The following is a 288,358-nucleotide window of genomic DNA, read 5'->3' on the forward strand; positions in this document are numbered from 1 at the left end:
GAAGTAGGTTAATATATAGATTAAATTTTTTAGTTTTCTTGGTGTACATGGTGCGAGTTCTTGGTGTTATCGTGCAAGTTATCTTGCAAGTTCCTAACCATTTGCGTCATTTAGTGTAATCTGTTTAAAATAAACACAACTGGTGAGGAATAAGTGGCTTTAGTTAGTATGGGATAATACTTAGTATAAAAAATATCGACTCTAGAGCTCTAGTTGGATCTGTCTATTCAACTATTCCATATGGTTATTCCATGGTGTTATTTGAACCACTCATTCATGGTGTTTGGACACATATACCATTCATTCCTATTTCTAACTTACTTTCTCGAAAGTTTTTCCTGGGTAATTAAAATGAATGTGATACGCTATGGACGATCTGGATATACCACAACTGTTAGTTATAACAGTAATGAAAAATATGTAAGTAATCTAGTAAGAGTAAAGATGGAAATGAAATTTTCCAACAGCTCTAAGACAACAAAGGCGTTGCTGCAGGGCTTCTTTTCATAACCAATGAGGGTCTAAGTAAGAGATGACCATGTAAACTTGCAGAAGATCAGCTGGTTATGATACAAGATGAGAAATACTTAAGATTTATGACAGGAAAATTGAAACAATAATCGAAGAATGGTCTAGAAATAAATTTTCAGAAAACGAATACCTAGAAACAACAGAAGAAGCAGTAAAAAAACCTCGAAGCAGACGAGTATCGACAAATAAACGGCACAAACAAATTTAAATACTTAGAATTCATGTTTTGAAGGAACGAAACAACAGAAGAAGAAATAAAATGTCGACTGAGCTAAATATGAAAGTGTATTAAGCAGTTAAAGCAGATGCTACAGAATAGTCATATAAAAAAGGAAAAAAAGAAGAAAAAAAATTTCCCGTTCAATAGTCCATAGCATTATGACATATGGGCAGAAATCTGGATACTACACAAAAAAAAACGAAATAAAATTATCGCCACCGAAATGGAATATTGGAGGAACAGTTGTAGAGTTGCAAAAATTGATAACATCAGTATGAGCAAATTAAAAACAGATTGATGTAACTAAAAATGTGTTGGAATATATAGAACAAAAAGACAAAATTGGTATAGGCACGTCAGAACAACAGCTAGGAATAGGTGGATACCAAAAATAACAAATTGGAGTCCCATGAGGAGGAAAAAAGCAGACCCAGGAGGTCTTGCGTCCGATACTTCTTCTACCGATTGGTGAGGTATCTCTTGCTATTTTGACCACACGGTCTCTCCCCATGAGGGTAGGTTACTCCATTCTTTTTTCTGTTTAGTATCCATTCATTCATTTTCTTCTAATGTCTTTAAGATAGAGACCAATGGAGAAAAATTTTTATTAGTATTGAAGGAAATCACAATTCTCAGTAATGGAGAAACCACAAGAGATGGAGAGAGGGAGGGAGATAACAAATAAAGAAAATGAAAAAAAATTACAATCCAAAAGAACCTTCAACAAAAAAATGGAAAATATCTCAAAAAAAAAAAAATTTCGACAGAAGAAATGAATAGGTCTGGATCCCGCGTATGAAAAAAAAGTTGATTAATAGCAAGCTGAAAATTTGTTAATAGCTTAAGGGTGCCAAGTCGGATAAACTTGGATATATGGGAACACTGGAACAGGGGCAGTTTTAATTGTGGAACAGGTTAAAAATTTGGAACGGTCAGACCACGAAAACGGCACATTTATTTTGTCCGACAGAATATACTTAAACTCTCCGAACAGAGATTAAACTCTCATGCAAAAATCAGACTGCTATTTATCACCTGTCATAATTCCTGTCATTTGACATATTCTTCATGTTCCACTCATTAGAACGCCCATTTGGTGATAAATAGCAGTCTGATTTTTGCATGAGAGTTTAATCTCTGTTCGGAGAGTTTAAGTCTATTCTGTCGGAAAAATACATGTGCCGTTTTCGTGGTCTGACCGTTCCAAATTTTTAACCTGTTCCACAATTAAAACTGCTCCTGTTCCAGTGTTCCCATATATCAAAGTTTGTCCGACTAGACACCGTTAAGCTATTAACAAATTTTCAGCTTGCTATTAATCAACTTTTTTTTCATACGCGGGATCCAGACCTAGAATGTGTCTTACTAATTAATCACGTAAAACATTTGACGACGTAACTCAAATACGAAATGAAAATCACGAAATTGACCTCAAAATTTGACGAAAATAAAATGTGACTAGCGAGTAGATTTGTTTGAAAATCAATCTTAGATCGCTTAACATTTCTAACATGTCTTCGTCCTATATTTCTTCTGCTCGGAGCTATTTTAACAATAATTGTTTTCTTTTAATAATATTATTTTTATTATTAATTAATTAATTAATAATTAAAAAATGATTTTTTCTTGTTATGTAATATTCTACTAAATTTTTTTCTGCCCGGGAAGATATTATTTTAGATTTTTTGGAACATTCGAAACAAAAAAACTTTTTTGTAATTTTTCTATTAATTTGATCGTTTTCGAGTTATAAAGAATTTGAAACTGAAAAAAGAACGAAAAATGACATTTTTAAGCCTTAAAAACACAAGTAAAAAATGAAAGACAATGGCACCAGGTAAGAAAAGACAAATTAAAATGGAAACGCCAAGCGGAGGCTTACGTTAAGCCGTATGCAGTTAAAGGTTGTGGAAAGAAGAAGAAGAAGAAGAAGAAGAAGAAGAAGATAGGTACCTTAATTTCTGAGAAAGTCCAGGAGTGGGGAAAATATTAGGTACAAATAAATACAACTGAAGTATCAAAAAGATAGTTTGAATTTCTTCATGTTCCTAATTGCTAACTTTTTCTATTCAATTACCAATGAACAGTTTTTAACAATTTGTTACGAACTGTCGGTTGATAACTATAAAAAGTATTGTGCTTATGTTATATTCTACTTGATTTTTCTAAATGTTAAACTCTCTATATTTTTTACGACTGTTTTTTCTTATCTACTTCAACGAATGCCAAATGTTTACCCTTATTTTGGACCTTTTAAAAGCACCGCTAACGTTACGATTCCGTTTGCATAAAACGTGAGCAACCTCAGAATTAATCGTCTGGAAATAATACAGGAATAAAAGTCGAGGGAGATGATGACCTGCACGTAAGACGTATCATTCTGACATATCCTACCGAAAACAGTGATAGTACAGATATTAGACATTTATGTAAACGTGTTTTTTATTTATTTTCTTGTCGAAGATATTCCTTTAGGGGAAGAACGGTTCCAAAATCGCGTTCCAACTCCATTCTCCACCCCCAACAGGACGGTCGGTTGTCATCGAGGGAGGAACACGTGGTTTTGGTGGTTTGAAAGCATCGCGTCAGTCGTGGTGACTTGATCCGCGTAGACACGCTCCTTTTTAGCGGAAATACAAATCCCAAAAGTACTAATTGGGTAGTTTCAGTGGCGAGACCCCGAGTTCCAGGTCGCGAACTTACCAGCAGATAAAAGTGACTTTTTAGAAGGTAAGAGTTTCTATATTATTTAGATTAGTTACATGTTAATTACGAATATATATTTATATATTTATACATTTATATATTTATATATTTATATATTTATATATTTATATATTTATATATTTATATATTTATATATTTATATATTTATATATTTATATATTTATATATTTATATATTTATATATTTATATATTTACATATTTATATATTTATATATTTATATTTATATATTTATATATTTATGTATTTATATATTTATCTATATTATATATTACATATGTTTGCAAAGTGATTATTTTTTTTGCAGCAATAAATTGTCTACATATTTTTATATTTCTGTAATCTCCTTGACCAGTAAAATTCGAATAATGAAAGGGGAAAGGGGAAAGGAGCAAAATGTCGCCTGTCAAAATTTTCAATGTGTTTTAAATGTATTCATTTTTTCGATTCCTGAGAAAAGTAATAAATATTTTTGAAAATTTTAAACGCAGAATGAAAGATTACGTTATTATTGAAGGCCGAATGTCCCTTAAAATAAATACAAAGTTTCTTTTGAATAAAATATTTACAATTAAAAATCACACTAAATTTTCGCTTTTATTTTCACTCCTGTAACTTATTAGAATAAACATTATAACAGTTTTCAGGGACTTTCGGCCCTCAGTAATCATGTAATATTTCATTCTGCGTTTAAATTTTTCAAAAATATTTATTGGTTTTCTCATGATTCGAAAAAAATTAATACATTTAAAACATATTGAACATTTTGACAAGCGCCATTTTGCCCTTAAAGTCGAATAAATGATTAAAGCAAAAATTTTCTGAACATTTTGAATGTAGTGGCTTAGTTTTTGCCATACCTAACTAGGTGAACTATTTTTTTATCAATGGGGTCTGCTTACAGAGTCTATTTTACTTCAAAGCAGGCCCGAGGCATTACACAATTTTCGGGCCCCTAAATATATTTAATAATAACTTTTTTAAATGTATTAATTATTTACACGAAATATAGCTGCGCTAGAAATTTAAATTTTTATTAACAATAAATAAAATTTATATTTATGTCATTTCCTTTTGTAAATAATTTGGTTCTTGAACCATAAAAGAATAGATCGTTCTTAGACAAAAATTTAATGGTTGCTATTATTCGTTGAAGACCGTTTCTCCAATGTTACTTTTCTTCTAAATAACTTTTTGCCATTAATGTTACAATTTGCCCTGCTGCACTTTTTCTCTTGACTAACGACTAACGTAGGTACCAATTAATGAAAAATGTTCATAATATCGCTCATGTTTAATACCTGTCCTATTGATACTTTTTCAGTCATTATACTCACGAAAGAACCACTCGCGAAGAATTTTTTCCCATTAGCTTTCGTTTTATAAAAAATCGCACTTTGCAATTGTTTGGTTTTATTATTATCGAATTGTCTAACACACTCACTAATTTTATCAATATTTTGATTCTGTCGATTATTTATAAAATACTGTTGAAATTCCAGATTTTAATGCTTTGGTCAATCCACTATATCGCAGGGCCGTAACTACCATTGGGGTAACCGGGGCAGTGCCCCGGGGCCCCCGGCCAAGGGGGGCCCCGCAGGTTCCCCTTTTTTGACCATGCATAGAGTTTAACGAGGAAAATTAAAATATGTATTTTAAAAGCCGATCCCAACGAAATATTTTTAAATGACACAATTCTAAAAAGACCTTAAGGGGCACCCTAGAACTGAACATAAAGTTTTAATTTTTCACTAGTGAAATTAGTATTTTCGACTAAAATGCAATTGGAACAGAACCCTTAGAAGGGGCCCTTGAGGCCTGAGCTGAGCTGAGGCTCCCATAACCCCTTAGGCTCCCTTAACCCGCGAGTAGTCGCGCGGTGAGATAGAATCTCAATTTTTATCCTTTTTCGCGATAACTTGATGAAAAATTTTGCAATTTTGAAAAAATTTCTTAAGTGCCTCGAGGAAGGGTGTAGTAATGAGTAGGAATTTTTTTTCTTCTTCTTCTTCTTCTTTTTCTGGAATTTATGGCTTTGGGGAGAGCCAATTAGCTTTAACCCACGAGTAGTCGCGCCGTTAGATAGAATCTCACATTTCATCCTTTTTCGTAATACAGTAAAACCTGTCAGTAACGGCCACTAAAAATGAAAGAACTATTGGCCGATATAGAAAGGTGGCCGCTATTGCCGGTTTTTGTAGTCTACATATAATTGATTTGAGAAATTTTTAAACTGGCCGTTAGGACAGGTGGCCGATGTTGGCAGGTGGCCGTTAACACAGGTTTTACTGTACACTAAAATTTGTCAGTAACGGCCACTAAAAATGAAAGAACTATTGGCCGATACAGAAAGGTGGACGGTATTGCCAGTTTTTGTACTCTACATTTAATTGGTTTTGGAAATTTTTAAACTGGCCGTTAGGACAGGTGGCCGATGTTGGCAGATGGCCGTTAGCACAGGTTTTTTTAATAAAATTGTTAGAAATATATATTTTCAATATAAAAAGTAAATAAAAATAGTACAAAATAAAAATTTGTTTTAAATTCGTATTTTGAGATAGAATCTCACACGCGACTATCGACGTTACAGAAGTGAGCGCGACTACTCCCGGGTTAACATAAAAATTTAAACTAATACTCAGGGAATTAGTTATTTCGGCGTAATAAAACATAAAATGCTATTGGAAGAGGGGTCCGGGCTATGCTGGGATCCCCAAGACCTTTCGTAAAGATATAAATTGTTACTGAGGAAATTAGTTATTTTGGTGAGATAAAAACTAAAATGCAACCGGAATAGCGGCCTCCGGTCCCAGCCCCAGCTACTTTGTCTTAACCAATTTACCCAGACCACATCTTGGTACGTGAACGGAACCATATGGTACCACATATTGAAAAGAAAGGTAAGGGTAAGATGGAATGAGCACATTGGAATCAGCCCTACCAGTACCACAGCTAGAGTGGGTTTATCTTTTTATGCCTTTTGTTTGGAATTTCATTGGAAGTTTCCCCCAAGGCAAATGTCTAGTTCCGCCACTGAAACGGACTAAAGAAGAAGAAGAAGGAGAAGAAGATTTTTCTTGTTTTGTTCTACTAACCAGCATATATCTAGTTTATTTTCCTCGAAAATGTTATATATTAATTAATTAAATGTTATAAAAATTATTTTTCAGTTACAGAGTTTCATGATAAATTCTCCAAAATTTCAAAATATATTATTTAATTTTCTTTATCGATGCATATATCTGAAATGCTGCTTTGTGAACGTTTTTTTAATTATCTTCTTTATGTAAGCCCTTCTGGCCTTTAGTGGGGTCAGGTGTCATATTGCGAGGGAGCATTTGCGAGCTCTCAGCTCATCTCGTCTAATATTCTTCCCCTCTGGCGTGTTGTTTCGGCAGTCAAATCAGTCTGGTTTTATGGTCGTGTCCTTTCTTTTAGAGAGTATGTTTAATTTAATTGTTGAATTACGAATAACTTTACGATTGAGCATGTTTCTAATGTTGACTTAGTTTAATGGTTTATGTGAATTTGTGATTTTCGTTATATTTGAATATCTACATATGAATGGATTAAAACCAAAGTGGTGTAAGTCATATTTTTGAAATGATGCTTTATAATCTTGATATATCTTCAAAGAAAAAGTGGTGTAAGTTTTACTGTATTACTTACTATTATTACTGTAAATACTTACACCATTTTTTTTGATTTTTTTTTATGAAAAGAGGTCTATTTATCAAGGTTATAAAGACTTACATCATTTCACAAAAATGACTTACACCACTTTGGATTTAACACCCTCATATATGCACAAATTACACTTTTTTTGTCTGCGTTGAAAGTGTCATTGTGATTTGTGATTGATTTCAATTTTTAAAACATTAACATGGATTTTGAATCAACATTAGAAGACAAACTATGCAACCATATTTTAGAAGCGGTACAAAATCAGCCAAAATGTTCAATCACACATTAAACCCTTAATTTGTAATCTCACATTAAATTTTAAATTCTTTATTTCACTGTGTATAATTGTAACATATTCTAATTATGAGTTTATTCAAATTCCTGTAAAATTGAGTCAATTGCTAAATTTTATTGCAACAACTTACTAGGTTAAATTATATTTGTGTAAGCATCTAACTACAAAGGTATTAGTTCTATGTAAAAAAAACAATAACCTTTTTGACGAATTGTAGTTTGATGAATTTGTGAGCTTATAAAGGGGTTGAACTTTTGTGAGTTTGTAGTCTAATTAGAATATAAATTAAAATGTATACCATTTTTATTCAGTTGCAATGCGAAGGCAAAACAATCTTACTTTTCAATTAGAATACGGAGTGCAGTCCGGTCCCTTGAATCGCGATTTTCGGCTCTTATTGGAGCCTCATCGGAAAGAACGTAGGCACTGTTCTCCATATTTTAACTGATTCGCATCGAGAGGTTTTCCCACCCATTGCAACCGAAGTGATGATAGTAGGTGGCTAGCGCCATCTGGCATTGGAGACGAAGTAGTTTTCAATCCTAATAGTAAATTATTAATATTGAAAATATTAAAAATATTACTAAAAGATTTTTAAATTGAAAACTTATTGGTACACTTTCCTGGTGACACCTCCAAGACTTCTACAATTTGCAAGTCAAATGGATGCTGCAGTGAAGACGAGAGGGAAGGAATTCTACACTATGCAATTCACATCCCCCGTCTGCAGCTGGTAAAGTTCCAAGGGAAAAATGCACCTAGTTACTCTACGGAGTAATACGACTATAAAATTACGACTATTTTATAGTCGTATTACTCCGTAGAGTAACTAGGTGCATTTTTCCGTTGGAACTTTACCAGCTGCAGACGGGGGATGTGAATTGCATAATGTAGAATTCCTTCCCTCTCGTCTTCACTGCAGCATCCATTTGACTTGCAAATTGTAGAAGTCTTGGAGGTGTCACCAGGAAAGTGTACCAATAAGTTTTCAATTTAAAAATCTTTTAGTAATACTTTTAATATTTTCAATATTAATAATTTACTATTATAGCCACTTTACACGATGCAAGTAATTGCGAAATTTATTGCACAAGTTCTTGCAGCAAGAACTTCTGCAATAAGTTGCAACTAGCTTTCTGCAATAAAGTGATTACACGGTGCAAGTAATTGCATAAACTGACATGAAATGGACAGAAACTTTGACATACCATAAATTTTGGGTTATGTTGTTTTTATAAATTAAAAATGTAATTTTTTGAGTAGAGTTATCAGATATATTAGATTGAAAATGTTAGATTATAATTTGAGAAAAGTATAATATGTATTATGTATAACAAAATCAATTAATACCTAATGCAAGTATACCTATAATATATTATTCATTTACAAAAGGAAACAAGTTGTTAAATACAAAAGAAATAAAAATAGAATATAGTTTCCTTAATCCCTATGTTGCATAATTAAAGTTATCCGCCAGAATAATGTTATCTGTGAAGCGTGAAATTGGTAAAAAGTTCCTCTAGTTTTGTCAAAAATTGTTTAGTTTGAAATTTATGATGACAGAATGTCAAAACAAACAGTGTAGCCTTAAAAGTTACTAAAAATATACCCAAATTGCAGAAAAAATTGCATGAAAAATAGGACATGTTCTATCTAGCTGCAACTTCTTGCAGCAAGAAATTGCTGCAAGAAGTTGCAGCTTTTCTGTGCAATTCGCGTATGACACGATGCAATTTCTATTGCTGCAAGAAATTGTGCAATTAATTGCGCAATTAGTTGCATGGTGTAAAGTGGCTATTAGGAATGAAAACTTACGACTATTTTATAGTCGTATTACTCCGTAGAGTAACTAGGTGCATTTTTCCGTTGGAACTTTACCAGCTGCAGACGGGGGATGTGAATTGCATAGTGTAGAATTCCTTCCCTCTCGTCTTCACTGCAGCATCCATTTGACTTGCAAATTGTAGAAGTCTTGGAGGTGTCACCAGGAAAGTGTACCAATAAGTTTTCAATTTAAAAATCTTTTAGTAATATTTTTAATATTTTCAATATTAATAATTTACTATTAGGATTGAAAACTACTTCGTCTAATTAGAATATTTACCTCATCAACATCGAGTAGTAGTACTTAAGTCAGTGTTAAAGTTACGTCGACTGTGCGTATTTATTAGCTAACAATAAATTATTCACTCCAATTTCACATCGTTGATCGAAAACTTCGGACATTGAGCAATGAAAGAATTTATATTATATTTGAAATAATCGCTGTGAGAACTACAGGAATAGTCTGGGCTGATTATCGGAGAATAGGCCATTTTTGGGAAAAGTTATTTACCAGCAATTTTATTGCTGGAATCGAATTATAAGATCCTATATATTAATAATATAGGTATGCAAAGTCCTCAGATAGTGTGCTACTTTTTTTATAAACAAAATGGCGCACGAAAATCGTGTTTTTTTCAATTATTGCTCTATAACTCCGAAGATTTTAACTTTACAACAAAAACAGTCAAATAAAAATTCACTGTGATTAAATTCTGCATAGAGACGTGTTTTTTCCGATCTGCTCCGACGAAAATTTTCCTCGGAAAATGCGGGTTTTCCCAACAAAATCTTTAATTTTCAAATAAAGTTTTAGATAAGTAATTATCTACCAATAATTAAATAATTTGGTGAATTAAAAGCCTTCTTGAATTAGATTATAGTTCCAGAAGCTGGTGAAAATTAAACGAATATTTTAGCCACAATTCAATTGTTAATTAATAATTTATGGTCGCAATAATAACCAAAATAATTATGATACACTGATTAAACTTTGAAATCTTATAAAGATGAGATGCCTATTTAACATCTTGTAGACAAAATATAAATTTTTTATTTTTTTGCATAATCTTTAAATGTTTAGAAAAAAATAGTTATAAACAAATTAACGTTTCTCAGAAAGTTTTTATTATATTATAATTTTAAAAAATAACTAAAATGCGCATTTCAAATATCTTGAAAATGAATGCTTTAAAACTTTTTTGCAACCATTTGCAAAAAAGTTATGAAACAGCAAAGTTAACATACGATTACTACGGTGTTTATAATTTTTTTTAATTCTTTCAAAGCGTAGAAGTGAGTTTAAAGTACAAGCTAATTATTTACAAAAAAATATCGATTATAAGTTTAACGGTTATATTTTAATTAAAGATTATAAATATATTTTTCTGTAATTTACACGCGCGAAAGTAGAATAATACAGTACTGTTGCTAAAATTTTCACTCGGAGCGACGACCGGCGGCCGCGCGACGTACACTTTTAATAAAAATAATGTATGCTGCGTGTCAGTCGCTTCGAGTGAACATTTTAGCTCCGACTCTGTATCAGGCCTACTTTTGCGCTAAAAATTACAAAAAAAAGTATTTTTAATCTTTGATTAAAATATAACCATTGCACTAATTTTTGACATTCTTTGTGAGTAATTAGATTATACCATAGACTCACTTTTATGCTTTGAAACAATTAAAACAAATTATAAACAACGGAGAAATCGTATATTTACTTTGCTGTTTCATAACTTTTTTGCAAATGGTTGGAAAATTTTTTTAAAACATTCATTTTCAAGACCTATGAAATACGCATTTTAAGTATTTTTTAAAATTAGAATATAATAAACAATTTCTGAGAAATGTTAATTTGTTTATAACAATTTTTTTTAAACATTTAAAGATTATGCAAAAAAATGAAAAATTTATATTTTGTCGACAAAATATTAAATAGGCTTCACACCTTTATAACCTTTCTAGGTTTGATCAATGTCTCATGATTATTTTGGTTGTTATTGCGACTGTAAATTGTTAATTAACAATTGAATTGTTGCTAAAATATTCGTTTCATTTTCACCGGCTTCTGAATTTATAATCTATACCAAGAAAGATTTTATTTCACCAAGCTATATAATTATTCATAAATAATTACTGGCCCAAAAAAATTATTTGAAAATTCGAGATTTTGTTGGGAAAACCCACATTTTCCGAGGAAAATTTTCGTCGAAGCAAATCGGGAAAACATGCCTCTATGTAGAATTAAATTGGGGTAAATTTTTATTTGAGTGTTTTTGGTATAAAGTTAAAATCTTCGGAGTTATAGAGCAATAATTGAAGAAGATACGATTTGTCGGCGCTATTTTGTTTATAAAAAAAGTACCACACTATCTGCAGACTTTGCATACCTATATTAATAATATATAGGATCTTATAATTCCATTCCAGTAATAAAATTGCTGGTAAATAACCTTTCTTTGTACTTTACTAATTAGACCAGCGTTTTTTACCAATATTTTTTTTCAAAATTTAAAGATTATGCAAAAAAAAAGAAAAATTTATATTTTGTCGATAAAATATTAAATAAGCATCTCATCTTTTTTTTTTTTTTTTTTTTTTTTTTTTTTTATTGAGAAATTCGCATCAACCCGAAGGTTATTAGCGAGGAGCAGATTTACAATATTAAATATTATATATTTACAAAATTAATAGCTTTTAAATAGTTTAACATATTTGTGAACGAACAATTTGCACCAAGTGCTTTCTCTAAGTTTGTTGGAATACCGTAAATTCTTCTTGCTGTGGAGAAAACTGGACAGTCTACAATTATATGTTTTACCGAGAGTTTAACGTTACACTGATCACATTTCGGTTCAGGTTCTTTTGTTATTAAGAACTTGTGTGTGGCACTGGTATGACCTAACCTAAGGCGGGTTATTGTCACTTGATCCCTTCTTTTGGTGGGGAAACATGTCCATGGTTTAATGTTTGGTTTAATATTCCAAAGATTGGACACTGAAAATTGCCACCGGTTTTGCCACTCACTTAGGATACGCGATTTGATAACACTTGAAACATCACTAGTTGTCACATATTGCACGATAGTAGAGTCAGCTGAGTTGACGGCTTCACGCGCACACTTATCTGCTTCTTCATTGCCTCTTATACCAATATGTGACGGGATCCAGATGAAGATTACCTCCTTATTACGATTTTGTATCTCGATCAGATTTTGTTTTATTTTTCCCAGAATGTAATTCTCTGGGTATATTTTTCCTATGGATTGTAGTGAGCTTAGTGAATCAGTCAAAATGATGTATTTCTGATTTGGTGAGGATATAATATATGTCAGTGCCCCGTATATGGCATATAATTCTGCATTAAAAGTACTGCAGTGTATTGGCAACTTATATTTTTGGCACATATTCGAGGATATAACTGCTGCTCCCACGCCATCTGTTGATTTTGAAGCATCTGTATATATTTGAGAGAAGTTTGTATACTTTGATAATAAGTTTTGCAGATTTTGATGTATTATACTATGGTTAGTAGTATGTTTGTCCAATGAAGTTAAGGTGGTAATTATTTTTGGTACTCCCAAATTCCATGGCGTAGCAGGTTCAAAACTAACAGGATAGCAAGGAGGTAAGGTGGTGTTAAGAGATGAGAGATCCATTTTGATTCGGTGGTAGAAAGGTTTGTGTAGACGTGGTTTATTGGAGAAAAATGTTGATAATCGGTTAAGGTGATCATATTTGAAGGTGTGGTTATTAGGATTTGCATTTGATTTAATTGCATAGGTTAACTTTAAGTACATTCTTCTGTAATACAGTGATGGTTCAGCTGCTTCACAATACAGGCTTTCTATTGGTGTGGTTCTGAAAGCTCCCAGGACAATGCGGAGTGCAGTATTGTGGATTGAATCTAAAATTTTAAGAGAAGACTCAGTAGCCGATGAATATGCTATCGCGCCATAGTCTAATTTAGATCTGATTAGAGTTCTGTAGATAGAGAGCATAGTTTGTCTATCTGCTCCCCAGTCTTTTTTTGACAATGATTTAATGATATTAAGTCTTCCTTGGCATTCGATTGCCAGTTTCTTAATATGTTCTTTCCAATTTAGATGTTGGTCGAATGTCATTCCTAAAAATTTTACAGTATTTTTCCGAACTAACGAATTGTTATATAGTGAGAGTGAAGGGTGATTAGGGCAGCTTTTCTTTGAGAATAATATAAATTGTGTTTTTTCTGTAGAAAATTGAAACCCACAACTTTGCGACCATTTCTCTAGTTGATGTAAGAACGTTTGTAGTATATTCGTGATGTTTTCCATATTTTGACTTCTCGCATAGATAACAAGGTCGTCTGCGTATAAGAGACCTTTCAGTAGTAAGTTCATATTGGTTAGGACATCATTTATTGCTACTAAAAAAAGTGTAGGGCTTAACACTGATCCTTGTGGAATACCATTCTCTAGTTTTGTTTTTGGTGATAGCATACCATTAGTTTTAAGTTGGAATGATCTATTGGTAAGGAAATTGTTAATGAACGCTAGGCAGTGTCCCCTGATATTTAAATTATGTAGTTTCTTGACTATTAGGTGTTTCCAAGTGACATCATAGGCTCCCCCGATGTCAAAAAATATAGCGACGCATTTTTGATTGACAGCAAAAGCTTCAAGTATGTCATTTTCTAATGCTAAAATATTGTCTATTGTTGATCGATTTCTACGAAAACCACTTTGATTTGGAATGATTAGGTTTCGATTCTCAAGAGTCCATAAAAGCCTTTTATTTACAATTTTTTCCATTAATTTACCCATAGCACATGTCAAATATATTGGTCTATATGCATTTGGATTACTTTTTGGATTGTTTGGTTTTAAAATTGGTATAATAATAGATTCTGACCATTTTGGTGGAAATTTATGTTGAGTCCAGATTAAATTAAATAACCTTAGTAAGTACTGGTGAGCGTTCGAAGGTAAATTTTTTATAAATTTTACCGGAATATCATCAGGTCCCACTGCCGAATCTTTAAATGAGTTAAGGGCTTCGTTGTATTCTTCCATTAAAAAAGGAGAGTTTATAGGACTTTTATCTATCTCATCGAAGTTAATTAGATTACGTTCTTCATGTTGCTTAAGTGTAATAAAGCTCTGGTTATACTGGGTATTACTAGATCTGTGTTTATAAGTGTTAGCCATTTCTTCTGCGATTTCGTTGTCGGAGGTAATAACCTTATCTTGAATATTTAGTGAGTTGATTTTTAAATTTAAACTTTTTCCCGATATTCGTTTTATCTTCTTCCATATGTCACTCATAGGAGTAGAGCTGTTTATTTTAGAAACATAATCAATCCAGGATTGACGTTTAGCTGTCTTTATTGTCAATCTAGTTATGGCTCGAGTTCTCTTATATTCTAGTTGGTTTTCAAGTGATTTATTTCTTTTATATTTATTAAAGGCAGTTTTACTTTCTCTAATGACCTTTTTACAAGACTCGTTCCACCATGGAACTGGTGTTGAATGTTTCGTTGGAGCTGTTTTACCGATTGAGTTTTCAGCTGCCTTAATAATTATTTGGGTCAAATTGTCTAGACATTCTTCGACATTAATTATTGTTGTCGAGCACTTGTTTATATATGATTCTATCTGTTGGGCGAAATGCTTCCAATCGGCTTTATCTATTTTCCATTTGGGAGAGAAATGGGTTGTGCGTTTATGTTGATTGTTTTCTATAATTAATGGATAATGGTCAGTGTTGTATGTGTACTGCATTGGATACCAAGACAAATGTGGGTAAAGTTCACTGTCACATATTGTTAGATCAAGTGGTGTAGCTTCTCCAGTTCTTATATTAAATCTAGTCGGGCTTCCGTCATTTAAGAGAGACAAATTAAGATGATCTATAATTTCTTCAATGGCGGTACCCCGTTGATCTTTATATGCGGATCCCCAGATGTGATTATATGCGTTTAGGTCACCCAAAATGATTCGAGGAGTAGGAATTTGTTTAAAAAGATCCTCTAGTTCGTTTCTGGAAATTACTGCTCCAGGAGGTAGATATATGTTGCAAATGTTTATATTAGTTTTCCCAATAACGGTGACAGCAATGGCCTCTAAGTTAGTATTTAGAGGTATTCTTATCGAGTCATATGAATTATTAATTAAAATTGATACACCGCCACTAGCAATGTTTTGGTTAAGTCTTATTTGATTATGACAAACATAGTTTCTTAAGATTATATTTTGATTTGGTTTAAAATTGGTCTCTTGTAAACATACAAAATCTGGATTTTGTTCTGAAAGAATGATCTGTAGCATGGGTAAATTATTGAAATAGCCATTTATATTCCACTGTATTAATTTATTAAATTCCATTTTAATTTATTAAATTTATTTATTGATTTGTTTGTGAGGAGTCACTTTCTGTATCGGATACTAGGTCCTGTGGGATTTGCATCTGTAAGTGTTTTAGAAGAATTTTCCTTAATTTGGTATTTCGGGTCTTTGTAGATCTGTCTTGAGTATAGGGATATATTTTGTTTAACATATCGATGAGAGCTGTAAAGTTATCTGTATAATTTTCAACGGTAATAAGTGGATCGGGTGAACTCTTTATGTTTTCGAATAGGTCTGTTATCTGAACATAGCTTAGAACAAATGGTGGCGACTGCTGGTTTATGAATGCTTCTAGAGATTTTCCTTTATTTTGTTTTTTCTTTTTCTTGGGATTAAGTGCTATTTCTGCTGGATTGGTAAACATCGGTTTATCAGTGGTATCGTTAGGGGGCGGGGGAGGACTTAAGGTATCGTCAATCGTTCTTTTTGAACTATTTTGTGAAGACTCAATATTCATATGTAAGGTAGTTGATTCGCTCTCAGTTTCTTTGGGGTTCAGTTGATTGTTTGTAGTTGGGGTAGCTGATTGAATTGAAACAGATGCTGGTGTGATGGTTGATATTTCTGGAGGATTTAATATTGGGTTTTTTTCTGCTGTGGTTGGAGCAATAGGATTTGGTTTTGGATTGATAGGTTCTGGTATGCTGGTTGATATTTCTGGAGGAGTGAATGTTGGGATGTTTTCTACCGAGGTCGAAGCGATAGGATTTGAGTTTGGATTGATAGGGTTTTTGCAGTTAGTTGCCGTATGACCATTTTGTTTACAGTTGTAACATGTCAAGTTGCCACTCGATAAGAATATTCTGTATGAAGTATTATCGTAGTTGATTAAAAACGATTCTGGAATTGTGAGGTCTGTTGGGCTGATAAAGATTTGCCTTCTGAAGCTCATTATATGACTAAATTCAGGTAACGGTGCACCAATTTTTAAAAAGGACATTGTAGATTGAATAACAAGTCCCATGGACTCGAGTTCTTTAATTAATACATCATGAGGAATTGATGGACAAACATTAGAGAGAATAATTCTTTCGGAAGGAGTTATATACCTTCGAGCTTGTATAATCTGATTATTAACCACAATGTTGCCGTTATTTTCAGTCATGAATTTTTCTACGATATTTTCAGATGATAAATACAAACATATTCTATTGTTTGATAATCTAGAGCAGAATAGTATATTTTTTGGATGAATGATTTTTCCCAGCGGGAGGAGGTAATCTTGTATTTTCGCATCTTCAATGGAATTAAAAATGATTGCCTGGCGCTTAGAGGGATGTTTTTGTTGAATAAGGGCGGTAGAGTAACTTCTTGGTATAGAATTATCCATTTGAGAATTTCCTGGTAAATTTATTTCACCGCTTTGTGACATCTTGATCGATTTTTAAACATTTCTAAGTACGGACCTGTCCCCGGCTGGGAAAAAAGCCGAGTGGACACACAGGTCGATGGTAATTAAATGTTTTTGTTTAACGTCAAGCAGATTTCGATATAAAAATTTACAATAATGTTAAATACTAATTAGATGTTTTCTGTGGAAATTACAGTAAAACTGTACTTACAAATTTGGAAAGTTGAGATTCAATTGATCACTAATAATTTCACCAAGTTTGGTTAAATTTTGAAAACTTATTCTCACTTAATTTGAACTATTTTGTAGAGCCAAAATAAACACACCGTTCCGACATACAGTCAGGATCGGCCTCCTCCATCTCATCTTTATAATCTTTATAAGTTTCATCAATGTATCATGATTATTTTGGTTATTATTGCGATCATAAATTGTTAATTAACAATTGAATTGTTGCTAAAATATTCGTTTAATTTTCACCGGCTTCTGGAATTACAATATATACCAAGAAAGCTTTGATGTCACTAAGTTATTTAATTATTAATTAATAATTACTTACCTAAAACTTTATTTGAAAATTAGAGTTTTTGTTAGGAAAACCCACATTTTCCGAGGAAAATTTTCGTCGGAGCAAATCGTGAAAAACATATCTCTGCAGAATTTAATTGCGGTGAATTTTTATTTGAGTGTTTTTGTTGTAAAGTTAAAATCTTCGGAGTTATAGAGCAATAATTGAAAAAAATACGATTTGTCGGCGCGATTTTGTTTATAAAAAAAGTAGCACACTATCTGCGGACTTTGCATACCTATATTATTAATATATAGGATCTTATAATTCGATTCCAGCAATAAAATTGCTGGTAAATAACTTTTCCATGAATTTTGCTAATTAGCCCAGAGTAGAAGGCGTATTAGTCAACGGAGTGCGTCTAAAAAACATTTAGTCCAGAGAAATAAGGTTTTTGTCGGGACACTTGAGCAGCCAGGTTGCAAGTGGGTTTTTTGGGTACTATATTACCTAATACATTATAAATACAAAAATGCCCGTCACAGTTCCGACGAGAATTTTAGTTATTAACAAATAAGCGTCAAAAATAGCAGTTTTTTCGTTTAAATCGCTACAGGTAAAAATAGGGTGATTAAATATCTTATTTAGAGTATTCTTCTTTTAGTAGATGATCAAAGGTGTAAAATGGCAGTTCTTGAATTTTGGTCCGATCATTTGTTGCTTCGCTAATTGCAAAAAAGACTAAAATTTCGAAAATAAAAAATTTGCTATAACTTTTGCGAAAATGAACTAAAGACTTGGATATTGCACGAAAAGTTGAGTCAACCAGTACATGTAATGACCTAAAAATTTCAAGATTATTCGGCGATTAGTTTAAATTTTATTCAATTTGTTTATACCAAAGAGCTTTTTTTGCAATGTTATTGTTCAGAAAATAATAACGATACAGCAATTCTGTGGAAATCTCTTGAAATAAGAATACCTATATTTTCAAAATGTTTAAAAAAATCAATAAAAAGTCATTTTTATCATTCCGAAAACATTTTATTGAAGTAGAGTCATTTTTGGCTTCTAAACAATTTGAACAGCTTTGTTAATATTGACTGTAGAGTAAATCTACTTTGGGATTTCAAAAACTAGTGTTTTTACACGAATTTTCAAAAAAACTTTTTGCGTAGGTTAATTACGGTCAAAGTTAGCCATTTTTATTATTTAATCCACAGTTACTTCTGTGTACATAAAATTCTCCTGTAACAGTGCTAGTTACCATATTTCTCCGAAACGGTTTGCCCGATTTTTATGAAATTTTACACATAATACAGGGTGTCCAGAAACTCTAGCGACAAACGAAGACAGGAGATTCTTCAGATAATTTTAAGATAATTTAACCCAATTCACTTAGTCCGAAAATACTTCCTAACTGAGCTAGAGCTCTTTGAAGATGGCGTCTTGGAATTAGTTTTTCTTAAATACCTCCAAAACGCTTTTATTTCGAAAAACAGAAATTGGTACGCGTATTTATCTTCAAGATATAAATCTAATCCATCTATTGCAAATTTCTAGTACCGATCATAGGCGTCAGTTTTGGGTAGGGCAACGGTTATTTTATCGCATAACTTTTTTATCTTTAACTTTTATGCATTTCTGACACTGGATTATTAAATTGTGAAGTATTCTAGTACTAAAAGGTACACTTGTTTTAAATCGGTAGGACACACCGTTTTCTAGAAAAATCGATTTGAAAACTTTTCGCTTTTTGAATTAAAAAAAAAAATTTAAAAAAAAAACTGTTTAGAAAGACGAAAACTGGTACATTTATTTATATTCCAGAGATATATCGATTTCATTAATTGCGAATTTCTAGTACTGGTCATAGGCGTCCGTTTTGGGTAGAGCAACAGTTATTTTATAGCGTAACTTTTTTGTCTTGCATTTTTGAGCATTTTTGACACTAGATTATTAAATTATGAGGTATTCGAGTACTAAAAGTTACTCTTACTTTATGTTGGTATAATACTTCGTTTTTTGTTGAAAAGTTCTTTCAATTTTTTTTCAAATTCCAAAAACGAAAAACTTTCAAATAAATTTTTCTAGAAAACTGTGTGTCCTACCGACTTAAAGCAAGAGTACCTTTTAGTACTAGAATACCTCACAATTTAATAATCCGGTGTCAAAAATGCATAAAAGTTAAGGACAAAAAAGTTATGCGATAAAATACCCGTTGCTCTACCCAATACGGACGCCTATGACCGGTACTAGAAATTTGCAATGAGTGGAATCGATTCACCTCTGATAAGTAAATACGCATACCAATTTTCGTTTTTCTAAATAAAAGCGTTCTGGAGTTATTTCAGAAAAAATAATTACAAGACGACATCTTCAAAGAGCTCTAGCTCCCTTAAGAAGCATTTTCGGACTAAGTGAATTGGGTTAAATTGTCTTAAAATTATCTGAGGAATCTCCTGTCTTCGTTTGTCGGTAGAGTTTCTGGACACCCTGTATATCCTGTAGGACTAAGAATAGGTTTTAACCTATTCTTCATACACATAAGTTGTAAGGGGGTTGCCCCCCTGAGATTTTTTTTTATTTTTTTGGACAAAATTGTCTATTTTAATTTTGTATTATGTAGCATTAAAAAATACATACAACCCTTAATTTTCACTCTTCTATCCCCAACCACTATTTTTTAATAACCATCTATATATTTACATCTATAAAATTCTCCTGTCTTAGTGTTATTTGCCTTACTCCTCCGAGACTGCTTGACCGATTTTTATGAAATTAGATATGTATATTCGGTAGGTCTTAGAATCGGTCTTAATAGATTTTCATATCCCTGAGTGATAAGGGGCGTTCCCCCTAACATTTTGTAATGATTGGTAGGGGTATGTATACATAACGTACTCTAAAGGACTACGAGTACATGCAAATTAAAAAAATTATGATCAAAATTCATCAACAACCTCCGGAGATATTAATCGCAGCATATGTTTGAAGAATCAATTTAATTTTTTGAGTGTACGGATTTTAATATTTCGCCTCCACCGACCACGAATCGATTTCGTTAGGACGTCATTTTTAAAGCTTTGTTAACCACTCTGTTGAAGATCAAAGTTTACTCAAACCTGTACACATAAACTACATACCTTCAACTTCAAAATGGCGCTAGCCAGGTTGCTTAATTGTTATAAACAAAGTAGCTGTGAATTAAATAAAAAAAGTGGATAACTTTGACCGTAATTAACCTAGGCCAAAAGTTTTTTTTAAATTCGTGTAAAAATACAAGCTTTTCAAATCTCAAAGTAGTTTTAGTCTACAGGCAATATTAACAAAGTTATTCAAATTGTTTATAAGCCAAAAATGATTTTCTTTAGTAAAATGTTTTCGGTACGATTAAAATAACTTTTTAATGATTTTTTTAAATACTTTGAAAATATAACTATTTTTCTTTCATGTAGTTTCCATAGAATTGCTATATCATTATAATTTTCTGAACAATAACATTGCAAAAAAAGCTCTTTGAGATAAACAAATTGAATAAAATTTAAACTAACTGAGGAATCGTCTTAAAATTTTTTGTGCATTATATGGAGTGTTTTACTTAACTTTTCATACAATTTGAAAGTCTTAAGGTCATTTTTGCATAAGTTATAGCAAATTTTTTATTTTCGAAATTTTAGTTTTATTTTGAAATTTACGAAGCAACAAGTAATCGGACCAAAATTCAAAAACTGCCATATTAAACCTTTGCTCATCTACTAAAAGAGGGATGATACTATTAATAAGATATTTAATTACGATATTTTCGTACTTCCGGGCCTAAAGTGACAACTTCACTCCCTTGTGACAGGTACTAAAGTGTCACATTTAATCCCTCCGGGATTAAATATTGACGAAACTCCCGGAACGATTAAATCACAAACAAACGAATTTAAGGGATATTTTATTGAAAAATATAATTAATTAGAATGGTAATTAACGTTAATATTCAAATTAATATTGTGACAGTTCGTCATATTGACCAGTCTTTCCTGGGTTAATGCAGCAGGTAACTGACGAGTAACAGATAGGTCCTTTTCATATTGAACTGGTGTTTGTTTCGAAGATCCTGCGGAAACAGGAAGCGAGAATGAGGACTGTGGCATAACTATAGTGGACGAATCGGCGACTTGACCAAATATTTTATCTGAAATTTTTTGTTTATTTTTAATAGACGATTCAATATATCCCTCGGCCACGTTGGAGGATTTCCATCCTCCATGTCTCTTCAGCACGTCTATTGTTGCTCCCGAATCAGCTAACAAAGACGCAGATGTGCGTCTAAAACAATGTCCCGTATAAGACGTCGCATTTTCTAATTTCAAGAAAGCTGCTATTTGCCGTGGAATTGTACCAAACATGTTTTTTCCTACTACTCGCGTAGTACATTCTTTGTTGATGTATTGAACAAAAAATTTTGAATGAGTTGTCCCTGTCTTTCGCAATGCCACATATTTCCGAAATATCGCCACAAAACTGATGGCACTGTTTTCTGAATTTTTGATCACAAAATTTCGGTCAATTTTATTTTTGGTGTTTCTAATCGCAATTAGGAAGGAATCGCCCAAATCTCTCACATCGTCGATTTCTAAATCAACCAACTCTTTTCCACGACAAGCTCCCGCAACGCCCAAAATAAGTGCAACCTACAAAAAAATTGATTTCTTAAAATTTCTGAATATAAACAAATTTCCAAATTTACCTTAAGCATTAAATATTTATCATCCGGAGCCTCCCGTAAGAACTGATCTACCTGCTCAGACGTGAGAATTCTTGACTTCTTTGGCTTAAATCCCTCATTTCTTCTCTTCAAAAAAGCTAATAATTTTGGAAATTTACTTATATCAATATCTTCTCTAATGTTAATAACCGATTTCAGCATTGAGTAATGTGCCCAGAGAGTTGAGGCACAAACCGCTTTTGATTTATCATCGAAGTAGACTAACAGCGCATTTTCAGTAGGTTGTCTCACATTTTTTAAGCGGCACCACTTTTTAAAAGCATCGTACTGCTGCTCGTATAGTTTTCTAGATTTCGGTGGTAACAATTCTTCACCTACTTCGGCTGCTCTTTTATCAATATCAGATACACCTTCTTCACTCATGATACCAATAATTATCAATAACAATGTTTCTTTACAATGACACTAGTAATGACAATGTTTCTAAATTATAACTGTCACAACGCAATGTTACTATGGTAACTTATTTTAAAGACAGTTTATTAAATGAGTTGAAGAGAGAAAAAACTGATTGAAATTATTGAAATAATTAATAAAATCATACCGGAAGTACGAAAAGTATCGTATATACCTTGCGACTGAAGTACATTTAATCCTTCAGGTAAATTATGGCCCTCCCTGCGGTCGGGCCATAAACTTTACCTTCAGGATTAAATGTACTACTTCAGTCCCGCGGTATATAATGTACTATTTTACCTGTGGCGATTTAAATGAAAAAACTGCCATTTTTGACACTTATTTGTTAATAACTAAAACTCTCGTCCGAACTGTGACGAGCATTTTTCTATTTATATTGTATTAGGTATATAGTACGCAAAAAACCCATTTTTGCAACCTGGCTGCTCAAGTGTCCCGAACATAGTATATTTTTGCCTTATTTCCCTGGTGTAATTAGATATTGTTTTGACCCACGATTAGTTTACCGTGAGATATAGTTGCTATAGAATATTACTTCAGCAAATTAAAATAATACACAACGACAATTTTCGGTAGAACTATTTATTGCTTACTATACGTGTTTACAAATCTAACTTTCGCTGGATATGAAAGCCAGACAGACTTGATCTCAATATGAAAAAACAAACAAAGTACGTGGTAGTCAGTAAGCGCGGAATATTAAATAGACGACTTTTGGTTAACCAACAACCAATTGACATGGTGAACCAGTGACGACGCGTGACTTTCTCTAAAGTGTTGCCAAAACCAGATGCAAAAAATCTTATTTAAAAAAAATGAAAATATGGCTAAATAATATCATTTTGTATATCACCTGAAACTCTCGAAAAAACAGTTGATGTTTCTAGATGTTGGCAAAATTTTTGACCTTTTTTGGCAATTAATGTTAACAATTCCCTGTAATTGCCTCGAATGTCAGAGCCGTCGCCCTCAAAATGACCACGAAACGCTAATTCTTGTTCGGCCAAAAAACATACGGTACATATCTATTATAAGTGAGCTAAGGATATACGAGTACCTATCTATTTTTTTAACAAACTCATTATATGTTTAGCAATATTTGCTTTAAATGCTTGGTTAAGAGAACTTTTAATTCTTGTTTTGCCAAACTGAATCAAATTGGGTATACATCTTACATGTAGGTAACGGAGAAATTTCATGTCTCTTTTTTAAAACTCTAAAACTATTTAAATCGTGAACCTGGTCCACCCATTTTTCTGTAAAAACCAGAAGACATGGCCAACAATACAGTCTATTTTTCTTGCAACCACATAACCAAGGATTTTCACTGTACCAACTAGGGGTGTAGCGATGGATCGCCTCCACGTGGTGCACCCTGGGTAACGCCAAATGATCCATCCTCCCAATCCTAAGGTGTAACACCATCGTGCCGACGGGATGCATGGTACAGGGAGTAAAGTGTATCTAAAGCGATGCCCTAGAGAGATGGCGAACTCTGGGGGATTATAGCCTTAGCACGGTAAGGGCGCACTGCCGTGCCTGACAGCAATTCGTCCCAACTCGTGGGAACAAATATGGAGAACGAGATTGAAAAAACAAACACAAAAACGGGAACGGACACAGAGGCGACTTCAGTCGTGGATTCTGTATCTGTCCCAAATACTGAGCCAGAAGTTGTTCCAAGCGGAACAGACTCTGCACAAAGTAGCAAAAAACGCCTTTCTGGAGCTCAAAAAAGAAAGATGACGAAAAAGGCAAAAATGGCTGCTGGAACCAAAAATGCAAACCAAACCAAAAAGGCAAAAATGGACCACAGCAAATCCCCATAAAAACAAAACGGGAGTACTGGTAAAACCCGAGGGTAAAAAGAGACCGCGGGAGAATACCATTACCCCCCCGCAACAAAGGGTTGCTAAGAGACCAAGGAGCTCTCATGAGCAGACTAGGTCATACAGCAATGTCACAAAAGTATTCAGGATAGCGGTGGCACACAGGCACCATCCGGATACTCAACTAGATCAGGCTCACGCAGACCTGATCATCAACAAACTAAAGCTAGCAGTGGATGAGGCTCCTGTTGGAAGTCAAAATCAACTGCTACAGTTCCATAAAACATCGTTTAGCGCAGGTACTCTGTGGGTAAACTGTGCTAACGAACATACCAAAAAATGGACTACTGAGGTGGTAAGGACTATGGAGGGCCTGTGGGAAGGAGTCGACTTAAATGTGGTCGATCCCAGCCACATGCCAAAACGCCCTATGGTCCTCGCCCGCATCCCCGAGAAAGAGGCTGAAGAATCAACAGTCAGAACCCGTTTAGAGAGGCAAAATAAAGACCTTAAGACGGAAGACTGGTTGTTGAAAAATCGGAAGGTCGGAGAGGACATGCAAATCCTCGTATACACGATCGACGAGGTCTCCTATAAAACATTGAAGGCTGCAAATTTCAAGGCGTATTACAGACTTGAAAAGATATCCTTCAAAACCATCAGAGGCATTGATGGCTCCAATCAGAATCCTGCAAGCGAATCTCCAGCATAGTAAGTCAGCTTCGGCAGAACTTACTGTCGCCATGAGAAGGTTTGATGTAGCCTTGATACAAGAACCCTGGGTTTACAAGGGCAAAATAAGAGGTCTATCGGGTATTGGTGGAGAGCTTATATATAGCCGGTCTGCCGATGTCCCGCGAACTTGCATAATAGTCAAACGAAACATCAAAACACTGCCGTTGATAAATCACTGTTCCAGGGATTTAACCACGGTAAAGATGAAGATCATAGATGGAGGAGGGGTGAAGCAGATAGTTTTAGGATCAGCATACCTCCCATATGATGATCCCGAACAACCACCATCAAGGGAATTGGAGCAGCTAGTGAGAGATTGCAGGAAAAATGGATTGCAATTGATCATTGGCTGTGATGCGAATGCGCACCATCTGACTTGGGGCAGTACAAACACCAATGTAAGAGGTGAGTCAGTACTACAGTTTATAATGCAACATAATTTAGACATATTAAACGTAGGAAACAAACCAACCTTCGTGACTTCACGACGGAAGGAGGTGATTGATATAACAGTTGCCACGACTAACGTGGCTAGAACTGTGAAAAACTGGCATGTGTCAGATGAGGTGTCCTTTTCAGACCATCGACACATTTGTTTTGAAATGACAGGCAATGAGCTTATCAAGGAAACTTATCGTAATCCTCGTAAAACAAACTGGGAAGCATATCAAGCAGACATAGAATATAGCTTAGGCAGGATTAACGGGAAGATAAGGCATACATTGGACCTAGACATGGCTGCCGAACAATTTCAAGAGATTGTCACGTCAGCGTTCGAAGACAACTGTCCGGAGATAGTCAGGAATTCCAACAGGAAAGTTCCCTGGTGGAATCATAATCTTGCAAATCAAAGGACAGAGGTTAGACGAAAATTTAATTTCGCCAAAAGGTCAGGCGAGTGGGGCGATTATCGCAAAGCTCTGACTGACTACAATAAGGAACTGAGAAGGGCAAAAAGAGAATCGTGGAGAAGGCATTGTGAAGAGATAGAAGGGACTTCAGAAATGGCAAGGCTCCATAAAGTTCTCTCAAAGGACCCTCAGATAAGTATTCCCTCGCTCCAAAAAGAGTCAGGTGAATACACTCAGAATGGTGAAGACACCCTGAAAGAGCTTTTCAGGGTGCACTTTCCTGAGTCTGAGACAAAACTGATACCACTAGACACATGGCAAACCGGACTGGATATCATGAATTATGGTTCTAGGGAAAACTGGCATGTGGCAAAAGAAGTTATAAACCAGGACAAAATCAAATGGGCAATAAACTCATTCGAGCCATATAAATCACCGGGTCCGGACGGGATTTATCCAATACTTCTACAGAAGGGAAACAACCTTCTTTTCAAAAAATTGTGTAAGATACTGCAGGCTAGTTTAGGGCTGGGGTACATACCAAAAGCATGGAGGCTGATAAGGGTGGCTTTTATACCCAAACCTGGCAAAATCGGACAGGAAAGGGCCAAGTCTCTGCGGCCATTAAGTCTGATGTCATTCGTACTGAAGACCTTAGAAAAACTGCTCGATAGGCATATCAGGGATGGTGTATTGGTTGAAAGTCCGATACATCGGGGACAATATGCATATCGAGCGGGAGTCTCCACAGAAACGGCACTGCACCATCTTGTACAGAGAGTGGAGTACGTTCTAGAAAACCAAGAGGTGATGTTGGGTGCATTTCTCGATATTGAGGGAGCATTTGACAACACCTCTTACGAAGCGATCACAAGGGCGATCCGTCTAAAAGGAATAGACGAAACAAGCTGTAGATGGATAGACTGCATGCTGAGAAGCCGTGTGATATATGCTACGTTGCTAGGGGATACAGTGTCAGCTCAGGTAGCCAGAGGCTGCCCACAGGGGGGAGTCTTATCTCCTCTATTGTGGAATCTGGTCATGGATGGCCTGATAGCTAGACTCGACAACGATAGGCATCACGTCCTGGGCTATGCGGATGACCTAGTCATCTTAGCCCACGGAAAATTTAATGGTACAGTCAGAGATCGAATGCAACAGGCTCTGACAGTAGTTACAGAATGGACTTCAAATGTAGGGCTTAACATCAGTCCTCTAAAGTCCAAAATCATGAAATTTACTAAAAGAAGGAATTCAGAGGAATTGGGTCCTCTAAGTCTAAATGGTATACATTTAAATCTGGTGAGTGAAGTAAAGTATCTCGGGATAATATTAGACTCAAGACTTACTTGGAATCAGCAGATAGAAAGAATAACGAAGAGAGCGGTATCTACGTTAATGGTAGCCAGACGTACTCATGGAAAAATGTGGGGTTTGAGACCAGACATGGTATATTGGACTTATAACATGGTAGTAAAACCCACAATTACATATGCATCAGTGGTATGGTGGCCAAAAGTGCAGCAAAAAAGTGCCATCATCAAATTAAGCAAGGTGCAAAGACTTGCTTGTCTCGGGATCACGGGGGCTATGAGGGGCACACCTACGGCAGCTATGGAGGCACTACTGGATCTCCCTCCTTTACATATAACAATAAGAGGTGAGGCGAGAATGGGCTATTATAGACTGCGAGAAAACCTGAGCAACGTACCAGTTAAATCAGGACATAGTAAAATAACGAGTGAAATTAATGATGCCGAATGGATGATGATTTCTGACCATATGACATCAAGATATATGCCTGAAGTACCTTTTCAAGTGGACATTTGCCCACGAGACGAATGGGACAGAGGAAACTCTCGACCCAGACTGCAGGGTTGCACCTGGTATACGGACGGGTCTAAAACTGCAGACGGTTCGGGCGCAGGAATATTCTATAGTGGTGGAAATTTCAACATTTCTATTCCACTGGGAGAATGTACCTCCGTATTTCAGACAGAGATTTTTGCAATCTTGCAGTGTGCAAGAGAAAACAACCTGAGGGCATTCGAACTGCAGCGGGTTAACATATGCACAGATAGCCAAGCAGCCATTGGGGCTCTTATAAGCCCTAAGGTGAACTCTAGGCTGGTGTGGGAATGTCGACAAGAACTTGATAGACTGGCACAACATAACAGTGTTATACTGGTATGGGTTCCAGGTCATCGGGGCATATACGGCAATGAAAGAGCTGATGCACTTGCCAAGAGAGCATCAGCTACAAAATACCTGGGTCCAGAGCCGGCCGTGGGAGTGCCAAAAAGCACCGTCCGCGAACGAAAAAAAGCCTGGATCCGAAGCCAACACAACTCACACTGGGAGAGTGTACCCGGTCAAACACATGGCAAGATGTATATCGGACGGACATGTGCTAGTAGAGCTGAGTTACTGCTGAAAACAAGCAGGAATCAGCTCAGAGTCATAACAGGTTTCCTCACTGGACATGCGCCAGTTAAGGGTCACCTGCATACAATGGGGCTGTTTCATGGAGACTTGAGCTGCAGACTCTGTAACAGAGAACCTGAAACAGTCAACCATATTTTGCATGACTGTGAGGCATTGGATCGGAGGCGGCAAACACTTTTCGGAGACATCGAAATGACTCCAAAATTATATGGCACCCACCCACTAGACCTGTACAAGCTGGTACAGGGTTCCAGAATTCTGGAATGGGTTTCATAAACAATGGAAGATGTACAATAAGCCAAGTGGCTGCAGTACAACCGGTTCACAACAGACGGCTTCCAGGGAAAAAAAAAAAAAAAAAAAAAAAAAAACTGTACCAACTAAATTTAAAATATCGAGCTAATTTTTTAAATTCCTTTTTTAAATTGTTTAAAATAGGTCTTTCATTTTCAATAATCTCATTTTATTTTTCAATCAGAATTATTTTCAAGTAATTGATCGATTACGCAGCGACACTCATCCATGGTGAACTGCACGCACACTTTTTATTATAGGTACTGTTAGCAAATTTAAATCTGGTAACAGCCCTACTGATATACACAGCGCGCTTACGCCCATCGCTCCTTCAAAATTTTCAGTACTAGCAGGTCCCGAGCCGCCCGAGCGACAGCGAGATAACCATTCATTGTCACCACAAATGAGACTGGTAACAGAATATAATAAAGTGCAACTGAGTCACATAAACTCGCCAATATTTTCGTGTGTCTGGCTATTTACTGAATTAGGTACTACTAACATAATATAATAATATATTTCTATTGGTAAATATAAAATAAAACAAGTAATTGGACTTTGTAAGTCCTAGGTTTTCACCCAAAGTAATCGAAAGTAGAACTGGAAGACGATATTTGAATTTTACGTGTAACTTTGCGTGGATTGATATACGAATTTACTAATGTTGAGTCATTCTTACTAAACTTTGACATTTGTCACCTCATTTGTGATTCTACCCGGTATAATGGCAGAGGAGTTACATTGGCGGTCCTACGGACCGACGGAAAGATTGCCCAGGTCAAATATCTCACCTTAGTACCATCCTTGGATTATCAGCTTTCATTTGACACCTCATTTGTCATTCTACCTGGTATAATGACGGAGAAGTTATATTCGCGGTCGTACGGACCGACGGAAAGACAGCCTAGGTCAAATATCTCACCTTTAGTACCATCCTTGGATTATAAGCTTTCATTTGACACCTCATTTATCATTCAAGCTGGTATAACGATGAAGGAGTTATATTCGCGGTCGGAGGGACCGACGTACAGACCGCCTAAGTTAAATATCTCACCTTTAGTACCATCCTTGGATTATCAGCTTTCATTTGACACCTCATTTGTCATTCTACCTGGTATAATGACGGAGGAGTTATATTCGCGGTCGGAGGGACCGACGCACAGACCGCCTAGGTCAAATATCTCACCTTTAGTACAATCCTAGGATTATCAGTTTTCATTTGACACCTCATTTGTCATTCTACCTGGTATAATGACGGAGAAGTTATATTCGCGGTCGTACGGACCGACGCACAGACCGTCTAGGTCAAATATCTCACCTTTAGTACCATCCTTGGATTATAAGCTTTCATTTGACACCTCATTTGTCATTCTACCTGGTATAATGATGGAGGAGCTATATTCGCGGTCGTACAGACCGACGGACAGACCGCCAAGGTCAAATATCTCACCTTTAGTACCATCCTTGGATTATCAGCTTTCATTTGACACCTCATTTGTCATTCTAGCTGCTATATTGCCGGAGGGGTTGTGGTTACGGACAGACGGACAGACGGACGTGGATAATACAAAGATTTCACATTTTTTCAAAATGGGTGAAAACAATAATAAATGGAATTATTCATCGTCATAAAATACATATTTATTTGCAAGATTTTTAACTGTTACCAATGGTAACAGTGGTTACATGGACGCTTCACCAGTGTGGTGAACAGCTACACATACCTTGGTACCAACATAAACAGCCAATGGAACCACTCTAGTAAAATAAAACAACGTAAAGGAATAGCGAGATCAGCGTTCATAATGACCAGGCCTCTTTTCAGAAGTCACGATTTACCACTTGATAGGTATATGGTATCTCTATCATCAGATGCTATGTACTTTCTACGTTATTATATGGAGTAGAGGCCTGAATATTTTCCGAAGCTTTTAAGAAAACTAGAGTCATTCGAGATTTGGTTATATAGATCCATTTTAAGCATTTCGTTTGTATAACTAATTTTGAGGTTCTACTAGAACGGACAAGGAATACAAGATTAGTAACACCATCAAAGAGCGCAAACTAGAATATCTTGGCTATGTTATGAGTAGAGCTCGGAAAAATATGCACTTAAAAAACCCTAAAATATGCATGCAAATATGCACAAAAAACAGTTGAAATCAGGGGCGTAACTAGTCTGACCTGCGCCCCAATGCAAGTATTCCTCGTGCGCCCCTATCTCCACCCCCCCCCAACCTCCAACGAAACTAATAACGACATTTCTACAGAGAAAGATTATACAAAGAAATATAACAGTAATTTAAAAGTTAATTATTAAAGAGTTATTATTCAAAAAATTAATTGAAAGTAAAATTAAGGGGCTATCCTAGTGTAAAAGTACGAAATTCACATACTTTTTTTTAATTTCTAAAATAAAAAGAACTGTACCAATTGTTTTGAAAATTTGCATGAGCATTGCATCGTGAAAATAAAAACAGCGCCACTGCTGCAGTGATTGGGACTAATAGAGACTCTGAAACATGAAATTTCAAAGTTACAGTGGAACCCCGATAAGTCGGCCCCCGATAACCCGGAAGTCCGGCTAACCCGGACCGATTTTCATCAGATAAACATTTTGATTTTCAATATTTTGTATTTTTCAATTTAATTGTGGCTTATTTCCAATCAAAATAGTTAATTATCAGACAATCCTTTCAACAATAAAAATGTATGTAATATAATATTTGAGAGATAATGTGTCTAGACTCTCTGTGTCGTGTACTTATGTGTGTAATTTGAACACGAGATTAAAAATGACTCATAGTACACGCCGCAGAAACAACAGCCAGCTGTCTGTAGTATCTATTCCTTTTTATTTCAAACTGTCAGCATTGTTTAGGAAAGACTATTTAAAAAATTCTTTTATAAACAATGGTCTTTAGTATTGTGTGTCTGGTATTGTTCTGCTTACGTTTGAGTTTGGTGTTTTTTTTAGTAATTTTAATGAGTAGGTAATACTGTGCATACCTATTTATAAATATATTTCATGTTATTTCAATTCTAACGGAGTTTATCTGTAAGTATACCGTATTTTATTAATTTTTACCATATTCTCCGGCTATCTCAGATTTTCGATAACCCGGATCGGTCGTGGTCCCGATTAATCCGAGTTATCGAGGTTCCACTGTATTATTGAAATATAAGTTATTTTCTATACCATCAACTATGGGTATTTGATCGAATAAAAAATGTCAATTTGGCGGTTTCTGAAACTGCAAATGTTTTAGATAATTAAAAAAAAAATTCAACACTTCGTCATTTTCCCAAATTTTAATATTTTTCAAAAATCATAGTTAATGGTATAGGAAATAACTTATGTTTTTTATTTTCACGGTGCCAGTATCTGGCGCATAAATCGTTTAATTTTTAATATTTTTTAATGAAAATTGTTTTACTTCTTTTTATAGTACATGCTTATGCCAATTTTCAAAACAATTGGCACAGTATTTTTATATTAGAAATTCCCAAAAAAAGTACTTATATGAATTTCGGAATTTTACACTAGGATAGCCCCTTAAGTTACTGAACATTTCCAAATACCAATAATATAACTGAAGTAAGGATCACATTATATACTTACAATTAATTAATGTACTTTTTAGGACGATAAAATATACACGACTTACTTTACTCAACATTTTTTATTTATTCAGTGCCCTATACAGTATAGTATACATGATATCGCAAGCAACAATATAATGTTTATGTTCCGTTCCTCAAACTTTGATTAATTTTACTAGATGATGCATTCTTACAGTCAAACCTACCTACAGCTCAGTCAAACCTACCTGAATATATTTGTAGCTAACAACGATAAATAAACAAAAGCAGTTGTGATGAGAAAGCCATAAACACAGATGTGCATCGTCGCGCCGAGGAGATAAGATAACGATAATAGTAAACAAAAGAGTCACCAACATTCTGTTGTGACTGAACGGAATAAAATACCACGAATATTTTTGCTTCAACATATTTTTTTGCTAAAATTTTTCCAGAATATCAGTTTTGCGCCCCCTAAGGCCTGCGCCCCAATGCACCGCATTTGTTGCATTGGCGTTAGTTACGCCACTGGTTGAAATATGCACTAAAATATGCTTTTATGCATTAAATGCATATAAATAAAAAACGCAGTAATCCTTGTTTTGAAGGTATTTAATTATTTATTTTATTCCAATGGCCTTAGCTGTCGAAGCATTTAAGTTAAATAAAAATATATTTTTCTACAACCGTGTTAAACATGCAATTTTTAGCACTCCATACGAGCGTTAAAAATGCTAGTTTAAGGCACTAGTGCTTTAAAAAAATTTTAAGGCACTGCAGTTCGTATTGACCGTATATGCAATTTTGATGTAATGCCAAAAAAAATATAAAATTGGAATGTCAGTCAAGTTCAAGTAAAAGTTTTTGTAGATATTGTCCTGTAATTACATTTGTAGAAAAAATATTGTATGATATGCGTGTTAAAAGGTAGATTTTTAAGGCACTCATGTGAATTGCAGAACTCGCTTTCGCTCATTCTGCAAACTTTCACATGCGTGCCTTAAACGTGTAATTTTAACACTTATATCATAAATAACTATTATTTTATGCTAAAGTTACAAAAAATATTAATTGAAATTTCTGTTACCGACATCATTACATTTATTTTACCGACATCATTACATTTATTTATTCTGTATATTTTATCATCATCATTCTTTATTATATTATTTTATTACAATTAAAACTATACATTATTAAATTTTTTTCTAAATTTTCTACGGAAAAACTGAACCGTCTATCTGATAATAATTGTTTATACACGGAAAAACTTCTTTCTACTTCATATGAAGTTAAAGGAGCAAACCTAAAATATTGCACAATTGAGGGTATTTTTTGATATCCCTCACTTTTCTTTAACACCGTGCAGAATTTTTGATACATTTTCTTGGTTTCCCAAAGGTGTTTAATTTTTTCATTTAATGAATTGACAATTATTTCAATACTTTGGTCTAATTAAATGTTTCGATTTTCTAATTTAGTAATTGATTCAGCAATATACACAAAATTGTTTTGGATCTGTGTCAAATTACTTTTACGGTTTTTTAAAACATCCACTCATTTTTTTATAGCACCTGAGTTATCTACATCGAAATTACAAATGACGTCTCTAATTCCCTCAAAATTATCGGTTATGAAATTTACAGACTTTAAGCATGTTCCTCATCTAGTTATCACATGTTCAGGTGGTAAAGGCACATTAAGTAAACGATCTTTATATACCTGTACTCACAAAAGGGGTTTTAAATACATATATTTTTTTATATTTGATACAAGGCTATTGACCAATGGAAATTCTGTCTTTACAGTTTTCGTTACTCTATTTAAAGCGTGTGCTTAATAAGTAATCAATTTGGAAAAAGTATTTTTAAATGTTGTCCACCTTTGATCATATGGCGCAGCATCACTTAATAGCAAAATTTTTTCACTAACAAAATGTGACTGCATATTTTAGAGTCCCTTTTGTCTCTATATTCATCGTCTCCTTGCCGTATCTATAAATTGTAAAAGGCAGAGATTAAGGATGTTACCAGAAAGTGGTCCCACGAGAATTTTCTGATTTATTGTTAGGGAGCGTTCAAGTATTACATAACGTCATTTTTGAAGATTTTTAACCCCCCCTACGTAACGCACTCTTATGGGAGTTTAACTATTGCGTAACGCAATTTTTGAAAATTTTTGACCCCCCAACCTGCGTTACGTAATACTTGAACGGTCCCTTAAGTTAGATCTGAGTTTTTACTTTTCTTTAGTTAGATCTCATTTCTCCTTAAAAATTTTTTTGTTGTTTGAGGTGAAAAACTCTGAAAATATGCAATCTTAATAAATGCATATGCACTTATAAAATTTATACAAAATATGCAAATATGCACTTAATATGCATTTTGCATATTTCCCGAGCTCTAGTTATGAGGAATGAGGAATGAACACAGATATGGCTTGTGCCAACTAATTCCTCATCATCCAGCCTCAAAAGTCCACTGCTGAACATAGGCCTCCTCCCCTCGTTTCCAACCCCATCTATCCTGCGCCGCCCTCATCCAGTTTTTATTTACCTTTCTTAAGTCGTCAGTCCATCTTGTAGGCGGTCGACCGACGCTTCTCTTGTCTTCTCTTGGCTTCCATTCCAATAACCTCTTGGTCCATCGCCCATCTGTCATTCTGGCTACGTGTCCTGCCCATCTCCACTTCAACCTGGCTATCCTCTCGATGACGTCAGTCACCTTTGTTCTTCTCCTGATTTCTTCGTTTCTGATTTTGTCTCGCAGAGTTATTCCTAACATTGACCGCTCCATTCTTCTCTGCGTGACTCTTAGTTTGGTAGCCGAGGCTTTAGTTAAGGTAAGTCTTTCTGATCCGTACGTCAAGACTGGGAGGACGCACTGATCGAATACCTTTCTCTTTAGACATGTGGGTAACTCACTTTTAAAAGTTTCTCTCAGTTTTCCAAATGCTGCCCACCCAAGACCGATTCTTCTCTTCAGCTCATGAGTCTGGTTATCCCTGCCAATCGTAATTTCATGTCCCAGGTATTTATATCTATCTACGAGTTCTATTTCCTTCCCACCAATACTGATGTTCTGGTTGGGTACCAAATTTGTCATTATTTTTGTTTTCGAGATGTTTATATTTAAACCTACATTTTCTGTAGCTACAACGAGTTCTTGTACCATCTCTCTTGCCATACCTAGATCCTCAGCTACTATGACTATATCATCGGCGAAACGTAAGTTGTTTAGGTATTCTCCATCTATTTTTATTCCCTTTGTCATCCAATCCAAACTCTTGAAAGCATGTTCTAAGACCGTATTAAAAAGTTTAGGTGACATTGGGTCTCCTTGTCTAACCCCCCGTTCTATTTTTATGCGATTACTGTTAGTATGTAATTTGACAGTGGTTGTTGCCTGTAAGTATATTTTGTGTAATAATTTTGTATACCTATAATCTAGCCTGCATTCTTTAAGCGCCTGTAATATTTTGCTAAGTTCAACTGTGTCAAAGGCTTTATGAAAATCGATAAAAAGTAGAACTAGGGGTTTATTGTATTCCACTACTTTCTCTATCAGGGTTTTTATACTTTGTAGATGGTCATTTTTTCCGTAATTTTTTCGGAATCCTGCCTGTTCTCTTGGTTGATAAGTCTCTAACTTTCTATCCATTCTCTTAACTATTATTCGCGTAAATAACTTATATAAATGGCTGAGGAGGCTAATCGGTCTGTAATTCTCTAAATTGGCTTTGTCTCCTGCTTTGTGTAATAGAATCATAGTAGCGTTGTTCCAGTCTGTTGGAATATTGGCGTTGTGAAGGCAGATATTGAAAAGTTGTTTAATTTTTTCAAGTAGTATATTTCCTCCAATTTTTAGTGCTTCTGATACTATTCCATCTTCACCTGGGGTTCGATTATTTTTCATTTTCTTCAGAGCCTCTTTGATTTCTGATTTTGTTATATCGGGCATTAAATCCGATCCTTGATTTAATACCCCAGTTTTTACTGTAATTGGAGGTTGCGCATTGTCATCTTTTTTTCTTGATTTGTATAACTCTGTGTAGAACTCTTCGACTATTGTTAATATTTCATCTCTGTTTGTAGTTTTTTACTGGAAAAGAAACTACAAACTACAAACTACTAATTCCTCAGGGCAAGGTATTTGAAAAGAGATCTCCACGGAGAAGAAGAATGACTTGGCTTCAAGACCTGAGAGAGTGGTTCAATACATCGATAACCGGACTATTCTCAATAGCAGGAAGCACAGTTAGGATAGCCATGCTGATCGCCAACATCCGGAACGGATAGGCACCGTAAGAAGAAGAAGAATTAATCACAAAGATTTTAAAAAAGTACAAGCCTTAATGACAGGAGTAAGTTTAAGTACTATTAAACAGATCTCTCATGGTATAAAAAATATATAAGATGGTGGTGCTTCTTGCTTCTAGATTATTTTAGACACTTATAAGAACAAGTAAAGAATTCCCTACAAAACAGCAGAAGAGACTACAGATATACCGACTTAATTACAAATATATATGATAAATAAGGCAACAACAACTATCAAGCTAATGAAACAAACGGAGCCTATTAAAATAAACCGAGGAGTAAGACAATCTCGCCCAAGCTATTCAACCAAGCGCTAGAAGATGTGTTCAAACAACTGCACTGGGATGGTTTGGGTATAAACATAAACGGGCAATATCTGAATCACTTACGATATGCTGATGATATTGTATTAATAGCAGAAAGAAGTGAATAATTACAAAGAATGATGAAAGAACTAGATAGAGAATCGACAAAGATAGGACTGAAGATGAATTACAGTAAAACAAAAACCATGACCAATCAACAAGAAGAACTAGTAATTACAGTGGCACAAACAAGAATAGAACAAGTAAAAGAATATATATATATCTAGGACAAATCACTAGATTAAATAAAGAAAATCAGACCGAAGAAATAAAGAGAAGAATAAGGTTGGCCTGGGCATCATTCGGAAAACTGTCTTGTATTCTAAAGAACAGAAAATACCCGCAATACCTAAAAACAAAAGTCTTCAATCAATGTATACTCCCTGTTTTAATATATGGCTCTCAGACATGGACGTTTACAAAAGAGAATATGGAAAAAATAGCAAAGACAGAAAGAGACATGGAAAGACAAATGCTGAACATTAAATTATCAGACAGGAAAAGAAACGAATGGATCCGTAACAAAACAAAAGTGAAAGACGTCTCTACCCAAGTAGCAAAGCTTAAATGGAAGTTAGCCGGACACACCCTACGGCAGAAGGATAAAAGATGGACTAAGATGGTAATACATTGGAGACCATGGAACCACAAACGAAAAAGGGGAAGGCCACAGATGCGATGGTCAGATGACCTGAAGAAACACACTGGGTCAAAATGGATGCAAATTGCCCAAGATAGAGAGGCATGGAAGAAGGAAGAGGAGGCCTATATCCAAGGAAGGATGTTTAGGGCTGATTAGATAGATAGATAGATAGATAGATAAGAACAAATCAATGAAATCTGCCTCAAACAGCCATGCTAGGTCGATTTTGACAGAGGTTTTTTTTATTTAGCTAATGCCTCGAAAACTAATGGCCATTGGCATGGTAGGTACGGTGAATTTTTGCAGTTAGGTACCTATTGTCATGTGTAGTGTGTGTGTTGAGTAAGTGTCTTGTTACTTTGCAAAGTCGACGTCATTGTCTTTGCAAAGAGACGCTAATTGTATCCGAAGGTCTGCGGTCCCTCTAGCCCGGGAGGTAGTGTCAAATTTTACCGGAGCATTTTAGCATGGCTGTTTTCTTTTTATTTAGTTAGGTGTTTCAAAGCTTATTAACACATGATGGCACACAGCTGGCCCAAAACGGGGTTTTTTGACAAGAAAAGGTAAAATATGAAACTTGATGAAAAACGCTATAACTTTATATCAAATATATTTATCTACGTGACTTAATAGCCTTCATTGCTTGGCTCTTAGCTTTCACTCAGGCGATCCGGGTTCAAATCTTGGCATTGAAATTTTTTTTTTTTTGTTTTTAAAATTGACATTTTATTTTGAAAAATAATTATTTTTATAATACCACGTTTTTATTATTTATACGAGACAATATAAAAAAAATTGTATGTCTTAATTTTTTTGGACAAACCTAAAACCAAAAGATACATACAACCCTAATTGTTCACTTTTCTATCACCAACCCCCATTTTTTAATAGCAATCTAAATATTTCCCTGTTCTCTATAATAGGTATATAAAAATTAATCTCACAATAAAACACTGAAAAACGTTTGTTTTTCTATACTTCCACAAAATTTATTACAACTATGTTATTACTACAGCTGTTTCGGCAAAGTGTCTTTCTCAAGTGATATATTTTCCGAAACAGCTGTAGCAATAACATAGTTGTAATAAATTTTGTGGAAGTATAGAAAAACAAACGTTTTTCAGTGTTTTATTGTGAGATAAAATGAACTTTCCATCAAGTAACGGTCGAATCCATCAATTATAAAAATTAATGTTTGTCTGTATTTCCCTTATAGAATCGTAAACTATGCATTTAATCATATATGATGACCTCAAGCAAATTTGTTGTACATGAACCCCTGAAGGTTCAGTCGAACGTTCTTAGGCGATGCGCGATGGCTCATTTATTTCCATGTGTAGCAAAATCTGCCGATTGCTCTTAGCCGAGCCGATCGCTCTATGCCGATTCAGTGCGTGGCCTGCTTAAGAGCCAAGTAATCAAGGCTATCAATAGTTGTAAGTCATGTAGATAATTGACATATAAGTTGTAGCGTTTTCCATCAAGTTTCATATTTTACCTTCTCTTGTCTAAAATCCCCGGTTTTGGGCCAGCTGACACATCATTTGTTAATAAGCTTTAGAACACCTAACTAAATAAAAAGAAAACAGCCATGCTAAAATGATCTGGTCAAATTTGACACTACCTCCCGGGCTACTCCGGTGAGTAATGATCCCACAAGGGATATATCCCACTATTTTCATTTATTAATTTATAATAAACAAAAAATTTCTGACCCTTGTAAGATTCTAACTCACGACTATTCGGACCTTTCGATCCAAAGGTAGGCGCTCTTACCACTGAGCCACAGAGGGGGTTTGACAGAGGTTTACTTCGTCGTATAATAATAGATTTTTAGAAATTCCCCCCACCCTCTTTCAACAAGGTCAAAAAAAATTTTTTTGACAAATTTCAATAAACAGAAATGCATTGGCTGATACGATATTTAAATCGCAGACAGACAAATAAAACCCAATAAACTGTAGATATTGTTCCCCGTACCAAAACAAAGTTGATTAATAGCGAGCTGAAAATTTGTTCATAGCTTAACGGTGTCTAGTCAGACAAACTTTGATGTATGAGAACACTGGAACAGGGGAAGTTTTAATTGTGGAAAAGGTTAAAAATTCGAAACGTCAGATTACGAAAACGTCCCATGTATTTTGTCGGTCAGAATATCCAATTGATTTGTTACCCTTTCATTAAACTCTCATGCAAAAATCAGACTGGTGTTTATCACCAACTGGGCATTTTAATAAGTGGAACACGAAAAATATTTCAAATGACAGGAATCATGTTGGTTAGTAATAGCAGTCTGATTTTTGCATGAGAGTTTAATGAAAGGGTAACAAATCAATTGGATGTTCTGACCGACAAAATACATGGGACGTTTTCGTAATCTGACGTTCCGAATTTTTAAACTGTTCCACAATTAAAACTTCGCCTGTTCCAGTGTTCCTGTACATCAAAGTTTGTCCGACTAGACACCGTTAAGCTATTAACAAATTTTCAGCTTGCTATTAATCAACTTTTTTGGTACGCGGGATCCAGGTCTAATAACCCTATGGTTATAGTTTTGAATTTTAAAGAAATACCAACGAATATACAGCAATATGTACTAAGTTTTGTATTGTGGTACATATTTTCGAGTGAACTAGCAGCTTGGTACCATATGTTTTTCGAACTGGCCCTAAGATAAATAAATGCCTTTTTTAATAAAAGAAAGTCATAAAAATTCCAAATCATTTTATTTTGAGCTGTCCATTGAAAAACCAAATAGTCTTATTTTATTGTAATCCTTAAGGACATAGGCGTAATATGTCGCTTATCAAAATGTTCAATGTGTTTTAAATGTATTAATTTTTTTCAAATCCTGAGAAAACTGACAAGAATTTAGAAAAAAATTTAAACGCAGCATGAAAGATTACATTATTTCTGAGGGACGAACATACCTGAAAACTTCTATAATGTTTATTTTAATAAGTTACAGGGGTGAACATAAAAAGGAAAATTTAGTGTTAATACTTAATTGCAAATATTTTATTCAAAAGAAACTTTTTATTTATTCTAAGAGACTTTCGTCCCTCGGTAATAACGCAATCTTTCATTCTGCGTTTAAATTTTTCAAAAATACTTATTAGTTTTCTCAGGTTTCGAAAAAATAAATATCTACATTTAAAAGTTTTAAATTAAAACACATTGAAAATTTTGACTTTCATATGGCACTCATTGTATTATTAATTTTCTTATCTTAATTGATTGAAAATAAATTATTTTTCAAACTCTTTCAAACTAGTTTGACAAACAGTTTGAATTTTCAAACCTGTACGATTGACCAGTTTGACTTGACTTGAAATATTTGTCAGAAGGGTTGACTTGAGTTTGACTTGAAATTAAGTCAAACTCAAGTCAAGTTCAAACATTCAAGTCAAACTTGTGCAACTCTAGTTTGGCTTCTTATTTTTCTTAAGACTTTCATTTCTGCTGTTTCCAACAGTCTTTGTGTTCTCGTCGTATCAGCTCTCGCTTCCGCTGTAATAGTTAATTGTACTGGATAAATTATAATTTAAGATATTTATCCTTCAGCTGACTTGGTTTTTCAGAAATGTTGTTGATGCTTCGTTCATACGAGTAAAGTAGACATTCTGTAGGAATTTGCTGGACTGTTATCAGGCATCTACAGTATGAAAATTCTGGTGGTAGTTCTTTGGTTACTAGGTGCTTACGGGTTAATATTGTATGCCAATTCTTAATCGGTTTATTACCACTTGTTCACTTCTCTTTTCAGGGAGCTGCATTAACTTCTGGACCCATAGTCTGTGCCGCTTCTTTAAAATATGTATACATTTTTTCTAGGTCTTTTAATGTCCAGCTGATTATGTCTATATCATCTGCGTAGGCAACGACCTGATTGAGCTTTGTAAATATTGTACCATCCCTATCTATAGGAGTTTTCCTGATTACTTGTTCCAACGCAAAGTTAAAAAGTGTTGTTGACAGCGCATCCCCTTGTGTTAGACCTTCATTAATGTCAAATTCATCGGACAGTTGATTTTGGATCCTAACTTTTGCTTTGGTGTTGGTTAGGCATAGTTTTACTAATCTGATTAGTTTTTTTGGCACATTTAACTCTTGCATTGCGCTATATAATTCCTTTCTAATTATTGAGTCATACGCTTGTTTGAAATCTACAAATAGATGATGTAGTTCGGTATTCCGCTCGTTGAATTTTTCCAGCGTTTGCCTTACTGTAAATATTTGGTCTATAGTTGACCTGCCTTTCCTGAATCCTCCTTGATAATCCCCTGTTGTTTATTCCATTATATTATTTAGTCTTCCTTCCAATATTTTGCTAAATATTTTGTATCCAACGTTTAGCAGTGATATTGCTCGGTGATTATTGAAATCTAACTTATCTCCCTTCTTATGTATAGGGCATATCACTGCAATTTTCCATTGTTCCGGCATTATTTCTGTGGTCCATATTTCTAGTATTAACTTTGATATTTCACTCTGTATGTCCTCCGTATTTTAACATTTCTACAGTTATTGTATCGCATCCTGGGGCCTTGTTATTTTTCATTTTTTTTTATTACGTCTTTTATTTCTGATTCTGTTGGTGCATATTGGTCTACTTCAGCCTCTCCTACTAATCTTAGCTCTTCTATTTCGTAACGATGATTTTGTTTATTCAACAGTTCTTTAAAATATTCTCTCCACCGATTTAGCACTCCTTTTTCGTCTGCTATTAAGTCCCCATTTTTGTCTTTGCATAATTTTGTTCTCGGTTGGAAACCTTTTTTTTCAAGATTTATTTCATAGTTTTATTTCATGTTTTCGTTCATGTTCTTCTAGCCTTTCAATCTTTTCTTTATTGTGTTTTCTCTTTTTAAATCTTAGATATTTTCTTAATTGTCGTCTTTTTGTAGTATATTCCTCTTTGGTTTCTTCCGTACTGTTATTCAGCATTTTAAGCCTAGCTTGTTTTTTTTGTTCCATTAGTCTCTGGCAATCTTTGTCATACAATCTTTTTTGGCTAGGTTCTTTGCTTTCCCCCACTACTTCTTTTGCAGCTGTTATCACTGCTTCTTTTAAAACCTTCCATTTATCTTCGATATTTCTGACCTGATTTTCATTTACTTAATTACATTGTTCAATTATGTTCTCTATTTTTGTTTCATATCTTGCTCTCTTTTCCTCATTAGAGGTCAATATATCTGAAGCGAATTTGATCTTTTTTCACCTTTCTCTCTTTCCTTGGCGGTAATTTTTTTTTATATTTAATTAGTACAAGGTGGTGATCGGACCTGCTGTTTGCCCCTCTATGACTTCTCACATCTGAAATGTCTGAAGCATGTCTTTGCTTCTATTAAGACGTGGTCGATCTGGTTTCTTGTTTTCATATCGCGGGAAACCCATGTTTCTTTGTGGATATTTTTATGTGAAAATTTTGTACTGCTTATCACCATTTTTTTGTCTGTTGCAAAATCTATGATTCTTTGCCCGCTGTCGTTAGTTATTTCGTGCAGGCTATGTATATCTATTGTTTCCCGATATATTTCCTCTCTTCCTATTTTTGTGTTTAAATCTCCTAAAATTATGTTAACGCTATAATTGTTTATATTTGACACTTCTTGGTCTAATCTGGCATAAAAAATTTCTTTTTCTTCTGCTTCTTTGTCCTCCGTAGGTGCATGCACATTGATGAGATTAATATCAAAGAACTTGCCTTTCATTTTCAGAATAGGTATCCTTTCATTTATGTTAGTAAAGCTTTTTACCGCATGCTTGTATCTTTCACTTATTATGAAGCCCATCCCACCTTGTCCACCTCTTGAATTACCATGACATATTAGATATTTTTCATATTCCCAGATGTCTTCGTTCTTCCATCTCATTTCCTGCAACGCTAAAATATCTATTTTGTAGATTTTTATTTGTTCAATAAGGTTTTGTAGTTCTCACATTTCTCCTAATGTTCTTATATTCCAAGTTCCAATTAAAATTTTTCCACATTTCTTATTTTTCTTTTTCCTGTTGTACTTATTCACCTTTTTGCTTATTTTATCCTGTTTTCTAGTCTCTTCCGTACCTTCAATCTTTATGACGCCATCGTGGCCCCTTTTTATTTTAGCATTACGTGTTGTATTTTGATTTTTTGCGTTAATTTGACTAGAGCTGGGAACATCCTCCGATGTGCCTTCAGCGGTCAGCCGATGACGACGGTCCCGTTCAATACTCTTTGTTCTATTATTGCTTTGAGTTTCCCTAACATTATAAGTATGAGTAATTATGCCTTGGTTTATTATTGCAGTTTGCTCGTTTTTCTGACCTACCTTTACAATTCTGTTATCTTTACCCCTATTCTTAAAATTAAAGTCTACATTTCTATTAAAAACAAAATCAAAATTATCAAATGTTCTCAAAAAAAATCATCATTATTTCTCTTATTGTACTTAAAACTATTACTATTTTCACCCTCAATGCGGACGCCGCGCCATCGCCATAAGAATTAATCACCTTAACATTACTTTTAAATACATTAATGTTACTATTAAGTACGTTGCAGGCATCCGCACCGACAGTGAGTATTTCTTCCTCTCTTCGGTTTTCGGTAGTGTCTTCTTCCATTGATGTTTTCGTCTTATTTTCTTTTTTCTTTGTCTCCGTCCAACTTGCTTTAGTTACTTGTTTTTTGAGTACGCTGTTTTCGTTATTTTCGTCGATCTTCCTGTAGTAGTGCCCATTGATAACTCTTCCTCCGAGAGGGATCTATCACCATATTTTCTAGCTTTATTCTTTTTCTGATCTTCTATTACTATAGCTTCATTTTCTTGTGATAAGATTTGCAATTGACTCAAAGTGAATAATTCGCCATTTAGAAGCAATCTGTTATAACGAATACCTGCAATTTGACCTTTCTCTCTTGCTTCTTTTTGATATTTGCGAAGTTCATTTCTTTGAATTTGTATGTGTTTTGGATAGTCTTCATTTATGAATATTTCTGCACCTTTTAATTTCTTTGTTTCTTTGAGGACCTCGTTCTTTTTACTCCAATTTTTGAACTCTATGAGAATCGGTATTTTCTTATTAACATTTTTGCTACTAAGCCTTCGTATCTCTATAATATCCTGATCTGTATTTAGTTCTACTTGCAATTTTCTTTACAAAATTAAATTATCAGTGAGAAAAATGACATTTTTTATTATGTACAACCTGTCTGAAGTTTTGAGTGAGTTTAGTGCAACGATTCTTATTAGGGAGTTAAGATATCTGTTAAGTAAGATATCTGTTAGCTGAGATCTGTACCGATTTTTAATAACGTTCATTCTTGATAAAGCGGCTTCGCACACATAAGTTGCATAAGTTGAGCCAAACGTAGTACACAATTTCATGGCCAATCATTTTCAAAATTACCAAACACTATATTCTGAATTCAATCGCGGTCCGCACAAAACTAGCCCTTGGTCCGGATGCGGACCGCGGTCCGCCAATTGGTGACCCCTGTCCTAGATATTCAAACCTCCCTTTTCGTACCATTATTCTCTGAACGTATATTGATCCCATTCCTGAACACTTGTTGACTTCTTTCGAGTTGTTCGTTACATAAGTTTAAAAGCTTTAATAATAAATGAAAAAACTAATAATATATTTATAGTTTTAAAGACATAATATGTTAACGAGGGTCACAGATGTTCCTAAAGAAAATCATTTTCCCTAAAGTGCAAAGAGCAGACGACGGCCAACTTTATTCTGGCGTTTGCCCCTGGTTTTATGGCCTCTATCGGGCACTTGACAATTAAGCTAAAATTTTCGGCCCTTACCCTCAGGTAATTTGATATTTTCCACAATAATATTGTCAGATTTATGAGCACATTTTGTGTCATTGCGTTTTTTAAATAATAAAAATTATCATTTCATTAAAAGTTTCTGTGCTTGCTATTTTAATCAATTCCTATCCCAGAGAACGGCAGTTCTCGCCAGTGGCGCACAACCCCCGTACATGCGACACTATATACATATACACGAAATTTTCGATTTTCTAAATCTGACTGAACTGAAAATTATGCCAAATCCCATCTTAATTGGAAAATAATAATTTTTATTAAAACGATAATGATTCGTTGTTCAAACTAATGAACAATTAGTAATACAAACAATCATATTATAAAAAGTAATCAGTGGTTTTTTTTATAGAAACAATAATTATACCTGAAAATTATAAAAATTATTATTTATTTTTCCTTGGAGTGCTTTGGTGACACTTAGAATGCGGAGTATCATTACCTTCTTGCACTTGCATTTTAAAGCCTTATTATATCTGCTACCTACCTCAAAAAAATTTGATGGCAAAAATGTGGAATTCTGATCTAGAAAAAAAATTAAAAACTTATTAAAAGCCTTAATACCCAAAAACGTTAGATAAATGATTAAGTAAGAAAAAATAAAACCCAGAATAAGGAAGGTAATAGAGAATAATTGCAATGTTAATCTAAGAGAAGACAGTGATGATAACGTTGAAGAAGTTAGTAACTAAAAAAAACTTTGTATATCTGACAATTACATTCAAAAATAAATATTGCTAATAGTCAAAAGTCCCCCCCCCTCGTATCTTTTGAACGGTTATACTTATAATAGTGAAATTTGGAGGGAGTAAATAAACGGACGTAGGATTCTCAACTAATCATGACAGGTGACGTAATAGTGACAGATGACTTTACAACGGCACTGTGACTTGTACCAGATAATTTTAAATGGGATCTTATGGCAAGTGATACCTCGTTTGAAAGGTATTGAAAATACCTATTCAGTCAAACTAATTTTGTTTGAGTTTAAGCTCATTTTGTTGAATAAAAATGAAATAATATAAAATTGTAGTTTGGCATTTACTTAATAAAAATTCAAACTGCCGCCTATGGTTACTTGTCAAAAAGGTTGACGTTGACGTAAAAACTACTAGAGAACTGAAAAACGCTTAGAGTAGGGAGAAGTCACCGGTTGCCTTGTCCGACGGTGGTGGGGAGACTTATATTTTTGACTTTACGTCACAAGAGTTCACATTCCCATATTTTTAAATGATTTTTGATCATTGAATGTGTGTTATTGTGTATATATGTGTATTATTTGTGTTATTATGAAATAATAAGACAAATAGTACACATTTTATTTTATACCGGGTGGTGAATCGTAAAAGGGACCATAGGAAACTCAATGTAAAATTCTAAATTGTTGAATTCCTGCTTTCCTAATTATTTTACATCAAAAGTCATGAGAGAATACTTGTAGAGAATTAAAATCTGTATTAAAATCAAAAGTTAAAATTGTTCTACGATTTAAATCCATTCCAAAATTTTGAAAAATATGATACATTTGCCACAATAGGTATGCGTGTAAAAGTTAGGCCACACGTTACTATTTAACTGACAGTGCTCATGCCATTGACTGAATAAAAAATCTTTATTATTAATACTTTCTCCGCAACTGAGGGTATCTTATCAACTGTATTGTTTTTAAACAATAGATGATAAAATAAAAATATTGACAGTTCAAAAATGTGAACATTATTGCATTGTGTGTGGTCTAAGTTTGGGCTGAAAACTAAAATGTATGACATTTTTACAAACTTTTGGAATGTTTAATTACGTAGACCAATTTTAACAGTTGTTTCCAATACAGATTTCAATCCTCTACAAATAGTTTCTAATGTCTTTTGATGTAAAATAATTAGGGAAGCTGGAATTCAACAGTTTAGAATTTTACATTGAGTTAATGCAAAATTTTGACGCATGTCAAAATTCTCAATGTGTTTTAATTGTATTAATTTTTTTCGAATCCTGAGACAATAATAAATATTTTTGAAAAATTTAAACTCAGAATGAAAGACTACATTATTACCGAGGGCCGAAAGTCACTGAAAACTTCTATAATGTTTATTTTAATAAGTTACAGGGCTGAAAATAAAAGAGAAGTGTGATATTTAATTTCAAATATTTCATTCAATAAAAACTGTTTGTTTATTCTAAGGGGCATTCCGCCCTCGGTAATAATGTAATCTTTCATCCTGTGTTTAAATTTTTCTAAAATACTTGGTTTTCTCAGGATTCGAAAAAAATCATATTACGATTCAAATGACAGTACACTCTCGTGACGTAATCGCACCCTTAATGTTCATTGGTTAGTCGATCTAGGCAACCGTAGTAATGTCTAAGAACCGTGGGGAGAAGTGTAAAATTCTCCCTACTCTAAAGAAAAACGTCAACTTTTTTGCCAAAAAAACCATAGGCGGACATTTGAATTTTTTTTAAATTAAATGCGAATCTAAAATGTTATATTTATTTAATTATTCACCAAACTCAAAATCAACTTAAACCCCAAAAAATAGTATGACTGAAAAGGTATTTTGAATTCCTTTTAAACGAGGTATCACTTGCCATAAGGTCCCATTTAAAATTATCGGTCACAGTGGCTCTGTAACGTCATCTGTCACTATTACGTTACCTGTTATGACTAGTTGAGACGCCTACGTCCGTGTATTTAACAGAGATATGTCAAGAATAGATCTGGCTAGGGATATGCTAAACAATGCATCGGGGTGTAACGTCGATATAGGGCTTTTCATTCACAGTCATTTGTTTCGAGCTTCTGTCATGTGTCACATAATATTAATATATCTACGTCATACGTTTTTGATATAACCAATGATACAAACCTAAGACGTATGACGTAGATATATTAATATTATGTGACACATGACAGAAGCTCGAAACAAATGACAATCGATGAAAAGCCCTATTAAGTACGGTGGTCTAGCTATCTTTGTCTGTCGTGCGAGTGTGAGCGTATCTACCAAGAGGTGGGAGTAATGGAACGGCAGTTACACAGAGGCGGTAGCCATCATATGCTAAAGAGAGAAAGCTAAGCGCCAGTAGAGAGAGATATATAGACCACCGACCCGAACTGCTCCGCGTTACGCTATTTTTCGGAGTTGACCAAATCTATGTGTATAAGATCTTTGGTATTTCCACCGTCCAAATTTCACTATCACAGGGGGGACGGGCTTTTGATTAGCACTGTAGAAGAAGTGTAGCAGGAAATCGTGTGCAATAGGCTAATAAAATGAAAAAACTTCTGACAAGTCTCATCCACCACTCAACATTGTAGATAATTTGACTACACCTATTTCAGATATTCACAAAGGCAAATGTGATCTCAGAAACATCATTGGAGTTATTCTTCAGACAAATGACGAAGGATTTTACAAAGTTGGTACAACATTTGGTGTACTTCTATATTCTGGGTTTTATATTTTCTTATTTAATAATTTACCTTAAATTTTGGAGTATTAAAGTATCTCATAGGTTTTTAATTTTTTTTTCTACAAACGTGTTAAAAATGCAACTTTTAGCACTCCATGGGAGCGTTAAAAATGTTACTTTAAAGCACTAATTAGTGCTTTAAATTTTTTAAAGCACTGCAGTTAAAATTGAAATGTCAAATTTTGAAAACAAACGTCAAAATATTTTTTATATTTCATTTATTAACATTTATATTAACAGTAAAACTTGCGCAATTTGAAAAAGATTTTTTAGAAGGTTTTTTAAAATTTAAATTAAACTGTATTATTGCATTTTTAACACTTTTGTAGAAAAAAACTATTAAAATTTGTTAGAATATACAACAATAAAAGTAGATGTTATTTTATTGTTATGATTTACGTATTGACAGAATAGGCAGTTTTGATGTAATGTCAAGAAAAATATAAAAATGGAATGTCAGTCAAGTTCAAGTAAAAGTTTTTGTAGGTATTGTCCTGTAATTGAGAATGAATTAATTATAATTGCTGATATATAAGACGTTTGTAGAAAAAATATTGTATGGTATACGTGTTAAAATTACATCTTTAAGGCACTCATGTGAATTGCAGAATTTGCTTCGCTCATGCGAAACCTTTTCATGCGTGCCTTAAAATTGTATTTTTAACACTTATATCATAAGTAACTATAATAGATCAGAATTATACATTTTTGCCATCAAAATATTTTAGGTAGCAGCTGTAAACTAAGGCTTTAAAATGCAAGTGCAAGAAGGTAATGATACACCGCGATTTTAAGTGACACCAAAGAACTCCATGGAAAAATAAATAATAATTTTTCTAATTGAGGTATAATTATTGTTTCTAGAAAATCACTGAATATTTTTTATAATATGATTGTTTGTATTAATAATTGTCCATTAGACTGAACAACGATGCAGTATCGTTTTAATAAAAATTATTGTTTTCCAATGACAGAGTATTTTATGCAGTTTATCTATTTATTTTGGCTTTTGAGGTATAACATAATGTTTATCCTAGGCCATACTAGTTTATCCTGCAGTGTTCATATTAATATCAGGATAAACTAGTTTGGCCTAGGTTAAACTAGTTTATCGCGTTCAGGCCAAACTAGTTTGTCCTGAAATCGGGTTTGGCAGGTAACATTTCTATTAATTTTAATTATCCAGATGTTTTTAGGTCATAATTATTATATTGCAAATGGAAAACTTGCCCTTGAATTATATTGAATTCAAATGGGTTCAGAAAAAAATCAAGACACTATTTAAAATATTTCAATTCTTGAAATCTATTTTGCAAGTTCGTCAGGCGTCAATATTCCTTCGAATTAATTCCTCAAGGAAATTTTTGAATTATCTATGATTTTTTGCATTGGTGTGAATGTAACTTACAACATGTAACAGTGTTTTCATAACATCAGGATACTTTAAATATTTTATAACAAGCTGTTTTTGGTGAATTACACAGTGAATTCGTATGAATTGTGGAATTTGAAGATGAATTGTAAGATTTGTTACAATAACTAAATGAAATATAATCCGGAACGGTAAGCTCAAAAATGAACTATAACAAAATACAAATAATAAGCTAAGAATAGACAAATAAGTATGACAATTTGGCCGAAGAAGAAGTTTAATTAGAGTGATAATAATTTATTACTTCACCTCTTTCTTTCTCTCTCCTCGTTTTTCTCTCACTAAATAAAAAATTAAGTTTACACCGTTCGTAACTATCCTACAGGAGTATAAAATTATGAAATTTAGTACATATTAGAATAATTATGATATTATTCTTAATATATTTTTTAAACTATCTTTTTTGTTAACAACTCATCTAATCTGTTGTGAATATTGAAGAGCTTAGTGATTTTTATACAAAAAAAACTTTTAGTTCTAATTCTTATTTTATCCCCCCATATATCAACGTATATTTTTACCTTTTAATACCAAAGATCATTTGTCCTCTTTTTATTTAAAGTCAGCATCTTAAATCACGTAAGTGGAAAAAACTGTCTGCCTATTTAAATCTGTCTGGATTCCCATGACCCTCTCATTATTTACCCAATAAAACCGTCAAAGCTCTAACAAAATATCACAGATTGTAACCAAACTGAACGTTTTACCGAAACTATTTTTACTTTTTTCTATAAATATGCATTAAGACCCCAATAATCCGTATAAAGTGGCAAAAAACATAAAAGCTAGTCGTGGGTGACTGACTGGGGATCTTTTGAACTTTCTAACAACTGCCAGAAGTCGGAAGTCAGATTGCATGTGTTAATAATATTGGAATACTAAAAAAAGAGGGAAGGAAGTGCCCTATAAAGGTCACACGAATACTAGGTATACACTGATTGTGGTCTTTTCTTTGTTTCGATTGATGTAAGGGGTAAAATGAGTTTATTGGTTTTCAGTTAGGGACAACAACTGTCCATTTCTGATTATTTGAATAGTCTGATGGCAAACAATTCTACTTTAATTAAAATCGAACAAAAAAACTACTAAACAAAAGACTAGCGTGCAATTTCAGAATGTAATGATTCTATAGATTGAACCGACAACGTATGGCATGTGTTCAAATACAAAAAAGATCGAAAACGATGTTAACAGTAAAATGTTGTTTGTGTTTGGTATTTCCTCTCCGTGAATTTTCAATACAACTTTATGTAAAATTCCTAGGTTAATCAGTCTGGTAGTAATAGACTTGGTAAATATTTTACAGATGTTTCAGCTGCTGGGCAGTTCCAATGGATTCTTTATTTGATGTCTTACACATTACAGTGTTAAAAGCTAAAACTCCAATGGTATAAAAACAACAAAATATATCCATTAAAATATTGAAGTACCAATGGACATAATTGATGTTACAATTTGGCAGACAATAGAGAAGAAAAGAGCTAAGAATAGAGATGTATACATGGCGTTTATAGATCTAAGGAAGGCATACGACACCGTACCAAAACAAGAACTATACAAAGTAATGACAAAAATAGGGATACCAGCTAATCTAACACAAGCAATCAAGAATATATTATTATACAGGGAAACTGAAGTATATATAAACATTGGATACAAAATAGTTACCAACTTCAAAACAACAATAGGACTACTACAGGGATGCTCAACGTCACCAACTATATTTAAAATATTTTTAGAACACGCACTAACAGCTTGGAAGTAAAAATGTAAGGGTATAGGAATACCGATAAGGTACACATTATAGACGACCAGGTGTAGATGGTCAAGATGAGGAAGATATTAGTTACATGGTAAGAAAGCTAAAAAAGGAATCAAAAAGGTGGGTCAGGAAATAAATATGAAGAAAATGGAATATATAGTAATATCGGAAGAAGACGTCAACAATTTGGAAACAGAAGAACACGTAGAAATAGAAGAAACGAAGAAATTCAAAGTTTTGGATTTGATAATGTCGAAATCAACAACAGAAGAAGAAATAAAACATGGATTAGGACAAACAAGATCTTGTATAAGACAACTCCATAGTGTAATCTGGAATAAAAACATCAAATAGTATTGAAGTATAATGACTAGGGAGCGGATTTTATGGTAAATGCATATTGCATGCATATTTCGCATATTTGAGAACTTTACTAAATTTTGCATATTTTTAAAGAAACATGCATATTTTGTGCCTATTAAAAAACATTTAAGTCCAAAAAAATTTTTAAATTTTTTAATTTGACATAAAATATTTCCCCGCACAAGCTGTCGTATCTATTAATTCGAGAACTACCTGAAAAGGAAGGCTCATTCACTGCCTTTCATTTTTTCTTAGAAAATACCCGATCTTTACACAAAGTACTTATAGTGCTTATAGTAACTCGTTATAAAATGATTGTAGGATGTTAAAGTGATGAAGGATGGTACCCGGAAATCCAAATTTTATTTACTTTTATTATACCGGGTGTCCACTTATATGTTCCCCCATTTTACCTGCCTATAACTTCTAAACGGCTCAAGATAGAAATATGCGGTTTTCATTGAAATGTTTTATTTTAGTAAAAGTTTTGTCTGAATGGATGGAATTTTTTATATCGCTTTCAAATACGAAATCAAAAATGGCGGATTTTTGAAATAAACTTTGTTGACTTTTTTTAATGGAACACCCAGTATATTCTTTTGTAAATTGAAAGAAAGATCATTCACCTATCTAGCGATATAAAGTATTTTAAAATCGGTTGTCAAATCACTGAGTAATTAATTTTTAAAATGAGAGGTGCAACGTGGATATCACATACCTAAATAACATAACTAAGCAAGTTATGTGATTTCCACAATGCATCTCTCATTTTAAAAATTAATTTCTCAGTCATTTGACAACCGATTTTAAAAGATTTTATATCGCTGGATAGATAAATGACCGTTTTTTCAAGTTTTTAGGTAAATGACCATTTTTTATATCGCTTTTAAATAAAAATGGCAGATTTTTGAAAAAAAAACGTTGTTGACTTTTTTCATTAAAACACCCAGTATATTTTTTTGTGTCTTGAAAAACGGTCATTTACCTATCCAGCGACATTAAATTTTTTAAAATCGGCTGCCAAATGACTCAGCAATTAATTTTTAAAATGAGAGATGAAATGTGGAAATCACGTAACATAATATCATTTTGCTCAGTTATGTTATTTAGGTATGTGATATCCACGTTGCACCCCTCATTTTAAAAATTAATTACTCAGTGATTTGACAACCGATTTTGAAAAGCTTTATATCGCTGGATAGGTGAATGACCTTTTTTTTCAATTTACAAAAAAATATACTGGGTGTTCCATTAAAAAAAGTCAACAAAGTTTTTTTCAAAAATCCGCCATTTTTTATTTCGTATTTGAAAGCGATATAAAAAATTCAATCCATTCAGACAAAACTTTTACTAAAATAAAACATTTCAGCGAAAACCGCATATTTCTATCTTGAACCGTTTAGAAGTTATAGGCAGTTAAAATGGGGGAAAATATAAGTGGACACCCGGTATTTAGTAGGTATTTCATACCTATAATTCTGGTGATTCTTTTAAATCCTCTATTGTTAAGAGAATTTACACCTTTAACCATAGTTTTACGATTTTCTAACGGAAATTAACAAGTTATTTTAAATACGCCCCAATTACTTCTATTGATGTTGAAAGTAGTTTTTCAAATTATAAAAATATTCTATCTAATCAAAGAATATGTTTCCTCGTAAAGAATTTGGAAAAACACATTGTAGTGAATTATAATCGAAGATAATAATATATTTTTTCTACAACCGTGTTAAAAATGCCATTTTTAGCACTCCATATGAGCGTTAAAAAATGCTACTTTAAGGCACTAGTGCTTTAACAAAATTTTAAGGCACTGCAGTTCGTATTGACCGTATATGCAATTTTGATGTAATGTCAAAAAAATATAAAATTGGAATGTCAGTCAAGTTCAAGTAAAAGTTTTTGTAGATTATTTCCTGTAATTACGTGTGTAGAAAAAATATTGTATGATATGCGTGTTAAAAAGTACATTTTTAAGGCACTCATGTGAATTGCAGAACTTGCTATCGCTCATTCTGCAAACTTTCACGTGCGTGCCTTAAACGTGTACTTTTAACACTTATATCATAAATAACTATATTATAGTGATATTGTTGTTTTATTTTAAATAGGTAACTATTGGTAGCAGTTTTTGTAAAAACTGTGAATAAATTGCATATATTATAAAAAAAATGATTTTTTTGAAAGATAATAAATAATATTGCCGCCCCCCTATAAAAGAACCCCTTAGATTAGAATAGAACAGAAAATTTGTGTTATCTCGAAATGCGCATTTTTTGAATTTTCGTGCATATCTTGCGCATATTTCCTTATTTTTTACCGCATATATATGCGCATATTTCATCAAAATTGATCGCATATAAATCCGCTCCCTAATAATGACGTATGCAGCAGAAATTTGGATTGTAAACTAAAAACCAAAGGAGAATCTGGCGACCGTTTTTTCCATACTGGAAATAGTGGAGAAGATGCTGTGGCCTGACCAGAAGAGACAGGATATCGAATAAAGAGTTAAGTAGAAGAATCTAGCTTGTCTGGGAATCACAGGGGCAATGTCAACACACCCCATTGCAGCTTTAGAGGCGGTGCTGAACCTTCCTCCCCTGCAGCTCTGCATAAGGAGGGAGGTAGTAACCACGCCTTAAAGCTGCGAAAGACCCAAATATTGAAACCTGACGATCTAATGGGCCATCTAAAAATCTTGGAAGAAATTTCTTTGAATTTTACGGATAGGCCTACAGATGGCATGTCAGACAAATTCGACTTCGAAACACCCTTTGAAGTGATCATAAAAAATTACCAAATGGATGAAGCAGTTGAACCGAAACTGAAGGAAATTTCACTCGTATGGTATACGGATGGATCTAAGATAGATGAAAGGGCAGGAGTGGGAGTTACTGGGCCCAATTTCAGGTTATCCAAATCTTTTGGAGACGCTCCAACCAGCTTTCAGACAAAATTACATGCCATAGACATTAGTGCCCAAGAATATCTCAACCAAGACAGCCGTAGGGCAAAAGTCTTTATTTTATCAGACCATCACGCTGCCTTAAAGGCTCTAAAGTCATTTACTTGTGAGTCAAAGTTGGTTAGGGCTGTAAACAACCTCTCAAAAAGCTGGCGGAATACAACAAAATAACTTTGATGTAGGTGCCAGGTCACAAGGAAATTGCAGAAAATGAGGAAGCTGATAGCCTAGCAAAATAAGGGACCAATACCCCATTCCAAGGTCCAGAACCCTTCTGTGGACTATCAAAAAGACACATCACAGAGAAACTCCGCACCTGGAATCAGTGTCAAACTCAATCAACTACAACAATACTGATCTAACACACCAGGACAAAGGCAAGCAAAAAGTCTTATAAAAATCGCCTACGGAAATAAACTGCCTGCTCTAAATGAGTAAAAAAGATGGTCATTGGTCACTGCCCTGTAAGATATCATCTCAAAAAAATGGGCAAATCAGATAGTGAAAACTGTCGTTTCCGTGACAACGAAAAAGAAATGTCAGAACATATACTATGCAATGCAGCTGCGTAGCACTGTTCTGCAAACGACTAAAATTCCTAGAAGAGGTCACCCTAGCGCCCTCTGATATTGGAAACAAGTCACGTAGGATACTAATCAAATTCATCAGATTTATTGGCATCTTACAGTTTAACTACATAGATTAAGGTATGCACAAAAGATCTCTTTAGGTCGAAGTGCGAAGAGGCTGCATAGTCTTAACGACCTCACACATAATCTAATATATTCTAAGTAGAAGAATGAAAGTGGAAACAGTTAATATAAGCTACTGCATATATAGATGAACGAAGACTAAAATGATACGACCACGTATGTAAAGCAGAAGATACATGAATAAGCAAGGTTACAGAGTGAAACCCAAGAGGAACAAGAAGAAGAGAACGTCTGAGGAGATCGTAGAATAATGAAGTCGACGAGATCATGTCAAAGAAAGGATTGAAAGACGGAGACTGGGAAGATCGTGAAAAATGGAGGTACTGGCTGATGGAAGGGAAATTGCACTACCTGTAGACAACCCTTTATATAATAAAACATGATGAACATATGGCTTTGATTATAATATGACGATTCTACATTGTTTATTATGCAGGATCACATTGATTTCTCAATTATATCAATGTATTTTAATTTATATCTAATACCTAATACCTATACCTACCACCTACCTATAACAGGTATATTACAGAACTTTGGCTATAAATCTTGTATTTTCTTAATTTTATCAATTGTGTAGCCTCGAATCTTGAAATTAGTAGAGCGAATTGATAAAAATGCTAACTTTGATGTTCATGCTCCAAAATTGTGATGTAATTTGCCCTGATTACTAATCAACTCTTCGCGTTAGAAATAAATCCCTAATCGAAACCAGAGAAAATCATAAAATTCATTAAATCCATATTACTCCGTCGTCGTATTAATCGCGCTCCACAAGGAGAAAGAGCGAAAGAGGCAGTTAATGCAGATATCTCTCAAAAGATATTAAACAATGAAGTCACTTGTGCCTGAATTACAATTTTTGAGTCTCGAGAAATCTTTTGAAAGTCTTGAGAATTATATATAATTGATATTACAACCAAACTGCCAACATTAAAATGGATGACCAGCCTCCAGTGGAAACACAGGCAGTCTCCATGCACAGAGGAGTGGGACAAGGTTGCATTCTATCCCCAGTGTAATTTAATATGTAAGTACTCTGAACATATCTGCGAGCAAGCACTGATGGCTTTTTGCAGATAGCTTAGATGGTTTGTAAAGAGTAATGTAGCGAATATCAGATATAAGTAAAAAACATGGGCTTGATCTCAGTACGAAAAAAAAAAAACAAAGTACATGGTAATCAGTAAGCACGAACTAATAAATACACGGCTTTTGGTTAACAAACAACCAATTGACGGGGTGGTCAGCTACAAATATGTACTTTGGTATAAACATAAACAGCCAATGGGATCACTGTATTGAAATAAAACAACGCATAGGAAAAGCAAGATCGGCGTTCATAATGATGAAGTCTCTTTTCAAAAGTCACGATTTACCACTTGGTCCCAAATCTCTATCATCGGACGCTATGTATTTTCTACTTTATTATACGGAGTAGATCCCTGGACACTTTCTGAAGCTTTTTTAAAAAAACTCAAGGCATTTGAGTGGTGGTGTTACTGACGCATCTTAAGAAATTCATGATTTTCGTTGAATCCTACGTAGAATGGGCAAGGAATGAGAGATTATTACCACAATCAAAGAGCGCAAATTATGTAGAATATCTTGGCCATGTTATGAGGAATGAGCAGAGATATGGCTTGTTGCAACTCATTCTTCAGGATAGCCTTGCTGATTGCCAACATACAGAACGGATAGGTACCATAAGAAGAAGAAGAAACTATATCATTCATTTAGTTAAGAATCCGGAACAGGTTTGATTTAATTCTGGTAATAAGTACAATGACGACGCATGTACAGGGTTATTCACTATATTTTGACCCCCCTGTAAACTGCTTTATTTACAGAATTAGAAAAAAATGTAAAATACAAAAGATATTCGATTATTAAATTATGATTTTTTTACATATATATCATACTAATGACGTCATCCATCTGGGCGTGATGACGTAATCGACTATTTTTTTTAATGAGAATAGGGGTCGTGTGATACCTCATTCGAATGGTTATTGAATTCTATATTCAGTAATATAAACACTAACATAATTATTTATACAGGGTGTCCAAAATTTTTTTTAATTAAATTAATTGACACAAAAAGAAGAATGTATGTAATTTATTTAATTCAAAATATCTTCTACTGCTGTTAGATAACAGAAATAAAAGTTTATTGCACAAATAAACATGGCTTTTTGCTTAAATTCTATGTTCAAACTGCCAAGAGGCAGATGGGTGGCAGCTTGAACATTGAATTTAAACAAAAAGCAATGTTTATTTGTGCAATAAACTTTTATTTCTGTTTTCTAACAGCAGTAGAAGATATTTTGAATTAAATAAATTACATACATTCTTCTTTTTGTGTCAATTACTTTACTTAAATTTTTTTGCTGGAGAGCCTGTATAAATAATTATCTTAATGTTTATATTACTGAATAAAGAATTCAATAACTTTTCGAATGAGGTATCACACGACCCCTATTCTCATTTAAAAAAAATAGTCGATTACGTAATCACACCCAGGTGGATGACGTCACTAGTATGACATATATGTCAAAAAATCATAATTTAAAAATCGAATAACTTTTGTATATTTTTTTCTAATTCTGTAAATAAAGCAGTTTACAGGGGGGTTCAAAATATAGTGAATAACCCTGTACAATAAGCCAACGGATCGACTGTATGATCAATTCTTTATTTCTTCTTAAGTGTTATCATCGGAATCAAAAATCAAGAAAAGATGAAGATAATTAAGACAGATAGCACCAAAATGGTATTAAAATGTTTTCAAATAAAATGCAAGCCGAATATAACAGTTATATTAGACAACTTTGGTTATAGATCTATTATTTTCTTAATTTTATCAATACTTGTGTAGCCGCAAATCCTGAAATTAGTTGAGCGAATTGATAGAAATGCTAACTTTGATTTTGATGTCCTCAATTTGTCCTCATTACTAATCAACTCTTCTCGTTATAAATAAATCCCTAATCGAAACCAGAGAAAATCAGAAACTTCATTAAATCCATATTCCTCCGTCGTCGTATTATCATCGCGATCCACAAGGAGAAAGAGCGAAAGAGGCAGTTAATGCAGATATCTCTCAAAAGATATTAAACAATGAAGTCACTTGTGCCTGAATTACAATTTTTGGAGCGGCAGCGGTAAGCAGCTTAACTTCCACTGGAATATTTCCATCAGCCGAAGCACGAACAATTAAAATCTCGGATAACCGTAACAGCTTTTCCACATTACAAATTTACTGCACACAATCCAGTTTTTGTACTTACAGTGTAGCGAAACGGGGGCTTCCACGGAGGCGGCGGTGAAAATTGTTGCGGAAGATTGATTTTGAATAAAAAAAAAACAAGTCTAATATTGGCAGCGTTTGAAATATGTTCTAAATAAGCGTAAATAAGCCAGGAAGAGTCTAGAGTTTAGGCAATGAATATAAATTAAAATGCACTGAGATAATGGAGAAATAATTAATGTGATCCAGCATCATACTCAATGTAGATTGGAATGATTTTTTAATGGGAATAGGGGTCGTGTGTTGGCTCATTTGAAAAGTTATTCAATTCCTTATTCAATTATATAAATATTTTTTTAAACACCTAAGCTGTGTTTATACTACTGAAATCTGGACACAGCTGACCAAATATTCAATTTTTCTTTGACTAAAATTAATAAATCATACATAAATTATAAGCGTTTAACCCTATGGTGTCCTATGTCCTATGTCCTATGGTGTCAAATCCGGATATGGACGATTCTTTTTTTCTTTTTCTTTTATTTTTAGGTATTGTTTTAATAAAAAATCTTTGAAAGTCGTAATATCAAAATTAGTTTAATAATTAAATAAAATACAAATAAACTCTTTTAAGTATATTTATTTCGTTGAAATCATATAATAGAAGTATAGGTTCTTACGTGCGTACAAAGTACTTACACAAACATTCTTTTTTTTTAATATGGACTTTCCAGCGAAGTCTTGCATGCAGATGATGCATATGGTATTTTGAAATTATTTATTCTAATTGGAATGTTTTGGATTTTTTTATTTGTGAAATTGACTTGAATTTATTTAGATTGATTTAGTTTGATTTTCCATTTTTTAGTCCAATTATGGATTTTATTTATTGGCAACTGTAATTTTCCTGCTGCTTCTTCGCTGGTATCACCTGCTGCTAGGATAGCAGTGCCTATCATCTGCAAATGTTTATAGTATTATTTTCTAATTCAGGTATATCGTATGTGTATAACAGGCAGAGGACCGGGCCTAATGCGCTTCCTACGGCTAGACAAGCTACAGTTATAGAGCTGTGCTTAGCGTAAAGAATGAGAGACGCATACCATTGTGTTCTGTTCTTAGGTGGATTTGAAAAGTGCCTGAATATAGGGTAGTGCCATCATAGAAGTGAGTAGCACTACTAATAAGACCGTACAATAATTACAACTTCGGAGAGAAATTAAAAATTAGCTTTTTTATTTTAGATACTTAGGTATTGTGTCAAAATTTATAAATTACACTTGTGAAATAAGTAATTTATATTTAGAAATAATTTATTATTGTATTGTACATTTGAAGAGGTTAGGCGGCGCCTACCTTGCCTACCCCGACGGGCCACCCTGGTAGCTAGTTATTAATCAATGGCTAAGTACACGAAGAACAGTGTATATTTCAAAAATCTGACCATTTGAGCGGGGCGCGTAAGGAAATAAGCGAGTCACAAAGTTTCACAAAATTAGCGAATATTTCGCGAAATGAACATCGAAAAATTGAAAAATACGGTGTCTAATATTTTTAAAAATCTATCTTATAATACCATCAAACACGATCCCCACGGAGGTAGGGTGAGGGGATACTTTAAAATCTTAAATAGTAATCCCCATTTTTTATTGCAGAGTTGGATTCTTTGCGTAAAAATAAGTAACGTTTATTCGAAACATTTTTTCGAATTATGGATAGATGCGCTATAATCGGACAAAATGATTTTTGGAAATGGAAAATTAAATTCAAAAATGGAATATCCCCTCTAAAATGGAAAAGTTAACTTTTTTGGTTTTAGGACATAATCTTTACAACCCAATAAGTTCCCATGACGCTTTAGTAAATGCAAATCTAGCATTCAAGCCTCCCCTACTATTTTGCTCTCTAGATGGTATAATTGGGTTACTCAGTGAAGATTAGTTCTGGTGACACCATATCTGAGTTCGTCAAAAACATGGATTCCTCGAGTATAGTTCCAGTAATGTTTGGATAGTAGATATGCCGACGACACCATGGTGATAGCAGAGAGTTTAGAGGAACAGTCAACAGTACGGACTAAACATTAATACCCAGAAAACAAAACAAAAAACTATCAGCAAGAAGAATATAAACGGGGCTCATCTATATATTAATGGAACCCAAATAGAGCGCATAAAACAGTATTGCTACCTGGGAACTATTATAAATAAGCAGTGGAGTGAGTGGAGCAATGTACAGGAAGTAAAGTGCCACATAGAAAAGGCAAGAACGGTCTTTAATAAAATGAGCTCCATCTTCAAAAGCCACAACGTATCCCTGGATACAAAAATGAGACATTTGAGATGTTCTGTTTTCTCTGTATTGTTGTACGGGCGGAGGCATGGACGCTTACAAACACCACTATTAAAAAACTTGAAGCATTTGAGATACGGCTTTATAGAAGAATGCTGAGAATATCATGGACCGCAAGGATCACGAACAAGGAAGTCTTAGGAAGAATGAAGAACCGGATATTGTGTTTACCGTTTACCATCAAACGCATAAAATTTCAGTATCTGGAACACGTTATGAGAAATCAGCACTGTTACTCCCTGCTGCAGTCCTATTGCAAGGTAAAGTCAAAGGTAAGCGTGGACCAGGTAAAAGGAGAATATCATGGCTGCGAAATTTGAGAATATGGTTTAAGAAAACCTCAGTGGAACTGTTTTGAGCCGCAGCGAGCAAGGTTATGATTGCCAATATGATTTCCAACATCCGAAACGGATAGGAACCAGAGGAAGAAGAAGAAGTGTTTGGATATACGACATGAACAGAAAATCAAAAAATATGAAAATTTTTTTTAAGAAACGCTTTTCTTTAGTTACGAGTGACTAAAATTAAAAATAGTATAAAAAAATCAACTAAAAAGCAAAAAAAAAATAAAAAAATTCAAACTCGAACGATTATTTGAAAAAAACTGTTAGACAGATTAAATATATAAAAATCTCACACATTCGTTAAAAAATTGAAAAAATCTAACACATTCGTTAAAGAAAAGCGTGGGGCGAAAATAGTTTATTCGATGAAGACTAGAGTTTCACGATATTCGATAAAAATATCGATATTGTATAAAACCAATATGATACCAATACAATACATACCTTAGCAATATTAATTTCGATACGATACTCATTATCTGAAATCAATACAACATGTTGTATTGTCGATACTCTTGCCTCGATATTATTGAAAATATCGAAACGCCACAATTATTTGATTATATTTTGTGGAATAGGTATTTAGATCATAATTATTTATTACATAAAAGTATAAGTGATCTGCAACCCAAGCATCAGCTTTTATAATATTTTACACTTGAGTGCATGAACTTGAAATTCTTGAGAGTGAGTAAATGTATGTTATGATTACACTGTTTATATCATGTGGCATTTGTGGCAGTATTATGGAAGTAAGTGATGATTACTCAAAAATATTTTTTAGCAAATACTGAATTGCGATTTATTCCGAATCTCCGGGGATTTCCCTATATTTTCAAAAGCAGTTTTTAAACAATACAGAATTAGTAAGTGTTTGTCGATTTTCAAAGAAGCATTTAGCCATATTCAATCTTTATAAGAATATACATATAAGTTATAAGCAATATTCGTAATATTTTTAGAATAATAGTTATTTATGTACCAAGTCAGTAAAGAGTCTTTACTGACTTGGTGCATACAAAATATTATCGCTAATAATTTGATATTGGTTTTAATAATTAATTACAATTTACAATTTAAGAATTTTTTAAATTTTAGACGTAATAAAAATTTCATGACAGTGATGACAGATGACTTTTGCATGATGGCCGTTTTCGATTTTTAATCGATAGTTATCAATATTGAGTAATTACTAAATCGGTAAAGTTTTGACTTATTTCATATGAATATAATCAGAGGTGTAACCAGGATGATCCTAAGGGGGTTAAATCTACTTGAAGATCTCTGGGGGGTATGGAATAATAATGGTGGTAAGCGTATAGAGCTCAAAGTACATCCAAAAGGGGGTTATAACCCCCAAAACCATCCCCTGGTTACGCCTATGAATATAATTACAAAATACTACAGAATTTCCCTTTTTGATATAAATTTAATTAACAATGTCGTAAATTTTGTACAACATTTTTAATAATTAAAGTAAATAAATTGTAAGTTAACTCAAATAAATAATCGATTACTGTCATCGACCACTTACATTCAAATTCAATCTCGATTAATCGCGGCAGGTAAAGTAAAATTCTTCTTTCAATACAATAAAGTGTTACTTTACTGCCGCAAATGAGGGCAAATGAGTACAATAATAAATGACTTTAGTGACGGTTGGCGATAATGTCCATTTGTCAAGCATGCAATAGTGGGCATAAAGGGCCTACACAGCTCAGATGTATAATCCTTTTTATGTCGATATTTTATCGAGTATTGTATCGATATTGTATCGAAATCAATATCAATACGATATTTTTATAAGAAAGTATTGCCGATATCGATACTCGATACGATACTTCATTGGTATAACCAATACTCAATACAATACTCAATACTTAAAAAGTATCGATATTGTATCGTATCGTGAAGCTCTAATGAAGACGCGCCCCAAGCTTTTCTTTAACGAATGTGTTAGGTTTTTTCAATTTTTTAACGAATGTGTAAGATTTTTGTATATTTAATCTGTCTAAAAGTTTTTTTGAATAACCCTTCGAGTTTGAATTTTTTTATTTTTTGCTTTTTAGTTGATTTTTTTATAATATTTTTAATTTTAGACTCTCGTAACTAAAGAAAAGCGTTTCTTAATAGTTATTTATGATATAAGTGTTAAAAGTACAATTTTAGGACACGCATGTGAAAGTTTAATTCACATGAGTGCCTTAAAAATGTACTTTTTAACACGTATATCATACAATATTTTTTCTACAAACGTTATAAATTAATAAAATACAATATTTTTGTTAATTGCTGAAACCATAAAACCTATGACCCGTAATAGGTAAAACTGGTTGTCTACACTCGAGGGGAATGTCTAAAAATTATTAGCGAAAATATTACCGTTACATAAACTTGTTTTTTCTACAAACGTGTTAAAATGCAATAATACAGTTTAAATTAAATTTTAAAAAACCTTTTAAACCACCTTTTTCAAATTGCGCAAGTTGTACTATTAATATTAATGTTAATGGGATGGGTACGTATTTTCGGCTGCAATGGTTTTTAAATGGGGATTCATTTTTGTCGAATCCTGAGAAAACTAATAAGTATTTTTGAAAAATTTAAACACAGAATGAAAGATTACGTTCTTACCGAGGGCCGAAAGTCTCTGAAAACTTCTATAATGTATATTTTAATAAGTTACAGGGGTGAAAAACTAAGAGAAAATGTAGTGTGATTTTTAATTTCAAATATCTCATTCAAAAGAAACTTTTTATTCATTCTAAGGAACTTTCGGTTCTCGGTAATAAAGTAATCTTTCATTCTGCGTTTAAATTTTTCAAAAATACTTATTAGTTTTCTCAGGATTCGAAAAAAATGATTACATCTAAAATACATTGAAAATTTTGACAGCCGTCAAAATGTTCCTTTACTCTTAATAAATGAAATATAAATATTTTGACGTTTCACAATTTGACAATTTACTTTTAACTGCAGTGCCTTAAAATTTTTAAAGCACTAGTGCCTTAAAGTAGCATTTTTAACGCTCCTATGGAGTGCTAAAAATTGCATTTTTAACACGGTTGTAGAAAAAAAAATTTTCATATTTTTTTTTATTTTTTACTCTTTAGTCTTACACTTTTCAAACATTAAAATATATTGTCATGTTTATTAAAATACATGTATAAAACATATCATGTACAAACATGAAAAGTAGTCGGAATCGGCAAAAAATTTGAAACTTTATTGTTTATTTATGAAGCATAACGTAAACAATGAAACTAAAAAGTGAAATTATGTATAGTTCATATAATTAGCTACAATCTGTAAAAGTTTCAAGTTTCTTCATTGTAAAAAACAAGAGAATTTAAGCATTTTCCATTAAAATCGTTTTTTTATTTAAACACTTGATAAACCTAAAAAAATTTTTATGGACTATTCGTGTATTGTTCCCGCGAATGCATATGTCTGGAAATTTTCATTCATTTGCATTGAAGAAAAGGCAGTCAAATTAAAGTCTAAAGATTTGACACAAACGATATAGTAATAGTTTTTGTCTAATATCTTAATTAACACAACACACTATTAGGATTTTTAGAAGATTTGAACGTTTAGTTTTTTTACATTTACAACAATGTAAACCCCTTTAAAACCACCCTGATTTATTTAATTTTATCGCTATTACGATTCGTAACTCGCGTCTTTTTATCGGGCTCGTCGCGAACAGCCACAGCCGTTGCGACGCTCTTCAAATCAAATAAGCAAACAAATCCGATGCCGTGAAGTTGATACGGCTCACTGGAAATCACTGAAAATATTTCTTTGCAATTTGGCGTAAGCTGTTCCAGTCTTGTAGCTCTTCACAATGAGCCTCTCGTTGTCGTTTGGTTGGTAATACAGTAACGCGACGTCCCGCTACACGACTCTAAACGCTCGCTCTATGCTCTATCCCCGATTCGCAACAGGGCGGCGTGGAATCGTATGAAAGGATCACGATGCACAAAAGATTATTAAGTTTGATGAGCTTCAACGCCAGTGGCGGATGACAAAATGTGATATGGGGATTAATAAGCCAATACCCGACTATGGAGATGATCTCATGCAGAAGTATTTTGGGGAGGGTTTTGAAAAGGTCTTAGGCTAAACTGTGGCTTTTATAATGCATGTTGTTTGGAAGATTTGGTATTATCCCTTACGAAAAAATAACATCAGGGAATATGTTGCATATTTAAGATCATTGGTTCATCTATCGAAATCTGATATGGACTGGGGATGTGTTTTTGTATAATGACATATTCCAGTTCGGATAATGTTTTTTAGTAAATAATGCTCTCCTGAATGTGTATCTACCTAACTGAGGTATATGTTTGTCAACAAAAGGTGGACATAGCTTCTTTAGAATATCTTCTTCTTTGAGTGCCTCTCCTATCGGAGATTGGAAATCATTAGGGCGATTCTAATTTTATTTACTGCTATTTTGAACAATTCGTTAGTGGTACAGCCAAACCACTCTCTCAAATTTCTCATCCAGGACATTCTTCTACGGCCTGGATTTCTTCGTTCTTGGATTTTTCCTTGCATTATATTTTGTAGGAATGTGTACTTTTGTCCCCTCATCAGGTGGCCTAAGTATTCAAGTTTTCTCTTTTTTATATTCAGTAGAACTTCTGGCTCGTTATTTATTCTGCGTATTACTTCTTCATTTGTAATTTTATCCACTCAACTTATTCTTAGTATACGGCGGTAGCACCACATCTCAAAGCTTTCAAGATTTTTAATATTCCTCTGTTTAAGAGTCCATGACTCAACACCGTAGAGCAAATACTGAATACATAGCATTTTAACATTCTAGTTCGTAGATGAATACTAATATCACGATTACAAAATAATTTTTTCATTTTTATAAAAGTAGACCTGGCAATTTCAATACGTCTTTTTATCTCGTGATTTTGGTCACCTGTTTCATTGATAAGAGTTCCCAAGTATTTGTATTCGTTTACTTTTTCAAGTTGGGTACCGTTTATTGTGATACTAGTGTCATTTATTGGATTCTTACTGAAGGTCATATATTTGATTTTTTTGACGTTCATCCTTATGCCGTAGTTATTACATATCTCATTCATACTTTCAACTAGATGTTGTAGATCTTGCGCTGTTATTGCCATTATCACAGTATCGTCAGCATATCGAATGTTATTGATAACTTCTCCATTGACTATTATCCCTTCGCTTGCATATGAGAGAGCTTCTTGGCATATTTGTTCGCTGTATATATTAAACAAGAGCGGTGACAATATACAACCCTGTCGTACCCCTTTACGTATTTCTATTTCGTCCGATGTTTGGTCTTCTATTTTTATATTAGCTCGCTGATTCCAGTACAGATTTAATATTATTTGTATGTCTCTGGTGTCAATGTTCTTACTCTCCAGGATTTCTTTGAGTTTACTGTGGCGAACTTTGTCAAAGGCCTCTTCAAAGTCTATAAAGCAGGCGTGTACCTCTTGGTTAATATCTAGGCATCTCTATGTTAGAACGTTCAAGGCAAAGAGAGCATCCCTTGTACCTAATCCTTTTCTGAATCCCATCTGTGTATCGTTAATATCGATGTCTAGTTTTTGATAGATTCGGTTGTGGATGACTCTAAGAAATATTTTAAGCAGGTGACTCATCAAGGATATTGTTCGATGATCTGAACATTGCATTGCCTTAGTTTTCTTCGGTATGGTGACAAACGTAGACAGCAACCATTCTTGCGGTATTATACCAGTACTGTATATTGTATTGAATATATGCAATATTATGGTTACGGATTTATCATTCAAAAGCTTCAGCAGTTCTATAGGGATTCATCAGATCCGTTTGCTTTTCCATTTTTAGCGTTTCTTATTGCGTATTCTACTTCTTCTTTCAATATGTCTGGCCCAGTTGCATTGATTATCTGAGTTAAGTTGTTTCTATCGTCTTCAAATAATTCATTCAGGTATTCTGTCCATCTTTTTATTTTATTCTCTAGATCTACAATAAGATTTCCATCTTTGTCTTTAAGTTTACCTATTTGGCATTTCTTTATGCTTCCTGTTATCTCTTTTACTTTTTTGTGCATATTGAACGCATCGTACTTTTTCTCATAGGTTTCCATTTCTTCACACTGTTCTTTAATCCACGCGTCTTTGGCTTCTTTTGTTCTCTTTTTTATGTGTTTGTTTATTTCTTTGTATTTGTCTAGGTAATTCTTCATCTTTCTTCTTTGTTCCATCAAGTCTAGTATGTCCTGTGTCATCCACCCCTTGTTCTTTGTTGTCGTTTTTGTCAGATGTTTCTTTCCTGCTGTTTGTATAGCTGTATTTATGTACTTTAATTTTTGGTTAACGTTATCTGTATTGTTAATTTGTTGTTGCACTGAACTGAGGTTTTCATTTATTTCTTCTCCTGTTTCTTGTCGTATATTTTTGTTTCTAAGTTTATCTAAATCTAGTGTCTTTCTGTGTGGTCTGCTAATCTTTTTTTGTCTCGCCTCTATCACAGTAACTACCGGGTTATGATCTGAGCCTATATCAGCTCCTGGGTACGTCTTAGTACATTTAACAGCATTACGATACCTCCTTGCTATCAGAATGTAGTCTATTTGATTTCTCACTATTTTTTCTTTGGTATGTTGTGGAGATGTCCATGTATATAATCGCCGAGGAGGTAATTTGAAAAGGGTGTTTGTTATTATGAAGTCTTCGCTCTGGCAAAATTGAATCAATCGATCTCCTCTGTCGTTTCTGTTTCCAAGTCCATAGTTTCCTACATGTTCTCCTACCTTACCTTGACCGACCTTTGCATTAAGATCGCCCATTATTATGTTAATGTGTTGCTTTTTTATTGCTTTCAGCGTTTCTTCTAAGTCGTTGTAGAATTGTTCTATTTCATCGTCATCTTTATCTGCTGTTGGTGCATAGACTTGAATAAGATTTATTAAGTTATGTCTTTCTTTAATTTGTATTAATATTAAGCGTTCTGAGTAAGAAGTACAGGTAATCAGAGAATTTTTCCATTTCTTTGAAATGATGATTCCAACTCCGTACCGATGGGTATTGTTGTCGATTCCGGAGTAATAAAATACGCCATCATTTCGTGTTGAACATTTCTTAGATCCTGGCCATTGTGTATCGCTGATTCCTAAAACATCGATGTTTAGTCTATTCATTTCTTGTTCAACATTATCCAGTTTTCCTGCAGAGAACAAACTTCTCACATTCCACGTTGCAACTGTTAAAGTTGTTGGTTTCTGCATTTTTGTACAAGGATTTTGCAGGTTTACAACCGAGTGAGCCTTGTAGTCTTGTGCTTTTCTCTCTCTGCCGGATCTTGGTATCCGATTCCCATGATCAGTAGAGTTTCCACTATTTTTGTTGTACACCGTAATTACTTAACTAGGGGTACTCTATGAGTCTTTAATGAATTGGTTCCCCGTTGCCTTCTGCATCCTTCCACCGTTGACCATCCTTGGTTCATCTGCCTTCGAGACCGATTTCTCGATCTCAGGACAAAAGAGTGCCCTTCCACATACTAGCTCATCCGCCCGAAGCCGTTGGCCAGTAAGTGGTGGCCAACAATTAGAATATCTGAATACCTGCAACTGAAATGGGAGTCTGTTTAATGTTTGTGTTTTTGTTGTTCAATGTGTTCGTCATTTTCCATATTTAAGTTGATGGACAGCTAGAGTTAAGACTGGAACCCGATTGAATCCATGTACTACTGGCTTTCTGTTTAAATTTTTTTTAATTCTTCTTCTTCTTCTTCCTCTTTGTAAGCAATTTTGCTTGTTCATTGGCGGATGATACATCTATGGAAGGTTGTCACTTCATCTTTTGGGCGGTCGGCCGATACTTCTTCTACCGATTGGTGATTTATCTCGTGCTATTTTGACCACACGTGTCTCCCCAATTCTTCTTATGTGATTATTCCATTCTTTTTTCTATTTAGTGTCCATTCATTTATACACTGTACGTTACATTGTCTTATAATGTCTTCACTCCTCTTTCGATCTCTCACCGTATTTCTTGTAATTCTTCTCAGTACTCTCATCTTTGCCGTTTCCAGTAGTCTTTGTATTGTGGCTGTATAGGGTCCTGTTTCTGATGCATATGTCATTATTGGTCTTACACTGGCTTTATAAATTCTTTCATCTCAGTGATAATATGTCGGTTTCGCCATATAGTGTTATTAAGATATCCTGCCAGTGTATTTGCTTTTTGTACATACTTGATTTCTCATTTCTTTGTCCAAATCTCCGTAGCTTGGCAAAGTAATTCCAAGGTATCTTATTTCCATTACTTGTTCAATACTAATAGCATCAATTTCTATTTTACATCTGATTGGTTCTTTACTGATTACTATTGTTTATGTTTTTTGAGATGAAATTGTCATATTGAATTCTTTTGCGCTAATCTTAAATCTTTGGACTAATATTTGCAGACTATATTCATCATAGGCTATCAATATTGCGTCGACTGCGTAACAGAGTATTTTTACTTCTTTGTTTCACATTCTGTATCTTCTTCCTTTGTTGACGCTTTTGATGATTTCAATGAGTCTCCCTGTCTTATTACCCTGCCTATGTCTATTAGTTTTGTAAGTTGTCCATCTATTCTGACTTCCAATCTGTTGTTTTAGTAGATGTGTTCAATAGTTTTTATGCTATCTAGGGAAACTTCTCTGTTATACCTACAGAAGATGGATTACATCTTTGAATCTTATTCTGTCAAATGGATTCTTCAAATCAATTAGGACATATAAATGCTTTATGTAATTTGCTTTATGACGAATATTGTATATGTACACGATCTTCCAGTACGAAAACCCTGTTGTTTATCTACTAAACTTATCCTCTAATTTATTAGTTCTTTTAGAATTTTAGTTGTAAGTTTAAAGTGTAGTATTTAACAAGATGATACCTCTGTAGTTTTCTGGCTGCTTGTTATCTCCTTTTTTAAATAGTAGGTATTATTAATTTTTTTAATTGTAGCTTCTATTTTTTATATTCTAGAAAGTAGTAGAATAAAAAAAACAGGCTTGGGAAGAGGTAACGCTTAGCTTTATCTCTGAAGATGCTACAGAGGAGTAAAAAAGACTAATAGATATATGTGGATATAATTTATTTACTAAAACAATTATTAATATGGTTTTTTCACCAAATTTTGAAAAAATGTGAAAACGTTGAATTATCCACGTCCGTCTCTCCGTAAACACAACTCCTCCGTCATTATAGCAGGTAGAATGACAAATTAGGTGTCGAATGAAAGCTTAGAGCCCAAGGATGGTACTAAAAGTGAGAAATTTGACATGGGACTTCCGGTTTTCGAAACACAACCGGAAGTACTGTTTTAACAGCATTCCTGGACGTAAGCAAAGCTTTCGACAGAGTATGGCATAAGGGGCTCATATATAAAATGCGAGGCTATGGGTACAGCGGGGCGATGACGAGGCTGATCACTTCGTACTTAGGCGACCGGAGTTTCAGGGTTCGGATAGGACAAGTCCTGTCTGAGCTCGGGAGCCCGGAAGCTGGAGTACACACAGGGAGCAGTCCTGTCACCCCTACTGTACACAATATGCACCGCAGACGTACCTAGAACTCCGGGTACCCTTATGAGCCTCTACGCAGATGACACAGCGATAGCGGCCAAACACAGAAACGTAGACATAGCAGTGACCAACCTGCAAACAGCGTTAGAAGACATCGAGGAATGGAGTATAAAGTGGAAGATAGCCATCAACTCCGAGAAAACGCAAGCGGTATTATACAAGAAAGGTAGACAACAGCCAGAAGAACAACTGACGGTGCAGAACACCCCCATCGAGTGGAAAGACGAAGCCAAATCCTAGGAGTCATCATGGACAAAGGATTAACCTTCAAGAAACACGTAGAAGCCACAGTCCAAAAAACCAACATGGCAAGAGCAACATTAAGAGGACTCACAGGAAAGAAAAGTAAACTAAGACTAAAACTAAAATAAGGCTTATAAATGGTATAATACTTCCGATACTAACGTACGCATCTCTCGCATGGGGACACGTGTGTGATACAACAAAAAAGAAGATACGGTCCACAACAACAGCCTAAGAGAAGCAGCCAAAGTCCCAAAATACGTAGCCGAACGATTCGTCTTCAGAGAATTACAGCAAGTTAGCGTCACGGAGATGATGACAGACAAGGCCAGGGAAAAATTTGCAGAACTGGAGCACCATCCAAGCCCAATACTGCGAGAGATGCTAAGGTACGACGCTTTCCACCGGTTGAAGCACAAACGTCCTAAACAACAAATAGTGTAAAGTGGGATTAAACAAGAAAAAAAGTGATAACAGTGAACGGTTCGTAGCTCGAAAACAACAAGTGCCGAAGAAAAACGTAACACAAACGTAGGTCCAATACCACGATCACCTTAAGGTAAGACAAATATAAAAATATCAAAAAAAAAGGCGTAAGCCACCAAAAAAATCATAAAAAACAAAAAAATCATAAAATTCTTGAGTTCCAAGCCATTGGACTGAGCTCAGTGGGGCTTGGTACAATGACTTGGGGCCCAAACAAGCAATTTTAGTTCCGCAAATAAGTAATTAAGAAGATAAAGGCATAGAGCGCTTCACGCTGACCTAGTTTTTTGCATTCGATTAGGGTACCACATGGAATCTTATTACCCAGGATTCCATTGTGAAGAGCATTTGGCTACGATAGTTGTGCCCCCATCGCGCATCAGCGTGCTTGGGGGGAAAGGATGGCCTGGGGCATTGGAGCGAGGTGGGGTGATCCCTGTTTTTACTCGGGTCAAAACACCTCCCCCCAATGAATTGTTACACTCGAATGTACTTTTTCGATAGGGTGGACATCTCCCACAGGTCGGGTTGAATCAAATTGCTTGCTTGCTTGCAGTACTGTTTTAAAGTCACCGGAATAGTACAAGTCATTGTATAATATTATTCGATGCGCCTTAGCAAGACGAGAATAAATATATACTTCTGGTTTCATGACTGTCTGTCCGTCTGTACGTCCGTCTGTCCGTAAATACAACTCCTCCGTCATTATAGCAGGTAGAATAACAAATGAGATGTCGAATGAAAGTTTATCTTACTAAAGAAGCAAATTCATGCAGTCATCAACAAAATGCACGAAATTTTACTCATTTGTTTATTTATATTATATTATTACGTATTTATATTTTTATGTTACTTATTTATAATTTGGTTTAGTTCCAAAAATATAAAACATTTATCTTTGAATGTTTTGAAAATGTCGGTGGTGTGTTAATTTTGTCCAGGAGATTATTTGGATTACGAATAAAGTGAGCAAGACTTTCGAGAGTTAAAAATAGATAATAAAAAAACATATTATAAAACCTTATCTCGAAGTATTACAAAAAACGGACGCTTTTCGTTGAATAGGCTGTTGAGTGACGTACAGGAAGATTACGGATGCAAGGGTCGGAGGATCTCATTCAAAATTAAAAGACCTGTGGGGTATTGATATCGAAAAGTAAATGGGATAAAATTTAATAAAAGGAATCAATTTTTTCATAAAAATATTTACTGTTACAAGATGTGCTCGCGTAGTTAGTTATAGGTGAACTGACGCAATTGTGCCAATTGCAGATTTTGCGTGTTGTGCATAATTAATGCAAATATTTGAAATTTAAAGTGCATAAAACTTGAAATTTTAATTGTAACTGCGGATATTGATGTTATGTGATGAATAAACAACTTAAAAATCCCATATTTATTTTTAGTTCAATATTACAGTTAGAACAATCATGATGCCCTAACAGCAGATTATCGAATTATAGCTTGCCACTAATATACTAGTTTGTCCTAAGAGATAGGAAAAAAGTTATTTAGGTAAAAGTAGCTAAGTGGCGCTTGTTCAAGATGAGCACCGAACGTGTTAAATTTGCTATAGATGATGTTTTTTTTTTAATTTGTGTTTTAAAGAAATCAAAAAATTGTAATCAAGTTAGTTTATATTTTGAATTTCTTGTGTGGGAATTACTAACCATCCAAAAGAAGGAAGGATTCCAAGGCCTGCTCTAATTACGTTTTTTGACGATGGATCTATTGATACATTGGATATTGATTATTGATATTCTATTGGATATTGATCTTGGATACAGTCGGTCAGACGGCTCAGTGGGCAAAGGCGCACAGTCGGCTCCAGGCCCGGCCCTAGGGATTTTGCCGCCCTGGGCAACATCGGCGACCACCGCCCCCCCCCCCCCCCCCCCAGGGCTGCTTTATCCATTAGGCAATATAGGCAGTTGCCTAGGGCGGCACATTATGAGAGGGCGGCACAAATACTGTACAAAAAATATTTGTATATAAAAATTATGGATCTGGGTTCTGTCTTTAAAGAGTATGAAGCTCTTTCAAATTACTTTACCGCGAGGAAGCCAAAAAATTGTGCCCAAATAAAACATATAAAGAAACAAGAAAGAGAAAAAGAAAAAATTCAATTCGACGAGGGGGCTGATGATGAACTAAACTTTTCAGCTAATGATGAGATGAAAATCCACACATTCTATATTATAATCGACTCTCTGATAAGAGACCTGAATAGACGTCTGGAATCTTGTCGACTTATTTATCAACGTTTTCGTGTTATTAACAAATTTGGCAAAATTAAACAATGAAGAAATTATTAAAGAAGCTGAAAATCCGGTAGAAAATAAAGACGACCAAGATACACCATTCATGCATGAATGCATTCAGAATGCATTTGGATACCACAATAAAATCACCAATTGACATATGTTAATATTTAAAGAGAGTTAGTGCAGTCGCTGAAGGTGGATATGAGCTATTACCTCCGATTTCGTTGAACCTCCATCGATTTGAATAAAAATTGGTGAGTGGTTAGAGAATATCTCAAGGAACAAGATGACATGGTGTCAACTTGCGCTTTTACCCTGGGGGTGGATGCCACCCCTTCTCGGGAGTGAAAATTATTTTACTAAAAATAGCCCCAGAATTCGATAGAGGGGCAAATTCTAAGCAAAATTTGTTACATAAAGTTACATAAAGAAAAATTCATGTTTTCAACCGATTTTTCATAAATAACCCAAAAACTATAAGGTTTTACAAAAAGGTTATTACTACCAAAATTGAATCTAATAAATAATGGAATAAACTCCTTACTTAAAAGACCTTTTAATGTTAACTAAAAGTGAGTTTAGTATTCAAGCTTAAATAACGGGAAAATTATGCATTTTATAACATAAGCTTATTAAACATTAATTTATCAAATTACTTAGAAATATCTATCAAATGAGCCCCCGAACAAGTTGATAACATTAAAATTTATGCACAAAATATTTTTCAAAATTTATCTTTTAAGAATTTTTCCAAAAAAGTTATTGTTTTTTTTAAATAACTCTGTTAATTTTTAATATATCAAGTTTGCCTTAACACCATTTAAAAGTTAATTTTATAGACTATTAAACCACGTTAAATTTAATCTTTTAAACCCCATACTTTTTTAAAAATAAAAGGTTAAATGGCCCCCGTTACATGGTTCTCGCAGCAAAATTTAAGCTTTAAACGTTTCATCTCGGTTATTTTTTACCCTATAGTTACACACCCTATAATTTTATATAGTTATAAAAAGTTAAAATATTTGATACAGAGGAAACTAAAATTTGGTTATACATACATATATCACTTTTTACGTATATTGAGTATTTTTGGAGTTATTATCAAAAGAAAATGAAAATTACGAGAATTTTAAAAATGCTGATTTTTTTAAATCATATCTTTTTTCTTATATGCTTTCTAAACCAGTCAAAATTGTTGAAATCCTTAGTTATGCTAATATAAAGAGATTCTTCTAAGGATTACTATAAATTTTAATTTTTGTGGAAATAACGTATGTTTTATTTTTCACTTTTTCCTAAAAATTCTAAAGGGTTCTCTTTTTTCATCATAACTTGCTTAATTGTGATGATATTGACTTCTACTGGAGCTCATTTGATAGGTACTCCGAAGTACTTTGACAAGTGTGTAGTAGGTATATTTTATAAAATGCATCTTTTTCGCGTTATTTAAGCTTGAATACTTAGATGTGAGTACTCGTCGAAAAAAATATACATTCAATTAACCATAACTCACTTTGAATTCACATTAGTTTAGTTCTTTAAGCAAGGAGTGTATTCAGCTTTTTATTATCTTCAATTTTGATAATAATAACTTTTTTGTAAACGCTTATAGTTATTGAGTTCTACTGAAAAACAGCTTTAAAATATGCTTTGTTTTTATGAAAGAATAAAATTTTTGACTTTTAATAAATCAAAAGGTATTGATTTATATTAATAACTTTATACAGCGTGTCTACTTAAGTTGGAAACATATGGGAAACTTTTTTGTTATTCATTTTACGAAAAAAAGTTATTCTTTATAAAAAGTTCTGCATGCTCTAAAACCTAAGATTCAATCATCAGATATCAAATTTTGTCAATATTATACGAGGTATGTCAAAAAATATGAACTTCGTTCAAGAGTAAAGTACCTTTATTTCTCTCAATATCGAAAATTCTTATTATGAAAAGTTGTTTGGAAATAAAAACTAAGATCAAATATACAATTACATGCTTCTAATTGGAAAAAATATTTTCCAAATTTTTCTCAAATTTATTGAACTTCGTTTTTATTTATTACACATACGATAACTCTTTTATTATTACTTTTACGAAAAAAAGGTATTCTTTATGAAAAGCTCTGTATGTCCTAATACTGAAAATACAACCATCAAATATCACATTTTATTAATTTTATACGAGGTATGTCAAAAAATATGAATATCACTCAAGAGTAAAGTACATTTATTTTTCACAGTATTGAAAACGGTTATTAAAAAAGTTGTTTAGAATTAAAAACTATGTTTCAATATGCAATTACATCCTTCTAATTGAAATATTGTGAAATATAAAGGTACTATAATCTTGAGCTAATTTCATATTTTTTGACACACCTCGTATAAAATTAATAAAAGTTGATATATCATGGTTGTGTCTTAGATTTTAGACCATGCAAAGCTTTTAATGAAGAATAACTTTTTTTCGTAAAATGAATAAGAAACTAGTTATCACATTTGTAATAATTAAAAACGATGTTGGGTAGATATCCATAAATTTGAGAAATATTTTTATTTTTTTTTTCAATTAGAAGCATGTAATTGCATATTTGATCTTAGTTTTTAATTCCAAACAACTTTTTATCATAAGAATTTTCGATATTGAGAGAAATAAAGGTACTTTACCCGTGACCGAAATTCATATTTTGTGACATACCTCGTATAATATTGAGAAAATTTGATATCTGATGATTGAATCTTAGGTTTTGGAGCATTCAGAACTTTTTATAAAGAATAACTTTTTTTCGTAAAATTAATAATAAAAAAGTTTCCCATATGTTTCCAACTTAAGTAGACACGCTGTATAACGAATTTTGCTTAGAATTTGTCTCTCTATCGATTTATGGAATTATTAAAAAATATAATTTTCATCCACAAGAAGGGGTGGTATTCACCACCACGGTAAAAGCGCAAGTTGGCATCATGTCACCTTTATTCCTTGAGGTATTCTCTAACTACTCACTAATTTTCATGAAAATTGATGGAGGTTCAACGATATCGGAGGTGAAAACCTTCAGTGACTGCACGTGGATTGAAAAAATTTTTCCCTAATTTTGACATTGCTTTTCACATTTACTTGTGCATCCCAGGTGCCAACGTGTCCGTTGAAAGGTCATTTTCGAAAATGTCAAGAATTAAAAATAATTTCTCATCAAGTATGACGCAAGAACGTGCAATTTGTAGATTTTGTCAAGAAAAAATTTTTTTTTGAAAAGAAGTCTCTGATGTGATCAAACTGGAGTGACAATTTTTTTCTGTTATAGGTATATACACATCGTAGTTTAAATCCATTTTTAGTGTTTTTGTAAATTTCTGCAATTTTTTTTCGTAAAAATGGTACATGGTTGAAGGGCGGCTACTAGAGAATTGCCTAGGGCGTCAATTGATCTAAACGCGGCCCTGCCCCCCCCCTTGGTAGACTCAAAAACTCAAAAATTGTATGTTCATGTCGTTTCAAATTTCACTATGGCTCTTAATTTGCTGAAATCTATCACCTAATGCATTAACGGTTGTGTCTATTGGGACCGTGCAAGTTCGGCAAAGCGACACCTATTTCTACGCTCTGCAACTTTATTCGCACTTTTAATTATATTGGCCAATTATATTAGTCCTGGTTACTGGATAATTGTCACGATCATAGCCCCAAAAATAATAAGAAGAAAAAATAAGTCAGGTTATGTTATTAAAACGTAAACAATTGTATGTAATAAATAAAATTAGTTATTAAAATGCAGTTCTGCAAGCAAAATACAATTGATTAAATTGACCTTTATACAGGGTGGTTCATCTTATTCGCCTCGGTCTCTGTACGGAAAACCGCTTGATATTTTAAAAAAATTTCTTCACAGAAATATACAGGGCCTTTAATACTACAACCTAAAAATAATGTGAATTATACAGGGTGTTCCAAAAAAGAGTGGTATATCAAAGTTATATTTTTTCTTATAGAATGCCCTATATCTGATGACATTATTGAATTGACCTTAAAAAATAAGCTATACTTTCATAAGGGTTCCCTATACCTAAATACAGGGTGTTTTGATTTATTTCGATTTTTATAAAAATGTAAGGTTTTAGAAAAAAATAAATATCTACGAATCTAAGGAGGAGTAACAAATTCTTTCTTGGATCTTAATAATAGACTATTTAGCATACTTAAACAGATGCTGATTGCAACAAAATTTCTTACAGGGTGGTCAAAATATGAGATTGTTCTATTAACAAATTCAAGCTGTAATAACTTACTTATTTTAAATAGAACACCCTGTATCTTACTAGTCTATCGCGTAGAAAATTTGCTTAGCTTTCAATTTGTATTAGGGTTTCCTATACCTATCTTTTTACAGGGTGGTCAAAATATTAGATTGTTCTATTAACAAATTCAAGCTGTAATATCTTACTTATTTTAAATGGAACACCATGTAGCTTACTAGTCTATCGAGTAGAAAATTTACTTAGCTTTCAATTCTTATTAGGGTTTCCTATACCTATCTCCCTTCATTTTTTAAATATTTAAAGATTTCCTAATTTGTAAGCTTTAAAAATTAGAATTACATAAGTACCTATGTCGTGTTTATGTACAACACATCACCAACACCGGCAATATACTTAGACAAGATACTGTCATTAATAATAAAATTTTCATTGTTATCATGTAATCACACAGAGTGTTGTATTATTTTAGTTGATTTTGGCCTACATGTGAAATTGAATAATATGTTTATTTTAAACTGCATACCCTATATTAGATGCCGTATTCTGGAAGATATTTAAATTATATTTCATTCCGTATAAGTATTTTCCATATCTTAACCCAACGGTTATTAAGTAAATTTAAGAACGACACTTTTTGTTTGAATCTTTAAATCGCAATTACAAACAATTAAATGCAATGGCTACTTTGACAAAAACGAGCTTATTGTACAAAAATATGTAAAAATGTGTTTTTACAGAATAACATGGGAATTTATATTTACAGAATAACATGTGTATTGAGAATGTTAACATGGAATTGAAGAGATTTTAAATATCTTCCATTATAAAGAATAGAATATCGAGTATGTCATTTAAAATAAGAACACTCTGTGTGATTAGGTGATAAAAATGTGAATTTTATTAATGAAACTATCTTGACTAAGATATTTAAGTATATTGCCGGTGTTGGTGATGTGTTGTAAATAACCACGACATAGGTACTTAATTCTAATTTTTAAAGCTTACAAATTAGGAAATCTTTAAATATCTAAAAAATGAAGCTAGATAGGTATAGAAAACTCTAATAAGAATTGAAAGCTAAGTAAATTTTCTACTCGATAGACTAGTAAGATATAGGGTGTTCCATTTAAAATAAGTAAGTTATTACAGCTTGAATTTGTTAATAGAACAATCTAATATTTTGACCACCCTGTAAAAAGATAGGTATAGGAAACCCTAATACAAATTGAAAGCTAAGTAAATTTTCTACGCGATAGAGTAGTAAGATACAGGGTATTCCATTTAAAATAAGTAAGTTATTACAACTTGAATTTGTTAATAGAACAATCTCATATTTTGACCACCCTGTAAGAAATTCTGTTGTAATAAGCATCTGTTTAAGTATGCTAAATAGTCTATTATTAAGATCCAAGAAAGAATTTGTTACTGCTTCTTAGAATCGTAGATATTTATTTTTTTCTAAAACCTTACATTTTTATAAAAATCGAAATAAATCAAAACACCCTGTATTTAGGTATAGGGAACCCTTATGAAAGTATAGCTTATTTTTTAAGGTCAATTCAATAATGTCATCAGATATAGGGCATTCCATAAGAAAAAATATAACTTTGATATACTACTCTTTTTTGGAACACCCTGTATAATTCACATTATTTTTAGGTTGTAGTATTAAAGGCCCTGTATATTTCTGTGAAGAAATTTTTTTAAAATATCAAGTGGTTTTCCGTACAGAGACCGAGGCGAATAAGATGAACCACCCTGTATAATAATTGCATATCATATCAATATTGTGGAGCAACATATAATTTTTTCTTTTTCAATGACAGTAGATATGAAATGTACGTCAATTTGACAATTCAATTGACAATATGAATTATTTAAGAAAGTTGCAATATTTCTCCGCTATTCGCGCACGATCGTTTCGCGTATCCCTTCCGAGTACTTGCACACAGTGAATAATTTTTAAATAGAAATCAACTTTATATCGTGTCTCTGGATCTAGGTCCATACTTTCATCTTCAGCCTCATCGCTAAATTGCCTTTTCACTTTTCTCTGTCTTGCTATTACTGTGTCTTCGATTTTCGGGTTCTCAATTTCTAACTCTTTTGCGTCTGTCAAATAGCCCTGGAATTTTAAATCACTTCCATGAGATTTTAAATTGATACACTCCTATATCAATAGTCTGCAGTGATTTGCTGACTACGTTGATGTGAAGTAAAATGTCATGCCATATTATCACAGAGCAAAGAAAATTAAAGTAACGGATTTGATTTGCCCAACAGCTTGCCTCATGAGCAACCCTTTTATCGTTGTTATTATTGACACTGATTGCTACAAGAGCATCGTAGATTTCTTCAATTTGGTATCTGATGGAAGTAATTGCATCAATTCAACTTTCCCATATAGTTTCGGACAAATTCTTCCAGTACCGGCGCTAGGGTATAAGGCGCCCGCCTGCCAAACTAGCATAGGCGCCCTTCCGTTTCTTTTAAATTAGTATTTTGTATAGCACCAGCAGAAAAAATGCTCATTTTGGCGCCCCCCAAACAGGGGCGCCCGCCTGCAGTGCATCCCTTGCAGGCCTGTTATCGCCGGCCCTGAATTCTTCAATGTTAGGGTAGGCTAGAAATAGGATTTTTCAGTATAGCCCAACGATGAATAGATGCTGAGAAAAAATTGTAAATTTTTGTCACCAAGGAAAAGGAAGAAACTGCAAACTGAGAGGCTTTAACAGCATCGTTAACGACTAAGTTGTTTGAATGTGAATAACTAGAACATTCTACAAAAAATGCTCTAGGATTCATTTTCAAAATTCTGTTTTGAACTCCCAAGTTCTTCCCTTTCATGTTTGCAAATTATCATATTCTTTCCATATCTTCCAGAGGTATTCCCAGTTCATTCAGTTTTTGCAAAAGATCTTCTGTAAATCACAAGCCTGTGGATTCAGGTACAGGCACAAATAAATGATCTGCAATTTTAACACTTTGTGAACAGTAACCTATATCGACAAAACGTACAACAATAGTAATCTGTTCAATTCCAGAAATATCAGGTGTACAATCTAAACTTATGCCATCATACTTTGCTGATTTCAGTGATTTAAGAAAGTTTTTAATTTTGATTTGGTCATGGAGGAGCTGAATAATTTCGTTTTGAATACGTTTTCTCAAGTAGTAACGCTGCTTGTTGTAAAACAGAATCAAGTTTTCTAAAGTGCTCAACAAGCTTTAAAAAAATACCATTGTTCTGATGACAAATTTTATCAGAATCTCCCCTCACTATTCTGATCCCACTATTCTTATGCGATGACTCAGAAGGAGGCGGCATTGTCTATCTCCCGTCGAATGAACCTTGCAATTGTTATTGTGTCACTTATTTAATTCTCGTTTTTACTGTTTTTGTTCATAATATTGGTTTTTTATAACAATAAAAAACGAATTTATTATTTCTTCAATTTCAAAAATTGGCTGTTCTCTAAAATTGGCCGCCCTGGGTAGCCGCCCAATTCACCCATCCCTGGGGCCGGGCCTGGTCGGCTCGATCGTCGATTCTAGCAGATATACGATCGGTGGTTCGAGCCCCAGCCCGGTCATTTGAAATTAATAAAAAGGCCAACGTCGTAGTTAAAATTCTATATAGAATCTACGACTTGGTTTGGAATAAACTGGTATCTGATCGGCCTGTGGAGTGTGGAGGAGCGGTACGGCAAGGGATAAGGGCTTGCGTCTTGGCGATACTCCTCCATAGATCCCTAACGAAGGGCGTTGACGCCTAAAAAACGGTGTATACATACATCTATTGATACAATTGGTACAATAATTGTTAAGTGGTAGGTATAATTTAGATCTACAGCAGAATTGTACAGCTCCCAAAATGAACCATGGCCGGTGGCAAACGCTGGTGTCAGTCGTCTACCCACCTAATCTCTCACCGACTCTCTACACAGACAGAGTTTCTCTCACCGGCCATAGTTCGCTCCGGGAGCTGTACATGTGGTATTCAACATCAGTGTAGTTTTAGGCTTTAGTTATTTCTGTTAAATTAAATTAAAGAAACCTAGTAATTCTAGTATATTTCTTTCAGTTAGCGGTTGTGTACAATAGATATACAAATATGATCCGGTCCAATGTCTGTCCTAGGGTAAGTTAATTTATTTTATAAGTTTTGTATATTAGACATACCATTACGTAGATTGCTCGTAATTGAAGTAGTTATAGTGTATTCATACATGTTACGTTTTTAGACAAGATATTTTGTTATCTTCCAGCTCTCATTTTGCCTTTAAATTTTTCTTCCGTTGTAAAACGTACCAAACATATCGTTTTCATATTAGAACCTTATAATTTTGAAGATCTTTGAAATTAGCTCCAACCAAGTTCTTTTAAATTATAGGATTGCTAAAAAACTAATTGATTGAAACCAAAGTCGAGGAGTACAAAAATATAAGAGAGAGAACGAGAGAAAGCATATAATACATAAAATTAAACTATTTTGAACGTCCTATGAAGCCCTAAATCAATTTACCTAGCCCCTTGTACAGATCAATTAGAAGGGGAGGCAGCGCTGAAAAATCTATTTGAATTTACTAAAGCTAGATTTTTCACAGTTGATTACTGTGAGTATGTAGAGAAACATACTGCGGTCGGTCAAGCGAAACGTGGAACAAGGGTTACTGAGAGGGTATCAAAGTTGCTTTCCTACGAAGGTAATTATCAGGAAAATCAGTACACACATTCTAAATTAAATATAAATAAAAGTTATTATAGTCGGTCAGCTGTATGACGGGACAGAGCCGGTCGGTCGGCCCCAATAGTCGATTGAGGAAATGAAGCATTTTGGCTCGCAATTTTTTTGTCCAGCATGGATTTACTTGAAATTTTCACAAAAGGTAGGAAATAGTCCAAGGATTATTTTATATATCATGCCGCTATCATACGCTAAAACCTTGGGGGTGGTTGCCACCCCATCTCGGGGGTGGGAATTTTTTATTAAAATTTAACCATGTAATTCGATGGAATAGTCTAAGAAAAAAATGTTTTTTACATTTTCTTCGTAAAACTAATATTTTTCGAGTTATTCGCGCTTAAAAATAACAGTTTTTCGACGAAAAAATCGACTTTTTTAGAGGGTTTTTTGAGAATATCTCAAAAAATATGCATTTAATCAAAAAAACTGTAGATATCAAAATTATATCTTTTAGTAACACAAACCAAATTCTTTTACAATAATATCTATAAGACCAATACAAACCGAGATACGGCATGTTAAAGGTTAGCTTTTTTCGTCAAATGCATAATTTGAAATATTCAAAGCCAAATAATGGGAAAAATTTGCATTTTTCGAGGAAAACTTAAAATATTTTTTTCAAGTATACAATTAGACCTTTCAAAAAAAATAATAAAAAGTTTCTAGCATGAAAATTAAGCGACTTATAATAAAAAAATATCGGTACCTGCTTTTCTCTACGAAAAAATCAGTGAAAACAACCCCCTTACTACCTTCCTAATTCAAAATTGGTCTTCACCTTTCTGTAGTTCCTTTTATATTTATATTATCAATACACTCAAGGAGTTTGACCTATTTAGAATGGCTAATTTTGGAAAAATATTATATCTCACTGTGTGCTGATTTTCGGCCTTAGTAAATGGATTTAATTAACTTCGTAGGAAAGCAACTTTGATGGCCTCTTGTAATGAGACCCCTCAAAAACAATTTTGTAGAATTTTTAAAGAGCTATAAGACTGTGTAAATTAAATTCCGTAAGATGCCTTAGTTTTTAATTGGGGCGGGTTTAAAGGGCTCGAATAAGGGGGTGTTTGCTGGTAAATAAAGGTTTTAAACAGCTATATCTGCTTAACTATTCACTGTAATGACAACCTATGTACAGGGTAATTTTAATCAGTAAAAAGCTACAATTTAGTAGTTTATAATTTTTTTCATATCTTCAGTATTTTCGGAGATATTTTGAAGTAAATGGTGAAAAATACCAAATTGCAAAAACTCAATTTTTCTTTAAACTCCAATTTTTCCAAAATTAGGCATTTTAAATAGGTCAAACTCCTTGAGTGTATTGATAATATAAATATAAAAGGAACTACAGAAAGGTGAAGACCAATTTTGAATTAGGAAGGTAGTTAGGGGGTTGTTTTCACTGATTTTTTCGTAGAGAAAACCAGGTACTGACATTTTTTTGTAAGTCGTTTAATTTTCATGCTAGAAACTTTTTATTATTATTTTTTGAAAGGTCTAATTGTATACTTGAAAAAAGATTATTTAAGTTTTTCTCGAAAAATGCAAATTTTTCCCATTATTTGGCTTTGAATATTTCAAATTGTGCATTTGACGAAAAAAGCCGTAATCATGCCGTATTTACATATGCAAGTAAAGCCGTTTAACATGCCGTATCCCGGTTTGTATTGGTCTTAAAGATATTATAGGAAAAGAATTTGGTTTGTGTTACTAAAAGATACTATTTCGATATCCACAGTTTTTTTGATTAAATGCATATTTTTCGAGGTATTCTCAAAAAACCCTGTAGAAAATTTGATTTTTTCGTCGAAAAACTGTTATTTTCAAGCGCGAATAACTCGAAAAATATAAGTTTTACGAAGAAAATGTAAAAAACATTTTTTTCTTAGAATCACCTTTTACATCAAATTACATGGTTAAAATGTAATAAAAAATTCCCACCCCCGAGATGGGGTGGCAACCACCCCCAAGGTTTTAGCGAATGATAGCGGCATGATATAGAAAATGATCCTTGGACTATTCCCTGCCTTCTGTAAAAATTTCAAGTAAATCCATGCTGGACGAAAAAATTGCGAGCCAAAATGCTTCATTTCCTCAATCGACTATTGGGGCCGACCGACCGGCTCTGTCCCGTCATACAGCTGACCGACTATAATAACTTTTATTTATATTTAATTTAGAAAGTGTGTACTGATTTTCAGCCTTAGTAAATGGAAATAATTACCTTCGTAGGAAAGCAAGTTTGATACCCTCTCAGTAACCCCTGTTCTACGTTTCACTTGACCGACCGCAGTATGTTTCTCTACACACTCACAGTAATCAACTGTGAAAAATCTAGCTTTAGTAAATTCAAATAGATTTTTCAGCGCTGCCTCTTGGTCTAAATGTGACGGACAGATTTTTTATCAGTTGCGTATATACAGGGTGCGCCAAACCTCTGGTCTTCTTTGATTACGGCTAAACTATGAGATATACAAAAAAATGTTTATAACAAAACTAATGTGTATTAAAGAGGTCTATAATTTAAAATTATTTTCAATTATACAGGGTGAGTCAGAACGACGGTATGAACCAAAGTTTTATTTTTTTAAATGGAACACCCTGTATATTAAATCATTTTTGAATATATTATTTAAAAATATGAAAAATTTGTATAAGGTCTTATAGTCCTAAAGTTAATAATTTTCGAAATATTTACATTTTTATTGAGAAAAATGGTAATATTTATAGGGTTGTGGATTATGTTTCCAAGGAAATAAAAATTTAGGTGATAGGTCAAAGTTTTTAAAATATAGTGTTATTTTTAAATAATTTAATATTTTTTACTTTTAGCCATAAAATATACAGTGTGATCACTATTTGCAAATACAAAATTTTCTCATTTTTTTTAAATGGGACACCCTGTATATTAGTTTTGCGTTTTGTAGTAAATATTACAACCTTTCCTTTGGTATCAGGTTGTATGTACCTAGCATGTTTCGTTTTGTAGATATTTTAAAAAAACTATAGATTTTACGTGTTTGCGGATTTTTTATTTAAAATTTTTTTTGCAAAAAAAAATAATTATAATCTGGTTTTAGAAACATACACTAAAATATGAAAATAAAAACGTAATTAAAGATTAAAATAAATCGTATGCTAGTACAATTCAATTGAATTTAATAACTTTAAATTATTTTACAAAAAATATTTTAGCATATTAATGAATGCATAAATTAGTTACTAAATTAAATAAACAACCAAATTTTAAATCAACCGTAGTAATTTTTCTACTACAGCAACTTTCCTGTACCAAATTAATTGTTAGTTAAATTGTATTTAGTTAAACTTTTAATTTACCTTTTAAATTTACTTACATACACCTTGAGAATATAAAAATTATTATAAAGTATGCTTTGAAACAAATGAATGTTAAATGTATCATCCAAATTATTTATTAATGTAAATAGTATTTACTGGTGTCACAAAAACTGGTAATACTTTGGTAGTTGAAATTTTTGTAACAATTTTTTATATTTTAAATTTTAATTTTTTAACCGAAAAATTTTTGGATATGACATTTGTTTTGGGCGAAACCATTAGAAATTATTACCAGCTTTTGTGACACGAGTAGGTACATAGATATTATTTACTTCTTAATATACTTCCATGACGTTCATTTGTTTCAAAGCATACTTTATACGTTCTCAAGATGTAGGTAAATTAAAAAGTTATTAACTGATCTTACTCGTAAATACAATATAACTAACAATTAATTTGATACAGGAAAGTTGCTGCTGTAGAAGAATTACTACGATTGATTTAAAATTTGGTTGTTTATTTAATTTAGTAACTAATTTATGTATTCATTAATAAGGTAAAATATATTTTGTAAAATAATTTAAAGTTATTAAATTCAATTGAATTGTACTAGCATACGATTTATTTTAATCTTTAATTACGTTTTTTTTTCATATTTTATATTTTAGTGTATGTTTCTAAAACCAGATTATAATTATTTTTTTTGCAAAAAAATTTTTAAATAAAAAATCCGCAAAAACGTAAAATCTATAGTTTTTTTAAAATATCTACAAAACGAAACATGCTAGGTACATACAACCAAAAGATAAGAATATATACCAAAAGAAAGGTTGTAATATTTACTACCAAACGCAAAACTAATATACAGGGTGTCCCATTTAAAAAAAATGAGAAAATTTTGTATTTGCAAATAGTGATCACACTGTATATTTTATGGCTAAAAGTAAAAAATATTAAATTATTTAAAAATAACACTATATTTTAAACTTTGACCTATCACCTAAATTTTTTATTTCCTTGGAAACATAATCCACAACCCTATAAATATTACCATTTTTCTCAATAAAAATGTAAATATTTTGAAAATTATTAACTTTAGGCCTATAAGACCTTATACAAATTTTTCATATTGTTAAATAATATATTCAAAAATGATTTAATATACAGGGTGTTCCATTTAAAAAAATACAACTTTGGTTCATACCGTCGTTCTGACTCACCCTGTATAATTGAAAATAATTTTAAATTATAGACCAATTTGATACACATTAGTTTTGTTATAAACATTTTTTTGTATATCTCATAGTTTAGCCGTAATCAAAGAAGACCAGAGGTTTGGCGCACCCTGTATACAGTTTATACAATTATTATTATAGTATAAAAAATATCAATTTAAAAATTTTGCCTTTTAGTCCATGTGGTGAGACCGCTCCCGTCTGGAAAAATTTCTGATTCTGTTTCTTTGTGGATTCCTATTCAAAAATGCCCGCTTTAAACAAATCTAAAGGGTGCCGTGCGGAATTTTTGGGCAGAAATTGTTTAAACAATTTTTTTAAACAAATTCAAAAGATTACATTTTTTTGCTCCGGAACATATATTTTTAAGTTTTGTGGGTCATTCTAAACAAGAAAGGTATCTTGTAAATTTTCTCAAAAATTGATAGTTTTCGAGTTATGGGCAATTTAAAATCTGAAAAATGCGAAAATACGCATTTTCGAGGCCTAAAAACCCATATTTAAGTTAGTATTTTTGAGGTTGCCAGATACTTAAGTTGAAGTTTAAACATTCAGCTTCAAGATTCTGAAGAGTGATTGCGTCTAATCTTAATATAAACAGTTGTTTTTAATTGTTAAATATGCATGTCCATCCGATTTTTTTGCAGGTGCGGCGCGCTCTTTTTCAAAAATCTCCAATTTTCCTCCGAAAAATATTTTTTCTAGATTCTTTGGGATATTCTAAATAAAATAAGTTTCTTGACATTTTTCTCAAAAGTTAACAGTTTTAAACTTATAAGCGATTTAAAATCCGAAAATGCGTTTTTTTTGGCATATTTCGGATTTTAAATCGCTTATAACTTTAAAACTATTAACTTTTCAGAAAAATGTCAGGAAACTTATTTTCTCTCTCTCTGATTGAATTGGAATAATGATGCAGCTGTAGTTTTGTGCTGCAACGAAATTGAAAATGGTTATTCATTTTTGATTTACATTTACTCCGATTAGAGTACGAAGGGAACCATTCTCGTTGGAACTTTACCGCGCTGAGCAGATGGGACGTGAATTGTAAATTGTAGAATTCCCTCATCTTCCTTAGTCTCAGCATCCGTTATGGCTTGCAAATTGTAGAAGCCTCGGAGGTGTTACCAGAGAAGGTTTCCATGGTTTTCAGTCTGGTAGGATGTAGAATAACATTTTTGGGTGTTGTTTTATGTGCTATTAGATTGAAAACTTAGTTTTTTATATCAGTTGCCGCTACGGCATCCCTGCCATTTCGTTCGTTGCAATCCGTGACTGCACGCCGGAGTTTGTCCTATTTGGGTCAGAGAGAGCAGCATAAATATGTGCCTCCTGATGAGAGACTAATAAGTTTCGAAACCGGTAGAGGTGATTGCTGCCCTCTCTGATTGAACTGGAATAATGATGCAGCTGTAGTTTCGTATTGCAACGAAATTGAAAATGGTTATTTATTTTTGAAACTTATTTTATTTAGAATATCCCAAAGAATATAAAAAAAAATTTTCGGAGGAGAATAGGAGATTTTTGAAATAGAGCGCGCCGCACCGGCAAACAAATCGGATAAACACGCATATTTAACAATTAAAAAACAACAGTATAAATTAAGGCTACACGCGATCACTCCTCAGAATCGTGAAGCTGAATGTTTAATCTTCAATTTAAGTATCTGGCAACCTCAATAATACTAACTTAAATATGAATTTTTAAGTCTCGAAAATGCGTATTTTTGCATTTTTCAGATTTTAAATGGCCTTTAACTCGAAAACTATCAATTTTTGAGAAAAATTACAAGATACCTTTCTTGTTTAGAATGAACCCAAAATACCTGTTCCAGGGCAATAAAACGCGATCTTTTGTATTTGTTTAAAAAAATTGTTTAAACAATTTCTGCCCAAAAATTCCTCCCGGCACTCTTCAGATTTGTTTAAAGGGGACATTTTTGAATAGGAATCCACAAAGAAACCGAATCAGAAATTTTTTTAGACGGGAGCGGTCTCACCACATGGACTATTTAAAATTGTTACATATTCAGTTTTACTGAAAAAAAGACAGTGCTTGTGTTCAGTGCACAAATATATTTATCGGCTACTACCTATTTGTGAACCAATGTCATCAATATTTTTGAAAAATTTAAAAGCATCATGAAAGATTACAATATTATTACCGAGAGCCGAAAGTCCCTTCGAATAAAAAAGTTTCTTTTGAATAAGATATTTAAAATTAAAAATCACACTAAATTTTCTGTTTCTTTTGACCCCTGTAACTTATTAAAATAAACATTGTAGAAGAGTTCAGGGACTTTCAGCCATCGATCATAAAGTAATCTTTTATTCTGCGTTTACATTTTTCAAAAATACTTACTAGTTTTCTCAGGATTCGAAAAAAAATGAATGCATTTAAAAAGCGTTGGAGCCGCACTTTTGCGCCTACCCCCTTACATTTCCAATCTGAAAAAATTATTCTGAAAAATAAATATATGAAAATTTTTTGTAATAAGCTTTTCATATTTAGTTATATCCAGCTGACAACTGTAATTTCTACAAAAAATTAAAATAAAATCTTAAAATGTTCAGTTACTTTACTATGAATTCTTTATACACATATGAAACGCAACGCAATTGCGACCACGGAAGGAGTGTCGAAGGAAATTGGTTTTAGACTGATTGGAAACAATTTTCAGCAGAATTGCCGCGTAGGCGAATTTCCATGCTTTTAGGTGCAGGGCCAACGACACAACTGTTTTAAAATAACGATTGAAAACTAGTTGAAGACAAGTTTCAAGCGGATTGCCTCGTGGGCAAATCCCGTGCTTTGACGCTGCCGAAATAACAAAACAGTTGCTAGTTCAATCGGTTTCAGACCGTAGTTTTAAAACAGTTCCGTCGTGGGTACTGGACACACGAATCACACCTATACAGTGAGCACGTAAAGGTTGGAATAAATTCATTTTCTCAAGAATGGACGATTTTGGAAAAAAATCCCAAAACAGGTCAATTTTTATTTTTAAATTACGAACTTTTGGCATATATATCATACTAGTGACGTCACCCATCTGAGCGTGATGACGTCATCGATGATTTTTTTAAATGAGCATAGGGATCGTGTGATAGCTCATTTGAAAGGTAATTCAATTCTCTATTCAGTAATATAAACATTAACATAATTATTTATACAGGGTGTCCAAAAAAAATTTTTTTGGATTAAATTTATTGACATAAAAAGAAGAATGTATGCAATTTATTTAACTCAAAATACATTTTACTGCTCTCAGAAAACAGAAAAATGTTTATTTGAAAAATAATCATGGCTTTTCGCTTAAATTAAATGTTTAAACTCTCACGAGGCTGGTGGGTGGCTGCTTTAATATTTAATTTAAGCAAAAAACAATATCTATCTGCCAATTAAACATTTTTTCCTGTTTTCTGATAACAGTAAAATGAATTTTGAATTAAATAAATTACACACATTCTTCTTTTTATGTCAATAAATTTAATTCAAAAAATTTTTTTTAGGCGCCCTGTATAAAAAATTATGTTAATGTTTATATTACTGAATAGATAATTGAATTACCTTTCAAATGAGCTATCACACGATCCCTATTTTCATTTAAAAAAATCAACGATGACGTCATCACGCCCAGATGGATGACGTCACTAGTATAATATATATGTCAAAAAGTCGTAATTTAAAAATAAAAATTGACCTGTTTCAGTATTTTTTTCCAAAATCGTCCGTTCTCGAGAAAATGAATTTATTCCAACCTTTACGTGCTCACTGTATAATAATAGACATGATATATTGTGTCATATTTATTAAATACCGTAATTTGCATTATTTATTACAAATAAGTTATATACATTACATAATATACATGTTTATTACACCTTACTGGGGTCTTGTAGGCAAAAGTTCATTTAAAGAAAATTTATTGTAGACTTTCTCTAAGAGAGAACCTACAATTTCAGCAAATAATCTCGGTACCATTTCCATGTCTGGTAATAAACTTTTTGCATTTTCTGACACCAATTTATTGGCACTATCGGATAACTCTGGATTGTTTTTGAATAGATCATCGAATTGTATATGTATATCACCTACTTCTATTGTGGTTTCAGTCTTATTAATTTTAAGGTATAGCTCTCCATGTTTCATTACTCTTTGTATTTTTACGAAATGTTTGGCATGTACACCATCTAAAAAAATGATAAATTATTAACAAACAGAATATAATGCTGTATATTAAGAAATGAAAATGCTGCTTGCGAATGAGAATTGTTGCTTGAATATCAGTCAAAGGCAAAAATAATGCAAAAAGAGGCAAAACATTTACAGTTCGAAATAGGTATACAGTATGGTGCAAATGTTTGGATAAATTCGTTAGTTCGTAAGCCAGTGACAACCGGGAAAAGAAAAATCCTGAAACAGGTCGATTTTTATTTTTAAATTATGATTTTTTGACATATGTATCATACTGGTGACGTCATCCGTCTGGACGCGATGACGCAATCGATGATTTTTTATATGAGAATAGGGGTCGTGTGCTGGCTCGCTTATTCAATTCTCTTTTCAGTAATTAACTAGTTTTGATGGGAAATAAGCCACATTTTACTAAAAAAAATAATTTTATTATTTAACGTTTCGATGCACAAATCGGGTGTCGTTGTCAAAATACGAAAAACCTCATTTTTCAAACGTGGTTTGTTACATCAAAGAGAAAATACAGTGATGAGCGCGCTAATATCCGGCCAAATAACGCAAAAGATGGAAAACATAACACATTGTGAAGCAAAAAGAGATGAAACTAGTAGAGGTGGAAATTATCGATATATGTAAATGCATAAATTAACATTACATTACATAGTTTCTCACCTTTAGATTTATCGGAGAATTATGTCAATTGTCACTGTGACAGGAGAATTTTATAAAATACTTCTGTCAAAGACATCTAAAGGTGGGAAACTATGTAATATAATGTTAATTTATACGTTTGTATCGATAATTTCCACCTCTACCAGTTTCATCTGTTTTTATTGTACAATGTATGTTTTCCATCTTTTGCGTTATTTTGCTGGTTATTGGCGCGCTATAACAGTAGTTTTAAATCCATCTACAAAATATCCTTGGGAACAGGAAAAACAAGGATGTATCTCCTTAAAGGCAACTAGAAAAAAAAATCACTAGACATTGACGAACACATGCAACACTTAGTAAGACGAAAAGTGAAAAGTTCATGTTTTTTATTTTAACAAACATTCTAACATTTTTTGATTCTACGTTTCAAGAACATAGGCCTCCTCCAGATATTTCCATCTTTTTTAGTCTGCATTTCTACTATTCCAATTAGTCTTGGTTCTTGTGAGGTCGTCGGTACGTAGCGTTAGGGGTCTTGTAGTCCAGGGCGGATCTGTTTTGAGATGGACGTTGAGAGGTGACTCTAACTTTTTTGCAGAAATTGCTTGGAATTAACCCATATAATAATAATTGTGTTATCCTCCCACTCAAAAATGTCCGGAACATTGTTTAAATAATCAAAATGTCAAAACATGAAGTAAAAATTTGATTTTTTTCTTCGTTTTTTGATTATAACTTTAAAAGTATTTACTTCCGAGAAAAGTTGCACTAAAATAAAAGTTGTAATTAAATTTCCTACAATATAAGATTGGTTACAAATTTTTAAAATTGTTACCCTTGTTGCAAAATAGCAATAATTGCGAAAAAGAAAACAAAAAAAAACAAGTATTCACATTTAACGTTTTTCAACCATTTCTGGTACACTTAGGAGCTTCATATTTCACCCAGTAAAACTTTATATTATGATAAAATAATACTGTAAATTTAGTTAAGATCGGTTTAATAGATTTTGCAAAATAAATTTTGCAATCCAGCTTTCGCAAAAAAATTCATTTCTTCAAAATATCGCAGGACTGAAAATAAAGCCGATGGCAATAAAGTAATTTCTGCAAAAAATATGAGTCACCTCTCAACATCCAAATGTACTAATATTTTTACAGATGCGCCCTGGTCTATTGCTCTTTCTTCGCTTCTCTCGTTGTCTGCCCGTGGTCTCCACTCTAAAATTATTTTGTTCACGTCTCATCTTTTATTCTTGCAACATGTCCCTCCCATTTCCATTTTTGCCTTGTAATACGTTCGATAGTGTCTTCTACGTCTAGTCGTCTGCGAACGTCTTCGTCTTTTATTCTATTCCTGAAGCTTATTCGAAGCTTTGGCGACAGAGTATCTTTCTTCTGTATCCCTCCACCAATTTTTATATTCTCAGTCATGCAATGAAGATTTACAGTTATTTTTGTCGTAGTTTCGTATATGTTTCCAATAATATTCGCATACTTGTGGTTTATTCTGCATTCTGATAGTGCTTTTAAGATAGCGACTATTTCCATTGTATAAAATATATGTGAACATACGTACGTGAAATATTAATATGTGAATACAATAGATATGTATGTAAATAATACCAAACTTGAGCAAGTTGATAAAATCGTTTACCTTGGACAGCAATTAAATTGTAACGCAGAAACTCACGGCTAAATTAGATATACGATAGAGCAGGATAGAGCGGCTTTTAGAAGAATGTCCAAGGTGTTATGTAACAGAGACCTAAAATTGGCATTGAGGATCCGCCTACTTCGCTGTTACGTGTTCCCGGTCTTACTTTATGGTGTCGAGTCCAGGACTGTGAATAAAATCGATCTAAATCGCCTTGAGGCTTTCGAAATGTGGTGCTATAGAAGAAATTTAAAAGTTTCCTGGGTGGAGAAGATTCGAAACTCCACAATACTAGAACGTCTCAGCAAGACTACTGAGATCATAAAAAGCATCAAGCAGAGAAAGCTGGAGTATTTCGGACATGTAATGAGAGGTCCCAAATATAGGTTGGTACAAAATATCATGCAAGGAAAAATAGCAGGCAAACGCAGTCCAGGACGAAGAAGAACCTCATGGTTGAAGAACTTGCGAGATTGGTATAGTGTTGATACAAGCATGCTATTTAGGGTGGCAGTGAATAAAATTGAGATAGCTATGATGGTAACCAACGTTCTGAAAGAACATGGTACATGAAGAAGAATAGATTTGTTCTTATTTGTTGTCTTCCACAAAGCATTTGACACAGTGAAAAGAGTAGAGACAATCGTGATGTCAGATGTTAAGAATTGAGATATCCGATCTTATAATTTCAGTATCAAATTGTACTAGGAGTAAATCGATGATATATTAAAAGTCGAAAACTTACCAAGGGTTATAAAGCTTTTACCGCTGGTGTCCAAATTGAACAATAAAAATTGTCCTTTTAAGATGTAATCCGATCTCAATTCAATTTTGGGAAGATAGTACTCAAAATAGTCAGTCAGATTATGACGATAATGCTTAAAATCTTTCAACTCGAATTGGTCGATGTTATATATATTTACATTTTTCAATACGAGCTTCATGTTTCGGTCCGATACTAGAGTAACTCCTGGAGCTTTCAATGGATTTAGCGAAGGAATTCCAAGTTCTGGGATGCCGTTCTTAAACTGAGGTTTTAATTTATTTATATTTCTTATGATACACTCTTCCATAGATTGATCGTAGTAACATTGTTCCACAAATGAAGCTGAAAAAAAATATATACAGTAGTTCAATGAAAACACGTGGAAGTTAAAGGTTTTTTTATATTAATTTAATTTTGAAAGAATATATTACCCTCAGATAACAAGTCAAGCGAAGAATAAGGCTTGAGAAGGACGAATACTGGGAGAGAATGTGCAGATAAATAGACAACACGATAGGGTATAACAGATCAATTGAAACATGAAAAAGTATAAAAAACATCAGAAGAAAAATTGAGCGTCATAAAAAATTGGTATAACTCAAGTTGTGCAAGTTGGTCTTGTCACATGTGTCATTCTAATTTTTAGGGCATCCATCGTTGCCAGTTCAACGAAAATATTATATAATATATTGTTAAATAATTTTTATGGGGAGCGTTTGAAAATAATTTTATGTCAAAGACCACGAGACCGTAGATTTTCATGACCCTGTATATGGTCAAATTTTGTAAATAAAATAATTCAGCTGTAAGAAGTGTCTCGCGGAAGAGTAAAATTTTAGTGGTAAAGTTTCTACGAACGTTTTATAAATTTCAACAGAACGGACTACAACGATTGTTTAGAAAGTTAATGGATGCCACGCTTGGTTGAACAATAGACAGTGCTTCCTAAATGGTTTCCTAGAAAGAAACTATGGTAAACATTTTTATTTAGTTTAGGAGAGAGGGATTTTTTAGATTGTAAGTAAAATAATTTTAATATCTCCTAGAAATTGACAAGAAAGACATTTTGTATACAGTACTATTTGTTCTTAAGAAAATAGAGTAGGAATAAAATGTGTGGAGAATGCTTGTGATTGGCGAGGAGACCGATGGAAGGAGAATAAAGTGGTAATTTTCAAATTGATGAGAGAAAAATGAATTCATTGTGTAATTACTATCCAAAGCAATCAGTCCAGTTTGAAAGTAGTGTATTTGTACAAAGTGTGTTAATTTGGTGACCGTGGAAGCAGATACGTGTGAGACGAATACGAGATCAAGTCGAGAAGTACAAACTCCTTGTGTCCGAAAAGATTCCAGTTTCTGTCAGTAACGAGTAGTAGTATTATATAAACTTGCACGAGATACCCAGCTGAGGAAAAAGATCGTTAAATTCTAAAGATTGATATTATTTTATCGAGTCAAAGATTTTAATTGGAGGAAAGAATTCGAACGAGTGCTGTTTTTTTAACAGTTTGAAGGAGAAGGACAGTTTGCAGAATCCTAAGAGCACGTTGTGGGAGAACTAAGGACAACACAATCCAGAAGAAGAAATAAGGGAGCGTTCAAGTATTACGTAACGCGATTTTTGAAGATTTTTAACCCCCACCCCCCCTACGTAACGCACTCTTATGGGAGTTTAACTATTGCGTAACGCAAATTTTGACCCCCCCCCCAACCTGCGTTACGTAATACTTGAACGGTTCCTAAGGACGTCGGTAAAGGTTAGTCAGATTATTTGTGAAAAGAGAGAGTTGTTTTGTATTACATACCATATTATTTGTTTTTGTCAACTTAATAGCATTACAACATAAATAATTATTCATTCGTAAATTCATAGAAGATATAAGTAATCTATTTAAAAAGTGGAAATTAAAATTTGTTTCTTTTTTATAATAATAATAAGAACAGTCAACCTATTCAATTGAATGAATTTGGTTCACAAAAAGGAGATAATAGAATTAATGGTTTTTTATGATTAGATAAAGAAAGAAATTAGAAAGAATTAGAAATTTTACAACAAAATAAAGTTTAGCATAAATTTGAGTTTTTTATATTTATGGTATAGTATATAAATAAATAGTAGTTATAAAATTTATATGAGTTTTTAAGTATATTTATTTCCCTGTTTTGTCCTGGATAAAGCAAGCAACGAGAAATACTAGAAGCCACAAACTAAAGGTAATACATACAATCAATTAGCCCTGAGAATACGATTTTATAAAAAAATTGTATTAAATTTTGGTTTTGCTTCATGATTCATGAGTAGCAATTAAATAATTAATTAATTGATATATGTAATAAGATGCATCTTAATCTCATAACAAGGAGAAAAGCATAATAATATGTATGTAGTACTTTCATTCTAAATTTTTTCCATGCACGAAATTATCCACAAACTTCTTTTTTATACTAGGTGTCTTTTTAACTTACAGAAACTAGTATCGCAAAATTAAGCCGCTTTTCCATAGAAATCCCAACAAGGATAAACGATATCGAATGTCTTTGATAGCTTATGAATTTTGACGTTTATAATTTTCAATGACAGTGACAGTTTTTTTGATTTATTTGCTTTTATTCTTTATTTGGTTTTATAAATCAATAACGTTTTATTTATTTATCAATAAAGTTTATTTGATTTTATATTTATAAAAAAATCCGACGCCTTTTTATGTATGCAATTCACTCGATAGTTTTGTATTTCTCAACCTTAGGTAATATTAAATCTTCTTAATAATCGTAACTTTGTTGTTGTGACTTTTTTTAAATTTATTTATTGCCGTTATATATTTACAGTGACGTAGCTATATCATAGAGGTATATATTAACATAGAAGAAGCCGTCACTCCGCGCTTCCTGACGACAAGATCTGTTTGACTGGTTTGCGGTACCTCTTTCTAGCACATTGTATCGAGAAACTAAGATGACATTAAGTGTGAGTATAGGCACGGAAGGGAAGGACAACTGTCACAGCTTTACTATGCGTAAGAGTGAAACAAAACTAATCCAAAGAAAAAAGATGGTGTCGTCACTTCACTCTGAATGACACTCTCTCTATGTTAATATATACCTCTATGAGCTATATTAATATTATGTAACACATGACAGAAGCTCGAAACAAATGACAATCGATGAAAAGCCCTATACGCTCTGAGCTTCGCTGGTGTCGCTCCTAGCGGATTACTAATGCAACTTTCACCGGTAATTTTTAAATTTATTATTTAATTTTTATCTCTTAATATTTACAACGCAAAAAGTAATTAAATTGTAATCGATTTTTTAAAGATTTTGCTAATCATTTTAACGTGCTATTAATGAAATATTAATTTCTTACTTCGGATACTTTCACAATTATCGTGTAGATGGCGCTTAGATTAATTTATAATTACATATTACGAAATATTAAAAAAACTTTATTTCAGTATTTAAAACGTAAGTATATTTAAGGTAAAAATATACACCACAGCTTTGACCAACTAATATTATTTCCTATTAATGTTTTTAATTTCAATGTTTTAAATTAATCACTTTGACATTTATGTCAAACCAGTAAAAGCTTACAGACCTGTCACTACTGGCGCTCGCGAATTTTTTATTATCCCCTCTACCTAGGAGCTCATAGCGTATAATATCCATCGACTTACTTTTCACTTTATTTTTTGATTCAACTTGTTTGAAAATGAATCGTGACGCGTGGGAAAAGTTAAAGTGGAAGAACTATATCAAACCAGCTAAAAGCAGGGCTGTGCGACAGACCGCCAGTTTTTAATATACATACTAAAAACTAAAACAATATCGAGCATTATCGATCAGTCAGTCACATGTATTTAAACATGCATCCTAAAAAATTCTCCTATTAATTTTGTAATTTTTCATCATCTCAATTAAGTACCCATACATTAATTATTCGTGTTTTATTTATAATTTATGAAAATATTTCAATTAAAAAATAATGATAGATAATAAAACCACTTTTAAACTACTATGTTTAATTTCAAATCAAGAGGTGTGATTGGTTTCTCGTAAAGTGTAGCACAAAACTGTATTGAGTTGTGGGATACTAGAATAAATAAAACACATTGGAAAAATTAAAAATTTAATTTGAAATTAATACAAACTGAATAACTTTTACAGTGAACAAGTGTGGAATTTAAATATATGTATTACAATTCCAAACTGCTGAAATATTAATATTTTGTCATAGCTCCATTATTATTAATTACTTCCTGTAATCTTCTGGGCACTGAGTTAATTAAATTTAGTGATAAATTTTCATCTTAGGCCAAGCTTTCCCAGGTTTGTTTAATTATGGTCCATAAAAATTATCTCTGTTTTGAGGAATTACATTTAATTTTTGTATTTTTTTTTGACAATAAGTCCCCAAGTATTCACAATTGGATTAATATCTGGACTTTTAGAGGACCACGGAAGAGCTTCAATGTTATTTTCCATAAGGTAATCCCGTACACGGTGAGCTGTGTGTGAAAATTTCCCTAACCGATGGCAACATCACATTATCTAAAATATGTAAATAGCTCCCAGTATTGAATCGTTCTTAAATTCTCCAACACATTCCTAAACCTCATCTATACATTCAAGCCCAAACATTTATAGAGAACCGTCCGGACTTATCACTTTATACGAAATATCGTATTTATATATTTATCACAAAATAGAGTTTTCGTTAAACCTATTTCGACGCGGTCTATAAACCCTAAGGCTACGGCTCCACGGGCGAGAAATTGACGCTAGCAGTAGCCGTAAAACGAACTTAAGGTTCCGCGGAACGGAATAGGAATAGCCGAACTGTACCGACTACAGGACTTGTGCGTAGTCGGTTCAGTTCGGCTATTCCTATTCCGTTCCGCGGAACCTTAAGTTCGTTTTACGGCTACTGCTAGCGTCAATTTCTCGCCCGTGGAGCCTTAGCCCAATACGGCCGTTATAATGAGACTGATATGCTTTTTCATCAGAAAAAATTACACAGCCCCAAAAATTAACTGGATTATTTAAAACGTAATGTAAAGCAAATATGAGTCTAATTTGTTTATGTTCCTCCTAAACTAGTTTTTTCGGGCAGCTGCACAATTTTTTAAACCTGTTGTTCTAATTATTCTCCTTAATGCTGTAGTTATAGAAGCGTTAAAGTTTGCATTAACTTTTGCTTGCCTTGCCGTTTGGAAGGAATACACTCTTAAATAAATTAGTTAATGTATCATCTTGTTGGGCTGTAGTAAGACCTGGTCTCCCACTCCTTCTCCTTCTATCCAAAGTCTGCTGGTTTTCCCATATTTTTTTAATGTTGTGGATTGTGGTTTTGCTCTTATTGAACTCTGAGCCAGTTGTCGGACAGACCAACCATCTTCTATTTCAGAAATTATTCTCGTTTTATCACACTTACTTAACTGACGTTGCATCGTTAAAAATTTACTTTGACTAACTTGTCAAATCTGATTGATGTCAAGTAATAATTAAATGTTGTTCTGAAGCTATTTTCTTGTGGCATTTTTAAAGTTTTAACTATTTATAATGGGAAATAAGCCACAATATTATTAAAAAATAATTTTTATTAAATAATTAAATAAGTAATGAATAAAAATAAATTTCGACCACGAGTCAGGAATTCTGTTAACCGAGATACGATAGTACCAAGCGGCGCCGCTAGGAGGAGCACTCCATCAATGCGTCTCAGAATACTTTAACGAAACGTGGTCATTTTGTACTCTAAACCGAGTAAGGTACGAAAAAGAAAAGAAAATAATCGTTTTCGTTTTGATTCAATTCGAGTCTCTTGCCATCCTCTGACACCGTGTTTCTGGGTCTCTACCCTTTATCAAAGAGGCTATGCAAGTAGACTGAATTGAATCATCTCGAAACGAAGAAGAACTGCATATATTAAAATATCTGCAGCGAGATGATTCAATTCAGTCTACTTGCATAGCCTCTTTGATAAAGGGTAGAGACCCAGAAACACGGTGTCAGAGGATGGCAAGAGACTCGAATTGAATCAAAACGGAAACGATTATTTTCTTTTCTTTTTCATACCTTATTCGGTTTAGAGTATAAAATGACCACGTTTCGTTAAAGTATTCTGAGACGCATTGATGGAGTGCTCCTCCTAGCGGCGCCGCTTGGTACTATCGTATCTCGGTTAACAGAATTCCTGACTCGTGGTCGAAATTTATTTTTATTCATTTCGTCATTCCCCGTTAGAGGACAGTCTAACCGCACTCTGCTGCAGATATTTTAATATATGCAGTTCTTCTTCGTTTCGAGATGATTCAATTCAGTCTACTTGCATAGCCTCTTTGATAAAGGGTAGAGACCCAGAAACACAGTGTCAGAGGATGACAAGAGACTCGAATTGAATCAAAACGAAAACGATTATTTTCTTTTCTAGTTAAATAATTCATCGAGCGTTGGATCTAGTCCTTTTTATAATATGTTTAATCGTTTAATTTTTCAGTTATAAGTGGATTTTTTAAGATTAACTCAACCCTCTTTCTATCAAAAATAATACCTATCTAAAACATTACTTACGTTATTTTTTTGGGGTCCGGACAAATAATCCCGGACAAAAAATCCCCACAAATTATCCCTGGACAAAAAATTCGCGGACAAAAAATCCCCGGACAAATAATCCCCGGACAAAAAATTCCCACAAAAAATCCCGGACAAATAATCTCACAAATTTTTTTGGACAAAATATCCCCACAAAAAATCCCGGACAAAAAATCCCCAAGAAATATTTGCTGCCGAATAGTTCTCTAAAAGTTTTCCTGAAATTTTAACAAATTTCGAATTTCAATTCCATGCTGAAAACTTCAAATTTTACATGACAAGAGAGTGTGAGTTTTTTCAACAATCGTGTAAGATATGGGGAATGAGCTAAGGTCCCGTTTTCATGACAGGCGCTTAACGCGCGTTTTACGCGTTTTAATAACGTGCGATTAAAACTACATACATTTTACTGAAGACCGTTTACATGCTAACACGCGTTTTAGGTCATTAAGACGCGTGTTGGCATGTGAACGGTCTCAAGTCAAATGAATGTAGTTGTAATCACGCTTTAAGCGCCTGTCATGAAAACGGGGTCTTAGCTCATTCCCCATATTTTCCACGATTTTTGGAAAAAGTCACATTTTTTTTGTCATGCATAATTTAAACTTTTCAGCATGGAATTGGAATTCGAATTTTGTTAAACTTTCAGGAAAACTTTTAGAGAACTATTCGACAGCAAATATTTGTCTACAAACCACCAGAGAGAATAGAATAAGAATACAGAAAATATGGAAAAGAATGGAAGTACATAGAATACTACTATGGATCTATAAAAAAGTTGTAAAACAGAGCCCTACAGTGGTATGGGCATTTACAAAAAATGCCAAAGCAGAGATGGCCGAAAAGAATATTAGACTGGAATGCGTCGGGAAGAAGACCTGCTATAAGATGGAAAACATACATAGGAGATGCTACGATAGATGCGAAGACCTCAGCGCAAGTGACTGGAAGAGTGCTGTGAAGGGTGAAAATGGCGGACTCATAACAGGAAGAAACTGAAGAAGAAGAAGATAAGTTCAGAGAAAATCGTCGTTAATGATGTAAAACGTGGTGTACGACTCTAAGAGATCCAAAACGTCTTTAGTCTTTGAAAATAAAACTCTCAGATTCATCTGAGGTTCGTATCAAGACCAGCAAGGCAACTGAAAAATTTACAAAAACCACGAAATACAAACACTCACTGGATAGCCTTTGTTAAAGAATATTGTAAGATCCTGGAAAGATTAGTCTCGATAGCTCATGTAGTAAGAAGTAGTTAGGATAGATACAAAAACCATTTTTACGGCACAACCTATAGGAAGGCATCCTCCAGACTTTCCCGACATAGATTGAGTGACAATATGAAGGGAGACTTGAAAGAGATAAAAATGTTAATACAACTCTCGGAACATCAACACAAGACAGAAAGAAATAGCCAGGTTTTGTGAAGAAGGCCAAACCCATTAAAGAGTTATTTGGGTATCGCAAGTTAGAAGCACCCATACACGGTTCAATAGTTAATTAACATAAATTCAAAAGTAGGTAGGTCCAAGTTTTAAATGATATTAAAAAAAAAGAATGTGTGTGTACTTTGTAGGCACGTAAGAAGTTATACTTCTATTATATGATTTCTTAAAAATAAATATACTTTAAACAGTTTGTTTTAATTTTTTTTAAACACCAAACTAGTTTTGTCCTTACCGCTTTCAAAAAAATAAAAAAAAGTATGTATAGGATTGCACTGGATTCGAACTCAAGACCTCTCGATCTCTGGCCGAATGCTATACCACATACGCTACGAGGACTGTGTCTGTATCGGTTCGGACGTACCTAATGACAATTCACGGTAACAAACAGACAAGGTGAAGTAATATACAATAAAATGTTTTGAGGAAGACAAATCCAAAGACACAAAAATTATAATAAATATATTTACCAAAAACACTAATATATTCTTTTCACACCTTTTCTTGCACTGATATATTTATACATAACTAGAAAGATTTAGTAACTAAACGCCATACTGTCTGTGTACGCATGCGCGCAGTATTATGAAATTTTACTCTCAATCGCGCCTAAAGAAGTATAACTTCAAAAAAGAAAAATTAATTGAATCGGTCTCTGCGAAAACAATATGTTACAATCTGTAAATTTTTCAGGAAACGTAAAAATCGTTTCATTGGTAGTTGGATATTTTAAGGTAATACCTACTATATTTTATACAAGTATTATGGGTTATAAACGCATCTGTCTGAAAGACAAAAAAAGTCTAAATGTTGCGTATTTTTTTTATATTAAATTTTTAAGTTTGTGGACTTATGTTGTTTTTGAAATGCACCATAATTTTTAATGTTTTTTCTTTATTTTCAGCAAGAAACAGTCAAAATACATAGAAATTTAGATATATTATGTAATATATACAAGAAAAATACTAAATGTTTCTGAGTTTTTTTGATATTAAGTTTTTAATTTTGTGAACTTACGTTGTTTTCTAAATGAAACATGATGTTTAATGTTTGTACTAAAATGTTTTTATTGTCAGCAAGAAACAGTCAAAATACACAAGTAAAGGACATGCGTTGTTTTAGAGTTGACAGAAAAACATACCGACCTACGATACAATATTTAAACATACAATATAAACAGTAATTGGCGTTGTTTTTGCGCGGAATGGTTGATTTAAATCTTAAAAACATCATGGCCTCGAAAAGTCATTTTACCCAAAATATGGACTTGATTGTTTTCGCAATGACCGATTCAATTACAAATTAGAACTACTTACGCAGTTTTTTACACTCTACACACCCCAGAAAGATTATTCCAAGTATAACGTAAATGATTTTCATTATCATTATTTGTTGGTAATATAATAATTTGGTTGAAGTACACTGAATGTTAGCACTATACTGGCATCAAATACATGCACTTACATGGACATGTAATGCTAGCCGAAGTTCAATAATTAGAAATAAACAAGTAAAGTTATTTTAAATAAATTAATACCATTAAAAAATTTATAATTATGGCGAAACAAATTAGAATCAAATCGTTTTATATTATATTTCTATAGAACTTTTCAGCGTAGAGATGTATAAGGTATGACTAAATATAAGCTGTAGAATTGGGAATATTTTTCTTCTTGGTAGGTCATCATCATCATAATTAGCTCGATAATCCCTTGTGAATCTTGGCCTGCTCGCAGAGAAGTCACCACTCTAATAGATTCCCAGAGACTTTCCTCCATCTTCTGTAGTGTTGCCCAAATGCAAGACCAAGACGAGACTTAGACAGTCTTGGTCTTGGTCTTGCGCCAGTACACCTGGTTTTGGTATTGCGCTCCCGGTCTTGGTCTTGGTCTTGGTCTTGCAGTAAGAGTCTTGCAGTAAGAGTCTTGCAAGTCTCGCAGTTGGCCATTAGCCTATTACACATCTTAGAACAACGTAACAGAGAGGTACATTTTAAGCTTGAATATCATAGCCATAGTAAAGACTGACACCGGGTGCAGTTTGAACCCACGATCTAAGTGATCCCTGCCTATGTTCTAACTAACTAAGGTTAAAACTACTTCTTAAAACCCACAAAATTTCATTTGCATATCTCAACCGGTTTTAGAGCAATAAATAAATCGTCAGTTTGTAAGAAAAATTTCAACCTCCCCTATTTGGTAAACAAAGCATTTATAAAGTAAACGTTTATGAAGCAAACTGTCATTACTTTCTCGTGCAGAATTACCCATTAAAGTTTGCCATACTTATTTAAAAACATTCTGTATTGATGAAAAACATGGCTAGTTAAAAAAGTACTTACCTTTTTTATTATCCAATATATGTGAATGAATAAAAAAACATAATGTTAAGAAAATATATGAGGCTATAGTTGGGCTTTAATTTCAGTATGCTATTGCATGCTAGAATAACAAGTTAGCATAATGCTAGAATATTCCCCAGAGTGAGAAAAACACAGTTTGATTGGTACACCCGGTATACACTGACAATAATTGACCTGTCTAGCAACAATATCTATTATTACTGCGATATTTATACAAAATAAGACGAAATATTAAAAAAATCACTTAAATTGGACAACAGGTTTAGAAAATTTGAGACATTAAAAATGACCCGTTTTTGCCGCGCTGTTTCGGCAAATTTTGTTTATCCGAGTGACCTCATAACACAGGACACAGTCAGTAGAAACAATACATAATAGTCTTACTATAATAATGTATACTGATAAGATTTCTGGTGTTTAGATTTTCAGAAAACTAATAATGAAAAAAATTATTTATGTAAATTTATATAAGTGCTAAGGTGACAAGATTGTACTAAAAATATTTATTTTTACATTATAATAATGACCTCTGAGTACATGTCAAATGTGTCGAGTGTTCTTTTAATGGATATTTTGATTCGGTATGTATGTTTATGTTTATGGTATTGTTCGTAATGCGCATAAGTCCAATTTTCAAAATTTTTTTTACAATTTTTTTTGTTTCTCATAGAGTATCTAAGAATACAGCCGAACTTATATACTCCCTGAAACGACCCTCAGTTCTAACTGCAAGACGCAAGAGTCTCGCAGGCTTAGTCTTGTTCTTGCTCAAGTCTTGCACGGTAAGTCTTGGTCTTGGTTTTGCTAAAATTAGGCGGTCTTGGTCTTGGTCTTGGTTTTGGTCTTCAAGACTGCAAGACCAAGACCGATTTTGGCAACACTAATCTTCTGACCCTTAGAATGTTAGGTTCTTCTACCACATCATGAATCCATCTTTTACGCGATCATCCTCTACTTCTTTTGCCCTCTGAGTTTGAGAATGTAAATGTCATTTAATTTATACATTATCTGATATCCTACCAATGTATCTAGCCCATCTTAGTCTCTGTAACTTAATAAATTTCCAGTGTATGTATAACAAACAGATTACAAAAAAAATACCAAGTTTTTTGTAAAAGGTATATATTAAAATACCCTAAATAAGGGTCACAATACAAAACGTTTTCGGATTCAGGAATCCATCATCAGTGTTTAAAAGCCAAAAATTGCATGCCTGAGCCACCAAAATGTATTGGGTGAAAACCCTTTCAATGTAAATAATATGGTTGTTTTACATACTTATAAAAAGATCATCTGATGTTAAAGATATGCCTGGACGTTACCCAGGGCAACACATTACTCTTCCCACGTGGTTGGAATTTTTTTTGGAGAAAACCTCACATACTGGATTTCAATGGCCAACTGACAACTGAATTCAAAAGCAACCCAAAATGACATTCTAATGAAATGAATACCTTTTTCTAGGACAATGTTGAACACAATGCACGATATACTATTCCCCTGTCGAAGTTCTATTTGTGTTTGGAAAGGTCTTGATACTCCGTTCTGCCCTCTAACCTTACACTTGACTGTTGAGGGGGTCGCTTTCACCAATTTCACTAAATGTATTGGGATATAATTCTACCATGGCTTTGTATGGTGCGTTTCTCTCTACACTATCGTCCACATCTAACGCACATCATCACACACAGGCGCTGATCCTGAAATTCATAATAGGGGGGGGGGGCAGACTTACCTCAAATTAATCAAATATTACATTTTCCATATTTAGCCATACGACTCACACTTAGTCTAAGGAAAAAATACACTATATAATCCCAGATACCTACGGTATCAAAAGGATTGATAGACAATTCACGACTATTAATCTCACTGGTCGTTCTTTACCAAAAGATTAACCTTTCTACCATCAATGGGTAGGTACGCATGAATTATCTAGTAAAATACAAATTTTGATATCTTTATTGTATCGCAAATTTAAAACGTGACTTTTCCTGAGACATAGTTTATACCCAGTGTAATGTATTTGCATTTGAAAATATCATTTTTGTTATTCTTTGAATTGAGAAAAGTATTTCCGTTGTTTATGATTCCACCGGTACCCAAACAAAGGCGCCTGCAGATTATTTTTCAGCGAAGGGTATTTTATTAGATTTTATGGCTTCTTTTAATTCTTTGGAAGCTTCTTTGGAATTGGATTTTATGGCTTCTTTGGAAAAAAAATAATAAATAACAAAAAATACTTATAGACTAAATACAATAGGGGGGTCCATGGAACCCGTTGACCCCCCCCCCCCCCCACATATCCGTGCCTGATCGCACATCTAACATCCACCAACAAATGGTGAGTATCAATTCCATAATCATATGTTTTCCCAAAGCTTGTCTTAGAGCATGTCTAAGTTTTGCAGATACTGTTCAAACTTATCTCAATTTGTGCTTTAATTTACTTAATCTGGTTTGGTTTACTTTTTGATGACTTTTTCACCGAATAATATAACGAAAATATTAATTTATTAATTATGTTCGAATAAACACCAAAATGAAGGAAGCGTGGAAGATTGAAAGCGCCTCTTCTTCAATTTGCATTTTGTTTTATGAATTTTCTTAGGAAAAAATAATGAATCAATCCATTAAACTTAATTATGGAAATGAAAAAATGGAGATTTTTATTTACTCCCCTATGTTTGATCCTCAGGGACGATGCTCCGCCTCCATTGTCCCAGCCACAATTCTCTTTGACGACGAATTGGTATATCTGCCTTTACGAAGTTTTTCCTTTCACCAAAAGTTAATCTCCGATCATCCGAAGTCACTACATTGGTCAAACTCGGAGCATAATCTCGAAAAGTTTAATATCACGAAAAACAGTCGCTAAAGATTAAATATTTTGTATAAGAAAAGCTAATAATCTGAGTTGGCTCAGGCTCCACTCAGTAATTAATTTGCATTCGCTAGTATTCCGTTTTATTATGGGTACATTACAAACTTCGGCGAATAACGAGATGACAATCTGTCAAATTAAAGTTCTTTCGTCAATAAAGGGAGAGAGGGGCGCGACGGGATGCGGTAGAGAAAACAGGGATAAGTTTAGCGTGCAGCGGCGTGTAATCAAGGGGACCCGACTCTTAAGATAACGAATACTTGTACTACTCTAATGCGGGATAGATATATGGCGGTTTACAGCCATCAATAATAAGACCAAGTAACTGTTTGACCGAGTAAAATATTTTTCAACCTACCTCTACCGAAAGTATACTTTTCCGGACCAGATTGTAGGGAGCAAAGTTGTACTTTTCCTCCCTATGGAGGAAAATATTTTTCGTCCCTAGGGAGGAAAAGTAAAAATGACGTCATGGTATTTCATTCATGAAATATAACTTATTGACGCCCTGTACAATATCTTACATTTTTACGTAAGTATATATACATTTTAACGTTTATTTATAAAACACTCTATATTTTGCAGAATGGTAAAAAACAGTAAATTGTTATTTTGATTTAACAATGTTTACATTAGTAATTTGACTTATATTTGACAGTTGACAGTTATATTCTACCTACTTGTTAGTTTTAGTTTTAATAAATTTTGTTGGTTAGTTACATAAATAAATTAAGTAAAAATAAAAAAATGACTTGTTATTTGAGGAAGGTGGAAAAACCATATGTATAACATGGGAGTAAAGTGCCTTTTCCTCCCTTGAATGATTCAAGTAAACTTCATTCTCGGGAGGAAAAGTAGCACTTTCCTCCCTTGTTATACAAATAGCTATTTCCACCTACTTCTACCGAAAGTATACTTTTCTGGACCTGATTATAGGGAGCAAAGTTGTACTTTTCTTCCCTAGGGAGGAAAAGTATTTTAAAAAGTATTTTATTGAAATACCATGACGTCACTTTTACTGTTCCTCCCTAGGGAGGAAAATACTTTTCCTCCCTAGGGAGGAAAAGTAAAAGTGACGTCATGGTATTTCATTCATGAAATATAACTTATTGACGTCCTGTACAATATCTATTTTCTATTACGTAAGTATCTATACATTTTAACATTTATTTATAAAACACCCTGTATTTTGCAGAATGGTAAAAAACAGTAAATTGCTATTTTGATTTAACAATGTTTACATTAATAATTTGACTTATATTTGACAGTTGACAGTTATATTGTACCTACTTGTTAGTTTTAGTTCTTATAAATTTTGTTGGTTAGTTACATAAATAAATTAAGTAAAAATTAAAAAATGACTTGTTATTTGAGTAAGGTGGAAAAACCATATGTATAACATGATATCCCTTGAATGATTACTGCCCTCCGCTACGCGTCGGAAAGTAAATTTCATTCTCGGGAGGAAAAGTAGCACTTTTCTCCCTTGTTACACAAATAGCTATTGGTTACACAATAACAATAACAAAACAACATAAAATTGAATAAAATGGTAATATTAGCAAATTTAATATTCTACTGTGGATGTTGACTATTATGAGTTCGTGTTCCTAACGACTAAGAATTTATTCCCTTATTTAATTTATTCTTCAAAGACAATTTTGCTAGAAGGTTGGTGATGAAACAGCTATAAAAAATTATGTCTAAAAACAAAATATTCGTGTAGAATAATTATCTCTCATCTATGTTGGAATCTAGGAAATAAAATTATCCAGGCGTTAGCCAAACCTTTCACCTGATTATCTATCGAGGAACAACCCTCCCCAACGCAACAATGCAGTCATTGCTCTATTAGATAAGAAAGGAGACATGCAAATAATTTAAAAAAAAACTACCGTTCTACCAGTTTGCTATCACACATATTTAAACTTTTCACAAAAGTTATCAAAAAAAGATTGGAGGCTGACTGATTACTTATTAGTGATAAAGGACCTGCTGCAGACTACAAGAAACCATTGGCACTGATATTCATGGACTACGAGAAAACATTCGATACCATAAGCCAGCAGAAAATGTTTGAAGCCAGCAGAAAAGCACTGACAATGCCGAATAGACCATCGCTATACTAACGTAATCAAAAATACCTCTCAAAATGCCATGACTAGCGTAAGACTATCTAAATCAGAAACAAATATATTTTGTATACAGCGAGGCGTACAGCAAGGAGACAGTGTCTGAGAAGCTCAGTCATTTGGGAATTGCAGATGACATTGCTCTTATAGCTAATCGTGTGGATGATTCAATAATTATGTTGAAAAAATTCTATCATGTTTCCCGCGAGGTCGGTTTAAAGATTAACATGAACAAGATGCAAGTAATGACTAGTCTGGTACTAAATCGTAATATTGCAATTGCTGGAAGGGAAGTTCAGGATAGGCAGAGATTACCAGATATGTGAGCTTCCACGTCGCATAGAATTAGCCAGGCAGTGCTTGGTAAATTAAACTATGTACTTAAATCGAACCCAACCATATGCCAAAAAGAAAAATATTTGACCAGTGTGTGTTACCTGAACTCACTTTTTTTTTCTTCGTCTTCTTTTGCCCTTTAATTAGTCCAATTTTGAACATAGGCTTCCCCCAGTTTCCTCCATTAGCTTCTTTTTTGTGCTTTATGTTTCCAGTGTGTTCCTCCTATCTTTCTAATGTCATCTCCCCATCTCATCTGGAGTCGTCCTCTTGCTCTCTTTCCTGTCCATGGTCTCCATTGTTGTATCGTGGTATTCCATCTATTGTCCGTTTGTCTGGCGTTATGACCTGCGAAACTCCATTTTAGCCTGGCTACATGTTGTTCTGCGGCTTTGACATTAAATACGGTAGTGAACACGAAGAAACGGTAGTGAACAAGATTCGGGTTACTGTTACTCAGAGGTCTATGGAGCGTCACTTGTTGTGAGTCTCTCCGATAAACCGAATCCTAAACTAAGAAATAAGTCGTAGAACAAAAACAACAAACGCTATCTAACAATTTATCACACATTATCATAAAATTATGACAACAAAACGTATGGTCAAGTGGAGCCCAAGCTAAGAAACAAAGAACACCCACCAATCAAATGGCCTGACGACTTGAAGTGTGTTAGCAGTAACTGGATGCGCAAGCCTCACAAGACAAAGGCAGTTGGAAAGAACTAAGGGAGACCTATGTCCAGTAGTGAACGCCTACAGGTTGATGATGTTAAAATCTATCTGTTAAGATAAGAGTTAATATTCGGAATACCCAAGATATCAAAATTCACAAAATAGTTTCAATGCTACTTTTTTATGTGCACAGTGAAGTGGTATTTTAAGAAGAATTTTTAGATTCAATTGAGGGTATATCTATTAATAGAAAAAAATTCGATTAAATTACCTTTGACAGATAAAAATTAGAAAAAAAATTGGCTAAAAATTAAAATAACAGAAAATTTTTAAACATCTTGTGGCTTAAATAGTAAATGAGACTGCAATGAAGAAGTGAAAATATGGGCTTTTACTAAATTTGATAACTAATTATCAAACATTGTGCGAAAATTTTTTGCTTAACTTCACAGAAGGGAATGAAAAGAGAAGAGAAAGGGAAGAGAGTATAAACTAATTCAATCTAGATTTGACCGAACAGCATGAAGAATAAGTGAATGTACTTTTACTTGCCATTAAGTTATTAGAGAAAACCGTATCTTAATCTTATTACAAAGTCATTTGTATTTGAATGGCGCCATTAATTTTCGAGAGGTAAACATACTAAAAAGCAGGTATAATAATCAATATTAAAAGGACAATAGATTAAAATTTATTAAAAATGAATAACCGTTTTCAATTTCGTTGCAACACGAAACTACAGCCGCATCATATTCTAGTTCAATCAGAGAGTTCAGCAAGCACATCTACCGGTTTCGAAACTTATAAGTCTCTCATCAGGAGGCACCTTTAGTTTCAGCATCCGTTATGGCTTGCAAATTTTAGAAGCCTCGGAGGTGTAACCAGAGAAGGTTCCCATTGTTTTCAATCTGGTGGGATGTAGAGTAATATTTTTTAATGTTATTTTATGTGCTATTAGATTAAAAACTTAGTCTTTTGCTAGCAGTTGCCGCTAGGGCATCCCTAGCGGCAGGTCCAAACAACTTGGTCTCAAATTACACAATCTTTACTGGCTGATTGATCACAAATCATCACTTGCGATGAAAAATAAAGTACTTGTCTACAAAGCAATTTTGAAGCCAATATGGAGTTACGGGATCCAACTTTGGGGTACTGCATCAAACTCCAATATCGAAATCTTGGAGAGGTTCCAGTCGAAGGTTCTTCGAATAATAATAAATGCCCCATGGTATGTTGCAAATAATATTATTAGACGCGATCTAGAAATTGCAACAGTAAAAGAAGAAATTACTAACTTCGCACAGAAATACGAAGACAGACTGACACAATATCCAAATGTACTAGCCAGAAACCTGATGAGACAACCAGTCAGACGAAGACTTATACGAAATACACCTAGTGATTTACCATCGCGATTTTAGTTATATGTGTCGTAATTCCCAGAGACAAACAATTTTATATCTATGTAAAATATTTGTAAAGAAAATGATTAATGAATCATTTTCTCCAAGTCACCTACACTAGTAGTCATAACATTTACTCATTGTAACTTGTTTTACAGATTGTAAATTAATTGGGAGGTTAAATAAAAAAAAATTTATGTGCTATTAGATTAAAAACTTAGTCTTTTGCTAGCAGTTGCCGCTAGGGCATCCCTGCCATTTCGTTCATTGCAATCCGTAACTGCACGCCAGGGTTTGTCCTTGTTGGGTCAGCGAGAGCAGCATATGTGCCTCCTGATGAGAGACTAATAAGTTTCGAAACCGGTAGAGGTGCTTGCTGCACTCTCTGATTGGACTAGAATATGGTTCGGCTGTATTTTCGTTTTGCAACGAAATGGGAAATGGTTATTCATTTTTGATTTACATGTTTACTCTGATTGGAGTACGAAGGGAACCATTCTCGTTGGAACTTTACCGCGCTGAGCAGATGGGACGTGAATTATAAATTGTAAAATTCCCTCATCTTCTTTAGTCTCAGCATCCGTTATGGCTTGCAAATTTTAGAAGCCTCTGAGGTGTAACCAGAGAAGGTTCCCATTGTTTTCAGTCTGGTGGGATGTAGAGTAATATTTTTGATATTATTTTATATGCTATTAGATTGAAAACTTAATCTTTTTTTTATTTATTAATCTCTAACTGTGCCAGAAACTTAACCACACTAGTTGTGTACAAATGACTTTGTAATAAGCTTAAGATTAGGGTTTTCTGCAATTTTGATGGCAAGTACAAGCAAATTGTGTTTTCTGGAATACATTTTTGAATATTTTCTTTTACCTCATAGATTTTACCCAATAAAATGATATTACGCACCGTCCATGGAACATGTCGAAGCGACGTAAATTGAAACGTTCTTCTACTGGATCATTTTAAAGTGAACATTGCGATTTCTGTTGAAGGTTTTATCCTGTTAAACGACTTTGAGAGAGTGTATTTTGGTGTAAAGAAGAATAGGTAGGATGGGATTTTGCATATCGTCGTGGGAAACGTTAAATTTTCTCGTTTCAGTTTCCTTTGGTGCAATTTAAATGTTTGAAAGTGATTCTTTTGTTTGTTTGGATTTTCCGACGAAAAAAAGGTGAATATATTTTGTTAAGGGGTGAAAATGTAAATAGATAAGAACGTGGATCAAGTGTGGTGCGTAGAATCATACATTTCTGGCTTTTTTACTACCGACATAAAGGTCAGTGCTTATGGGGAGATTTTGCGCTTTGCATATAGATTTACGACCCATACAGATCTGACTTGTGTCCTTTCCATCCGTTTTCTTGGCCGCAAGTTCTTATATTATGTAAAAACGGCATCTTATGCATTATTTTATTGTTTTTTACAGGAAGAGGGATAAAAAGAATATTCACATAAAAGAATACGTTAAAGGGTAACGTATCTAGTTTAACAATATTCAGAGACGTTGCTAGTCCGTTACTCAAAGTTTCAATTACGTTTACGTTTAATTATATTTATATTTCATTTTTTTTTAAATCGCCCAAATTAAAGTGTATGTGCCTATTTGATTAGTATAAAAAGTGAACAGATATTATTATATGTATATCGTAAAGCGAGTATTTTGGAGGACGTAGAATAATATGGTTCGCAAACTATTCGAAGAATACAAAAAATGGGGCCTGGAGGCAAATATGAACAAAACTGAATAATGGATGAAGGAGGAAGCAAAGAAGATCTGATACTATGATGGAGAACTATGATGGAGTGACAGATGATGGAACTCTGGATGAAGCAATAAAAGACAGAAATATTAAAGAAAAAGAAAAGCCATAAAAATGATGAACGGGTTTTAGTGGGATAAAAATATCTCAACAGAAAACAAAAAAAGGATATACCAGAAAATTATACAAATTATTGTCACATATAAATGGTGACATTACAGAGTAACATTCCCTGGTGCTTAATATATGCTGATGATGTGGCGTTAGCAGGAATAGAAAGATAAACAAAAACTGGAACAGTGGAGATAAGCTCTTAAAGAAAAAGGTTTAAAACTTAGTAGCAACAAATTGGAATATTGTATGTTTGGAATTTTTATTTAAAGATGGAGTTACTACAAATAAAATTATATATTTGGATGGTGAAATGATTGTGAAAAGTAATAGTTTTAAGTACCTAGGATCAGTATTACAGAGTAATGGGGAAATAGATGGAGATGCATGCAGTAGAATTAGGGTTGGATAGATGAAGTGGAAGGAAGCGAGTGGTGTATTGTGTGTTGTGTGATAGAAAAATTCCAATGTAGCTGAAGGGAAAATTCTATAAGACAGCCATAAGACCGGCTATGATGTATGCAACTGAATGTTGGGTAATTAAAAAGGAAGAGGAACAACGAATGCATGTAGCGGAAATGAGAAATGCTTAGATAGATGAGTAGAGTAACAAAAGAGGATAAAAATAAAAATGAATATATTAGTGGAAGTGTAGGGGTGGTGCCAATTATTAATGCCAAAATGAGAGAGCATAGGTATAATATGGTTTGGTCATGTTCAACTTCGAGACGTTAATCACCCAATACGAGGAATTTCTGAACTGCGTGTTCCTGGAAGGAATAGGAGACAAAGACCAAAGAGATTAACATGTCGGTAACGGGGATTGGTGTTTATAATATGACTCACCATAGGAACTCATGGATAAATGCAATTATGGAAGCCGACCGGATAAAGGTAAAGAGAATAATGATGATGATTTTTTCATATGGTTTCCAAGTTTGACCACTGAAAATCAAAACCGAACAAGCACTTATAGCCATGGACATGGACTTCTGGAGGAAGTCAACTAGAAGATCACGTCGAGAAGCAGTTATAAATGACGATATTCGTTGATTTATGAACAGTGAAAACACGATGATTGAGTACATAAAATACAAACAACTGAAGTAATACGGTCACGTTCAGAGAATAAGAGAAGATCGATTACCAAAACAGATGCTAGACTGGACACCACAGAGAAGACGTATAAGAGGTAGATCAAAAACAATTTGGATAGATAGAGAGTATTGACGATTAAAAATGAAAGAAAAGGGGTTGAATGTGGACATGTGCATTGTGCAGTGCGTACGGGAGACAGAGGGCAGTGGAGACTAGGAATAGGAAGATGACGTAGAATGTTTTAAACCGTTATTTATATGTATATTAAATATGTATCTACTATTATACAGATTACAGATTACAACATAGATGAGATTAGAATGGTAAAAAAATATAAGCTATTTTATTCAAGGTATTCACTGAGATCGGTCTCAAACTGCGACCGTTGCCACATTTCTTTTGATAATGTGTGCCGCAGTTGCAGATGAAACGCGTGAAAGCCATAATTTCTTATATGAACTTAAAAACAATTGACAATTTAGTAGCAATAATTGAGTAGAAAAACTGCATACCTAGCTTTAACGTAACAAAAATAATCTGTGTAGTATTTTAACTTCATTTTCACTCCCCTTGTAGATATACTATCCAAAAACTTACCTAGAGAAATTGATAATGGTCTGGGTTGGTAAATATACTTATATCCTTGATAATTTTAAACCTCAAATAGATGCTGATTTAAAAAATTTAATAGTTATCAAAAATATATAGGGACATATTAATAAGATTTTAACTCAATTCACTGTATCTAACAATAAAAAACTGAAAACGTTTGTTTTCTATACTTCCACAAAATTTATTATATCTAAGTGACTACAGCTGTTTCGGCGGAGTGCCTTTCTCAAGTAATATAGTTTACAATGTGTTTGCCTTTTTAATCTTCAACTGAAGAGGTTGAGGAGTGGGGAGCTGTTTGTCTCGAGTTGGTCATTCAGAATTATATCTGTATTTTTCAGTTTATTAATTTCCATAGATTCTAAAAAAGATAGCTTAAGGCCTTTATTTTGAATATGTAGAATTTTAAACTCTTCATTGAAAGAATGATTATGATCTAGAAGGTGAAGTGCGTATGTAGAAGTGTCTGTTTTTCTATTGTTGAATGCCCTTTTGTGTTCTGCTATCCGTTTGTCAAAAGTTCTGCCAGTTTGACCGATGTACGTTTTCGGACAGTCACCACAAGTTAGTTTGTACACACCACTCTGTAGTTGCTTTCTCTTTCGGCTTTTATTGTTCTTAATATATTTGAAAAGAAAAGCCGAAAGAGAAAGCAACTACAGAGTGGTGTGTACAAACTAACTTGTGGTGACTGTCCGAAAACGTACATCGGTCAAACTGGCAGAACTTTTGACAAACGGATAGCAGAACACAAAAGGGCATTCAACAATAGAAAAACAGACACTTCTACATACGCACTTCACCTTCTAGATCATAATCATTCTTTCAATGAAGAGTTTAAAATTCTACATATTCAAAATAAAGGCCTTAAGCTATCTTTTTTAGAATCTATGGAAATTAATAAACTGAAAAATACAGATATAATTCTGAATGACCAACTCGAGACAAACAGCTCCCCACTCCTCAACCTCTTCAGTTGAAGATTAAAAAGGCAAACACATTGTAAACTATATTACTTGAGAAAGGCACTCCGCCGAAACAGCTGTAGTCACTTAGATATAATAAATTTTGTGGAAGTATAGAAAACAAACGTTTTCAGTTTTTTATTGTTAGATAAAATGAACTTCCATCAAGTAACGGTCGAATCCATCAATCAATTCACTGTGTTATTCTTCTATAAGATCAGTTTACAACAGTTTAAGAAATACGGCGTAGGTATACCTACCAAATTGGTAGTACCAATGGGATATAATTGTGACAATGGCTGTTTAAACAGAGACTCAATGGGGGATTATTATTTTAGTGGGATTTATATTATAATCCGTATAATAACACAGGACGATACAATTTGACTAATATTCGAACCCAGAGGTTAGGATATATTTTTCAGAAGAATTTTTATGCACTGAATTCGAATCTCAGCTCCAAATTGCCACATTGGTTCTGGTTTCTAAGATATTTTAACCTAAAGGTGCAAAAATAACGGTTTTGGTGGACTATTTTTGAGGTTACGTAATAGGTGTTGTTCCAACCCGTCACATTACCGTTTTTGAATGGTTACGCGCAAATTTGAAGAAGTGAAAAGGTACGGTCTAACAATAAACCAGACAAAAACACAATACATGGAAATGAGGAAAGATATAACAAATTGTAGCAAATTAATCAAAATGAAAGGAGCAGAGTCTGTTAATAGTTCTAAAAATGAAAGCGAAATGTGGATTCTAAAGCAGCAAGAACAAAAGAAAGTGGAGATCTGATAAATAAAGGTGCTCAGAAATAGCTTCGGAGGAATACAGACTGCAGAGAATATTTGGAGAAGACGAACAAATAAAAAAATAATTAGGATATATGGAGAACCACAAACTACGGTAAAATACTAGCCCAGAGAGCTAGATGTCTCGGTCACATTATACCAATGACAGAGAAACCAAATATTAAAATAATACTGAAGTAGAGAGAACTGGGGTAAAGTCCATTTTCTTAATGACAGATTTGATAAATTTTGCCTTCGCAGTGTTAAAGTAGGTACAAGATGGTTAAGTAGTTTTTCGTACTTCCTTACGCTTACTCTAACTTGTAAATAGGTTCGAAAAATGTTCGAAATAAAAGAGAACATGTACTAAACATGAAAAGATGAGAACATGAGAACAAAGAAGCAGGAAGAGGAAAAAGAGGAGGAAGGAAAATAAAGAATTAGAAAATTGACACAAGAAGAAGAAAGAAAAGCCAAAAAGGTAAGAGAGAAGAAAAAAATCGAAAAGGAAATTAGACACATAATTATTGAAATGATTTTAATTTCAACAAACTACAAACAGATATTTTCATTCTGTCGGTTGATCGATCTTCCTATCATACCTTACGTTATTACGTTTTCATTTTCGTCTACTGTTTAAAAAACGTGCACAACAGACCAACAAATGGGACCAATCAATGACGTATACGATTCCATAAAATACACCGTATCAACCGTATACATTATAAACGCAAATAGATAAGCCACATAGCCACATAGAGAGACACCAACACTAGCAAACAAAACTACCCCACACTCGTTTGTTTATAACAACTGAAACACATGTTCGAGTTCATTTGTTCGTATTTGCTGGAACGGCTTGATTTTCAGCGGGCGATTTCATTAGCCTATATTTGTTCGACAAAGGGGTCGAGCTTCCGTTGATGCGGCTACCTATCCAGAGTTCATAGAGTATAGAGAATGGCCACATTCACTTGTATAGGTATCACAATGGTCGAGACGGTTTATTGTCACCACGCTCTCTGGATCATATACGAAGTTCTACCAGGTTGAAATTGAATGCTGCGAAAAGTAACCTATCATAGAAGTTAACAGTATTTCTATAGGGTGATATAGATACGGTAGCTAATTATAAATTTCAATACCTTTTTATTTTTAACATTTAGTTTTAATATTTATAAAGTAAGGAGCATTTTACTTCGTAAGTCCTAGGTTATCACCCAACTTGACTGGAAGTATAACCGGAATTCCATATTTGAACTCTCGTCCACATATGAGGACACGCATATGAAGACAACCACAAACACCGAGATCAAAGAATATTGCTTCAAAAAGTGACTGAGTTTAAGCATCTAGGTGTAACTCTAACAAGTAAAGGGAAAAAAAGCCAAGAAATTCTTCTTCTTCTTCGTGCTACTAGGATTACTCCTGTTTGTCTGCCTCTTATTTTGTTTCAGTTGTTGTTGACTGTACATTGTCTTTCCACCTTTTGCCTTCCAACGGGTCTTCTGCTATACGGGTTGTTGTTTTTACAGATGTTCGCTAATCTATCTGGTTCCATTCGGTTTACATGTTCGCTTAAGTTTTTCTTTCTTGTTTTTATCCACGTGTTAATATTTTGAATTTTGCATTGTTCTCGTATACTTCTGTTGCTTTGTCTGTCTCTTAATGATCGTCGCCCCCCCCCCGCAGAATTGGAAATGGGGCCCCCTTTAAAAAATTACTAAATGCGACATGTGCAACAAATACCTTTATGTGTTACAGCCCTCAGCTGTTGTTTTTCTTATATATTTTAATTAGCTGTCCCAAATATATTATTGTGTTTCAATTTATCAATCAAAGATAGAATAAAAATTTTAATTTTTTTTAATATATAACGCGGGCACATAAATTTGATACACCCTGTATATTGATTTGTAAATATTTATTAGAAGTTAGCTTTCAACGCAAAATGGTTTCTCCTTAATGAATTTTTCCATGAAGAATATTAAAAACATTTTTGTAAATAAAAGTGAAGTGAAAGTTATTTAGGATTAGTATTTTAAACCGATTGTTTATTACGGGAAAGATAGAAGCCATAGGTAATTAGTTCTTAGAAAATTAAGGTAAAGAAAGTTTGGAATTTTAATCTTTGTGTTTAACCCCGAGTAAATTTTGTAGAATTTCCCGAAAGTAATTAGTATGATGGTAGAAATAATTTTGAAAGTATGAGTGGGTTTTCGAATGAAAAAAAAAATGGGGAAAGAGAAATATTTCTGATTGGCTTGGAAGCTCAGCTCGATGTCTTATTTTTTAAAATATGAGGCTTTGTAACATTAAACAGGGTAGTTTAAAAGATAATTACGATTATTTAAAAATTTTGTAGCAAACTTCACACCCTGTAGAATTGTATTGATTTGATATCAAAAACTCCTTTTATGTTGAAGTAATTTTTAATATAGTCCATTATTATTAAAAATTACTAATATAGCAAAATGTTTAATTTTAGTATACAGGGTTGGTCGAAACTCGGAATGATCATTTTCTGAGTTTTCTTAAATGGAACACCCTATATTTTAGTATTGTAATAAAATGATATTTTATAGTACTTTTTTATTTCTTAATTATTCCCTATACTTAACTGCTTTAATTTGTAAGTTACTCGTAGTTCTTTAATCCAGACATTAATTGCAACAAAAATTACGTGAAATTGTATTAGGATTGCCGTGAAAATATTCAATCATAAGTAATTTTTTTGAAACTAAATACATGTTAATCTAGAATAATCCTTAATTTATTAATATTGGATGTGATACCAAAATGACTACGTTGTTAATATTGTTGGTACATAAAATATTAATAAAAACAAAGCATATTCTACCTAGTTGACTATGGCTTTGATACTAAACTTGATTAAACATTAGACATTACCTGTATTATTTTTATAGTTCCAGTTGCTTTGTTAGCAGCAGCAATATAAATTTTTGTAATGGGGAACTGATTAGTAAAGTTTTTGTTCTGGGAGAGTATAACAAAAATGTACTACTAGCAATAAGAATTTATCATCTGCAACTCCCTGATAGACGACAACCAAGAAGAGAAATTTTTAAAAGTTTACTAGAATAGTTTCGACGTACTAGAAACATTTAATTCATTTTAATCATTTACAATAGTTTTTGTTCTCTCAGATTTCTCATAATCTAAATGTCCAGTTAGTTGAAACCGCTCTAGTATATTTTGAAAAGTTTTTTTTTCGGTTGTCATCTATTATGGTATTGCTGATAATAAATTCTTATTGCTAGTAGCACATTTTTATTTGTTATACTCTCCTAGAACAAAAAATCATCTGAATCAGTTCCTCATTAGAACAATTCATATTAGTAGTGGTAGCAAAGCAACTGGAACTTCAAAAATAGTAGATTGTTTAAGCAAAGCAAATGTTTAAATATTTAGTGTCAAAGTAATAGCCAACTAGATAGAATATTGTATGTTTTTATTAATATTAAACACACCAGCAATCTTAACTACGCAGGTATTTTGATATATCAACCAGTATTAATAAATTAAGGGTCAGTCGAGATTAATATGTGTTTATTTTCGAAAAATTATTTATGATTGAATATTTTCACGGCAAACCTAATAAAATTTCACGTAATTTTTGTTGCAATTAATATTTGGCTTAAAGAACTACGAATTACTTACAAATCAAAGCAGTTAGGTATTGGGAATGCTTAAGAAATAAAAAAGTACTATAAAATATCATTTCACTACAGTACAAAAATATAGGGTTTTCCATTTAAGAAAACTCAGAAAATACTCATTCCGAGTTTCGACCAACCCTGTATACTAAAATTTAACATTTCGCTATATTATTAATTTTTAATAATAATAGAATATATTAAAAATTACTTGAACATAAATGGAGTTTTTCATATCAAATCAGTACAATTCTACAGGGTGTGAAGTTTGCTACCAAATTTATAAAGAACCGTAATTATCTTTTAAACTACCCTGTATAATATTACAAAAACCTTATATTTTAAGAAAGAAGACATCGAGCAAAATCCAAAAATGTAAAAATATACAGGGTGTCCCATTTAATAAAAAGAAGTTACAATAAACTTCCGGTATAACCGGAAATAACAATAAGACCAAAATATTTTCATTAAATAGCTCATACCTCAAAACCCCTGTATTCCAATTTTCATGCTTCTTTTACCTTTAGTTCTCGAGATATTTCTAATAGGCTCTATATCTGCCTCACCCTGTATAATGATTAACCGCTTCTATTGTGGTTTCGTTTCGTATTACGTTTCTATTATCTTGTGTGTTTGTCATTGTTTTTGTTTTGGTAAAATTCATTTTTGATCTATTTGTTCGGATTCCTTTGCTAGTTCGGTTAGCATGGTTTGTAGTTCTTCAAAACATGATGCCATTATTACTACATCGTCTGTCTTAGGTGGTTTAATTTCTTTCCATTTATGTTTATTTCCATGTTTGTCCATTCCATTGTATTGAAAAAATCTTCCAATGCTAATGTAAATAGTCTGTTTCCTACTGTCTTCAACATAACCATGTAGTTTGAAGCCAAGATGAAGACTCCATGTTGGTTTAAATATACCTTATTATTTTAACATCGACTTTTAACATGGTTAATATTTTATATTGGTAAAGTCATTCGACCTACCTCAGTAGCTAGTTTCAACTGCTTTGGATCTGGAGCTTTAACCTGATGATGGACTGATTAGTCCGAAACGTTTGTTTGTAATGTACTAGTGATGTACCCACTTTGAGTCCAACTTGGATCTATTTTATAAAAAAAAATTAAATAAATTATAAACCATCTACATGGGAAGATTTTTACTTCTTTAGTCATTTTTATTATGGTATACAGCCAATGAGAGGGATTCATTTCTTTTTATATTTTTATACTAATGTAAATAGTTTAGGAGAAATAACATCTCCCTGTCGCATTTCTTTGTTAGTTGGTATAGGTTTTGTGGTTGCTTTCAACTGTACTGTTATTATTGCTTTATTATACAGGGTGAGGCAGATAAAGGGCCTATTAGAAAGATCTCGAGAACTAAAGGCAACAGATTCATGAAAATTGGCATGAAGGGGTTTTGAAGAGTGATATATTTAATGAAAATATTTTCATCTATTTGCTACTTCCGGTTATACCGGAAGTTGCTTATAACTTCGTTTTTTTAAATGCGACACCCTGTATATTTTTACATTCTTGGATTCTACTCGAAGTCTTATTTCTTAAAATATGAGGTTTTGTATTGTTATACAGGGTAGTTTAAAAGATAATTACGTTTTTTTATTAATTTCGTAGCAACTTTCACACCCTGTAGAATTGGAGTAGTTTGACATCAAAAACTTTATTTATGTTCAAATGATTTTTAATATAGTCTACTATTTTAAGAAATTATAAGTATAGCTAATTGTTGAATTTTAGTATACAGGGTTGGTCGAAACTTGGAATGAGCATTTTCTGAGTTTTCTTAAATAGAACACCCTGTATTTTAGTATTGTAATAAAATGATATTTATGTTACTTTTTTATTTCTTAAGCATTCCCTATACCTAACTGCTTTAATTTGTGCTTAATTGTTAATCGCACCAACAATGTTAACTACGTAAGTATTTTGATAGATCAACCATTATTGGGAATTTTAACGATCAGTCTAGATTAATATGTATTTATTTCCGAAAAATTATTTGTGACTGAATATTTTCAAGGCCAACCTAATAAAATTTCACGTATTTTTTGTTGCAATTGATGTTTGGCTTGAATCACCAATAACTCACAAATTAAAGCAGTTAGGTATAGGAAATGCTTATAAAATAAAAAAGTACCATAAAATATCATTTCATTACAATACTAAAATACAGGGTGTTCCATTTAAGAAAACTCAGAAAATATTCATTTCGTGTTTTGACCAACCCTGTATACTAAAATTCAATATGTAGCTATACTAATAATATTTAACAATAGCAGACTATATTAAAAATCATCTGAATGTAAATAGAGTTTTTCATGTCAAAGTACTATAATTCTACAGGGTGTGAAAGTTGCTACGAAATTAATAAAAACACGTAATTATCTTTTAAACTACCCTGTATAATAATATAAAACCTCATATATGAAGAAAGGAGACATCTAGGAAAATCCAAAAATGTAAAAATATACAGGGTGTCCCATTTAAAAAAACGAAGTTATAAGCAACTTCCGATATAACCGGAAGTAGAAAATAGATGAAAATATTTTCATTACATAGATTACTCTTCAAAACCCCTTCATGCCAATTTTCATGAATCTGTTGCCTTTAGTTCTCGAGATATTTCTAATAGGCCCTTTATCTGCCTCACCCTATATATATTGTGCCATATTTGAATTACTGGTAATGAAACAGCAGATCATTTTGCCAAAGAAGAAAGAAGTTACCAATCAAAATACTGGAATTACCACAATTCAACTACATAGCGATCTCAAACTCGTTTTGTCAGACAAAAAAGTCAGTAAATGATGCCTGGCAAAACTTTGGCAACAGAGCAAAACAACTCCAACCGTTTATTGGTTATCTCTCCCTCAACTTTGTAACAAGAAGAGAAGCATCGATTATTAGAAGACTCAGAATTAACCACATCAAACTCGTCCACCTTGGCTGCCTCCATTGCAATATTTACGTGACCATGAAGCACAGCCTCACCAACTGTAAATCATTCACCAACTTGTATAAATCATTAGATTTGGAACCTACTGTCAGGGCCGCGCCAAGGCTTTCAAGCGCCTCGGGGCAAGAAATTTTAGGCGCCCCTTTCCTCCTTCCTTTTTAAGTAGTTTTTTGTAGCGTAGTGAATCGTTATACGGTATACCTACAAATAATTTTTTATGTGTTAGGAAAATATCATCATAATCTATCGTTATCTATCTACCGTTATCGTCCACTGCTGAACATAGGTCTCCTCTAAGTTTCTCCATGTCTCCCTATCTTGAGCTACCAGCTATCCAGTTCCCGGCAGTTCTCTTTACATCGCGCATCGTCACTCCAGCGTGTTGGGGGTCGATATCTGCTTCGTTTATCCGATTGTCCGCCCGCGGTCGCTATTCCAATAATCTTCTAGTCTAGCTATTGTTCGGTGTTCTTGTCACGTGACCTGCATATCTCCTTTTCTTTTTTGCTACATGTTCTACTATGTCTTTTATTTTTTTTTCTTTGCCTGATATTATTTGGTATCCTGTCTCCTTGTGATTCTTAGCATGGCCCTCTGGGTAAAGGTACGATTCCAACATCGACGGCAGGCGGCAGGCGGCAGACGGCAACTGCAAACTGCAGTTACAGTTGTTACCATGACATACATATTTACTTTACACTATTAATTTGTATAATTATTAGCAACTGACGTTCTGCCTGACAGCAATTGAAGAAATCAGTCTCATACAAATTAATAGTGCAAAGTAGTGACGTCTGTCACGGCGACAATTGCAACTGCCGTCTGCAGTTGCAGTCTAACGCCTGCCGTCGATGTCGGAATCATACCTTAACCCTTATTTTCTGCTCTTAGATTTTCAGCAGCAGGAAAGTAATATACTGATAAGTTATTAGGTAAAGGTATAAATATTTACAAAAAACAACGATTACTTTATCAGAGAACAAATAAATATATAATTACATATTATTATAGTCCATTTGCTCACGGTTTTTGCTCCGTATTTTCAAGAACCGCTTGGATCGACATGAAATTTGGCATAGCTACACATAGCTAATTTATAACAAAGAAAAAAATTGAAATTGCGTCGTCGGCGATGAAAAAATACGTTAAAATTAAGTCCGGAAGTGGATAAACTGACTAATTCTAAGCAACTTTTTTCCATAATAATATAGGTACACTTTTTTCTACCAAGTCAATATTTTTCCATTTATTTGCGAGTGAGTATTTTGCGCATGAGTATGTTCATTTTTCAACATAAAAACCACGGTTTTAGACCGTTTTTCGCAAATAACACAAAAAGTGTGTATTTTATTGAAAAAAATGTTCTTAGCAAAAATAGAGCTTATAAAAAAATTTAGAAAACTTGTGCAAGCATGAAGTCAGTAGATTTAGTAGAGGAAGAGTTGTAGCTCGAGAAAAGTGGGTTCTTATTCGTCAAATTAGAAATCGAACACTTCAACGTGAAATAACCAAAAAATGAAGCACTTTTCGGGAAAAATCATTACAATTTTTAAGTTTTTAGAAAAAGCTTTATTATTGTTTTTTAAAAAAGTTTCTAGTAGCAAAAGTAAGCCGGTAACGCTGAAAATAAAGTTGGTCCCTTTTTTTTTTGTAAAAAACATCGTAAAAATCTCCGCTTAATTATCATCCCAAATAAAATTAATCGTTACAGCTTTACAATTTACTTCACTTATGTATATTTAGATATATGATCTGGAAGTTTCACCATTTAAAAGTGCTTATTTAAAAAAAAATTGGTTTTAAATAAAAAATATTAATTTGAAATTTTCAAGAAAATGCCTTTTTTCAAAATTTTTCCTAAGAATATATTTTCGGTAAAATACTTATGTACCTACTTACTTTTTGAGTAATTTGTTGGTGGAAAACGGTGGAAGACGAAAAACGTGTTTTTTTTTGAAAAATGAACATATTCACTCGCAAATAATTCGAAAAGTAGATATTGACTTAAGTAATATAAAAACTTTATAGAACAACTTAACTTTATAATTACTTACAATTCGTCAGTTTATCCACTTCCAGACTTATTTTTAACGTAAGTATATTTTCCCCCCGTGAAGGAGTGCTCCCCTAGGGCAAAAGCACACGTTGACACAATATCATTTTCTTCTTTGACTTGTTAGCTATGTGTATTCCAAATTTCATGTTAATCCAAGCTCTTATTTAAAATTTAGAGGTTTTGCAATCTTTTACCGTGAGTGAATGGAGTAATAGTTCAGTTTAAGGGGAACGGAGCAAAATGCGAAATTTTGACACATGTCAAAATTTTCAATGTGTTTTAAATGTATTAATTTTTTTCGAATCCTGAGAAAATTAATACGTATTTTTGAAAAAATTAAATGCAGAATGAAAGATTACTTGATTACCGAGGGCCGAAAGTCCCTCAGAATAAATAAAAAGTTTCTTTTGAATGAAATATTTGCAATTCAAAATCACACTAAATTTTTCCTTTTATTTTCACCCCTCGGTAATAACGTAATCTTTCATACTGCGTTTAAATTTTTCAAAAATATTTATTAGTTTTCTCAGGATTCGAAAAAAAAATGAATAGATACATTTAAAACACATTGAAAATTTTGACATCAAAAATTTTTCATTTTGCTCCGTTGGCCTTTGACAGAAAAAACGGTTCGTACACTAGGGGATCAAAGTAATAGGTAATAACTGCTATTTTTATATCTACCTACGATTTGTAAATTTTCAATTTCACAAGATAATAAAATATTATTAATATTACTGGTAATTTCGATATTGTCAAATTTTTTTTTCGGCACATTCCGGCGCCTTTTTACTTCGGCGCCGGGGGGCACCGCCCCTCTCCGCCCTTATGGACGGCGCGGCCGTGCCTACTGTTAAAGAAATACTCAACAACCCTTCAGTGAAAATGAAAACTAAAGGTACTGTTTTTAAAATCCGTCCAGTTGTACCACAAGATTTAATCTAATAGACATTAGCTACAGTTATACAGGGTGTCCCGAAAACATTGGCCATAAATTATACCACATATTCTGGAGTCAAAAATAGTTCGATTGAACCTAACTTACCTTAGTACAAATGTGCTCATAAAAAAAGTTACAGCCCTTTGCAGTTACAAAATGAAAATCGATTTTTTCAATATATCGAAAACTATTAAAGATTTTTAATTGAAAATGGACATGTATCATTCTTATAGCATGTTCATCTTAAAACAAAATTATAGTGAGATTTGTCCACCCCATAATAATTCTATGGAGGGTTTGATCCCTTAAACCCTCCCAAACTTTGGTGTACGTTCCAACTAATTCAATATTGTGGTATGTGGTACCATTAGTTAAACACAACGTTTTTAAAACTTTTTTGCCTCTTAGTATTTTCGATAAGCAAGTTTTTATCGAGATGTGGCTTCTTTTATAGTTACATAAAAATTTTATGGGAGTATTGTTTCTTTAAACCCCCCAAATGTTTGTGTACGTTCCAATTAAACTATTATTGTGGTACCATTAGTTAAACAAACTGTTTTTAAATCTATTTTGCCTTAGTCTTTTTTTGATAAGTCACCTTTTATCGAGATGTGGCTTCTTTTTCAAAATATACCTAAAAATGTAAATTATAAATACATTTTCAGATTATATTAAACAGGTCTCTATAATCGTACTTAACCATAGACAAATATGTGGTGGATTCGATAAATATTCAAAATATCTCGATAAACACTGGCTTATCGAAAAATCCCAAGAGGCAAAAATGTTTTAAAAACAGTGTGTTTAACTAATGGTGCCACACTAATAATTAAATTGGAACGTACACAAAAGTTTGGGGGGGGGGGGTTTAAGGGAACAAAACCCCCATAAATTTTTTATGGGGTATACAAATTTCACTTTAATTTTTATTTAAGATGCTGCTGCCATAAGAATGCCACATGTCCATTTTCAATGAAAAATCTCTGAGTTTTCGATATGTGAAAAAAATTGATTTTCATTTTGTAACTTCAAAGGGCTGTAACTTTTTTTGTGTGCACTATTGTATATAGGTAAGTGAGGTTCAATCAACCTATTTTTGACCCCATAATCTGTCGTATAATTTATGACTAATCTTTTCGGGACACCCTGTATAATAATTATTTGTTTTCGTTATATTTTATTTTAGTGTTCCTATACCAATGGCCATAGTTTTGTCGAGGTACTTTATAAATTCTATTTTCGGCAAACTAAAAAGCCGCTTCTATTATGAACATACTCTACATTTAGTTGGATCAATTTTGTGCCCGACACTGTATTAGCACAGTTGTATCTCTACTAGTAAGCCCGTACTGAATAACAATGTAAGGTGTGAACAATTGCCATCCAGCGATGCACTTCCAACTTTGTCTAAAGACCTTTTGTTGTATTTATTTCCTGAATTTTCGTTAGATATTCCATTTCCAGCTCACCAAGAGGCAGGTAGGTGATGTTTCACATCGAGCGAGAATAACGAGCCTTTTATTCACCTCTTACTTTTTGTATGGGTCTAATTTTAGAAAAGGCTGCTACTGCGGCGGAGTCTACATTGTCAGGTGAATTACAGATATAATTTGCTAATAAAAAGCAAGGGGATATTGTTCTGTTTTATCCATTTATTTGTAAATATTTTTCTCGGTTATTTTGAAAATGGAAAAATACGTAATGAAGAAATAATAACAGGAAACATTAAAAATAGATCAGACAAAATAAGCTTTCAAAAAAGGGCAACCTCATACTGTGCAAAAATTGGAGAGCAATAACCTTGCTTACCGCTACCTATAAATAAAATTTTCACGACCATCATACTGAAAAGATTAACAAACTTGAATTTCGAACTAATCAAGTGCGCTTTAGATCAGAAATAATCTGAATCTTATTTCTGACTAAGCGTTTTTTTTCCTGCTGTATCTGCTCCCGTTTATATGACACATGTCATTATTGGTGGTAAAATGATTGATATATACGTACTTTTCTATCTATCTATGTCCCTATGATTCCAGATGACATAGCTACTTTATTTGCTAGATGACAATTGCTTTATTTGCTAGTTTTATTACACTCTCTTTAAAATGTCCATAGCTAGATATTTCTACTCGATTTTTTACCAGATACACCAATTTAGATACTTGTTCGGATGTGAATATTTTTATCCTTGGCTACTATATACTACTATATCCTTGGCTACTATTATTGGAACGCTTGATGACTTAAGGAACGCTTGATGTAAGGATTAATTAATGATTTGTGTTTAAGATACTAGAATAGTATCGTAACATTAGTCACCCCTTGTAATTTCTCTGTTTGTATTTCTTAAGCCAAAACATCAGAGCCCCAACTATTAATCCTAATATTGTCCAGGGTAACACGTCCGCAAAGATATCCAATCCATCCCCTCATGTGTACCGATGACAAATTATGCCGAAGACAAATTCCTTATTGAATAAGACGTGAGGACGGGGTCCATTCAGGCGAATTACACCGAAATCAGAGATAATGACAATAAGATACCGTTTTCGAATAAAGCCATTTGGAAATTGCCGAGACTAAGCAATTAAATCAAGCGTGTTTGTCGTCGACGTCGTCGAAGGAGCGGTGGTGACGGTGGAGGCGGCATTGCGGCCTCCTTACTTCCAGCCAAGAAAGGGATACCGCCGCCCGTTGAGAACACACGGGACGGATACCTATGGCATTGTTTGAGTTTTAGATGTAAAATAAGCAGGGGCGGCGATAGACGCGGCTCTTTTTAAGCAAACAGGAAGTTTGATTTCGCCGAAAGTGAACTTGATATCTCTTCTAATTATATAAAGTGATTATTTCCACCCCAATTTGTCTATGTTGCTATGTTGATCCATGTCTAAAATATTATTGTGTGGTTCATTCTGTCTAGTATCCGCTTCCATTTTCAGCTTGCTATGCAATAAGATTTGTCTCGAGGGAACTCAATTTAGCATCTTCTAAAATAACATATTTTTCGTTGTTCGAATCTCATCTTCGATATGGTCTTCCTTTTTGGCGTTCTAGTACAGCTGCTCAATTTGATGTTATTTTTAAATTGCAAAAAAGAGCAATAAGATATATGTTTGCTCTCAGAAGATCTACACATTGCAGAAGTTACTTCAGAAATCACGGAATTTTAACACTTCCATCTTTATATATTCTAGAAACGGTTTGTTTTATTCGTAAATACCTTCATGTCTTTCCAGCAAGGCCCAATCATCTTTACTTTACCAGAAATTCAATCTTTGATATTTATTTACCGATCCCATCCACTGAGTTAGTAAAGAAATCTATATTATATTCCGCAAAAAAACTTTACAACCATCTCCCTTTACAACTTAAATCTGCAACATATTTCCAAAGTTCCGTAAAATGACGCAGTAGCTTAAACTTGTCAGTTCCTAATGTTGTATTTTATTTGTTGTAAGTATGTTCAATTTTGCAATTTATATAAATTTTGCAGGGTGTTTCATTGGGAAAGTAACATACGTTAACTGTAGAAAGAGGACACTTGGGCGGTGTCAAAAATACCATACTTAATGGGTCTTACTCCATTAAAAACAAAGATACTGGGTGTTTTACCTATTTTGCCATTTTCTTAATTGGTTCATAACTTTTTAACCACACTGTATATTTATTTTATATTTGGCACGCAAATATCATTTAAGGCGTACAATAAATTCATTTATTTACATTAAATTTTTTTAAAATGGATTTTTCAGTTGAAAGGGGGATAAAAACTAAATTCAGCAGTATACTTTGAATTTTCGGCAAAATGATGTTTCTGCTGAAATTTTGAATTTGAATTCTGAAATTAAGTGAAATGCGAGAGCTCTAAGTAGAAAAAAATTGAAATACAGCTTACAACTTGTCAACCACTTTCCAGCTTTACTTTCCAGCCATAACCGCAGCATTGTCATATGCATGACCTCTACAGTTGCTTATATCTAGGCCATCAATCAGCTTGAATCTTGTCCAAAATCATCTTTGAAATTCCTTCAGCAGTTTAGTCTTTAGTTTCAATAAAATCAATCATTACTTTTACTTCCTGATTTTCAATTACTACGTATCTTAATACCTGAAGTGTTTGATCTTTATGAGATAGATCTGGAGTACTGTCGAATATAATTATTGAATAATAGGTACTTAGCCTTTTTTATTTGCCCGATGATATGTTGGAGAAAATTAATTCCCAAATTGGCAATAAATTCGTTTTGTATTTGTGGTGACATATATTATAGTGATTGAAATTTTGCATTTTAGAACTTACAGTTGAGTCCGCGAGTCTTTACACGTGCGTCATTAATACCTGGCGAGATAAAACACATACTTTTTATTTAGCATCATTATCTTCCACGCATGAAATTAATGACAAACCAGCTGCCGCCTGTTATTAAGTAAAAACACATGTTATTTTTATGAACGATTTAGACTCAATGCATTGAAAAGAGATATTTACAAAGAAAGACGATTGGGGATGTCTTCACATATTTTAAGTACAATTTCTGACGTTTTGGTTTGTTTCCTTTTGTGGCTGTCAGTTTGTTGAATTTTTTGCTGATATTTTGTCGAATTTTTGCATTTCAAAGTTTTTTATAGTATACAAACAGTTGTTTTCACAACTAATTTTATATTGGAGTTAGCAATTTTATGATAAGTTTATGTTATTTTACGATAAATTTTGACAACGTACAAATCTAACCTCATTGTTGGCACAGTTGAATGGTTGTGTTTAAGGTTCCGCCAAAGTGAATAAAATAACAAAAAGAAAATATGTTATTGAATTCTTTTATAAGTTGTTTATTTGTTTATTAATCAATGATAATAAAATAATTTATTAAGATACTTCAAATGTAGCTGTAATTATGCACCAAAATTTTAAAGCAAAACTTAAATTTCACATTCTATTTATTTGATAACGTCAAATTTTATACTATAACCCGTGATCGGAATAATATCCACTTGCCGTTGCGTTTAGTAAATTTTCGACTTATTTCGTATGCTTTAAATGATGACGCACAAGTAAAGACTCGCGGACTCAACTGTACATGATGTTCACGAAGTACAGGATCGTATTTTGATATTAAATTAACCAATTATAAAAAGTTTCCTCGATTGGTACTGGTGTCGTTTTCTATATATTATGTCCACGTATAAAAGTAAATTATAGTAAAGCCAAATTTTGTTTGGCAAGGAATCTTATAATATCAAACATTCTGATAAGAATTTCCTGCCATTTCTTTATTTCTTTTGCCACTACGTCTTGCTCTTTTTTGTTAATAGTCTGTCCTTTTTGAAGTCTGCTCTCCAACTTCTTCCATTTGCAATAATTTTGGATGTGTAGTGCACTACTTGATTCGTGACTTGAAACCTTAGGATTTAATTTCCACGAAGTATTAAATCCATCAGATGAGCAAAATAATGATGCTTTTGATGGAGAATAAGCCATCCAAGTACGTAAAACTTTTTCGCCGTTAGTCAATGTACGGTAAAACCATTCCTTAGTAAGGTCGTCTTGTCTCTCCTTTTGATTTTAAAGATTCCGCGCTCCTTTCAATCGGTCCGAATTTGTAGTTGCGATAAAAATATAAAATGGTGCAAATATTTACAAAATATTTTTGTTATTTATTGTTAAATTTAGCCGCCCCCTAAAAATTGCCGCCGGGGCGGGCCGCCCCTGCCGCCCCCACTACGCTACGCCACTGAGATGTACTGTCCGACAAAATACACGGGACGTTTTCGCAATCTGACATTCCAAATTTTTAAACTGTTCCACAATTAATACTTACCCTGTTCCATTGTTTCCGTACATCAAAGTTTGTCCGACTAGACACTGTTAAGCTATTAACACATTTTCAGCTTGCTATTAATCATCTTTTTTTTTTGTACGCGGGATCCAGGTCTATTATTTTTTACGGTGCCATAGAATCATGTATTTATTATTAATTTAGGTGAAGATTCTGGTAACAAAGATAAGAGATACAGATACAATAGCGATGAGGATTTGATTTAATTCAAAGTTCATTTTTTTTGTTTTGAGTCCTTCCTTTTTACAAATTATTGTTTATGGCAGACGATGTAAATTACCGCAATCACGCAAGAGCAATTAGTTTCAATACATCACAATACATTTACTTTATCATTAAATACTATTATAAAATAACGGTTTAAAATTTACAAATTTTAAACAATTAAATTCAACTCGTTATCAGTCATTATTTTGCAAAACAATGATTCATGCAAACAACATGTTTGTACAGACAATGTAATGTAATAAATTTTCTGTAATTTGAGTCATAAACGAATTCTGCATCCCTCTTCTGGTTTGTGCGCTTCCTCTTCTTCTTGTGGTTCCTTCTATTGGAGGTTGGTTATCATCATAGCTATTCGACCATACGTCCTTAATTTTTCGACTTACACGTTCTTTAATACGTCCTTACATTTGAGTCTGTAAGAGTACAGGGGCAAAACAAGGAATTTCACATTTTATACATATTGAGATAACCACCAATAAAGGTTTAATTCTTATGATATCTAAAAACTACTTAGGAGATTCTTAGCAGAATTCTAGCAATTCTTATTCTATAATCTTAATATAATATTAATCTATTGTGTTTGCATTTTATCAATCAAAGGCAAAATAAAAATTAAATTAAATTTTTTAAATAACGCGGGCACACAAATTTGATACACCCTGTATATTGAGCTGTTTTAAAATTTATTAGAATTAAGTTTGGATGTAAGTAGATTTCTCTTTTAATGAGCTTTCCGATGAACCATTAAAGACTTTTGTGAATAATTAAAGTGAAAATAACGATGTATTTAGATTTAAAATGGAAAAAGATTGTTTAGGGTAGAGGTAATTATCAATTTCTCGAAATTGATAATGCAAAAGAAAGTTGGAAATTTAATATCTTTGTTTCAACACGAGTATATGTGGTAGAGTTTCTCCGAAAGTAATTAGGATTGTCGGAATAATTTTGAAAATGACTGTTTTGTTTGTCGAATGGAAAAGTCGAGGTTTCTGATGTTTGGCAATGTGGAAGGGGAAAAGTAGTTAGAATGATTGAGGAGTTTGAAAAAGAAGTCATATTATGTTTTTGGCATCGCTAAGGAGCGGTTCGACGTTGTTAGTGGATAGATATTTACCAGATACCAGTGGCTGTTTGATAGTGGAGAATAGTGTTGAAAAGTGGAACGAGAGACAGATCAAATTGAGACGAAATACCTCTTTGATTCTGTATTATTGTGAGAAGGAGAGCAGAGAATTTTTGGAGTTTTGTTTGAATCGAGTACGTGTCAAAAGAGACCCGGCTTGTTGGAGAATTGGTGCTGGTATGCTGATAGTTTTGAAGCTGGACAAAGGAGAGGGCTTTGATGAGTAGCCTTTAACATAGTCAACGAGAGAAAGCTGTTTTGGGTCACGAGAAGACATCAGAGTGAGTGAAGCAAAAGGTCAGTCAATTTATGTGAAAGAGATTTTTATGTTCGGAAACTAAATTTTTGAGTAAAAAGCATATGAATTAAAATTCCAATATTTCAAAAAGTAAATAGTAAATATAGGTAATCTTGCGAATACATAAATTTGTTTTGTTTAGTTTGTTTTACCAAAGTCATCGGGAACAAACCGATAAATTGTTTTTTTTTTAACTATAATAAATTTAAGTGGTAAGAATTTCATTCGGACATCTGTGTCCACAGGTTTTTAGATTCGATAGATTTCAGAGTATTGATTTTAGTAAATAAAAGACAATTCTGTATTTTTATTTTAATATTTTGCTTTATTTCTTTTCCCTATTTTATCCCGATTAGGATCAACCAAGAGATACTGAACCCACGAGAGAAGATAAGTATAACGTGAGATAATTTGGATTTTTTTTAATAGTATAAAAAGGCACCCTGAGATTTTTTATTCAATTTTTATGTATGATTTGCGACAATTAAATAATTAATCAAATAAATAATAATTAATATAAAACTAATAAGAAGCAGATCATAACACTATATTAACTTATTAATTTAACAATGCACCAAAAGACTGCTAACATTCCTTATTTTTGTTCAGTGGCGTGCGGACAATCCTTGTCCTTCGCCTGGATACAAATTCTTAGAAAATTTACATAGACTGCTCCATGCTTTCCGATCTTGCGTTAGGCTTCTTGCACTTTCCAATGTCAAACCCTTCTTCTCGACTTCTTTCCTGATTTCATTTACCCACATAATTCTTGGTCTTCCTCTTTTGTTTTTCCCCTGCACTCTCGTTTCGAACACTCGTTTTGTTAGCCTCTCGTTCGACATTCTACACACGTGCCCGAACCATCTAAGTTGTTCCTCCACTATTTTTTCATTGATTGGTTCTAATTTTAGGTTTTGTCAAATTGTTTCGTTTCGTATTTTTTCTGTCCTCTTTCTGTTTGCTATTTTCCTCAGGAACCTCATTTCCATAGCATTGACACTGGATTTTTGTCTCCCCGTCACTGTCTATGTCTCTCTGCTATACATGATTGTTGGTCTAACTACTGATTTAACGACTGCCGTTTTTACTTTCTCCGGTATCTCTTTTTTCCCCAAAAATGTTGTTTTCATAGTGTTAAATAAGCTTCCTGTTCGTTCCATTCTCTCGTTTATTTCCATGTCTTGTTTACCATTTTATTCGATTATTACTCCTAGGTATTTAAAATATTCCACTTGCTCTAGTTGTTTCCCGTCTAATTCTATTGCGTGTGTCTTCCTCGTATTTGAAATTATCATTGTTTTTGTTTTCTCTGTATTAATTTTCATATTTATGTTTGAAAGTTCTTCTTCTAGGATTTCAAGATTGTTCTGTAAGTCTTCTCGGTTTTTTGCTATCAATACCATGTCGTCTGCAAATAGTAGCTCCGATAGTTGAGTCTGTTTCATTTGCCAGTATCCTAATGTTAGTTTTCTCATTCTTCTCTTGGCTTTCTTTATCGCTTCGTCCAGTACCACTGAGAATAGCAGTGGACTCAGCAAGCATCCCTGTTTGACGCCTTGACTTGTAGTAAATTCTCTGGATTCCTCGTTATTGGTTCTTACTGTATTTGTATTATTTTTGTACATATCCTTTATTACTTCTATTATGTGTCTGTCGACTCCCCTTTCTTTTAGTGTCTTGCATACGTCCTTTCTTCGGATTCTATCGAACGCCTTTTCCAGGTCAATGAAGCACATATGTATCTCTCTATTCTTCTTGACTACCTTTTTACTTACTTTTCTTAATGTGAACATTAGGTCTTGCGTGCTTCTGTTCTTCCTGAATCCACACTGTGTGTCTTCCATAGTTGTTTCTATTTGGATTTTTATTCTTTTCTCTATTATTCTTGCAAATACCTTCCCAGGGATACTTGATATGGTAATATCTCGGTAATTATTACAGTTTCTCTTGTCTCCCTTTTTGTGTATTGGTAATATAATGTCTTTCTTCCAGTCCTTTGGTAATTCTGCTCTATTTATGATATAATGCATTAGTTCTTTCATGCTATCCATTCCCTCTATCCCCACGAATTTTATCATTTCCGGGGTGATATGATCCTTGCCGGGTGCTTTGCCCAATTTTACTCTTTCTATTGCTTTCTCTAATTCCTCTCTTAATTTATAATCCTCTCGTAATGATTACAGTTTCTCTTGTCTCCCTTTTTGTGTATTGGTAAATAATATAATGTTTTTCTTCCAGTCCTGGTAATTCTGCTCTATTTATGATATAATTCATTAGTTCTTTCATGCTATCCATTCCCACTGTCCCCACGAATTTGATCATTTCTGAGGTGATATGATCCTTGCCTGGTGCTTTGCCCAATTTTACTCTTTCTATTGCTTTCTCTAATTCCTCTCTTGTTATGGATTCCACTTGTTGTTCTTCATTCCTTTCTTGTATCTTCACTATGTTTTCCGTGTCTGTATGAGTTAGCTCTTTGAAATGTTCTCTCCATCTTTACATTATTTGTTTGTCTTCTGTTAGTACGTTTTCATTCTTGTCTTTTATATTCGGCATCGTGTGCTCTTTCTTTTGTCTGAGTTGTTTTAATGCGCCGTAGAAGAGTTTTTGGTTTTCCCTATAATTTTTTGTCCAAATCTCTCCCATGACCTTTCCTTTCCTGCTTTCACCGCTATTTTAACCTCTTTTCTTTTTTCTTTATATGCCTCGTAATCTTCCGGGTGTTTTGTGCTTAGGTATCTCTTCCATTTGTCTTTTTTGTTCTTTATTTTCTCTCGTATATATTTCGTATATATATTTCTATTATTTTTTCACCATTTCTGTTTAGTATTTCTTCTCCTTCTTTTCCCATGCACTCCTCTATTCCGCTGTTGTTGTTTCCGACTCTACCGTTTAGATCTCCCATTACAATTATGTTTTCTTCCCCATTATCAATTTGCATTTGGAGCTCCTCGAAAAATTTATATTTCTCTTCCTTTCTTGCATCTTTATTTACACCGTAAGCTGTTATTATTGTCCATATTTCTTCGTCCATCAGTTTCATTTTCACCGATAATATTCTCTGGTTAACATAATAAGTTTCTTCTATAACGTGATGTAGTCTATTCGGTGCAATTATTATCCCGACTCCTTCTTTTGCTCTCTCTTTTGTATCTGCTCCTACCCAAAGTAACCAATATCCTTTGTGTATTTTCTTAAGACCTTTTCCTTTTATCTTCGTTTCCGTTATTCCTAGTATTTCTATTTTTTGTTTTATCATTTCTTCTACCAGTTCTTCCTCTTTTCCATTGATGCTTCTCACATTCCATGTTCCCATTTTTATCTCTCCTTTTTTCTGCAATCTAGCTTTCCCTTCTTCTGATTTTCATCCTTGTTTACCTGTGCATCATCTTTTTCCCTATCGCTTTTCCCATTCATTACCTTGGTCGTCATTGTTTTGGGTCCGGTCTCATTATTTTCTATTACTTTTTTGGAGTCCTTTCCCCGATATTTCTGTGAATTTGTATAATTTTCTCATTATTATGGTCTTATTTCCACTCCTTCCCATTAATCTCCAGTTTCATATATCCTATCTTCGTAGTATTATCTTTGTCTTTTTCGTCTTTTGCCATTTTCCTAATTTCTGCTTGTATTTCTCTTTCCTTTCTTGTTAAATCTGATTCTATATACACCTTTTGTCCCTGTAGATTCTTCAGTTTCCTTTGTTTTTTAGTACGCTTAGCTTATCCGTTAGGTTTTCCATTGCTGCTACACTGATTTGGTCTCCGATCTTCACCACTCCTCTCAGTTTGACCTGTAATTTCAGATTTCTTCCTATGAAGTGTTCTACTGACTCCTTTACTGACCTCAGCTTTATGGTGAAAAAACTGGTACAGGAATATACAAAGAATGGAATGGAAATAAACTGGAAACAACGGAGAATTCAGAAACAAAACAGCTGAAAATAGACAAAGGTAAACAAATTAAACAAACAGACAATTACAAGTATTTAGTTTTCATAATATGAAACAATATACTAGGACAAATAAGAGACAGCATACGAAAATGAAACCACAGTAATGTGGGACAAGAATATCAGTATAAAAACAAAATGAAAAATACATATATAATACCATGATAAGAAGTATCCTGACTTATCCTAGTAATCGATCTTATTGGGCGTGAAAATTGAATAATAAATAAAAAAATCAAAAACACAATAAGAGCGATAGAGATGGAATTCATAAAATATGTTAAAAAAATAACATAGAGATTATGAAAAGAATGAGAATGAACTCAGATATAATAGACTACAAAGAACAGAAGACATTAACCTGGTACAGACATGTCGGAAGAGCAGACATAAAAGGTTGGATAAATAGAATATCAGAGCGGAGCCAGATAGAAAGAAAGAAGAGAAGCAGACCCGGGAAATCTTTCAGAGATGAAGTGATGAAGCAACGGAAAGAAAAAATATGCAGGAAGGGGACTAGCAAAACAGAAATAAATTATGGAAAGAACGGTTGACTGAAGGAATTCAGTGAAAACTGCAGAAATCCTTAGCCTATACATATACTTTTTCCGTATGCTGTTAGCATATTTAACATTTCTGTGCCAGCAGGGTAAAAGTTCTTAAGTCAGAAATCATCGTATTAGATTCAATTGGAGAAATCGCAAGATTTGACTTATATTATCATTTCCACCGTATATTCTGTATGCTTTAATCGCTGTGTATGACTTTATTTACGGATTTACGGATTTTTTACCCACAAATATAGATCGCAATCTATCCATTTATCCACTTAACTCAAAATGACCAAAACTTGACTTAAGAACTTTTACCCTGCTATTACATACCACATGCTCATGCCACAGGTTTATCCTGTATTGAACAATCCGTATACATATATACAGTGCTAGTCAAAAGTCCGTACCCCCCCTCGTATCTTTTGAACGGTTATACCTATAATAGTGAAATTTGGAGTGAGGAAATAAACGGACGTAAGCTTCTTAACTAGTCATGACAGGTGACGTAATAGTGACAGATGACGTTACAGAGCCACTGTGACCGATAATTTTAAATGGGACGTTATGGCAAGTGATACCTCGTTTGAAAGGTATTGAAAATACCTATTCAGTCATACTAATTTTGTTTGAGTTTAAGCTAATTTTGATGAATAAATGAAATAAATATAAAATTGGAGTTTCGCATTTAATTAATAAAAATTCAAAATTCCGCATTTAATTACTTGTCAAAAGGCTGACGTTGACGTAAAAACTACTAGAGAATTGAAAAACGTCAACCTTTTTGACAAAAAAACCATAGGCGGACATTTGAATTTTTATTAATTAAATGCGAAACTAAAATATTATATTCATTTAATTTATTTACCAAAATTCAAATCAACTAAAACCCAAAAAAATTAGTATGACTGAATAGGTATTTTGAATACCTTTCAAACGAGGTATCACTTGCCATAGGGTCCCATTTAAAATTATCAGTCACAGTGGCTCTGCGACGTCATCTGTCACTATTACGTCACCTGTCATGACTAGTTAAGAAGCTCACGTCCGTTTATTTCCTCCCTCCAAATTTCACTACTATAGGTATAACCATTCAAAAGATACGAGGGGGGGTACGGACTTTTGACTAGCACTGTATAAAGAAAATTAGATAAAACAAACGAGTTCGTAAATAGTAAACAATATTAAAAAAAGAAAGAAAAGATATCAAAAAAAGATGCCAAAAGTTTTACCATAATAATTTCCTTTTCTTATAGGTATCTGTTACTAACATAACCCCTTCTAAGCGACACAAACGACTAGACAACCATTAAAGGATCTACTCACCCCGTGCACTTCCACGTTGACTTAAGGCGTTATGAATATCAAATGTCTTTAATAGAAACCTTATTTGGCATGTGTTTAACTATATACTAATTGTAAGTGCCATGTCCTGTGAATCACTTGATGCCACCTTGTGTACTGATATTGCTGTGTTACTGAGATTTTAATCAATAATACACCTGCAATAAACGACTTCCTTAGGGCTGTCGAATGTAAGATAAAAGCCAAACGTGAAACTGGTTAATTTAATTACTGAAATTAATTATTTGACCCGAGTAAAAATAATTCAGAGGTTTTATTAAAATAAAATATTTTCTTGTTTTTAATCCAGAGGATTTGTTTTAAATTTATTAAATATGTAGTTATTTATACTCAAGAGATGTAAGTGCTATATCTGCTCTGTATCAGCGATATCCCATCATTAGAACCAAAATTGCGACATTTGCAGACGACACATGCATTCTAGCAGTCGAGTCGGACAAAACCACGAGAAAGCAGCAACTATGCTACAAAACTCTGTTAAACAAATTAACATCTGGACCAGGCGACGGCGTATCAAACTGAATGAAACAAAATATGTTCATATCAATTTTACTAACAAAAGAGAACAACATATCCCAGTCAGTATAAAAATAAACCAAATACCTTATGCAAATACGGCAAAATATTTGGGTATGACATTAGATTCAATGCTACGTTGGAAAGCGCATATCAAGAAAAAAAAGGAAGAATTAGAAATTAAGTTAGAATAGAATAGAAATATGCTTTATTGTCATGAAAAATTTAACAATTTTATAGACAAAGCTTACAAGAATCATAAATAAGAACAATAACAAATAACAAATACAATTTACTAAAATGATATAAATCGTCTATATAAATAAAAATAATGAAGAGAAACAAAAAAAAACAAAAACAGTAACAATCTATTGCAAAATTTAAAAAAAAAATTTGCAAATTGCATATTTTACCTTAAGAAATTTAATAAGTTAAGTTAAGCTGCTGCATATGACACTCAAATATAGATTAAGATTATACTTACAAATAAGAATACTGTACTTTCTTAGTTATTGGTTAAGAAACTCTGCTGTTGAATAATATGGTCTTTCAGATAAATAGGCTTTAGTCATTTTACGGAACTTGGGGAAAGATGTTGCAGATTTAAGTTGTAGAGGGAGATGGTTGTAAAGTTTTTTTGCAGAATATAATATAGATTTCTTTACTGACTCACTGGACGGGATCGGTAAATAGATGTCAAAGGTAGAATTTCTGGTGGAATAGTCATGTCTAGGTCTTGCTGGAAAGACATGTAGATGTTTACGAATTAAGCAAACAGTTTCTAAAATATATAAAGAAGGTAGTGTTAGAATCCTGTGATCTTTGAAGTAGCTTCTGCAATGTGTTGTTCTTCTGAGGCCAAACAGATATCTTATTGCTCTTTTTTGTAATTTAAAAATAACATCAGTTTGGGCAGCCGTACCAGAACCCCAAAAAGGGAGACCATATCGAAGATGTGACTCGAACAAAGAAAAATATGTTATTTTGGAAGAGGCTAAATTCATTTCCTTCGAAACAGATCTTATTGCAAAGCAAGCTGAGGATAGTTTCTTGCTTAACACATCAATATGAAGGGACCATTTCAGATTGCTGTCTAAAACAATACCAAGAAACTTTACAGAATCAACGATACTGATCTGGCTGTTATGAAGAGGTAAGGGTTGAAGAGCTCCTTTATAGGACAATGCTACTGTTTTATCTACGTTAAAAGAGAGTAAATTTGAATCAGAAGTTCAGAAAGATGTACTGGTTAATGGGGAAAAATCCACTCTGTCTACTTATAACAAATTGTTATTGTATAAGCAAGTCCTTAAACCAACATGGACATATGGGATACAGCTAATGGGGCTGTACAAAAGAAAGTAACATCCAAATCATACAACGATACCAGAATAAAGTGTTAAGGAACATCGTCAACGCTCCATGGTACTTCAGAAACTGTGATCTCCATCGAGACCTCCCGATGGATACGATTAGTCAGACAATAAGTAAGTTTGCCGAGTGTCATGAACAAAGACTCTCCAACCATGTGAATGTCGAGGCCATCAATCTCCTAGACAACGCCAACCAGATAAGAAGACTTAAGAGAACGAAGCCGTTTGATTTAGTTCTAAGTTAAGTAAGTGCGTTAAATGAAAAAGCAAAGCAAAGTGCGGCTATAGTGTACACGTTAGCTAGTAGTACTATTATGTATTAGAGCCTATGGATTATTGCTGAATATGACCTTAGGTATGTTTTTTGTAATATTTTGTAGTTAGAACTAACTTGCTTATTGATCATTGATTGATAAGATAGCATTAATCATAAGATTCCTTTTGGAGTTAGAACTAACTTGCTTATTGATCATTTATTAATCAGATAACAATAATCATAAGATTCCTTTAGGAGTTTTATTAAATAAAAAAAAGAGATATAAGTAAAAATTACTAGTCGAAGACGACTTTCTCCGACTATCTGTTTCCTTTTTCCGTGGAGCCTTATTAGCACCATTATTAGCAGATATTTGAGCCGAAGAACACCTACCCAAAGAATGGAATAATGGGATTATATTCAAGCTCCCCCAAAAAGGTGATGTGAATTATGCGAAAACTGGAGAGGAATGACGCTGTTATTAGCATTTATTGTTATACATCAGAGAATCAACAACGTAATTGATGAAACTCTCAGAAATGAACAGGTTTCATAAGGGAAAGATCCTGTATCGACCAAATTTCGAAAGCAAAAATCATCAAAGAGGAAACTAAAGAGAAGATCGCAGCCTTCTACTACGATGACTATCTTTGACTTTTTACAAATCTTACAATATCATACCCTTCATTCAATTCATTAACCTCGCCGTTTCTCCTGATTCTCCATGCGCCGTCTTCCTCTTGCATCGAGCCATATAATATCTAAGTATCTTTCTCTCGAATGCCCTGAGTTTGGCTTCATCTTTTTTTGTCATTACTCAGGTATCACAACCATAGGTTACGACCAGGGCCGCCGCTGAGATGTTGGCCGCCCGTGTGCAACTTAATATTTGCCGTCCCCTTTCAACACTTTAGAAATATGTACATACTAGTATTTAAAGAAATGTGCAGAAGATGCATAACAATAATAAGTTGTAAATAGATAAATACTTGAACAATTCGAGTAATATCCATGATCCAACGCCCATTATATGTATATTGTATATCCTAATTTAAACTTCCATTTAATTAAAATAAACCGTGAATAATATAACATAAACACATAAAGAAACTAAAAACAAATTTTCTGGCTTCCGTTTCGGGAAAAATTTTGACAATGTCTTTGTTTTTAATATCCAATGTCGCACACACTTCATGTTCGATAGATAACATTGCTAAAGCAGAAAGTCTATCTTGCTTCATTGAAAATCGCAAATAATTTTTAATAAGTTTAAGTTTTGAAACGACTACTCACCCTTAGCTACAGTAAAGGGTAGAGTTAGGAATATACGTACGATTATAGTTAAGTTTGGAAATGTTGATATAATATTATTTCGTAAATGTATTCAAGAATATTACCAGGACGTTTTTCTGCGGTAACATATGGTTGAATAGCTTTAATTTCTTCATATAAATCGGTTGCACTAATGTCAGTCTCCGAGCTGTTTATGTATGTAAGGGCTTTCTTTATACACTTTCTCGCAATTGAATATGTTTATCAATTGAATTTCCAAATTCATATCCCTTTTGTTATCATTTTGCAATTCTTCTAAAGCATCATATATTTTACTTATCTGGGGTTTTAATGGTGCGATTGCATCGATCAGATTTTCCCATCGCATGTCCAACAATGCTTTTAATGTCCACTTTGGAAGGTGCTTTAATAAAATTTTCCTTCAAATATTCGAAGAAGAAAAAAATACATATAGTTCCTGTACCTACAGTATTAAAAAATTCCACCTACTTAAAACTTAATTTTACTGCATCATTCACTACCAGATTTAAACTACGTGCAGAAAAGGGAATAAAAAATGATCGAGGATATTTTTCTCGAGGATTTTCTGCAATTCAATGTGTCTACCACGCATATTGGCTCCATTGTCGTAACCCTGTCCACGCATATTATCCATAATATTTATGTTTAATTCTTCAAGTTTATTCTCTTTAAATTCAAAGAGACCTTGTCCAGTTACGTCAGTTTCAGGAGAAAAAATATCCGAACTGGCGTTGAAATTGAAACACATCTTACTACAATAATTTATTGTTATTTATGTGTTCTACGTGCGTTATATCTGGGCTACAATGTAATATAATAGAGAAATATTTAGATTCGCGAAAAAAAGCACTATAAATGTTAAATGAAGCGCATTTTAGTATTATCAGGTAATAATAATAATAATTATTGTTTGGAATATTAGACTTTAGAATTAGAATTGTCTGAAACATTACTATTTAATTATTTGAACTTATTTGCGTTTTAAAAAAAGTAGTATCATCAGTGGCCTGCTTTTGGCCGCCCCTATTGTTGGCCGCCTGTGTGCAATGCACACTTTGCACACATGGTAGCGGCGGCCCTGGTTACGACGGGTCCAATCATTGTTCTTCAGATATATAGTCATTTTGGTTCTTTTGTATAATAATTTCGATCTCATTAATCTTTTATTAGCATTGTATGTACGATCTTCATTGGAAATACATACGTACATTAATTTCGCTACTTACGGAATACTTGTGATTGACTTCTGTGCCCAGATAATACAGGGTAGCGAGAAAGTATGGAAACACGGTAATTTCTTGGAGACCGCTTGAACGATTGTTATAAATTTTGGTGCATAAGGGTATTCTAATACGGCCGATATTATAGTGGTAATTACATTGTTGTCAAATCTTTAGTTTTTTTTTGGAAATCTAATGAACTTTCTTATTTTAAATGGAACACCCTGTATTTTTTGCGTTTTGAAGTCCTTAAGAAATACTGATTATTTTTATGTTATGTTCCCTATACCTAAATGCCATAATTTCGAAGTTATTGCTACCTTTATTTAAAATAAAATTAACAAATTATACAAATTTATTTTTTTGAACCGGGTTGAACCTATTTTTTAGGTTCTTTGAGTTATTGGGAACAAAAAAGGTATTTTGTAATTTTCCTCAAAAGTTAATCCTTTCCGAGTTATAAACAATTTAAAACTGAAAAAAATCGAAAAATGACGATTTTCTGGGTTTAAAAACATGAGTAAAAATAGTTATTTTCCTAACTAGTGCGGAAAGTAATACTTTCACGCACGAGACTGCCGTTGACCCGAACGACGCGATAGCGGAGTTCGGGCAAGCTGTTGAGTGCGGGGAAGACACTTTTCGCATGAGTTAGGAACAATATTTTTTCTAGGGCCGTACGTTTGGAAAAAAGCCACAAAAAATAGAGTTATATCAATGTTTATTTAGAAGTGAAAATACACAAATTAAGAGGAAACAGTAGCGATCAACAGGTAGCAAAAACGCGTTCCAAGATTGCGGCTGTAATTTTAAATATTTTTTCGAGATATTTGGCACACGTATTCGTAATATAATAAAGAATGGCGGTACAGAGCCCAATTTGAAAAATATATTAATATGTGGAAATTACTCTGTAATTAAATACAATATTAAAAAAACGAGCCTGTACCGCCATTAAGAAGAACAAAAAAATACACTTTCTTCAAATCAACTTTTTTATCCGATTTCTAGATTTTGTGTCATTTTGGAACTACTAAAATTTTTTATTTCATTAGTAAAATTAATAATATTACCATTATAATATACAGTCTATTTACCACTGTATTTGTTTTTCTTGATAAACTTTTATATGTGAAATCCAAAAAGAATAGTCACTACAAGAAGAAAAAGTTTTATATTGTATATTATAGTTAAGAAGTAACATTATTATTATTATATTTATATAACAATGAAAAAATTAAAAATATAGTTATATATTTCATATATATTATATGTATCATTTTTGTAATATTATTTCTTCAGAAATGAAATTTCACATATTAAAGTTTATCAAGAAAAACAAATACAGTGGTAAATAGACTGTATATTATAATGGTAATATTATTAAATTGTTTTCTGTCAAAATTTAATACAAGTTAGGTAAACATTTTCCGACCGCGCGGATTTGAAGCGAGCCGGGCGATTTGCAAAATTCGGCCGCTCGCAAAAGCACCGATTTTAAAAATAATTTTTAATAATGAAATGTAATTATATTTTATAATAATTTTTATTTTATAAGATTTTATAAGATAATATAAGTCTTTCTTTAGTCAATGACTGTAAAATAATTTCTTAATTTTTATAAATAAAGGCACTACGATTTAAAAAAAAACAATTCTCTCGGCTTCAGTTGGTTGTAGAAAATTTTTATTTTTTTATAAATCTTCGTTTTGTCTTCAGCAACAATAATCTGTATGCTTCAGCTGTAAATGTTTATAACGAAATTTGTCCCCTTATTTTCAAACCCAAAATTAGGGGTTTAAAAATGATTTACGCATTTATTTACATCAGAATATGAACATATAACTCTTTAGAAGGGAGATTAGATGTTTCACCAACTCTCTACGATTTTTTTTCAAAAAGTTATAGCCTTCGACATTTGACCTCTTGGGATAAACAATTTATAATATCTAAGCAACAAATTCGTTAATCTGGCTTTACAATTTTTCTTTATGTTTGGAATTGAAAGATCTTCATTTTAAAGCTTTAAAAAAATAAAAAAAATTATTTTTACACTAAATAATGCAATTGTAAAAAAAGGTCATTTTGGACTTTTCGCAGGCTTTTTTGCAATAACCAATTAACCAAATTAAACTTACCGTACCTCAAATTGTAGGTTTTTTAATGTACTACAACTTTCTATTAAAAAGTTTTTCTCTAAAATCAATATCCTAAGCTGCAAAATTAAAAATCATTAAAAATTGCAAATTTAACAAATGAAAATCGCAATAAAAAAAAGGGCACAATATTTTTGGTTGCATTTTAGTAGAAGTTATTCCTGGCATCGTCCTTTACAACACCTGATAGGTTTCAAAAATTCCTGAATTATATCCTGAAATCGACCTATTTTTCACCCACAGCCTGGGGTAAATATTCACCGATAACATTTACTTATCAAATTTTAAAACATTTGAGACTTAATACCTACATAAAGAGTGGAACGCATTTGTAATATAGGTGCAACTGTAACAGTATGAACATTTAGTTTACTTATGTAAGTTCTGTCTTGGTTATCGGTTTTTGTTTTTCTTTAATATTCCAGGGATTCGTTCTCAGTTCTCTTAAGATAAATAGATAATAAACTCCACTACTCTACCTCGACTTGTTTACCGCGCCTTGTGTGTCGAAAACTTTGTGTTTCTAAGTAAAACTTTTGAAAGATGGCATTCTATGTAAGCAAATGCAAATGTTAATTCCGCACTTCGCAACAAATTGATGGTAACTTATTAAAATTTATAATACGGAAGTTTTAAATGTCTGTGCCAGAATGTATATTTTAATCAGTTTCACTTGGATGAATACTTTTTGGCAATTAAAGAGATTGGAAGGTGGGTTATTTCCCAGGGCTGCGGTTTTAAATTTTTCGGTTCAAAAAGCTCTTACCTTTTATGTAAATTAACGACGATAAATAACCAAAAACAAAATGGAAAGAAAGATATAGACAAAATAACGATACAAATAAAGACAAGTTTTAAATAGTTGTATTTTAGAAGAAAAATTTAATTTTTTTTATTTTTATGATTTTTATACCCGATTTTATAAGAAGGTCAAAAACGGCTGTTTGGGGGGTAAATTTAGCCCTGCAATAAAAAAGTGAATTTTTTTAACTTTTGAGAGATTTATTTAGTACTCGTATACATATTATAATCTTATATTTATATAAAAATCAATTGCTATTCGTGTGTCTCGCTAAAACTTGAAAATGGCTGGACCGATTTGGCTAATTTTGATGTTGAATTATTTGTAGAAGTTCATGGAAGTTTTACACGGTTTTATATAGTCATTTTAGTAGCCACCAAAATATTTACATCTATGTAAAAAATGCTCTTTTTACAGTGTTTGTTGCCATACTCCTCCGAAACGAATATACCGATTTTTATGAAATTTGGCAGTTATATTCGAACGGACTGGGAGTAGGTTGTTATCTATATTTCATACCCGTACGGCATAAGAGGGGTTGCCCCACTGATATTTTTTTTCTATTTTTTCGAACAAACTCTTTTTATTTTTTAATAGCCATTTGAATATTTTACATCTATATAAACAAAAGAAAGTCGTGTTAGTTACCAACACATAACTCGAGAACGACTGAATATATTTTTATAAAATTTTCCACGTATATTAGACCGGACTGAGAATAGGCTTTTATTTATTTTTCATATCCGTACGTCATAACGGGGGCTGTCCCCCTAATATATTTTTTTTATTTTTTGATCAAACTGTTTTTTCTTAATTTTGTGTGATGCGGAAGGGAAAGGTAAATACAACCCTAAATTTTTACTTTTCTATATTCAACCATTATTTTTTATAGCCATCTAAATTTTTGCATCTTATATATAAAAATCAATTGCTGTTCGCGTGTCTCGCTAAAATTCGAGAATGCTTGGACCGATTTGGCTAATTTTGATGTTGAATTATTTGTAGAAGTTCAGGGAAGGTTTATACGGTTTTATTTAGTTATTTTAGTAGCCACCAAAATATTTACAGCTATATGTATAAAAGTCTCTGGTCACGGTGTTAGCTGCCATATTCCTCCGAACCGGTTTGGCCGATTTTTATAAAATTTTACACGTGTATTCGGCAGGTCTAAGAATAGGTTGTTATCTGTTTTCCATACCCGTACGTCATAAGGGGGGTTGCCCCTTGATATTTTTTTCTATTTCTTCGGACAAACTCTTTTTTTAATTTTATAGGATGTGGAACGGAAAGATACATACAACGCTAAGTTTTCACTTTTCTATCTCCAACCGATATTTTTTAATAGCCATTTAAATATTTTACATCTATATAAACAAAAGAAAGTCGTGTTAGTTACCAACACTTACAACTCGAGAACGACTAAATAGATTTTTATGAAATTTTACACGTGTATTCGGCAGGTCTAAAAATAGGTTGTTATCTGTTTTCCATACCAGTACGTCATAAGGGGGTTGCCCATGAGGTCATAACTCTCATAATATTGACTTAAAAAATACGAAATTAAGTAGGTAGACTACTTGCTAAATTCCGAGCAGAACCGTATTAAATTTTTTTCTCTAGCGAAATCGGTGTCCGAAATACAATATCTCAAGCCGTAGAAATATTCTGAGGCAGAAGAAGAACGAGTGACAAATTTCATAGAAGAGACGTGAAACAGTTTAACTTTGGGACTCAAATTGGGCAAAATATGAATTTTTTAATCTTGGGAAATTTTTAAAAAATATCTCTAAACGGAACTTTTCTGACGAACCGTACCAGGAGAAAAATTCGGGTCTAGGACGTTTCATCGCCGCCAGTTCATCGCCGCCGTTTCGATGCCGCCAGTTCATCGCCGGCCGATTCATCGCCGGCCGATTCATCGCCGGCCCATTCATCGCCGGCCGATTCATCGCCAGTCACCGTCAGTTAATCGCTATCTGATATATTTCCGAATTTTCGACAGTTACATTTATTATTTATTTTTAGTATTAATTAGGAATTCTAGGAAATGATCATTCCCGTTTCCATACTTAATCTTTTAATAGACTTTTAAACTTTTATAATATAAATTATATTATAGTGATAATCTTTTAAATTTCATGGTCAACATTTCCAAATAAAAGAAAGTGTTTCTTAAATTCGAAAAGAACCCAAAATTTCTGTACAAAAATTTAGGGGAAGTAAAACAAGCAAGCAAGCATAGTGATTTAACCCAGCCTGAGAGACTTGCTCACCCCTAGAGAATGACATTCGGGTGATACAATTCATTGGGGCGAGGAGGATTAACTCCCGTAAGCAGGAATCACTCCACCCCGCTTCAATGCTCCAGACCATCCACTTACCCCCCGATAGCACTCTGATGCGCTATAGAGGCTCTCAATCAGCAAAGTGCTTATCATATGGGAGTCTTGGGTACACGGACTCCCATATGAAATCCTACCCCGATCAATGCAGGCCAGCGTGAGGCGCTCTATTCCCGCTATCTCTAGTGACTTATCTTCGATCTGTTTTGCTTGCTCGGGCGCCGAGTCCCCGCTCTGGGCTCTGTCCAGTTCGGCGACTCGGCGCTCGAGGATGTGGGCCCCTCATGCCCTTTTTTGGGTTTTGTTACTAATATTTTTTTTTGTGGCTTTCACATATTGTTAATATTTTATTGATTTTTTTAGTGGCTGAAGCCGATTTGAAGTTTTTTGTATATTTTTTTGAGGGATGTCTGAAAATTATAAAAATCAACATTAATAAATATAATGAGATGCCAAAGGTGAGCAAGTTGTCTTCTTTTGATAGAGCTACGATTATCTAGCCTTTATTATATATTTACTAATATTTGTTGTTTGGGTCTCCTATGTTTCCATCTATGGTACACATCATACCTTAATATCTCTTGCAAGATCCGGTTTGGGTGGTCTTCTAGCTCAGCAAATTTTGTTCTGGCTTTTTCCTCCATAATATCCAGTACTCTTATTTGTTTTAGGTCTCTAAATAAGAACCGTTCGGCGACGTATCTGGGCACGTTTGCAGCTTCTCTGAGGCAGTTGTTGTGTGCCGCTTGTATCTTCTTTTTGTTACTTTGACTTATGTGACCCCATGCAAGAGATGCGTATGTAATTATTGGCAGTATAATGCTATTTATCAGTCTTAATTTTGTTTTCATAGCTAATTTGCTTCTTCTTCCTGTGAGTCCTCTTATTGCTGATCTGGCCGCTGCTGTTTTCTGGACTGTTGCGTTGACATGTGATGTGAATGTAAGACCTTGGTCCATTGTTACTCCTAAATATTTAACTTCGTTTTGCCATTCGATGGGTCTGTCTTGCAATGTTAGCTGTTCTTCTGGGTTATCTCTTCTCTTTTTGAAGATAACCGCTTGGGTCTTATCTGGATTTATTGCTATTTTCCATTGGATACTCCATTCTTCTATTGTATCCAATGCCGTCTGTAGATTTCTTACAGCTATATCTAGGTTCATGTGTTTCGCAGCAATTGCAGTGTCGTCTGCATAAAGGCTGATCAATGTTCCGGGTGTTCTTGGAACATCTGCTGTATATATGGTATACAGAAGGGGTGATAAAACTGCCCCCTGTGGTACTCCAGCTTCCGGCATTCCGTGTTCTGATAGAACTGGTCCTATCCGGACCCTGAACTTCCGGTCGCTTAGGTACGAGGAGATGAGTTTCGTCATGGCCCCGCTGTATCCATAATCTCTCATTTTGTATGTCAGTCCTTCATGCCACACTCTATCAAAGGCTTTGCTTACATCCAGAAAGGCTGCTCCCGTATATTGTTGGTCATTGAATCCAGCTACTATATATTCGGTAAGTCTTAATATTTGAAGTTCGCTGGAATGTTGAGCTCTGAATCCAAACTGTGATTCTGGGATTATGCCTAGCCTGTCTGTCTCTGATTGGAGCCTGGTTTGGATGACCCGTTCCACTATCTTACTGACTGCTGGAAGTAAGCTAATCGGCCTGTAATTTTGAGGAAATATGTGGTTCTTTCCTGGCTTGGGTATCATAATTACATGGGCTTCCTTCCATCGATTTGGGAAGAGCCTGTATCTTAGTATTGCGTTTGTTATATTTGTCAAATACACAACTGCTTTCGAGGGAAGATACTTCAGAGCACTGTTAGTGATTTCGTCTGGACCAGGTGCTTTCTTTGGTGAACTTTTTCGAATCAGTTCACTTATTTCTCTTGGTGATGTGGGATTTATTATTTCTTCTTGTTCTTCGGGCGTTTCTAGTTCTGTTTCTTCGACTTCTTCGATAAAGTCTATATCTTCGTCTTGGTGATAATTCAGTGTACACTCTCTTTCAAGTGTCCTTCTCATCACCTCGGCTTTATCTTCTTCTGTGTAGACGATCCCATTTTCTCCATGTAGTGGGGGAATGGGTTTTCTATCGTTTCTTAAAGTTCTTTGGAGCCTCCATATTTCTTGCATATTTTGGCTCCTTTCCTCCATTTCTTTTATGTAGTTTTCCCACTTTTGGCTTCTATGGTCTATTAGTGCCTGTTTGACTTGTCGATTCAGTCGATTTGCCCTATTTTTATCTTCCTGGTTTCTCGTTCTTCTGGCTCTCTTTTTGGCTCTGTTCTTTTCCCTTATCATTTCTTTTATTTCCTGATTTATGTCTCTAAATCTTCCCATATGAATTTCATATTCTTCTTCAGTAGTGCTATTTCTTAGTGCTTCTTTTATGATGTTTTCGAGCTCTAGGACTTTTTCCTCTATTTCTTGTGGATTGTCAATTGTAGGAATGTTTCCAATTCCTATGCTCACTAGGCGTTTGAAGTTAGACCACTTGGTTTTCTTTCTTTTCTTTGTTGTTCTGTTATCTTCTTCCCATGTACCTATTTCTATGAGTATGGGGTTGTGGTCTGCTGATCCTTCGTTTAAGGTTCGGATGTCTGTTTGTAGTCCTAGGCTTTTGGCCACTACTATATCTAAATGGGTTGGTAGAGCATTTCCAGGAAAGTATGTTGGTTCGATGGGCCCAATCACCATGGTGTCTTCGTTGTTCACTAGATAATTATTCAGTATTCTACCGTTTCTGTTTGTAGCTCTATCGTTCCAGTTAGGGGATCGGGCGTTTAGGTCTCCTATTATTATGGACGGTTCTTCGGCGTTCAGGAACGTATTCAGGTCGTCGTCGTTTAGAGGATCTGTTGGCCTTACATATGCTGAAGTGATCCTTATTTCACCTTGTCTCATCTGGACTTTTATTGTTGTTGCTTCCATAGTGTTTAGTGGTGGCGTATGTTGTAATGTATGATTTATTCCTTTTCTCACTAGGATAGCAGTTCCTCCTGAATTTGCTCTGTGATCGTTCCTGTAGATGTCGTATCCTGGAAACTTGATATTGATGGTATGAGTTAGTTTAGTTTCTTGCAATGCTACGACATCCATTTCATATCTATTTATTAATTCGTCCAGCACGTTTGTATTAGTTCTTATGCCGCCTGAATTCCAGGAGCCTATCTTCAGGTATCCCCTAGTTTCGTGCCTTAGTTCAGTGCTATTTTTACATTTTTAATCGCTTCACTTACCGTTTTTATGACTAGCTCTTCTATCATCGTGGCCAGTCCTTTTTGTTGTTCTTTTGAAATTAATATGGTCGAATCTGTTGTTGGGTTTTGTGTTGGTTTGGTGATTTGGGCGTACGATTGCCCATTGTTTCTTTTAGGTTGTTGTGTTCTGTTTTCTATTGTTATTTGTCTGGGTCTTCCCCAGGCAGGTATCTTTGGGCATCCTCTATAACTTGCCGGGTGTTGCCCTTGGCAATTAGCACATTTTGCTTTTTGTTCTGCTGGAATTTGGCAGAATTTACTCTTGTGATTTTCTCCGCACTTTACGCACCTAGCGTCTTTGAAGCATGCATTTTGGGCGTGGTGGAAGCCCTGGCAATTAAAACATTGAGTTGGTCCGTTGCTCTTTCTTAGATCTTCTATTACTACTCTCATGTACATAAGGTTGGTAATTTTCTTGGCTTTGGGTACGTCTTCTTTTTCCACTGTAATTATAAACATTGGCAGAGATTTTTTGTCTGCCTTCCTAGACTTCATGTTTGTTACGTTAATTGTATTTATTTCATGTTTATTTAATAGTTCCGTTTGTATATCTATAGGTTTTGTATTTGAGGGAAGTCCTCTAATAACCATTTTAGGCTTGATATCTTCGTCTAATGGGAAGGCGATCCACTGAATTTTGATTTCTTTGTTATAATCTTCCAAGATATGGGTAAATTTTCTATAATCTTCAGGGCATTTTGTTTGAATGAGTGTTTCTCATCCGTTTTTGGAGATTTTATTGTCTGTGTATATCTTTTGAGTTTCAGCAATTTTCAATATTGTTCCTGTTTCGTTTACTGTTTGTAGTTTTATGACGGGTGGTTTTGGTTTGGACCTGTTTATAGTGCTTTCTTGATTGTTTTGTTCGGTGATAAGGATATTATCAATTTCGCTTGTTTCCATTGTCTCTTCCCTGCCCTTATTCGGTAGGGAAGGAAATAGTTCTTGTACCTTAGATGTTGATGGCACGCTGTTGTCTTTTCCGACCTTTTTTGGCAGGGAAGGGAAATCTTCATTTGTTTTTGTTGTGGGTGTTATGGGTAAATTTTTTGTATTTGCGATGTTATTATTAGTATCTTCAATTTTTTTCTTTGGGATTGCTGTCATCGATTTTTTTCATTTATTTGTATATCGGTTGTCTGGTTTTCGTTTTTAAGTTCGTCGAATCTTTTATCTATAGTTTCGATTACTTTTTCTTGAGAGTTTATTATTGTATTTTGTAGTCCATTGATTTTTTCATTCAATTGATGGATTTGGTTTCTGAGTTTTTTAATTTCTTCGTCCTTTTCTTTTAGTTGCTTTTTCATTTCAGCCACTGAATCTTCATCTTCCTGGCACTCATTCGGCCTTTGACGTTTTGCTGCCTTCTTATTTTTGTTTTTAGTTTTATTTTTCTCTACTATTTCTGATTCGTGTTCTGGTTCCATGTTGTTCTGTTTTTTCTTTTCCGCTATGGCCTTAGGTGTTTTAGAAACGCCGTTTAAGGCATTGCACGTTAAATTTTCATTATTTTGATCAATATCAATATCAGAATTATCAAACAGCGGAAGATTTGAGTAAATATTTGGACTTACCTCCATCGGTCCTCTTTATAATTGTTTTTTTTTAACTTACTTTTCTGCCCCACGAAATGTATACCTATTTTTGAGATATTCGATGTTGTACAAACTCGTCGGCAGCCTGTCTGATCCTTCAAAAAGGTTTAGAACTTCGAAATATTTAAAGTTTTGGAAAGAACTTTTTAAATACGTCTTTATACTTTGACAGTACTTTGGGAAGTAAAACAGTAAATAATAATATTTTTTATCTTTTTAATTGTCAAAAGTTTTGAACTGAATTTAACGTCGTGTCGTGTCATCTCCGATAATACAAAATCAACTGACTAAATGGCGTTGAAGCGGACGGCGATGAAATGGACTGGCGATGAACCGGCGGCATCGAAACGGCGGCGATGAACCGGCAGCAATGAAACGTCCCATTCCGAAAAATTCTGAGCACACGAAAAGAACAAGCAGCAAATTATAAAATTTTATTTAATTTTTAAATGATTGATTAGTTGTGGCTCGGGAATAATTTCAAACTTTGAAAATTGGCTCGGATTATCAAGGAGCTTGGCCATCCCTGTACTATAGTGTACTTTAGTCTATATGCCACCAAATGTTTGGGCTTGTTTCGTCTCATCACAGCCTATTGTAAGACAATACCGTAATTAAAGTAGAAATTTGAAGTTTAAAACATGAAGAACAAACAATAAAATATTCTATGTCAATATTTAATATTGAATTAAAGCTTTTTTGTCAAAACTCTCCCGACTTTCGTACCATTTGCAGTCTGATTCCTCTCAACCCGGTCGCTATAACGAGATTTGTATTTGTTTCGAAAAATTATTCTGCGGCAAACTCGAAGCTCGAAAGATATTCGAATAAAAGCTTTTGTTTCGTCAAGAGATTTTAAAATAATGACTTATCAGAAGCCGAGAAGTTGTTTCAAAATAAATTAGCCACTCTTTTTATGGAAATACGACGCGAGGGAGTGGAACTAAAGATGCCAATTTGTCTACGCTCAATTATATTCTTAAATTCGAGGCATTTTTCAATCTTGATAATTAAAAAATAATTGTATCATTTTTCAGGGAAGTATAATGAGTAATATCGAGATGGTTTTTCTTCTTTCTAACAATATGATGTCTTCTGACTGCCCTAGGGATTTCTTAATTAGCATTGTATAATTCAAAACCTCTACCGATGAAGACAATGAATATACAGAAAAATTTTATGATGGGTATTACAAAATAAAAAAATAATAGTAACAGAGGTACTAGTATTCTATTCATACGTCATCAGAGAGAGATCAAAATCACATAGATATTAGAATAGAATAGAATAGAAATATGCTTTATTGTCATGAAAAATTGTACAATTTTATCGACAAAGCTTATAAAAGGTCAAGAAAACAAAACAATAACAATCAAACTTACTAAAATTACATACAGTGCGGTGGAATAAGTGTTGCCCCCCCTGTTAACTTGTTTATTTTAAGAATATAAGCAAAACGCTCGGACAGGTCGATTTTTAAACTAACCATAGTATATTATAGCATCAACGTTTCGAACTTTACGCGATCCCTCTTCAGGTGACAGGCATAACATTGATTTTTTTAAATGGTAAAGTACATCATGTGACACCTCATTTAAAAGCTCTTTAAATACTGATTTCAAAAATGTATAAATTTTAATCATTTTGGAGATCGTAGGCGCAAAATTTCGGTCGAACTCTTTTTAAACGCATTTATTTTTTTCGAATTCTGAGAAAACTAATAGGTATTTTTGAAAAATTTAAACGCAGAATGAAAGATTAGATTATTACCGATGGCTGACAGTCCCTTAAAATAAACAAAAAGTTTCTTTTGAATGATATATTTGAAATTAAAAATCACGCTAAATTTTCTCTTTTTCATCACTGTGACTTATTAAAATAAACATTATAGGAGTTCTCAGGCATTTTAGACCATCGAGAATACTGTAATATTTCATTCTGCGTTTAAATTTTTCAAAAATATTTATTAGTTTTTTCAGGATTTGAAAAAAATTATTGCATTTAGAAAGAATTCGACCAAAATTTTGCGCCTACGCTCTCAAACAGGATTAAAGTATTATACATTTTTGAAATCAGTATTTTAAGAGCTTTTAAATGAGGTGTCACATGATGTACTCTCCCATTTAAAAAAATCAAAGTTATGGCTGTCACCTGAAGAGGGATCGCGTAAAGTTCGAAACGTTGATGCTATAATATACTATGGTTAGTTTGAAAATCGCCCTGTCCGAGCGTTTTGATATATTCTTAAAATAAACAAGTTAACAGGGACGGGGGGCAACACTTATTCCACCGCACTGTATATCGTCAATATTTTTACAATAATAATAATAATTAAGTTAAACAGAATAGTCCTGTCGCCAGTGGGGGTACAACGGCCTCCTTAATTCAAATGGACTTACCCAAGTTTTTTTTATGTATTTTAACCCGTAGAACACGAATTTTTTGGGTAACAGTCGATCCTGATGTCGATAAGATTGTTATAAACAAAGAACTTGAGGAATCACATAACAGCGAATTTTCGTAAAACAAAACATTATTTTGTACTTTTTGGGTCATTCTAAGCAAAAAATGTTTTTACAAGTTTTTTCGTAGGATGCATAGTTTTCGACATAAACGCGGTTGAACTTTCAAAAAATCGAAAAATTGCAATTTTTGAACCCGAATAACTTTTGATTAAAAAATAAAATAGCAATTCTGCTTACCGCATTTGAAAGTTCAAGTCAAATTCTATCGGTTTTGATTACTTTCATTGCTCAAAATTAATTTTTTTATTGTTAATCAAAGCTAAAAACACATAGTGATTGAATGATGTTTTCAATGCATTTCACATTTGAAATCAAACGAGTAGGCGCATACAGAGAATTTTTACGTAAATTACATACGTAGATACATTAAAACGCATGCATTGGCACGGGAAACACTATGTGTTTATGGCTTAGTTTAACAAATAAAAACTTAATTTTTAGCAATGCAAATAATCAAGACCGATAGAATTTGACTTGAACTTTCAAATGCAGTAAGCAGAATTGCTATTTTATTATTTAATCAAAAGTTATTCGGGTTCAAAAATTGCACTTTTTCGATTTTTTGAAAGTTCAACCGCGTTTATCTCTAAAACTATGCATCCTACGAAAAAACTTGTAAAACCATTTTTTGCTGAGAATTACCCAAAAAGTACAAAAAAATGTTTTGTTTTGCGAAAAATCGCTGTTATTTAATTCCTCAAGTTCTTTGTTTATAACAAACTTATCGACATCCGGATCAACTGTTACCCAAAAAATTCGTGTTCTACGGGTCAAAACAGATAAAAAACTTGGGTAAGTCCATCTGAATTAAGGAGGCCGTTGTACCCTCCTGGCGACAGGACTAGAAGTAATCAATTGCAAAATTTAAATAAATTGCAAATGCATAGTCTACCTAGTAATTAATGAGTTTAAAAGTGAAGCTGCTGCATGTGACACCCAAATACACTAAGATATACAAAGATGGAAGGGTTAAAATTCCGTGATCTTTGAAGTAACTTCTGCAATGTGTTGTTCTTCTGAGGCCAAACAGATATCTTATTGCTCTTTTTTGTAATTTGAAAATAACATCGAATTGGGCAGCTGTACCAGAACCAGAACACCAAAAAGAAGACCATAACGAAGATGTGACTCGAACAAAGAAAAATTTGGAAGATGCTAAATTGAGTTCATTCGAAACAGATCTTATAGCATAGCAAGCTGAGGATAGTTTCTTTCTTAACAAATCGATATGGTGGGACCATTTAAGGTTGTTGTCTAAAAAAATACCAAGAAATTTTACAGAATCAAGAGGTAAGGGTTGAAGAGCTCCTTTTTAAGACAATGCTACTGTTTTATCTACGTTAAACGAGAGTAAATTAGAGTCAGACCAGGTTTTTATTGTAAGAAGATCAGAAGTTATAGTAGCATGAAAAGTTGCAATATTTGAGTTGCTCTAAGTGATACTGGTATCATCAGCAAAAATAAAGATTTTTCCATCGATTTTTTTAAACTAGTGATGTCATTAATAAAGATAAGGAAAAGTAGAGGACCCAATACTGAATTTTGAGGTACCCCATATACAATGTTTTTGAGACTAGAGTCTGTATCATTTGCTCTAACCAGTTGTTTCCTATCATCCAAATAAGATTGGAAGCAATTTAAAGAAATACCTCGAGTTCTGTAGAAATTTAGTTTTTTTTATCAAAATGTGATTTACACAATCAAAAGCTTTGACGTAATCACAAAAAACGGTGGCAGTGTGAAGATTTTTGTTCAGTGCTTGATAAACATCATGTAGTACAGAAAACATGGCATCAGTGGTGCATTTAATATTTAAAAAGCCGAACTGATTTTGTGATAAAATGTTGTTTTCAACTAGAAAGAACATAAATCGGGCTTTTATGAGTCTCTCAATAATTTTGGAGAGTACCGGTAGTAGTGCAATAGGTCTATAATAATTGCAGGTATTAGTGATCATTAATTAGTGAGATGAGGACTTCTAACACATCTTCTGGGAGATTAGAAAAAAAATTTATCGATAGACCATCAGTACTACATTATTATCCTACTACCACCCGATTAAAACCGGTATGTTTCCGATTGAATTTATCACTCTTTTAAATAACCTCCTGCGTTGCTAGTTGTATGATAATTTAAGTAACTAAAATTAAATTAAAATTGCTGGATAAATTATTTTTTTTTTATTTTATTTAGCTAATGCCTCGACAACTAATGGCCATTGGCATGGTAGGTACGGTAATTTTGAACAGTTAGGTACCTAGTGTCATGTGTAGTGTTTGTGTTGAGTAAGTGTCTTGTTACTTTGCAAAGTCGACGTCATTGTCTTTGCAAAGAGACGCTAATTGTATCCGAACGTCTGCGGTCCCTCCGGTGAGTACCGATCCCACAAGGACGCTGGATAAATTGGAATGGGAACTTTTTCCTATTTTTGGGATGGGTTTTACCAAAATTTTAAGGATCATTTTCAAGTTACATGGAGAAAAAGGAAGATTTTTATGAAAATTTAAATATGCGCTCTATAATTTGATCTTATTTTTTTCAAAAACCATTCATTATAAACCCGCTCAACTTTTTGAACATAAAAATAACACTGTAGTAAAATGTATTGTAGAAGGAAAATGATGCATTTAAATTCTTGTGGATGAGGGGTTAAATATAATTCTCAATTTTTTTCTTAAAATTCATTAGTCATCAACTTTTTGCAGCATATACCGCTTAGTTTGAATGTAATCGACATTTAATATTACACCTAAATATGTACACCTAAAATTGACCGTTTCTCTGTTATTTCAAGTTGAATACACTGATTTGAGCATGCACCAAAAAACAAACTCTTTTTACCTACCATATCTCTTTTTGTGTTACAACTAGAAGATTGAAGAAGGAACGATTCTCTTTGTTTTTTTATGAGCTACAAAAATGTTTTATATAATTTTTTTAGTTAGATGCATTGTTTTTAAGGTATTCGCAAAAAACCCTTTGAAAAGGTGTTATATTTCAATGAAAATGGCCAATTTTCAACCACGAATAACTCAAAAAGTATTGAGTTTTCGAAAATAAAAATTAAAGAACAATTTTTGCTTAGAATTAGGTTCTCTAGCAACTTCCGTAGTTGTTTAACCAAAAAATTTTCCACCCCCGAGAAGGGGTGGGAACCGCCCCCAAGACAAAAGCACACATCAGCATAGGATAGACTTTGAATAAAGAGATATTTTCAGGCTATTCCTAAAATTTCATTAAAATCCATGCAGTAAGATAGAATTCGGAGATAATAACCTCTTCTTGCTCTCATTGACTGTCCTATATCGAAATATCCTCAAAAGTCAAAAATATTTTTAAACAAAGAAGCAAAATAATACGAAAAAAAAGCAATTTTGTTTTTTGTCCCATAACTTTTAATAAAGGGATATAGGTGTAGGCATTGCTTCAGAAAAAAAGCTTCTATCCTCTTTTGTTAAAATTGCACTTGGTAGAAATCTTTAGGATTTATAATTTCCGAAATATAATTTTTCAATGTTTGCCCCGTTTCGGATATTATGCGATCAACTTGTCTTTTAATTTAGTCTAGAACAGGGCTTCCCAAACTGTGCGTCGCGACGCCCTGGGGCGTCGCGGCGTTGTCCCAGGGGCGTCGCGTGTCAAAGCGGACTTTTAATACAGAAAATATATTTATTTGATTTTAAATGAGTATAAAATATACAGTGATGAGAGCGCTAATAACCGGCAAAATAACGCAAAAAATGGAAAACACAGTACTTAAGTTGTGAGATAAAAAGAAATGAAACTAGTAGAGTTCGATATGTCTAAAGGTGGGAAACAATAAATAGAATGTAAATTTATAGGTTTTTGTCGCTAAACTTCCCACATCTACTAGTTTCATTTCTGTTTATCTCACAACTGAATATGTTTTCCATCTTTTGTGTCGTTTTGCCGGTTATTAGCACGCTCATTACTGGTTTAACATGTATTAATAAATAAATCAAATAAAAAATATAACATCAAGTGTGGAAAGTATGGAGGACTAGAAGCTCTCATTAAAACCAAGACTCCAAGTGTAAAATAGACACATTGTCATACATAGGGAAGCCTTAGCAGCAAAGAACATTACACATGAATTAAGTGTTGTGATGGCTATCATTATTAAAGTGGTGAGCTACATACATTAAAACACGACCCGTGAAATCTAGACTTTTCCGTAAACTTTGTGAAGAAATGGAGGCCGAGCAGACCTCTTTAATTTATTATTACAACTCTCGTTGACTGTCCAAAAGCAACGTACAAGCACGTGTGTACGAATTAAGAAATTAATTTTACACGTATCTACATACAGAATCACATAATGTTGCGCAAAACTTTATTAATTCAGAGTTTATGATAAAATTTAACATATTTAACAAAGTAAATAATCTTAATAAGTCTTTGCATAGAAACAATAACATATCCTGCAATTGGCAGATAAAATTACTGGGTTTCAGAAGAAGTTGCTTTTATGAAAGAGAAAATTAGAAGATCAAGTAATTGACTGTTTCTCTGCTTTACAAGGTATTCGACAAGAAGAATCGATAGAAATTCTCGATCCCTCTTTAAAAAATGTGTTTACACAACACATGTTAAAATTAAGCGAACACTGAGAATTATTTTCCCGAGGATCTAGAGCAAAATGACTGGGTCAGAAACCCTTTACAGTCATCCACACCATCGACACTTTCAACAGAGGAAGAAGAACAACTGACAGAATTGTCCTCTGATTCCAGCCTAAAGCTTTAATATGACAAGGACAAACTGAATTTTAGAGCTCAGTTTCTCATGAATACCATGCCATCATCACTGCTGCAGGATTTATTACCATTTGCGACTTCGTACTTGTGCAAAACGGGCTTTTCTGCAGTTTCAGTAGGTAACTAAAAACAAGTACAGGTCAAACATAAACTTAGAAAAAGAAATGAGAGTGGTAATCTCCAAACTGGAGCCCCAGTTTCATAAGTTGTGCTCAAAAAAGCAAGCACATCCCTCACATTAACCAGCCAATTACATATATAAATATCCCTTTTTATTTTTGTTCACATGTTTCGATTTAGTTCTTAATTTCTAATCAAAATTATAAATGTTCAAATAGTGTTTTTGTTATAACTACAACCTGTTACTAGGCTAGTACTAAAAATGGTAAGTATTATTGGGGGTTGGGTTGAGGGGCGTCGCAAAAAAATAGCAAAATCCCCAGGGCGTCACAGTACGAATAAGTTTGGGAAGCCCTGGTCTAGAATAAAGCTGTTTCGACAAAAGGTTTCGAGTACCAAAAATGTTCTTTTCACCTCTTTTGACTAGTTCGTCGAAAATTTGGTTTCCCTTCACTAAGGTATATCTCGACATTCATAGGCAGGGAAAATAATATTGCCTTACTTAGTTGATGACAAGTTATGTTAAACATGTATTTATTTTATTTTAAAAATGAATTTATTTTATGCTAAAAATGCAACGGAGTTTTGTAAATATACAGGGTGTTTCATTAATAATTGTCCATATAGTAACTGGAGAAACCTTAGCACAAAATACGAAGATTTAACCTAAAACACTTTAATAAAATGTGGTTCCTTACCGAGTTACAGGGTGTTTTATCTAAAAATTTAAAAATTATTTTTGCTCAGCATTTTAAAACTATTCGACGTATACTTCTCATACTTGGTAGAAAGTGCGACTACTATACACCCTACTAAATTATGAAAAAGAAACGTTTCTAGCTGCTACCAAAGGCGTACGACAGGGGATAGTGAATGGTTGACCTTTCTCAAATTTTACGCCACTGGTGGAATTACTATTTTAGTGCCATTTTTAGATTCTCCAATATTTTCTACGTAAATAATATACTCCTTATTGGTAACGATAAAGTCATTAGTTTTCGAGATATTTGAAGTTAAATATGGAACGGCACAGTTATTTTGATTAAATTTATGATATGATGCATATGATTAAAATTTAAAAACTATTTAGTACCCAGTACTTAAAAACTATTTGGCGTATCCTTATCATACTTGGCAGAAAGCGTATGTACTGTACACCCTACTAAATTAAGATAAACAAACGTTTCTAGCTACTACCAGAGGCGTACGACAGGGGATAGTGTCTGGTTGACCCTTCCCAAATTCTACGCCACTGACGAAATGGCTATTTTAGTGTAATTTTTAGATTTTTCAATACTTTTTATATAAATAATATACTCTTTATTCGTAACGATAAAATGATTAGTTTTCGAGATATTTGAAATTAAAAATGAAGCGACACAATCCACTAATCAAAATAACCGTGTCGTTTCAAATTTAACTTCAAAGATCTCGAAAACTAATGACTTTATCGTTACGAATGAAGAGTATATTATTTTCATAGAAAGTATTGGAGAATCCAAAAATTGAACTAAAATAGTAATTAAGCCAGTGGCGTAGAATTTGGAAAGAATCAACCATTCACTTTCCCCAGTCGTACGCCTCTGGTAATAGACAGAAACGTTTGTTTAACATAATTTAGTAGTTTGTATAGTACCTATACTTTCTGCCAAGTATAAAAAGTATACGTCGAATAGTTTTCAAATGCTGAGCAAAAATAATTTTTAAATTTTTAGATAAAACACCCTGTAACTCAGTAAGGAACCACATTTTATTTAAGTGTTTTAGGTTAAATCTTCGTATTTTCTGCTAAGGTTTCTCCAGTTACTATATGGACAATTATTAATGAAACACCCTGTATAACAAATTATTATTAAGTTACTTTTTAATCACCACAGGTGTATCTGGTGTTTTTTAACAAATAGAAACCAACAGGCAACATTATTATAAATCATTTCCCTAGTTATTTCAAAAATTCGTAGTACATATCGTAAAATATTCCCTAATATCGATTTCTTTGTTTCAGATGACTTCCACTAACGAACATCTTCTTCCACCTCCACCTCCACCTAAGCCAAGGACTTCACCGATGGAATTTAGAAACCCAGATCTAGTGTCTCGGCTACTAGCAGCCACCCCTCCTTACCTTTCCAATATGGAGCTACTACCGAACACTTTCTTCTTCAGCGAGTTATTGAAATCAATTGTACAAGCTAAGATTCAAAGAACTGCTACCTTTCAACCGCCAGTAAGAAGACCGAGGAAGAGGAGTTGGGCTACTTCGAGATCTGAGTGTTTGGGTAAAGCTCCTATCGAGTCGAAATCAGAGGACATCCTTCTTCCCCCACCTCTTCCGCCTCCACCACCTCCTCAGGCTTCTGCTCCACCAACTCAAGAAGCCTTAGTTGACTGGATGCTGAAGGGCAATAAAAAACAGGAAGATAATCCTTTAGAACTTACAATAAATAAAAACGAAAACCCAAATATCTTCCCCAACCATACCAAAGTTGAGCAGAGTATCCCCCAGATGTTTCCAAATATCCACCACAATATTCCCCAAGACAATAACTCACAAAATCTCGTTTTGCCCCCACCTCCACCCATATGGTATCCACCGTTGTACCCAACCTCTCCCTTTGCCATAGACCCTTTACATTTCTTTATCGACCTTCGAGTATCTGGTCATATATATGACAAGAAAAATCAGAAAGACAATTCAGAAGCATCTTCATCTAGCGCGTCGAGTTCACCAAGAGAAAAACCACACACCGAAGTTTCTACTCCTAAAGTTGAACCTGAAATCAGCAATAACGCTTTCAAACAAAGTAGGAATTGCTCAGCATTTTCTGTTCCTATTCCTAGTTCGTCTAGGTCGAATTATTCAGACAAAGAAACAAAACCTACTAAATTTGACGTTAAATCTATGGGCTTCGATAAAAGCTCAAACAAGACAAGTATAAACTACGTCATGTCAAATATATCGAATATATACAAAAACATTCAACAATCACAAGATGTTGCGATTGATTTCATCGATGAAGGAGATGAAGAAAAACGTGTCAGAGATTTAAGAGCTGCTCTTGGTTTGGACTTGGTGGTCGATTACATGAAACATAAGAATCCAAGGAGTAGTAATGATGAATCATCGATTTCTACTGATTATGAATCAGTTGGGAGTCCTCATCTTGACGTTGTAGATGAGAATTGATAAACTTGATAAACTATTTTATTGTAAAACAGTATTTTGTGTAAATATCTCGTTACATCAAATTAGCAATTCTGATAGAAATAATTTCAAAATCTATCTCTTTCAAATGTCAAATAATAAAGTACCAACACAATTTAAATAGTGAATTGTTCAATGAATTATATATTTACTTCCTTAACTATGTAATTTTGGCAAGAGGAAAAACATCGCAGTCTGCATCAGTTTATTACTGCAGGGTAATAAGCTAGAGCTAGACCATGTTCGGGAGACTCAAAGATCCAGGTAGCTGACTACTTTTTTAGTTATTGTAGACCTATAGGAAGAAAACCTACCTGTTTCCTGCCTAGAGTTCGCGTCCGTTTTTAATTATTAACAATTTAGTACAAAAATCACGAATTTTTCGATTTTTTGCACCCCATTTAAAAGCTAAATAGTTGACATAAAATAACAAAATTTAATTTTTAGAATATTACAAAAGCTTCAAAAAGCCGATTTTTGAAAGTTAAAAAGTTAATTTGTTGCTACGCAAACTGCATAATAAGTGAAAATCCTTATTTGTTAATAACTTTTACTAAAACTACCTTAGAACTTTAGTGTTTCACCCAAAGTGGAATATTGGGGTACTTAACAAACCCTCAAAATTTGAGACCGATCCATTACTTAGTTTAAGAGTTATTCTAATTGTTTATCCCAGAGATCTTTATTTTGCAATAACATAAGAAAGTAAAAAAGTGATTCTATCAAAATGTACTAAAAAAAGATAAAAAATTATCTAATATATTCAAAAATCCTAATGCCAAATTTGTGAAATTTTGTAGTTTATAACCATTTAGAATAACTTTAAAAATATTGTCCTTAAAAAAATCATTTTACATATTAGAAAAGCTGGTATTTTACACGAATTTTTAAAAATGTAGTTCAATTGGTGACTAGTCGTGGTAAGTAAAGGGGGAACTGGGAGCCGACAAATGCATGAGTTCAAAAACTAAAAAAGGCAACTTAAAACTACTTTCATTTTATATATCTCGGATCTATTGAATATATTTTGATCGTTTTTTTTTAATTTGAATGTAATTTTTCTGTACCTTAGAAATATGAAATTTTTCTAGACATTTATTAATTAATAAACAGTCTAATTTGTTTAAACAGTTTTTGAAAAAATAATTCTTGTCCAAAAATCCATGATTTTAATCATACTATCGTTATTAACCATAGAAAAAGTTAAGGTATACTTTAATAAATAAATTATCTTCAATAAATAATTATCTAATAAAAATCATTTATTTATTAAAGTGTACTTTAACTTTTTCTATGATCATTAATGATACTATGATTAAAAAAAATAGATTTTTGTAAAAAAAATATTTTTCAAGAATGGTTTCAACAAATTAGACTGTTTATTAATTAATCCATTTATAAACAAATTGCATATTTGTAATCTACGTAGAAATTACATACAAATTAAAAAAAGAAAGATCAAAATCCATTGAGTTGATCCGGAGATACAGAAAATTATATTCGTTGGAAATTGCTTTTTCGGTATTTTAACTCGGTGGATTTTTAGGTTCCCCCTACAGTCCAGAAAGCCACTGCGCATCCGCTAGGAAAAATATTCTAATTCGGATTTTTTGCACAATCTTACTCAAAAAGGACCCCTTTTAACAAATTTGCATGTTGCCAGGACCAAAAGTTGGTCAAAAATTTTTTAAACTTTTTTTTTTGTTTTTTTCCTAAAATTATTTTTTTTTTGCATGGAACAAAATTTTTTTAGGTTTCTTGGATCATTCCAAACAGAAAAGGTCTTTAGTGACTTTTCTCTAAAGTTGATAGTTTTTGACATACAAGCAATTAAAAATTGAAAAATTTCGAAATCGGCCTTTTTAACCCTCAAAAACTATGTGAAAAACTGAAAATTTGAATGTGGTCAAGGTAGGTAGATATTCTCTAAACATCGATTGATGAAATCCCGAAGAGTTTTTTGCAATACACTATCAAAAACCTCTTTGTTTTTTAATTGCCAATCAAGCGTGCGCGACACTATTTTCCACCGTTGCATGTGTATGCAGTATGGTGCAAATGAAAGGAATAAATTCGTTATTTCGTAAACCGGTGACTTTAAGGAAAAATACCGAAACAGGTCGATTTTTATTTTTAAGTTATGATATTGTGACACATATGGTATACGAGTGACGTCATCCATCTGGGCGTGATGGCGTAATCGATGATTTTTTTAAATGAGAATATGGGTCGTGTGCTGGCTCATTTGAAAGGTTCTTCAATTCTCTATTCAGTAATATAAACATGTACATAATTATTTATACAGGGTGTCCAAAAATTTTTTATTAAATTAAATCATTTGGCAAATTGACAAAAAAATTAAATTATTGGACACCCTGTATAAATAATTATGTAAATGTTTATATTACTGAATAGAGAATTGAAGATCCTTTCAAATGAGCTAGCATACGACCCCTATTCTCATTTAAAAAAATCATCGATTACGTCATCACGCCCAGATGGATGACGTCACTAGTATACCATATATGTCACAATATCATAACTTCAAAATAAAAATCGACCTGTTTCGGGATTTTTCCTTAAAGTACTTCACCATACTGCATACACATGCAACGGTGGAAAATAGTGTCGCGCACGCTTGATTAGCAATTAAAAAACAAAGGAGTTTTGAATACTGTATTGCAAAAAACTCTTCGGGATTTCATCAATTGATGTTTAAAGAATATCTATCTACCTTGGTAATATTCAAATTTTCAGTTTTTCACATAGTTTTTGAGGGTTAAAAATGGCCGATTTCGCAATTTTTCAATTTTTAATCGCTTATATGTCAAAAACTATCAACTTTAGAGAAAAGTCTTCTGTTTGGAATGATACAAGAAACCTAAAAAAATTTTGTTCCATGCAAAAAAAATATTTTAGGAAAAATAAAAAAAAAACGTTTAAAACATTTTTGACCAACTTTTGGTCCTGGCAACATGCAAATTTGTTAAAAGGAGTCCTTTTTGAGTAGGATTGTGCAAAAAATCCGAATTAGAATATTTTCCTAGCGGATGCGCAGTGGCTTTCCGGACTACTAGTAATCGTGTGAACTACATTTTTGAAAAATCGTAGAGGGTGCTGTGAAGGTACAATGTTTGTGCTTAAACTAATTAATCGATCGGTATCAAATTTTGAAGGTTTGTTAAGTACGTTAATACCCAACTTTGGGTGAAACACTAAAGTTCCAAGGTAGTTTTAGTAAAAGTTATTAACAAAGAACGATTTTTTACTTATTTTGTAGTTTGCGTAGCAACAAATTTACTTTTTAACTTTCAAAAATCGGGATTTTGAAGGTTTTTCAATGTTCTAAAAAACTGAATTTTGTAATTTTATGTCAACTATTTAACTTTTGAATGGAGTTTAAAAAATCGAAAAAATCGCGATTTTTGCACTAAATTGCTAATAATTAAAAAACTGACGCGAACTCTAGGTAGGAAACAGGTAGGTTTCCTTCCTATAGGTCTACAATTATTAAAAAAGTAGTCAGCTACCTGGATCTTTGAGTGTCCCGAGAAAATCCTTATTACTCTGGACTATATTGACAACACATTGCTGTCGAACAATATCCCATATGAAAAAAAAACGATTGTAAACACGCTGTACACAAGAAAGATGATTGCGATAACTTATTAAAAAACGTAACATAAATACAGGGTGCGGTATTAGTGTGAGGAATGCCAATTACTCATAGTGCCTTTTCCCTTCGTCAGTCAGGACTTCCATTTTTTACGATCTTCTTAGTCTCCGTCTTCCAATTCTTTCTTTGACATGGCTTCGTCGATTTTTGTCAATAAAATGTGACTCGTCACTTAGTTACAGGATGTTTTATTTAATAGTAGATTATACCACGAGTCAATAATGATGGCTATTATTCCCGAGGAATATTTTCGAACCGAGCCGCGTTAGCGGCGAGGGAGTAACATTCCGAGGGAATGAGAGCCATTATTGCGAGTAGTATACTCTACTTTATCTACGACAAATTAATTAATTTAAGATTTTTAATGAACAACTTTATTTGTTAAAAACATTAAAATTAGTAATAGTACAATTAATAAACTGAATTGGTTGAGAATCATCATTAACTTTAGTAGTTTTTAATACAAATATTTACATAAGGTATTAAGGTAGATGCTGTTGCTGTAGCTAGTTCTACAATTTCTGGTGGTGTACAATTAAAAGATTCTTCATTTTCGTCCATCTCAACACAAACTGTCAAATATACTATTCGTTTGACAGTGACACTTTTTGAGGTTGATTATTTTGTTTCCGTGGTGAATTTTGTGATTGTTGTGCCAGAGGGATTAATAGCTATTAATCCCGCATTATTAATCCCTAAGGGATTATTATATGGCATTATATTGCAAACACCACAAGTATAATACATATATTATGTATCAGTCGTAGATAAAAAGTTATTAACTATTTTTACCCAGTACTTTAAAACTATTTGACATATCCTTATATTAGGTACTTGGCAAAAAAGTGTAGATATTGTACACTTTACTAAATTATGATAAATAAACGTTTCTGGATACTACCAGACGCGTACGACACGGGAAAGTGAATGGTTGACCCATCTCACATTCTACACCACTGGCGGAATTATTATTTTAGCGCAATTTTTCGATTCTCCAGTAATTTCTATGTAAATAATATACTCTTTATTGGTAACGATAAAATCATTCGTTTTTGAGATATTTGAAGTTAAAAATTAAGAGGCACAATACACTAATCAAAATAGCTGTGCCGTTTCATTTTTAACTTTAAATATCTCGAAAACTAATGATTTTATCGTTACGAATGAACAGAATAGTTTACATAGAAAGTATTGAGGAATCGAAATATTGCGCTAAAATTTACTAAAATTTAATTGCTGCAATTTCGCCAGTAGCGTAGAATTTGGGAAGGGTCATTTATTCGCTGCCTCCTGTCGTACGCTTCTGGTAGTAGCTGGTAGTAGTCAGAAACGTTTGTTTATCATAATTTAGTAGGGTATACTCGTACTGCACTTTATGCCAAGTATGACAAGGATATGTCAAATAGTTTTAAAGTTCTGGGTAAAAATAATTATTAAATTTAAAAAAAAACACACTGTAATTCAGTAAGGAGGCACATTTTATTTAAGTGATTTCGATTAATTCTTAATATTTTGAGGTCTAGATTCAACAACTCAGAAATTGCACATTCTAAACGAATCACCCTGTATACTGCAGGACATAGTGACACGAAAAAAATATTTAGGAAAAAGTTGGAGCTTAGATAAGAGTATACCTACTCTGAAAATATTTTCAAACATACAGGATCAGAGGATCACCCATATTGACAGGGTGGAACAAACTTTTCTTTTTTTTTTATGTAACACCTTTTACATTTTTACAGTTTTCGACTCCTCTCATATTCTCGCTTTTTACTCTGGGCTAATTAGCAAAATTCATGAAAAAGTTATTTACCAGCAATTTTATTTGCTCCGACGAAAATTTTCCTCGGAAAATGCGGGTTTTCCCAACAAAATCTCTAATTTTCAAATAAAGTTTTAGGTAAGTAATTATTAATCAATAATAAAATAACTTAGTGACATCAAAGCTTTCTTGGTATAGATTGAAATTCCAAAAGCCGGTGAAAATTAAACGAATATTTTAGCAACAATTCAATTGTTAATTAACAATTTACGATCGCAATAATAACCAAAATAATTATGATGCATTGATCAAACTTATAAAGATTATAAAGATGAAATGCTTATTTAATATTTTATCGACAAAATATAAATTTTTCGTTTTTTTTTATAATCTTTAAATTTTGAAAAAAAAAATAGTTATAATACGCTGGTCTAATTAGTAAAGTACAAAGGAAGTATTTACCAGCATTTGTATCGAATATTATGATCCTATATATTAATAATATAGGTATACAAAGTCCGCAGATAGTGTGCTACTTTTTTTATTAACAAATCGGCGCCCCCAAATTGTGTTTTTTTCAATTATTGGTCTATAACTCCGAAGATTTTAACTTTACGCCAAAAACACTTAAATAAAAATTCACCCCAATTTAATTCTACATAGAGGTATGTTTTCCCGATTTGCTCCGACGAAAATTTTTCTCGAAAAATGTGGGTTTTCCCAACAAAATCTCGAATTTTCAAATAATTTTTTTGGGCAAGTAATTATTTATCAATAATTAAATAACTTGGTGAAATAAAAGCTTTCTCTGTATAGATTATAACTGCAGAAGTCGGTGAAAATTAAACCAATATTTTAGCAACAATTCAATTGTTAATTAACAATTTACAGTCCCAATAACGACCAAAATAATCATGAGACATTGATCAAACTTAGAAAGATTATAAAGATGTGATGCCTATTTAATATTTTGTCGACAAAATATACATTTTTCATTTTTTTGCATAATCTTTAAATGTTAAAAAAAATAGTTATAAACAAATTAACATTTCTCAGAAATTGTTTATTATATTATAATTTTAAAAAATAATTAAAATACGTATTTCAAAGGCCTTGAAAATGAATGCATTAAAATTTTTTTCCAACCATTTGCAAAAAAGTTATGAAACAGCAAAATTAAAATACGATTGCTCCGTTGTTTATAATTTGTTTTAATTGTTTCAAAGCTTAAAAGTGAGTTTATGGTACAAACTAATTAGTCTCAAAAAATATCAAACATTAGTTCAATGGTTATATTTTAATCAAAGATTAAAAATGTTTTTTTTTTGTAATTTTTAGCGCGAAAGTAGGCTTGATACAGAGCCGGTGCTAAAATGTTCACTCGAAGCGATTGACACGCAGCATACAAATACTACTCTACGTCGCGCGACCGTCGTCGCTTCGAGTGAAAATTTAGCTACGGTACTGTATTAGTCTACTTTCGCGCGTGTAAATTACAAAAAAAAATATTTATAATCTTTAATTAAAATATAACCATTAAACTAATAATCGATGTTTTTTTGTAAGTAATTAGCTTGTACTTTAAACTCACTTTTATGCTTTGAAAGAATTAAACAAATATGTAAACAACGTAGTCATCGTATGTTTACTTTGCTGTTTCATAACTTTTTTGCAAATGGTTGCAAAAACGTTTTAAGGCATTAATTTTCAAGATGTTTGAATTACGAATTTTACCTATTTTTAAAATTAGAATATAATAAAAACTTTCTGAAAAACGTTAATTTGTTTATAACTATTGTTTTTTAAACATTTAAAGATTATTCAAAAAAATTAAAAATTTATATTTTGTCGACAAAATATTAAATAGGCATCTCATCTTTATAAGATTTCAAAGTTTGATCAGTGTATCATAATTATTTTGGTTATTATTGCGACCGTAAATTATTATTTAACAATTGAATTGTTGCTAAAATATTCGTTTAATTTTCAGCGGCTTCTGGAACTATAATCTAAACCAAGAAATCTTTTATGTCACCGAGTTATTTAATTATTGGTAGATAATTACTTATCTAAAACTTTATTTGAAATTTAAAGATTTTGTTGGGAAAACCCGCATTTTCCGAGAAAAATTTTCGTCAGAGCAGATCGGGAAAAACATTTGTTTATGCAGAATTTAATTTCGGTGAATTTTTATTAAGGTGTTTTTGGTGTAAATTTAAAATGTTCGGAGTTATGGAGCAAAAATTGAAAAAAACACGTTTTGTAGGCGCCATTTTGTTAATAAAAAAGTAGCACACTATCTGCGGACTTTGCATACCTATATTATTAATATATATAATCATAAGCTTCGATTCCAGCAATAAAATTGCTGGTAAATACCTTTTCCCAAAAATGGCCTATTCTCCTATACAGCCCAGACTATTTGTAATACTCGTATAAGGTTTTGCAGTGTTATACGAGGTAGTTTAAAAGATAATTACGATTTTTAATTAGTTTTGTAGCTAGCAAAATGAACACCCTGTAGAATTGTGGAAATTTGACATCAAAAAATAATAAGCTGAGGAAAGAAATATCGAAAATTAGTAAAAAGAAAATCTAGAGATGGAGATGGAGGAAAAAATGAAATAAGTGCATTATTGGAAGAAGTAGATATGATCCTTTATAAGAAATTTTAAGATGAAAACACTGCGAAAAATCGATGGTAAGACACTGTGGGATAGAGCTAGAAGTGCAGATATACGACGAAGATGGACAACATTAATAACTGGGTGAAAACAGAAGAGTAGAATGGAATGGCCACATAAGCCGAATGACAACAAATAAAGGAGTAAGGACGGCGAGAGACGGTTCCCCAATAGGAAGACGATCAGTGTGAAGACCACGAAAAAGATGGAATGACAACTTACTGGAGACACATTGAAAAACAGACAGAGTCATGTCTACATAAAAAGAAGAAGAAGAAGAAGAAGAAGAAGAAGAAGATAAGAAATTTTAAAGGGATTGACACGAAGTGACTAGTCTAAACGTAATAATTTAAAGAACTAAAAGGTTTTTTAGTTGAAAAAGTACCTTATTTTACATCACTCTTGTAGTGTCTATACTGCGACTTTTATGTTTTTATCTCTTATTATCTAGTTCCTCATATTGTTGCGCCAATAATCTTTATTTATTATTGTAAATGTGTATATATTTCTCGTTTGTTTTCTATACCGTTTTCCATTTTTTTCTATGCATATTATGTAAATTTAGATGTTTCGTTTTGTTTTAATATTTTAGTTTTTGAGATTCACTATATGAATTTTATAGCATAGCTATTGATGAAGATGTAGGTAGTTTTTTATTATTCTTTTTTTACTTTAAATCTGCTTTTATTGTTTTCTACGTATGTGTTTATTATTATAGTCCAGACTGTATCGTCGCCCCACAGGGTGCCAGGAGGTACGGCGTTCGGAAAATTGTTTAAACAATTTTTTTAAACAAATTCATAAAAATAATTTTTTCACCTTGAGCAATTTTTTTTTGAATCATTTGGGTCATTCTGAGTGAAAAGGTATTTTTGATTTTTCTCTAAAATTGATTGTTATTGAGTTATAGGCAATTTAAAATTGAAAAACGCGAAAATAGCCATTTTCAAGGCTTAATAACTCGGTTAAAAATTATTATGAAAGTCAGGAAGTGACCAAATCAAAGTTTAAAGTCCCCCTATAGTATCTTGAAGAAATTTGTGTCATTATTGTATTATTAAGCGGTTATTTTTAATTATTACCAATGAGCTCTAAGCGCGTATTGTCGGCGGCTGTCAATGGTGAGTGCGAAAGAGATGCACCATTCCGGCCGTCCAATTTAGCATCTCACTTGCACTCACATTGGCGGCAGCAACAATACGCTCTTAGCTCTCATTGTTAATAATTAAAAATAACAGCTTAGTAATAAAATAATGACACAAATTTCTTCATGATATTGTAGAGGGGACTTTAAACTTTGATTTGGTCACTTCTGACTTTCATAATAATAATTAATCGAGTTATTAAAACTTGAAAATGGTCATTTTCGCATTTTTCAAATTTTAAATCGCCTATAACACGACAACAATCAATTTTAGAAAAAAATCACAAGAGGCCTTTTTTGCTTAGAATGACCCAAATGATCTAAAAAAAATTGCTCAAAGTGAAAAAATTATTTTTGTGAATTTATTTAAAAAAAATTGTGTAAAAAATTTTTCGACAACGGTACCGCCTGGCACCCTGTGGATTTGTTATAAGGACCTCATTTTGAGTAAGTTTGTGCAAAAAAAATCGAATCGGAATAATTTACCTAACAGGGACGACGATATAGCAGGGGCGACGATATAGCCGGGCCTATTAAGACTTTCTACTAACTTACAGTCCACTGTTTTTCTTGCTAATTAAACATAATTGATTATTAATGAGTTTTTATTTGGTACATTAACAGTAAATACGAAATAATCAATTATATTTAAGAACATTAAATCAATTATTACTACATTTGTTTGCATATTCATTATTGTAAAAAGAAATAATTGTTAATAAATGTAATATTTAAATAGTTACCCTTAAAAATTTGTAAAATAAAGAAATAAAATATCGACATGTTTTATTCAAAGAAACGTAGGTATTATACCAATTATGCAAAGATTCTCTCTCCCTTTCTCTCTCTCTCTCTCTCTTTCTCTCTCTTTCTCTCTCTTTCTCTCTCTTTCTCTACCTCTCTACCTCTATCTCTCTCTCTCTACCTCTCTACCTCTCTCTCTCTACCTCTCTCACTACCTCTCTCCTACGGCACTACAGCCCTAGTCGAGTCCTGGCCTCCTCAAGCATCCCTTTCTTTGGCTGCTCTCCTCTAGTGATGTTGATTATAGTTACTTTCAAGTATTCATTACAAATCGTTACTTTTTTATAAAGTAATCATTTACAGTATTCGTTACTTTGATTACTATAATTACTTTTGTATTTGAGTACCGGTAATCATATCGAGAATCGTATTTCTCAGTAGGTAGGTATTTTGTATAAAGTAAGCGTTTACAGTATTCGTTACTTTGATTACTATTATTACTTTTGTTACTTTTGTATTTGAGTACCGGTAATTATAATATCTAGAATCTTATTTCTCAGTGGGTAGCTATTTTGTATAGGTATTCCGATATAACAACGACCTTCACCAATCTGTTTAAGGGATAAAAATCATTTGATTACTATGATTACTTTTGGTACTTTTGCATTTGAGTACCGGTAATCATATCGAGAATCGTATTTCTCAGTAGGTAAGTATTTTGTATTGGTATTTCGATATAATAACGACCTCCACGAAGTACGAAGTAATCAGAGTAATCAAAGTAATCAAAGTAGATACAATAGTCGTTACTAGCTCTGTTACGATTGGTACGAAGTAATCAGAGTAATCAAAGTAGATAATAATAGTCGTTACTCGCTCTGATACGATAGGTACGGAGTAACGAAGTAATCAGAGTAATCAAAGTAGATACAATAGTCGTTACTTGCTCTAATGCAATTGGTATGAAGTAACGAAGTAATCAGAGTAATCAAAGTAGATACAATAGTCGTTTCTAGCTCTGTTACGATTGGTACGAAGTAATCAGAGTAATCAAAGTAGATAATAATAGTCGTTACTCGCTCTGATACGATTGGTACGAAGTAACCAAGTACCTAATCAGAGTAACTAGTAGTAACGATTTGCCTCTCTGTATAGTAATCGTTACTTTCGGTATTCGTAAGTAACGAGTACTTTGTAACGAATATTTACTTTTTCAACATCACTACTCTCCTCCAGTTATCCACTCTGGATATCTTTTTTATATTGGTACTCACTTCGTCTATTCACCTCTTTCTTGGTTTTCCTACTGGCCGTCGTCCCACCGTAGTTCCACTAAGGGCTTGTCTATATGAGGGCGGTTTGCCAACGTCGACTGTGCGGTTTACCTGTTTTTCCCCTGCTTTCCTTGGTAACTTCAAATGCGGCATTAGGGTGAGATCAAGTAAAACAGGTAAACCGTGCAGTCGACGTCGGCAAACCGCTCGCATATGGACAAGCCCTAAGCGTTCTACAGGGAATTCTTTTATTATCCATTCTTAAAAGTATATAAGAGTATCTTTGTATTTTTGCATAATGTGCTATAGAGGGTTCTTGGTAACATTTATATAACACGTGGTTGAAACTTGTTACAGATGGGTCTCAATATCCTTCTCAACATCTTAATTTCAAAAGTAGTAGTACAATTTATTGTCTTTTCTGCCATAATCCATGTTTCTGCGCCATAGTTTATGTTGCTATTAGTCATATGATGATTTTTATGAACTTTATTTTCCTAAGAATGTCTTTACCCCCTTATTAATGGAACGTCCCTTATGTGGGTTTCTTCCCGCAGGCCTCTGTATTTATCCAGACCTAAAACTAACTCCTCAATACATATGTCAGCGCATATCTTACACCACACTCCCCAACACCTAGAGTTAGATGTTCTACCCCGATCGGCGGCATTGATCGCCGCTGTTTTTGTTTTTCTTCTTCTTCTTAAATCAGGCGAGACTCTTCAGTCTCTGGCACTTGGTCGTAAGGTTTTGTACCATACCTTGTTTTTTTCCTTATACTCTAATAAGTTCTGTGGCGTCAACCAAGTTCGACAATTTTATTATTGGTAGGTTTAGGATCTCTTGTGGTTCAAACCTTAGTTGACTATTTAACCTATAATTAACCTATGATATTTGGTGGGTTTCAAGAGATAATTACTGCACATTTTTTGACATGTATGTATTTATCGGTTTTAGAACGTCGTTCGACGTTGTCCGATACCTAAATTCCACGTCCTTCTATCATCCCATTGGCCATCTCTAACATCCCTTGTACTCATTGCTTTGGTTAGCCCTTCTTTCCATGTCTATTTGGGTCTTCCTAGTTTTTTGCGGTTTGGTGGTACCCACTTCATGATCTTTTTGGGCAATCTTATTCTTATGTCTTCCATTCTTTGAACATGACCATACCAAATCAACTGTTTCCTCTCAATGTCTGTTGTTAAGTAACCATCTATTCCAATTCGTCGTCTTACTTCCTTATTTCGAACTCTTTCCCTGCGGGATATACCTAACGATCTTCTAAACGCATCCATTTCTACAGCTTCTAATTTTTTCCTGTTGTTCTCGATTATTCTCCAAGTTTCTGCTCCGTAAAGTAGGCTGCTTTTAATAAGTGTTTCATAGATACTGTATTTTCACTGTATTCCTATTTCGGAGCTCCAAAGTATTCCATTTAGGCAGCCAATTGTTCTTCTAGCTTGTGTTACTCTTTTCTTTATTTCCTCATCGTCTTTTCCCGTTCTATTGAAGATTACTCCCAGGTACGTGTATTCGCTACAGGATGTGATTTGTTCATTATCCTCTAGTTTGATATTGTATAACTCAGCTTCTATGGGTAGGTATTTAGTTTTTTCCACATTAATTTCCAAGCCCCACTGTTCATACATACAGTTCATTTTTTGACATACAATTAAGAATTTTATATTCGCCATTGGTGTGCATACGTGTAATATGAGCCGTATGCGCGCCAATGGAGAATATTAAATTCTTAATTGTACCTATGACAAAAAATGCACAATAACTACCTCTTAAAACCTAACAAATTTCATTTGCATGTCTCAACCGGTTTTAGAGCAATAAATAAATCGTCAGTTGGTAACATGTATATAACACGTGGTTGAAACTTATTCTTCACATACCATTGTTACAGATGGGTCTCAATATCCTTCTCAACATCTTAGTTTCAAAAGTATTAATAAAATTTATTGTCTTTTCTGTCATAATCCATATTTCTACGCCATAGTTTATGTTGCTATTAGTCATATGATGATTTTTATGAACTTTATTTTCCTAAGAATGTCTTTACTCCTTATTAATGGAACGTCTCTTATGTGGTTTTCTTCCCGCAGGCCCCTGTATTTATCCAGACCTAAAATTAACTCCTCAGTACATATATGTCAGTGCATATCTTACACCACACTCCCCAACCCCTAGAGTTAGATGTTCCACCCCGATCGTCGGCATTGATCACCGCTGTTTTTGTTTTTCTTCTTCTTCTTATATCAGGCGAGACTTTTTAGTTTCTGGCACTAGGTCATACGACCTCTGTACCATACCTCGTTTTTTTCCTTAAACTCTAGTAAGTTCTGTGGCATCAACAAATGCCAACAGTTTTCTTATTGGTAGGTTTAGGATCTCTTATGGTTCAAACCTAGTTGACTAATTAATTTGGTGTTGAAATTCGGTGGGTTTTAAGAGATAGTTACTGCACATATTTTTTGACATAGAATTAAGAATTTTATATTCACCATTAGTGTGCATACGTGTAATATGAGCCGTATCCGCGCCAATGGAGAATAAGTATTAAAAAACTCAAACAGAAGTAAAAACTTCGAGATGTATTCTGGTATAAAATCGTTTATTTAAAAACTATCTAAAATGTCATGGATTGCAAAACGTTTTTGTTCTAATACAGAACATCTTCAGTGCCTAGAATGAAGTCTCGAAGTTTTTACTTCTGTATGAGTTTTTTAAACTATGGTATACAGCCAACTATTGGGATTTTCCCATTGATTTTTTAATAAGTATTAAATTCTTAATTGAATCTGGAAAAAGGCGCAATAACTACTTCTTAAAAACTAACAAATTTCATTTGCATATCTCAACCGGTTTTAGAGCAATAAATAAATCGTCAGTTTGTAAGAAAAATTTCAACATCCCGTGTTTCGGAAACGAAGCATTTGCGTACATATGTTTATAAAGCAAACTGTTATTATTTTTTCATGAAGAATTACCCCTTAAAGTTACCCCATGAAGAACATGGCTAGTTGTTAAAGTACCTAACTTTTTTATTATCCAACATAAGCGAATGAATAAAAAACAGAATGTTAAGAAAACCTGAGGCTATAGTGGAGTTTTAATTTCAGTATTTTATAAATGCTAGAATATTCCACAGAGTGTGGTGAATTTTGAGAAGAAAAAAACAGTTTGATTGGTACACCCGGTACCTATACAATGACAATTTACCCTGTCTAGCAACAATATTATAACAGATATATTGTTAAAAAATAAGGATCACTGACAACAGATTTAAGAAATTCGAGGCATTAAAAATGACCCATTTTTAAAGTGGTGCGTTAATTTGTTGGAGTAGTGTTTATTCGAATTTATATTATATTCGAATTAAACAAATTATTTCGGAAAAATTACATTCACTAACCGACTAACGGTCCTAGTAAAATATTGTTCTCTAACCTTTCTAACGTTTAAATTTATTTAAAGAATGGTGGTGTGAAATGATTTTGGAATTATTACTTTTTTACCTTTGACTTTAATAAAAAAAAATATTTCATTCAGCTGCTACGAACCGCAAACAGCAGCAACGGTCGCGTATATTATCAAAGTCATATTCAAACCCCTTATTAATGGAACGTCCCTTATGTGGTTTTCTTCCCGCAGGCCTCTGTATTTATCCAGACCTAAAATTAACTCCTCAGTACATATGTCAGTGCATATCTTACACCACACTCCCCAGCCACCCCTATAGAGTTAGATGTTCCACCCCGATCGTCGGCATTGATCACCGCTGTTTTTGTTCTTGAAAAGTGCTTGTTTCCTGATGGATGCCTCATGAACACTCCAGATACACTACACTTTATTTCGCTCTCCACTTTTCTTTCCATTGAACCGTCTTCCCATTGTTCAGTAATGGAAACACATAATATGCACGAACAGAAAATATTCTCTTTTTCTCGAGATAAAAACCCACTTTTGAATGGTTAATTTTTGAGGTCTCGAAACGTTCTTTCGAATGGATTTCACAAAGATTTTATGGGTTTGGGGGATCTTTAATATGCGAACTAAAAATTAGATAATAATGTTAAATATTGCTTCAGGATTTTGATAAAAATGGGTATTTGGATCATAAATTATTTTTTCACATGAATACTAATAAAAAAGTAATCAAACAGTTCAAATGATTTATTTGTAGCAAAGTTACCCAATAATATGTAGGACATATATATCCAAGTGCAATAAAAGCACAATATCAACATTTGAAACTTATCAAAAACTTTTGATACAGACGAATATAATATACTAATATATAAAATAATTATATAGTTCTGTCGCCAAGGGGATACAACGCCTCCTTTATTCAGATGGACTTACCCAAGTTTTTTATGTATTTTGACCCGTAGAATACGAATTTTTTGGGTAACCGTTGATTCGGATGTCGATGTCGATAAGATTATTATAAACAAAGAACTTAAGGAATTACATAACAGCGATTTTTCGCAAAACAAAACATTTTTTTGCAGTCTATAAATATTTAGAAAACATTTAAAAATATTGTCCGTAGAAAAAATAATTTTACATACCTATTCGATAAGTTGGTATTTTACACGAATTTTAAAAAATGTTGTTCAGTTGGTGACTAGTCGAAGTAGTCGAGGCATTGAAGCACAAAAATAGGCCTTACTGTCAATTTTTAGCGCAGTAAAACGGATTTTAATGCAGTTTGGTGCGTTGGATTCGTGAGAATGTCAGGAAATTTTGTGAACTAATGTAATGAATAAGAAATCTAAAATTGCATTTATGCATAAGAAAAATGCATTTCAAAAATGCAATTCGGTAAATAGTGGGAAAAATTGACTCAATTTTCTTACTCGGGGCTTTTTGGGGTCGCTGAAAACGAACATGAGGTCGGCGAGAGTGTGCAAACTACCTGGTGCCTGCAGTGGGTGTAATAAACGTCTTCCTCTGGAGTAGTGTGGTAATTTATCATATAATTGGCTTAAACTCATTACTCGGAGGTTTTTGGGGTCGCTGAAAATGAATATGAGGTCGGCGAGAGTGTGAAAATTACCTGGTGCATGCAGCGGGTGTAATAAACGTCTTCCTCTGGAGTATTGTGGTAAGCTATCATATAATTGGCTTAAACTCATTACTCGGAGGTTTTTAGGGTCGCTGAAAATGAATATGAGGTCGGCGAAAGTGTGCAAACTACCTGGTGCCTGCAGCAGGTGTAATAAACGTCTTCCTCTGGACTATTATGGTAATTTGTTAAATAATTGGCCCAAACTTGTTACTCGGGGGTCTTTATGGTCACTCAAAATAAACATCGCAACGACTAAATTCTAATTTCATATCATTTAAAGCAGTTTGAATTAAGGCGCAAGTGGATGATGCCTTGGGAGAAAATTACTAGATACATAATATACTTAATGGCTATTGCCAAAAATTAAAAGATTGTCATTGGAAAAATTCTTTTATCTATTGATGCATTTACCCAGCATTTAAAAAGGGTATATTTACAAACACAAATTTGGCTGCATGGAGAGGACAGTAATATGAACCCAACCTATTGGGGATGGGAATTACAAAATAATGTATTAATTCCAGTTAGAATGACTCAGCCACCTGGTCCTCCAAACATTTTAAATTTAATATTCTGTAGTTGTAAGTCAGACTGCGGCAACTCATGCGGGTGCAGCAAGCATGGGTTAGTTTGTAATTTAGCCTGCAAAAATTGTGCAGGCTCTGATTGCACAAATATTGCATTGGACTCGAAAGAGGAAGGCAATAATAAAGAAGAAGATGATAATGATGAAGAAAATGAATTTTAAAGATAAATTAGGATAAATTTTGTATACTGAACTTTTTTAACCATAAATATATTATAATAATAACAATTTATGTTTATTTATAATAAAAATACCACTCTTTTCGATCACTATAGTTACATCGAAGAAAATAGATCACCCCGAAAACCCCCGAGCAACGAGTTTAAACTAATTATATGATAAATTACCATAATACTCCAAAGGAAGACGTTTATTACACCCGCTGCAGGCACCAGGTACTTTGCACACTCTCGCCGACCTCATATTCATTTTCAACGACCCCAAAAACCCCCGAGTTACAAGTTTCGGCCAATTACTTAACAAATTACCATAATACTCCAGAGGAAGACGTTTATTACACCCGCTTCACGCACCAGGTAGTTTGCACACTCTCGCCGACCTCATATTCGTTTTCAGCGACCCCAAAAACCCTCGAGTAAGAAAATTGAGTCAATTTTTCCCACTATTTACCGAAATGCATTTTTGAAATGCATTTTTCTTATGCACAAATGCAATTTGAGATTTTTTATTCATTACATTAGTTCACAAAATTTCCTGACATTCACACGAATCCAACGCACCAATCCGCATTAAAATTTGTCTTACTGCAAAAAAATCCACACTTCAATCCTTCAATGCCTCGACTAAAGGGAGAGCTGGGAGGCGACAAATGCACGAGTTCAAAATTTTAAAAAGGCAGCTTAAAACTACTATCATTTTCTATATCTCGGAATCTACTGAATATATTTTGATCTTTCTTTTTTTAATTTGTATGTAATTTTTCTTTACATTACAAATATGTAATATGTCTATTTGCAATTTGGCATTTATTAATTAATAAACAGTCTAATTTGTTCAAACCATTTTCGAAAAAAATAATTTTTCCCAAAATTCCATGTTTTTAATTATCCTATCCTATATCCTATCCGATATCCTATCATTATTAATCATAGAAAAAGTTAAGGTATACTTTAATAAATAAATTATTTTCAATAAATAATTATCAAATAAAAATAATTTATTTATTAAAGTGAACTTTAACTTTTTGTATAATAATTAATGATACTATGATTAAAAAAATAAATTTTTGTAAAAAAATATTTTTTCAAGATGTGTTTAATGTCCCTTCATATCGATTCGTTAAGTAAGAAACTCACCTCAGCTTGCTATGCAATAAGATCTGTCTCAAGGTAACTCAATTTAGCATCTTCTAAAGCCTGGGTTTTCTCGAAAGCGGCACCGACAAATTTCGACCGTAACACTGCGATGAATGACGTCAGATTACGGTGAAAAATTCAAGGTTCTTCACTGCCACAATGAAATGTATCAACTCAGCAAGTGGTGGCTTCCAACGCATCCTTGGAAACCACTGCTATTATTTTGCGTGGTAGAGTTTTTTATGCCGTCATTCATCCCCGTGTTACGGTCGCAGTTTGTCTGTGCCGCTTTCGAGGAAACCAAGGCTTAAAATAATATATTTTTCGTTGTTCGAGTCTCATCTTCGATATAGTCTTCCTTTTTGGGGTTCTAGTACATCTGTCCAATTTGATGTTATTTTTAAATTGCAAAAAAGATCAATAAGATATCTGTTTGGCCTCAGAAGATCTACACATTGCAGAAGTTACTTCAGAGATCACGGAATTTTAACACTTCCATCTTTATAAATTCTAGAAACGGTTTGTTTAATTCGTAAACACGTTCATGTCTTTCCAGCAAGGCCCAATCATCTTTACTTCACCAGAAATTCAATCTTTGATATTTATTTACCGATCCCATCTACTGAGTTAGTAAAGAAATCTATACTATATTCCGCAAAAAAACTTTACAACCATCTCCCTTTACAACTTAAAATCTGTAACATCTTTCCCAAAGTTCCGTAAAATGACAAGCATATCTATCTAAAAGACCGTACTATTCAATAGAAGAATTTCTTAATGAATATCTAAGAAAATTGTGTTTCATACGCAGTAGCTTAAACTTATCAGTTCCTAATGTTGTATTTTATTTATTTTTTTTTTATTTACTAGTTATTTACTAGTTGCTCGGCAACTATGGCCACTCGCACGGGACGATTACAAACAAGATTATAAGAGGTATAATTAAAGAGCATTAACAAGTTATGTCATAAAAAAAAATTAAAGTTTATGATACAATGATATTTTTTTTTTAAACTGAAGAACTCTGTCTAACTGGTTGGTATCACTTAGAATGTCACATAGCTGCGGTTTTAGTTTGAGCTGTTGTCTTACTACACTGAACTGATGAAATTCGGTAATAATGTGGTTCACGGTAAGTTAGCACTGGCATGTTAAACAGATAGGCCGGATATCTGATGACATCAGGAAGCCGTGAGTAAGTTTGGTGTGGCCTATTCGGATTCTTCTTATATTTCTAAGGTCTTGTCTAGAGAGTCCTGTGGGGCCAGTGTAAAGTGGCTTATATACTGAGGGCTGGATTGCACGTAAAGATGTATTTAAGGAACTCCAGTGGGTTTGCCATAATCTCCATGTGAATCTGTACGCTTCTGTTTTCAAATCTTTACAAATTTGGATGTGGGTTATTGACGTGGTATCTGTTGAAGCCGTTTTAGCATGCTGATCTGCAAGTTCATTGCCAGGTATACCAATGTGAGACGGAATCCATATAAATGTAATCTTAGTGTTTAAGGTAGAAAGGTGGTAGTAACAATGATGGATATTTTGGACAAGAGGATGATCGGTAAATAATTCCTGAATGCATAAAATTGAAGCTAGAGAGTCTGTACAAATGGCAACATTTATATTCGGGAGGTTAATGTTCTTAACAGCCTGTAAGATACTATATAATTCTCCAATATGTACGCTGCACAGAAGAGGAATAAAAGAAGCACAAATGAGATTGTTTTGAGAGGTGACTGAACAGCCAACCCCTAAATCACTTTTGGAAGCATCGGTGTATATTACTTGATCAAAGTGGTTATTGTGTATAATTTCAAAAAAAGCTTTTATCATGAGTTCTTTAGGTGTTTCATATTTATTGAATTTTGTTAAATTTGTGTTAGTTTGAGGGGTCTGCATAATCCAAGGAGGAATTCGATGAAAGGGGATGGGATTTGTTAGTCTAAAATTGATGTCGCTTGTTATTGTGGGCAATATAGAAAATATAGGTTTTATTATTGGTGAAGGGGTGGTATAGGTTGTTGTGAATAAACGGTATACAGGATTAAGGGGATTAGAAGAGACAGATGCAGCATAGGAAAGAAGAAGATATTGCCGTCTAATCCAGAGAGGAGGCTCACCGGCTTCACAGTAGACACTTTCAGATGGACTGGAACGAAATGCACCTAGACATAGTCGAAGGGCTGTGTTATGGATAGAGTTTAAGGAATCCAGATCTCTTTTTGAAGCAGACATATAAGCAATACTACCATAATCTAATTTAGAGCGAATTAGTGCTTTATATACTTTAAGGAGCGACTTTTCATCCGCACCCCAGTGATAGTGAGACAGTGTTTTAAGAATGTTTAATCTTTTGTGGCATGCACTTTTTAAATTGAGAATATGTTGCTTCCAAGAGAGGAGAGAGTCAAACGTCAATCCCAGTATTTTACAATGATCAACTACGGGAAGAAGTGAATCATTTATAAATAGAGGTGTAGGGGGCATTGGAGGCCGTCTACTAAATTTAATAACTTTGGATTTTGTGAGGGATAAAGTTAGTCCCAAAGAGTGGGTCCGAGAGATTACTATGTTTATGGCCGCTTGCAAAATTTTCGAACTAGTGGAAGCTGAACGACCGTGACAATATAATATTAAATCATCTGCATAAGCTACATATTTAGTAGGAGATGGTAAATTAAAACAAAGATCACTTATGCCGAGGTTAAATAAGGTAGGGCTTAACACTGAACCTTGAGGGGTGCCATTGGTTTGAGTATAAACAGAAGAGAATACACCATTTACAGAAACTTTGAACGTCCTTTGAGACAAAAAATTTTGTATAAAATAAAATATATTTCCGGTGATATTATGCTGCTTTAACTTGGCGATTATAGCTTGTCGATTAATCGTGTCAAATGCTCCTTTTATGTCAAAAACGACAGCCGTTACTTCATACTTTTCATTTATTGAGCTGGCGATGTCACTTTGTAGAAGGACAAGATTGTCACGAGTGGATCTGTGTCGTCTAAAGCCAGATTGTTCTTTAGGAATAATTTTGTGTTTGTCGAGATACCACATAAGACGTTTATTGATAATTTTTTCAAGTATTTTACACATGGTACAGGTAAGGGATATAGGCCTATAAGAATCAGGGACAGAGGCAGGTAGATTTTTTTTTTTTATTGGTAATATTATTGACGTTCGCCATTCATTCGGGAATTTGTGGAAAATCCATATTTTATTATATATCTCGAGAAGTTTGTATAGACATGAAGATGACAATTTCTTTAAGAATATGTATGGAAGGTCATCAGGGCCAGCAGCTGTGTTTTTACAGGATTTGAGTGCAGATTTTAATTCGGAATAGGTTATAGGAGAATTCAGATAATTGATATCTTGTGAAACTGGAGAACAATAAGGAAAGGGTGAAGTAAGAGTAGAGGATACAGGGTTAGGCCCAGATTTGTTGTGAAACTTTTCTTTAAAGTTTTCTGCCAGAACTTTGGCTATCTCCTGATTATCAATGATAACCTTTTGATTAAAAAGGAGATTGGAGATCTTAAGATTAGTTTTTTTGCCCTGTATTTGTCCAATTTTTTTCCAAACTTAGCTTGGGCTACTATTTTCATTTATGGAGGAGATATATTGTCTCCATGAAGTTTTCTTACTTAATTTAATAATGTATCTAGATTTCGCTCTTGTTTTTTTAAGTGCAATAAGGTTCTCCTGACATTTGTTTCTGCTGTAAATTTTTAGAGCAGATTTTTGCTGCTCCACAGCGTTTTCGCAAGAGGAATTCCACCATGGGACACTTTTTCGTTCAGCTGAAATGACTGATTTTCCAATATGTGCTTCAGCAGCAAGGCGAATTGTGTTTGCGAATTGGGTGACGTCCATATCAATGTTATCAGTTAGAGTGAGTTTAGGTAGGCAATAATCAGTTTCACTAATATAATCAGACCAATTACAATTATTTAAGCGCCAAAAACTTTTAGTCAATATTTGAGAATTTGATGTATCTGAGTTGGTTATAAAGATTGGGAAATGATTGCTGTCGTGGAGATCATCAGATGTATGCCATGTTAATGTAGGAGCTAATTTTGGGTCACTAAAGCTTAGATCAATGTTGGAGAAGGTACCAGTAGAAATATTAAAGTGAGTATGAGAGCCCGTGTTTAACAGACATGTACCTACCCGAGCAATTAATAACATTTTCGGAATGTCAAATAAACGTCAAATTGAAAGGCAGTTTATTTAGAAGTTCTCCTAAAAATTATTAATTCTTAAGGTTTTTTCTTAACTTTTTGAGTATTACGAGTAGTATAAAGAAGTACTAAACCAGTGATCTGTAAGAAAGTGTGAAATTTAGCGCCTAGAAGTTAAATTTCAGAAAACAAATAATATGGAAGGTATACCACCAGAACCTCCAGATAAAGGTAAATTTTATGTAGAAATGGAAGGAGATGGGATGATGGAATATGAGGAATTAAATAAAAATAACAATAGAGTAAATAATAAGGTAACAAACAAACAAAACCAAACAAGTAGTACTATTGCGGTAAGTAACAAATTTAGTTGCAATAACGATGAAACTTTGACAAATTTAAATCAAACAGATAAGTCAGGTAAGCAAAATTTAAATAAAGTAATAAATTTAAGATTAAAACATAGATATCAATTTGGAGATAATGCACCTTATATAGTACACATAGAAAATAAAAACGGTAACATTGGTCGATTACACAGGATCGGCACGGCCCGTTTGATTTTAAGTGCAGTACCTGAAATTGAAAATAATATCACACAAATTACAGTAGTTGGTAGAAATAAAATCAAGGTAGAACTAAATAATTTTGCTAGTGCTAATAAATTAATTGATTCTCAAATTCTTAAAAGCAAAGAGTATGAGGCATATATTCCAACGTTTTTTACTCAAAAGAAAGGTGTTATAAAATTGGTAGATAAAGAGATAGAAGATAATGATTTAGTATCATTAATTAAACCTAGATTTGGAATTAAATTCGAAGTATTACATGTAAAAAGAATTATGCGGAAAGTGATTCAAGATAATGGTAATACTAATTATGTAAAAACAGGAACCGTAATTGTCACTTTTAAAGGTCAGTCTATACCAAAAAATGTAATAATAGAAAAAATGATATACGAGGTGGAAAATTATACACCCAGAATAATCCAATGTTTAAAGTGTTTGAGATTTGGGCATATAAGTGCCCAATGTAGAGGAAAAGATAGGTGTGAAAGATGTGGCGAAGAACACAACAAATCTAATTGTTCCAATCCGAATAATTTACTTTGTGTATTGTGCAAAGGAAAACACAGCGCTACTGACAAGGGAGCAGATTGTACAGAAAGACAAAAACAGGAATATATTAAAAAAATTATGAATAATGAAAATATAACATATTATGAAGCTAATAATAAATATAAAAAATGTTATTCAACAGTAAGTAAAGACCAAGAAAATACTTCAAATAAATATACAATATCTAAACGAAAAAGATCAAGTAGTATTGATTCTAGTAGTGTAGATAAAGAAACAATGGAAGCACGCAGAAAAATTTTGCAAACACCAAGAATACAAAGTCAGCCTTGTTATAATTTTAATAATCCCATTTATTCTAACACAACACAAACACAAAACGATAATCAAAATAATATAGGAGAAATAATAGTAAACTTTATTTCAGCAACATTAAATCAAATTAATCACAATTTAGATCAAAAAACGTTGGAATTATTAAAAAACAATATTTCACAATTATTATTACCTCGTGATGGCTAACGTTTCATTTCTTCAATGGAATGCGAGATCAATTAAAACAAATAAGGGTTATTTAGAAAAATTCTTGTATGACAATAAAATAGATATAGGATTAATATCAGAAACTTGGTTAAAAAAAAAGTAATTTTATTAACTTTACTGGTTATAATGTCTTTAGGAATGATAGAGATGATGGATATGGTGGAGTAGCCATCCTTTTGAAAAAATTAATAAAATTTTACAACAGTCCTACTTTTCACCAAATTAATGACATAATGTGCAATAGCATATCAATTAAAATTCAATCCGGAAAAAAGTTAAACATTTATTCAATATACGTAAAACCAAATCTTAAAATCACTCTAAATGAATGGAAAAAGTTTTTTAATAGTCTAGAGAAGCCTTTTATAATTGGTGGTGATTTTAATAGCCACAATTATGTTTGGGGTTGTAGTACTGTAGATACTATAGGAAAAAATCTGTTAGAAGCTATTGAGGACTGTAATCTTGTAATTTTAAATAATGGTAAAGAAACTTTGATGCGTAGACCGAATAGCAATAATAAATCTGCAATAGATCTTACAATATGCTCAGCAAATATTAGTCATTTTTTCGATTGGGATGTTGTGGACGAGACATTAGGATCAAATCATTTTGCTATTATTATTAAGTCAAATATTAATGTTAATAAAGCGGAATGTGTAAATACAAAATTTCAATGGAACATAAATAAAGCGGATTGGTCTCTTTTCTCTTCTATCACTGATAATTTCATGGAAATAGATAATAATTTAAATTACCAACAATTTTTAAATAAATTAAACGAATATTGTAAGATATGTATACCGGAGAAGAGAACAGGGACTAATCCACGATTTAGAAAAACTTGGTGGAATGACAATTGTAAAAAGGTAATAGAAGAACAAAAACTAGCTTTACGCAAGTTTAAACTACAGTCTAATATACAAAATTATATAAATTATAATAAATGTGTAGCGAAAACCAAAAAAGTTGTATTAGAGAGTAAGCGTAATGCATGGAGAAATTTTTGTAAAACTTTAAACAAAAATACACCAATTAAAGATATGTGGAATCAAGCCAAACGATTACAAAACATTTTTAAACCACAAGTAAATCCAGTGACTGAAGGAGAATGGGTTGAGGAGTTTTTAAGAAAATTATGTCCAGATAATATATTTTCAAAAATTAATGTAATGGAAAGAAAAAACTCTATGCATCCACTTTCAATTCCATTTAGTTTCTGTGAATTAGAAATAAGCCTTAAGAATAAGAAAAATACTTCTCCAGGTATAGATAATGTACATTATATTATGTTGGCCAATTTACATCAAAAAGGGAAAGAAACACTATTAAATTTTTTTAATCAAATATGGTTATCAGAAGATATTCCAGATAACTGGAGAGAGTACCGGGTGATTCCTATTCTCAAAACAAATCGGAATCCTGATTCAGCAGAATCTTATAGAGGTATTTCATTGAGCTCCTGCATAACAAAAACACTGGAAAGAATGATAAAACTTAGGCTCGAAAGTTGGCTAGAAAAAAACAATAAATTATCACAAACACAATTTGGATTTCGAAAAAATCATTCTACTGTGGAAGCTGTGAGTCATTTGGTAACAGATATAAATTTAGCGTTTACGAAAAATTCTTCAGTAATCGCTCTTTTATTAGATGTTGAAGCAGCATACGACAACGTTAATTTAAATATACTATATAACAAAATGATACAAATAGGTCTGCCAGAATGCTTCTGTCAAAAAATAATAAAATTGTATGACTGTAGAAAAATTTATATATCGGTAAATAATAACACATTTGGTCCAAGACTAGCGATGGGTGGTTTACCTCAAGGAGGAATATTAAGCCCTTTGTTATATTTAATTTACACTTCTGATATAGAAAAAAATTTAAACTCAACAAAAATTTTACAATTTGCAGATGATATAGTTATTTATCAAGAAAACATTAAAATAGAAAATGCAGTCAAATCCATTGAAGAAGGAGACAAACATATTAAAATATGGAGTGAATTACATGGACTAAATATATCTGATTCCAAAACCAAATTATGTATTTTTACAAGAAAACGAAAAGAAATACCCAATCACATCTTAATAAACAATATATCCTATCCTGTACAAAGTTATGTTAAATATTTGGGTATTACTCTGGATAGACAGCTTCTCTGGAAAGAACATATAGACCATATAGTTAAAAAAACAGAAAAAGGAATAAACCTTCTTCGATTCGTATCACACTTACGTTGGGGAGCAGATCCAAATATTTCTTTGTTGTTATTTAAAAATAATATAAGAGCTATATTCGACTACGGATCAATATTATACAGTGACGCATCACAGTGTCATTTAAATAAAATAGACAAAATCATTAATAAATCCCTTAGATTGTGTATAGGAGCCCTAAGAAGTACACCGATAAATAATCTACAAGTTGAATGCTGTGAAATGCCGATGGATATAAGACGAAAAAAACTTGGCATCAACCTTTTAGTTAGATTGTATGAAAAAAAGGCAAGTTTAATTTCCAAAATACATCAACTGTTTTTAGCAGACTTGACAGAAAAATATTGGATAAAAAAGAAAACTCTAAATATGGTAGATTTATATTCAAAAATGACAATATATGATAAACAACTTTATAAATATGACATAAACCCAAATTATAATATTGACTTTAATAGTATGGAACAAGTTCAGGTATACTTTTTAAGGGACTATAGCAAGTTGCCTATATCTTTAAGAAAATTAGTGTTTATCTCCGACAGTTCACAAATGTTCAAAGATTATTGTATGCTATATACAGATGCATCAAAAAATATTGAAGGTGTGGGATGTGCCTATTGGGATAGCAGTAATAAAATTAGTAAAATGTTTAAACTAAATTCTATTATGAGTATATACACAGCTGAATTAATAGCGATAATGGAAGCACTAAAATATTTATCTAATATAAATCATTCAAAGTTTATAATTTTTAGTGACAGTAAAAGTTCTCTTAGTAAAATTAGTGCTATAAATCCTAAATCAAAAGTGAACTACATTGAATTATATATCATAAATAAAATTAAAGAACTTCAGCAACAAGGAAAGTCTGTTAAGTTGGCATGGGTTAAAAGCCACTGTGGAATAACTGGAAATGAAATGGTAGATGAATTGGCTAAAAACGCGGTGACACAAGGAGTATTAACCCATTATCTTTGTACGCCAAAAGATATTGAATCAAATTTATTCAAAGAGATTAAGAAAGAATGGAAAGAAAGGTATATTGATGAAAACGTAAATACAGGAAACCACTACAGATCAATCAGAAACTATATAACGGATAAACCTTGGTTTTCTAAAATGGAGTCGACAAAAGATATGATAAGAACCATATGCAGAATGAGATTTGACCACTGTCTTACTCCATCATATTTATTTAAAATTAATATAGCTGATAGTCCACAATGTATTTGTGGACAGTTGGGCAATCTACAACACAAAATTTTGACCTGTTCTCTTATCTCTAATAAAGTTAATATGTTTTTAAATTCACTGTATTCTTTGACTGATGTCCACCATCCCATTAATTTAAATTATTTATTAACATTAGAAAATAATGAGTTGGTATACCGACTATTGTATAAACATATTTTAGATATTAAGCTTAAATTGTAATTGTAAAATATAGAGTAAGTATTTCTTGTAAATTGTTATATGTTAAAAGAAAAAGAAAAGAAAAGAAAAGAAAAAAAAAAGAAAAGAAATATAAAAAAAAATAATAAAATAAAAATAAAAAAAAAAAAATAAATAAAAAAAAAAAAAAAAATAAAAAAAAATAAAAAAATAAAAAAAAAATAATAAAAAAAAAGAAAGAAAAAATATAAAAAAGATATATAAAAAAAAATAGAAAAAAAATATAATAATTAAAAAAATATAAAAAAAATATGTAGATAAAAATGAATGACGAACTTGGACAGTCCATAGTAAAATAGCTTTCGAATGAAGTAGAGGGCTAAAGAAGAATGTTGCAGTTTTTGCTGTGGAACTCTGAGAACATCATTTGGAAAAAAATTAATAAAAATATATATATATATAAAAAATTATTAAAAAAAATACAAAAATAATTATTTATTAGTAGAATTGTTTATTATATTAGTATTAGTTTTAGGATAAGATACGAAAAAATGACTAATAAAATAAAAAATAGTAAAATTGGCGAATGGATTTAGTGTCCGCAGTCATATAAACCCAAACAAACAACAACAATAACATTTTCAACAATTTTGCCTCTAGCAAATGTGTGGTTGGAACCCCACAGCACATTATGAGCATTGAAGTCCCCAACAAGTATGTAGGGGCTAGGAAGTTCAAAGATTAAGTTTACCAGCTCTTCCTCTTTGAGAGGGTAGTTGGGAGGAATGTATAAATTACAGATTGTAAGTTTATTCGGACACCAGCAAGTTACAGCTATGGCTTCTAATTTAGAAGAGAGTGGAAGATGTGATGAGAAAATATCAGAAGAAATAAAGATAGAGGTGCCTCCACTGGCTCTTATGCAATTAGTCCTTATATAGTGGTACCCCTCGAAGTGTTTTAAATGAGGAAGTTTGGAATTCTTAGCATTGGTTTCTTGCAGACATATAATGTTAGGTTTAAATTGTGATGTTAGGTGTTGGATTCTCTCCAGCCTAGGGAAGAACCCATCACAATTCCATTGAATTAGCTTGAAAGGATAACTATTCATTATGAGTGCTGTAATTAGATTCAACATCAGAAGGATTATCGGAAGAGGCACTTATACAGTCCTGTGATTCAGCGAAGGAAGAATGTTGTCTTAATTTTTTCAAGATTCTGGTGATACGGTTTTTTAGTGATCGTTCCTTTGTAGCTGTGTAGAGCTGAGATAAGTCGTTTTGAATGCCATCTATGTCAGAGGAAAATTTTTGAGCTTCTTGTAGTGGCGTCGGACATCCAAAAGAATTCTCAAGAAAAGCAATAAGTTGAGTTGAATTAAGTGTAAAATTAGCCGGATTATCTTTGTAAACTGTTTCTATACAAGAAATACAATCAGGCCTCATTGAATAATCTGATCGATGGTTAGATTTGGACTTTTTGTTGGCTGGTTTGGCTGGCATCGTGAATAACGGAGGGGTTAAAGAAGTTGATTGGCAAAGAGCAATGGAGGGAGAGAGAATGGTAGGAGTATCAGGAGAACTATCATTAGAGTGTCCTCTTTTTTGTCCTACAGTCAATATGGGTTTTGTATTAGTTGGAAGAGGGATGAATAGGTCCGTAATGGCAGTCGATGAAGGTGTGTCGTTAACGGGGATGGATTCAATTTCTGAAGAAGGAAGTTCTTTTGATGTAGTTAAAGAGTCAGCTGAAAGTGAAGATAAGGGAGAAGCATTAGCCGAAATAAGTGTGTGGTCTGGTCCACTGGGGACTTTAGGGCAAGAATCCGCGGTGTGTCCCGTAATTTTACAATGAAAACACTCTAGCCTGTCAGTGGATACAAATATTCTTGAGGAAGTATTTTCATGATTGATTAGCAGAGAAGTTTGCACTTCGAAGTCCTCCTTGTCAGGGAAAACAAATGTAACTCTACGAAAACTCATGATATGAGCATATTGATCATCCGATGTTCCGCATTTAACAAAAGTAACAGGTGCTGCTAGCTGTAAGCCAATATCTTTTAGAGACTGTTCTATCAGTGAATGCGGGATGGAAGGACATACATTAGAAATAAGGATTCTTTTGGCTGGAGAAATTAGCCTGCGGATAGGGACGATGGTAGAATAAATTGTGATATGTGGTGTATTTTTCAATAGTTTATCAACGATGTCGGTCGACGTGAGAAAAATGCAAATTCGATTGTTCGGAATGCGAGACGCAAAAGTAATATTTTTTGGCTGAACTATTTCACCAATGGCTTTAATATATTCAAACAAAACGGTATTTGGAATGGAATGCATGACAACAGCTTGTTCCCTTTTAGGAAACGAAGGGGGAGGAGGCCTGGAGAGTGTGGCAGCGACATAAGATTTTGGGATGGAATTAGGGGTGTTTTGTGTAGATGTAGTTGGTTGTGTGTTGTTCATAATGTGTGAAGTCCTGGTTACCAAGACCACAACACAATATGTGAGAGTACCCACAGACCCTTTCGCAAATTGGAAAGGAAAAAAAGGATCTCAAAGGATCTCACCTGACTTCTCCGGATTTTCACTGGTTTTATCTTAATTACACCAATACGGACAGGAATACAACTATTAGCAATATCTTCAATTGTTACATTCTTCCTTGCAAAATATTTAGCTTTCAAATCCCCAATCAATGCTAAAAACCAACAATTTTTCAGAGAACTTTGAAAAATTATATTTAAGTATTGACGTTTATTTGACGTATGATTTTATTTATTTATCTATTTTTTGTATGTTCAATTTGCAATTTATATAAATTTTGAAATAAATTGTTTTGTCTTTGCTTTTATATCTTATATACTGTATATTGACGATTTATCTAATTTTAGGACATTGTAGTTGTTATTATTTGTTATTGATTATTTTCCTTTTGACTGTATGTAAGCTTTGTCCATAAAATTGTAAAAATTTTCAGTAACAATAAAGCATATTTATAGTCTATTTTATTCTATTCTATTCTATTCTATTCTATTCTATTCTATTCTATTCTATTCTATTCTATTCTATTCTATTCTATTCTATTCTATTCTATTCTATTCTATTCTATTCTATTCTATTCTATTCTATTCTATTCTATTCTATTCTATTCTATTCTATTCTATTCTATTCTATTCTATTCTATTCTATTCTATTCTATTCTATTCTATTCTATTCTATTCTATTCTATTCTATTCTATTCTATTCTATTCTATTCTATTCTATTCTATTCTATTCTATTCTATTCTATTCTATTCTATTCTATTCTATTCTATTCTATTCTATTCTATTCTATTCTATTCTATTCTATTCTATTCTATTCTATTCTATTCTATTCTATTCTATTCTATTCTATTCTATTTTATTCTATTTTATTCTATTCTATTCTATTCTATTCTATTCTATTCTATTCTATTCTATTCTATTCTATTCTATTCTATTCTATTCTATTCTATCCTATTCTATTCTATTCTATTCTATTCTATTCTATTCTATTCTATTCTATTCTATTCTATTCTATTCTATTCTATTCTATTCTATTCTATTCTATTCTATTCTATTCTATTCTATTCTATTCTATTCTATTACCCTAATTAATGAATCGATCTCAAATTTTGAGGGTTTGTTAAGTACCAAAATAACCAACTTTGGGTGAAATCCTAAAATTCTAAGTTAAATTTAGTAAAATTATTAACAAATATCCATCTTCATTTATTTTACAATTTGCGAAGCAACAAATTAACTTTTAACTTTCAAAAATCGGTATTTTGAAGGTTTTTCAATGTTTTAAAAAAATTAAATTTTGTAGTTTTATGTCAATTGTTTAGCTTTTGAATGGGGTGCAAAAAATCGAAAAAATCACGATTTTTGCACTAAATTGTTAATACATAATTAAAAAACGGACGCGAACTTTAGGCAGCAAACAAGTAGGTTTTCTTCCTATAGGTCTACAATAATTAAAAAAGTAGTCAGTTACCTGGATCTTTGAGTGTCCTGAGAAAATCCTTATTTCTCTGGACTTCTTCTTTTTCGGGTGCTATGTCCGTTTATCGAACGTTAGCGATCATGTTGGCTATCATAACTTTATTCGCAGCAGATCTGAAGAGCGATTCCGAAGTGTGACCAAACCATTGCCTCAAATTTCTTAACCAAGATGTCCTTCTTCTTCCTCGACTTCTTCTGCCTAATATTTTACCCTGCATAATTAGATGTAGAACGCTATATTTTTCCGGATGTCTACAAACATGCGCAAAATACTCGAGTTTTCTAGACTTTATCATTTTTACCAGTTCTCTGCCTTTCTTCATCCTGCTCAGAATAATATCATTACGCACCCTGTCCATCCAGCTTACTCTCAGCATTCTTCGATAGCACCATAATTCAAAGGATTCAACCGTCTTAAGCATTCTTCCTGTTAAGGTCCATGTCTCAACTCCGTAGAGAAGAACGGAAAACACGTAACACTTTAAAATTCTTGCCCTAAGACTCAAATTTATGTCATGACCGCATAGAATTTTCTTGTAACGGAAAAATGCTGATTTGGCTTGAGCAATTCTGCAACGTATTTCGGTGGATGGATCCCAATTATCAGTGATTCTGCTTCCCAAGTATGTTATAGCTTCAACTCTCTTAAGGTGTACATCATTAACGTGAATTCCAGCATCGATGACATTATCCTTACTGACGACCATATATTTTGTTTTTTTGATGTTAAGGTGGAGACCATAATTACTGCACTGTGCTACCACAGAATCCAATAGATATTGTAATTCGGTATCACTACTGGCAATCAGTACAGTGTCGTCTGCATATCGGAGATTATTTATCAGTTTCCCGTTTATCACAACTCCACCTTGTGTAGTACTGAGTGTCTCTTCAAACATCTTTTCTGAATAAATGTTAAAAATTAATGGTGAAAGAATACATCCCTGTCTTACTCCACCTTGAATTTGAATCTCTTCTGTGTGATCACCGTCTACTCTAACTGTGGCTTTTTGATTCCAGTACAAGTTAGCAATGATTTTTAGATCTTTATCGTCAATAAGTTGACCTTAGAACATCTAACATCTTAGTATGTGATACTTTGTCAAATGCTTTTTCGAAATCAAGAAAACATAGGTACACATCAGCATTTACATCTCTACTCCTTTGTACTAATACCTGCAACCCAAACAGGGCCTCTCGTGTATCTAGTCCATTTCTAAAGCCAAATTGAGTTTCGCCCAAATTTTCTTCGATTCTTTTATATATTCTCGCATGGATCACACGCAGAAAGACCTTAAGTACGTGGCTCATTCGGCTAATGGTTCGATGATCATGACATTCTTTTGCCTTCGCTTTCTTGGGAATTGGTATAAAAGTAGATTTCAGCCAATCATGTGGTAAGTAACCATGATTATATATAGCATTAATAAACAAGTCAACCAATACTTTACTTCCGCAATCTCCTAGTAGTTTTAGAACCTCTGTGGGTATTTCATCAGGTCCCATGGCCTTCTTTGATTTTGACAAGCGTATAGCATCTTCCACTTCGCTTTTAGTTATAGGTGGTCCTCTATTCGCGTCCGTTATGTTATGATGTATTGGTCGATCATCCTGAAAAAGATCCTCAATGTATTTCCTCCATCGGTGCAGTTTTTGTTTGGTGTCAAACAATAGATTTCTATTTGAATCAGCTATCGCACGATTACTTATATTTCCACACTTTGCTAATTCTTTTACCTTCTTATGCATGTTGAAAGAATCATATTTTCTTTCATACTCCTCGATTTCGCTACATTCTTGGGAGAACCATTGCGCTTTAGCACTCCTTATTTCCTTCTTATTTCAGTGTACAATAACTTATATTGGTCTTCATTGCGATTTCTGTGTAGTCTTCTTTCCATCAAATCGAGAATTTTCTGCGTCATCCATATTTGTTTTGGTTCAGCTTTCACCGTCTCCAATTTCCCTTTTATATGAGTCTGAATGGTATCTCTTATATTTGTCCATATTTTTTCGATTCGATCTTCCGGTGATACTTCAGTGATAGGGCTTACAATACCGGGATTCCGGGATCTCGAATACCGGGATCCCGGACGATATTTTCCGGTATTCGATACCGGTATTTATAATAAAAATACCGGTATTTCGGTATTAGCTTAATTTATAAAAATGGAATTGATGCACAATAAACTTTCTTCTAAGATATTTTTTGCTATTACAAGAAATTATTTTTGAAGATAAACTACCAATATCAAAAATATCATTGTAAAAAGTATTTATTAAACACATTCATTACACATACAAGTCAAGTATATCGCTTCCTAAAAGCGTGAATTTCGTTAATTTAAGGCGAACGGTGATACATATCAGCTTCTACAACCAAATTATTAAATCTCGCGTATACAAATATATAAAATGAGTTCTTAAAATTGAGTTCAAAAATTCTTAAATATTTAAAATTAGACTACTTTATTTTATAAATAAGCCGAAAGACTTATTAAACAGAATTGTTTTTACATTTTCAGATCTATTTTTCATTTTTTTGTGTATTGTGGTGTATAAATTAGGCTCACTTATTTTCTGAATTATTAATAATAATTGAAAATATATAGCGGTCTAAATACAGAGTAATCCATATAAAATATTTTTCTACGAGCGTGCAAAAATGTCTACTTTCGCGCACGCATTTTAGTTTAGAAAGTTTCACTTTTCCGCACGCGTGTTACTTTTCTGCACGCGGTTTTTACTTTTCCGCACGCGTGTTAATTTAGATATGTTAATATAGCCTCAAAGTAATTATAATACATGTAATAAACTAATAAACTAATATTTAGATATTATTTACTAATTTATTTCAAATATATCTTATTGTATTCCTGTTTTAATGAAATTAACGCGACAATTCGATGAAATAAAATTATTTTGACTTAATATTCGAAAGTCAAATCGGTAGACAATAACAGTCGTTTTGAGTCATCGTCATGGAAACCAAGATCCTCGTCATGCTAATTATATTGAAAGTTTGGTTTTGACAACCTTGTCAAAGAATTAATTTGTGTATGTATTTTCATATTAATTAAATTAATTGATTAAGATTTGGTAATTTTTTAAAGACTCTTAGAAAAAATATTGTTCCTAACTCTTGCAGAAAGTCTCTTTTCCGCACTCGACTGCTTGCCGAACTTCCGCTTCGCGCGTCGTTCGGCAAACTGCAGTCGCGTGCGGAAAAGAATGACTTTCTGCACTTGTTAGGAAAATAACTATTGTCACAGTAAGTTAATCTTTGTATTAGTATATTTTAAAGTTAAATTATTTTACAAATAGCAAATTTCATGAGTAAAAGTACTATCGTATTATATGCAAAATTTATCCTAGAACCAAATATATAGTTTTTCTATTTGCACATTTTTTGTATCTATCTACTCCTACTCTCTAGGAATGTTATAAACAACATCTACACATTTCAAAACAAAATTTAATAGGTTTCATATTTAATAACAAGTCGATATAACAACTGAGGATAGTATAAATATAACGCGTAAATATATTTTTTATTCATAATACCGGTTTTAATACCGGTATCCCGGTATTTGAAATTTTAAATACCAAATACCGGTATTGAGATTTTGGCTCGGTATTGTAAGCCCTATTCAGTGATACTTTCGATGTTTTCCATTTCTCTTTCCAAGCCTGTTACAAATATATGCTTAACGTTTGTCTTTTTAAGCGCTTCTAGATTCATTTTAGGTTTTGGCTTTTTCCTAAATATGTGTTTTAATCTTATGTGTTCTCTGGACTATAAAGTTAAAAAGGGTTTTTAATTAAGTATCGAATGAAGGATACATTTCTTTGGTTAATTAAAACGACATTACCGATGGTCCTTCGACTAGCGCGCCGAAAGTTGAAATATTGTAACAAAAGCCTCGAGCTGCAGGACATCGCATCATTTTAGAATCATATGCAAATTAATGTTGAAGAGAGGTTACGCGTTTCGGTCGGAACGCTTTCACATCGTCAGTTATGTAAAATGTGTAAATTCTGTAAATATTCTCACATACCGGATTCCGCTTCAACTTTTATGAATATTCATAGAAAGCAAATATTAACGTGGCAAATTTTATATAAACCATCACCCTTTGTTCTAGCATCCTTTCCGATTAAACCGCATAAAAGTGTTTTAAAGGCGTCGGTTAAAAATTCGACGTCGAATATTATGGGACGGATTATTTCCCGCTTAATTTTCGAAGCTTTTAACATTTTATATCCGCGATATGAACAAAAAATCGCATAGAAGAGGGGTGGTCTGTATGCTGGCCGTTATGGACACTCGTTATCCTTATTGAGAATGTCTGAGGAGAGAGAAAGCAGTAATTTATAGGGTAAACTGTCTGCCAAACGAAATTAGCAGTGGATGAGAGTGTTACACATAAAACAGAAAACCTTTGTATTTGTAGACAGTACAGTGAAGATTTACATTTAAGAATAATTAAAAATTAGTAAATACTTCTGGGTAATTTAATCAGTAAATACACTAGAATAGTTGTGGTATACAGGGTGTAACAAAAATACAGGTCATAAATTAAATCACATATTCTGGGACCAAAAATAGTTCGAATGAATCTAATATGCACATAAAAAAAGTTACAGCCCTTTGAAGTTACAAAATGAAAATCGATTTTTTAGAATATATCGAAAACTAGTGGAGATTTTTTATTGAAAATGGACATGTGACATTCTTATGGCAGGAGCATCTTAAAGAAAAATTATAGTGAAATTTGTGAACCCCATAAAAATTGTATGGCGGTTTTTTTCCCTTAAAGCCCCCCCCCCTCCAACTTTTGTGTACGTCTCAATTAAATTATTATTGTGGTACCATTAGTTAAACTCAGTGTTCCAAAAAGTTTTTTGCCTCTTAGTATTTTTTCGATAAGGCAGTTTTTATCGAGTTGAGGCTTATTTTTTAATATGTTTACATAAAAATTTTATGGGGGTTTTGTTCTTTTAAACCCCCTAAATGTTTATGTACGTTCCAATTGAAATATTACTGCACTACCATTAGTTAAACACAGTGTTTTTAAAACTTTTTTGCCTCTTTGTATTTTTTCGGGAAGGCACCTTTTATCGAGATGGGGCTTCTTTTTTAATATGGTTCAAAATATACCAAAAATGTAAATCATAAATAAATTCTCATGAATAAATCATATTATTACCAAGTCTCTATAATCGTACTTAACCATATAGGTCTGGATCCCGCGTATGAAAAAAAAGTTGATTAATAGCAAGCTGAAAATTTGTTAATAGCTTAAGGGTGTCTAGTCAGATAAACTTTGATATATGGGAACACTGGAACAGGGGAAGTTTTAATTGTGGAGCAGGTTAAAAATTTGGAACAGACTTATTTTGTCCGACAGAACAGACTTAAACTATTCAAACAGAGATTAAACTCTCATGCAAAAATCAGACTGCTATTTATCACCTGTCATAATTCCTGTCATTTGACATATTCTACATGTTCCACTCATTAAAACGCCCATTTGGTGATAAATAGCAGTCTGATTTTTGCATGAGAGTTTAATCTCTGTTCGGAGAGTTTAAGTCTGTTCTGTCGGACAAAATAAATGTGCCGTTTTCGTTGTCTGACCGTTCCAAATTTTTAACTTGTTCCACAATTAAAACTGCCCCTGTTCCAGTGTTCCCATATATCAAAGTTAATCCGACTAGACACCCTTAAGATATTAACAAATTTTCAGCTTGCTATTAATCAACTTTTTTCATACGCGGGATCCAGACCTAATATACAAATATGTGGTGGATTTGGCAAATATTCAACATATCTCGATAAAAACTTAATTTTCGAAAAAGTACTATGAGGCACAAAGTCTTAAAAACACTGTTTTTAAGTAATGATACTACAATAATAATTTAATTGGAACGTGCACAAAAGTTTGGGAGGGGAGGGGGGGAAACCCCCATAAAAATTTTATGGGGTGTCCAAATTTTACTTTAATTTTTTCTTAACATGCTACTGCCATAAGAATGCCACATGTCCATTTTCAATAAAAAATCTCTAATAGTTTTCGATATATTGGAAAAAATCAATTTTCATTTTGTAATTTCAAAAGGCTGTAACTTTTTTTATGTGCACATTTGTACTAAGGTAAGTTAGGTTCAATCGAACTATTTTTGGTCCCAGAATATGTGATTAAATTTATGACCTGTATTTTTGTTACACCCTGTATATTAGAGAGATTCTTGATATCGTTCTTTATGTGAATAATCTTGAATCGTATCTCGAAAGATATTTTGATCTTTTTTATGTGAATCGTCTCCAATGTACATCTTTTGTTGTAGTTCTGTTCTTTTTCCAAAATCTATATATTTTCAAAGTCAAAAGCATAGTTATTTTCTATAGAATGCTTTGCTAAGGCTCTATTGTTTTGTTTAATTTATTGTGTATGCAACAACCCTTCAATATGTTGAATTGTAGTTTTTCGAATTTTCTTTATAAACAAAATCCAGCTGCTGATCGATAGTAGCATTGGGTTTAAATTTTGAAAAATATTTTTTGGGAGTTTAGGTTTATTTTTGGATTTCGGTTAGGTATGGTGTAGGTTTGTTTTTAATTGGTTTTGCAATTAGATTGACGGTTGTAAAATTCTGGTGGATTTTTCTAAAAAAATTTAACTTTTTTCAGATTTTCGGAATGGTATTGTAGGCTAGATAGCTTAATTGCTCTGTCTCTAAGACCGAAGACACACATTTCTTTTATGTCTTATGAGTATGTCAGTATTAAAATCTAAATATCTTCCAAACCAAACTTACTTTGTAAACCTTCTTCTTCTTAATGTGCCGTGCATTTCTGCGTAGGCATCCATTCCGTACATTGTCTTATCAGGTATAATGTTAGATATTCAGGATTAAATTATTTTGTTTTTAGCAGCATTGCGAAGCATTTAATAGCTGTGACATCTTTTTGCGTCTTAGACCTCACTTACCCTCTATCTTTCTTTCGCGTGCCAGTTGCTGAAAAGTGTGTCGTTCTCCTTGTCTTATGTACGCTAGGTATGCAGTCTTCCTACTTTTCACGTGATCAACAAGTTCCCTATTCTGGAACCTCGCTCTTCTTAATAGTTCCTCATTTCTGACTCTATCCGTTCATGATATTGTAAGTATTCGACGCAGGCACCACATTTCAAAAACTTCAAGTCTTTTAATGGAGCTGGTCTTTAACGTTCATGCTTCCATTCTATACAACAGAACAGGCCAAACGTAGTACTTTAACATCGTGTATCTCAGGTTGAAATCTAACTTGCGATCAATCAGAAATTTACGAAGCCTCAAAAAGCATGTCTGGCTTATACTCCGTTCAATTTTAATATATATGAAACAGATAAGATAAAGGCAGTTTTTGTTTACATTCTATTCAGAGTTGGACCACCATCTCCTTATAGCTATTTCAGCATCCTCATGCCTCCTCAGTGAAGCTATGCAGTCACAACTCTAAAAGGAATATAAACAATCTGCCTATTTAAGGGAAACCATCGCGATACAATGATCCCACCTTATGAGACGCAATCTAGCGACATCTCTCGTATTACGAGGAAAACAACGAAAAGCCCTAGATACAACACTTACTACGTTTTAAACAATTAGAATAATTGAAATAAAAATGTAATAAACAATATTTTAAATCTAAGACTTTTCGTTAATAAACGGCTTTCTGGCTGCATCCCGTATCTCCGGATTTTACAATATATAATCACAGAGACGACGAAAATAGGAGAAATCAAATAGAGGACACTTAGGCCACGCACTTACCTTCTCTTCGTCTAGGAAAAGGACCGAAATATGAAACAATTATTGAATATTTGAAGAGTATAATCTATAAACGTAATCGAATATAAAATGAAGGTTAACAAAAAAACACAGTGGCTTACCAAAATTTATTATATGCCAAAGAAATACATTAGTCTTAATTTAAAATCAAGAATAAATAGACTTACTAATTTTAAGGCCCATACAATAACTATTGCCTCTTCTTCTATTATAAAGAGCCGGTGGTTCCTAAACCTGTCAATATATCTGGCTCCCATAGGAGCCGCCTCCTCTTGACCCATTAAAACCATCAAGGAGCGAAAACGTAAATGAGTAGGCAGGGGCCTTTGTAAAAACGTGTACACCTCTGAGGAAGTGAACTTATTTTGAGAATAGTTGCCTTCAATTTCTGAAACAAATAAATGATTGTGGTAAAAGAAATAGTATAAATAAAGCTCCAACGTGCTTTATCCTCATTCAACAACAAATTGTAATGAATGGTTTTGTTTAAGTACTTCAATTTACCTTAAGACCAGTTATGACTTACGCGGTCGAAACAAGACCAGATACAAGCAAAACACGAAGACATCTGGAGTCCAACGAAATGAAGATCTAAAGAAGGATTGCTGGAAAAGGACTACAGGACAGGGTAAGAAGTGAGGAAATCAGACGCATGTGTGGAGTAGACAATATAAATACCTGGGTAAACAACAGAAATGAAAAGTGGAATCAACACATAAGCAGGATATCTGAATCAAGGATAGTAAAAATAGCCACGGACAAGTCACCGTTAGGCAAAAGAAGTATAGGACGCCCAAGGAAAAGATGGAATGACAATTTGGGGACAGAATGAAAGGCACCGTTGAAGAAAAACAGGCCTATATAAAATAAGAAGAAGAAGAAGAAAAAGAAAACAACTTCATCATCATCATCGGTGACCACTGACAGTCCATGGAGGGCCATGGTTGCCCGTTGGGGTTTGAGGCTCTAAAGTTTTACATGGTGTGAAGGCCAGCCACACGCATAACTCCTCAAAAGTTCTAAACGTTATTTATCTAAAAATCTAAAATATTACTTTCTTATTTATTTTTTAAGGAGATCTGAGAAGAGAATTTACCTTAAGTAAAACTGTTTTATATTTTTATGTAGCGGGGATTACATATTACATAGATGTTCAGAGCGAACATTTTCGGACGTATCAGTCGATCTTCAGTGTTTGTAGTTTCTAAATAGCTCCAGAACCAAACAGTGGTTGGATTTAAATTATTAAATACATTATAAAATTGTAGAAATTAAATAGTGGAGTCACTGAAGGTGGATATGAGCTATTACCTCCGATTTCGTTGAACCTCCATCGATTTGGATGAAATTTGTTAAGTGGCTAGAGGATATCTCAAGGAACAAAGGTGACATGGTGCCAACTTGCGCTTTTACCCTGGGGGTGGATGCCACCCCTTCTCGTGGGTGAAAATTATTTTACTAAAAATAACCCCATAATGCGGTAGGGGGACAAATTATAAGCAAAATTTGTTATATAAAATTATTAATATAAATTAAAACTTTTTGAATTATTAAAGATCATAGATTTTAATTATTCGTGAGAAAAATGCATGTTTTTAAACGATTTTTCATAAATAACTCAAAAACTATAAGTTTTTACAAAAAAGTTATTATTAGCAAAATTGAAGATATTAAAAAACGAAATTAATCCTTTACTAGAAAAACCTTTTAGTGTTAACTAAAAGTTCTTTAGGCCACTACCCAAATCTAAGTTTTCAAGCTTAAATAACGGGAAAATTATGCATTTTATAACACAAACTTATTAAACATTTGTCTAAGCATTTAAAAATATCTCTCAGACGAGCTTACGAACAAGTTGATAGCATTAAAATTTATGCTCCAAGAATTTTTCAAAATATATCTTTTAAAAAATTTTCAAAACAATGTTGTTTTTTTTAAATAACTCCGTTAATTTTGAGACATGAGATTCACCTAAAAACCATTTGAAAGATAAAACTAAGGTCTTTTAAACCGCGTTAAATTTAATCTTTTAGACCCCTTACTTTTTTAAGAATAAAAGGTTAAATTGCCCAGTTACATGGTTCTCGCAGGCAAAATTTAAGATTAAAACGTTTCTATCTCGGTTATTTTGTACCCTAAAGAAATACTAAAACAGGTAAAATATTTGATACGGAAAAAACTAAAGTTTGATTATATATAATTTTTTTCGTATATTGAGTATTTTTGTAGTTATTATTAAAAGAAAATGAAAATAACGTTAATCTGAAAAATTCTGATTTTTTTAAATTATATCTTTTTTCAAAAATATGTATTCTCTACCGGTCAAATTTGTCAAAATCATTACTTATGCTAGTATAAAGAAAATCTTGTAAGGATTTCTATAAATTTTAATTTTTGTGGAAATAGCGATGTTTTATTTTTCACTTTTTCCAAAAAAAATCCAAAAAATTCTCTTATTTTCATCATAACTTGCTTAATTTTGATGCTATTAACGTCTTACGGAACTCATTTGATAGGTATTCTGAAGTACTTTGACAAGTGTTTAGTAGGTATACTTTATAAAATGCATAGTTTTCCCGTTATTTAAGCCTGAATACTTAGATTTGCGTACTCGTCGAAAAAAATATACCTTCAATTACTCATAACTTACTTTTAATTAACATAAGTGTAGTTCTTTAAATGAGAAATGTATTCAATTTTTTATTATCTTTAATTTTGGTAATAATAATTTTTTTGTAAAAGCTTATAGTTTTTGGGTTATACGTGAAAAACTGCTTTAAAACATGCATTTTTTTAACGAAAAAATAAAATCTTTGATCTTTAATAACTCAAAAAGTATTGATTTATATTAATAACTTTTTATAACAAATTTTGGTTAGAATTTGCCCCTCTATCGATTTATGGTATTATTTTTAATGAAATAATTTTCACCACCGAGATGGGGTGGCATCCACCCCCAGGGTAAAAGCGCAAGTTGGCATCATGTCACCTTTGTTCCTTGAGGTATCCTCTAACTACTCACCAATTTTCATAAAAATCGATGGAGGTTCAACGAAATCGGAGGTGAAAACCTTCAATGACTGCACTAAAACGACTTATAGCCGATGAAAACGGATAACATTTCGGGAACATAATAGTCCCTACTCGAAAAGAAGGTCACATATAGGTCTTGCTCTGTGTTAGCTCGGCAGGCGGTGGTGAACTTTGAGAAAAAAACACAGTTTGATGATACACCCGGTATACAATGACATTTTACCTGTCTAGCAACAACATTATTACATCGATATTGTTAAAGAATAAGACTATAACATAGATATTAAAAAAAAATCACTTAAATCGGACAATAAGTTTAGGAAATTCGAGACATCAAAAATGACCCATTTTTAAGGTGGTGCGTTAATTTCTTGAAGTAGTGTACATATTTTAATAACAATTAAATACAACAGTATATCTTTTACATTATGTAAGTCTAAAACCAAGTCTATTGCGTAAACAAATTTTAAAAAATATACTGTTTTGTATATTCAACTATAACTACAGAGATAAAAATTTGCAAATTATAATGTACTGTTTTATCTCTGTAAAAAAATATAAGTGTTTATTTCTGTGCTTTTTTTAGAAATAGGAAAAATTATTTGCAACCAAAAACAATAACATAAACAGTAATAAAATGAACTCTGAGATAAAAAATGTGTAAATGTAATCTTTGTTTAACGAAATAAAAGAACTACTTACAATTTTATATTACACTATTATTTACACTTCTCAATTAATATTACACTTCTACTTATAAATGCGTAACGTAGGTATATTTTTATGTCTTAAGATGATACAATATCGTTGTCTTAAATCTATTTATATTCCGTTTGCTTCATAAACGATTCCTTCCACTTCATTACAACTAATAAATTAGTATTCAAAACTATTCAAATTATTGTGCTTTTTAAAAATAAATTTATTCATAATATTCAACTAAGTTGGAACCGGATTAAAACAAATCTATTGCTTAAGAGTGTGATACACACGCGAGTAAGTACTTACGGCTCGACGACCTTTTTCGCGCGTGTGTCACAGCAAGTACCCGTACTTTAAGTCCGCCGTCGATCCAACAAGTTTGAAATCTTAAGTAAAAGATGGTCCTACTTGTGGCAAGAATACACCTTTACAAATCCAACACGTTACACCAGACTAGAAACCAAATTGAGGAAAAAACCTTGGTACAATAAGTTCGATTACAATCGCAAAAGCATAACCACTATTAGTAGAATGAAGTTTGGTCATGCATGTTATCCAGCACACTTACATAAAATCAAAATACTTGAGAGTGATCTTTGTGAAGTCTGTAATATAATCGGTGACCTGGACCACATCTTTTTTGATTGCCAAAAATATAGGGCTCAATCCAATGAGCTGTTCAGAAAACTTCTACAATTGATCATTGAAAGCCCATATAACATAATGTATCTTCTTGCTTTAAACAGAAAAGAAATTTACGATTGTTTGATATATTTCGTCAGAATAACAAAAATACAAATTTAATACAGTCGGAAAAATGAAAGAATACCCATGAACGAACATATAAAACACGCTGTATTTTCCTGTCATCGTGTCACAAAGAAAATTGTCCAGTGCACGTACATGTAACAATAATTATTACATGTACTTGCGCTGGCCAATTTTTGTCTGACACGGTGACAGGAAAATACAGCGTATTTTATATGTTCGTTCATGGGTATTCTTTCATTTTTCCTACTGTAATACCTTTTGCTGCTACCTTATGTCTTTCCTTAAATATAACTTATCTATCCGAGGCCTACCTTTGATCGTTTATAAAATGCCCTGATCGGGCCCTGGGCGAGAAGAGTGTAATCCTTGTGTCAAATCCTTGCACTCTCTTTTACAAAATTTGTATCTGGCTGTGTGGGTTGTACCTTAAAGCCAAAAAAAATCTTAAGCCCGATTCTCATTAGACGTGCAGGGAACCGGATCGACAACGGCAAGGCACATGCCCGGCAAAGATTGTTTCGAAAAGAACGTCGCATGCAAAGCCCGTCGCTTGCCGGTGCCTGGCACGCATAGTGTGAATTACATCCCGTGAAGTGCATAAGATTTTATGTAAAATGTATATTGCCGAGCCGATGCCTTGCCCTTGCCGAGCACTTGCCTTGCATGCCAATGAGAATCAGCCTTTACTTGTAACCAGTACGTGTATCATTGCCACGAGCCGCGAGCCTCGACCCATCATGTTATTGCATTTAAACTTACACTTATATTTTCACTAATTAAGCAAATTGCCTAGAAATAATTCAATCGTTTACTGTTGAAAGGAGACAAGTTACATTTTATAAGTTTTGAGAAAACCGTAAAACACTATTTTAAGCTTTTTTGATTATTTGTTTTTGAGTAAACCTAATTATTTATAGGCTGTTTTATCCTCCTGATGAAAATATTACCCTCTTATCTATGATATTTTGTGTGTTACCCACATTTTTCGATTTCGTCTTTTTTTATTAGTATTAAAAATATATTAATACGATAGGATACGATACGAAGTACATATTATATAATACGATAAAATTCCTAAATAGCACAAAGCATCTTCTCTCGACGGCATCGCAATGCGTTATGAGTAAGTCTGCCGTGTATCACCGACGGCGAGCCGAGTAAGTCCGCGATCTTTAAACCCGTGTACTTAAAGTTTGCGTGTGTATCACACGCTTTAGAACACGTTTCTGAAACTGCTTTCTTGTGGCATGTCTTATGTTTATATGTGATGTGATTGAGCCACAATTATTCATAGACTTAAAAAATAACGGTGACTATTTCCAACCTTGGATGGGAGATTGAACCTGAAGAAGAAAATTGGAATGCTAGCCACGAAAGAACACGCCTGTGTTCTACAAAATTTAAACAACTGACTGAACATAAGCGAATCATGTATACAATTTTTTTATTTGAATATTTACATTAATGAAAAACAATTTATTTGTCAATATAGGGGAGGTATATAAAGATATAGAAGCTGAAGAACAGGCAGGATTCAGGGCAGGGAGATCAACGGTTGACCATCTGTTTTGTATTACACAGATTATGGAGAAGAAACTGGCCATCAACCAGGAGGTGCATCTGTTATATGTGGACTTAAGAAAAGCGTATGATAGCATCCCACAAAACAAACTATGGGAAGCATTAGAGAAAACCAATATAAGCGCAAAATTAATAACAGCGACGAAACAATTGTATACCAAAACTGCATCAAGGGTGAAAGTTGGAAGCAGGCTATCGAGAGGATTCCAAATTAGCAAAGGCCTAAAACAAGGGTGCTGCCTTTCACCGACATTATTTAAGATCTACCTCGAACAAACTCTAAAACTTTGGAAACGCAAATGCAAAAACATGGGATTACCGATCAGCAACAATACAATATACACTTTGTCATTTGCAGACGACCAACTTGTACTAGCGCAAGACTACGATGATATAGAATATATGACAAGGAAATTAATAGAGGAGTACAAAAAAGGTGGTTTGGAAATAAACATAAAGAAGACCGAATATATGTGTATCGGTGGGACACAGCAGGACCTTACACTGGGGAATGGCGAAATTATTAAACATTGCGACGCATATAAATACCTTGGTATGACCATCACACAAGAAGGAAGCGTAGACCGGACGATAGAAGAAAGAAACAACCAGGGAAGAAAAGCAATTACCCTTCTCAATAGCATCCTGTGGGACCAGTCAATATCAAACAACAACAAACATAGAATATACAATACAATTGTTAAGAGTATAATCACTTACAGCAGTGAAGTATGGCAAATAAAAGAAAGATACAAGAGAAAACTTGAAGCAACAGAAATGGATTTCTGGAGGCGCTCAGCAGGAAAATCAAGATTAGAAAGGGTAACCAACAACAGAATTAGGGAAATAATGAATGTGAAACACACAATAGTAGATGACATTAGTACCAAACAGCTTAGATGGTATGGACACGTACAAAGAATGTCCGAAGAACGACTCCCGAAACAAATCCTAACGTGGACCCCTCATGGTAGACGAAAAAGAGGAAGACCCCGCCTGAGTTGGAGAGAAGGCATAAATCGAGAAATGAGAGAAAGAGAATTGGATGAAGACCTTTGGATGGACCGAAGTGAATGGCGACTAGGCATCGGAAGACGTAGGAGAACGTTTTAAAACCGATATATATATATATATATATATATATATATATATATATATATATATATATATATATATATATATATATATACATATATATACTGAACATAAGCGAATCATGTATACAATTTTTTTATTTGAATATTTACATTAATGAAAAACAATTTATTTGTCAATATAGGGGAGTTAATATAGAACAGAACGAAAACTTGCGTTGTTTCGGAAAAATTCAAACAAGCTTATACACACAACCAAATTTATATGGAATCACCATGAACCTATTTCAAAGTAATACATATTTATTTCTTTTGAAAAAACTTGTTATTGTTGCGAAGAATAAAGGTTTTTATTGAAAATAAACAAATATATAAGACAAATATTGTACAGTTCGGTACAGTATAGGTTATTTGCTTGAGTTGCAAATTGAACGAAAATAAATAAACTAACTTTTGCGTCCAAAAACGAAAATATGCCTCATGTAGGGTATAGAACTTACAAAGTGGAAATATTATTGGTCTTGTGGGGCAAGTAATGCTCTCAGAGAGACATAGTTGTAGAGCTAGGAGTAACACAAAAAGTAATAACGGCTCGCCACGATTGTTTAATTGTCCAATCAGCTTTTGGAAGCTACAGGTGTAACTGTTTCAGTTGAAACGATAAGAAGAAGAGTTCGTGCATAGAATTATACAGCAGTAGACAGTAATGGGTTCCCGAGTTATCCACGCAGCACAAGATTGATCGCCTAATTGGTGTTTTCACCACCAAAGCTGATTGACAAAATTTTCTATTTTCAGAAAAAGTCAGGATTTGTGTAAAATCAGATGACCCACGAAATCGTGTACTTAGGCAGGCCGCACATCAAAGAAACATGAAACGTAAATTACGTTTCATGGAAATAAACCAATGCTAAACAAATATATGTCCGGCCATTTATGAAACTCTCCGAAAATAAAAATGTATCATGAGCATGAATCACACTCGTTTCATTGGTAGGCGGACTTTGAGATTTGTTTAGCAGTGTTTTCTTTTCATGAAACATGTTTTTCGTTTCATGTTTCATGTTTTTCGTTTCATGTTTCTTTGGTGTGCGGCTTGGCTTAGAGGTCAAGGAAGACAAGCAAGAACGAAAACTGTCAGATCTGTTCACAAATATACAAGGGGAAGTGTAATGTTCCGTAGAGGAATTGTGAGCCGTAAAAAAAACTCCTTAAATTTTCATCCAATCAACTTTAACTGCTCACAGGTATGTTGATAACCTGTAGTTAGGCTCTGGAGAGGTACAACAGGAGAAAATTTAATTTTCTGGATGATTGCTATTGCATGATAATGGACCTTCACATACCATTAGAGTGACTAGAGACATCATTGAAGCAGAAAGTGTCCCTTGTTTGGAGTTGCCTGCTTGCTCACCCGAGCTATATATAACCCTATATAGTACAGTCACTGAAGATTTTTACCTCCGATTTCGTTGAACTTCTATCGATTTTCATGAAAATTGTTGAGTAACTAGAGGATACCTCAAGGAACAAAGGTGACATGATGCCAACTTGCGCTTTTACCCTGGGGGGTTGATGCCACCCCTTCTCGAGGGTGAAAATTATTTTATTAAAAATAATACCATAAGTCGATAGAGGGACAAATTATAAGCACAATTTATTATATAAAGTTATTAAAATAAATCAACACTGTCCGAGTTATTAAAGACCAAAGATTTTATTTTTAAACGCTTTTATTTAGTTCAATCGTTTGCGTCAAATATTTAGACGTTAATTTGACTGCCTTTTCTTCAATGGAAATGAATGAAATTTTGCAGACATATGGATTCGCGGGAACAATACACGAATAGTCGATCAAATTTTTTTTTATATTTATGAATTGTTTAAATAAAAGAAACGATTTTAATGGAAAATGCTTAAATTCTCTTGTTTTTTACAATGTATAAACTTGAAACTTTTACAGATTGTAGCTAATTATATGAACTATACATAATTTCACTTTTTACGTTATTTGTTTATGTTATGCTTCATTTTTAAACAATAAAGTTTCAAATTTATCCAGTTTCTGTCTGATTTCTATCCAGTTTTCAGTGAAAAAAAGTTATGGCACCGCAGAGGGACGAGTGCTGCCCTTAGTATTGTCGTGGGCTTCATATGTCCATAAAACGCAAGGTTCGACTGTTGACTACGCAGCGCTGTCGTGAACTTGGGCCCGAAAGTGTTTGCCCTTACATATAAACCGCAAACCGGTTGAAACGAAGAGTGTACGCGCCATGCGGCGATCACTGACGTATCCACTAAGTGGAGCTACTACACCGAGCGAGGTTTACTCTTGCATGGATACGTACCTTTAGACGGCTTGCGCATCGAAGAACTGCATTGCGAGAAATTAACAGCGTCTCAGCGAGAAATTAACATACACCGTGCAATAGTAAAGTATTACAAGAGATGGAAATACTGCGAAAACTGTAATAGTCGTAAATAATGATTTTGATTTAAGAAATGTATGAAGAAATTGCAGAAAATGTACAATGTATATATCAAAAGCTAAAATAAATGCAAAAAAGTATCTGTCATATACCTACATCCTTTTTTTAAATATGATGATATATTTCAACGTTTGAAAAGTGTAAGACTAAAAAGTAAAAAATAAAACAATATGAAAAAAAAATTTAAGAAACGCTTTTATTTAGTTATGAGTGACTAAAAGTTGAAATATAAAAAAAAATCAACTAAAAAGCAAAAAATAAAGAAAAAATAAAACTTGACGGAATTCGAAAAAAACGTTCGTTAAAAAAATGAAAAAATGTCACACATTCGTTAAAGAAAAGCGTGGGACGCGTCTTCATAGAATAAACGGTTTTCGCTTCACGCTTTTCTGTAACGAATGTGTTAGATTCTTTAATTTTTTAACGAACGTTTTTTTCGAATAATCCGTCGAGTTTAATTTTTTTTATTTCGTAAAAAAATGCATGTTTTAAATCGGTTTTTCAAGTATAAATCAAAAACTATAAGCTTTCACAAAAAAGTTATTATTACTGAAATTGAAGATAATAAAAAATTGAATACATTCCTTACATAAAGAACTAAACTAATATTAGTTCAAAGTGAGTTATTGGCAAATGAATGTGTATATTTTTCGACTAGTACTCAAATCTAAGTATTCAAGCTTAAATAACGGGAAAACGATGCAATGTATAAAAATTCGTGCTAAACATTTGCCAAAATACTTCGGAATACCTATCAAATGAGCTTCAGAACAAGGTAATAGCATCAAAATTAAGCAAGTTATAATGAAAATAAAAGAACCGTTTCGATTTTTTTAGGAAAAAGTGAAAAATAAAACAGACCATTTCCACAAAAATTAAAATTTATAGTAATCCTTACAAGAACTTCTTTGTATTAGCATAAGTAATGTTTTCGATAATTTTGACCGGTTTAGAATTCATATTTTGGAAAAAAGATATAATTTGAAAAAATCATAATTTTTAAAATTATTGTAATTCTCATATTCTTTTGATAATAACTCCAAAAATACTCAATATACGTAAAAAATTATATTTAACCAAATTTTAGTTTCTTCTGTGCCAAATATTTTACCTGTTTTACTATTTGTATAGGGTAAAAAATAACCGAGATAGAAACGTTTAAATCTTAAATTTTGCTGTGGGAACCATGCAACCGGGGTCATTTAACCTTTTATTTTTAAAAAAGTAAGGGGTTTAAAAGATTAGCTTTAACGTGCTTACATAGAACTTGGAATTAGCTTTCAAACAGTTTTTAGATGAACCTGATATCGTAAATATGAACGGAGTTATTAAAAAAATAAACAATAACATTTTTTGGAAAAATTTTTAAAAGATAAATTTTGAAAAACTTTTGGAGCATAAATTTTAACGCTATCAACATGTTCGCCAGCTCATTTAATAGATATTTTTAAGTACTTTGACAAATGTTTAATAAGTTTATGTTATAAAATGCACGAATTTCCCGTTATGTCAGCTTGAAAACGAGTTTTTTACTCGCCGAAAAAAATATACATTCAATTACGTATAACTCACTTTTAGTTAACATTAGAAGCTTTCTGTAGTAAGGGGTTTATTTCGTTTTTTATTAGCTTTAATTTTAACAATTATAAATTTTTTGTAAAAACTTACACTTTTTGAGTTATTGATGAAAAATTGGTTAAAAACATGCATTTTGCTCAAGAAAAATTAAAATCTTTGATCTTTAATAACTCAAAAAGTTTTGATTTATTTTAATAACATTGTATAACAAATTTTGCTTGAAATTTGTCCCACTGTCGAATTATGGGGTTATTTTCAATAAAATAATTTTCACCCCCGATAAGGGGTGGCATCCACCCCCAGGGTAAAAGCGCAAGTTTGCACCATGTCACCTTTGTTTCTTGAGATATCCTCTAACAACTCACCAATTTTCATGCAAATCGATGGAGGTTCAACGAAATCGGAGGTAATAGCTCATATCCAACTTCAGCGACTCCACTAATAGAGTATTTGTGAGATATGCTTAAAAGAAAAATTAGAGCTTGTCCGGATAATCCAAAAAACACCGCATGGCTAGTACAAGCTGTTCTTAAGGGATGGAGCAACCTACCACATCAAACTGTTGATAATATGATTGGAAAAGATGAAAAAAATTTAAACATTAATCGTTTTACATTGAAATTGTTTATTCTATTGACTTTAAAACAACTACCTAGTTTCCATTTGTTTGTTAAATACTTTATTGTTATATTTAATTGTTATGTACATATTTGTTATAAAATTGCTTTAAAATAAATATTGTTTGACTTCGTGTGTTCATTTTTTTTAATTCTCACGAAATAATAAGAAATATCAGATGATTACATATAAATTTGGTTGTGTGTATTTTTCGAAAACTTTTTTTGTTAGTTTTAATTATTATTTTTGTTCATTATTATCAATTTTACTAAAACAGTTATTCTTCATATAATGCTCTACTTGGTCTAAAATCTACGATGCCACATCAGATATCAATTTTTTTCAATTTTATACGAGGTATGTCAAAAAATATGAATTTCGCTTAAGAGTTAAGTACCAATATAGTTCACAACATTTCAATATTAGAGGAGCATAATTTAATTCCAAACAACTTTTTTTAATAACAACTTTCGATATTGTGAAATATAAAGGTAAGTACTATACTCTTGAGCGAAATTCATATTTTTTACATACCTCGTATAAAATTAATAAAATTTTATATCTGATGGTTGCATCTTAGATTCTATACGACGCAGAGCATTTTATGAAAAATAACTTTTTTTCGTAAAATTGATAATAAAGAAGTTTTCAAAAGGTTTCAATTTACGTAGACATCATTTATAAGAGCTCAAAAAAATTTTTTTAACATTTATTATTGATTAAGCTTGTTATTAAATGTATTTTAGGTAGGTTGTACAAAATAAAGTTTTGATGACTTTGTAAAAAAAAATTAACTGATTATTTCATTCATAGGAGATTATGACCAATAGAAAGCTACAGAAATCTAAATTAAATCGATAATTTTTGATTATTTCATTCATAGGAGATTCTGAAAATAGAAAGCTACAGAAATCTGAATTAAATCGATAATTTTTGATAATCTCTCGTCGTTAAGTATATTACGTCAGATGCCCTTCGTTGCTACGAAAAAATACATTCAGTGACATTAATGACAATTAATGTTTTAAAAATTATAAAAGTGATGACTTTCAATCGTCAAATATTTATAAAAACTGTGTGCTTAATGGTACTTACATAAATAAATTACAATAAAATTTTGGTTTTGAACAGTTTTATTCATGAAATAATCGCAACAAATTGCACTCGACCTCTGAAATTAATATAGAATTTTTGCTCTCGTGACAGTTTGACATAATTTCACTCGCCTTTGGCTCGTGAAATTAAAACTGTCAAAGTGTCACTCGGGAAAAATTCAATAATTTCAGAGCTCTTGTTACTGATTATTTTCGAAATTACTACTGATAATTTTCGGTTTTTGTATTACATTTTTTTTATCTTTTTTAATTTTCTCAAAAAGAAGTTGTTTATTTCATTTTTAAAGTAAAATAATTTAGTGCATTTTAAAGAGTTTATCTTAAGCTTTAAAAGACACCTATAAAATTGTAATATATCTGTTCAAACTTGAGTAATACCCTCTTAAAGTGATATAGTCTGGGCTGATTATCGGAGAATAGGCCATTTTTGGGAAAAGTTATTTACCAGCAATTTTATTGCTGGAATCGAATCTTATGATTGTATATATTAATAATATAGATATGCAAAGTCCCCAGATGGTGTGCTACTTTTTTTATAAACAAAATGGCGCCCGAAAATCGTGTTTTTTTCAATTTTTGCTCTATAACTCCAAAGATTTTAACTTTACGCCAAAAACACTCAAATAAAAATTCACCGCAATTAAATTCTGCATAGAGACGTGTTTTTTCCGATTTACTTCGACGAAAACTTTCCCCGGAAAAAGCGGGGTTTTCCAACAAAATCTTTAATTTTCAACTAAACTTTTAGATAAGTAGTTGTTAATCAATAATTAAATAACTTGGTAACGTAAAAGCCCTTTCCGTATATATTATAATTCCGGAAGCCGATGGAAATTGAATGAACAGTTTAGCAACAATTGAAATGTTTATTAAAAATTTACGGTCGCTATAATAACGACAATAATTATGATGCATAAGAATAACTATGATTTTTTTCATAAAAAGACACTATACCTATCTAATGTACTTTACAGAATTGAAATTGGACTATTTAAGCGGCCTCAGGAATATTTTAAAATTATAAACAATTTTTTGGCTTAAAAACAAATAGAATATCTCGGGAAATATTAAACTAAATTAAATTGTGAAAACGGTATTCGAAAGACAGCGGCGGGACGCTTCTTTTAAAAGAAAAACGTTGAATTATGACGAGTGGTTCCTGAGATACAACCGGTCAAAGTTGACCGAAATTTACGGCAAAGATATAAACAATAGGATCATAATTTTCAAACCATCACCTTTTTATTTTTGTCCTCTTTCTCCACACCAATTTTCATATCTTTAAAATCCTCATAACATATATTATTATAATAAAAACTATCGATAATACGTGTGAAAATTGCCAAAAAGAGCAAAATTCCAATCAAAAATTAGGTTGGAGAAAATGTAACCCTCAAAGTTCAAAATCGGTATACGTTAAAAAAAAATGCATTTTCTCGGCTTCCCATGGAGCAATTTCCTTCATTCTTTTTTTGTTCCCAAGTAACTCGAGTAGAGCCATCGAACTAACGCATTATTAAATGTCAAACTTGCTTATGTTTTGTTTATAATAAATTAATTTATTTATTATAACACAATATTTTAATTTATTTAAATAAAAATTGTTTAAATAATTATACAGCTTTCAAATGAGAATATTTATGTTTTTAACTTTAAAAGGTACACTTGTAGTAAGTTTATCTAAAAAAAAGCCTACAACTGGAAAAAATAGTAATTTTCTGTTCTTATAAATAAATTAATCTATTATAACAAAACAAAAGCAAGTTTGACATTTAATAATGCGTTAGTTCGATGGCTCTACTCGAGTTATTAGGGAACAAAAAAAGAATGAAGGAAATTACTCCATGGGAAGCCGAGAAAATGCATTTTGTTAACGTATACCGATTTTGAACTTTGAGGGTTACATTTTCTCCAACCTAATTTTTGATTGGAATTTTGCTATTTTTGGCAATTTTCACACGTATTATCGAAAGTTGTTATTATAATAATATATGTTATGAAGATTTTAAAGATATGAAAATTGGTGTGGAGAAAGAGGACAAAAATAAAAAGGTGATGGTTTGAAAATTATGATCCTATTGTTTATATCTTTGCCGTAAATTCCGGTCAACTTTGACCGATTGTATCTCAGGAACCACACGTCATAATTAAATGTTTTTTCTTTTGAAGGAAGCGTCCTGCCGCTGTCTTTCGAATAGCGTTTTCACAATTTAATTTAGTTTAATATTTCCCGACATATTCTATTTGTTTATAAACCAAAAAATTGTTTATAATTTTAAAATATTCCTGAGGCCGCTTAAATAGTCCAATTTCAATTCTGTAAAGTACATTAGGTAGGTACATATAATATGCACATAACAAAGTTACAGCCCTTTGAAGTTACAAAATATATCGAAAACTATTAGAGATTTTTTTACTGAAATTTGTCATGTGGCATTCTTATGGCAAGAACATCTTAAAGAAGAATTAGGTATAGTGAAATTTGTACACCCCATAAAAATTTTATGGGGGTTTTGTTCCCTTAAACCCTCCGAAACTTTTGTGTTCGTTCCAATTAAATTATTATTGTGGTACCATTAGTTAAATTCAATATTTCTAAAACTTTTTTGCCTGTTAGTATTTTTTCGATAAGGCAGTTTTTATCGAATTGCGGCTTCTTTTTTAATATGTTGACATAAAAGTTTTATGGGGTTTTATTCCTAAAAACCCCCCAAATGTTTGTGTATGTTCCAATTAAACTAGGACTGCGGTACCATTAGTTAAACACAGTGTTTTTAAAACTTTTTTGCCTCCTTGTATTTTTTCGATAAGGCACCTTTTATCGAGATGTGGTTTCTTTTTTAATATGGTTCAAAATATACCTAAAAATGTAAATCGTAAATACATTTTCATATTATTACCAAGTCTCCATAATCTTACTGAGGGCCGGTTGTTCGAACGCTAATCAACATTGATCACTATCAAATATTTAATTACTGTCACAACTGTCAATGTCAACTTTGGTTGGGTTGCTGAAAACATAGTTAATTATAATTATGAGATTAGTTAGTCAATTAACATAACAATTATTAACATAATTGATTAACTAATTTCATAATTGTCATCAATAATTATGTTTTCGGCAACCCAACCAAAGTTGACATTGACAGTTGTGACAGTAATTAAGTATTTGATAGTGATCAATGTTGATTAGCGTTCGAACAACCGGCCCTTAGCCATATACAAATATGTGGTGCATTTGAAAAATATTCAAAATATCTCGATAAAAACTGACTTTTCGAAAAAGTACAAGGAGGCAAAAAAGTTTTTCAAATATTGTGTTTAACTAATGGTACTACAATAATAATTAAATTGAAACGTAGACAAAAGTTTGGGGGGGTTTAAAGGAACTAAACCCCCTTACAATTTTTATGGATTGTCCAAATTTCACTATAATTTTTTCTTAAGATACTACTACCAAAAGAATGTCACATGTCTATTTTCAATAAAAGATCTCTAACAGTTTTCGATATATTGGAAAAATCGATTTTCATTTTGTAATTTCAAAGGGCTGTAACTGTTTTTATGTGGACATTTGTACTAAGGTAAGTTAGGTTTAATCGAACTATTTTTGGTCCCAGAATATGTGATTAAATTTATGACCTGTATTTTTGTTACACCCTGTATATACAAATTATTGTTTACAGTTTATTTTCGACAATATAAGACGCGCACGTCACCTCTGAATAATGCATGATTGTATACAATTCGATTTTCTATTTGTTTAAGTACTTCCCGGCTTGCTCTACAATATTCTAGACTTTAATTGATGTACTCTTGCTCTATTTGTTCTTGATTATTAAAATAAAAAAAAATTTGCCATAAGATTTTATTGCAAAAATCTTTAAATACTTCCAAGCATGTATTTTATATTCTTTCGTTTTTTATGAATATTTAATAAATTTCAAGGCATAATAAATTATTGGCATTTCACTAACTTTGTCCATTTATATTGGCCTATAAATTTGATAAAAACCGAGCCATATTTTCAGTGTCGCTGTGCACATTGCAATAATGATATTATTTCCGTTAGAATGTCGGTGATTTATAAGGGCCGTCATAAATTTCGCAAAAGTCTCCCTACAACAGGCCAGTGGGAGTAGATCGTCTCCTTGCTTATTGTTTACTTACCTTAAGGGGACATTTTCTACCACTCTGGTGCTGAAATCAATCCTTTTAGAATGATTTTTTGACACATTGTCTTTGATTATAATTTAGATGATGTGTATAGGATTCAAAATAGTCTTTGAAGTGTGGTTTATCTCTTAAAAATTATTTCAATGCTGGGAATACAATTTTGCCCGTTTTAAAAATTATTTTAAGTTCAAGTTTGAGAATAAGACAGTTTGATTAGTGAGACATTACGCAAGTCAATTTTGAAAAACAGAAAAAGTGTAAATAGTGTAGTAAAATCTAACAATAAAACACTGAAAACGTTTATTTTTTATACTTCCACAAAATTTATTACAACTATGTGACTACAGCAATTTCGGCAGAGTGCCTTTCTCAAGTGATTTAATCAATCAATCAATATTCTTTATTTCATCTGACTTTTACAAGTATTGAAATGTGTCAAATACAATCTATGATCTGAGTAAAAACTATAAGTACCTACATAAAAACAGTTAACATAAAAAAATATAAAATATACACAAAAACATAGAAATTGTTAAAAAGATGCCTGCAAGTATTTCTCTAACGAGTAGAAAGTGTTTACCAGAAGTAAGTCCTTAACTGTTCTCTTAAATACATAAATATTTGACTCTCTAACATAATTAGGTAATTTATTATACAAACGAACGCATGTTGGGTAAGGACCCTTGCCCACAACGGTCAAGTGGCGAACAGGGGTCACCAAATCATTTCTGTAACGAAAATTGTAGCCACTCATTAAGGCAACATCATTTCTGCAAATAAAATTGCATCTATGTGACTTTACATAAACAACACAACTGAAAATATACAGCGAAATTACAGTTAAAATATTTAATTGTTTAAAAACTGGTCTCAGGAATCCAAGCGCCTTCTAAACGTCATGGTATGAATAATTTTTTTCTGAAGAACAAGCACCTCATTAATTCGCGAGCAGTTTCCCCAACAAACTAAGCAATATTGCAAAATTGACTGTACATGAGCAAAATAGTAAAGTTTTAAGAAATCTGGGGAGACAAAACTCCTAAGTTGCCATAGAACATAACAGTGCACAGACAATCTTCCCACTACACACTACATAATCAACGTGAGAGCTCCAAGACAAATTAGAATCCAGGTAAACACCTAACAATTTAGTGGAGTGGCTAATTACCACTGACCCATTGTCAAGTTTTACTAATGGACTCATCTGCATAGTAGAAGGTGAAAAGGTTACCATATTGGTCTTTAATCCATTTAAGATTAGGGCATTATTTAAACAGTAATGAGTCATACTTTTTACAATAGAGTTTGCTTTTTGTACTACATGAAAAAAATTATTGGAATTTAGTGCAACTGTGGTATCGTCAGCAAATTGAGTGACATAACAGCCTGATTGCTGTTTCATGTTTTCTACTCGAGCGCTTATTGCATCAGAAAAATTATCTAATGGATTCCGAACCAAACATGTTGAGCTATCGTTTATCAGTTGATTTAAATCATTGACGAAAATCAAAAATAAAAGAGGGTCAATGATACTTTCCTGTGGAACTCCGGAGAGGACACTTTCTTCCGAAGAAAATATTATATTCCCGTTCACATTGACCTTAATTTTTTGCACTGGCGAAGCGTCCATGTAACCATTGTTACCATTGGTAACAGTTAAAATTTGTAAATAAATATTTTATGACTGCTATGAAATAATTCCATTTATATTTTTTTAAAAATAGAAATATTTGTTAATAGTATCTACCTAATTCAGTAAAATAGCCAACTAGACGCACGAAAATATCAGCGAGTTTATGTAAAATCGGTTGCACGTTATTATAATACGCCCTTACCACAGTATAAAGAGGTTCCATATTTATTATACTGTGCCCTTACCGTGCGCCGCGCCGTTTACCACTTCTGTGAGTGGCAACGATAGTAGGATCATTGACTGGATCGTCTCTGAAAATTTTGCGGGGACGATGGCTCTGAAACCGCGTATTGGTGTTACCAAATTTTAATTTGGTGACGCTAGGTAGGGCCGGTGTCTATCGGGACAGAAAATACCGACCGTAAGAATATCAGACTTAATAAATGCAATTTTAATTATTATTATAATTATAGGTAATAATTATAACTCCATTTATGAAGTCTGTTATTCTTAGGGCCGGTATTTTCTCGATTAAACTCCGGTTAGTTAACCGTACCGGCCCTTTGGATTCGATTATTACATAATATGCATTATTAATTATTAGTTTATAACTTGTAACTGTACTTGCTTATTATACAGATAATATATCTATACCTTTTTATCCTATATAAATCATATTAATCGATTTTAATTACTTGTCGAAATATATTAATTAACAACAACATTATTATAATATGACATATAATAATATTGATTATACAGTACATTGTAGTGTATAATCAATAAAAAAAATTTATTTAATATTTTAGGCTAAAAATGACAAATGAATGTACTGATTAGTATACTAATTATACAATTTGGATTTTTTATAAAGTATAAAGGTGATATAATACATATTTTACCTAAAAACAACAAATATGTTTTTAGTTTGTAGATACTTTATATAATTTCTTAAATTTTTAATTTTTTAATTTTATTTCATCTATTTTTATAATAGACCTGGATCGCGCGTACCAAAAAAAAGTTGATTAATAGCAAGCTGAAAATTCACGGTGTCTAGTCGAACAAACTTTGATGTATGGGAACACTGTATATATAAAAATATTTATAAAATACATTGTATATATAGATAATATATAATATATCTGGTATATATTTAATATCTGGTTTTGGTAACACTTTAGAAAAAGTCACGCGTCGCCACTGATTTTTTGAAACCTTTTCGATAAAAAGGTGTGGATCCACTTTAACGGAGTTCCTCTAACACCACTATGATAAAGTTTTTCCAGCAGTATTGGATGATTTACAGTTTCAAAAGCTCGTGCTAAGTCAAAAAACAAACAGATAACTTTATTACCCTTATCAAAGTTCGATAAAATATGATTGCACAGCGCTAGTAGTGCATCTTGCACACTTATACCTTCACGGAAACCAAATTGAGACTTTTCTATAATGTTGTGCTTGTTAATATACGAGAGGAGACGTGTATGAAAGCCTTCTCATATATTTTTGAAAACACAGATAAAAGTGATAGGCTTCGATAATTATCAAATTTTGATTTGTCACCATTGTTATGTATAGGCACAACTAAACCAGTATTTAGAATTTGAGGAAAAATTCCTTCCTGAAATGAAAGGTTTTCTAGAAATGTTAATTGTTTACATGTTATGAGATACATGTGTTAACATAGAATACGGGATCTCATCCAGTCCAGCCGAGGATTTTTTTGAGATATCTTTAATTATACTCTTTATTTCTTCATCACTAACAGGATAAAGGAAAAGGGAGTGTATAGGCGAAGAAAGATGCTTAGGATTATAGTCAGGTGAAGTTTGACTAATTAAATTTTTTACGGAATTCGAAAAATGTTGACTGAAAGATTCTGCTATGTCATGAGGGTCATCCACAGAAATTCCCAAATTATTTTTAAATTTACTTGGGCATTTAGAAGAGTTTCGATTTTTACCTCCGACAGTGTTTCGATTTATGATGCGCCAAGCCTCAGCCGTACTATTCTGCGCATTTATCATTTTATTATTAAAATAATTTTGCTTGGCTAACTTAACTTTGTATTCATGATTTTTTTTAGAATTTTATACCGTATTCTGAGCTCATGACTTTCTGAATATTTTATAGATCTGAAAATGTCTAATAAAATCTCCCTCATTTATTAAATTAGAAGTCAGCCAGCCCTTATTTTTAGACTGTTTAGAAAATCGTCTAGTATCCACCGTTTGCAAAGGAAATGCTTTATCGAATAGTTCCATAATTTTTTCATAAAATATGCAAAACTTGTTATCCGAAGATAGATGTGAGTTTAGAAAGCACCAAGATTTCCTAGAGAGCAATTGATTAAAGATTTAGATTACTATGGGTTTGCCTTTTTAAAAGTCTGAAGAGGTTGATGAGTGGGGAGTTAAGTCTTCACTTAAAGACTTTTAAAAAGGCAAACCCATAGTAATCTAAATCACTTGAGAAAGGCAATCTGTCGAAACAGTTGTAGTCCCTTAGTTGTAATAAATTTTGTGGAAGTATAGAAAACAAACGATTTCAGTGTTTTATTGTTAGATAAAATGAACTTCCATCAAGTAACGGTCGAATCCATCAATTATTAGTGTAAAGTAAAAGTCGCACAGCATAAACCTAGACCATACCTTCAGAGTAAAGTTATTCCTGAGGGTTGTAAGTTTTAAATTCGAGACATAAGGGTCATTCATCATAAATTTCGTAAAAGTCTCCCTTTAAACAGGCCAGTGGGCGTAGATCCTCTCCTTGCTTATTGTTTACTTACCTACCTTAAGGGGAAATTTTCTACCACTCTGCTGAAATCAATTCTTTTACGATGATTCTTTGACATATTGTCTTTGATTTTAATGTAGATGATGTATATAGGATTAAGATGGTCGGTGATACTATAGTATGCGGTCTACCCCGAGGATGCGATCTACCTCTGCATATAAGCCAATTGTGTGGCTTATTCCCAACTAAAATAGTAAATTTATATAATAAATTTATGGAAATAAAATGCAGATATCGAGTACCTAGTTTGTTCAGTGGCGGATTTAGACATTTGCCTTGGAAGGGGAAATTAATTTGCCTTAGTGGGGAACTTCTAATGAAACACCAATCAAAAGACATAAAAAATATAAAGATAAACCCAAACTAGACAAAATACATAAATAATAAATTATTAAATTTTCCTAACTAGCGTGTTTATTGGGTTGAATTTGTCTGTCTGTGGTTTAAGTTTCATGTCAGCTAATATATTTTTATAATTTAACAATTTTTTTCTTCGATTTTCCCCATTTTCCCTCCCCGTAGATCCGCCACTGAGTTTATTAAATCTTGCTTAAGTATACTATTAGTACTTTCGCTCCTTGAGCATCGTCAGGGGCGTTTCGTCAAGATACTCTAGGACCTAGGAGCAAAAGTATACTTAAGCAAGATTTAATAAATTAGGTACGTACTCGATATTGGTCTTTTATTTCCATAAATTTCATGTACTCGAGCATTCAACCATCTCCTATTTACTGATATAATAAAGTTTTTATTGGTTAAAATAATGTATTCTTCTGATTTATGCGTTTTATTTATTTTGTCGAGCCTTCATACCTGTGCAGCTAAAAACCACTATATTGTCTCAGAAGGGTTTGCACACAATAATGAAAATTTTTATTCTTCTTCTATCTGTCATAACAATGTACTATTTTAGTTAGGAATAAGCCATAAAATTGGCTTATTCCCAACTGAAATAGTGAATTGATATGACAAAGTACATATTAATATGTAAAATTAAAATAATAATTCTTCAGATTTATGCGTTTTATTCACTCTGTAAAGTTTTTTTGACGGCACTGTAATATATTTATGTGTTATACACCGCATCCCTCGGTAGACCGCAAGCTGTAGCAGAAACACGAAGGTAGACCGTATACTATATTGGCAGCAAATGGTCTTTGAAGAGTGAAAGCCTGGAAAATGTTTGTAAGTCCACCGGTATAAGACGTAATTAAATATCAAAAATTAAAAAATCAAAATTTTACAAAATTTGCCTAATGAAAGAGCACTAGAGATTCAATCATCATATTCTTCATAAAATTCTGCGCATATTTGATTTCACAAGTTTAAGTCTACCCTTGCAAATTAGAGCCGAGCGCGAGGGTGAGTGGGAACCTTGTTATGAAAAAATGACTGTAAGTCCGGTTCTGCTAAATAGATTTTTGCAAACTTGGTCTTGTTGAAAACAGCTCTTTTTCGTTAATGTAAGAGTTATCATTTTGAAACAGTCTAATAAGTAATATGCCTGCTAGGAGGCGCTATTTAACTTTCTTCAGAAATTTAGTTTTCTTTGGAAAATATTAAATACAAGTAGTTTAATCCTCTATTACAAAATTAAACCAAATTAGCAAAAGAATAGCGAAAACCGCATGTATACCTTTTCTTTACCTCGAGATATCTTAAGATACTTGTAAATTTTAAACTTAACTGTAAACGTCGCAGCATATTATCATGCAGGTAGAGATTCCAGCACGTAGCGTGTAGTTTTCGAAAAATATGATTTAAATAGTTTTAAATATGAACAATTCACAGTGTCTGAAACGTGTTGTATCAGACACCATTCAGTAAAATCAGGTTTTTAGGAGACTACGCTACGTGCTGAAAACGCTACCTTCATGGTAATATGCGGCGACCTTTACTGTCACCGGTAAACAACGTTAAGGAAATCAAAGTGGAAACAAATAGTGTGCTATGGAAAAAAAATTAGAGCGTGGTACTTGCGGAGTACCGACAGAAGTGAATACTTCTTTTTAGATTCGATTATATTCAGGTATGGTATCCTCAGTTGCTGTCGCGTATTTTGTGGTCAGATGAAGCTATATTTGATAGTACGGTAAACCGTAATAATACGCATTACTGGTCACAGGATAATCAGCTTTGGATGGAAGAGGTTCAACATCAAAGCCGTTGGTCGATAAATGTGTGGTGTGATATATTAGATGGTCAGATAATTAGACCCTTTATTTTTGATAATGCTATTAGGTACAGGTGAATGCTATCTAAATTTTTAAAATTGCCTCTTCTTTTAGAAGATGTACCACTAGCAGTTCGTACGTCCATGTTGTTTCAGTATGATGGTTGTCCGGCGTATTTTTCTAGAGTAGTTAGAGATTTTTTCGATGAGGCATTCGCTGATAGATGGATAGGACGTGGAAGCCTATTTTTTTGGCCAGCCAGATCACGAAATTTAACTATTTTAGACTTTTATTTATGGGGACGGATTAAAGACCTCTTCAGAAATGTATCGACATTTCTGAAAAAAAACTCTTACATTGACGACAAAGATCTATTTTAAACAAGACCAAGTTTGCAAAAATCGATTTAGCAGAACCGGACTTACAGCCATTTTTTTATAACAAGGTTCCCACTCACCCCCACCTCTTATTTGCAAAGGTAAACTTAATCTTGTGAAATCAAATATGCGCAGAATTTTATGAAGAATTCGATGATCGGATCTCCAGTGTCCTTTCATTAGGCAAATTTTGTAAAATTTTGATTTTTTAATTTTTAATATTTAATTACGCCCTCTAGCGGTGGACTTACAATTATGAAAATAATTTCCAGGCTTTTCCCGAGACAACTTTTGTTATAAATTTTTTCCCAAAGCTGTACTATAAACGGTTCCTGAGATATGGCCGAGAGTCATTCTTATTGGGACAGCCGGTACATATTGGTACATACATTATTGGTACATACATAGAAACCAACCGCAATTTGTTTTAAAGTTATTTTCATATAGAAATAAACAAAATGTTTATTAGTTCCAGTCAAACAATCACGCTCTCACAAAAAAGTATTAAACGGGACCAAAACCAATGAATTTCGAAAATGATTGGATTATATCAAATGTGAATGGGCCAGAATTGATTTTATTTAATTGATGTTTTGATAAAACGCCACAAAATTTGCTGCATTTACAAAAACTAATTTACTGTATTTGAGTTATAGTTTGTTGATAAATAGAAATTCAGATTTCAATTTGCAGAATTGATATGGAAACCTCCCTTTTTCGATTTTGTTAAGAGCAAAGGGTAACGGTAACAAAGGGCAGTAACATTGAGTATGTAGCACACTAAATGAATCTGATTCTAGCTTAACTCTAAACGATTTTATCTCTGATAAATGTTTTTAAATCTGTTACTTCCAGGCGATGTTCTAGCTTTTCCTTCTTTTGTTTTATTTTAATTTTTCATACCGTGCTCTTTATGGCTTTTTGGTACTGCTCATTAGCCTACCTTCTAATTCTTATTTTTTTTTATTTGTACCTTTCAAGTCACATATTTTACCATATTTTTAGCGTAATTTTCAGATCAGAATTCTTCTCAGGGTGCATATCCATTGTGAACTTTGGCGAAATTATAATGATTCGTACTTTATTAACTGGTGCATAGTTTACATGGTTTAATTGAGTTCCAAGTCCCACACCCTTTTTCTATTCTAATTCTCGAAAGACCTATACGTTATGATTGGATGTACCTTCCTTTTGTTCTTTTTCGTCTTCTTCGCTTGTTCATTGGATTGGTGTGCCTTACTGATACCGTGATTGGTATGGAAGACTGTTATCCGATACTTCTACAAATTGGTGAATTACCTCTTACTATTTTGATAACAAGGTCTCCCCCTTCCGTTTATGTGGTTATTCCATTCTTTTTTCCTGTATAGTGTCTAATTTTTCTATCAAACACCCACGTTTTCAGATGGTTTTTCGCAAATAATTCAAAAAGTAAGTATTTGGTCGAAAAAAAACTCGTAAAAAATATAGCACGTAAAAAAGTAAAAAATATGGTGTATATATTAGGTCACTATACGTAGTAGGAGCAGAGTTATAGCTAATGAAAAATAGGTTCATATTCGTCAAATTCCAAATCGAATAATTTAACGTGCCATAACCAAAAAACGAAGCACTTTTTTGGGAAAAACTCATTTTAACTTTTTTAAAGTGTTTCAAAAATGCTTATTTTTGTTTTTTTAAAAAGTTTTTTAGCATCAAAAGTAAACAAGTTACGCTCAAAATAAAGTTGATCCCTTTTTTTTTGATAAGAAATCGGGAAAATCACCCCCTAATTAGCATTTCAATTGAACTTAATTGCTACCACTTCATAAGTTTTTTACTCGCGTATGTATTGATCATATGATCTGTAAGTTTAATCGGTTCAAAGTCCTTATTTTTGAAAGAGCTGTAGTTAAAAGAGCTTGAACGAGTCACTTATCACGAGTGTATGCAAATTTAGAAACACCGAATCTTAACCAATTTTTGTCTTACAGAAAAACAAAAAATACAAAATATTCAGAAAAGTAAAGCCAACTTTTTTTATTGTATAAGATTTTTGTTATCTATAACAATTTTTAAGTTATTTTGAAAAAAAGCATTTTTTTCAAAATTAAAATTTTTAAAAATTTTACTTTAAAACCATTTTTTTTTTTCAAAAATAAGCACTTTGAATCGATGAAACTCACAGATCATATAAACAGAATATAAGCAAAGTAACTTGTGAAGCAGTAACGATTAATTTCATTTAAGTTGCTAATTTGGGGGTGATCTCCCTGATTTTTTTTTGCCAAAACAAGAGCGACCTACATTAATTTGAGCGTAACTTGCTTACATATGATGCTAGAATTTTTTTTTATAAAAACAGAAATAAAGCTTTTTTTAAACACTGAAAAAGTTGTAATGTGTTTTCCCCAAGAATGCTTCATTATTTGGATATTTCACATTGAATTATTCTATTTGGGATTTTTCGAATATGAACCTATTTTTTATTAACTATAACTCTGCTTTTGCTAGGTATAGAGACCTAATATATACACAGTTTTTTTCACTTTTTTATGGGCTATAGTTTTGCTAAGAATATTCTTTTCGACAAAATGCTTACGTTTTGAGTTATTTGCGAAAAACCGTCTAAAAACGTGGTTATTTTGTTGAAAAATGAACATATTCACTTGCAAATAACTCGAAAAGTATTTATTTTATGAAAAAACTCTATAGAACAAAAGTTGCTTAAAATTAGTCAGTTTATCTATTTCGGGACTTATCCTGGACAAATATTTTTTCACCCCGAGATGGAGTGAAACTCACCCCCAGGGCAAAAGCACACATCAGCACATATCACTTTTTTTCTTTGACATGTTAGCTATGCGTATGCCAAATTTCATGTCAATCCAAGCGGTTCTTTAAAATTTACAGCAAAAACCATGAAAGAATGTACTATACATAGTCATTTTTACGACGGTCGACCTAAATATCAATAATATTGCTTGGAATATGTGATAAAGATAAAACAGAAAAATAAAATGTCAAAAAAAATAAAACAGACATAAACCCATATGGTAAAAAAGAAGAAATATGTAGGAAGAAAGAGTTTTTAAGCCAGAGTAAATATCCAAGTAAAGATCTTTAGTAAACGCTACTGAATAAAGCTTAGCAATAAATCATAATCTGCAAAGATTTAAAATAATTTTAGAAAAGACACTTCTACATCTTGGAATTGAATTTCCTCAGAGCTTATCTAAGTATTTAAAAATCTGTCACACCCATTCGAAAAACTTTTTATTTAATAAACACCCTCCTCAGTTACGTTTCTTTTGAGCGGCTTCCGTTTACATTATCAGACGTGGAAATCTCTTCAGGAATCGCGAAACCTTATTTCTGGAATTCTTTATATCCACGCGCATCCCGCGAACTTTTTATCGCGGAGATCGCTTAACTATATTACATATTCATCTTTTACAAAGAAATGTACTTACCGCGCTAAATTTAGCATATCATTTAGTTTGCGGGGAAGTGTTCAGCTTTTCGTCGCGATGTCAAAATGTAAATGTTTGATTTTCCAATGACATTTTACTCACGCTTTAGAATACCGACAAATATTAGAGCTTAGAGATTAACGAGTGTGACGGGTAGCTATGTTAGTTACCAGACTTAGTAAAGCATAAGTTTAATTTAAATAAAAATATATTCCCAGAAATAAACAAATTAATAAAATCAACTTCTTTTTACAATAAAATAACAGTTCATTCCTGGCAAAAGTTGATAGGCCGAGACTCACTGTTGGTTTTCTGCGAACAAAATAAATGCAGTTAATTGACATGACAAACCCAGTGCCGGTTATTAGTACATATCAAAATAGGAGAGACGCTCGGTGCAAGGATGGAGATGAGACTGGCCAATCAATACTCAGCCCGGTAAAAAACGGCTCAGCGATTAATCAGTACTTAATCGCTGCGTCAGGGCGGTTTGGCTTTAACTTAATGCGTTAAGAGCCCGGTTGGCCTTCAGGCAATATCTTTCGGCCAGTTGAGTTCTTGCCAGATCAATATTCGTACAGGTATATTCACCTATACGAATATCATTCTCGGTGATCCATCTCCTAACACTTGCCAATGGTAGTGGAAAGTAAGGTGGGACCCGTGTTGAGCTGCCCCCCACCCCCACTTGCAAAAATTAAAAAACAAATAGCGCTGATTTATGAGCTATTTATGAGCTTTCATATTCCGCAAATTAAAAATTTTGAGCTCGTTAAACTGAGCAGGAATTTAATATTTTAGTGGGGGGGCTGAGTCAGCCCCCCACCACTTAAAAATAGGGATATTGAATCGATCTTTGCGGCAGAATTACGAGCTATTTATGAGCTCTCGAAGTGACAGTTTCGATTTTTGAGCTCATCCCCTTCACCCCCAAAGAACCCTTTAATTGATTTAACTAAGAGAAAAATGCTGAGAAAATTCAAAATATATCGTATCGCGGATATAATTCGTATAGCTTATCTACTCTACGAATAAACTCTTAAATCACGCGCATTTCAATTATTGAGCTACAACCCCTTCGCAAGAAAACCACCCCATCTTCCCGGCTTAAGAGAGAGTTGTTTTTAAAATGAATTAAATTAATTATTTGGCGACTAAATATCGTTTAATAATTTATGAGCTCCCAAAACACGCGCATTTAGATCATTAAATTGCAATTACTTTTGTATAGTGCAGTCACTGAAGGTAAAAATCAATTGTTACCTTAAATTTCGGTGAACCTTCATCGATTTTCACGAAAACTGGTGAGTGGTTAAAGAATACCTCAAAAAACAAGGGTGGCATGGTGCCACCTTGCGCCTTTACCCTGAGAGTGGATACCGCCCCTTCTCGGTGGTGAAAATTATTTTATTAAAAATAACTCCACAAATCGATAGAAGCAAAAATTATAAGCATAATTTGTTATATAAAGTTATTAAAATAAATGAAATACTTTTGAGTTAATAAAGATCAAAAATTTTAATTTTTCGTGAAAATAATGCATGTTTTAAAGCGGTTTTTCGTAAATCGCTCAAGAACTGTCAGTTTTTACAAAAAAGTAATCGTTACGAAAATTGAAGCTAATAAAACATTGAATAAACTTCTTACTTGAAAAACCTTTTAATATCAATAATTCAAAGTGAGTTACATATTATTAGGTAATTAAATGTACATACCTATATTTTTTTATGTAAGCGAGTATTCAAATCTAAGTAGGTATTCAAGCTCAAATAACAGGAAAACCATATATTTTATAAAATATACTTAATATACATTTGTGAAAGTACTAACACCTACTAAATGAGCTGCAAAAGAAGTTGATATCATCAAAATTAAGCAAGTAAACATGAAAATAATAGGAACCTTTCGAATTTTTTAGGAAAAAGTGAAAAACAAAACGTACGCCATTTCCACAAAAATTAAAATCTTTATCATGCATATTTTAAAAATATACATATTTATATGATTTAAAAAAATCAAAATTTTCCAAATTTTTGTAAATTATTTTCTTTTGATAATAACTCCAACAATACTCGATACACGTAAGAAATGATAGAGAACGAAATTTGAGTTTTTTTTATTAGCAAAGATTTTACTTGTCTTTTTATTTCTGTATGAATCAAGATAAACAAGATAGAAACATTTAAGCCTAAATTTTACTGCGAGAACAATGTAACTGAAGCCCTTTAACCTATTATCCTAAAGAAATAAAGTATTTGAAAGATTAAATGTAATACAGTTTCATAGCTCTTGAAATTACCTATCAAATAATTGGATGTGCCTGATATCATAAAAATTAACAGAGTTATTTTAAAAAAACCACAATAACATTTTTTTGGAAAAATTTTTGGAGTATAAGTTTTGATGCTATCAAATTTTTCTGGAGCTCATTTGATAGGTATTTCTAAGTAATGTATTTTGACAAGTATTTAGTAAGTATGTGTTATAAAATGCATCGTTTTCCCGTTATTTAAGCTTGGATCCTTAGATTTGAGTACTCGCAGAAAAAATATACATTCAATAACATAACTTACTTTAAATTAATATTAAAAGTTAGATATTTATTTATTTATCATAATAGATAATACACAAAACAGAAACATTGCACTCCACACCTGTACAAATTACATAAGAATTGTCAAGGCAAGGAGCGCTGTATAATTATCATAAAGTATTACAAAAAATTTTTACAAAAATTAAAAACATGAGACTAAACAAATAAAGAAATAAGCATTGTCAAATTAAATTAATCAGAAACATTCAATATATAAACAAAAAAAAAGAAAAAATAAAATAAAAATAAAAACAGTGGAAGTACAACAAACATTGCCAATTGGTTTCTAGGTCTTAGTTTTAATATAATGGACTAATAATCTCTTAAAGATAGTTGCATTATGGCTATTTTTAATGTGATAAGGTATATTATTGAACTGTACAATTCCTTTATGAAACAAGCTTTTCATTGAACTGGACTTGTTGGTTGTTCTAACATAAAAATTTATTGAATTTGCAGCTCTAGTGCTATGCTCATGAACATTTGCTATCGGGACCAACTGACTGTTCAAATACTCAGGCAATAAATGGTTTACCATCTTAAATAAGAATGTCATAGATTGGACATACATAAAATGTTCAACTTTTAACCAATTTAAAGTTTTCAGCATATCTTGAATTCGAGTATATCGATTGCATCTCAATATTACTCGCATAGCCTTATTTTGGAGAATTTGAAGCCTGTCATAATTAGAACATCCTGTATAAATCAATGAACAACAATATAAAAAGTGAGGTAATATTAACGAATTATAAATTGTTAATTTAGTTTGAAATGTCAAAAATGGTGATACTCTTCGAAAAAAACCTATTTTTTTCCCTATCTTTCTGCAAATGTAATCAACATGTTTACTAAAAGTTAGTTCCCTATCCAATATGAATCCCAAATACTTTATTTCCTGAACCATTTCAATTTTTTCATTATTTAATTTAATGTGAACATCCAAACTTAAGAATTTCCCGAAAAGAGTATTATTACCAATAAACATGTATTTGGATTTTAACTCATTGACTTTCAATTTGTTTAACTTAAATCTTTCAGTTAATAAATGCAATTCACGATTCATCGTGTCCACTACATCAACAAAATCTTCCCCATAAAAATATATTAATGTGTCATCAGCAAAAAGATGAATTTTACATTTGCTTAATACGTTTTCCAAATCATTAATGTATAATATGAAAAGTAGAGGTCCAAGTACACTGCCTTGCGGCACACCAATATCATTTAACTTTGGATTTGACATTTCACTATTTAATTTAGTCCTTTGGTACCTATTTGACAGATAATTTTCCAGCCAATTAAAAACTGTCCCGTTAAAACCATATTTCTTTAATTTCAAAAGAAGTATATGACGATCTATTGTTTCAAATGCTCTTTTGAGATCTATAAAAACTGCGCATATACCGACCCCTGTCGTATCTAAAATACTTTTCATATCTGAGACAACTAACTGTAATGCGGTCTCACATGAATGAGAATTTCTAAATCCAGACTGGTAATTATACAGGATATTATTTGAAGTAATAAATTTAATCAGCTGATTGTACACCACAATTTCTAAAATTTTTCACAAAATGGGAGCATATTTATTGGACGTAATTGATCAAGTTTATTAGTATTAGGAACTTTTGGAACAGGAACTATAGTTGATATTTTAAATTGCTTGGGCACCAGGCCCTTCTCTAAACTCATATTAATTAAATTTAATAAAGGATAACCTAACACATGAAATAGATTTTTGATAATATCAAGACCTACTTCATCCGTACTATTTTTTTTATATTGTAATTTGATTATATCATATAGTTGGTTTAGTGATATGCTCTCAAAAGTTTCAAAATTTACATCAGATGAAACAACTGTCTGCAAATTTAAATTAATATCACTATTTTGGTCAAAACTTACAATAATATCTTTAATACTATCAACATAATATTGATTTAATATATTTGCCAAATTTACACTATATGTTACACCTTCATGTTCAAGACTTTGAAATTGTGATATAGTTTTATTAGTTCCTACTAACTGTTTGAGATGTTTCCACATTTGTTTAGAATTACCCCTATTCCTATCAATATTTGACTCATAAAATCTAATTTTAACTTGTTTTAAAATTCTAACACAGTTATTTCTTTCAATTTTATAGTTATTCCAATCTACGCAATCATTTGTAAACAAAAATCTTTTATAAGCAATATTTTTATTCTTAACTGCCAATTTACAAGTGTTGTCAAACCATTTATTACCAAAGTTCTTAACTTCCACAGTTTTAACTGGTGACACTCTATTCAAAACATCTACGATATTATTGACGAAAGTATCAGTAACTTCATCGATGTTTACCGAAGAATATGCCCAATCTTTTTCAATCAACATGTTTACCATATTATCATATATTATTTTAGAACGAATTTGTTTTGTTTCAATGACTTCACTTTTAGTTACTTTATTATTGAGCACATGGACAATACAGTGATCAGATATTATGTAATTTTTTTCTACATGAGCAGTTAACGTATAGTCATTACTTATGACAAGATCAATCATAGATTTTGAATCTTTAAAAATTCTTGTATATTCATTTACAAGTTGCTGCATTCCATTATTTTCTATATATTCTTTCAATTTACTTTTACCCTGACAATTTTTATCATAATGTATGTTGAAATCTCCAGCAATGACTATACTACAACTACTATGTGATTCATAATAATCATCCATCCACTTGAAAAATACATCAGTGAATTCACTTATACTACCACTTGGCGATCTATAAATACCCACTATTCCATAATATGATCCATTAATTACAACATCCAAAGACAAAACCCACAAACTCTTGTCAATAATAAATGTTTTGATATTATTGACTTTTATGTATTCTTTCGTATAAATTAGAACTCCTCCTGTATGACGACTACTAGAATCACAACGCGCCATTATATATTCAGGGATCTGTAGCTCAGAATCTGAAAAATCGCTAGTGATACAAGTTTCCGTTAAACATAAAATGTGTGGGTCATATACCTGAACATAAAGTTTGATTTCATCGCAATGTTTATAGTCACTTTCAGCATTAATACAAGAAAGAAGAAGATTATCTATACACTTTTTATTTGTGCGTGTAATATTTGAAGGCGTCTTTGATGGCTAGATATTATACCCTATTCTTTCTTTGGCTTTTAATAACTGTCTTTGATAACTACTACAATTTCTATCAAATACATTATGGTTATAATTAACATGTTTAAGTTTAAGAATTTCATTTGCATATTTACAGTTAACACAAGTAAAATTATCGTTAGTAATTCTGCACTCATCTTTTTTGTGTTGACCTCCACATAATGGACAAACATCCTGTGAAGTACATTTATCTGCAAAATGTCCAAACTTCCAGCACCGAAAACAACGAATAATATTTACGTGTTCAAAAAATCTGTAGCTATTCCATCCTATATGTATTTTTTCCTTTTCATTAACTAGATAATTAAATATATCTGCTGAAATTTCCACTATTACATTAAGTGCATTACGGTTATTAGTTTTCGATTTATATTTACGTAATATCTTAATGTAAGTTTCTATACCGTCAATCAAATTTTGTTTTTTAAAACTATCAACAAAGCTGTCAATATCTTCAATGTCTTTTTCGTGGACATTTATGATCTTGATCTTAGGTTTAGATATACTTGCAATTTTTATCTCATAATCTGCTCCAAGAACTTTTTCAGCATTAATTTTCAAATTATCCAAAGACTCCTTATTATTACAATGAATTGCAATCGACCCTTTAGCACAAGATTTAACATTTTCAACTGACACATTTATATCGACTGGACTAAATTTTTGTGCTAATACAGTTTTTGTTGTTAGACAGTTTTGATTTTGATTTTTTGGTTTTATAATAAGTGGTTCGGTTTTTTTCGTTTTTACAACATCGCTCCATTGACGCTGACTGTTTGTTAGTGTACCATTATTTTCAATAAGATCAATTAACTTACAAGATTTTTCCAATACTTCTTTTGTTTTCTTTTCATTAAGTTGATATTCAGACTTGTTTTTTGTTAAGTCTATTTTCTGCTATCGTAAAACAATTGCCACAAAACCACTTTAAATTAACACAATCTTGTTTAATTTTTAACACTTGATCTTTCACTTTAGCACAATGCAAATGATATGGTTTAATACACAAATCGCAAACGATATACTTATTATTTACAATAAAATTATCAGCACATTGGACACACGTCTGTATGCCCGGCGCCATCTTTGACTACTTTTAGTTTTTGCCAGTAAGGAATTTATTACATTTTTTATTAGCTTCAATTTTGCCAATGAAAACTTTTTGTAAAAACTTACAGTTTTTGAGTTATTTATGAAAAATCGCTTTAAAGCATGCATTTTTTTCACGAAAATTAAAATATTTGATCTTTAATAACTCAAAAAGTATTGATTCATTTTAATAAATTTATATTACAAATTTTGCTTATAATTTGTCCTTCTGTGGATTTGTGGATTTATTTTTAATAAAATAATTTTCACCCCCGAGAAGGGGTGGTATTCACCCTCAGGGTAAAGGCACAAGGTGGCACCATGTCATCTTTGTTTCTTGAGGTATTCTCTAACCACTCACCAATTTTCGTGAAAATCGATGAAGGTTCACCGAACTTTAAGGTAATAGTTGATTTTTACCTTCAGTGACTGCACTATACAAAAGTAATTGCAATTTAATGATCTAAATGCGCGTATTTTGGGAGCTCATAAATTATTAAACGATATGTAGTCGCCAAATAATTTAATTACTTTTAAAAATAACTCTCTCTTAAGCCAGGAAGATGGGGTGGTTTTCTTGCGAAGGGGTTGTAGCTCAATAACCGAAATGCGCGTGATTTAAGAGTTTATTCTTAGAGTACATAAGCTATACGAATTATATCCCCGATACGATATATTTTTAATTTTCTCAACATTTTTCTCTTAGTTAAATCAATTAAAGGGTTGTTTTGGAATTAAGGGGATGAGCTCAAAAATCGAAACTATATCACTTCGAAAGCTCATAAATAGCTCGTAATTCTGCCGCAAAGATCGATTTATTATCGCTATTTTTAATGAGTCAGCCCCCACTAAAATATTAAATTCCTGATCAGTGTAACGAGCTCAAAATTTTTAATTTGCAGAATATGAAAGCTCATAAATCAACGCTATTTGTTTTTTAATTTTTGCAAGTGGGGGAGGGCAGCTCAACACGGGTTAAGGTGGGGGCGAGCGTGTACTCAGCACTGGCACAGTATATAGAGGTTCCACAGTAAAATCACTCCACAGCACTGGCACAGCATATAGAGGTTCCACAGTAAAATCACTCCGCTGTCGGCGCTTTGATCTCAAGAAGTAATACCGGCAGTACGCAATTGGTAATTCACCAGTGGTGGATGCGGGTTTTCCCTGTTAAAATCCGTACGTTTCTATGCGACTTGCAATGCGAGAGTGGGGCAAAAGCGACTGCCAACATTGCGCGGTCGCCATGCGCGACTACAGACTTTACTTCCAATTTTTCGGAGAGTGGTTCGACTGTACCTCTTTATACTGTGGCACTGGTACGACGGCGACGCGAGTCGGTTACGCTATCTGTTTGTTTATATCGGACTATCGTCTTACACTATTGCAGATAGAGGAGAAGTGTTTATTAAGCGATAATGGAACCCAGCGAAAGGTTCGCGTTAATAGTTGAACCCAGAGGAAAGTCCGCGTATGTACTTAAAATGTGTTGCAAACGAAAGCTAACACAAGAGTTGTGGGTAGAGAATAGAGAAAAGCGTGTGTTGATATTGAACCCAGAGATAGGTTCGCGTACTGATATTGAATCCAGAGATAGATACGCGTATTTTGCCTTAAACGAAGAAGGCAGTGAGGAGAGCTATCGCCAGCGGTGGCCGCCACAAGAGAGAGAGAGAGAGAGAGAGAGGGAGAATGTGCGTTTGCCGTTCACAAAATGTCTCAGCAAATTTCCTGTATAGGGTAGGGATGAAAAACTAGGTACTAGCTCATAGTCAGGTTTGGGTTTATAATTATTTGAAACTAACAATTGTAATTATGGATTTAATACAGTAAAAAATAAAATATACTTTTTTGCATCTGAACAATTGAACACCTCGTAAATTATATCATATACTCAGCTGTCAAATTCCATTTTTCTAGAATACTTTTAACGATATAGATTCTCAGTAATGAAAAAATGCATAGGCCTTTGTAATCAACAGATTATGCCGTTCTTCAAAAGTTGTCAGCTAAAAAGTAAAAAGTACTTCAAAAGTCCAAAACCGCGCACATTTCACGACCGCTTACATAAAAAATAAATGGAAAAGAAGTAGATGGACTGACTCATTATTATCATGGCGGGATAAAAAGCCTCTGAAAACGAGCCGATCCTATTAATACTTTCAAATGAGACTCTAACTACAAACATACATTTTTCATTTCCTAGATACGCGCGGAAGCGTTGGAGCATCGTATAGAGGCAAATAGAGTGTTCGCCGACTGAGTACAATTGACAAATCCTTATTGTACTCGTCAGTTAAGGGTTGGTTGGGGCTGGAAAAATCAACCCCCACGCCACCCCGCCTCTCTGAAGGATTTGATGTGACTGTATTGAAATCAAGCGAGCTTTTCGGCTATATTTGCATGTTTTATTGAGCAGCATTCGGAGGAAAAAGGGTTTTATGACCGAAGATTAGTTGGTTTGTGTGGATTAGTTTTAAAGCATTTTTAATTTACTATGATCTCTTAATTAATTTTTTATGGAACCGGGATATTTCAATATTTTTTTTGTATGTTATTAAAACTCCTTTAAGAAAAAGAAGGATATTTTTTAATGAAATTGGATGTGCCTATTTTTTTACTATTTCTTCACATTGATTTTATAAAAACAAATTATGAAACTTTATTTTTCGTTCTAGTTAATTTTGATATACTGGTAATACACATAGTTTCAAAAGTTATGCATCACTCAAAATATTCTCTATTTTTTAATTATTTTCAGAAACAATTTTGTAATAGATCATATTTAAAAAAATACGTTTTGTTTTTTGGTTTTATGGCATAGACCTGAGCTCTCTACTCAGTTCAAAAGCTGCAGCTGGCCGCTATGGACTATTTAAGTTGCTCACCACATTTTTCCATTATACATCTTCTTCTCCTCTTTTCATATGTACATTAGGGTGGGCCGAAAAAATTATTTGTTTAGTTTTAATACACAATACCCCCAAAAAGATGCCTTTTGGTAAGTATAATCACTGTATTTTTTTTAGGATTTTTAAAAAAACATCTTCAGCCCTCTACCACCCCTAAAGTGAACCCTAAATCAAAATTATTTAATTTAATTAGCAATACCTGTAAAAAGTTTCAATTATATGCAAAGAGTTCATGTTATTTTTTTTATACATTTAGAATAAGATATTCTACCCTCTACCAACAGATAATGATCTTGAATCAAAAATAAAAATAATAAATTCACAATTATTTCTGAAAAATTGTGTGTAAATATGGGAAACTACTGCACATTTTATAGGGTGTTGGGAAATAAAACAAAATTTGAACTGAACTAAAAGTTTATTGGAAACCGAAAACAAACAAAAATATAAATATCCTATTTTTAAACACACTAAAATGCGAAATAAAAATCAATAGAAAAATGCGTTCATTCAATTTTAAATTGTGCTTTGTTATCGTAAGTTACAAGAAAGTCTTTTGATTTTATTTTAGATCGAATAAATCCGTCTCTGCGTTCTGGCCCTGTAACTAGCAAAGATGATTCCGAAACCAATTTCACACATCTCTCCACAGCTTGCGTGTGGCATGGATATTTTGGAAAGTCAAAGTCTGCAATTATAGAGCTATCAATTAACTGTTTCAGCTCATCATCTGGTATGTCAGCTAACATTGGTGGGGCCGTTACTTCACATTCACTCCAGTTTATTAACTCAAAATACTCCGCAGCATTAAAGTTTATTTCTGGTATTTTAAACTGCCTTATTCCGACTTTTTTCTCTTTTCTGGCTTTAATAATTCTCCGTAAAGCTAATTCTCGTACCCATTGACGATTATCTGTTAACATACATAAGAGAAGATTCTCCGGATGAATATAATAGGAGTTTCGTTGGATAACTGCATCTATAATATTTTTAAGATCATCTCTTAAATATCTTGATAGTGTAATGGATTTGAAAACATGCAAACTGGCTTGTGTGCAACTTGGATTAAGCTTTATAAAAAACCACATTGGTGCATAGACTTTAATTATAAATTGAACAAGATCTTTCAATCTTGATGTAGGATGTTCGGTTCCAACGTAGAGGCGGAGAACTCTATTTGCCATTGTCAGCCATCTGGAATGAGCTAACTTTCCAGGGCTACGATTTGCTAAATTTTCATAGACGTTGCCATTTGATATTGCTTGGCATATGTCGTACAGATATGACTGGTCTGAGCTTAATTCTTTAGATGGTATTGTTAGTTCTGGGAGATCACTTTCAATTATTTCAAAATCTACGATTGGAAGGTGTTCGCATTTTTCCAATAATTTCCCGATCACTCCAGAGAATTGACGAGGTCCAGTAGTAGCTCCATCCAAACGTTGAAATAAATGTCTCAATGGCAACTCATTAGCATGTAAGGCACACACAAACCATTGCAAAGGTCGCTTAAGTTCATTTTCGATATATGTTATAACTCCATTTTTATGTCCAGTATTCACTATGGTTCCGTCACAACCAATCGCCACTAAATTATCCAAACAGAAGTTATTTGAAATGAGAAAGTCTATTATTGCCTTTCCAATTGACTTGGCTGAGCCTGCAGATGGGGTAACGTGCCCCAAATAAACAGAATTCGGTTCTTCTATCAATGACACATGTTCTTCTGCAATAGTTCTTTTATGATATCTCTCACCTTTCTTTTCCTGCACTAAGGTTTTGTCCTTCCTGCCATCAAAGTAAATACTCTTAATGGGTTTATTTGTAGACTGAAACTCATTACTAAGGATATTTCTGTTCTTTTGACGAGCTCTTCTAACTTTATTTTTATCGATTACTTTTGAGGTATCACTATCGCAAATAATTCCCACATCTTTTAATACAGCTGTGGCAACAGCAGCTGCTGACCTGTCAGAAATTCCATATTTGTCACATATGGTACCTAATGTGGGCAACTTTATCCTCATTTGACTACAGGATGGTTTCGACGGTAAATCAATATTTGCAACACTAGGTGAGGCTTCAGATGAAGAAGAATTGTCAGAGTCTGTTGATAACCTAGTGACCTCAGTAGAACAGCTGGGCATAGAAATATTGTGAAATTCAGATTTGAATTTTTGTACTCGTTCTGTTTCTTTTGTTTGTTTCTCCGTCCTTACATTCAACTTTTTAGTTGTTTCACGATCAACAGTTCCTATAGCCATATCTCTAGTGGACCGTTGATCCAAAAGAAATTCCTGTTCCTGCTTTGGTACTTTTCTTGATTTATCACACTTGCATGCAGAAAAATCACACTTACAGGCAGCAATGTCGAACAACTTATCCCTTGTTTCCTCTTTGAAGCTGGTAATCTTTAACTCATATTGAACATTTCTTTTGCTTTTTGGATATCTGATAAGGTTTAAATATTTATTATGATATTTACGTAATAATTGCATGATGCGGTCCTTTGACACGGTTGGAATTGACGCTGATTCCCATATACTTTTGATTTTTGGCACAAGCACTTCACAAACTTCATTAAAACTTGGTTCCTTTCCAAAATATTTAGTAAACTTCAGTTCATAACGAATAAACAAATAACATCGAAGCACATGTTCTATCGTTGGTAAAACATGACAGTTTAAGTCGACTGGGTTACCGAAAATTGGACATTCTACTTTACTTCTTGTAATATTTAATTTTAAAGCAGCCATATTTATGGTCGTGCTAGGTATTCACGCAAATACAACAAACACAATCTATTCGTCTTGGCTTTCAACAAATAAACAATAAACATGCGTTTCACCCGAAAGCTTATTTCGCACTAAGAAGATAAGCGACGACAAGTACCATAACTCTCGACGATCCATCTCAGCCGGGACTGTTCGATTGTATCCGAGGCTTCACGACCAAGACCATCAGTATTAAATACTTTTATATTATATTATTATACTTTTTATGCTTTAAAGTTATACGGAGTTAATTTTACATTTTGTGTTTGGAAAAAGTTGGAAAATTGAGATTTTATTTTAGTTAGAGGGTGGTAGAGGGCTGATAAAATCATTTTAAAATAATAAGAAAAAAACAAAAGATTTATACACGGTAAAAGACAAACTTTGAGCGGTATTGTGTTCCTAATTTATTTATTTATTTTTCAAGGTCACTTAAGGGCTGGTAGAGGGCTGAAGACATTTTTTCAAAATAAAACAAAAAATCACAAGTATTTTTTACACATATACGCATCTTTTTACGGGTATTGCGTTCCTGTTTGATTCGTTTTTTTTCTGAAGTCCAGTTTCGGCCCACCCTAATGTACCGGGTGTCCCAATAAGAATGGCTGTCGGCCATATCTCAGGAACGGTTTATAGTAGAGCTTTGAAATAAAAAATTTTATAACAAAAGTTGCCTCAGGAAAAGCCTGGAAATTATTTTCATAATTGTGGGTCCACCGCTAGAGGGCGTAATTGAATATCAAAAATAAAAAATCTAAATTTTACAAAATTTTCCTAATGAAGGGGCACTGTAAATCCGATTATTGTATTCTTCATCAAATTCTGCGCATATTTGATTTAACAAGTTTAACTCTACCTTTGCAAATAAGAGGAGGGGGTGAGTGGGAACCTTGTTATGAAAAAATGGCTGTAAGTCCGGTTCTGCTAAATCAAATTTTGAAAACTGGGTCTTGTTGAAGACAGATCTTTTTCTTCAATGTAAGCGTGATAATTTTGAACCATCCTAATAAGTAATAAGCCAGCTGGGAGGCGTTATTTAATTTTTTTCAGAAATCTAGTTTTCTTTGGAAAATATTAAATAGAAGTATGCATTTTTAATCATACTTTATAAAATTAGATTAAATTAGCAATAGAATAGCGAAAACCGCATGTCGATACCTTTTGTCTATCTCAAGATATCTCGAGAAACGTGTAAATTTTATACATAACTGTTACTATCACCGGTAAACTAAGTTAATGAAAAGTAGTGTGCTGTGGAAAAAAACAAAATAACATTTTCCAGATGTCAACGTATAAAAATATAATTAATTAAAACAACAATATAAAGAGAAACAATACTATTAAAATTAAATATAACACAGAACAAAAAGAACTACTTAGTGACGACCTAAATATTCAAATTGTTGCCCATCATATACTACTCTAGAAAACATTATCCAGAGAATACTAAACGCCATTCAAAGCATATTGAGAGCAGAAATTGAGACTGCTGTTCAATCTACTCTTGAAAGAGTAAATGTTTGCAACGAAAATGATGGGCAAAAATTTGAACGTTTATGTCATCACTAAATAGTTGTTTTTATTTCTTTGTAATGGGGCTTTTCAACGCTTCTCATTTGTTTCGAGCCTCTGTCATATGCCGTATAATCCGTGTATAATATTAATATACGAGATATGAACGAGGCTCGAAACAAATGAGAAGCGTTGAAAAGACCTAATATACGTTGACAGCTGGAAAACGTTTCTTTGCTGTTTCCATAGCACACTACTTTTAATAAATTATTTCGTTTACCGGTGACAGTAACAGTTATGTGTTTAAATTTACACGTTTTGTAAGATATCTCGAGATAGAAAAAAGGTATTAACATGCGGTTTTCGCTATTCTGTTGCTAATTTTGTCTAATTTTGTAATATGGTATTAAAAATGCATGTTTGTATTTAATATTTTCCAAGGAACACTAGATTTCTGAAAAAAATTAAATAACGCCTTCTATCTGGCATATTACTCAGTAAGTTGGTTCGAAATCATAACTTTTACATTGACGAAAAAGATCTGTCTTCAACAAGACCCAGTTTGCAAAATTTGATTGAGCAGAACCGGACTCACAGCCAGTTTTTCATAACAAGGTTCCCACTCACCCCCACCTCTTATTTCCAAAGGTAGACCTAAACTTGTCAAATCAAATATGCGTAGAATTTTATGAAGAATACGACGATCGGATTTCCAGTGCCCCTTCATTAGGAAAATTTTGTAAAATTTAGATTTTTTAATATTTGATATTCAATTACGCCCTCTAGCGGTGGTCCCACAATTATGAAAATAATTTCCAGGCTTTTCCTGAGACAACTTTTGTTATAAATTTTTTTATTTCAAAGCTCTACTATAAACGGTTCCTGAGATATGGCCGAGAGCCATTCTTATTGGGACACCCGGTACATATATATCAAATTATCAGGATTAATAAGTTTAGAGGTTAATTTTAGTTTCACAGATAAATTTCATTAAACAATCATAATATATTTTTGCTGTTCAGAGACAATAGATAGGATATATTGAAAGGTGGAAAAACATTACATTTTATTAAATCTTCGATTAAATTAGAGGTGTATGGAATATTTTACTGCGCACAAGTCCTGTAGTCGGTGCAGTTCGGCTATTCCTATTCCGTTCCGCGGAACCTTAGTTCATTTTACGGCTACTGCTAGCGTCAATTTCTCGCCCGTGGAGCTTAAGGCTAAAACAACTACAGAGTGGTGTCTACAAACTAACTTGTGGTGAGTGTCCGAAAACTTACATCGGTCAAACTGGCATAACCTTTGACAAACGGATAGCAGAACACAAAAGGGCTTTCAACAATAGAAAAACAGACACTTCTACATACGCACTTCACCTTCTAGATCATAATCATTCTTTTAATGAAGAGTTTCAAATTTTGCATATTCAAAATAAAGGCTTTAAGCTATCTTTATTAGAATCTATGGAAATTAATACATTAAAAAATACAGATATAATTCTGAATGACCAACTCGAGACAAACAGCTCCCCACTCCTCAACCTCTTCAGTTAAAGACTTTAAAAAGACAAACCCATAGTAAACTAAATCACTTGAGAAAGGCACTCTGCCGAAACAGCTGTAGTCACAGAGTTATAATAAATTTTGTGGAAGTATAGAAAACAAACGTTTTCAGTGTTTTATTGTTAGATAAAATGAACTTCCATCAAGTAACGGTCAAATCCATCAATTAAACCAATATATGTTTGGAACAGAAGGTTGAATCAGTGAATACTGAGATTTGGAATGTTTACAAAGATCTAGTCATGATGGACTTCACTGATTTTTAACTCGATGCTTAATAGTGTTAACTAAATCTGATATGCAAAAGTTACGATTATTGGAGTTACCATACTCAATAGCTTTTTTAGCCAAACTATCAACATATTCATTATGCGTTAGTCCTATATATGAGCCTTAACCCATAAAAAGTTCACTCTTCTTTTATTTCTATGATTTCAAAAAGGATTTTCTTAATTAGTAGGATATAAATATTTGAAATGTTATTGGGAAAATCTATAGTTTAAATAGCAAGAAGAACAGAGAGTGAATCGGAAATAATTGTTGTAGATATATCTTCTGATTCTATAAAATATTGCAGGGTCTCATAAATTGCTATGGCTTCAGCACTGAAAATAGAAAAATCATGGCCTAACTTAAACATGATTTCTGTTTTAGTACCAGGTATGTAAAAGGCACATCCAGTGACGACTAACATCTTAGATGCAGCTGTATATATATTTACAGAGTCTGGCCAATTCTCTAAGAATGTTCTTAAGATGTTAGAGCTAATATCACTGTTTTCATGGTAACTTGGTTTTACTAATTTAACTGTATGTAAAAAACAATGAAAATCTTCAAGTCCAAATCACGTTATAATCAGAGTCAAAATTTGACAGATCTCGAAAAGCCTCGCAAAGTGGGGGCGAGTTCTTTAGCTTCCAGTATTTATTAGTTAAATCCGCTACATTCAGCTTGTTAACATTTTGGTAAAGACCGATATTTAGGTAACGAATTTTCATTAAAAATTTCTGGCTAGATATTTTCTTCTATAATTGAGTGGAATTTCTAAAGCTTCTACATGTAAAGCTTTATTTGGAGTTGATTTCATAGCTCCCAAACAGATACGGAGTCCTAAGTTCTGTACAACGTCTACTTTGTTTAAAATATGTTTAGAAGCTGAGCCATATAGAATACATCCATAATCAATTATAGATCTAATATATGATCGATAGTAAGCAATAAAGTTTCAACATCAGCTCCCCACCAAGTCCTTGAAATTGCTTTAAGAAAATTTAGGCCCCTTATTACATCGATTTATCATAAAAATTACGTTGACAGATATTTTTGTATTAAAAAAATACTGTTTTTTAATAAAAAAATTAAAAACTAAACAATGTATTTCCAATTAAAACGTATTTAACAATTTTCATATTGTGCATTTAATCGATCAATAATAATTTATCTTAAAAGTCGGTCAATCATTTTCTATGGCAGATTCTCCCATTCTTCTTTAGAGGCAATACTTTTAAGTTCATAATGGTTTCTAGAAGGATTCCTTCAGGCATAAACAGTTCTGAAGAACACATCCCATGTATGTTCAATGGGGTTCATGTCTGGAGACATCGCGGAGAACTCTATAAGGGCCGGTACTTTCTGTCCCGATTAAACCCCGGTTAGAGGAATTTTACATGACAAAATTTCTCTAACCGGGGCTTAATCGGGACAGAAAGTACCGGCCCTAAATGACAAATACCCTCTGTCTCAAGATATTAACCGCTTGAGTCCGTTATGGGGGGCGTTAGTATCCATACATACAAAATTTTCACCCACAGCTCCTCGCCATAATTTCACATGAGGTTCTAAAATCCGTGTTATCTACCTTTGTTCTTTAGAGTCCCGTCAATAACCACGAATTCCGTTAGTCTACCTGCCATAATACCTGGCCAAAACATGACACTGCCACCAGCGAAAGTAAATATGTGGACCGATCAAATAAAATTACAATACGTGTAAATCAAAAGGTAATTCCGTACAGGTTGAAATACATTTTTTATCAAAGTTTAGGTACAAAAAAAAGATATTTTCAAGAAAGTATATGATTCATATGAGGGGATCATTGTTTAAATAATTAAAAATGGGCAATTTTTGCACAAAATTTACTTTTTTAACCGATGCGGTAATTAGTGTTTTTATTAGGGATTTTGTAATTTTTTTTCTGCAAAGATAAAGAAACTGTATTTTATATGAAACTTACTAAATTAAAGACTATTAAATTATTTAAATAATTGTAAATCAAAATTGAAAAACAAATTTCCAAAAAAATATTATTTTCAATATAAATAAGCTCTATAAAATATTTTGTTTTGCAGAAAAATTTGTGCTATGATATCACTATAAACTGACAAAAAAATTGGTTGATAAATATTGAGTAGTTTATGAGATATTTAATTTGTTTATAAAAAATTACCATTTTTTCAATTGTAAAAACGCGGTTGTTGCCGATAGATGTACAAGTTTTGAAGGTTTTCTTAATTTTGCTTTTATGTATATTTTCGATAAATGTATTGACAAATCAAAATTTCAATTAAACACCCCTCCAAAATGGCGTTTGAAAATTGGTGTAATTTGTTTAAAATTTATTTTTTTAATAACATCGCCGGGATTAAAAATTTTGAAATTATTTTTTGATATTCGTAGTCTTTGTAATTTTTGACATATCCTCAAAAGAATAAAAAATTTCTAGAAGCATTTTTAGCCGAGATAGCTTTTCCCAGTTTAAAAATTCATAGGTAATTTGTTTATTTATCAATATTAACATTTAAAAGTACGTGAGTACATCTATTAACCTTACTTCTTAACAATGTCATTTATAAACATAATAAAAATTGTAGAATATTTTGAAAAATGATGATTTTCGTAGCACCTTAAATGAAAACTTTTTGTCTGAAAATTGGCGGAGGAGTAATTTCCAATATCTCCGTTAATACTGGGACAATTTCAATGTTTTCTTTTAATTTGGGGTAACATATAAAAATAATAGCATCTGCATGACCCTTTTTGTCATAAATAATCAATAATTAGTTATAAACAACTTTTTTTTCAAAATGTTTTTCTCTAGTATTGTGATAATTAAAAGTTGGCACCAAAGATAGTCACAAAAGAGTATTAAACCAAATTTTTATTTTAAAAATTTAACAAAATAGTAAAATTTTGTTAAAGAATCATAAAAACTTTTTTCTTTGTACAAATCATTGGCAAAATTTCGCAAAGATAATGTGAATACAAAATATAATATATAGAAAAAAATGGAGGACGACCTCTATATAAATATATGTATATAAGTGAATAAAAATTAACAAATATATACACAATTTTTAATGTATTACCTGTTAAAAAGATTATAAAATTAAATGTAAAATACATATATATTTTAATATTGTACAAAGAAAAAAGTCTTTAACAAATTTTTAATGCTAATTCAGTATTATATTTTTATTTTTTTTTATAAAAAATCTTGTGTCAATTTTTATTTATCACATCTAGAGAAAAAAAATTGAAAAAAAAATGTTTATAACAAATTGACGAATATTTATTATTAAAAGTGGCATTTATATGTTACTATTTTTATAAGCTACCATAAACTAAAAAAAAAACATTGAAATTGGTCCATTATTAACGAAGATATTGCAAAGTACTACTGCACCACTTTTCATGCAAAAAGTTTTCAGTTGTCACTACGAAAATCATTATTTTTTAAAATATTCTAAAATTTTAACTATATGCATAAATGACATTGTTAAGTAATAGGGTTGATAGATGTACTCATGCACTTTAAAATGTTAATATTGATAAATAAACAAATTATGAATTTTTAAACTTGGAAAAGCTATCTCGGCAGAAAATGGATCTAGAAATTTTTTTCTTTTGTAAGTATGTCAAAAACTACCAGGGACACGAATATCGTGAAATAATTTCAAAATTTTTAATACTGGTGATGTTATTAAAAAAACAAGTTTTAAAAAAATTACACCAATTTTCAAATGCCATTTTGAAGGGGTGTTTAATTAAAATTTGAATTTGTCAATACATTTATCAGAAATATACATAAAAGCAAAAAAAATTAGACCTTAAAAACTTGTATACTCTATCGGCAACAACCGCGTTTTTGCAATTGAAAAAATGGTAATTTTTTATAAACAAATTAAATATCTCATAAACTACTCAATATTTGTCAACCAATTTTTTTATCAATTTATATTGATATCATAGAGCAACTTTTTCTGCAAAACAATATATTTTATAGTGCTTATTTATATTGCAAATAATATATTTTTGGAAATTTGTTTTTCAATTTTGATTTACAATTATTTAAATAAATTAAGGGTCAAATTTAATTTAGTAAGTCTCATATAAGAGAATGTTTCTTCATCTTTGCAAAAAAATTTGTAAAATCCTTAATAAGAACAAGAATTGCAGCAGCAGTTAAAAAAGTAAATTTTGTGCAAAAATTACCAATTTTTAATTATTTAAACAATGATCCCCTGATATGAACCATATACTTTCTTGAAAATATCTTTTGTTTTAACCTAAACTTTAATAAAGAATGTATTCTAACCTATACGGAATTACATTTTGACGTTATTTTATTTTATTGGGCTAATGGGACAAGTATGCTAGTTGTGCAGCTCTTGTTGGCCCTGGCCAAACACTATTCGGCGACTATCAATATTTAAACAGAACCTAGTCTCTTTTTAAAAAAGCACAAAATTCCAAAACTGTTGAGGGAGCTGTATATTATGTTCTTGAGCCCACTAGAAGCGATGCAAAACATTTCTAGGTTGTAACTTCTTCTTCTTCTTCTTTAGCTGCCATCTCCGCTATAGAGGTTGGCAATCATAATAGCTATTTTAATTTTTGAGGCAGCAGCTCTAAATAGTTGTTTTGAGCTGCATCCAAACCATTCTCTCAGGTTCTTCAGCCATGAAATTCGTCTTCTTCCGATGCTTCTTCTGCCATCTATCTTTCCTTGCATTATGAGTCGCAGGATGCCATACTTCTCGCCCCGCATCACATGTCCGAGATACTGTAGCTTCCTTTCTTTAATTGTAAGTTCAACTTCCTTCTCTTTACCTATTCTTCTCAGTACTTCATTGTTCGTAACTCTATCTACCCAGAAAACCATCATAATTCTTCTATAGGTCCACATTTCAAAGGCGTTAAGTCGTCTCATTGTCTCTACATTTAACGTCCATGATTCCACTCCATAGTATAGTACACTGTATACGTAACATTTTGTTGGGCGTACTTTAAGAGCTAATGGTAAATCTTTCCTACATAGGACCTTTTTCATTTTCATAAAATTAGAACGTGCTTTTTCGATTCTGACTTTGATTTCTGCAGTGTAGTCATTATTTTCTGTTATAAGTGTTCCTAGGTAAGTGTACTTTTTTACTCTTTCGATCTGCTGGCCCTCTACTATTAAGATTTCTTCAGTATTATGGTTGTTTTTACTAATTTTCATAAACTTCGTCTTTTTGATATTGAGAGAGAGAGTCCGTACTCCCTACTACTCCTTACTGTTTTACTCATGAGTCTTTACGGGTCTTGTAAACTATCGGCTATTATTACTGTATCATCTGCATATCTGATTTTGGTAACTAAGACTCCATTTACTCTTATGCCAACTGTTTCATCTTCCAGAGTTTCTCGCATTACCTCTTCAGAATAAGCGTTAAATAATAGAGGTGATAGTATGCAGCCTTGCCTGACTCCTCTCTTTATTTCAATTTCTTCAGATGTTTCTTTTTCAATTCTTACTATTGCTCGCTGATTGTAATAGGGGTGTGTTATTAGTCTTAAATCTCTTTCATCTAGGTTTTTAGTTTTTAGAATTTCCAGTTCCAACCTTCAGGCTGTAACTGAAGAACTCTTATTAGTCAACAACTCTTCAAACCTGACTCTAAAATTCTTCTTCTTGTATACAACAATACTCTGGCTCCTGTAGCATACCTGAAGTCTCTTTGACGAGTCGATATAGACGTAAGAGTATTTTTTCTCCTAATGGAAATTCTAATATACCTTTTATATTGCTCATTCATAACTTGGGGTCTACTACAGATCTATCGAATTTGTCTCCAGAAATCTATTAGATATCCGTGAGACATCACTCTGAGAAACACCCACTATGAAGTGAATAGCCTTCTTCAATTAAAACTAAATTCTTGCACTGTCCAACTCAGAAATTAAATTACGATTCATTATAAATCACGTTTTCAAAAGTTTTTCCGAAATAAAAATTATAAATATTTAGGTACACTTTGGCAAAACCAGATCAATTACATGGGTATGTAAACAAAATGAAAAACCAAAAAAGGTGTATTTTTTATAAAACAGTCTAAGGATACGCATTTATAAAAAGTCGCTCATCCGAAAAAAAGTGTACCAACTCAATAAACAACTTTTTTCAGGGGAGGCAAAAATAGATTTTTTAGATCTTAATTTAACTGTAAGTTTTAAACGGTGGTAGGTAATTGCTAAAATTTATAAAAATTAAAACGAAGAATATGGATAAGTGAATGTTTCTAAGATATATTAATTATTATAGGCGATTTCAACGCACAAATAGGTAAAGAAAAATGCTTTAGGGAGGTTGCAGGGGAAAACTCATTACATAGCACAACAAACAATAATGGAGAAAGATTATGTAATTTAGCAGCGGCATTAAACATGGACATAAGTAGCACGAGATATAAACACAAAAACATACACAAGATAACATGGATGAGACCAGGCAGTCTGGAGGGGAATCAAATAGACCATGTACTTATTAAAAAGTCACACAAACAGTCGATAAATGACGTGAGATCTCACAGAGGGGCAAACATCGATTCGGACCATATGCTAGTGATTGCAAAATGTAAAATAAAAACAACAAAGAATGAAAGACGAAAAGCACAGGGAAGATGGGACGTAGATAAATTAAAAGATAAAGGAGTAAAAAGAAGATTTGTAAAAGAAGTAAATGTAGAGATGCAGTTCAAGGAGGAACAAGAAATGGAGGAGCAGTGGAAAAAAATCAAACAAGGAATAAACACTGCAGCAGAGAAAGTAGTTGGAAAAATGCAAAAAGAAAGAAGAAACAATTGGTTTGACGAAGAGTGCAAACTAGCAGTGGACGAAAAGAATAAAACAAGATTGAAATGGCTAAGCACAGGTAAAGAAGAGGAACGAGAAAAATACCAAGATCAAAGGAAAAAGACAAAGAAATTGTTTAAATCAAAGAAAAATAAAAAAGTAGACGAAATTATGAACGAGATCGAAACAGAAAATAAGAGACACAATTCAAAACCACTGTACCAATACTTAAAGCTAGGTAGTAGAAAACGGACAGCTAATGTAGCCATAGAAGCAGAAACATGGCAGAAGTATTTCGAAGAAATGTATCAAGAAACGGATGTGGAAGAAGAAAGTGAAACAATAATGAACCCGGAACAAGGTGAAGAAGAAGAATTGACCTATACAGAAGTAAAAGATACAATAGGCAAACTGAAAAACGGGAAAACAGCGGGAGACGACGGAATATGTGCAGAACTTATAAAATACGGGGGTGAAGCACTATACAGAAAGATTTATGAACTAATACAGAATATATGGAATAAGGAAACAATGCCCGAAGAATGGAAGAAAGGAATTATTGTGACAATCCCAAAACAAGGAGACCACAGGATATGTAAAAACTACCGAGCAATTAATTTACTGAATGTAACATATAAAGTACTGACTGGTATAATTAGAGACAGACTAACAATATACACAGAACAAAGCATAGGAGACTACCAGTACGGTTTCAGAAAAGGAAGATCCACGATAGATGCTATCCATACACTAAAACAAGCGATAGAGAAAACATACGAGTACGACGGAGAAGCACATATACTTTTTCTAGACTTTAAACAGGCTTTTGACAAACTAAGTAGAAGAAAAATGATCCAAGACTTACAAGAGAGCAAAATACCAAATAAAATTATAAGAATGATAGAAATGACAATGCGAGATTCCCAAGCAACAATAGACACCGGAAGAGAGAGAACAGAAATAATAAAAATTAAAAATGGAGTAAGACAAGGAGATGCGCTCTCAACTGTACTATTTATTCTATCATTAGATAAGATAATAAAAAAGTTGTCAAACGCAGGAACTATAAATAAAAATACAGTACAAATAATTGGATATGCGGACGATATAACCATAGTAGCAACAGATAAAAAGGCATTAAAGAAAACCTTTCAAGAAATAGAAAACGAATCCAAACTAAGAGGACTGGAAATAAATGAAAATAAAACAAAATACATGAATGTAAGTAAAAAAAAGAAGACGCAACTGACAGAAATGACAATAGACGCACACAGCTTCGAAGAGGTTGAAACATTCAAATATTTGGGAGTATTAGTCAACAGAAGAAATGAAAGTGTAGATATGAAAAGAAGAATTCAAGCAGGAAACAAAGCATTCTACAGAAATAAAAAAATTTTCAAAGATAAGAAGATAAGCCGAAATACAAAAATGAAAATCTACAAAACGACCATAAGACCAATAGTGCTATATGCTTTGGAGACATTCACATTAACAGCAAGAGTAGAAGAGCAGCTGAAAGTTTTTGAGAGAAAAATTATGAGAAAAATTCTGGGACCAAAGAGGGAAAACGAAGAGGATGCAAGGCAATGGATGAACCACGAAATACAAGAATGGATGGGTCAAGAGAACATAGTAAGAGCAACAAAAGCACAGAGAATTAGATGGTATGGACACATAATGAGAAGAGAGAAGAACAATCCGTTAAGAGTTATAACCGAATGGATACCACCAGGTACAAGAACCAGAGGCAGGCCTAAACTCAGATGGAGACAACAAGTGGAAGAAGACTTAAGAAGTATGGAAATTAGAAATATAGGAAGAAAAATCAGAGAGAGAGAAGAATGGAGAAAGGTAGTGGAAACAGCGAAGTCACACCAGCAATTGTAAAACCAAAGTCAGAATGGGATGATCCCCCACAAAAAGGATCTTCAAGTGAAAACAGCTTCAGCTTCCTCGGGAGCGTACAGCTTGTATATATATATATATATATATATATATATATATATGGTTGTTTTTACTAATTTTCATAAACTTCGTCTTTTTGATATTGAGAGAGAGAGTCCGTACTCCCTACTACTCCTTACTGTTTTACTCATGAGTCTTTACGGGTCTTGTAAACTATCGGCTATTATTACTGTATCATCTGCATATCTGATTTTGGTAACTAAGACTCCATTTACTCTTATGCCAACTGTTTCATCTTCCAGAGTTTCTCGCATTACCTCTTCAGAATAAGCGTTAAATAATAGAGGTGATAGTATGCAGCCTTGCCTGACTCCTCTCTTTATTTCAATTTCTTCAGATGTTTCTTTTTCAATTCTTACTATTGCTCGCTGATTGTAATAGGGGTGTGTTATTAGTCTTAAATCTCTTTCATCTAGGTTTTTAGTTTTTAGAATTTCCAGTTCCAACCTTCAGGCTGTAACTGAAGAACTCTTATTAGTCAACAACTCTTCAAACCTGACTCTAAAATTCTTCTTCTTGTATACAACAATACTCTGGCTCCTGTAGCATACCTGAAGTCTCTTTGACGAGTCGATATAGACGTAAGAGTATTTTTTCTCCTAATGGAAATTCTAATATACCTTTTATATTGCTCATTCATAACTTGGGGTCTACTACAGATCTATCGAATTTGTCTCCAGAAATCTATTAGATATCCGTGAGACATCACTCTGAGAAACACCCACTATGAAGTGAATAGCCTTCTTCAATTAAAACTAAATTCTTGCACTGTCCAACTCAGAAATTAAATTACGATTCATTATAAATCACGTTTTCAAAAGTTTTTCCGAAATAAAAATTATAAATATTTAGGTACACTTTGGCAAAACCAGATCAATTACATGGGTATGTAAACAAAATGAAAAACCAAAAAAGGTGTATTTTTTATAAAACAGTCTAAGGATACGCATTTATAAAAAGTCGCTCATCCGAAAAAAAGTGTACCAACTCAATAAACAACTTTTTTCAGGGGAGGCAAAAATAGATTTTTTAGATCTTAATTTAACTGTAAGTTTTAAACGGTGGTAGGTAATTGCTAAAATTTATAAAAATTAAAACGAAGAATATGGATAAGTGAATGTTTCTAATTGTGTAAGAGGCAAAACCAAAAAAAATATTATATCTGATCTAACAAAGAAAAAAAGATCCAAATTTTGAGTTACGTCACTTTTATTTTAAAATATTGGTCACTTTTTTTAAATTAACAAAGAATACCTGGGACACTTATAGAAATACCACGGTTTTTGTGATAAATAACGATACATTCACATCGAATGTCAGAGCATAACTGAAAAGTGTCATTGTTCCAGAATACAAGTATTCATTTTACCGCCAAAAGAATAATGACACTACCGCCATCTTTCTTTGTGACATTTTTCCTGGTAAAAGTATAATATATTTCCAGTCAATGTAACAAGATAACTGGAATTAAGCATTTTTAGAGTTGCGTCACTTTTCTTTCGGATGAGCGAAGTGTAATAATCGCGAATGCGAAGGGTGATGCATAACTTTTAGCCCAGTAAATGAACGGGAAATTCGGCGATACCGTGTAATTTTCAGGGGCAACTCCGAATTGCATGAAAATTTGGATTTAGGTTCAACTTACCCTCCACTTCAAAGTTGAAATTGTGCCGTTGGTTGCTTTTACTTGGGGGGTGACAGTCACCCCTTCTCGGGGGAGAAAAGACATGCGTTCAAGATAAGACCGGAAATGTATAAATTGACTGATTTTAATCAACTTTTGTTCGATAGAGTTTTTTACGTAAGAATACTTTTCCAGTTATTTGCTATTGAAAATGTTGATTTTTCGACAAAAAAACTACGTTTTCAGACGGTTTTTCTCAAATACCTCAAAAAATAAATATTTTATCAAAAAAAAATATTCCTAGCAAAAGTGTAGCTTATGAAAAACCAAAAAAAATGGTGTATCAGTAAAGTCTATCAATCAAATAAAAACAAAGTTGTAGCTCATGAAAAATACGTTCTTATTCGTCTAATTTCAAATCGAATATTTCAAGGTGAAATCACCGAAAAATTAAGCACTTTTCGGGAAAAACCCATTTAAACTTTTTTAAAGTGTTTATAAAAAGCTTTGTTTTAATTATTAACAAAAGTTTTAGCATTAAAAATAAGCGAGTTACGGTCAAAATAAAGTTGCCTTCTTTTTTTTTTGTAAAAAATCATGAAAATCTCGCCGTGTTTAGCTCCCCAAATGAAATTAATCGCTACCGCTTTACAAACAATTTACTTATTTATCTATTTTTTATATGATCTGTCAGTCTCATCTGTTTAAAGTGTTTATTTTTGAAAGGGTTATAATTGAGAAAGCTTGAATGGGTCACTAATCACCAGTGTATGCAAATTTTGAACAGCCATATCTTAACCAATTTTTGTCTTACGGAGAAACAAAATGAAACTAGCATATTTATAATAGCAAAACATACATTGTTTTACTCTTTAAGATTTTTCTTATCACTAATACTTTTTAAGTTATTTTGAAAAAATGAAATTTTTCAAAAATTAAAAAAAATTTTTTTTTTTTAATATAAAACCAAATGTTTTCAAAAATAAGCACTTCAAACCAATCAAACTTACAGATTATATAAACAATAAACATACAGTTAAAATAGATGGTAAAGCCAAACGATTAATTTCATTTAGGGTGCTAAATAGAGAGAGGTTTTCACGATTTTTTGTACCAAAAAAAGCGGCCAACTTTTTTTTCAGTGTAACTCGTTGATTTTTGATGCTGTAAACTTTTGTTAAAAACAAATATTAAGCTTTTTTTCGATACTTTAAAAATGTTAATAAGGTTTTCTCGAAAAACGCTTCTTTCTTCGGTTATTTCGCGTGGAATTATTCGATTTGGAATTAGACGAATAAGAACGTATTTTTCATGAGCTACAACTTTGCTTCTACTCAATTTGTAGACTTTACTAGTACACCATTTTTTTCGTTTTTTTATAAGCTACACTTTTGCTAAAAATATTTTTTTCGATAAAATATTTACTTTTTGAGTTATTTGGGAAAAACGGTCTGAAAACGTAGTTTTTTTGTCAAAAAATCAACATTTTAAATTGCGAATAACTCGAAAAGTATTGACTTACGTAAAAAACTTTATAGAACAAAAGGTGCTTAAAATAAATCAATTTATCTATTTCCGGCCTTATTTTAAACACGCGTTTTTCACCCCCGAGAAGGGGTAAATGTCACCCCCCAAGTAGAAGCACATAAGAATTACATACTCAGACGTACTAGAGAGAGAAAAACAGAATTTGAGAACAAAAGACGAAGAGCAGATAAACTGTGCAGGCAGAAAAAGAGAAAGTACGAAAACCAACGGATACTAAACATAGAGAGGGAGTTTAAGGAAAACGAAACACGTAGTGCATACCAACTTATTAAAAATTTAAGACAGGGATACAAACCGAAGACTAGCCTCTGCAAAAATAAGAAGGGTGAAATCATTAGCGATATGGACGAAATTAAGATAACCTGGATGACATATTTTAAGGAAGTATTAAACAAAGGGGCACAACCACCATTACAACAACAGAGACAGCAGCAGGCACGGCAGGACGTACAACAACAAGAGCTGGGGGAAGATGGAGAAGAAAATGAATTAACTAGACCCCCAACGCTAGACGAGGTCCAAACGGCAATCCACATACAAAAAAGCCATAAAGCACCGGGAATAGATAAAATACCGGCAGAACTACTCAAGCAAGGAGGAAGGAATTTGACACAACAGATGTATCAGCTAATACGAGAGATATGGATAGAAGAAGAAATCCCCCAACAATGGAAGAAAAGTATAATCTGCCCTATTCATAAAAAAGGAGACAAACTGTTGTGTCAGAATTATAGAGGCATCTCTTTACTTTGTTCGGGATACAAAATATTCACAAACATCCTTAATCGAAGACTTCAACCTCTCACGGAAAAAATCATCGGGGAATATCAAGCAGGGTTTAGGCAAAATAGATCTACCATTGACCAACTATTTACAGTTAAACAAATACTAGCCAAAGCATGGGAATATGACATGGACGTTTACAATTTCTTTGTAGATTTTAAACAAGCCTATGATTCAATAGATAGAACAATTCTACCTAATATATTGGAAGAATTTGGCATACCATCAAAATTAATACGACTAGTGCAAATGACAATGACAGAAACAGAAGCACAAGTATGTATTCAAGGACAGATCACTGATGCGTTTACGATAACGCAAGGACTGAAACAAGGCGACGGACTGGCTCCAACGCTTTTTAATCTTGTTCTTGAATATGTAATTAGACGGTTGACGGTAAGCGGAAATAACATACTTACAAACAAATCTACCCGATTAGCAGCATACGCGGATGATATAAACATAATGAGCAGAACAATGAATGCAGCGGAAGAAACCTACGTTGAGTTGAAACAGAGTGCAGAAGCAGTAGGGCTAGCAATAAACACAAATAAAACAAAACTACTCATACAAACCAGATCAAATAGACCGGCGCAACAACACTTTATTGACGATATAGAACATGTGAATAGATTCACGTACCTAGGAATGGATCTGGTTGCAAGCAGTGAAGAAGAACCGGAAATAAATAGAAGGCTTGTGCTGGCAAATAAAGCATATTTCGCGATGGGCCACATATTCAAATCGCGAGACGTACACCGGAAAACAAAACTCCGGGTATATAAAACAATAATCAGGCCCATAGTAAGTTATGGCTGCGAAACATGGGTGGTGACACAGAAATCTGCCAATGCATTAGATGTGTTTGAAAGAAAAGTATTACGTAGGATACTGGGCCCAATAAGGGAAAATAACAACTGGCGAATTAGGTATAATAGAGAAATATACGAGCAATATAGCGAACCAACTCTAGCACAACACACTAAACTACAGAGATTACGGTGGGCATGGCACGTGGTCCGCATGCATGAGAATAGAATCCCCAGAAAATTGCTGAATGCAAGAATGCAGGGAAGAAGACCGGTTGGAAGACCTAAAAAGAGATGGGAAGACGAAGTCGATGAGGATGCCAGGAACTTCCTGGGAACGCGTTCATGGAAAAGAACAGCGGTAAATCGAAATGATTGGAGAAGCTTATTGAAGGAGGCCAAGGCTCGATTTGGACTGTAGTGCCATTGGATGGGATGGAAGTAAAAGCAACCAACGGCACAAATTCAACTTTGAAGTGGAGGATAAGTAGAACCTAAATCCAAATTTCCATGCAATTTGGAGTTGCCCCTGGAAATTACACTCCAAAATGGTCATTTATTGGGCTATTTTGGAACTATACAAAATTTCATTAAAATCCATGCATTATAGCCCGATCAGGGAACACAAAATTCCAAAAAACTCCAACAAAATAAAGGAATAATAAAATTTGGGAATAGGTAGTTGAAATTGTCTATTATTATATAAGAACAAGTTTACCATTCTACATCCCCTCCATTTTACAAAAATTGGGAAATACAGGGTGAAAAATACTTTCTTGGGGGTGAAAAAATATACGTTCAAATTAAGTCCAAAATTGTATAAAATGACTAATTCTAAGTAACTTTTGTTCTATAGAGTTTTTTCACTAAGTTAACACTTTTTGAGTTATTTGCGGGTGAATATGTTCATTTTTAACAAAAAAAACATGTTTTTGGACGGTTTTTCTCAGATAACTCAAAAAGTAAGTATTTTAGCGAAAAAAATATTCTTAGCAAAAATATAGCTTATAACGAACTGAAAAAAATGAAAAATGGTGTATGCATGAGGTCTGTAAACCCAGTAGAAGCAGAGTTGTAGCTAATGAAAAGTAGATTCTTCTTCGTCAAATTGCAAATTGAATATTTCAATTTGAAATAACCCAAAAAATGGAGCACTTTTCGTGGTAAATTCATTACAACTTTTTTAAAGTGTTTAAAAAAAGGTTTATTTTTGTTTTTTAAAAAAACTTCTAACATTAAAAGTAAGTGAGTTACGCTCAAAATATTGCTGGTCTTTTTTATTTTTTGCTAAAAAAATCGCGAAAATCACCCCCTAATTAGCTTCCCAAATAAAATTAATCGTTACCGCTTCACAAGATACTTTAATTATATATTTTTTATATTATCTATGAGTTTCATTGGTTCAAAGTGCTCATTTAAAAAAAAATTGGTTTAAAATAAAACATTTTTTTTTAATTTTGAAAAAAAATGGAACTTTTTATGGAATTAACTTAAAAATTATTAGTAATACCAAAAATCTCAAACAGTAATAAAATTTTTGTTTTGCTTTTCTGAATATTTTTGATTTTTTGTTTTCTTGTTAGACAAAAATTGGTTATGCTATGGCTGTTCAAAATCTGCCTAAGGTACATTCCATGTCAAATCACTCAGGCAAAAAATTTTGGATCTCCGATTTGTCTGAAAATTGGTATATAGCTTCTGCGGGACGTAAAAATAAGATATTTAAGGTCAAAAAATCTTCTTCTTCTTTTTTTCTCAAAATGTTATTTTATGCGATTTTACAGTGATTTGATGTTTATTTAAACAAATTTGCATTTTCTGTCGTAAAGTATCAATGAAAAACATAATATTTTAATAGAAAGGACTCAAAAATGTCATTATATGGCATTATAACAAGTTATTTTGAATCAAAACAAGTTTTTGATCAAATTTTATAGTGTAAAAAACGTTAAAATACCGTTTATTACATTTTCCTCCATTCCCAAAATACATCATCATCGATTTGACTGAAAATTTGCCCACAGATAGCCAAAAGATAGGACTTTAAGTGGTTAGAAGGATTTGAATTATATTACAATGCCAAAAAAGTTACATGTAGTAATATCAGACTCAAAAGTATATATTAGTCCAGTCGGGATAGCATTTGACCTTGAATGCCGAGCTGCCCAAAATTTTATTTTTCTGTTCTTTAGGGGAGTCAATAGTAGCCTAAATTTAAAATCACGAATGAATTCCTCCGTTACGTTAGCCGCCATCTTGATTTTAAAGGAGAACCTGTTTTGCTCAATATCTCCGCCATTTTTAACTTTTCGACAAAAATGGTAGGAACTGAAATTGTTCCGAATAAATCGTATTTAGAATTATTACAATTTCTTTTTAACAATTTTTGTCGTGAGGTCGATATTTTCGAGTTAATTGTACTTACAGTAGACGCCTATATTTTTGACTATATAATATTGCATGTAACTTTTTTGGTATTGTAATAAAATTCAAATCCTTCTCACCACTTAAAGTCCTATATTTTGTCTATCTGTGGGCAAATTTTCAGCCAAATCGATTATGATGTATTTTGGGAATGGAGAAAAATGTAAAAAACGGTATTTTAACGTTTTCTACACCATAAAATTTGATCAAAAGCTTGTTTTGAATCAAAGTAACTTGTTGTAATGCCATATACTGACATTTTTGAGTCCTTTCTATTAAAATATTATGTTTTTCATTGATACTTTACGACAGAAAATGCAAATTTGTTTAAATAAACACCAAATCACTGTAAAATCGCATAAAATAACATTTTGAGAAAAAAAAAGAAGAATATTTTTTGACCTTAAATATCTTATTTTTACGTCCCGCAGAAGCTATATACCAATTTTCAGACAAATCGGAGGTCCAAATTTTTTTTGCTCCAAGATTGAGTGATTTTAAATGGAATGACCCCTAAACTCCTGATTAGTTACTCGTTCAAGCCATTTTAACTACAGCTTTTTCAAAAATAAGCATTTTGAACCGATGAAACTTACAAGTCATATAAATAATACATAACCAAAGTAACTTGTCAAGTGGTAATGATAAAATTTATTTGTGATGCTAATTAGGGGGTTATTTTCGCGATTTTTTTTACCAAAAAATAAAAGGGACCAACAATATTTTGAGCGTAACTCACTTACTTTTAATGTTAGAAGATTTTTTAAAAAACAAAAATAAACCTTTTTTTAAACACTTTAAAAAAATTTAAATGAATTTTCCCCGAAAAGTACTCCGTTTTTGGGTTATTTCACATTGAAATATTCGATTTGGAATTTGACGAAGAAGAACCTACTTTTCATTAACTACAACTCTGCTTCTGTTGGGTCTACAGACCTCATGCATACACCATTTCATTTTTTTTCAATTTTTTATAAGCTATATTTTTGCTAAGAATATTTTTTCGATAAAATACTTACTTTTAAGTTATCTCCAAAAAACCGGCCAGAAACATGTTTTTTTTTTTTGGTAAAAATGAACATAATATTCACTCGCAAATAACTCGAAAAGTATTGACTTAGCGAAAAGCTCTATAGAACAAAAGTTGTTTAGAATAATTAGTCATTTTATCCAATTCCGGTCTTAGTTTGAATGTATGTTTTTCACCTTCGAGAGGGATATTTGTAATTAGATTTTCACCTTCGAGAGGGATGTAGAATTGTAAACTTTTTCTTATATAATAATAGACAATTTAAACTACCTATTCCCAAATTTTCATCCTTCCTTTATTTTTTTTGGGGTCAGATTGTTCTTTGATCGGGCTATTAGGATAAAATTTGGAGGTAATAATCCTATTTTTGCTCTCATTGACTTGGCATACTGAGATATTTCTTTGGCTAGCATGAATACAGTTTTTAGTCGTATACAATTATTTATCCTATCTATACAGGGTGTCCTGAAAAGATTGGTCATAAATTATACCACAGATTCTGGGGTCAAAAATAGGTTGATTGAACCTCACTTACCTATATACAATAGTGCACACAAAAAAAGTTACAGCCCTTTGAAGCTACAAAATGAAAATCCAATTTTTTTTTCATATATCGAAAACTCTTAGAGATTTTTCATTGAAAATAGACATGTGGCATTCTTATGGTAGCAGTATCTTAAATAAAAATTAAAGTGAAATTTGTGTACACCATAAAAATTTTATGGGGGTTTTGTTCCCTTAAACCCCCCAAACTTTTGTGTACGTTCCAATTTAATTATTATTGTGGCACTATTAGTTAAACACACTTTTGAAACAAGTCCAAGGAGGCAAAAATATTTTTGCCTCCTAGGACTTTTTCGATAAGCCAGTGTTTATCGAGATATTTTGAATATTTATCGAATCCACCACATATTTGTATATGTAATGTACGATTATTACCTGTTAATAATCTGAAAATGTATTTATAATTTAAATTTTTAGGTATATTTTGAAAAAGAAGCCACATCTCGATAAAAGGTGACTTATCAAAAAAAGACTAGGAGGCAAAAAAGTATTAAAAACACTGTGTGTAACTAATGGTACCACAATAATAGTTTAATTGGAACGTACACAAACATTTGTGGGGTTTAAAGGAACAAAATTCCCATAAAAATTGTATGTAAATATATTAAAAAAGAAGCCGCATCTCGATAAAAAACTCGCTTATCGAAAAAATACTAAGAGGTAAAAAAGTTTTAAAAACGTTATGTTTAACTAATGGTACCACAATAATGAATTAATTGGAACGTATACACAAGTTTGGGGGGTTTCAGGGATCAAAACCCCCATAAATTTTTTATGGGGTGGACAAATTTCACTATAATTTTGTTTTAAGATGATCCTTCCATAAGAATGATACATGTCCATTTTCAATAAAAAATCTTAAATAGTTTTCGATATATTGAAAAAAATCGATTTTCATTCTGTAACTTCCAAGGGCTGTAACTTTTTTTATGAGCACATTTGTACTAAGGTAAGTTAGGTTCAATCCAACTATTTTTGACTCCAAAATGTGTGGTATAATTTATGACCAAACTTTTCGGGACACCCTGTATATTGTCTACCTTACTGAAATGACACAAGATTTCCAGCAATATTACGGAGCATAAGGTTGACGTGGTCACTTGCTTTAATTAGGGATCTGCGACTAATTGAGAGGGTTCAATACAAAGCAAATAAATACGTTATGAATTTTCATTAGGTTCGTCGTGAAACATGTTTATAAAGGTTAAACCTTAATACGGTCAATGATTGTAGAACCAGAGACAATCTTATTTTATTAAGGCCACAACATTCAATATTTACCCAAAAATTATTGAAGAATAGTTATAATTTAGTGTTTAGCAGAGTTTAAATGTAAAGTATATTTTTGTTAAATAAATTATTAGTTTTTAGCTATGTGGTGTAAAAAAAACCGAGAATAGGTAAATAATAAAGGTAGCAAAATTGGCAGGTCTAAACAAATAAACGATATGGCAAAATATAAAATATTGGCATCAAGAATATTTTTGACACCTAATTAAGAATATTTATATAAATTAAGAAAACAACACAAATGAAGCTATTTCTTAGACTAAATGGAAAGATTTCTAGATAAAGAAAGATCTCGATGACATCGTAAATAATTTTTTGGTTCAACTGCCACAAAAAGCAAAAAATATTCAACACATCAGAAGACACAATAGTAATATTGACATCGTAGAAGTATAAATAATATTAAGAAGGAAGTCACAATAGGGAGATAATTACATGTTTCGTTTGGTTTGAAACAGAACAAAAATTCAGATCGGTTTAACTTTTCCACACACATACAAAACATTGCTACATCGGTACATACGTTGTAACCTACAGTCGGAAAAATGAAAGAATAGTTTTCATCGATTGTCATTTGTTTCGAGCTTCTGTCATATGTTTTATAATCTGTGTATAATATTAACATACACGAATTATACGACGTATGACAGAAGCTCGAAACAAATGACTGTGAATGAAAAGCAATCACTTATTTTGTATTTACTATCTTTTTCTATAACAAACGTTTATTGTTTATAGAAAAAGACAGCAAATACAAAATAAGTGGGGCTTTTCATTCACAGTCATTTGTTTCGAGCTTCTGTCAGGTGTCACATAATATTAATAAGTATATCTACGTCATACATTATTGGCATATACCAATGCTACAAACCAAAGACGTATGACGTAGATATATTAATATTATGTGACACATAACAGAAGCTCGAAACAAATGACAATCGATGAAAAGCCCTATTCTTTCATTTTTCCGACTGTACAAACATTTTCCCTTTTTAAATAGAAATTGAGTCAAATTTCTGAGCTCGGTAACTTTTGAATGGTATAACTGATTTTTAAAATTAGACATGTGTTGGAAACTTAATGACTATCAGAGGCCGCCAAGTTCGGACTTAAATTTTCGTAATTTTTGCGAGTTTTGGACCAAAATGGATAGTTGACATGGATTGGCCGGAATTTTCCTAAACTTTAAGATGTGGTGCATTTTTCAATTCAGTCAAATTAACAGAATCGAAAATTTCGCGTATATATTATAGTGTCGCATAAAGGGGGTTGTGTGACACTGGCGAGAACTACCGTTCTATGGGATAAGATTTAAAAAATCATCGTTAGTAAATCCTACATTTGCTATTATTTACTATGAAATGCAATCTGATAAAGAAATCTGTCAAAACAATACAAATAAATAATTAACGTTATAACTATCAATTTTTGACAGCCATAATCTACTCTACGTTTTATTTGAAATAAAAATGTTAACGTCTACTTCCGGTATAACCGGAAGTGGCACATTCATACAACATTATACCTAAGTATTTCAACTCAGCATTATCCAAAATCTACGTACAGTTTCGTAATTTCAGATTCTTAACATAACTTTATGCGCCATTACTTTTAATCAAAACTTCTCGCGCCACACTCTGTATATTAGATCTTCTTCTTCTTCTTCTTCTTCTTCTTCATCATCATCTTCTTCTTCTTCTTCTTCTTCTTCTTCTTCTTTTTCTTCTTCTTCTTCTTCTTCTTCGTCTAGCCACTCACGTACACATCTGAACATAAGCCTCTTCAAGTCCTGCTTTCCATTGTTTTTTGTTGTACGCTACTTGTAGCCAATTTTTCCCCGCAGTTTGTTTCAGATCATCTGTCCATCTCATAGGAGGTCTACCTCTGGGTCTTTTGTGTTGGTATGGTCTCCAGCTTAAAATTGTTCTGTGTCATTTGTTTAGATCGCTCCTAGCTACATGTCCAGCGTATTCCCATTTCAATTTTAATGATTTTTGTACCACATCGGTGACTTTGCTTTTCTGTCTTATCCATGTGTTTGTTTTCCTGTCCTTAAGTGATATGTCAAGCATTACTTTTTCCATCGCGTGTTGAGTGACTCTGAGTATGTTCATATTCTTTTTTGTGATTGTCCATGTTTGTGCCCCATATGTTAATATCGTAATAATACATACGTAAAAGCTTTAGATCTAAGATGTAGTTGAATTTGCTGATTTCTGAGTATATAGTTCAGTTGGCCGAAAGCTGCCTATGCTAACTTTATTCTTCTTTTTATTTCTTCCGTTTGAATTTCCCTATTTAGTATTATTAATCTTTCATTTTTCCGACGTACCGTAATTCGTTATTATTACACATTTAGAGAATACAATATTTTATTGTAAAATTAAAATTCCGTAGACTTTTTAGAAGCAAGTAACTCGATAACCGATCGAATTACATATTGTTCTATTATTTTATCTATAGTATCTACAGTCGAAAAAAAAATTGCTTTCATTTGTAAAACACAACCAAGTGTACCTATATAGCGCCCTCTATTAGTAATGCTAAATTAGAGTCTAAATTAGCAATGGTAGGGTAGTAAAGTATGCTAAATTTGCAGTCACTCGAGCGTTATGGGGAACTATTGGGTTGTGATTATTAGGTCATAAAACCAAAAAAAGTTAAGTAAAATTTTCCATTTCAGTAGGGACTTTCAATTTTTTAATTTAATTTTCCATTTCCAACAATTGTTTTTTCCGATTATAGCGCCATCTATCCATAATTCGAAAAAATGTCTCGAATAAAAGTTACTTACTTTTACGTAAAGAATCCAAATCTGCAATAAAAATTTGGGGGTCCCATTTAAGATTTTAAAGTAACCCCCCACCACACCTCCGTGGGGAGTCGTATTTGGTAACATTCGATAGATTTTTTAAAAACATTTTGAAAGTGTATTTTGCAGTTTTTCGCGGGGTTTTTATTTAAAATTTTAAATTTACCAGCCACCCCTCTCCGCGGGGGTCATGTTTAGTACCATTCGATAGATTTTTGAAAAATATTGAGGACGTATTTTTTAGTTTTTCGGCCTGACGTTCATTTCGAAATATTCGCTTTTTTTTTCTTACGGCTAAAATCGTCAGATTTTTTAAATATACACTCTTTTGCATGTACTTAACTTATCTTATCTTAATCTGACAATTTCGAGTATTTTTAAGGATAGATTTTTTTTCGGGCCCTCCTTAACGAACTTCCCTGTGTTAAGAGCCAATATATGGTAGAGGTACATCTGCAGGGTACCAGGTTTCTCCCCATATGACAATCTGACGCGCTCGAGTAACTGCAAAAATCCCCACTTGGGCTCCTCTACCACAATCCTCATACCAAAAAGCGTAAAATTGTCAATTTTTACAAAACACCCGGTAACTAGGAAACTAGCAGTATTTAGAATTATGAGGTATGTTGGACAGAATTATCATATTTTAAGGTCTACAAACTTAGAGATTGTACATTCTTAATAAATCACTCTGTATATTAGATATTCAAATCCATATTCCTGGTAAATGCATCTTCAATAAAAACAATAGCGTATATCACGAAAACGGCACACAAAACAATAGGCCCTCGAAACTTTTTCGGGTTAACTTCCAGATTCCCTTTAAGATAATTCCGAGCAGAAAATAATTTACAACCCTGATTCATTTCTCCCTATGAAAAGAGCGATGAGTGTCATTTGTGCGGTTGATAACGTGACGTGCCCTTTTAACACGTTACCAAGGTCCGCGCTTTGTCGACCCCAGAATCGCGCAAAATATGTAACAAGATCTCTGGAAATTAACCTTCCCCTTGTCCGACGTTGTTTCATCTCCCCATTTCGCATTCACTCCCCCGACGCGCTGTGACAATCAACTTCGCCGAAATATATATTCAATTTGACCACATATGGCTGATTTTGTTATTGATATTCTCGACACAGTGAGCCCTGTGTGTTCTGGTTTTTTCATCACATTTCTACAGCAGAAATGTTTGGAATATTCAATAAAATTTCGATGATTTGATTTATTTACGAAAACAGTATCAATCCCAAAGAGGCTCCAGGATTTGACTTAATAACAGGCGAAACACTACAACAATTAACTATAGACCGGGAAGGATCTGTTTTTAGGTGGATGTGAGAGGTGGCATTCGGATTTTTGCGGATAAAGTTAGGTGATAACTTCGTTAATAATAATTTACTTATGCTCCTTTTCAAATATGCCCGGAACATTAATAAAAAAAACAAAATATTTAAAAATTTCAAAAAATTTCGTTTTTTTTTTTCTACTTTCTTTGCTTATAACTTTAAAACGACTTATTTTGGAACAAAGTCGTATAGGAATAAAACAAAGATAATTAAATTTTCTATCAGATGCGATTGGTTAAAATGTCTTAATTTAACACCCTTGCTGAAAAATAGCAATAAATATAAAATAAGGGGGCAAAACAAGCCTCTCCTTATTCAATATTTTTCCATCACTTAGGCTACACTTGAAACCTTCCTAATTAGCTTAGAAAATTTTTGTAATGTGCTAAAACCGTCCACCAAATTTCATTAAAATTGACTTACTACATTTTGCATAATAATTTTGCAATCTAAACTTTTTTTTTAAATTAAAATTTTTTAAAATCTTGCACAACAAAAACTAGAACATACAAAGATTTGTCAATTTTTTTACATATAAAGAAGCACTCCACCTATCTAATGCGCTTTACAGAATTGAAATCGGAAAGTTATAAACAATTTTTTGGCTTTTAAACAAATTACTGCTGTATCCAGGAGGGGGTGCTACGGGCTCCTTTATTTAGATGGACTTACCCAAGTTTTTTTATGTATTTTGACCCGTAGAACACGAATTTTTTGGGTAACAGTTGATCCGGATGTCGATAAGATTGTTATAAACAAAGAACTTGAGAAATTACATAACATCGATTTTTCGCAAAATAAAACATTTTTTTTTATTTCTTGGGTAATTCTAAGCAAAAAATGTTCTTACAAGTTCTTTCGTTCCATAATAACTGTATCGCATATATAAATACAGACAGATTTGTAAATAGAGTTAGTGTATAGTGTATAACATAAATTCGATCTGTAACTTGTATAAATAAATTCGTATAAACGAACCGACAGTATTATTTTAACAGTAATCACGCTACAGTGGAGTCCGGTGTCGGATTACAATTTGTTTTAAATAAAATAAAAGTGACTCTAAAAGACTTTTGGACTTTATTCGTCGGGAAAAATTAAAGTGCGTTAATTGTTCGGTATTCGGAAAGACTTTTAAAAGACCTTGTGACAAGTGCGTGTGTGCCGACCAAAGATGCTGCTACAAGAACTTTCCGTAAAACAGCTCCGTGAACAGCTAGAGGAACGGGATGAATACAGCAGTGGAACCAAGAAAGTCCTACAAGCACGACTCGAGGAAGTACTCACGAAGAACGGAGATGACCCAGAGACGTTCCACTTCCAGTCAGCAGAACAAGCAATCTTATCGAAATTTAAAGACGTTTCTCAAAAGATCGATGATACTTCTAAAAAGAGCGACGATAAATTCGAAAATGTTGCTTAAAAATTTGACGAGACTTCTCAAATAATTAAAGACGTTTCTCAAAAGATGGATGAAACGGATAAATAATGAGAAATTCGAAACCATTTCTCAAAAGATCGATGAAACTAGTAGAAAGAACAACGAGAAATTTGAAGAGGTTTCTAAAACATTCGATAAGATACAGAAAAGTGTAGACGACAATAAAGAAATGTTAGAAGAGAAGATCAAACAACTAGAGACCGTAGAAGAAAAGATCAAACAACTAGAGAGCATGATACCTGATACAAAAGTACAACCATCAGTTAATGCAGTAGCGTTAGATCCTGTAGTGAAAGAAGAATCACCGAGAGACGAAACGTCGCATCATATGAGATTTAAATTACCATCCATTTGATGGAAAGTCTTCTTGGTCCATATACCTTAGACAATTTGAAGCTATTGCGACCGCCAATCATTGGACCGAACAAGAAAAGGCTGTTTCCTTGACTGCTGCTTTACGAGGTGATGCTGCAGATATATTAAAATCAATTCCTAAGGGTCAAGAAAAATGTTATCAGACCTTGTTCACTCGTCTAGAAAAACGCTATGGAGATGCCCATCTACAACAAGTATACAAAGCACAACTGCGAAGTAGAAGTCAACGAGCAAGTGAGAATCTGCAAGAATTTGAAGCAGATGTGGCTCGTGTGGTGAGGTTGGCTTATCCGGAGGTGCCAGACAGCGTTTTAGAAGAAATTGCGGTAGATACCTTCGTCAATGGGCTGAAAGATAGTGAACTACAGAAAGCTTTACGACTAGCAAGACCGAAAGTTTTAGACGAAGCACTTGCTATTGCCTTGGAACACGAAGCAGTTAGCCAAGCTTCACGAAACAATCGAGTACTAACCGTGGAAAAAGGCGATAAGAGAAAAGATGAACGTTTGGTGGAAATGGTACGGAGGGTGATTCGTGACACGATGCCGAAGAGACGCATGAAGAGGGCTGGAAGAGTTGGTTCAAATACAGTTGCTTCCTCGATACGGTCATGCGGTGAAAGTTGTAATCACCGGCTTAAAGTAGAAGAGCAGCTTTGCCCTGTGAGACGAACCACCGTAGTTAATGAGCAATGGCAGCCCCAACAGTTACAAAAGGCCCAAGAAGATGATTCATGTATAAAAAGAGTATTGGATTGGATGCGGCAAGGTGAGAGACCTAGTTGGCAGAACATTAGTGCATGTAGTCCAGAAGTCAAAGCCTACTGGAGCCAATGGAATTGCCTGGTACTAAAAGATGATCTTCTGTACAGAAACTTTGAGAACGATGATGGTACAGAATCTAAGCTGCAGTTGATTGTACCTAAAAGTAAAGTGTCAGAAGTATTGCGTCAGTTGCATGACGGTACATCAGGTGGACACTTTGGTATTACGAAGACTCTGCAAAAGGTTCGAGAACGGTTCTATTGGGTGAACTGTAAAGATGATGTAAGAAGATGGTGCCGGAAATGTGAACTGTGTGCATCCGGTAATGGTCCAGTTGGTAAAAAGAGAGCACCCATGAGACAGTACAATGTTGGCAGTCCTATGGAAAGAGTAGCAATCGACATTGCAGGTCCATTTCCAGAAACCGATGCTGGAAATTAATACATCCTGGTAGCCATGGATTATTTTACGAAATGGAGTGAGGCCTATGCATTACCAAATCAAGAAGCTGCTACCATTGCAGAGGTACTTGTTAAAGAATTCTTCAGCCGAAAGGCGAAACTTTGAGTCAGCCCTTTTCCAAAACGTTTGTAAATTTATTGGTGTTAATAAGACCAGAACGACACCCCTGCATCCTCAATCAGATGGAATGGTCGAGAGGATGAACCGAACGATGGGTAAACACTTGTCCAAAGTTGTATCTGAACATCAGCGAGATTGGGACCAACACATTCATTTATTCCTGATGGCCTACCGCTCGGCCGTAAATGAAACCACATGAAACTACCGGTCAAACACCAACCTGCCTGATGTTGAGTCGTGAAGTTCGTTTGCCCTGCGACCTAGAGTTTGGCTGCAGACCTGCCGAGGAACATGTTGCAGGCGAAGAATACGTTGACCGCCTGAAGTTTCGAATGAACAACATTCATGAACTTGCCCGACAACACATCCAGATAGCCAGTGACAGAATGAAAGATCAATATGATTCTCGATGCAAGAATGAAAGCTTCGAAGTAGGTGATCTTGTCTGGCTGTATAATCCAAAACGTCGTCGAGGCTTGTGTCCTAAACTGCAAAGAAAATGGGACGGTCCGTATGAAGTTAAGAAGAAAATAAATGACGTAATATACAGAATTAAGAAGTTGCCAAAGGGTTAACCAAAAGTTATTCACATAAATCGTCTTGCACCATATGCTGGCTTAAATGAAACAGAAGAAGTCCGAGTCCTCCAACAGGAAATTAGAGATGCCGCACAGCCAAGTTTTAAGGAATTTATGTCAAATTACGCAGAGAGAAAGAGTGCTAGATTCGGCGTGACCACAGAAGTTCAGCAAGATCTATTTGGTGTCCCAGAAAACGTCTCTCTAGCCCACTGTGTTGCCCAAGACCTCGAGATGACTAAAGGAATTTTGTCTGTATTCAATAGAAAGTTCGGCCGCCTGGACGAGTTAAGAAATCAGCAGCCTAAAATTGGAAGAGTACTGCGACTGGAAGATGGTCCTCGATCTTTGCTGTATATGGTGACCAGAACGTCTTATACGGACACGCCAAGCTACGAGAACATATGGCGTGCTCTAACTAATTTGAAGAAAATCGTGTGTAACTATGACATCAAAAATTAGGCTTTGCCAAAAATAGGCCATGTAGTAGAAAACCTGGATTGGAAGATAGTGAGAAGCATGCTTGAAGTGATCTTCAGAGAAACTGGCGTACAAATCATTGTGTGTTGCATGAACCCGAAGATGTCGTACCCTTCAAAGACAGTAGACTGTTATTTCTTCTTGAAGGGTGTATGCAGAGCTGGAGAGTCGTGTAGATTCCGCCATCCTGGGCCTTCATATAGAGTTGCTGATCGGGACGCTCAGATCTTAAGAGGGGAGCAGTGTAACGAAAGAGAACTCTTGGCCGGCGCGCGTATAATAGTAAACAACAAGCGAATGACGCAATCGAATCTTCGCGGCGTTCTGGAACGTGGGCCTGCCGAGAGACTGATCGACTGGTATAGAGATGGGAGATACATCGAGATGGGCGCGGATATTTCTGGAATGTTCCATAATAACTGTATAACTGTTCGTGTATAAATTTTTTTATCAAATTACCTGTTAGAATTAAATTGCAACAAAATTTTAATATATTTAGAACTGAAATAAAAAGCATTTTATTGGATTTAGAACCATATTCTGTGTATGAGTTTTTAAATCACACATTTTAACTTTTAACTTATAGTAGTTGTAATTGTAATTTTGTATGTATACTTATTAGACACTTATTATTCAATTGTGGCAATTTGCTATTAGTGTGTTGTTTACAATTTTTTTAATAAAAGATATTTTGAATTTGAATTTGAATAACTGTATCGCATATATAAATACGGACAGATTTGTAAATAGAGTTAGTGTATAGTATATAACATAAATTCGATCTGTAACTTGTATAAATAAATTCGTATAAACGAACCGAGAGTATCATTTTAACAGTAATCACGCTACAATATTTTTATTGGTAAAAATATTGGTAAATGGAATTATTCATCGTCATAAAATATTTATTTGCAAGATTTTTAACTGTTATCAATGGTAACAGTAGTTACATGAACGCTTCGCCAGTGCGACACTGCAATACTATAAAAAAAATAATACAATAGCAGTATGTGAAACATTTGAAGAAACAACTATAGACACCTCCAAAATGCAGTAATCAAAATTAACACTTGGAATAATAAATGGCGTATAAAAATTAATGCAGGGAAATCTGCCCATTTCGATTTTACTTTAAAAAAAAAAATAATTACCCAATTATAATAAATAATAGAATCGTTCTGTACAAGAAAACAGTTAAATACGTGGGACTACGTTTGAGTTTGATTAGCAAATTAAAGTGGCAGGGACGGGTCTACCCCAAAATCCCGACAGCCAAAATCTCGACAGCCAAAATCCCGACCGCCAAAATACCGACACGCCAGAATCCCTACAGGCCAAAATCCCGACACGCCAGAATCCCGACAGGTTTGATAAGTTCCTTTTTAACATATAGTTACATTTATTTCTTAGACAAGGCGGAAACGGCTGGTTCGTTAGGAAAAATATTCCCATGAGATATTTTTGCATAATCACATTCGTGAGACGTCCCAGAATAAGGTTCAAGAAGTCACCCACGTGAAAAGTGGGCCAGTTTTTTTTAACAATTTTTTTTTAATCAAATTGCAAAAATAGATATTTTTGGCCCGCACTAATTTTTTTTAGGTTTTTTGGGCCATTCTGGACAAAGAAGGTCTCTTATAATTTTTCTCTAAAGTTGACCTTTTTCGAGTTATAAGCAATTTAAAATTTGAAAAACGCGAAAATGGCCATTTTTAAGACTTAATAACTCGGTTAAAAATTATTATTATGAAAGTCAGAAAGCGACTAAATCAAAGTTTAAAGTCTCCGCTACATGATCCTGAAGAAATCTGTGTCATTAATTTACTACTAAGCTGTTATTTTTAATTAAAAACAATGAGCGGTTAGATCGTATTGACGCGGTTGTAAATGTGAGTGCGAGCAAGATGCACAATTGGACTGCTGGAATGGCTTCTCTCTCGCACTGAGCATTTACAGTGGCCGCACACATGCATGGCGCTTATTATTTTTATTTAAAAATAACAGCTTAGTAATAAAATAATGACAAAAATTTCTTCAGGATCTTGTAGGGGGGCTTTAAACTTTGATTTAGTCATATATTGACTTTCATAATAATAACTTTTAACCGAGTTATTAAGCCTTGAAAATCGTCATTTTTCGTTTTTTTCAATTTTAAATTGCTTATAAGTCGAAAACGATCAACTTTAGAGAAAAATTATAAGAGATCTTTTTTGTTCAGAATGGTCCAAAAAATTAAAGAAAAAATTGTTCGGGCCAAAAATATTGATTCTTGCAATTTGATTAAAAAAAATTGTTAAAAAAAAATTGGCCCACTTTTCACGTGGGCGACTTCTTGAAACTTATTCTGGGATGTCTCACGAATGTGATTATGCAAAAAAATCTCATGGGAATATTTTTCCCTTCGAACCCGCCGTTTTCGCCTTGTCTATCTGTATAGTTTTTTATTTTTTGTTACTAAACAAAAGTATTTACTATTTAATATGAACTAATTTTCTAAATAAAATTTCTAACATGGGTACCTATATGAATTAATAGTACATTGTTTACCGGGTAGGAAAAGCTTAACATTCCTGGACGACTGTGAAGATTGTTAAGTCGAGGCGCAAGCCGAGACTTAGCAACACAGAGTCCAGGAATGTGGCTTTTCCTACGAGGTAAACATACTATTTTTCCGCAAATCGTTTAAAATTCGACAGATATTGATTGATTTAAAAAAAAACGCGATAATTTTATTCCCAAATAAATGGTGCTTTGAAATTCCTAATAAAATTACTTGGGTTACTATGGAAACGTATTGAGGTTGAATTGTCAAACTTGACGCTTATAAATTTAATTGCTGGTGTTCTCGAAAGTAAAATGATAAGTGATGATGAAATTTCCATTCCTGGGACTCCTCCAGAGCTGGTTGAGGCAGTGAATACTGCTTCATTAGAATTATTGCCAAAGAAATCAAGAGAAAAGTACGAAAATGCATACAGACGTTATCCTTATAAGCAATGTGTTTTCTATCATTTATGTAGAACACTAACAACTGTACGGAAATATCATTTCCTTACAGTAAGGAAATGACATTTCCTTACAGTAAGGAAGTCCTGACTTTTTCTTCAAGAAATTTTGACAGGAATGTCAAAACTTCCTGGCGATTTGCGGAAAATTATTTTTTTGCCAATACATAGTCCAATAATACCTATATGTAGGTATAATAAAATTGTGAATTCAAGTTTACTTTCATATAATAGATATTATCATGTCACTTACAACCTTCCATTTCAGTAAGTATAGCTTTTATATTATAAAATGAAGTGTTTAATGATCTTTTCTTTTAAAATACATTATAATTAGTACACGTACTTATTAGTAAGTAATTAATTTTTCAATTTCAATACTCTATATCAGCGTTGATTGAGGTAATACCTCAATCAACGATATCAGTGATTCCCAAAGTGGTCCAGGTGGACCCCCAGGGGTCCACGAGGGAGTCAACGGGGGTTTACGTTGGCCTGAAATAAAAATGGGGGTTCACAAGTTGCAAGTGGGGGTCCACGAAAATTTTATAGCGATTTGGTATTTATTTAAACAAATTTGCATTTTTTTATTGTAAAATATCAATGGAAAAAATAATATTTTAATAGAAGTGACTCAAAAATGTTATTAAAATGCATCATAACAAGTTATTTTGATTAAAAATTTTTGATCAAATTTTAGTGTAGAAAACGTTAAATAGTAGACAATTGTTTGGAGGAGGAGCGGGGCAACGACTCCAATTATTGTCTGAGATCGGTTACCCTTAACGTTCGACATGCTTATAACGTTTTTTGCACGATTGATACCATTATAAATTATAAAATTAAACATTTTCGTCATATTGACTAGTTTCATTCATTTTATCAAGATAGATACTTTGGTTGTTAGGTAGTAACTAGGGTGCATAACAACAATGGAGAATTGAGTTTTTATTTAGTTGTCAATAATTTTAAGTACAATTTTGATTATTATAAATTAAAATATGAGCGAAAGTGAATTTGAAGAAATTGAACGGGCTTGGGAAGAAGGGTGTTCCGTAATTATTCCCGAAAAATCCAAAATCCGTTATCAAAATACCTACCAAAGTTTTAAAAAATGGTGCGAAGGCAAGAATTTAAGAATCGAAGAAAAGACTCTATTGGCATATTTCGTTCAAAGACATATGCAGTTGAAAGCTCCTGGAAGCCTCTGGGCAGAATATTCAATGATTAAATCCACCGTTTTTCTTTATGATGGCATTGATATTTCCAAGTTTTCAACTTTGATCGCGTATTTGAAGAGAAAAAATGTTGGCTATAGGCCTAAGAAACCGAGCATTTTTACACGGGAGCAATTTGAAAAATTTCTGATTGAAGCACCGGATGAAGAATTTCTAGTTCACAAGGTAATATAAATAAGTTTCGATATTAATAAATAATTCGTTAGTTTTCTTTATTCTTTCAAAAAATAAATTAAAATTAAGAGATTTTTTAACTCGACGGTAAGTGAATTACTTACCGTCGAGTTGGAGTACTTAACCGTCGAGTTGGATTACTTACCGTCGAGTTGCTAGTAAATGTCACCTACTGACGTAAAATCTGTCACGGTAACAGTCAAAAATGATCAATCGTGCAAAAATACCGTTTTTACATTTTCCTCCATTTCCAAAACACATGTTTTCGATTGGACTGAAAATTTGACCACAGATAGCCAAAACACAGGACTTTAAGTGGTTCAAAGCATTTGTATCGTTTTACAATACAAAAGAAATACGTGGAATAATATCAGAATCCAAAATATAGGCGTCTAGTGTATGTACAATTAATTGGGAAAATATCGACCATACGAAAAAAATGGTAAAGAAAATTATAATAATTATTTTAAACACAATTTATTTGGATCAATTTCAGTTCCTACCATTTTTGTCGAAAAGTTGAGAATTGCGGAGATATTTAACAAAAACCACTGCTATCAAATCAATCAGGGCTTATGCTCGCGCCTTTACCGCATACGTACTACCTGAAATATTGATTTTAGCAAAAACATGAAGGAGATCAAAATTGTGTGAAATTTAATTCTCTCCATTTTTGTATAAGTACATTTTTGTTAGTAAACTAATAATAAACGAGATAATTCAATAATTATGCTGTAACTGTCACTCTTTCCCCCATAACTCGGAAAATATCGACGGCACAAAAAAATTTATAATAGAATAAATTATACGAAATCATATTTTCCACAACTTCAGTCCTTACACTTGTTGTCGAAAAGTTTTCTTTTTTTTTTCCTTGGGTTTGTATGACAGCGGACCTTAGGGTCCATTCGCCCATCTAACCGATTTTGCTCATTTTTACATAATTTTAACTAATCTATGTTTGTTTTCCTTCCCTATTAATAACTATAATATCCTATCATTATTATTATTATACATTAACATTTTTTACTTCTATTTTTTATTATATTATTCATTTTTTATATTCATTATTTCATTATTTTAATGAATATTTTTTATATTCATTATTCATTTTTTTTTTCCTTTTTTTGTACGAGAAGTTAAATATGGTGGAGATATTGAGCAAAACCGGTTAAACCCCTTAAGATTAGAAAAATAGAATCTTGCTTGCGTAGCTCGGCATGCAAGATCAAATGCTAACCCGACTGTACTATATAATTTTGACTCTTTATTGCATGTAACTTTTCTTGTATTGTAAAACGATACAAATTCTTTTAAACATTAAAGTCCTGTGTTTTGGCTATCTGTGGGCAAATTTTCAGCCAAATAGAAGCACATGTGTGTTGGGAATGGAGGAAAATGGAAAAAAACACTATTTTATCGTTTTCTACGCTAAAGTTTGATCAACAACTTGTTTTAAAACAAAAAACTTATTATAATGCCTAATAATCACATTTTGGTTACCCTTCTATTAAAACACAATTTTTTCAATTGATAATCTACGATAAAAAATGTAAATTTGTTTAAATAAATACCAAATCACTGTAAAATCGCTTAAAATGATATTTTGAGAAAAGAAAAGAAGACGAAAAAGACCTTCAATGTCTTATTTTTACCCTCCCCCCTCATGTTTTTCATTGGAAGTATGGTAAAAATGTGGCAGCAAGGGGTCCACCGAAACCAGTATATTTTTTAAAGTGGTCTACGAGAAAAAATAGTTTGGGAACCTCTGCTCTATATCTATAATATGATTTGGTATTGCATTTGAAAAGGAAACAATAAATATTCAAAATGTAGTGGTCGGGATTTTTGCTTATGCGCGAATTGTTGCATGTCGGGATTTTGGTCTGTCGGGATTCTGGTGTGTTGGGATTCTGGCGTGTCGGTGTTTTGGCCGTCGGGATTTTGGCTGTCGGGATTTTGTGCTCCACCGGGCAGGGACATATCAGAAAGAAAACTGAAGAACTAAAACTGAAATACAAGATGTTATATGGGTTATTAGGTAGAAACTCAAAACATACAATCAAAAACAATGTATTAGTTTACAAACAAATGCGCCAACCAGTATAGTCCTATGGTTTACAGATATGGAGCTGTACTAGTGAGAATAACTATGCTTGCCTTCAAAGAGTCCAAAACCTAATACATACTAATAAGCATAGTCAACGTTCCATGATATATCCGCAACAAAAACCTACACCGGTAACTTCGTATAGCAACAATTAAAGAAGAAATAAAGAAGATTGCCAAGGGTCACGAAAAAGACTCTACAACCATACAAACAAGGAAGTGTTAGAACTTTAAGATAATCAAGACCTAGTCCGCAGGCTCAAACGCATCAAATATTTTGAACTTGTGCCATAGTGATAAATTAATGTATAAAATGTCAGTTTAAATTCGAGTAGTGAACCTAGCCACAACAGTGAAGTATCCAACAAAATTATTAGATTCTAAGGTGAACCGCTGGAAATACCTACCTAGGACAGTAAAGTATCAGATTATAAAAGTTAAATATAAAATGATGGTTAATTTTAGGATTAGGTGGATTGTTTATTTAATAAATAATAAAAAAAACTTCCTTGACGCGCTGCGACAATCAACTTCGCCAAAATAAAATATAATATTTTTATATTCAATTTGACCACATACCTCTGGCCGATTTTGTTATTGATATTCTCGACACAGTGAGCCCTGTGTATTCTGGTCTGATTTTTTCATCGCATTTCTATAGGAGAAATGTTTGGAATATTCAATAAAATTTTGATGATTTAATTTATTCGCGAAAAGAGCACTAAAGTGAATCGTATATTTATCAACAATATTATGCACCTATTCCAGCAAACAGAGGTATCAGCAGGTCTAGACGACCTTATAAATATTTTCTTTTACAAGAAGAAAACGTGAAACTCAGAAACTTGAAACAGAGAATGGAGTCTAAGAAATTTCATCTTATAACTTCAAAATTTATAGAGTATAAAATATATGTATAAGGTGCTCTGGATGTCGGTTCTGATGAGGCATTCGTGTTCAGAGATCCCAAAAATCTCTGAGTAATATGTTGGCATCAATTGAGCGCTGAAAATCCTCAAAACTCCAGAAGGCATCTTAGCAGTAACTCTGAGCACCAGATGCTTTGGGGGTCAGTTCTGATTGCGCATTCGTGTTCAGTGACTACAAAAACCACGCGAATAACCAAATCTGACCCTTGATATACTGATTTTGACGTGTTTATGCACTTTTGGAAGCATTTTATGCACTTTAAAATGTAATTATACATTTCCACCTATTTTCTCTTGTAGACTTTTTCCTGGCGTCATCCTGAACACAATTTAAAAAGTTGCAAGTCTCAATTAAGGTACCTACTGAACTTAGAAAAAGAGAGCGTGGCACTTGTAGAGTGCCGACAGGGTGACAGAAGTGAAAACTTCTTTATTATAAGTACCTATAGATATTCGATTATATTCGATTCGATTCAATTCGATTCGAACGATGATGGAAGAGTACAACAAGAGATGTACCGTTAAAGGATACAACAAGCTGAAAATGCGAGTATTATCATAACGCAAACTTTGTTTATGTACGTATTTAAATTCATTAGGTACCTATATGGAAAATTGCTATTATGAAAAGTTCTTTAGAATTAAAAACTATGTTTTAATGTGCAATTATACCCTTCTACTTGAAATATTGTGGGAAGCCATGCTGCTTTTGAGTAATAATATTAAAATCCATTAACATCGACATTGCATTACAAAAGTATAATTTAATAAATAATTATGTAATTTTGAAGAATATAGGTACTACCTATATCAACTAATAGGCTATTTTCAATGGACGGCCGGAGCGATGACGTAGAAGTGTCAATTTTTATTGACATATGTCACATTTTGATTTTTCCAAACCTTTCCTAACAAACGTTGTTTAGTGTGGCAAATTTGTAATTATTATTATTTTTTCAGTTTTTACAGAGAACATTTCCGTTTTTTGCGATATGTAAGTATTGTTATAGTTACTACAACAATTTTACAAGGTTGTGTAAATAAAAAAGCATGATGTTTTATATAAATACCAATAAACTGTATGTATGGGTGAAGTAAGGTTAGAATTTACTTGATTTTTAAAAATTTTAGATTTTATATTTTATTTTATTTTTTTTTTTAGATTTTACACTAATTAAAAAGTCTTGAGATTCGGTAAAACCTTACTTTTCAACGTGTTTACAATCTTTGTTTGGAAAGTGATCATACACTGAATATAGCCGCAGCAAGCAGTTGGCCGTGACGTCACACTCCGGCCGTCTATTACTACACAGAATCTCACTGAAGATGATCTTACTAGATCGAAAACGTTCTGATTTTTTTCTATCATTTTAAATGAGTTTTTTAAAGTTTTTTGATAAAATTTTATTAAAGTTTTGTACGTTTTTTGTGCAGAATTTAAATTTCTAAATTTAGAGCCATCTATTTAAGAAATATATCAATCATAACGCCATAGATACTCGTATCACTGTGTAGATGGCGCTACTACCGGTTACAAAATACCAGTGATCAAAATACTCTTTCTTCGGTCACAGAACAAAAAATAACAAGAACAAAAAATAACAAGAACAAAAACTGCAGGATTTATCCAAAAAGGCTTTGTGAAAAGAGAAGAAATCTGTCAATTGTCATTCTGTCAATCATATGTCATGTCATTTGTCATTATACAATTTTGTTGTAATCAAAAATTTATCTAAAAGTTTAGCCGGAAAACGATTACTTTATAAAAAGGCAAAATCACCCTCAACTACTTCTCAATTCGGCAATTTCAATCTACCAGGGGCTTATACGCAACTTTGTAACATTTCCAAAATGGAGCGCAACATTGTACCTTCACGCTTTTCTTGTCTTAAAATCGAAGATGATGATTTTCAGCCAGTAGTTAACAAACAAACAAAGAAAAAAGCTGATAATAAGCAGCTGGTAAAGAAAGCGATCGGAAATGCTGGTAACAGAAAACCTGTAGAGAGACAGGTAAGTTGTCTCCTCTTTACCTATTACAAGCTCCACTTTATTAAATATAGTAATAAAAAAATTTAAATATACTTATTTAGTCCTTAGCTACCCCTCCAATTTTGTTCTAAAGTACACTAAAGTTAGGTCAATAAATAATATACTATACTTATAAATGTTCGAAAATTGTGGGAATCACCCACATAACACAATACTCATACTCATTACATTAATTAAAGGTTAGGGGTAATAAATATTGGGTGTGGTCCTTAGCCTGTGTTGTGAATTTCCATGATAAAGTCTGGAAATTACCTACATGATAATTGTTCTACTGCTTCTGACTGGCTTTACGGCTCAGGGTGAGTCTTTATATCATCCACTATAGCTAGGGTTACCATAATTTATTAAGGCCAAATCCGGACAGGGTAATCCAAGGGGTTGTAGAAAATGGAAAATATGAATTTGACTGTGTTTCTACCTCTACATTTTACATATGTATATGCGAAATGCATGTGGCACAATTAAAAGTACAGCTGTTTCATTACAATATGCAACTGCGCCAAATGAAATTTCCCACCGTTGGGCCTAGTATTTTCCATTTTTTTAGTAAAGAAAAAAATCCGGACATTTCTCATATCCAGACACCAATCTGGACATGTCTTTCAAATCGGGACGAAATCCGGACGTACGGTAACCCTAACTATAGCCCTCCATATTCTACAATCTTGTGCCTCCATTTCCCATTGTCGCACCCCAATCCTACATAAATCGCCTTCAACAACATCCTTGCATCTTTTTCTGGGACAGCCTACTAATCTTCTACCATCTGGTCTCTCAAAATCACTGTCTTTAACATTCTGTCTTCATCTGATCTTATCACATGATCATCATCATTCTCTTTGCCTTATCCCTATGAGCGGTCAGCTTCCCTAATTGCATTTCTCCACACAATTCTATCTTGGTCATATCAATGTTAATCCCCTTTACCAACATGTCCTGCCTTATCATCTCCCCCAGGTCTTCTTTGATCTTCCTCTCCTATTCCTTCCAGGAATCTGCACTTCAGCTATTCTTCGTATTGGGTGATTAACGTCTCGATGTTGAACATGACCAAACCATCTTAACCTATGCTCTCTCATTTTGGCATCAATTGGTGCCACACCTAGACTTCCCCTAATATACTCATTTCTAATGTTATCCTTCTTTGTCACTCCACTCATCCATCTAAGCATTCTCATTTCCACCACATGCATTCGTTGTTCCTCTTTCACTGCCC

The 288,358-nt window shown here is 32.9% G+C and overlaps 3 protein-coding genes and 1 long non-coding RNA gene across 6 annotated transcripts in view; 2 read left to right on the forward strand and 2 right to left on the reverse strand.

Moving 5' to 3' along the window:
- The first annotated feature begins 3,390 nt into the window (after positions 1-3,390).
- LOC114327602 (ras guanine nucleotide exchange factor P) lies at positions 3,391-167,455 on the forward strand. 2 transcript variants are annotated; one of them, XM_028276271.2, is made up of 3 exons: positions 3,391-3,481; positions 83,210-83,266; positions 166,131-167,455. In XM_028276271.2, exons 2-3 carry the CDS (start codon positions 83,240-83,242, stop codon positions 167,310-167,312), a joined length of 1,209 nt encoding a protein of 402 aa, XP_028132072.2. In that variant the 5' UTR covers positions 3,391-3,481; positions 83,210-83,239; the 3' UTR covers positions 167,313-167,455. The 2 variants fall into 2 exon arrangements, with proteins under 2 accessions (XP_028132072.2, XP_050497982.1); XM_050642025.1 differs by lacking the exon at positions 3,391-3,481 and adding an exon at positions 31,422-31,936.
- Positions 92,207-105,210, reverse strand: LOC114327603 (uncharacterized). Its single transcript, XM_028276273.2, has 3 exons — positions 105,042-105,210; positions 95,663-96,025; positions 92,207-92,603 (listed from the first exon to the last, which is right to left on the reverse strand). Exons 1-3 carry the CDS (start codon positions 105,109-105,111, stop codon positions 92,296-92,298), a joined length of 741 nt encoding a protein of 246 aa, XP_028132074.1. The 5' UTR covers positions 105,112-105,210; the 3' UTR covers positions 92,207-92,295.
- A 39,518-nt stretch (positions 167,456-206,973) lies between the features above and the next one.
- Positions 206,974-210,752, reverse strand: LOC114327597 (uncharacterized). The gene is made up of 2 exons (XR_003652014.2): positions 210,616-210,752; positions 206,974-207,268 (listed from the first exon to the last, which is right to left on the reverse strand). It is a non-coding gene; the product is annotated as an uncharacterized LOC114327597 (long non-coding RNA).
- Positions 210,753-286,770: 76,018 nt separating this feature from the next.
- The window catches only part of LOC114327601 (G kinase-anchoring protein 1), a 20,830-nt gene continuing 19,242 nt past the window's right edge, over positions 286,771-288,358 (forward strand). The window contains exon 1 of one of the 2 annotated variants that reach the window (XM_028276270.2): positions 286,771-287,103. In XM_028276270.2, coding sequence (XP_028132071.1) covers positions 286,774-287,103 — 330 coding nt within the window. In that variant the 5' untranslated portion in view covers positions 286,771-286,773. The remainder of the gene's footprint in view (positions 287,104-288,358) is intronic. The other variant, XM_028276269.2, reaches the window with a different exon arrangement.

The sequence above is a fragment of the Diabrotica virgifera genome, chromosome 1, assembly GCF_917563875.1.
Source record: "Diabrotica virgifera virgifera chromosome 1, PGI_DIABVI_V3a".
NCBI lineage: Eukaryota > Metazoa > Arthropoda > Insecta > Coleoptera > Chrysomelidae > Diabrotica > Diabrotica virgifera.

Coding starts and splice junctions, on each gene's coding strand:
- LOC114327602 (XM_028276271.2), top strand. CDS start 83,240: ATGATCCGGTCCAATGTCTGTCCTAGG. Junction 83,267..166,130: donor GGTCCAATGTCTGTCCTAGG/GTAAGTTAATTT, acceptor TCTTTGTTTCAG/ATGACTTCCACTAACGAACA.
- LOC114327603 (XM_028276273.2), bottom strand. CDS start 105,111: ATGATAATGAAAATCATTTACGTTATACTTGGAATAATCTTTCTGGGG. Junction 96,026..105,041: donor TGTAGAGTGTAAAAAACTGC/GTAAGTAGTTCT, acceptor ATTTTTTTTCAG/CTTCATTTGTGGAACAATGT. Junction 92,604..95,662: donor TAAAAGCTTTATAACCCTTG/GTAAGTTTTCGA, acceptor TCATTTTTTTAG/ATGGTGTACATGCCAAACAT.